Below are 288358 nucleotides of genomic sequence, written 5' to 3'. Positions count from 1 at the left end.
AGGTGGGCAAAATAAAAAACCAAATAAAATGTTATGATGTAGAAGAAATGAGATTGAAACAGAATACAGGAAATGCTATATATGCCATTCTATTGATAACATGCTGCACCTGGAAAACTGTGTGGACTTCCCAGCACCCTTTCGCAGGAAAGAAACAGCAAAAATTGGAAGAGGTATACAAAGAGGCAGTGAAAATTAGAGATTTGGAACTTCATTGTGGGAGAGAGTGAAAAGAGTGAAGCTGTTTTTTGTTAGAGAGGAGACATATAAGAGGGGATATAATAATTAATGACATTAGGGTAAATCAGGAGCTTCTATCTACCCTCTTTCACAATACAAGATCAAGGAAACAGTCAACAAAACAGAAATAAAAGGAACACTGATAAAAGGAAATCCCTCTTCACACAGTGTATAATCGCCCCATGGAACTCACTGTCACAAGATATTACTGAGACCAAGAGCTTAGCAGGATTTTTACGACTAGCTATTTATATGGAGAATTAACATCCACAGTTACATTAGACAGCATTTAACCATTTTTAGATGGACTATTAACTCTCATGGCTTTAGGGCATAACCCAGCCTCTAATGTATGTGCCTGAGGAAGAGACTTTCTCTAAGGAAAGATTTTATGCTAAATGTCCTTCACAGGAATTCCTGCACCTTCCTCTGCAATGCCAGCTACCAGCCACTTTAAGAAAAAGAATACTAGATTAGAGGCACCATTGGCCTGTTTCAATGGGTCTACAATCTCTGAGCATGCCCCCTTGTTGCATTGCATGTCACTAACTAATCAGTCTCTTGATACTCCCTAGATGTGTCTAATAACCCCCAAAACCTGTCTGCGCTGGCTGGGAGAGACGGGAGCCTTGCCTCCTCACACTGGTCCCAGGCCTCTAAAGGAACAGTGGTCTGGGAAAGACCTATACCTTCCCTCTTCCCGACACTAATTGCTCCCCAGGACCAACTTCTTCTCTCCCAATGGCTACTTCATTTCCTTCCCTGAACAGGTGGAATGGTAACCACTCTCTCAAATCATCTCCTCAGGCCAGGAGCACAGCATACTCTAATTAGATATTGTCCTATATTCCACATCAAAATCAAAGCTCCTTGTCCCAGCCTTGGAGCCCCTGCAAAGCCTGCTCCTGCCTACTTCTCTGTTCTCATCTCACCCCTTTCATGGCACATAGGAGTTCTTCATGTCTTTTTCCCATTATTGAGTGAAATCTTGGACTCGCTGAAGTCAATGGCAAAACTCCCACTGACTTTAGTGGGGCCAAGATTTAACCCCTTGCATCCAGGACTTTCTCCCCACCATCCCTTCTGCCTGAAAATCATCCCCATCTCAGCCCACAATGCTTCCACCCTCTTCTCTTTCAAGACCCTCTTTAAAACACATCTCCCAATAGACCTATAAACCAAGAGAGAAACATAACTTCAGAGAAAAAAATCCAAACAAAATTAACAGAGCTAGCCAGACTCACTGTTCTATCCCATGGTTTTTCATTGCATCCAATCATAGTGCTGCCAACTATCTTGATTTTTATTACAACTTTTACAGTGTAGCCTGATTTGGGGAGGGTTAGTAGGGACAGTGGAATTTATCCACTTAATTTAGTTTTATTTAATGATTAATTTTCTAATTAATTAATAATGTTAATAATAATTGATAGATATTAATAATATGGATATGGCTCGCCAATATGTGTGATCAGAAGATAAAAGTTCATCTTGAATTAGGCTTCACAGAATTTATACAAGGAGATTGGTGTATGTGGCAGAAAAACTATACTGAGACAGAATTAGTCAAACAAGACCTTTTATTTAAAATCAATAAAACAAGAAGTAAATGTAAAATGTTAAAAGCAGTATAAGATTACAAAGTTACAAAATATCACAGTTCTTTAAGAGATATGATATGATATTACACAGTTCTAAATGCACTCTGCAGCAAATAAGCGCTAGAGTAAATTTCACACCTTTGCTAGAGGAAGTTACAAAGAAACTGGTTATGAGTGAAACCCTCTTTTTAACCTAAATGCTCTAGCAGAAATAAGAATATGTTCATACTCACAACTTTGAGAAGAATTAATACTACGACTTAGTATTGACAGCTTTTATAGGAGAAAGAGGCTTCGAAGCAGGTTGAGACGACAAGGAAACAGAGAGATGTATCGCCTGCCTAATGGTGGATTGTCACACCTTTTATAGGGAGAAATTCTTCCTCCTATGCCCAAATTTGTTTTTCCCCCATGGAAAGGTGAGGGTACCTCTTTTCATTGGCTGACCTTTTATGTGCGTACTAATGACAGCTATATAGTAGCTTGCGGGTGTACGTGTTACATTTGTGGGCAAAAATACCCTCCTTTTTACCCTAACTAGGTGAAAGGTTAGCAAACATTCAAAAAGTCCCTAGACATTTGCGTAGGTTTGTTTCCTATTATTACTTTTCTGAGTAAGGGTCTTAAAGGTTGCTGTCAGCGTCACAGAGGAAATAGGCCAGGATGTCTGGCCTAGAAGCTTCTAGGTATCTTGCATTACAGCTTATTATAAATTTCTATTAATCTATGCAGCCTACACACTTTATTAAAAAGACATTTTATACAGACCAACAGATTAATCCTCAGGGCTACAACAGTATTAGGTGTTTTTCTTAAAACTCCAACTCCGGCAGTCACAAGAATAGGTGAGAATCACTTGTAATTAAAAAGAGGTTTCTAAATCTTTGTGTTTGTGGAGAACAGTTTGAAAGTGAACCATAAAGGTTCAAAGCTAGAAGGTTAATAAAAAGAAATACATATATTTAGCCCATCTCATGATTCTGGGGGATATGATGCAGGATTTTTTTATCAATTGAGGTTGACAGTGTTGCAATTCTCCTCCCCTCATTTGCACATAGTTTATGTAGGGCCTGATCTGCAAACATATACTCTTGAATATAATACTGATCTACTCACAGTAGCAAGGTTTACACCCAGTAGTAAGCAGCTGAAGGACTGAGCCCGAAAGGTATGTTACACTGCAGTTGGGACTATGCTTCCTATTTTGGGTAGACAGACATGCACTAGGTCTGCTCAAGCTAGCATGCTAAAAATAGCAGTGTAGTCAGGGATACCATGGATGGCAACTCAGGCTAGCCACCTGAGTACAACACCCCAGTTATACATGCAGGAAGTTAAGCCAAGCCACCACCCATGTGTCTCCTGGCCACCTGGCTATTTATAGCACACAAGCTTGTGCAGACCTAGTGAGTGTCTATCTACCCAAGCTGAGCAGCATCTCCCAGCTGCAGTGTAGACTTTACCTCAAAATACTTCAGTCTAATAACAGTAGTCTATAAAGGTGGATCAAAGTTTGGCTCTTTGGATTTTTTTTTTAATGCTTATGTTTAGATCTCTCCAAGTACTAGCAACTTTCCCATTTCTACAGGCGGCGGGGGCAGGGGGGTGTTGTTGAAATTGATCTAATGACTTGGAAACCTCATGTGGATTGTACTTTAATGATTCTGTGTATTTAAGGGCCCGTTAAAATGTCAAAATTGTGATAAAACTTGTGAACACATGGTTACCAACATTAGTTTCAAATAAATACATTATTTATGAAACTTTGATTCACAATTGCTTTACTTAGCGTCTGACAAATACCATAAAGTGTACACTGACTGGAGGTGCACAAAGTACAATATGTTCACATTACAATAAAGGATTTATATACCAAAGAAACACTTTGTAATGAAGTTGTCTTACAAGCAAAGAAAATTGATTTATGGGATGGCTTCTTTCAAAAAGAAAAGAAAAGATAATTGACATTATTATACAGATGACAAGTTGAGTTACTAATCGGAGTTCACAAAGGGAAAAGATAGTACTGCATCTAGAAGCCAAGGTTATGGTTTCAGAAAACTTGTAATTAAGCAGAATTATGAATTTCACACCTGACAGAGAAACATTTAGCTATATTCCAGGTTTGATAGTCTTAGCTCTGTTCATAGATAAAAATATACTTTAAAAAAAATTAAAATACATAACATCCTTAATTTCTCTTCTATTAATAGTTGGATTTCAACAATGAAGTTTGGATCAGAATGAACACAAAATTCAGTGGTGTTTTGATCTGGGTATTTGGTTCTACCCATTAGAAATAATAGCAGGCCATGAAGTCAAATCCGAATTGCATGCTATTAAATGGCTTATCGCTATTTTACAGCATGGCTATGCCATGTTTATATTAGGATTTAAAACAATAAGATCATACACTATCAAATCTGATATTTGGGGGAAATTGTCCTATAACAAGGACTGCTTAGGGAGGAAAAGCAGTAAAAAGTTCACAGGAATTTTTTGGCAATTTTTACTAGTTTTTTAAATTTTAAAAGAAATCAGAAGTTTTGATTGTCATAAAACAACAACCAGTTCTACAAGTGGCTGAAATCGCTGAAGTTTTTTTACAACTCTTTTTGAGAGAGTTGACTTAGTTTCTTTGATTGTTTGGGGGGGGGTGTTTTTTGTCAAAAACTCAAAATTTAGGAAAATTTTGCTCAGTTTTATTAATAACAAAAGAGCTCTCTTGCCTAGGTAGAGAGGCATATTATAATCATGTTGCAGCCCAGGTTGACAGTCACAGTGTTAGTGTCACTCAACAGGAATCATTTTTAAACCTGGTTCTGAACTCAATTGGAGATAGGACTTTAAAATGTCATATTTCAATATTACATGTGAAAGGAAATTACTCCATACTCCATATGCTGCATAGACTGAGCTTGCTACCAGTTTGTTTCCAGATACAGTTAAAGATGTTCATTTTAATGCTTTGTATAGTTTGAGACCTGATCATCTTTAAGCCTATGTAAACTACAAGCAGAACTGCACCCAGGGGACCCAGTTACAAACAAGGTGTCTCTTGACCCACTAACAATGTGATTTAACTTGTCACATGATTCCAATCCTCTTCCTGACACAGGCTAAATCCCAGGACTTTCAAACCCTACCTTATTTTCAAAAACCATTAGATAAGAGACATTTTCACAACTCATTTAATCATTCTCCTTGTCAGTCAGGTCAAGACCCTGCACCATCTGCAGCAGGGATCATTTCAAACCATCTCACCCCACCCCATTCCAGTATAAGATCTCTCATTTAAACAAATTCAGTTTATTTTATGCTACCCATTAATTTACACTTTTCGACTTTACTAGATTTTGGTGCTGAAGATATAATACAGCCTTATAAAAGTTGCCATGGGGAAGCTGGAGGTTTTGACAGTTGGGTTATTTGCACCTGGGAGACATGAGCATTTGGTGTCTTTTGGAACCCAGGTGGCTTTCAAGGCTTTATGTATTTGGGAGAAAAGGATACCTCACCTCTTTGTCTCCTCATTTCAAGCACAGGCAGAGACTTGAAAGATCTGAAAGAGGTGGGATTGAATTATGTTTTCCACTGCAGCAGAACTTGACAGCAACTAGCAACTTCATCTCACCCTATCCTAATGTCTACCACTAAAGCCAATAAAGATGGCACTTTAGTTTGATGCTAAAATGATCGCAGTAAATAATCATCACAAATAATGTCTGCATTTCAAGTAGCGTCATTAGGCTTCAGAATTAATATAAACAAGACCTCTTAGAGCTATTGTTTCAGGTCTCATGCAGGACCAAGAATAGGATACTTCATTGCTATATATTTGTTTCACATTTTGAAGGGGTAGAAAGAATTTTTTTAAAGGAAAGCTTAGCACCTGGAGCACAATCATAGAATCATAGAAGATTAGTGTTGGAAGAGACCTCAGGAGGTCATCTAGTCCAAACCCCTGCTCAAAGCAGGACCAACATCAACTAAATCATTCCAGCCAGGGCTTTGTCAACCTGGGCCTTGTAACCCCTTCAGGTAGTTGAAGGCTGCTATCAAATCCCCCCCTCACTCTTCCCTTCTGCAGACTAACCAAGCCAAGTTCCCTCAGGCTCTCCTCGTAACTCATGTGCTCCAGCCCCCTGATCATTTTTGTTTCCCTCCACTGGACTCTCTCCAATTTTTCAACATCCTTTCTGTAATGGAGGGCCCAAAACTGGACACAATACTCCAGATATGACCTCACCAGTGCCAAATAGAGGGGAATAATCACTTCCCTTGATCTGCTGGCAATGCTCCTACTAATACAGCCCACTATGCAGCTAGCCTTCTTGGCAACAAGGGCACACTGCTGACTCATATCCAGCTTCTCATCCACTGTAATCCCCAGGTCCTTTTCTGCAGAACTGTTGCTTAGCCAGTCGGTCCCCAGCCTGTAGCAGTGCATGGGACTCTTCCATCCTACGTGCAGGACTCTGCACTTATCCTTGTTGAACCTCATCCGATTTCTTTTGGCCCAATCCTCCAATTTGTCTTTGGACCCTATCCCTACCCTCCAGCATATCTACCTCTTCCCCCAGTTTAGTGTCATCTGCAAACTTGCTGAGGGAGCAATCTTTCCCATCATTCAGATAATTAATAAAGATGTTGAACAAAACTGGCCCCAGGACCAACCCCTGATACCGGCTGCCAGCTAGACATCAAGCTGACAACTATATATATGTAGCTATGCACTCATATTGCACACAGGGCCCTGCCCATGCAACTGACAGGCTAGAAAAGAGCAGTCTGTCTCTGAGGCCCTAGATGTCTATTTGCATCTGAACCTGCACCCATGTCCTGAAAACTTGACTATGATATCCTATCAAGAGTACACTGAATGTATTGATGAATACCACCATCTCTGTAGCTGGCTGTGTATTCTTCACCAGGCTGGATGGCACAGTAGATTTTTTTTTAATCCACTAACTTCATGGTTCAGTGTTTCCTAATTGCTTCTCCACACACTATGACATGTCATCCCCTCTGCTGAAGCATAGAATATTGTAGAACTATTTTGGTATCTATTTAGTGGGTTACTTGACAGCTACACAGTTAAGCAACTGTTTTGTTTTCTCATGAGCAAAAAGAGCTGTCAGAGTGAGATATCTGTCCCATTGTTTAAGTGACAATGGACTGAATTTTGCTCTTGTGTGTGTGTGTGTGTGTGTGTGTTTGGTACCTCTTGATCAAGTCTTCTTTACAGGGGTTGCAAATCCCAAGTAGATATTAACAGCGGTGAGAGTCATGCCATATTGATGATCAAGAAATGTGTTGCAAAATATGGTAGGGGATGAATTCTCTAAGGATTTCCCATTTCGTGAAAATATGCCAACATAGCTACTACAAGGACAACTTCTTGTGGTGCTGTACTAAGAGAAATATATGTTCCAGCTGTTGTATCAACAGCTACCATGCTAATTAAGAAATATTTGTGAAAGCTGTATAGTGAAAGTGTATAGTGAAAGCAACAATGCCTTTAGCAGCTCACCACATGATGCTGACAAGGCCGTAAGTGACACCAGTAAGATCTAATGGGATTTGTCTGATAATGTTGATAGAGGGGAGTAAACAAATAACTACATGGAAGTGACACAAATTAGGAAACCCTAATTATTCCATATATGCTTGTTGCTTCCTTAGATTTCATCATCTGATACTCTCTGAGAGTAACTAGTTTTTATCCATAGATGGTTTGTACCAATTTCATTTTGATGGGTGCAAAACTTTTACCATTTTCTTTTTATACTTAATTCCTCCCACCTGTTTCTCTTTAGAATCTTTGTGCAATAAAATTGCCTGCAGAGTGTTTGCCTTGTATTCTCCCATACCCAGCATGTCCTCAGTCCTGGTACAACGGTTTAGGAAATACAATTAAACAAAGCTGACCTGTTCTCAAAAATATAATAATATTTCATTATGATACTGCCTATAGGGCCAAAGAGTTTAGCATAGAAGGAGAGAAAACAGGTAGAGAAAAAGAAAAATGGGGACAGGTGAGAAGGTTGTTTGATCCAAATAGAGCAGTCTCAACCAGGGATGGCCAGAAAACAAGAATTCCATTTCCTGAAAAATGTTGAGGTTTCACTACAGCTGACCAGAAAACAAGACTCAGACTTTAAGGGCAGAAGAGACCATCATGATCTTCTAGGCCATAGAATCTCAGCCACCCACTCCTGCCATAGGCCCACAGCCTCTGGCTGAGCTACTGAAGTCCTCAAAGCTTCATTTAAAGACTTCAAATCACAGAAAATCCACCACGAATTCTATTTCATGAAGATTTTTGAGGTTTCAGTATGTGGCTTTGTTCCACACTGGGACAAAGCTCAGACCTTTCAAACGTCTTCATTAAAAAAAAAAGGCTCACTGAGGTGCGCCAATAGCCCAATGATTAGGGCACTTCTCTGGACTGTTGGGGACTTGTGTTCAAGTTCCTGAAGCAACTGTCTGGTTTTGATCACAAATTTCATCAACTAACATTTTGTCAAAACTGAAATGTTTCCTGCAAAGTGTTGATTTTGACAAATTGACATTTTCTAAGAAAAAAAACATTTTGTTTCAACTCTTCTGCCTAGTGACTGCTGAGTGGTTTGTAAGAATCAGGGCAGAGGGATTTAGGAGGACAGTGTTGTAGCTGTCCAGATTTTTTATAGGGTGCTTCATGATGAATTAGGGGCTGTGTTGGAGAAAGCATGAATGTGCTTGAGGGAAAGCTGAATTAATAGGCGATGAAGACTGGCATCATAATTGGTTTGGCATAATATGGTTTCCTTCAGATTGAAAATGGCTCTGCATCTACAGCTCATTTGTTTGTGCATGAAGAAATCCCTTAAAAGCGAGAGTTTCCTTTGTATTTCTTACCTCCTTGTTTGTAATCTGCAATGAAACAGTCTGCTAATCTATCTGCACAGATGGGCTGTCAAGACAGTCTCACAAGATCATTTTTAGACAACTCTCCATGCAGTTTTGTGTTTTACCCAGTATGTTAGAGAAACTTAGTACTCTGTTCCTGACAGTTAGGAGATCTGAGAGACATAATGTACATCCAGGAAAACATTTAGAGCCGTTGCACAAAAGTGACTCTATATTATCATTATGTATCTGTACTGCAGTAGCAATCAAAACCATCAACCAGGATCTGGGCCCCATTGTGCTACAACTACACAAACTCATAGGAAGACGTAGACCCTGCCGCAATGAGCTTATAGTCTAAACAGGAAATTACAACAATCCCTCTTTTTCCTCTCCCTCTTCCACCACTAGTTCCACCTTTGCCATAGTCTGGCTCTGAGATCTCCCTTTTATGTGTCTCTAATTACCCAGTTTATTCTCTTCACCCAGTCCTTTTCGGACCTCTTCTCTAATTCTCTCCATCTCCCTCTCTCTAATTACGCTTCGTCCCTTGCCTCCCTTCCATCTTGTTGTCTGAATGCTCTTTCTGAAAATAAAATATCTCCTTTGTAAGACCTGCCACTAACTTCCATACTGTCTGTAAAGTGCTATAACTTGCTACACATTCACACTGCCTAGAATTCTAGGTCCAAATTCAGAAGTCTCCCTCTGCCTGCTGTTTGGGAAAGGCTGTCAGCACTAAAGCCTAGCACTGACAATCCACTAAAGCAAATACTGCAATTTAAACAAGCAACTGAACATCTAGTGGTGCTGATCCTGGGACATAGGCCAGTTTTCTTCACTCAACCAGCTCTAAAGAGCCCTAGGATTATAGGTCCAACCTCTGAAGGAGCGTCCCTGTATTGTGGATGTCTCATGTGGCAGAGAAGCAGCAACAGCTTCCTCTCCATTCTACTCAGCAGCTGGTGTAGGGGCCGTTAGCTGGGGAGAAAGGAGTCTTTCCAAGGAAGGGAGTATAGCTGTTGCTCCCTTATGTTCAAGTGATCAATGGAGACTATATGGTCTCTTAGGGCTGCCAGCAACTGGCACAGACAGTAGGCTACCGTAAGCTGAGGTAGAGGACTGAACTGGTTCAGACTGGCTCCAGGATGAGAAAATGTTAAGGACACCTTTGCAACCTATATCAACTGCTCCTCAGCCACAACTGAGAATCTTGCCTGGAACATTTATTCTAAGGACAAACAGACAATGTTTATCTAACATTCAAAATTACTCAAGTCACAGTATTTGGATCCATTACCTTCTACTGGGTGAATATTCATTTTTTTACAAAAGAATTCGAGCTCATACCAAACGTAGTTTATCCAGTAGGTTTTAATGGCTTCAAAGCAAAGTACAGTTTAACAGACTAAACAACATGCAAACTGATCAAATACATATAGCACAGGTACCAATATACAGTACATGTGTATAATATGGGTAAATATTGCTTTTGTCAAAATACCTAAACACATATTTACAAAAGTCTAAATGGTGTTTGCCCAAGAGTCTGAAACAGCTCCCAAGTTACCACAGTATTTTTATACCGGTTTGTGCCCAGAATTAATTTAAAAATACATGCCCCAACACAACTAATAATAAAGCTGGTGATGACTTATTATTCCCAAACAAAAACCTTCATTAAGATGGAGTTAATGTTGGATTTCTTTTAAACAGACAGCTCTGCAGCACAAGCGCAGGATTAGAGACAAGACAGTTGCTAGCAGGTCTTACAGCTGAACAGAGTGTAATCAAAAAGAACCCCCATTACTACCTTGTACCTTAAACTAAATATTTGATTGTCTGGAAATTTAGATTCAAATTCCATAAACACTGTCCACATTCCAACCTTCCACACGTATAGTACAGATTGTAACTATTTACTTTATAAACTTTAGGTCTGTTCTCGTTCCAGGCAATATTCAGCACAGCCAGTACTGTGCTCTCCTTTCCCACCCCATGTAGATTTTTGAAGGCTCTAAAGTATACCAGCAGACACAAGTGGAAGAAGACAACCCTCTGTTTGTTCATTGTATATGGCAGACAGGGTGCAGACAGAGCTCTGACCAAAATATGGAGAGTATTGTCTGCACTTCATAATGGGACAATAATGTGTACATTGTATAGAAAGTACAGTAACAGCTGTAGCCTGTAGTGGGACAGTGAATGGACAGAAGGCATGATCTTTAGCCTTGTATGTAGAAAGTGAGTTGCAAGAAATCTCTAGATCCAGTCTACACTAGTCTGTTATTTCGGAATTACCTGAGTTAATTAAAAAAAAAGATTCCATCCACATGACCAAACTGGCTTTTTCGATTTAAAAGGCTCTTTAAATCCATTTCTGTACTCCACCTCGGCAAGTGGAGTAGCGCTTAAATCGAGATCGCAGTCCCAGGTTAAAGGTATTGTGGATGCAATTCAACGTTATTGGCCTCCGGGAGCTATCCCAGAATGCTCCCTTGTGACCGCTCTGGACAACACTCTCAATTCCAATGCACTAGCCAGGTGGGCAGGAAAAGCCCCAGGAACTTTTGAATTTCATTTTTGTCACCATCAGCACAGGTGACCGTCAGCACAGTCCACCATCACAGGCGACCATGCAGAGTCCACCATCATAAGAGATCATGCAGTCCCGGATTCGCAGACGAGCTCCAGCATGGTCCAAATGGAAGATACTGAATCTCATTGCATGTTGGGGAGACTAATCTGTTATGGCAGAACTACGTTCCAAAAAAAAGGAACACAAATACGTACGCTAAAGTCTCCAGGACCATGACGGAAAGAATCTACTCCAGGGACACAGAGCAGTGTCATACAAAAATCAAGGAGCTCAGGCACGCGTACCAAAAAGCCAGGGAGGCAAATGGGTGCTCTGGGTCACAGTCCCATACATTCTGCTTCTACCGTGAGCTCCATGCAATTATGGGGGGGTGACGTCACCACTACCCCACCACTGTCCATGGACACCTGCAAGGGGGGAGTTGCATGGAGTGAGGAGGAAGAGTCATTGGAGGACAACAAGGAGGAGGAGGACAACAGTGCACAGGCGGCAAGTGGGGAATCCATTTCCTCCCCTAGACAGGAACTATGCTTAATGCTGGAGCCAATAGTCTCCCCCCACTCCCAGTGCAGGCTCCCAGACCATGACCCTGGAGAAGGTACTTCTGGTGAGTGAAAGCCTGATCGGAGCCACATGGTGGAGGGTGGGGGGAAAATCCAGCCGCGCTGGGCTGTTCACGTGTAGTTTAAAGGGTTGTGTGAAGTGATCATCCCAGAGAGCCCGCAGGCCCTCCTTTATGGCAAACCTACCAGGCATTGCTTGCTATGGGAAAGGGGTCCCAGCAGTTTGAAAACATTGAAATGAATGTAGAAGACGCAAAACCCCGCGTGCCCCTAGGCTGCCTGCAAGCTGAATTCTGTTGCCCAGCTATGTGTGATGGCTTACTCATACCAAAGTGTCCCCTTTGTTCTCTGAAATGTATATTTTAAAATACTACCCTCACTTTTTCTCCTCCCGCAGGTGCAAATGTTTCAACGTGGCCCCTATCTACTCTGTCCCAGAGGCTGGTCCAGATTAGAAGGCGGAAAAAATGAACTCGGGAAGACATGTTTGCCGAGCTCATGAAGTCCTCCAGCACTGATAGGACTCAGCTGAATGCGTGGAGGCAAACAATTGCAGAGTCCTGTAAAGCATTACAGGAACACGAAGAGAGGAGGGACGCACATGATGAGAGCAGGCAGGACGCTATGGTCAAGCTCACGGGGGAGCAAACTGACATGCTCCGCTGAATGGTGGATCTAATGCAGGAAAGGCAGCAAGACCACAGACTGCCACTGCAGCCCCTGTATAACCACACTCCCTCCTCCCCAAGTTCCATAGCCTTCTCACCCAGACACCCAAGAACACGAGGGGGGAGGCTACGGGGACCCACACACTCAACCCCAGAGGATCGCCCAAGCAGAAGAAAGCTGGCAACCCCTCCCTCCCCCCAGTTTGCCTTCTGATTTCTCTCAATGTGTTTTGCAACAAATAATAAAGAACAGTTGTTAAACAATTTAGACTTTATTTCCTTTCATATATATATACAGGGGGCGAGTAACTTCAAGAGAAACAAAGACAACTGTCATACCGTACCCTGACCAGTCATGAAACTGGCTTTCAAAGCTTCTCTGATGCGCAGCGCGCCCTGCTGCGCTCTTCTAATTGCCCTGTTGTCTGACTGTGTGAAATTGGCCACCAGGTGAGTTGCCTCAACCTCCCACCCCGCCATAAACGTCTCCCCCTTACTCTCACAGAGATTGTGGAGCACACAACAAGCAGCAATTACAATTGGAATATTGGTTGTGCTGAGATCTAATCGAGTCAGTAAACTGCGCCAGCGCGCTTTCAAACGTCCAAAAGCACATTCTACCACCATTCTGCACTTGTTCAGCCTATAGCTGAACTGCTCCTTACTATTGTCCAGGGTGCCTGTGTACGGCTTCATAAGCCATGGCATTAAGGGGTAGGCTGGGTCCCTGAGGATAACTATAGGCATTTCAACATCCCCAACAGTAATTTTCTGGTCTGGGAAGTAAATCCCTTCCTGCAGCAGTTCAAACAGACCAGAGTTCCGGAAGATGCGAGTGTCATGCACCTTTCCCGGCCATCCCATGTTGATGTCAGTGAAACGTCCCTTGTGATCCATGGAAAAGTACCTCTTGCAGTTTACGTACTGGCCGCCAAGGTGTGCCAGGGCCAAGAAGGGGATATACATTCCGTCTATCGCCCCGCCGCAGTTAGGGAACCCAAGTGCATTAAAGCCGTCCACAATGGTCTACACATTTCCCAGAGTCACTACCCTTGATAGCAGCTGGTTGTCTGTTACAGCTCCATTTTGTTTCTTAAAGCTGTCCCCTTACTCCATTTTGTTCTTGTTCTCCTCTGTGGCCGCCCCTTCCTGGCTGTTAAGTTGTTACCAAGGCCTCTGCCCTTCTCAAAGGGAGGGCCCCTTAAGTTGTTTAACAAAAGCCATTGCCCTTCTTAAAGGGATGGCCACTTGCTAAGTGGGACCACTGCCCTGTTCAAAGGGTTAGTCCTGTTATCACCTTGTTAAAACCTGGGTTTGGTGTAGGGTAGGCTCTATCCAGAGCTGCAAGACTATTGTGTTTTTAAGATCCTGGGCATGAGTCATACCTCTGGGCTCAGGACTAGTCCAAACATGCCTCTGTGGCTACCTGCAGTTTTTCCCTGCTTGCTCTCCTCCCTGTGAGAAGGGGAACCAATCAGAGTTACTGGCGGGAAGCTGCCAGGGTTTGCCTTTATAAACAGACATCTTTTGAACAGACTTCAGAAAGGTTCTTGCATTGCTGCCTGGTCTGATCAGCCAGGGGTTCTGGGGGTCCTTTCTCCGCTCTCGTTTTATTTTTGAGCGTACCCCCGTTTTTTTGAACCCCCTCCCACGAAGAACGAATTGCTGCCTGAGAGATCTCCTGATTATCAAGACTGTACTGAGCCTTCTGATGTTCTTGCTGCTTCTGCCTCTGTTGCTGCCTTGGGGGATGGTAAGAATCCCTCTGTGAAACTTTCTGTACTTTTATTTTATTATTTTAGCTGCTGGCTCTGTCTCCCCAGCACACAGACTCAAGCTAAACCTTGGTCTGTGTCCTAAAACCTCTCCTACCGCCCCCCCCCCATCCTGGCTGCTGGCTCTGTCTCCCCAGCACACAGACTCAAGCTAAACCTTGGTCTGTGTTTTAAAACCTCTCTCTTAAACCCCGTGGCACTCTGCCACTGAAAATAAGTTTGTGCTGCTGCTAAGTTCTGCTCCTGTGGGCTCTGCCTTGGACTGTTTTCAGCTGTATCCACTGCTGCAGTCACCCCCCCCCCCCTTCTTTGGAGCTGTGTCCTGGACACACACCACTCAGCCCTCTGGAACTATCCTTAGCATAAGGTGCACCCATTAAGTTAAGTTTAGCATTATACTTTGTAAGTTAGGCTTAGAGAATTGTTGCATCGTGTTTTAATTTGTGTAGTCTTGGTTAAGTTAGATCATAGATAAGATTTTGCTGTGTTCTGTATAATTGTAATTAAGTCTGTCTTCCCACTGCACCCCCCCAGCTTCTCTGTGTCCTTCTACCTTGTTACACTCTCCTTGCTGCTTAAACTTATAGCCTGCTTGTTCTCTGTGTCTTCCTAGCCTGCTTGTTCTCTGTGTGTCTGCGCTCCTACTGCCAAACCTCAATTGTATTGCTGAAGTCTAGCACAAAACCCCATTGGTTACCTTTTTTTCTCTCTGATACCCCTTACATTCTACATTTGCACCACTGTGACACATTTTTACCTAAAATTGTTTGTTATTTAACACATTTTATCCATAACTGTTAGTTGGTTATATGCTGCTGTGACACACCTTTTTACATAGAAATCGCTAGCTACCTGTTACATTTATACCTCAGTGTTAACTGATTACCCACTGTATTGTATCCTACTGTGTTGTATCCCACTATTGAAACCCCCTTACTGTTCACCAAAAAGAAACCCCTCCCCAATTGTCTACCTTAACAACCCCATACCCCTCACTATTGAATTTTCCCTGTTTTTTGCATTTGCTTAATAAAGTTTATTTTGCACCCCACCCGTGTGGTAATTGCTCCCCAAGATCCCATATACCTGCTGGCAGGGACACTGGTCAATGATTGTGTTGGCTACTTGCAGCACTGCAGCCCCCACAGTAGATTTGCCCACTCCAAACTGATTCCTGACTGACCGGTAGCTGTTGGGTGTCGCAAGCTTCCACAGTGCTATGGCCACTCACTTCTCAACTGTGAGGGCTGCTCTCATTTTGGTGTCTTTGTGCTTCAGGGCAGGGGACAGCAAGTCACAAAGTTCCATGAAAGTGGCCCTACGCCTACAAAAGTTTCGCAGCCACTGGGAATCATCCCAAACCTGCAATACTATGCAGTCCCACCAGTCTGTGCTTGTTTCCCGGGCCCAGAATTGGCGTTCTATGACATGAACCAGGCCCAATACCACCATGATCTCCCAATTGCCACATGCCATGCTTCTAGGAATGTCTGTGTCCATGTCCTCATCAGTATAGTAATCACACTGTCATCACTTCCTCATCCCATTTTGCAGGTTCTGCACATACTACTGGATAATGAGCAAGGTATTTAGAATCGTTAAAACTGCAGCGGAGATCTGAGCGGACGCCATGCTTGCTGTGTTATGGCGCCTGCATAGGTAATCCTGGAAAAAGGGTGTGAAACGAGCTGTTTGGTTCAAGATGGCCAATAAAAGGTGGTAAATGGTTGTCTTCTGTAGCTTTCACAGAGTCAGGAAGCTCGTTAGAGCTGCAAGAGCAGGAGAGCAGAGTTTGCAGTGGAAACATGAGCAGAGTTTGTGGTGGAAGCTGTGCAGCTCTGTTCACGATAGCTGAAAAACAATGGGGAATTGTTGCCTTCTATAGCTTCCACGGGAGCCCAGGACAGTCAACATGGAAAAAGCGGCGGAAGCTGTGCGGCTGTGTTCATGGTAGCCAAAAAAAGGCAGGAAATGGTTAGATGAAAGAGTAGATAGAAAGATGAGAATGTTTTTGCCCCATCATGCACTGGGAGCTTAACCCACAATTCCAATGGGCGGCAGAGACTGCGGGAACTGTGGGATAGCTACCACAGTGCACCGCTCCAACATTCGATGCTAGCCTCGGTACTGTGGACGCACTCTGCCGAATTCACGCGCTTTAGTGGGGACACACAACACCGAAAGTATAAAATTGCTTCTGAAAATTCGAATAAAATAAGTTCGAATTAATTTTGTACTGTAGACATACCCTTAGAAGCAGGAGTAGGGTGGTGGGTTGGAAGGTTGGGTCTCACTTTCATAAATGTTAGTTTATTCATATGTTGGTTTCTACTAGTATCTAAAGTTTCTACAGGGAAATATCTGATCCCCATGGGCAGAGGTAAAAGGGAGAGAATGGGTGGTGTTACACTATAGGTATCACCACACAGAGTCTACCTCATGGAAATATGAGTATATCAATAATCTAAACATGAACCTTCACTCTACATCTAACCCAACCCTCACTCCAATTCTATCCCTAATTCTAATGCTAACAACTTTAACCCTCTGACTCAACTACCACTATCTTTAACTTCAGGAACTCCAGCTCTGCCCTTAACTCTAATCAAACCCTATCCCCAATCCCAATTATAATTATACCCATAATTCTAAGCCTCAACCTAACCCGACCCCTGATTCCATGTAGACATGAATGTTAAAAATATCCCTCTAATACTAAACTAACTCAACTTTAGCCATAAACTCTAACCCTAAGACTATCTAACCTTGGCCCTAAGTATTACAACTTTAGAAGCTTTTCACATCACTGCCAGTAAGCTGAAGAAATCAGTTATAATATTATAATAATATTAATCAATGCCTCACAGAGCTCTGAAGTTCATGTTTTCATTGGGTCAAAGTCTTCAGTCATTAGGAAAAACTCTCATTGACTTCATATTTTAAATATAGGCAATGAACTGTTCACAAATAATTGGCAGACCAGGAATTCTTGGTAGAAATTCATGAACAATTTCAAACACACACACACACACACTGTTCACAATTTATAAATTGAAAGAAAATGAGATTTTTTTAAATAAATGTAAAGATCATTCATTCAGCCAGAGTTTAAATTATTGTTTCCCCTCGAAAAACCTGCCAAACACATGATTTTCAAAAGTGACAAATGAATTAGGGTGCCCAACAAGACACCTTAGTAAGGTCTAAATTTCATCAGGTAGTTACTGAGCACCTTCTAAAAAAGGAATCTTTAGAGATTATTTAGAATGGGTCAACCAAAAATGGAGGGACTCAATCAGTAGTCACTTCTGAAAATCTTGGCTCTGTCAAGAACCCAAGTATTATGCAACTCCCACAATTCCTCTGCAGTATAACCTGGCACCGCAGCATTTGCCAGCTCTGCTACCTCACTTTGACATTCCAAGAGTCTATTTTATATTTGTGACCTCAGTTCTGTTACAAAACAAATTTCACCAAAGACTTAAATATATATGAAAATCTCCTCAACAAAATAACAGAGGTGAAAGCAAAAGTGGTATATAGGTATACAGCCATATGGTAGTATTACAATTAAAGCTGGCATATTCTAGGCTTATAAAATTCACAGTGTCAACAAAGAGAATCTTGACATTATGTTATTCATGTATTGTCATTTACAATGATTCATCACTATTCCAAAATGTACAGTGTAGTGTCACTTACTAAAGAGGCTATCAGCTAGAGGTTGTTGTATTTAGTCTGACCATAACTTCAGTAATCATTATTATTTTTATAGGCCAATGGGAATTGTGCAGACTGTTTTCTTCCAGGAATACACTTTAGCATAACTGGTTATTTTACCACTCACAGTGGACATTTTACCAGCCCACACACAAACCTGTATTTTCTGGAACAGGATGTCTTAATGTAAGGAATTGGGCTGCCTGATTCTCATTCTGAGCTTACCTGAACTGTTTTAAAGATTGAATTTAAAGATGTGAAAAGCTTTTTAAAAGCAATTTAAATTCAGCATTCTAATGGGCTGAGTGTTTTAGGGAGCAAAATGTATCAACAATACATTGCAGAGGGCAGCAATACAGGGCTTACACCTGCGGGCCTCAACCAGGTGCAGGAGGAAACATCTGTAGTGGATCAGAGGACTTTAATCTCCATCTTAATTTAATCTGCCAACGAGGGGTGTCAACCAGGGACAACTCTGTCTCCCCAGGTTCTTGACACCAAGCAGAGATTTTTAAAAGGCACCTGGTTCCATTGCTCCCTGCAATCCCCATCTCACCAGGAGGGGGATCCATGGAGTTGCCGCCCACCTGGACAACAATGATTATCTCTCTATCTGCTCAGAATACCTCATGGCTGGGCCGAAAGGCAGACAGACAGCTCCACTTAATGTCTAAACTGGTCTCTACATTTTATTTGAGGAACACAGCATCTCCTTTTTTCAAGGAACTAATCAAACTAAGTTATTGCCTTTCTCAATCAACCCTTAGTGTCCTCTGGAGCTATCAACACAGGGATCATAGAGGTTCCCTATACAGGTGAAAGCGAAATACTCAGGGTCTGATTCTCTGCTGCCTTGCACCTTGTGCAATGGTGTCACTTTACTCCTGTGCAAAATGAGCCACCAAATCAGAATGGTGGTTTAACCTTGCAGGAGTAAGTAACTATACAACAGGTGAGGCAGAAGAACTCAGGCCTCAAGAAATTTAGAAACAGATTTCCATAAATTTAATGAATGACAGATCTGTCCCCTCACTACAAAGTAAAACTCTCCAGTGCCATTGAATACTACAGTTCTAATGATCTAATGAAAATGAAGCATAGTACTGTTGCATGAAGAAGATCTGAGAATACAAAAGCTTGTTTTATTATAACTCATACTCTGTACATTCATTACTTCTGTACTTTATTTGCAGAGTAAGAATAAAAAAATGCCATAGCTACATTGTAAAGATAGCACCTGTTATATATTTCTGAACCTAAATATTTATGCTTTGTAGAAAGGTTAGTCAAAAAGCATTAAAATTATTATGCATCTCTAGTAATAAATTAGAAGCATTCTGAAAGTTCAGAAAAAGTAGTAATATTCATGACATGAACTATACTTGAACCTGAATATGGAATAAAGAGGATTTAAACAGCTGGAGTGAATTGCATATTTAAGAAATAGATACAAGCCTGCTGAACTATTTTATGTTAGAATCTTAGAGTTATTGTAAAATCTGTGTCTTTTTCTAGTTCTGATGTCTAATGAAATTCACATTTTGAGATATATTGGAGAATATTGGTGACCTACTCCTTCAAACTCCTGTTTCTTGTTTTTCTGCTAAGTATTTCTAAAATTGAATATGTCAAGATGCTTCATAGTGATAATGAACAGGCTGAATAGATACATTCATTCACTGCTAGAAAAAAATCAATAATAGCAAAAAAAAAGTGTTTACTTACAGTACACTAATGAATTCTTAGTGCAAGCCAAAACAGACACATTATCATGATGCTGAGAATCTGAAAGCTCTAGCTTTGATTGCTGATTTCCAAAGTGTCAATGAGAGCTCTCAAGTGGGTTTATTTCTTTGTGAAAAACACTACAGAAAACTGTTTAACAATAAAATCTGCCTCTTCTATGAACATTACTATCAAATTCTCCAGTTATACTTGAAGGACAGATAGAAGTTGCACTTGCCATAAAACTCAACGACATAGTGACAAATTAGATTAAGTTACAGGATCCAAAGTAGTTGTGTAGCAAGAAACGGACCAGATTTTGAAAACCTATTCAACCCCATCAGGAGTTTAGCATTATAATCTTCTGCCTTTTGACAGTTCAATTCAGTATGACATACAATAATGGTGAATGGGGAAATACTCTAAATATGAGAATGATTTTTCAGCAGACAGCAAAAACTACTACAGGTCTTGAAGAAGAATACCAGTCTTTGGTCTGTTACTTAAGTTATTACCGTAGGCATGGTTATGCATGGCAGTTTTACACTCATAAGTAGTTTCTGGACTAACATAGGAGATAACTCTTGATAAGGTTGATTGCCATGGCAAACTGTGTGTTAAAGTGAAATGGGTATAATGGGTTTTGTAATGGGAACAAGAGTACCCTAGAATGAGGGGTAACCTTCTCACACAGGTTCTCCCTGTTTCAAAAGGAAGCTAAGAAACCATTCTTCAGAAGCCATCATTTCAAACAGGGAATGGGTATAAATAATGATATACCATTTTAGTAAAAGTAACATGTCCTGCTGATAAGGAGCAGTGCTCTCACCTGATGAAGGCACAAAGAAGCATTTTCTGTTTTCACATTGAAAGAGACCCGGGGCCAGATTCTAATCTCACCCCAATATAAAATATGAGCTACTCCATGGATATCTGTGGAGCCACAGCAGTGTAAATGCTGCCAAAAGTGAGGTAAGAATCAGGCCTCTCCTCACCATTGTGCAATTCCACTGGAGTTGCACTGCCAGTGACTTTCCATGCCCACAGTTGCCTCCCAAGATTCCCAAGGGAGAGGGGAGAGTAAGTGGAAAGGATGATGCAAAATGAGGCTGGATAAGCTCCATTCTGCCATGGGGGAGCAGAGTAGAGGCAGAGACTGGGAGCAGCAAGGGGGGGGAAATCATTAAGAAAGATGTTTTCATTTTTTGCTTTTTCTCATTTATTAATCCACTGCTTTTCTACACACTGAAAAAAGGGTTAGTGAAAGACTTATGTTTTAAACTTCTTTTATTATTTAAAGTTGTGCTATCTGGGGCTGTTCTATTTAAGACCACTTCAATTTTACACTATTAATACATGGTCAATTGTGTGTTAACATGCTGTATTGTAGCAAACATTTCTGAGTTATGCAATATATAGCCTCTAAAAAAATGTATGGTTTGCCAAAGCATTTTGGTGGATTTTGTGGCTCTCTGCAACCTTGAAGTTGCCCATCTCTGCTACAGAGCGTGGTACAAGATCCATGGGATCTGCAATCAGGGATATGGGGGCTGTAGAGGTCTGCATATACTTAAATGTATACCCCAAATTAAAAAACACAGTAAAAGAACTTTAAAAAGAGCCACCGTGGCTTAACAATCATGTAAAAGAAGCAGTGAAAGATAAAAAGGCATCTTTTAAAAAGTGGAAGTTAAATCCTAGTGAGGTAAATAGAAAGGAGCATCAACACTGCCAAATTAAGTGTAAAAATGTAACAAGAAAAGCCAAAAAGGAGTTTGAAGAACAGCTAGCCAAAAACTCCAAAGGTAATAACAAAATGTTTTTAAGTACATCAGAAGCAGGAATCCTATTAAACAACCAGTGGGGCCCCTGGATGACTGAGATACAAAAGGAGCACTTAAAGACGATAAAGTCATTGCGGAGAAACTAAATGAATTCTTTGCTTCACGGCTGAGGATATTAGGGAGATTCCCAAACCTGAGGTGAAAAATCTGAGGAATTGTCACAGATTGAAGTGTTGCTAGAGGAGGTTTTGGAATTAATTGATAAACTTAACAGTAACAAGTCACTGGGACCAGATGGCATTCACCCAAGAGTTCTAAAAGAACTCAAATGTGAAATTGTGGAACTATTAACTATGGTTTGTAACCTGTTCTTTAAATCAGCTTCTGTACCCAATGACTGGAAGATAGCTCTAGAGGTGATCCCCGCAATTACAGATTGGTAAATCTAACGTCAGTACCGGGCAGATTAGTTGAAACAATAGTAAAGAATAAAATTGTCAGACACATAGAGGAACATAAATTGTTGGGCAAAAGTCAACATGGTTTCTGTAAAGGAAATCATGTCTTACTAATCTATTAAAGTTCTTTGAAGGGGTCAACAAACATGTGGATAAGGGGGATGCAGTGGACACAGTGTACTTAAATTTCCAGAAAGCCTTTGACAAGGTCCCTCACCAAAGGCTCTTACGTAAATTAAGTTGTCATGGGATAAGAGGGAAGATCCTTTCATGGACTGAGAACTGGTTAAAAGACAGGGAACAAAGGGTAGGAATAAATGGTAAATTTTCAGAATGGAGAGGAGTAACTAGTGGTGTTCCCCAAGGGTCAGTCCTAGGACCAATCTTATTCAACTTATTCATAAATGTTCTGGAGAAAGGGGTAAACAGTGAGGTGGCAAAGTTTGCAGATGATACTAAACTGCTCAAGATAGTTAAGACCAAAGCAGACTCTGAAGAAATTCAAAAAGACCTCACAAAACTAAGTGATTGGACAACAGAATGGCAAATGAAATTTAATGTGGATAAATGTAAAGTAATGGGAAAAATAACCCCAACTATACATACAATATGATGGGGGCTAATTTAGCTACAACTAATCAGGAAAGAGATCTTGGAGTCATCGTGGATAGTTCTCTGAAGACGTCCATGCAGTGTGCAGTGGCAGTCAAAAAAGCAAACAGGATGTTAGGAATCATTAAAAAAGGGATAGAGAATAAGACGGAAAATATCGTATTGCCCTTCTATAAATCCATGGTACGCCCACATCTTGAATACTGCATACAGATGTGGTCTACTCACCTCAAAAAAGATATATTGGCATTAGAAAAGGTTCAGAGAAGGGCAACTAAAAAATGACTAGGGGTTTGGAACGGGTCCCATATGAAGAGAGATTAAAGAGGCTAGGATTTTTCAGCTTGGAAAAGAGGAGACTAAGGGGGGATATGATAGAAGTATATAAAATAATGAGTGGTGTGGAGAAAGTGAATAAGGAAAAGTTATTTGCTTGTTCCCATAATTAAGAACTAGAGGCCACCAAATGAAATTAACGGGCAGCAGGTTTAAAACAAATAAAAGGAAGTTCATCTTCACACAGTGCACAGTCAACCTGTGGAACTCCTTGCCTGAGGAGGTTGTGAAGGCTAGGACTATAACAGGGTTTAAATGAGAACTAGGTAAATCCATGGAGGTTAAGTCCATTAATGGCTATTAGCCAGGATGGGTAAGGAATGGTGTCCCTAGCCTCTGTTTGTCAGAGGGTGGAGATGGATGGCAGGAGAGAGATCACTTGATCATTCCTGTTAAGTTCACTCCCTCTGGGGCACCTGGCATTGGCCACTGTCAATAGACAGGATACTGGGCTGGATGGACCTTTGGTCTGACCCAGTATGGCCGTTCTTCTGTTCTTAGCATTTAAGGAAGGGAGGGTATCACCATGAAGGCTGCTATGCCCCATTACATAAGAATAGCCATACTGGGTCAGACCAAAAGTCCATCTAGCCCAGTATCCTGTCTTCTGACAGTGACCAATGCCAGGTGCTTCATAGGGAATGAACAGAACAGGTAATCATCAAGTGATCCATCCTGTCACCCATTCCCATATAGCTCATGGAGGGTCTCCTCTATGTGTGGATCTCAGGGATCACTGTTCCTTCTAGAGATGAGCTTAAACCAAAACCCCAGATCCAAACCCTGGATTCCCCCAGCATTTCACAGTGCTGTGACCCACATGTGTTTGAGATCCACCACTGGAGCTGTTCCATATTTACCCCAATGCAAAATCAGAACCAGGCTTATCTTCACAGTTTCACATTAAAATTGTGTGTAATTATCACAGCTGCTAGTGCCATAGCACACCAAACCTCTAAGTTACCAGTAGCATGCCAGGAGTACCAGGGCTCAGAATCAAGCACTGAAGGAACTTCCAGTCCTAGACCTACAAGTACTGGCCCTGGTGGGTCGCAATAACAATGCAGACACATGGCTAAATGAAGGGGTATTTTACCAGGGCTGTCAGGAAAGGCTGTAAATTCCCAAGGTGCATTTGTTTACCTGCCGTGTCTGCAGGTTTGGCTGATCGCAGCTCCCTCTGGCTGCGGTTCGCCGCTCCAGGCCAATGGGGGCTGCGGGAAGGGCAGCCAGCATATCCCTTGGCCCACGCTGCTTCCCGCAGCCCCCACTGGCCTGGAGAAGCCAGTGGGAGCCATGATCGGCCAAACCTGCAGACACGGCAGGTAAACAAACCAGCCCGGCCTGCCAGGGGCTTTCCCTGAACAAGCGGTGGACCGGCTTTGAGAACCACTGCCTTAGAGAACTATTTTCCTGGAAAAGTTGTAGTCTCTAAGTTATCAAAAACATGCAAGATTCAGTGGTGTATAATTCTATTATTAAGGTTCACAAACTAAGCAGGCATCTTCCCATGAAGCTTTGTTCCCTAAACATTTTCTGACAAGTGGCTTAAAACACAGGGGAGATTACTACAATGCTGTTTACTGAACAAGGAAAAAGATTCTGAGTTATGCGCTAGCTCAGAGCTGATGGGAATATGGTACTGTTGAATTGAAGTGTCGATGCTGAGAGGTATTTTTACAGTGAAAGCAGCACTGAATCAAAAAAAAAATAAACCAAAACCCAACTTTGTCCTGTTATTGGGGTTAAACGATACCAGGAGGAAGGAGCAAATGTTCAAGCTATGAAACCTGCTGTTTCTAGTTGTAGCAGAGAAAGTTTCTGGATTATATTAGTGAAAACAGATATGGATTGAAACCCAGTGCCTGGATTCCCCCAGCATAATTAAAGACCATAAATGTAAACCCCCTACATTCAAAAAAGTCTATTTTAATAAGTTTAGTGGGAACCGTTAAGAGATAAGGGCCTCGTTTTTCCCTACCCACTAGCAAGCAGAGAGGACATACATTGCGTGGGTCTGGAGACAGAGTGGTTCCAACTCTGCAGCAGAATCCACCCTTTTCCCAAACCTTGGGGAAGCTCCACAGCAGAAGAACCTTAGGAATCAGGATCCATGAGCTGTGAGGGGATGGGCTGAGGAATGGTCACTACCAAGTACATCATCCCCAAGAGTGCACAGAGATTCCCAAAGTGAAATAATACTGACTCCTTCTGCTTTTTAATGCCCCCTCCCTGAGGTGGGGGGTATAATCCCAGCTCCACAGATGGGAAAGCTGAGGCAAAGTAAGGCTAAATCAAATATTTTCAAACTGAATGCTGATAGTTGCTTAAATGGTACCTAACCAGAGTAGCCTAATTTTCAGACATGCTAAACACCCACCATTCCCACTGCAATCAATGAAGTTGTGGGTGCTCAGCAACTTTGGAAATCAGGCCACTTATTTGGGTGACTATATATGAATTTAAGTCCATAACTTTAGGCATCCACTGTGATACTCTGCACCCTAAAGTACCCCATATTTACCATAGTGATGTAATTATGATGTTTTGTACAAAGTATGCCTTGTGAGGTATCGTTCTAAAACTCTTCATCTGCTAAACATTAATATCTCATTGGATTGTATCTGCTATCATTGTATGTGAAGTTATTATCTTGCTATGTGTGAGTTATTAAAGAGTGATGTAAGGTTGGAAACACCCAAAACCAGCCTTTCAGGTACAAAAATGGAGTAGCCAGACAGTGTTAATTGCTGTCATCAACACCCATTAAGGGAAGAATCCACTAACACAGGAATTCTGTATAGATTGTTTCCTCACAGGGGGCACGTAGGCAATGGAGAATGTTTAGTCAATGGGGGTAGACCCCCCACTTTACATGCATAAACTTTCCAGAAAGCTGAAAAAGACTATAAAAGGTGGGGAGTGACATCATCACTTGTCTTCACTCCCCCACAGCTCAACACCTGAAAACTCTGGAAGACAAAGGACTTTGAACAGGGGAGGGGAACTCCAGGTTGCAAAGCAGACACAGCCTGTACCTCAAGAATCTGTAAGCCTGCTAGTATCATCAGTCAGGGTGAGATGTTGCTGATTCAAACCCTATCTAGTTTGTATGAGACTTAGATTGTGATTGTTTGATTTTCTAGGTAACCTGCTTTGATCTGTTTGTTCTCACTTAAAATCTATCTTTCTGTAGTTAATAAATCTGTTTTATGTCTTATCTTAACCAATGTGTTTTTGAGAAATGCTAGGGAATCTTAGCTCTGTTAATGAAGGCTGGTGCATATCTTCCCCACATTGAAGGGGGAGCAGGCTAATTAATGAGCTTGCACCATACAGATCACTGTGCAGTGCAAGACAGTATAATTCTGGTTTTATACTCCAGTAGGGTGCAAGGCTGTGGAGCTGGGAAATTGACTGGTACCTCCATCCCTGGTCTATGAGTGGCTTAGGTAAAGCACTCAGGTGACTCAGGTGGGTGTGTGGCACCACCTGCTGTCATGTTGGGTGATAACTGGGCCTGGAGGGCTGTGTGTCACCAGAAGAGCAGAGTGAGGCCTGGTCTACACTATGGGTTTATACCGAATTTAGCAGCGTTAAACTGAATTAACCCTGCACCCGTCCACACAACAAAGCCATTTATATCGATATAAAGGGCTCTTAATATCATTATCTGTACTCCTCCCCGATGAGGGGAGTAGCGCTCAAATCGGTATTGCCATTTTGGAATAGGGTTAGTGTAGCCTCCGGGAGCTATCCCACAGTGCACCATTGTGACCGCTCTGGACAGCAATCTGGAGTCGGATGCACTGGCCAGGCAGACAGGAAAAGCCCCGCGAACTTTTGAATTTCATTTCCTGTTTGCCCAGCATGGAGCGCTGATCAGCACGGACTGTACGGGAGATACTGGATCCGATCGCTTTATGGGGAGACAAATCTGTTCTATCAGAGCTCCATTCCAGAAGACGAAATGCCAAAGCATTTGAAAAAATCTCCAGACAGAGGCCACAGCAGGGACTCAACACAGTGCTGCATGACAAGCGTAACGGAAAGCCAAAGAATCAAATGGATGCTCATGGAGGGAGGGAGGGGGGACTGAGGACTCCAGCTATCCCACATTCCTCGCAGTCTCTGAAAAGCATTCGCATTCTTGGCTGAGCTCCCAATGCCTGAAGGGTCAAAAACATTGTCCCGGGTGGTTCAGGGTATATCTTGTTAATTTACCCCCCTTCCCCCCATGAAAGAAAAGGGAAAAAAATTGTTTCTCGCCTTTTTTCAGTGTCACCGTATATCTACTGCATGCTGCTGGTAGACACAGTGCTGCGGCGCTGAACAGCAGCATCACCTCCCCTTCCTTTCCTGATGGCAGACGGTGCAAAATGGTGGAAAACTGTCCTCATCATCCCGTGAGTGCTCCTGACTGGCCTTGGTGAGGTCAGCCGGGGGCGCCTGGGCAACAATGGGAATGACTCTTGGTCATTCCCGGCAGACGGTGCAAAAGGATTGAAAACCGTCCTCATCATAGCAACTGGGGGCTGAGATCCATCAGCCCCCTCCTTTCATGTCTAATGAAGATTCTGTACTGCCTGGACTATCATAGCAGCGAGAGGCTGCCTCTCCCTCATTTTATCTCACTAAAAGTCAGTGTTTCTTATTCCTGCATTCTTTATTACTTCATCACACAAATAGGGGGGACACTGCCATGGTAGCCCAGGAGGGTTGAGGAAGGAGGGAAGCAACGGGTGGGGTTGTTGCAGGGACACCCCCTAGAATGGTATCATCATTTCTGCGGGATCTCTGGGGCTCTGACCCGGAGCGGCTGTGCTCTCTGGTTCTCTAGTACACTTGCCCCATATTCTAGGCAGGACTGACTCTATTTTTAGACAAAACATAAAGAAGGGAATGACCTGGGGAGTCATTCCCATTTTTGTCCATGCGACCCCGGCCGACCTCAGCGAGGCCAGCCAGGAGCACCCATTACAGCAGCAGATGGTACAAAAGGACTGATAACCGTCATCACCAATTTCCAATTGCAGATGGTGCTATAGCTGGTAACCATCTCTTTAACCTTGCAAAGGCAAATGAATGCTGCTGTGTAGCACTGCAGTACCGCGTCTGTCATCAGCATTCAGTACGCATACGTTGACAGTGACAAAAGGCTAAACAGGCTGCATGGTTGCCATGCTATGGCTTTTGCCAGGGCAATCCAGGGAAAAAGGGCGCGAAATGATTGTCTGTCATTGCTTTCACGGAGGAAGGATTGAGTGACGACATTTACCCAGAATCACCCACGACACTGTTTTTGCATTGGGATCTCAACCCAGAATTCCAATGGGCGGGGGAGACTGCAGAAACTATGGGATAGCTACGGGATAGCTACTTACAGTGCAACGCTCCGGAAATCGATGCTAGCCTCGGTACATGGACGCACACCGCCGAAATAATGTGCTTAGTGTGGCCGCGTGCACTCAACTTTATACAATCTGTTTTTAAAAAACAGTTTATGTAAAATCGGAACAATCCCGTAGTGTAGACATACCCTGAGAGGCCAACCCAGCTGAATAGTTAGAGGGCATAGCAGCTCCAACAGCTTCCAGGCTTCACCCCATGGGAACATCCCGTCACTCCCACATTTGAATATTTTGACATAAGTGATGTACCCAAGGTCACACAGAAAGCATGTGGGGACTAGAATCCAAGTCTGCTGACTCCCAGTCCAATGCTTTAGCCACAAGTTCATGCTTCTTCTGAATGATTCGTACTGTAAGATGCATTAGAAGAAATGATTAGTCTGTATCATTAAACCCATGCTCTCATTGTTGTTTTTATTCTTATGCCAAGAGGCAATTCTAAAGAAGGAAAGGAAGATATTAGTAAGGGGGAATATCACATAATTTTTTTTAAACTTTTATTTGCAAGATATTATAATATGCAGAGAGGACATTTTTCTGTAGTATCACCTTTCATTAATAAAGTGTTTTAATTCCTATTCTCTTCTGGGTTTTCTTGGAGACTATGTGTTTCTTTTCTATGTGTGTAATGCACTTCTCTCTCATTGATGACTGTCTGACTTTTATGCTGCTGTAGGAAAATAATTTGATTTAATGTAGACAGTGATGACTCCTTTGTTTCAGCTAATTAATGTTGTTTTGAAGGGGAGACAGTGTTAGTTGGGACGTTATTCTTTTTAATGATCAATACATCGTATGCAAATGGATATGGATATAAAAATGTGCACACTGGTTAAATCTCCACTGTTTGAGCTATAGGGGAACTAAACACTGGCTCTCATATTTTGCATTGACCAGGGAGTCTTTTATACAAAGGAAAATCAATAACTATATTACTGGAATAAAACTGGTAGCTATACACCACTTAATAGCTTTATGTTTGGGTGACATAGTATTGTATTTTATCTAATACAAACATTTCCCTACAATTATTATTTCAAGATATTCAGATTTTGGAAAAGTGTCTGGCTTTAAAATAAATTATGCTAAATCTCAAATGCTAGCTATAAATTAGCCAGAGGCAAAGAAGTCACCCACTTTTTCTGGAGGGATAACAAGTTCTGTAAGGTACACAGGAATTCAAATCTCAGATAGCAGATTAGGGTTGTGAGCAGACTGAGTTCCATTTTTATACTATGACCCATGGGCCTGGTTAAAAGTTTAGGACTCCACAGAACCTTCAAACCACAGAGAAACTTGGACAGATGTCAGTGAGAGTGTCTCACAGAAATCAAGAATAACTATGCCCTTTACGTAATAACTTAATCCAATCTATGTTAGCATTAATTAGCTATTGTTCAGTACCTGAGTGTCACAATCAGTACCACTCACTGGTGATAGCATGCTAACCATTAGGACCACTACTCTTTCTGCCATCTCTCATTCTCCTTACTCAGTTTCTCCCCTCTTTCCAATCTTTACCTCTGCCTTTTTTTCCCCTGCAACAATTCCCAATTCGCATTCCTCATAGGCTTCATGCTCACCCCAACTCCAGTCCCTCTGATAAAATGATCAGCAATGAATTAGTTAATGCTAACATTTTAAGTGTCATCATTAGGCATTGGAGTTAACATCACAGAGAGATCAACGTGTGCATCTGGGCAGGGTACTTCACACTTCTCAAAATTATTAGATCAGGCTGTTTGCAAGTTCAAGAAGACAACGCTGCATTGGTTTACACTCGTGCACATATGGAAGGATATCTTTGCAACCATGAGAGCTAGAAACTTAATATTTTAAGATTCTGCAGTATCTGAGCATCCCTTGCAAGCCACCTAAATGTATTGAGCCGGCAAAGTAATAGACATCTCTGGCATAAAGGATTTGTCTATTATTTAAATGTCACACCTTTGCCTTCAGCAACTGAAGAGTTTTGGAGTGCTGGAGAAATATGCAATTTCTTAGGGTACGTCTACACTACAGGATTATTCTGATTTTACAGAAACCGGTTTTGTAAAACAGATTGTATAAAGTCGAGTGCACGTGGCCACACTACGCACATTAATTCAGCGGTGTGCGTCCATGGTCCGAGGCTAGCGCTGATTTCCGGAGCGTTGCACTGTGGGTAGCTATCCCGTAGCTATCCCATAGTTCCTGCAGTCTCCCCCACCCCTTGGAATTCTGGGTTGAGGTACCAGTGTCTGATGGGGCAAAAATCATTGTTGCGGGTGGTTCTGGGTACAGCCTCACCCCTCCCTCCGTGAAAGCAGCAGACAACCATTTCGCGCCTTTTTTCCTGGGTGAACTGTGCAGACGCCATAGCACAGCAAGCATGGACCCTGCTCAGCTCAATACCACAATCGTGGACGTTTTAAACACCTCGCGCATTCTCGTGCACGCAATGCTGAACCAGGACCTGCAAAGCCAGGCGAGGAGGAGGCGGCTACGGCAGCACAGCGATGAGAGTGATGAGGACATGGACACAGAATTCTCTCAAACCGCGGGCCCCTGCGCTTGGGAGATCCTGCTGGTAATGGGGCAGGTTCTAGCCATTGAACGCCGATTTTGGGCCCGGGAAACAAGCACAGACTGGTGGGACCACATAGTTTTGCAGGTGTGGGATGATTCACAGTGGCTGCGAAACTTTCGCATGCGTAAGAGCACTTTCATGGAACTTTGTGACTTGCTTTCCCCTGCCCTGAAACGCCAGAATACCAAGATGAGAGCAGCCCTCACAGTGAAGAAGCGAATGGCAATAGCCCTCTGGAAGCTTGCAATGCCAGACAGCTACCGGTCAGTCGGGAATCAATTTGGAGTTGGAAAATCTACTGTGGGGGCTGCTGTGATGCAAGTAGCCAAAGCAATCATTAAGCTGCTGCTACAAAAGGTTGTGACTCTGGGAAACGTGCAGGCCATAGTGGATGGCTTTGCTGCAATGGGATTCCCTAACTGTGGGGGGGGCGATAGATGGAACCCATATCCCTATCTTGGCACCGGAGCACCAGGGCACCCAGTACGTAAATCGCAAGGGGTACTTTTCAATGGTGCTGCAAGCACTGGTGGATCACAAGGGACGTTTCACCAACATCCATGTGGGATGGCCGGGAAGGGTTCATTACGCTCGCCTCTTCAGGAACACTGCTCTGTTTAAACGGCTGCAGCAAGGGAATTACTTCCCAGACCAGAAAATAACAGTTGGGGATGTTGAAATGCCTGTCATTATCCTGGGGGACCCAGCCTACCCCTTGATGCCATGGCTCATGAAGCCATACACAGGCAGCCTGGACAGTGGTCAGGATCTGTTCAATTACAGGCTGAGCAAGTGCAGAATGGTGGTGGAATGTGCATTTGGCCGTTTAAAGGCGCGCTGGCGCACATTACTGACTCACTCAGACCTCAGCCAAACCAATGTCCCCTTTGTTATTGCTGCTTGCTGTGTTCTCCACAGTCTCTGTGAGAGTAAGGGGGAGACCTTTATGTCGGGCTGGGAGGCTGAGACAAATCACCTGGCCGCTGATTACGCGCAGCCAAACACCAGGGCGATTAGAAGAGCACACCAGGAAGCGGTGCGCATCAGAGAAGCTTTGAAAACTAGCTTGATCACTGGCCAGGGTAGGGTGTGACTGCTGTGTTTGTTTCCCCTTGATGAACCCTCACCCCCCTTGATTGACTCATTCCCTGTAAGCAACCCACCCTCCCCCTTCGATTACAGCTTGCTTAAGGAAATAAAGTCAGTATCGTTTAAAAATCATGTATTCTTTATTAATTCATTATAAAAAGAGGGAGAGAACTGAGAAGGTAGCCCGGGTGTGGTTTGGGAGGAGGATAGGAGGGAAGGAAAAGGCCACTAAAAAAATTTCACAGTAATGACAGCCTTTTGGTTGGGCTGTCCACGGGAGTGGAGTGGGCGGGTGCACGGAGCCTCCCCCAACGCATTCTTACACATCTGGGTGAGGAGGATGTGGAACATGGTGAGGGGGGTTATACAGGGGCTGCAGAGGCACTCTGTGATCCTGCTGCCATTCCTGAAGCTCCACCAGATGCCGGAGCATGTCAGTTTGATCACGCAGCAGCCCCAGAGTTGCATCCCGCCACTGCTGATCTTCCTGCCTACACCTCTGATCTTCCTGCCGCCACCTCTCATCTCGAGCGTTCCTCCTGTCCTCACGTTCACTGGCATCTTTCCTTTAATTTGATACCACCTCCTTCCACTCATTCAGATGATCTCTTTCCTTGCAGGTTACTTCCATGATATCCGAGAACATTTCATCTCTTGTCTTCTTTTTCCTCCACCTTATCTGAGCTAGCCTTTGGGATGGAGTAGGGAGGCTTGAAAAATTTGCAGCTGCATGAGGGAGGGAAAAAAGGGAGAGAAGTATTTAAAAAGATACATTTTACAGAACAATGGTTATACTCTTTCACAGTGTACAACACTATTCACCTTACATAGCACATGTGATTTCACTACAAGGTCGCATTTTGCATCTTAATATTGAGTGCCTGCGGCTCTGGTGTTACAGATCTCACAGACGCAGGTCCGGGCATCAGAATTCAGCTTGCATGCGGCCATGGTAAGCCACTGTCTTTCGGCTTCTGCAGCCTTCATATATACAGTGCTTTACCCCTCCCCCCACTGCATGGCTGGTATCATGGAAGATCACTGCTAATCACCCGCCTTCCCCCCCCCCCGCACCGCGTGGCTGGTAGCTGGGAAGATCCCTGCTAGCCAAACGCGAAAAAGCTCATCGCTATTTCACTCCTCCCCTCCCCCCGCTTGGCTACGTGCAAGGAAGGATTTCTTTTAAGCAGCAAGCCACGAGCCCAGTAGGAAAATGGCCATCTCTGTCCCCTTAATTAAATTCCTGATTTTCAACCAGGTTACCCTGAACGATATCACTCTGCTGAGGATAACACAGCGAGATAAAGGACGGATGTTTCTTGAATGCCAGCAATCACCGGGACCATACGCAGCTATTCTTTGTCATGCAATGATACCAGATTACTTGCTACATGCATGGCGTGGTAAAGTGTCCTACCATAGTGGACAGAACAAGGCTGCCTTGCCCAGAAACCTTCTGCAAAGGCTTTTGGAGTACCTCCAGGAGCGCTTCATGGAGATGTCCCTGGAGGATTTCCGCTCAATCCCCAGACATGTTAACAAACTTTTCTAAGTAACTTTACTGGCTGCGAATGCATCCCAAGTCCTCAGGGCAAATCAATCATTAAAAAATGCTTGCTTTTAAACCATGTTTTATATTTACAAAGGTACACTCACCAGTGGCCGCTTCCATGGCTTCACCGTCTGGGCTAATGGCTTGGGAGGGCTGGTAGGGTATTTCCGTCTGGGTCAGAAAAAGGTCCTGGCTGTTGGGGCTAATGGAGTGCTGTGTGCTCTCTGCAAGCTCGTCCTCCTCTTCTTCATCGTCATCTTCCCCGTCCGCAGAATCCTCAGCCATGGCTTAGATTACAACCCCCACCTCGGAATCCACGGACAGGGGTGGGGTAGTTGTGGCGCAGCCCCCTAAAATTGCATGCAGCTCAGCGTAGAAGCGGCATGTTTTTGGCCCTGCACCGGACCTTCCGTTTGCTTCTTTGGTTTTCTGGTAGGCTTGTCTGAGCTCCTTAACTTTCACTCTGCACTGCACTGAGTCCCTGCTGTGGCCTTTTTCCATCATAGTCTTGGAAATTTTTTCAAATACTTTTTCATTTCGTTTTTTGGAATGCAGTTCTGTTAGCACTGAATCCTCTCCCCATACAGCGATCAGATCCAGTACCTCCCGTGCAGTCCATGCTGGGGCTCTTTTTCGATTCTCAGGAGACTGCATTGTTACCTGTGCTGATGAGCTCTGCGTGGTCACCTGTGCTGATGAGTTCTCCATGCTGGCCAAACAGAAAATGAAATTCAAAAGTTCGCGGGGCTTTTCCTGTCTACCTGGCCAGTGCATCCGACTCCAGATTGCTGTCCAGAGCGGTCACAATGGTACACTGTGGGATACCACCCGGAGGCCAATACCATCGATTTGCAGCCACACTAACCCTAATCCGATATGGTAATACCGATTTCAGCGCTACTCCTCTCGTCTGGGAGGAGTACAGAAACCGGTTTAAAGAGCCCTTTATATCGATATAAAGGGCCTCGTTGTGTGGACGAGTGCAGCATTAAATCGGTTTAATGCTGCTAAAATCGGTTTAAACACGTAGTGTAGACCAGGCCTGAGTCAGGGAAAATAACCATGGTCAAGAGCAATATTTTGCCTGGAATCTCTTTTATTTTTTTTTTTTAATGTTTCTTATAATCATCCCAGATAAAACTTTAGAAAGTGTTAGAACATACATGGAATTACAAAAGACCAAGAGTGAGTGCACCTACTTTATCAAGACCCACTCAGCAGTGTGGATTACCTGTCATGGTACTTATCCAAAGAGCCAGTAACAAGAAAATTGGAGTTATGTGAAAAGAGCTGGGTGGGAAACCATTTTCCCATCCCATGAATACTTCAAGAGTTTGAACATTTTTCCCCCATCTCAAATCATTACCAAAAAAATAATAATTCAAAATCTCAAAAATATTCATGAGCCAAAAAACCCTTCATTTTGTGTCAATGGTAATGTTTCATTTTGATAATTTCAAAACCTTTTGTTTTGATTTTGACTTTTCTTCTTTTTTAGCCTTTTTTGCATTCGTGTAAATTTCAGAATGAAAAGTCATTGCAAACCAGAAAACCAGAATTTTTAATTTTGACTATTTCTAAACATTTTTCTCTACATTTTAAGTTGGAAAATTTGTTAAACCCAAAGTTGACGAGTTTCAGCTTTTGACAAAAATATTCATTCCTGGCCAGCTCTAAATGTGAACATTTCTAAGCTCTGGTCTACACTACGAGTTTAGGTTGAATTTAGCAGCATTAGATCAATTTAACCCTGCACCTATCCACACGGACTAGTAGGCTCCTTCCTACCTCTGAGTCTGATCTTCCCCTCCTGGTCTCCCCCACCCTCCATTCCACTTCCTTCCAGCCTTTTAGCTCCTGCTAATGAGGCTGGCAGGTGTGGTCAGTTCCCAGGCAAGCACTGGCTATTTCCCCAGCCCCAATCCATTCCCCTGAATGGGGCTGGGGTGGCAGTTGCTGATTAAGGGTTTTCCTACCAGTGCCCTGCCACACACCTCCCCCTTAAGCAACTGCCAGAGGGGACCTGGTTCGGCCCCTTCTCCCTCTGCCCCAGAGGTTACTTCAGTGAGGCTCATTCCCCCCACTGGGAGGTCCCCGTGGTCTTCCTCACAGGGTTTGTCCATCCTTCAGCCACAAAAGGCACACTGGGAAGGGTGTGGACTGACCCACATATCTACAGCTACCCACTGGTCCTTGCACCACTCGCAGCCTTTCAGTTGTTCTACCAGCAGGGGAGCCCAGTGGGTCTTGTTGTCTGGCAGGGGAGCCCGGTGGGTCAGGACCTCGCCCTGGCCTTCCGGGGCCTCAGGCACAGTTGTCCGGCCCAGGGGAGTCTGGCCCTCCCCTCCTGGAGGTTCCACCTCCAGGCATTCCCTGGGGCCTTCCTCCCATTGTCCTCGGACCTCCTTCCCGGGGGTTTCGATAGTGGGGAGCTCTGATCCCTCACTCTCTCCTGTCTTCACTCGGGCTTTGTTGTCTAAGATTTTGCTCTGTCCTCAGGGGACGTGGGTCCTCCCCCTCACTGGGGCCAAGGGCTGTAGAGGTTTCCCCTCCCTTCAATGAGGTCTCGCCCCTCTTCCTGTCAGAGGGTCCCCTCCCATGGCCTCCTTTCCCCTTTGGGATGGGGTCCCAATTTGTCCCCAGGACCACGGGGTACGGCAACTTCTCTACCACCCCTACCCGTTTTCAGGCAAACTGGCCCCCAACCTCCAGGTGCACCTGGGCCACGGGGCAGGGCCTCCAATCACCTTGGATGCACTCGAGCCTCATTCACACCCCAGGGATAAGCCATTGGGGCTTCACCAGCCCTCTTTGAATGAGGGTGCAGGCCAAGGCTTTATATGGTACCAGTACATTCAACTGAGGCATAAAGGGTGAAATCCTGGTACAAGTTAGGGCTAAATTAACAGCAAAAATCCCATTGACTCTAGTCTAATGGGACAAGGATTTCACCCTAGTTCTTTCAACTTTTTTAGGAAAGTGTTTTATATAGGAAGCTAACTTGAATAACTCCCAATACCGCGGCCCTTACTCATGTTGAGTAGTATCTTATTCCATCCCATTGATTTCAGTGAAACTACGTGGGGAGTAAAGTACTATTAAATATGAAAAAGGGTTGCAGAATCTGGCCCACAGAAGCAATAGCTTCTGGACTAAAAGGAAGCAAAAGAATAACTAATGTATATCAATATTTCTGATACTTCCTTGCTCAGGAAGTTGTCCATAATGATAGAATGGATAGCAAGTTATGCTGATGAATAAGCTTTGATCTGAAGTATGATAAGAAAAAAATGCTTAATATACTATTCAATGGTACTTTACGTTGCGTATGTGTAAACACATGCACATGCACACAAACTGGGTGGGCCTGTTAGAGCAGTGGTCCCTAAACTGTGGGGTGCGCCCCCCCGTAGGGGTCATGGAGGAATGTTTGGGAGGGTGTGGCAGGACCCAGACCAGCCCCCATGGGGGCAGGAAAGAAGCACCACCCAGCCCTGCTCTGCCCCTAGCTCTGCTCCACCTCCAGGTCCAGCTGCAGCTCTTGGCCTCAGCCCCCAGCTCCGGCCCTGGCCTTGTCCCCCAGCTCTACACCTCAGGCCTTTGCTGTGGCCCTACTCCCAGCCATAGCCGCAGACGCAGCTCTGGCCCCAGCTTCCAGTCCTAACTGGGCCCCAGCCACAGCTCCGGCCCTGGCCTCAGCCTCTGGTGCCCAGCTGTGCTCCCACCTGTGACCCCAGCTCCTGACCCCAGCCATAGCTCCAATACCGGCCTGGCTCCAGGCCACAGCTCCCAGGGGGCACGGACAGATTCCATTATGGTGGGTAAGGAGGGCGTGACAGAAAAAGTTTGGGAACCACTGAGTTAGAGGAACTGAAGGAAAGAAATGACTGGGGCCTGATCCAAAGCTAATTGAAACCAGGGGGAGACCTTACACTGACTTCAGTGGGCTATGGATAAGGTATGTTCAGTTATTAAAGAGCAGTAGGGTGCAATTTGTCACCAATATTTCAAATTGTTAGAGCAGCAAAGAATCCTGTGGCACCTTATAGACTAACAGACGTTTTGCAGCATGAGCTTTTGTGGGTGAATACCCACTTCGTCGGATGCAAGTAGTGGAAATTTCCAGGGGCAGGTATATATATGCAAGCAAGAAGCAAGCTAGAGATAACGAGGTTAGTTCAATCAGGGAGGATGAGGCCCTGTTCTAGCAGTTGAGGTGTGAAAACCAAGGGAGGAGAAACTGGTTCTGTAGTTGGCAAGCCATTCACAGTCTTTGTTTAATCCTGAGCTGATGGTGTCAAATTTGCAGATGAACTGAAGCTCAGCAGTTTCTCTTTGAAGTCTGGTCCTGAAGTTTTTTTGCTATTGTGTGGCCAGGGAGGTTGAAGTGATCTACAGGTTTTTGTATATTGCCATTCCTAATATCTGATTTGTGTCCATTTATCCTTTTCCTTAGAGACTGTCCAGTTTGGCCGACGTACATAGCAGAGGGGCATTGCTGGCATATGATGGTGTATATTACATTGGTGGACGTGCAGGTGAATGAACCGGTGATGGTGTGGCTGATCTGGTTAGGTCCTGTGATGGTGTCGCTGGTAAAAAAAATTGTTAGATATTTTATAACTAAATGATCTACTAATAATCCTTTAGGGGCTTTAGGGGCTTCCTAGTGGAAATAGTCTAACTCAGGGAAATAGTTCTAGGCCCCAACCCAGCAAATCTCTTAAGCATCTGCATAACTTGGAGCTCACGGATAGCCCTACTGATTTCAACAATGATATTGGTCCTCAAAGTTACACATGTGCTTACCTGCTTTCTGGGACCAAGACCCTCATCTGTTAGTAGTTACTTGATTATTTGTAGATTCTCTTTAGAAAAGAAAAAAAAATAATCCAAAATTAGAAGCGATGGCTCAAAAAACATGGAATGCTTCTGCTTTGAAAAATGAATGTACCAAGTGCATATAAGCAAAATAGGCAAAGGGCAAATAGATACTCTAATATTTAGCTACCATTTACGTTGTATACTTTCCATTAAAAAAAAAACCCCATTTGACAAGTTTCTTTGAATTCTGCTAATATTTATAAAGGTAGAATTGTCTTTCAATTTAAGAACATACCTAGAAAGAATGTGCCATGTTTATGTGGGGAGGATCATCCTGTACAACATTTCTCTAAAGAAAAAGTGATATTTTCATTTTTGTGATAGTTTGTATTTTATCTCTGATGCCTGAATAATAGTGATTTATAAAACTACTCAGACTTCTGAAATAAACAGTTATAAAGCATACATTTGGTTGTATCCCTCTCCCTCCATATGTCAGATGTCTTCTAAGGCCCCAGTCCTACAGACATTTACATACTTGAGTAATTTTACTTGTGTGAGTAGTCTCAATGAATAATTTTGTGTGTGTGTGTTAGGATATAGATATTCAGGCCTGTCTGCAAAGGCCTATATTTTAAGAATTTAGGTGTATTCTTATCACTTAGCTAGTTATAGAGGTATAAAAGAAAGAATCGAAATCACTGTCTGTCTGTGTAATGGCCCTCTCTTGCTGTGACATGCTAAGGCCGTCAGCTAAGCAGCAGAGGCCAGCCATAAGCTGGGAAGTGTATGGTCACATCCTCACATTCCAAACTAGTCACATTGAAATAAGGTGCTATTGGGCTGTTAGGAATACAATCCTGTCCTGATATTCCTATCACCTCCAGAGAAAGGGAAGAGCCTAGAAGATGTAAAAGGAAACTTAGTTTGATAGCATCCTGTCTGGCAAGAACTCACCTATCAATAGTTGGGATGTGAAATCCTCATTTCTGTATTGTTCTATCACTGTAGTCTCCACTTCCCTATTGTTTGTCTGTATAATCTCTGTCTGGTTCTGTGATTGTTTCTGTCTGCTGTATAATTAATTTTGTTGGGTGTAAACCAATTGAGGTGGTGGGATATAATTGGTTAAATAACCATGTTACACTATGTTAGGATTGATTAGTTAAATTTCAATAAAATAATTGGTTATGGTATAGCTAAGCAGAACTCAAGTTTTACTATATAGTCTGCAGTCAGTCAGGAAGTAAGGGGGAAATGGGAACAGGGACTGGGGATGGGGGTGGGGGAATTGGGATCATGTTTTGCTAAAGGGGGGAATGGGAACAGGGGATGGGAACAGGAACAGGGACACAGGCAAGGCTCTGTGGTGTCAGAGCTGGGAAGGGGGACGCTAAGGAAGGAAACTGGAATCATGCTTGCTGGAAGTTCACACCAATAAATGTTGAATTGTTTGCACCTTTGGACTTCGGGTATTGTTGCTCTCTGTTCATGCAAAAAGGACCAGGGAAGTGAGAGGGTGAAGAAATAAGCCCCCTAACAGTGTTCCCAAGGGCTCATCTACATAAGGAATCTGACCTGAATAGCTATTCCAGAATAGCACCCTGTGTGGACATAAGAGTGACTTTATTCAAGAACAGAGTATCCTCTCAGGGAGCTATCCTGGAACAGCTATTCAGGTCAAGTTCCCTGTAAGTGTTTACTGGATCAGGACTCGTGGGGCCAGAGATAGCACAGCATCTTTGTATGTGTTTGTAAATTACCTTGCATAAAGGAATCCCAAATCTGATTATAATAGAAATATTAAATAATAATACTAGATGCAACCACATGAAATTTTAATCTGAAGGAAACAAGTCAAGACCAACTTTTTAATATAAACAACCAATATTCATTAAATGGAGTTTGATGACAATAACTTCCTAGCTCAAGATGCTGACTGGGGAAAGATAACATATTTTTAAATGATTTTGAAGACAGAATAATTTGATTCTACCAAATATGAGTTATGCTCATAAATATCTTTATTTTAATTTATTGTACTATGCCCTAACAAAGCCAACTACACATGGACAGCAGGAAAACAAAATTGTAAATTGCTAAATAAACCACGAGTGCGAGCAGAGCATCATCTGCTGACTAGTAGAAATGAAGCTAATTAAAATTCTGCTGATTTTCACAGGAATATTGTCTCATGTGACTGAACCCATAGAACATTTTTAAATGGAAATATTCGTAATACATATATTAGAATACACACTGAAATCCTCAGCACTACAGTGCTGCTAACATGGATTTTACAGCTTAACATAACTGGCAGATTTCATCAGAGAACATCGCTGTGTAAGGAAGAGAACTTGGCGGCATAAGAGGGACAGAATGGCACTACACCACCCCCACCCTTTACCAGCCCCAGCACAAGAAAACTAAATTCTGGACCTGAACTCGACACCTCTGCAAGATCCAGAGATGCCTGGTTGAAAGCTTGATCCAGCAAAGTGCTGAGCACTGAACACCTAACTCAGTAAAGCACATGCTTAACTTTAGTCATGTGTGTAGTCTGATGTCAAGAGTACTATTTGCATGCTAAGTGCTTTGCTGGATCAGGTGTACAGTGTTCAGCTCCTTGCATGAGCAAGCCCAAGAAGAGCCCACAGGCTGCCAAGCCAGCTTAATAGAGAGCTAAAGCTTTATTCTGCATATAGGAAAAAAATCAGTACACAACATAATTTAATATTCTTCCAAGTTCCTCTAGATGTAAAACTTAGTTAATAGCAAAAGAACTCTACATGGAAAATATCTAAACCTTATCAAAATTTGCATTTATTCTAACCACACATTTGAGCTACTGTATGTCATGTCAAGTTTTGCCAGCTGCACATCAACAGATAAACCTACCCATTTCCAGAATAGAGATGTGACCGAGTTGCAAAACAAAGGCTTCTCTGTACAACAGGCATTAGCTGCTGACTCAGATCAGAGCAAGAATTTGAGTGTCCCCAGCAAAGATTGCTCACACACAAAAAAGTTCCAAAACTTGTTTTAAAAATTGCCTAAAATTATTATTTAGGGGTTATTTAAAAGTACAAAAAAAGACATAATCTTTTCAAAATGCATTTCTCTAATCACAGTTCTGCAAAAAGGTATCATTATTTTAAAATGCTATGTCATATGGTGACAAATCTTGTCAGGTGATATCTGTCATGCGAATGCAAAGAGCTTTTACAGAGCACCAAAATTCACTGAGCTTGCTTTTCATGTTCTTGTTCATAACAACTTCCATTACTTGTTTTTATTAAAAGTAAAAATTCCCAGTTAACTGTCCATTGCTCTTTCTCTCTCACACACAGACATAAGGCACCATGGAAGGTGTAACATATCCAGGGCTGTTCTGGGATTTCACAATCATTGCTATCCTGCACACCATGGACACATAGAAATTCTATAGAAATCAGATCTGTCATTTTAAAATGTGTATATTTGTCATTAGCAGGGCCAGCTCCAGACCCCAGCGCGCCAAGCGCGCGCTTGGGGCGGCATTTTGCCGGCAGGGCGGCAGGCGGCTCCGGTGGACCTTCCGCAGTCATGCCTGCGGGAGGTCCACCGGAGCCGTGGGACCAGCGGACCTCCTGCAGGCATGACTGCGGAGGGTTCGCTGGTCCCGCGGCTTGGGTGGACCTCCCGCAGACATGGCTGCGGATGCTCCACCGGAGCCACGGGACCAGCGCGCCCTCCGCAGGCACGTCTGCAAAAGGTCCCCGGAGCCGCGGGACCGGCGACCGGCAGCGCGCCCCCTGCGGCGTGCCGCCCTGCTTCGGGCGGCCAAATTCCTAGAGCCGCCTCTGGTCATTAGATACTTTGCTCCAAATACACAGATGTCTTGAGCAGAGAGGAAGAGAAAAGTCTCCTTAGCTGCAACACTGTTATGGCTTATGATATTCACACTTGAACAGGTCTGACATTCCATTCAGTAAGAGAGTAGTGGTACAATTACAGCAGCCATTTTTAAAACCCTGCTGATTTTCCCTCACTAAAGAGACAGTGTTACCTCAGTATTTTGCAATATTCTCTGTACTTTTCTGATAGACTACAGGAAATACCTTGATTACTGTAAAACAAAATGGTCACATCATTACATTAACTAAGACAATTGGGAAGCTTTTAAGGATGACCCATGTACACGCAACCCAGGACATTACAAGAGATGTATCATCATCATCATCATCATCACGGCAAATCCTAAAGGAAAGTAGCCTCCTTGGAGATCAAATGCCACTTAGATCACTCGCTAGTTAGGTCCTTAAGGTAGTCTGGCTGGATATTCAATTTATGTCCATCACTAGTGATCTTCTTGCACCACCAAAGCTTTTGGTGACCACAAGATCACTGGCTGTGTAGCAACATTCCATGGTAAACAAACTTCATAATTCTTTGGTCTTCAATCCTAATGATATGTCTGTACCAAGAAAGGTACAAAATCTAACCAGTGCTGATGGAGGCAATTGCTAGGTCTGGCTATGAATAATCTTCATTCTTGATCTTGTCCTGCTACTTAAAGTGGGACAGCTGACAAAGATGATGAGAATCAAAAACATTATTCTGCCACTCTTTGGCCTTCATCAGTGCTCGCCTTTGACTGACATATAGCAGAGATAATATAACAGGAGTATATAGCAAGTTTGATGTCACAATGTCCCCACAAAGTCACCAAAACATGGCTCAGCTGCTGCTTTGTGAATGTCCACATCTTTCAAGTATCCTCCAGCACAATCAATCACACTTCCAAGTATTTGACAGTTGCCACCTGCTCAGATTCTCACCCAGACAGATTAATACTAAACTGGTTGTAATCTGGATCTGGAGGCTGCTTGATGGTAGTGCCAAATGACTCCGTTTTATTCAGATTAATAACCAGACCAATGCACACTGTTTTTGGCATGACCAGATCAGCCATCAACTTCAGACTGAGATAACAGGACAATATCATTGATGTATTTGAGATCTCATAGCAGAAGGTGTTCAGTCCAATTCCACCAAGAGCTGCCTCCCCAAGCTTATCCTTCAACCAATCAATGCAGATATTGAACAATGATGGTAACAGAACACAGCTTGCTGTGCTCCCACAGAAATAGGAAACCATGTTGCCATTGACTCAAACACAGCTTTCCATGATAGAGCTCTTCTATCAAAGACACTTTCTTCCCAGGGGCACCAAGCATCTGGTCAGATCCCTACAAACTTGCTCAATGCACTAAATCAAAGGCCTGATGGGAGACTATAAGAAGTACTTCATATAGAAGTATAGAGGAAACATCATATCAAGTATGACAAAGTCCTGTTGGCAAATACATCAGTGACAACCAGCGATATGAAAAATCTTACTGTGAAATACCTTGTGTATGGATATATCACAACTGGGGTTGTCATTACATGCTAATATAGCTCTACCCAATGTAATATATTAGAAAAGAGATGACTAATGGGGGAAATGATTGAGGTCTATAAAATCATGACTGGTGTGGAGAAAGTAAATAAGGAAGTGTTATTTACTCCTTCTCATAACACAAGAACTGGGGGTCACCAAGTGGAATTAATAGGCAGCAGGTTTAAAATAAACAAAAGGAAGTATTTCTTCACACAATGCACAGTCAGCCTGTGAAACTTCTTGCCAGAGGATGTTGTGAAGGCCAAGACTATAACAGGGTTCAAAAGAGAACTAGATAAGTTCATGGAAGATAGGTCCATCAATGGCTATCAGCCAGGATGGGCAGGGATTGTGTCCCTAGCTTCTGTTTGCCAGAAGCTGGGAATGGGCAACAGGGGATGGATCACTTGATGATTACCTGTCCTGTTCATTCCCTCTGGGGAACCGGGCCTTGGCCCCTGTTGGAATACAGGATACTGGGCTAGATGGACCTTTGGTCTGACCCAGTAAGACCATTCTTATGTTCTTAATATACTGTTCAGATAATAAAATATGTGGTATGACAGAATTATTTCACACAGTCGTGAGTGGAAATTTTCAAATGCACAAAGGAAAAGTTTGGTACCCAGCTCCCACTGAAACCCGATGGATTGGGCACCTAGCTAACTCCCATTTTTGCCTTTGAAAATCTGCCCCCAGAATTCATCATCACATTATAGATGTAAACTGGAATACGTGACAAGAATGTTATACAGCCTGGAACCCAGTCTTCTCAGAGATTGCCTCATTCCCTAGATCCTGCTACAAAAGGGATGTGCCATGCTGTGTGTGTTCAAAGTGCCATGCATTAATCAAATAATAATAATGAATTAACAACAGGTGCCAAAACACCACAAAGATTACTTCATCAATGAGTTCTCTCCATCTGCCTCTCTGGGAAAGTTTTAATCAAACTGAACAACTTCCCCCAGTACTGTCCCTGGTAAGAAGCTAAATCATAATGAAGAGCTAACAGATGTGGTATGGCAGTTCCACAGTCAGAAAATGAATGTGTTAAAACTTTTTATTTCTAATTATAGATTTCAGGACACCATAAAAACTGAAGAAAAAAGAATCCGTGTTCTTCTTGCTTCTTATATCACACATGGAGTCTTGAAGTGAGACTTAAAAGAAAGAAAAATTTCTCTAAAACCCCTTGTAATTCAGATCTTTTCCAACCCCTGAAACTACAGGCAGTTCCCATTAGGTCTTGAGACAGATGGTAGCATGAAGAGGCACGTAACACAAGATAAATAGCCGTAACTGTCAGAACCCCACCTTGCAGCTTTTAAGACTCTTGCCACCCCGGTTCTTCTCATCAGTCGCCTTGAGAAAAAGCAACAGTTAAAATATTTCTCTAGTTAATGAGAAAATTCTGCACTGTTTCCAGAGGTCCCTTCTGAATGATCCAGTCCCTGCATTTTAATTTAAGTTTACAAGTTTTAGTTTTTAACAGAATGAACTATGCATAACAACACACTTCACAATATGAAACTGAAAGCCCTTGATACACTTGGTCTACTGAAGGTTTTAATTCTAAATCCGGAACAAATAAAACCAAGTAAACACAGCAGGGCTTTAACTTCACTCTTCTAACATACAATAATCTTATTTGGGAATGGGTTTTAGCAAAGATATGGGAGACGTTGTAACAGCAAAACACATGAACTCTGAAAGGAAAAAAATAAGGTATTTAAATTTCATTTTTCCATGTTTGTAGTAAAACAATCCTTTTACAATTAACTGTGATTATCATCTAATCTACAGTAGACTCTTTCCATTACTGCATATAAACAGGTTTTCCACATTCCTTTGAAAACACTTATTGGAGTGCTAATTTGAAAATAATGGGCCATATTTTAAGTAGCAGAATGTAGCTGATGTATAGCCATTAGGAGCTCATAAATGGACAAATTGTTGATGCAGGAAAATCTACTGTCCCAGTTTGACATCTGGATCCTGTAGTCATAGTCTGAAGAGAACAAGAGATACTCCTGGGGGGATTCTGCGTGACTGCGCACGTGCAGAAAATGGCTCCCCCGCAGATTTCCTGTGTTTCCCTGCAGAAAATGGCAGGGAAGCAAAGATAAGTCATGTGGGGGGAGAGTGTGGGGGGGGGTGACCATGGGAGCAGTTTGGGGGAGATTGCCTCCCTCCAAACAGAGGCGAGGCATGGGGGGATACATGGGGTTACATGCCACTACCCCCTCCCCCCATTCTGCAAATGCAGAGCTGCCCAGCTGAAGGAGGCTGTGTTTGGGCTCCCCTGACTCTGCAGCTGAACACATCCTGGGTCCTAGTGCCAGTCATGCTCCCCGAAAGCCTTCCTGTTTTCTATTCTGTGCAACAGTGGGTGCTCACAGTGGGGCTGGGTAAGGAGGACTGTGGGAAATGAGGTAAGGGGGGGATGAGGGGAGGTGGAATAGGGCAGGGGAGGGGAACATAGGAGTGAGGGGAGGGGGATGGAAAAGAAAAGGTGATAGGGGAATCATGGGGGGAAGTGAGAACACGGCATGCAGCATTCCCTTGGTAACAGCTGGGGCTCCCCCATTAAGCAGGGCCACCAAACCCTCACCCTGACAAGCCCTCCCCCCTACACATGGACCCCTCTGATGACCCCCCAGACCTAGATCCCCACCCCACTGATCCCCAAACAGCTGCACCTGGACCCCCACCCGATCAAGCCACACTCCCCCAGCACCCAGACCCCCCACTAAACCCCCCACATCCCCCCTCCCCCGCTGGCCCCAATCACCTTGACCTGGATCCCCTTCAGAGTCCCATTGCCTTGGAATCTGGAACACCCCCTCCCCCGCATGAGCCTCTGTACATCTGATCCCCCACTGAGCCACCCACAGCCAGATTGCCCCACAGAGAAACCTCTCACCCCACATCTGAATCCTTCCACACTTGGATCTCCCCACACTAAGCCCCTCCTCACTTAGATCCTGCTGGGCTGAGCTTGCCCACCCACACCTGATGAACCTGGCGCAGAGGGGCAGGGCCCCGGGGTGTTTCTGGGGCAGGCCCAGCCCTTGCACTGTGTCAGGGTCAGGTGCAGCCTCACTGCCGAGTCCCTGTACCAGGGGAGGTGAGCGCTTCAGGGGGATCTCCCACCTCAGTGCAGCCAGTGGCCCAGGCTCCCCACTGCCATGCTGGAACCACATTTATTTTTTGACAAATAAAATTTGCAGACTTTTAAAATATTGTGCACATCATTTTTAATTTTTTGGCACAGAATTCCCTCAGGAGTAAAGAGAGAGCAGCAGAGTATGAGCATTAAGACAGGAACATAGACATCAGTGGGTATTTTGAAAGCAATTCTCACTGTCTGAAGACAGTCCTCGTGGTTAAGCAATCTTTGGTAGCAGGATGGAATTTTTTGTAGTTAATGACCTGACATCTGAACAACTTGCTCTAGGACTCGATGTGTAATGCATGTCATTTTACCTTTGTAAGGCTGTTTCTTAAGTACTGCATCTGTAAATGGAAAGTGAGCTACTCCACCAGTCTGCACTGTCACTCCAAGTGCATTAGATCAAGATGGCCATTGTTACAACATGCTGTCTCACAGAGAATCTGTATTTCCTCTTTTCTTTCTCCGTTTCCTTTCATCTAAAGCAAGCACTCCTTGTGGCTGGCTCCTGGTTGGTCACTGTTTCTGTGGCTTCTCCGGCAGTTCTGGCTACATGCTTTCACCAGATAACCTTGTTTAGCAAAATCTGTGTGTGCAGTTGGCTACACTGCCTCAAGAGCAACTGTCTTTCAAACATACTGGGCCTGATTCTCCATGGCTTTGCACTTTGTATAGTCACTCACACCTGGGCACAAAGCGTGTTCTTTATACCCACTTTACGCCAGTGAAAATGACTAAGAGGCAAGGGACTAGAGAATCAAGACCACTGTTCTGCAGCTTCCACTCTCCAAGTCCTAATCAAAGCACACTATAGTAGTTGTCTGAGTGATTTCATTCACTCTTTGAACTATTTTAAGACCAAGTACAGGAACAGATTTTCTATTTGTGTTTTCTGGCTACCTGTCATCCCTTCAGACATGGGGTGCACATCTTCAGACGTCATCCCTTCAGATGTGCATGGGGTGCACGTCTTCCAAAGTTCACAAGCATAGGGGAGTTCAGCTCTCTACTCCTAATCCTGGAGCTCTTCTTTATCTTTTTTAAATTTTACCAAGATATCATCTGGCTCCAAATTAACCTGTTCATGAATGATGTCATCCTGGGTTCTTTATATTCCATTGCAAGCTCTCTTCCTGTCTGTGATGGGGCATCTGCCTGGCACTGGCCCTGAGAGGGTTAAAACCCAGCCTTGGGGGCTGCAAGGAAACAACCAATTAGGGCAGTGGCTGGACCCCCCCACCACCACCACTTCCCCACTCACTGCTGAATAAGCAGTCAAGCTATGGATTGCCAAGCCGCTGCAAGAAACAGCTAGACTGTTGTGGGGTCCCTTGGATTGTGACACAGCTGGAGGGCTGTGCCATGAAGCAGAGGCAGTGAGACTGGAACTGCAGTGGATCTGCTGGCAGAGACAAGGACGGGAGAGCCGCCGCCACCACCACCACACCTGCTGACCAGAGCTAATTCCCCAAACGGCCAGCAGGAGGCACCCAGTGTGATGAGTAACCCTGCGACACTGTCCGTCTCTCTAACTTAAACAAATAACTACATTTCCAGCTTGTAGGCTTATTTATACCTAGGCACCCTGCACAGCTCAGATTTCACCCACTGAAATCTAAATTCTTGTACCTTCATGCTCACCCTTGCAGTGCCTTTGTACCATTTGAGCAGATGCACTATTAGCTAAAAAGAACTGCAAGACTTTAGTGTAGATACTCAAATAAATGGGGAGGGGGAAAAATCTGGGATTTGAAAAGATACATCTAGCAAGCTGGTGACATAGTGTATTAATGCACTGCAAACTGCAAAATATGTGACTTAAAAAACCCTGCAATGTGGTGTAATCAAAGAAAAGAAAAAAAGGCAGCTCAAAAGTAATGCCGAACTGGCACCCAGGGAACTGTGGGTGTAAAATTGATAAGTGTTTGAACACCATCTGCCAAGATATTAAAAATGCAATTCCAGGCATAGAGGGAAGCATAACAAATTATAGAACCTTCTGAGTATAACTGTCCTGAAAGTCTAGTTTAAAAGCAGAAGAAGGAAAAAATATTCACAAGTTGGGAAATGCATTTCTGATTGCGAGGTTCCATTGCTAATGTATATTTCTAAAAAATCAGTGTATGAATAAGAAAGCAAATTTCCATTTTTGAGATGCATTATATTTGTTTTTTGAAATGCTGGTATTTGCCAGTAGGAGTAAGTTCTTAGCATCTGATTAAAAAGAGTGGGGAACTCAAAGACATCATACAGTAAATATCCTGGTTTAGAAATGTGTTCAAGCAGCCATGACAAACTCTCTTTGGCCCCCTCCCTCGGAGGAAGTGTTTCTATTCTGTACTTTGTACAAATGGCCAGTGTACAGCACCTTAATCACAACTGATTTGTATATGTTTAAAATTAAGTTATAGATAAAGCACATATATCCCCTGTAAGTCAATGTGGACTCCATACATTTTGCAATTCCTTTTATTTAAAATCTAGACAAATTCTAGTTAGAGCTGTTGTCATGTGTGTGCTAAAAACAAAGGATAAAATGTAACTTGTACATCTAAGAGTCATAAGCAAAAAACACCAGAAAAAAAATTGTCTCCTGACAGTCATGTGAAGATATGTACAGAACGATGATTGTTCTTCATTCTGTTTCCATCCCACTTTTCCAGTTTGTAAAAATAGTGTCTATTTTAACAACAACAACAAAAACCCTAGGAAAATAAATCCATTTCAGTTATTGATTTGTAATAAATATTTCAGCCAGGAGAGATTATGTTGTTTAGTGAACTCCTGCAATGTCAAGATGGCTTTTAATTAATCAGTTACTAATTCATGAAACCTACATAGTTGTGTCCACAGCTACCATTGCAGTGCATGGCAGCGACATCCTTGGAATTACATTATGTTCTGCTCCTAGTTATAATGCTTATTTAACCCATTCTCTATCACCCTACATTTAGTACCCTGAGTAACTTATCGCTAGCATTATTTTTCTGTTAAGTCAGTGAGTGCTATTCTTCTTACTGAGATGATCTCACCATTAAATTAGGGCAGAGAAATTTGGGAACAAACTGCCTTGTCGCTTGGATTGCCTAGCTGTGCCGGAGCTGTGTGTGCGCAGTGGTTAATGGATTTAGATACTTGCTGAATTGATGCTACTAGCACTTAGGTGCATGTCGGGTGGGCCCAACACTGATGGTATCTGTCTTTTCATCTGCCTCATCAAGAACTTTAACACCCCTATTAGCCTAGTAGTACAGTACCTGCAAAGGAACCCTTTGAGCAGATGGGCAATGATATTCTTACCAGACCACCACAATGTGCTCCTAAGAGCCCTGAACTCAGTGGAGTAATTTTTACTCAAAAGTTGGGAGTGGGGAGTGGAGAAGGAGCTGAGGCCATAGATGAGCTCTCCCTGCAAAACCACTATTAGCACCACATTCTACATATATAGCATAAAAGTGCATGGGTGTTGAGAGACAATACCTGTGTGCGCGCCAGCCCATGAGTGTACATGTGTAGTGGTCTGTATCCCTGTGCCCAGGTCCACATGCCACCCCTCCACCAGCATTCTGTTACCCCCAGGTCTCCACTCTTAACTCAGTGTTCTCTGTAACCATGGATACATTTAGCTTGTCCCTACAGAATAAATATCAAGATGTTGTTGCTGCACAGTACTATTTTGTAATTAAATTAAGAAAAAATATATGGGCCCATGCCTCAGCTGATGCAAATCAGTGAAACTCCATTGATTTCTAGGGAGGGTCACCAACTGACAGTATGTGGAGATGGGGCAGAATGAATGCAGGCCTCCCTAATATGCAGCAATTAATTTTAAGAATGAACTACATCAATTCACTTCATTTTATATGGAAAATGTCATTGATTATTATCTTATCCTATACATTGCTCATATATTTCTTGTCCCAAGGTAAATATTATTAACAATATATAATATTCTCAAACAAAAAACTACATGAAGCTGGAGTGGAGGTTCAGAGCATGTATCAGTAAATTAAAGGCAAAAAGAACATTGCAGGGATGGTGGTATTAAACCAAAACCAAGTATTATACACTCAGGAAATTCAGAGTTATGGTCACACTTAAATTAAATCCAAACACCTTAAAGTATGGAAATGAACAGTTAAGGCACTCGGGTAACCTTAACTATGCCCTGTAGTGACAGCATGCGGTAGCTATATGATTGTAATTAAGTACTTAAGAGTTTGTCATCTCAGATGAAATAATAACATACAATATGTATAGATGCCTTTACACTTAATATTCTATTTTTTATTTTTTTTTATTTTCACCATTGCAAGTTTGTGGCACTTATTACAAACATATCTGTTATGGTTTAATAATAGGAAATGTACAAATGTGAGTATCTGATAATGTGAGCTCAGATGTATACCATTTAATCTTCACATAGCTGTTCTTATAATCACATTTTTCAGTGCTTCACTTTCCCCACATCCTCCAACTTATTATTTTGTTCATTTCATTTTTTTGGAATAATAAGATTTGTTTTTTGAAAATGTTAAGACTGAACACTCCAGTCCTTTCATTTAAGGGTGTAGAGTGCTACCACACTCCTGGGTCCTCCAAGAAAAATCTCCCACAGAACAGAGAAGATCAGAATTGCTATCCCTGATATTTCTAAGGAAACAAATGAGAAGGAGGTATTTACCTTTCAACCTTCTTTATATAAAGTAGTGGAGGAAGGGAATGCGCACCATCCACTTTTAATCCAAGCTGTAGGTTCAGCCACCAATAGCTCCTGTCTTTCACTTTGGAGAGCTCAAGAAAACACTGAGTTGTGCTTTAATGGTATTTTTATCCATTTGTCTCATCTCCAGCATGTGGCCACCCATTTACAGAACAGAGTTACACAAGCTTCTGCATTAGTGTAAGACCAAACAGAAATCAGGAGAGAAATCACTTTTAAGGTGTCTTTTTAGGCTATGCCAACAGACTAGCTTTGCAAGAAGCAATTGCTTGGAATGCCTGGAGCTTATAACAAACATACATTGGAAGCCTGCACCCAACAGCCCTTTTACAAGAGCCGGTTGTAATCTCAGGGACCAAGTCTTTAACTCAGGTCCATCTGAACTGAGGAAAGAGACCAACATTGATTTCTCCCCATTGCAAACAGGAGCCATTGCATTGCAACTACAACAGCATGACAGAGCAAACTGCCCCTGAGAACGGAAGACCCCCATGGGCAGTTACGAAGGGCTTAAGCTGGAAGCACATCAGTTATATTAAATCCCCTTCCCTGAAGCCTAATATGTAGCCCCACGGGAAAGGGGAGGAAAGCTAAGAAGAAACTAGCTATAGATACACCTTGTTCTCCTGGCCACTTGCAACAGAAGGAGAGACCTGAACATTCGTACCTAAGGGAAATGAGTCTCTAGTTGTCTAGAGCAAGCATTGCTTTTTTTACTGCTAGATGACATGATTTAGGAATTATGGCCCAGATTTTTAAAGTATTTAGATATTGCTGTGCTCAGCATTGCAATGCCTAACTGATTTAGGAAACTAAGACTCATTTTCCAAAAGGATTTAGGCACTTATGAGCTTAAATCCCATTGACAATGTGCCTAAATCACTTTTTAAAATGAGGGTTTTTTTGTTTTATGTTTGTACAGCACCTAGCACAATGGGGTCCTGGTCTGTGATCAGGGAACATAGGTACTATTACAATACACATAGCACGTACTAGTTGTACACTGAATCCAAGTGGCTTGTGATCCTTGGAAACAAGCCTCTCTGTTGCAGTTACATGCTCTGTCATCTCCTCCCTATTACAAGCAGTAAATGCAGGATGGTTTTGCATCTAGCTGATATATCTACTATCTGAAGTATTATTAAGGAGCTTAAGGTCCAGGAAGTGAGTTTGTTTCCACTCTTTTCCAGTCTGAGTGGAGTGTATCAGCTGCAAAATGTAATTGCTCCTTGTAACATTACCTGGCGTACATAGATCACCCTTAAAAAGTCAGTATCTACCTAACAGTTATCACACAGAGGGATCTGAGATCACTTATTTCCAATTCTAAGTACACGGGGAAACGTGATGGTTTAGGTAGCAGTGTGTTGTAATTGACAAACTTTGACTCTTTAATGGCAACCACTGCAGTTAGCTGCTATGAGCTTTACTATTAAGTTGTATCGCATTGGTTTTGTACAACACTTTTGACATATAGTGCCACCTATATAACTCCTCTTCCCCATCTCTCCAACCCTCTTCAGACAATACCCACCAATGGTAGCATCCCACTGATTTCACTTATTCCCACTAGGTCACACTTGTCATCATTTAGTACCACTTACAGCGCATCTTGCTTATTGCCCCATCAGCCCTGCAAGTTTCTTTACACACCTCTTATTTTTTAATGTTCACCTTTCATTGAAGAATAGCTCCAGCTTCTTTCCTTTAATTCACACTGGAACTATTTGCCAGGCATCCAAGCATTAAGAAAAAGCTACCCTTGGGCAGGTTTCTTTCCTAATTAAAAGCCTGTTGAATTAGACACAGCTGTTTCTGAACTTGGAGGCTGGTATCCCCACTGCTTAAATGGAGATTATTGAGCCAAATCCTCAACTGGTGTAAATTGTGTGGCTCCATTGAAGTTAATGAAGATTACCAGATTTCAGGAGTTAAGGACCAAGCCCGCTGAATGCAAACAAATATTTCTCATCAGAGAAGACTACCCCATGCTCTGTCAACTCTATACCAGCATTTCTCAAATGCGGCCACCGGCAGATTTTTTTGTGGCCATGACAGCCTCCAAAGCCTGGACAGAGATTGGAGAGGGGCAAAGCAGCACCCTCTCCCTGCAGCTCCCAGCTGTTGCTCCTGAACAGCTGTTACCAGGGGTGGCAAGATGCGCAGCCTTAATGTTTGTGCTGGCCAGAGGCAGCTTTCGTCAGTAGAGATGGCTGCACTATTTAGTCACCAGGGCACTCCCCTGGGCAGCTCCCCATGCCTGCCCAGTCAGGGCATGGGGAGCCTGGGACTCCACAGGTGGCTGGAGAGTTCCCGACCCACTGTCCCCAGGGCAGGCTCTCATCATACCCCTAAAAAACAATAGCTGCCTAAGGGCCTTTGAAGATCCACTCCACAAACAATAATACCTTGGTAATAAGATCTTTCATCAGTGGATCTCAAAATGCTTGTTAAAGGTTAGCATCATTATTTCTATTTTACAGATGGAGCAACTGAGGCACAGAGAGGTGACCTGATAATCCAATTGTACATACAAATAGTGTTCAAATGGCCAGGAACTGGCCTAATTGGACAGTAGCACTTCCAATTACTCACTTGGTATGTGCAGCGGGGGTAAGTGGGCATTCACATTAGTGGACCAGTCCTTCAAACTTTCTACACTTGGATTTCCCATTGATTTTCATTGTAGTTCTGGGCATAGAAGCCTGGCAAGATCAGGTCCTAAGCATATAGTTGCACTCAGTTGCATAAATAGGGGAATCTCAAGTAGGAGTAGAGAGGTTATTTTAGCTCTGTATTTGGCAGTGGTGTGACCGCTGTTGGAATACTGTGTCCAGGCCTGGTGCCCACAATTCAAGAAGGGTGCTGGTAAATTGGAGAGGGCTGAGAGAAGAGCCACAAGGATCAGAAAACCTCCCTTCTAGTGATAGATTCAAGGAGCTCGATCTCTTTATCTCAGCACAAAGAAGATAAAGGGGTGGCTTGATCACAGTCTGTAAGTATCTACACGGGGAACAACTATTTACTAATGGGCTCTTCAATCTAGCAGAGAAAAGTATAACATGATCCAATGACTGGAAGTTGAAGAGAGACAAATTCAAACTGGAAATAAGGGGTATATAGGTGCTGGAACTAAGGGTGCTGGAGGTGATGCCACATCCCTGGCTTGAAGTGGTTTCCAGTATATACAGGGTTTACAGTTGGGTTCAATGGCTCTCAGCACCTTCCCTATACAAATTGTTCCAGTACCCCGGAGGGTGTAAATTAACCTTTGGAACAATTTACGAAGGGTCATGGTGGAATCTCCATCACTGACAATTTTTAAAAAGAGATTTTTCTAAAATATATGACCTAGGAATTATTTTGGGACTTTTTATGACCTGTGTTATACAGGAGATAAAACTAGATGATCACAATGGTCCCTTCTGGTCTTAGAATCTACGAAATTCATGTTTTTGCATGCAATTAGTTACTTGTCTTCTTAAGAGTCTGTCCTCAAGTGTTTTATTTTCATTCTTGTTTGGATTAAAAACTGTTCCCACATTGGACATTTTAAGTGAAAATTAACTGCCAGGAAAATGGGCATGGTGATGTGAGAAATTGTAGTCAAAATGTGGTGGGCAATGGTGGTGGTTCTGTTTTACTTTTATTTTCATTTCTCTTTTACAGCAAGGATTTCAAAGATTGTTTTGCCCCACTCAGGCCCTAATCCTGCAGTAAGATCCATGCAGGTGGACCCTCATGTCTGTGTGGAGTCCCTTGGGTCCATTTGTGTGGCTCCAGTTGCAGGAATGGGGCAGTATTATTGAAAATGCTCAGTGTTGGCCTAACTCTTCTCCTATTGAAGTCAAGGAGAGTTCTACCACCAACTTCAGTGGGAGCAAACTTAGGGCAAATCTGAGCGCCTTGAAAACACCTTCCTTTATTGTTTTCTTCAGATGACTTTAGGCCCATGTTAACCAGTCTTTGTTCTGTTAGATAAATAACTCTTTGTTTCAAACATTAAAAACAAAGGAGTCCTCATTTGTAAATCTATCCTGTCACATTATCACTGCCATATTGAACTAAAATGGAAATTCTCTAAAACTAAATGCAAATTACATATTAATACAGAGACTGATTCTTCACTGAATTACTCCAGTTATACATCAGCACAGTTCCATGGAAATTGACTGAGTTACACCCATATAAAACAAGAGTAAAACAGTGGTGAATCAGTCTCAGAAAATATAAATTGTGTGCATAGGGGAAAGACAATATTATGCTTTAAATTTTGGCTATTTGGCAATGAGTTCCTCTGAAACTATAGAGGGTCGTTAATATTACATGATATTATACAGAGCTCTTCTACAATACTTCTCATCAGTAGATCTCAAAGCACTTTACAGAAAAAGTGTATTGCAAAGTATTTATACACACAACTAATATTTATTTAAATGGAAGTCCTGCATTTGAAGCTAATTTCTGGCATGCCAAATGTGACATGAGATAGTTACTCTGCTATTGATATAAATCCTTCATTAGCCTATTGCTGTTTTTGCATAATTATGCATTTTTCATTTATAAAAATAATTTCATAGAGACTACACCCCATGATCACCTTCTAAATATCTTGATATTACTAATTTATTACAGGTTTTTATTTTGTGGCAATAGAGGCAACCTTTCATTGGATTTAATACATAAGTAGATTATGAGTAGTTAGCTATAATGTTAAGGGTAGTATTTATATGTTGTTTAGTTCCCTTCATAAATTTTCTGAACCAACACCCTTTTCCAACATGCATATATCAGTTTAAAGCCCACTATAGGTTGTACTCAAAACTGGTAGGTAGACAAATGAGGATTTTGCCATCTAGTTCTATAGAAGATGCCCCTCGAACATAATTAAATGTGATCTCTCTCACTTGAAGCCAAATGAATAATTCACGGGGTTTAGACATAATCAGGTTGTGTGCTTTGTGAAATTCTCATATGTGCAAAGGTTAATTTTTTTATTTAAAAAAAATAGCTCAGGTGGTTCTATCCTCAACACAAAAATGCAGGTTGCCTAGGATACCATATTAAATGGGCAAAAAGGTTGAGGATGTGTAGACATCCCTTTACATGAAGTCAAATACATTCCAGTACTTATTTAATCTAATATGCTTATTTATATACAAAAAGTCTTTTTTTAAATTGTTCAGAAAAACAACAATACAAAAAGGTGAAGAAATGTAGCCACCCAGTTAGAGGGAGAAGGAAAGAGAAAAAGGTAAGACAAAGGAAAAATAAACAGATGCTTAGGAGGTATAAAGAAACCTGATGTAGACAATGGTGAATTGCACTGATCGGTCAGTACACATATATGTTACATATAAGGATTACAAGGTCTGATGTCAATTTCCTTTTACTGTGTATAGCCAGAAATGCCATCCAGATGTTTTCAAAATGTTGGCGTTTATTCTGCCATTTGTTGTAGGCTAGTCTCTCCTAAGCTGCCAGATCACACAGTTCAATACATCAGCTCTCTCCATGTGGTGCTGCAGCAGCTGTCTATCACTGCAAAATCATTTCCTTGGCTTTCAGAGAAGAATTCCTGCCTCTCCTCCAAATCAAATGGCCCTAGAGATCTAGATCCAGATTCTCAGCTGAAGTAAATCATATAGGGAGAAATTCTCTTCTGTTGCTCCCATCATTTTTGTGCTGCTCATGCCCCAATTGACCAGCGGAAAATTCCTCCAGCACGGGCATAGCCCCTACATCAATTGTTCCCTCTTCCTGCTAGGGAGGGCTGGAGGGGGTGGGGTGAAGTGTGCCTGCATTTGGCCAGTTTTTAAATGGTATATAGTTTCTTAGTGACTATAATCAGCTGGCATAAATTAAAGCAGCCCCTATGGTGCTCTAAATTATGCCATCGCCAGGGTAGTTTAAGAATCAAGGAGTCCTGTTATCTCCTCCACCTCCTTCTAGAACTGAATGGATCTTGGCACAGCAGAGAGTCTTGGACATCTTTTGTTCTTTGCCTGACGTATATAACTCTGCATTTGCTCTGTTTAAAATCTGTGACTCTGTAGCTCTTATTTACTCTAGAAAGCCTTTGGGGGTAGAGTTTATATGAAGGATGCAAAATAAATGTATTGTAGATGGTTGATGCATAAGAGCTGATTAGACTTATCCTCCTAGTAAGAAAGTTTTCCAGAAGAGAATCATCTAGTAACCCCCTATACTATTGCTACTAGTGATTTAAGAGCATGAGTCCCACCTGAGTGCTGATTCTTCTCCCATTAAAGTGAATGGGATGTGTGCCACTAAATTCAATGGGAGCTGCTGCAAGCTGTGGCTTTATGCAGGTGGACCAATTGACTCCAGTGGCTGGATCAGCAAGTATGGAGCTAACTGGGGCCCCAGATAGGAATTTAAAAAGCTATACCTTTTTTTTAAATTGAATTAAATTCCTTTTTGATTTGAGGGACTTTGCAAATGATTTTCCTTTTCCTACTAGTAAGCAGAATGAAGATGCACTAATGAATGTGTGAGTCTGAATTCTTATTCTGAAAAAGTAGTATCTTGGGGACGACAAAGTGGGTCACCCACGAAAGCTCATGCTCCAATATCTCTGTTAGTCTATAAGGTGCCACAGGACTCTTTGCTGCTTTTACAGATCCAGACTAACACGGCTACCCCTCTGGAGTTCAGGAGAGCTGTCAGTTCCTCAAGGAGACAATATGCACAACTATGCAGGAAGGCACAACTGCAAACTATTCTGATATACACAGAAAAGATAGGAAGAATAGTAAGAGGCCAAGATGGCTCCATCAGGAGCTCTTCTATGACCTAAAGATCAAAAGGAAATTCTGCAAAAATGTGAACCTGATTAAATTGGTAAGGAGGAGTACAAAAGAACAGCACAAGTATGTAGGGACAAAATCAGAAAGGCTGAGGCAAAAACTTGGTTATACATGGCAAGAGACATAAAAGGCAATAAGAAGAGGTTCTGTAAATACTTTAGGAGCAAGAGAAAAACAAAGGGAAGTGTAAGTCCTTTACTTAGTGGGGAAGGAGAGCTAATAATGGATTGCAACAACCAGGTTGAGGTGATTAATGCCTATTTTGTTTCAGCTTTCACTAAAATAGGTTAATGATGACCAGATACTCAGCATAATTAATAATGACAACCAGGGGAAGGAATGCAAGCCAAAATTGGGAAAGAATAGGTTAAAGAATATTTAAATAAATTAGATGTATTCAAGTCAGCAGGGCCTTATGAAATTCATCCTAGAGTACATAAAAACTAGCTGAAGCAATCTCAGAGCCATTAGCAATTATCTTTCAGAACTCCTGGAGGATGGGAGAGGTCCCAGAAGACTGGAGAAAGGTACGATGTTTGCCTATCATTAAAAAGAACAAGGAGGACCCAGAGAATTATAGATCAGTCAGCCTAACTTCAATACCTATAATGATCCTGGAGTGAATTATTAAACAATCAATTTGTAAGCACCTAGAAGAAACAGGGTTATAAGAAATAGTCAGCATGGATTTGTCAAGAATTAATCATGGCAAACCATCTTAATTTCCTTCTTTGATATTAGTGATTTAGTGGATGTGAGGAAGCAGTAGGCATGGTATACTTTGATTTTTGTAAGGCTTTTGACACAGTTCTGCATGACATTCTCATAAGCAAACTGGGGAAATGTGGTCTAGATTAATTTAAGGTGGGTGCATAACTGGCTGAAGGACCATGATCAAAGACATGGTTTGATGTCAAATTGGGCATATCTAGTGAGGCCTCCAGGGGTCAGTCCTGGGTCCACTACTATTCAATATTTTCATTAATTACTTGGATAATGAAGTAGAGAATATGCTTATAAAATTTGCAGATGACACCAATCTGGGATGGGTTGCAATCACTTTGGAGGACGGGTTTAAAATTCAAAATGCCCTTGACAAATTGGAGAATTGGTCTGAATTCAAAGATGAAATTCAATAAAGACATGTCAAAGTACATTACTTAGGAAGGAAAAATCAAATGCACAACTACAAAATGCAAAATAACTGACTAGGTAGTAGTACTGCTGAAAAAGACCTGGGGGTCACAGTGGACCATAAACTGAATATGAGTTGTCAATGTGATGCAGCTGCAAAAAAGGCTAATATGACTCTGTGGTGTATTAACAGGGGTGTTGTATGGAAGACACCAGAGGTAATTGTCCCACTTTACTCAGCACTAGTGAGGACCCAGCTGAAGTACTGTGTCCAGCTCTGGACACAAGATGGATGTGGACAGATTGGAAAGAGTCCAGAGGAGAGCAACAAAAATGAGAAAAGGGTTAGTAAACTGTCCTGTAAGGAAAGGTTGAAGAAACTGGGCATACTTAATCTTGAGAAAAGAAGACTGAGGGATGACCTGATAAGTTTCCAATATGCTAACAGCTGTTATAAAGAGGATGGTGATCAGTTGTTCTCCATGTCCACCAAAGGTCAGACAAGAAGTTATGGTCTTAATCTGCAGCTAGGGAAATTTAGGTTACATATTAGGAAAAACTTTCAAACTACAAGGATAGTTAAGTTCTGGAATAGGCTTCGAAGGGAGGTCGTGGAGTCCCCACCATTGGAAGCTTTTAAAAACAAATTGGACGAACACCTGTCAGGGATGTCTAGGTTTACTTGATCCTGTCAGTGTACGGGGCTGGACTTGATGACTTCTTGAGGTCCTTTCTAGCCCCACATTTCTGACAAATACAAAAAAACATTAGAAGTGGATAAATTATATTTATTTTTAGTTATCTTGTTCAGTACTTTGCTTGTGTGTCCATCTACCATTTACTTTTATTACATACCTTGAAACCTCAGAACATTCTTGCTACATTTTTGTTTATATATTTCTCGCAAATTGAAGACAGCACCTTCCAAGTGTCCATGACACATTGCTTCAATTCATTTTTGTGCTTTAAGGGTTTTTTAGTTACTGCTTTCTTCAATTCACTCCACATTCCTGTATTAGTTTAAAATGAGATGTCTGTGATGACCAAGGCAGAAATCACTTGAAGCCAAATTCACTCATGGCGTAAGGCTAGTGTAGTTTATTACACCAGCAGTGAAGAACTTGGCCTATGATCCTTTTCTTCAAGGTTTGAGAGTTTTTTCAATATGTAGATTGGGATGTTTTTCTACTGAAAACTAAAGTCTTCCAATATTCCTTCCTCTTGGGATAATATTGATTCAGTATGTTAGGTAGTGGTAGGTAAGAGGATACATTTTCTGTTTTAGCTTTTGGTAACTTAAATAGTAAAAAAAAGTAATTTTCATTGACAATATATTTAATGCACTTTTGTAATTAAAGTGACCATAGACCCCAGTCTTAGTGGGACAACCCCGGTTTTTCATATTGTTTCATGGGAACTTCTTTTTGAACACTTGAAATGTTCCTATATTTCATTTCATCACTGAAAATGCTTTGTGACTTCATAACTACAAACTGTTGTTTCAAGATATATTGCTCTACTGAGTAGAATTTGCTCTGGGTTTACTAGGAACAAACAGTCCAGTGGAACAAGTGTTCAGTGCACTGAATAGTGTTTTGGATTGAAGAGCAAAGCCAAATGAGTTTAGCCACTACCAAAGCTGTTCTTCTGCTCAAAGTGAATGTTAACAACATTTGTTCAGTGTTTCCTGATGAAGCCATGTAAACCACTATTTGGGGGAGGGGCAGAAATCCTTGACTTTGGAAAATATGCTTGGATTGGTGCAGAGTCAGAAGCTGGCAGATGTGATGCTAGCACATATCTCAAAAATAGTGTACGTACTCTCGTCTCTTGTATATTTTATGACCTAAAAAAGTTGCCACAAAAGTGTCCAGGATTTTGATGTAGAAAAAATGAGGTTGATGTGGAAATATCTAAATTGCCACTAATGAAATGCAGCTGCCCAGCTGTAATAAATGAAGGGACGGGGTAGATCCCTTTTATGGACACCCAGCCAGCAGCTATAAAATCCCTCTCAGTAGCTGTTCTCTAATTGCTCTACCTGTAAAGGGTTTAAAAGCCTCACTGCATAGGTAAAAGGAAATGAGTGGGCACCTGGCCAAAAGAACCATATGGGAAGGCTAGAACTTTTTAAAATTGGACAAAGACTCCCCTTTTGTCTGTCTGTTGTTCTCCCAGGGAGAGGTGGACAGGGCAGCAGCTAGGCTCTAAGAAGCTTGGGGCCAGGTATGAAAAATCCTTGGTATCATACCTTGAAACCCCAGATATGTAAGTAGATCAGGAAATGTCTAGGAAGACACCATTAGGTTTATCTCTTTTTTTGATTCCTCTGTGTGAACCCCAGGTGCTTTTGTTTTCTTTGAGCTAGATCTCATGAAAGCTATCCTTGTAGTTACCCTTTTATGGAGATATACACCTATCTATCTCATAGCACTGGAAGGGACCCCAAATGGTTATCAAGTCCAGCCCCCTGCCTTCTCTAGTAGGACTAAGTACTGATTTTGCCCCAAACCCTAAGTAGCTCCCTCAAAGATTGAACTCATAACCCTAGGTTTAGCAGGCTAATGCTCAAACCACTGAGCTATCCCTCTAGCGATAATCTGAGTTTCCAGATGTATTTTCTTTCTTTTTTTATTAACAAAATTTACCTTTGGTAAGAACAGAATTGGATTTTTGTGTCTTAAGAGGTTTGTGCACATGTTGTTTAATTAGCTGGTGGTAACAGCTGATTTCCCTTTTTTTCTCAGCTCTTCTCCGGGGGTGGAGGGGAGGAGAGGGGGAAATGCTTGAGGGTACTCTGCAGGAAGCAATTCCCAAGTGCGCCTTCCTGGGCTCTCAAAGGGGTTCTGCACTTGGGTGGTGGCAGCATCTACCAATCCAAGGTCAGAGAAAAGCTGTAACGTTGGGAGTTTAATACAAGCCTGGAGTGGCCAGTATTAATTTTTAGAATCCTTGTAGGCCCCAACCTTCTGCACTCAACGTGCCAGAGTGGGGAATTAGCCTTGACACCAACACTGTTAAAAGATTATAGCACCACACTATGCGCTGAGTATCTGCCAGTCTCACTGAAGTGAACAATTGCTATTCCTGTATTTTTGCTTGTATAAATGTTGACCTTTAAGTTACTTTCATGTCTGTGTAGACCATCCCATAGAGTGGGAGGAGGCACATTCTCTGCTAATTGGTATCACAGCTATTTGCTAAGAGTAGGGGACTCCAGGGTTCAATTCCAGGATCAGGCATAGAGTGTGTTCTAGTGATTATAGAAGCTTGTGCCCCCAGCCTGCCCTTTCTCCTGCTCCTATCAATGCACCCTGGCTCCTGTTTCTCTCCTCATCACTATCTGGTTCCTGCAACCTCCCCTTCATCCCCACCTCTTTGCATTCAAATCAGGCTTTTTTTCTCCTCTTCCTTGCAGCTTGGGTGCCAGCAGGGGGAATACTGAGTACAAAAGAGACAGCTTCTCTGCTGTCAGTTTCAGTGCCTAACACCAAAGTGGCCCCTGACTTCCACTAGGAGCAATTGCAAGTAAAGACCTTTTCCCTCCTTGTAGCCCTTCCATGAAGCATTCTTAGTCACTCTGTGGAGATTGCTGGTCTCTGCTCCTAGTGGAGCTGCAACCCCATGTATGTACTTTCCCTAATCTGGCTTGCATTTATACCCCCTGTTCATAATAATTCTATTGAGTATTTGATCACAATTTACCTTTTTCAGTGAATGAAGACTGAAGCACAATAGGCATTAATCACCTCAGCCTTCTTGATGCCATAGCTCTCTTTCCCTGCTAAGTAAAGGACTTACACTTTCTTTTGGTTTTCTCTTGCTCCGAATATATTTATAGAAAATCTTCTTATTGCCTTTTATGACCTTTGCTAGGGGTAACTTATTTTGTGCCTTAGCCTTTCTTATTTTGTCCCTAAACGCTTGTGCTGTTCTTTTGTTTTCATCCTTAGCAATTTGTCCATGTTTCCACTTTTTGTAGGATTCCTTTTTGATTTTCATGTAATCAAAGATCTCCTGATGGAGCCATGTTGGTCTCTTACTATTTATCCTATCTTTCCTTAGCATAGGGATAGTTTGCTCTTGCGCCTTTAATATTGTCTCTTTGAGAAACTGCTAGTTCTCCAGAACTCCTTTTTCACTTAGTTTTTCTTTCCATAGGACCTTACCTACCAGTTCTTCTTCAAGTATATGTCCCTATGGGTGTTCCACTGTAGGATGTCCATGCACCCATGGATTCTTGACTGTTGATTTATGTCAGCAGTGTTTGTGGTCTGTCTGAAAACTATACAACCTTCTGTTCCAGAGTGAGGGGATATGGCAACTAGTGAACCTGCTGCCACTCCAGTTCCTTCTCAACCACTGGTGGCTTGAGATAGAGCAACTGCAGTGTCTGCTCCTTCCTAGAAGCTTCTTCTGTTGTCTTTTTACTTTAATTTTTTTAAATTTGTTTAAATTGTTTAATTTAATTTTGGCACAAATTTATGCTTAAGACCCCTTGTCCCTCCACTCTCCAGCTGGGACCAGTTGCTTGATCCTTTTGCTCAGCAGCCTAGCTTCTGGGGTATGGCAAAGTCCCCAGGATTCAAAGCCTGCCAGACCTGCCATAGGCTTTTCCCCCCAGAGTGACAGGCACCCCAGCTGTCTCCAGTGAAAACTCTTACACCCCTTCCAAGTGCAAGGTTTGCACAGGGTCTAAAAGCAGGTCTCACAAAGAAAAAGGTGAGATTGAAGCTCCTCATGGTGGAGCACTAAGGTCCATGGGATCTGAGTCCCTCCCATTCCTCCTGAACTTTGGCCTCTTCCACTCAGGCCATCCTGGTGATGTAGGCTGCCTCAGAGATGAAGTGCTCTAAGAAAAAAAAACTACAGAAGAAGGGGTAAGTCACCTTGTAGAGCTAACTCCAGGGAGACCTCATGTCCCGAAGTAGGTACCATTGAGGCTCCAAGAGACCCCAGCAACCAGGTGTCAGTACCGCCTAAGAAGATATTCCGCCCCGATAAGTCTGCCAATAAGCAGTGCCAAGGGCACCATCCACAATATCGTCTACCTAGACTTCCAGGCATTGAGCCTGTGTTGCTCTGCTCTGCATACTGACATCTTCTAGTGCTGATTGTTCCCTCTTTCTTCATGGATCTTTATGGATAGCCGGCTGGATGTTCACCATCAGCTGCCTTTGGAGGCTGGTCTGTTTGGTATACTGTCTCTTTTGTTTATTGATCTATCTACATTTTACCATGTATTTAATACCAGATGTTATACTGTTATCCCAATGCCACCTAATAAAGTAGGTGAGCATTGTTTATATTGTACTGTATCGTTATTTACACTTCTTGCTGTGCTTACAAGTCTTGCTGGGGCTTCTTTAAATCTCATTGTTTTTTAAAGGTTCACTCGATACTGCTGACAATGCTTTAAAGTCTGACCATTATTTCCCAAGAAGGGAACCCAATTCAAATGACCACTTCCAAACCCACTTTTATGGTTTTATTTGAGATTAGTTTCAAAATTCTTTCTGGTGTGGAAGCAGCTAAAAACTGCAGTGATAACCTTGCTAATCTCAGGACATTGCTGTCATTTGGGGCTGAAGGGTAAAGTTTTCAAAAGCAGATTTTTAAAAAATTGAGACTTAAGCTCCCAAGGAACGTAGCAACCTAAATCCACCAAACCTAAGTCCTGCCACTGACATTCACAAAACCACTGCTAAGCTGCTGCCTAACCCTGTAGGTGCTTAAAGTCTTTTAGGTGCCTAAGTTTCTCCTAGTGGGAATGTACAAAGCTTCCTAATTCCTGATCCCACCCCATGCCTAATGAGCTGCTTGGAGCCCTTGCTCATGCTTAACCCTTGCTACTATTCTCAAAGGAGGCATTTTCTCACCTGTGGGACCTGATCTGGTAGCTGTGCTCAGAGCATGCCTAACCAGCACAAAAGACAGCTAGGGTGAGCAGGTCAGGCTGACAGTGTCTGTGTCCCACCCAAAATACCCACTTGCCTAGTGGTTTAGGTATTCGCCTGACATCTGGAAGGGCCAAAGTTGAATCCAGACTCTGCTTGCTTTGGAGTAGGGACTTCAACCTTTGTCTCCTACGTTCCTAGAGCATGCCCTAACCACCAGGGTCTGCTCGGGTGGTGCTTTTTCAATCTCTCCTGTTGAAGCTGTTTCATTGTGTATAAATATTAATTGGAGCAGCAAGTTGAACCTGACGCTCCTACATGCTAGGTGAGTGTCCTAATCACTATGAGTCAGCCTCTTGCTTTTTCTTTCTCTAGTCCAATGAATAATTAATACAAAGTGGAACAGCTCCAGACGGAGAGATTTAAACCCCCACTGCTATTGTACCCAGTAGCCTTGATGGTTGGGGCATGTCCCGAGGATATGGTAAGCGGAGTTCAAGTTCCTGTGCTGAATCAGAGAGAACACGAATTTGAAAACTGGTCTCCCCTATGAGTGCAATAACCCTGTGGCTATTGGCTATAACAGGGCGTGGGGCTTGCTCTCTGCCTTTTTTTGCAAGAAAGGGCTGACCTTGATCAGGTGCCAGCTCCAGAAAAGGGTTCATGGCTTTTCATCCCAAGCATAGATAGATGCTGGATTGAAGATACCTAAGGCCCAGATCTGTGGGAATTAGGCACCTAAGTCTCTCTGGAGACCTGGATTCTAAGTCCTTCCCCTTTCCTTGACATTCACTGTTGGCTGGATTAGGTGGCTCCCTGCTCAGTTTGCTAGCTTGTGAGAATCCCTGTTAAGCACTCAACTCTCCCCACACAATGCACAAGGAGCTTAGGTGCCCAACTTGGGGCTGTGAATTCCAGGGGGCAGCAGGGTGAATCTTGCAATGCCAAAGTGACTTAGGTGCTTTTGGAAGCTTTATCTAAAATCTCATTAATACAATTTGTCATATTTCAGTGCAGTTGAACCTGAATTCTGAACACCTCAGCCTGCCTGTACTTCACATACTGCTTCCTTGCCCTTTGAATGGGTCTCTGAATGGCAACGTTTTAGCTGTGTTTTGGGGGTAGTACTATGTGGGGCCGTGCAGGAGATTTTCTTTTTCCCAGCCTGAGTTTCTGGCTCCCCAATTCAACAACATTGTATTAGCTCCTGATTAAAGGACGTAATTGGGTCTAGCCATCTCATCTCACTTGACTTATATGACCTTTGAGCCCAGACTGCCTGTAGCTTGTTTTAATCTTCCTTCAGTAGGTTTCAAAGATAATCCTAGTATGACTCTGAACATCAGAAAATATTCATTGAGGTTGGGTACATTTTATATGTAATAAAACAATTATATGTGGCAATGTATTCAGTTCACCAGTATCTTATCCATTGAGGAATATCACAGGGAGAATGAGTAAGACCATAGAAACAGCAAGAGATGTTGATAGCACCAGAGTAAACATGCGAACAAAGTGTAAACATGTGTAATGTCTTTGAGCCCTTTGATGTGAATATAGCACTTTTCATAGTTTCCTTGCATTGTATTTTATATGTTTGAATACTTGTTAGAAAATATTTTTCCATGCAAAATGTCCTCTTGCATGTTTATGTTTACAGTTTATTAGATACACCTCTACCTCGATATAACACTGTCCTCAGGAGCCAAAAAAATCTTACCACATTATAGGTGAAACTGTGTTATATCGAACTTGCTTTGATCCGCCTAAGTGTGCAGCCCCGCCCCCTCGGAGCACTGCTTTACCGCATTATATCAGAATTTGTGTTATATCAGGTCATGTTATATCGAGGTAGAGGTGTATTGTAGTAATAAGGGCTTTACAGTTCTCTTTTACACTTACAATTTGATTTCCAGACAGTTGTATTGTGGTACTGTAGGACTGAAAACAGATGACTCAGTCAATTGGAATACAAATTGCTTTAGTCCATTTTCAGACTGCAATCCTTTTCATTAATATAAAATTTTTCAACTTAGTAACATCATACCTTGGAAATAAAACCTTTTGTTTTTCAGTAGCTGATAGATTTTTGGCCAGAGCTGCGAACTATGTAAGCAATGATACATTTAGAGATGATCAAATGTCTTAGGTCATCTGTGATCCAGATAAAGAACACCAAGAAGAACAAAAGAGCTCTGTAGTATGCCTGGGATTTCCATTTAATTTCCACTGAGTCCATGTGGATCCTAATGACATGAGAGAGGGAGAATCAATAGAATCGAAGATAAATGTAATACCATGGGACAACAACTAAAGAAAGAGTCAATGCAAGCTAACTTCTTGGAAGTCCATCTGGTGCCAAGTGCACCAGAGAACAGAGAAGGCTGGCACTGGAGACCACCGAATGGATGTGGATGATATAGAACAGGGCTTCTCACAACAAATCTTTTGGTGGCTTCAGAGTGCTGCCACCAACTCTTGCTGGTGGCCTCTCTGACAATTTTTCCTAAAATACTTAATTAACTGTAGGAAAAACAAATAAATATGCACATATACATGACCAAATCATTGTAATTTATTTATGTAGTAGGAAGGCGGTAGGAAGTAGAGCTCCCCATTCAGCGCATCCGGACTTCGCTCCTATTCTTGTGCTCGGAGCATGTCACGGAACGGAAGCCCCTCACCCTTGCGGGGAGCTGCCAAGCCCTGCAGCAGCCCAAAGCTGTGGTAGCCACAGCAACTGTAAACAGCCAATGCAGCCCCAGGTGGGGGAAGAGCCAACCTGTCTCTGTATCCTGGCCTCCTGCAGCTCTGATGTGCCAATTATGCGTTTAAAAACCTCCTCCTGTGCCTTTTTGCACACACTTCAGTTTTCAGAATCAGGCTGGGATTTTCAAAGCAGCGTTAGGGAATCTGAAGACCAAATATCCCTGAAATTCAGTAGGAGCTGGGCACCTAGCTCTCAGACTCTTCTGAATATCTCCGCTCTAATGACTGCAGTTGTATTATTCCAAAATACAATTTAACTCAGTAAAATTCATCTGAGCCTGAGAAACAAATGTTGTTCTATATTTGTTGCTAACCATAACTCTTGCCAGACCTCTGCATTCACTGAATGTCTGTGTTATCAGAAGGAAACAAAAATGTTGGATTTCATTTTTAGGTTTCTGCTTGCCCTTTAAATGGCATCGCGTGTGAGAAAGCAGAGCAGCTGTTTGTGTGTAAAGCTCACGCACACATTTCTATAAATAGGATTTAGCTGGTATCCCATGATGATTTCTGAGCCAGATCAATACACGAAGAAAACTAGGATGCCTGAAACATAATGAAATGTTTAATATTCCCTCCACCATGACTGGAAAAAATGGGTTAGTAAGTGACATGAATAACTATTAGACATGGGCCAAAGCTGCAAAATTCAGTCTGAGCAAAGTTTGGGGATGGGGCCCCATGTTTAATAAATATACGAGGCAAAGATTTTTCTTATTGGTATAGATGAGGCCACATTTTTTAGCATGGTAGCCTGAAGTTTGGCAACTAAATCTTAACTTAAACTGGCCTGAGTTCCAAAAGTGTTGAGCACCCACAGATCCCAGTGAAGTCAATGAGAATTTCAGGTGTTCAGCAGCTTTAAAAAAAATCATGCCACTTTGCTTTAGTGCCTCAGTATTTAGGAGACTAACATTAGGCACCCAGGTTTGAACATTTTGGCCTAAGTAAACAGAGATAAAATAGTCCCTTCACAAGGGAAAATAAGAATATAAAATACAATGGAAATAGGTGGCTTGATTTTCCTCTCATTTACCCTAGAGTGACTCCATGTGACAGAGTGCTGGGAATCATCAGCTAAGACAGCACTCTGATCACTTAAACACTAATTAACCCCCTAGGGTGGACTGACAGTATCTAATTAGCAGCTTAGTATGGGTTGGGGAGGCCAGAGAGCTAATTAGCCAATTAACACAAAGGGTAGAAGCAGGCACAGGAAAAAACACTGTTGATGGTATACAGCACCTTAATCAGACCATTTACTGGCTATGGCTGCCAAGCTTTTAGATCAGCATCAAAATCAGAATTTAGAAAGTTTGATTTAAAACAAGCCCAGGCACTACGAATTGTGTGCAGTGCATTTATTACAACACCTATATGCACACTACAGAGAGTGGCTAATGAAACGCCATTTGCACTACGAATGAAACTACTGGACCTAACTTTCTAAGCCAAAGTTAATGGGAACTGCAATGATAAAAGTACTAAAAAAATATAAGAGGATTTGTGGGAATTCAAGAGGTGAACTATAGCACACAATGTGAAAACTCCACATGCCGGATGTAGTGTGGATGTAGGAGTTGAAAGACAAGGAAGAGCTGAATGAGGTCAAAACTTTTAGTCATGGGAAAATTAGTTATGGATGGAAAGTTGCATGTCCACACATGGATTTAGAGTTATTCTACAAATTTAAGGGTAAAAAAGACATATACATGAAAAGTGGAGTCGGTTTTGTCAAATATATAGAGATGGGTCCAATAAAAAACCCAGGACAGGGACAGAAAATTGTATACCAAAATTGAGAATTAGTACATCTAAGAGAATATCTGATTACGTAGCTGTCATGACAGCTGAACTAGTAGCAGTAATGCTAGCATTAAATTGGATCTGAGATGTCCACCCAGCAATGAAGGTCATTTTTTCAGATTCTATCTCAAGCCTCGTGGTGATAAAAAAAGAGTGTCTCAGAATGTAAAAGTCATTTAATCAATTAAATTATATTTCTTATAACAGTTAGTACAGATGAGGATACATGTAGCATTAGCTTGGATCCCAGTGCATTTGGGGATAACAGGGAATGAAATGACACATAAAGCAGCTAAAAACACTGTAAGAAATGAAAGCGTTGATACAGAAATACCCTTTTATTAACAAGAATTCAAAAGCCTTCTACAGAAAGATTTAAAAGAGGAATGGTAAAAAAAAATTGGATTAACAGAAAAAAAGGAAGATGATTTTTTGAATTGTGCCCTAGAGTTGAGCATAATGACATACTTCATGGCCTGGATAGGACTAATGAAGTGCTTTATTTTAGAGTACTAACTGGCTTAAACAAAAACCTTTTTCAAATAACTAGACACAAAGATGCGCTCTGTAAGGTGGAAGAAACAATTGATCACCTTTGAGGGATATGTAAGGGCTGTGATTAAAAAAAGGGAAAAGCTTTCTGAGGAATTCAAATGTCTTAAGGTAACAAAAATTACATTGTTATTTAGTGAAATCAAAAGGGTATTATTAAAAAGGCCTTGTTACATGACCTGAAACACACAGGGCAGAGCGAGAGGATATAAACCACTACATATTGAGGAATTGTGGCTGGTGGCAGCTATAGACTATTCAGTCAAATCTGCTTCAGCATAAAAGAAAAAAAGAAAACAAACAAGGCACAGGAAGGAAGTGATGGGGAGAGAAAGATTAGTGGACCCAGAACCAAGGTGGATCTCTGTGAGGAGCGCTCTCTTCCTGCTCCTCTCCTCAGCAGAGGGCTGAGGCGAAACTACTGCTGTAAATTATGTGTTATATGGGTCAGTAGAGGTGGTGGTGTTTAACACTGAAAGGTCTCCGAATAGCCTGTGAAAACAGGAGATGGACTTTGCCCTATCGTACTGCAGTGAAGTCAGTAGATTTACACCAATGTAAAGCAGATGTAAGAAAGAGGAGAATCAGACCCAGAGTGTGTACATCTGACTTCAAATCTGAAACAGATTTCAGTGTAAATGGAGGAATAAATTCACAGAGGAGGCATGTTGGAAATCAGCAGAAATAACCTTTATGTAGTTTTGGGTTTTGCTCCATGGCCCTGTTTTTAGAGTTTGAGGGGAGGAGGAGGAGGTGGTTTCTGTATATTTGGTTTTAGGGCTTGTGGTGGGTTTTTTCCAGTCTAGCCTCTTACCAACAAGGAAGGAAGAAAGAGCTTACCTGCTCCAGAAAAAACAAGAGATTTAGGTATATGTATGTGAGCATGGGTGGAAAAATAAACATGGCTCTATGTGCATGCTATCAGCATATCCTACAAATATACAGATTGTTATTCTTAGAGAAAGAAAAGAAAGAGGGAATTAATAGGTCTGTATTCCCCTCAAACACAGTTGACTGTCTGGCTTTTTGGGGGGGAGTGTGCGGGGGTGGTTAGCTTATAAACAAGAAAGAATAGAAACCGTTTACCTCTGCCAGGAGCAGGAAGCAGTGAGGGAGTCTTGAGCAGGGAGGAACTGTAGGGTTTCTTTGCTGGCAGAAATAGAAGCTTCGATTTCTTGTTGTCTGCTTTCCTATTTATCAATGTCCCTTCCTGACTGCCTAAGTATCTGACTGCTCAGGGTCAGAATTTGATTTTGTTGGGGAAAGTCAGCAGATTTTAGCTGACTTTAACAGCATTATCTACCCCAGCCAGCTGTATCATGTTAGCCACCCTGTAATGCAGCAGTGAGTCTGCTTAGCCCTCAGGATGGACTTCATGCCGCATTCTGTTATGGAAGAGACCCTGACCCTCAGCTGGGTTTCAGTTAGGGAATCCCATTTCCCAGGGCTTTGTTCAGTTTCTAAAGAGGCCAGCATCCTCAAGAAAGAGCCCACAATGCACTGCTCTCAGCTTTGTTCTGCTCAGTGAGCTTAGAGCCCATTTCTTTCCTATGAAATCTTTTTTCTGGACTGTAGGAACTGCTTCCTCTAAATTTGGTCTCAAGGCAGTCAACATTTGGAGCCCCCACTCAACACAATGACTGAAATCCTGGCCCAGTTGAAGTAAATGTCAAAACTCCCTTTGACTTCAATGGGGCTAGGATTTCCCCTCAACCTCTGCTTGAGACTTAAGGGTTGGGATGGTGGGAAATAGAGTTGGTACCCAGCCCTTATGCTACCAAGTGAAGTGTAAATGAAAGGCACTGTCAATCTACTTTAAACACTGGAGAGTTTTGCTCTGCTATCCAAGTGTTTGTGAGTGAGGATAGTTTCCCCATCCATTTCTCTGGGGGGTTGCACAAGACTCACAAAATCTCTTCCTGAGGCTGTGGCTTCCTCCAGGGTAGAAATGGTGGGTTTAGGTGAGTCTGTGAGCTATTGGAGGGGATTTCTTCATGGGAAATCAGGTCCATGAAAGAAGAGTGGGGAAATGGCATAGGCAGGAAGAGATGGGGTGGGGGTGGAGAAGGGATGGGAAGAGGTGTGGCAGGGCTGGGAGCTTGGGAGAAGGGGTGGGGGTGGGGACTGGAGCAAAGTGAGGATGGGGACTTGGGAAAGAGGGTGGGTGGGGTGGGGTCTGGGGCAGGGCACAAGGGTGAGCACCCCTGGGCCCTGGAGGAAGCCAGTGCCTGTGATAGGCTGAGCAAGAATTGGAGGGCTCCATAAGAAAATCCTCTGAGAAAGGAGGATGCAGTCCAGGGTACCCATGCTAGTGCTTGTTGCTTTGCTTCTAGTCCCCAAGTGGTGGAAGCTAGAGCAGAAGAACCTTTGCCTATGTGAGCAGAGACTGGGCAGGACTAAGGCAACTGTGAGCACATGTGTGAACTAATCCAGGTAAAAAATTAAGATGTTACTGAGCTCGTGTGTGTCAGAAGTCAGCTAGGCAGGCCTCAAGATGACAGCTGCTGAGGCCATAAAGGAAAAACTAAGAGTATGTCTACACAGCAAAGAAAAACCCGCAGCTGGCCTGGGCCCGCTGACTCGGGCTTGTGGGGCTTGGGCAGTGGGGCTGGTTCATTGTTGTGTAGACTTCCAGGCTCAGGCTGGAGCCTGAACTCTGGGACCTTCCCACCCAGCAGGGTCCTAGAGCCCAAGCCCAGGCCTGAGCCCAGAAGTCCACTCAGCGATGAACCAGCCCGGCAGCCTGAGCCCCATGAGCCCGAGTTGGATGGCATGGGTCAGCCGCAGGTTTTTCTTTGCTGTGTAGACATACCCTAAGTGCTCCAGTGTGTTGGTGAGGACATCAGGTGACAAAAATCAACAGCCTGAGTCCTATTTGTAGGGGTGTATTTACAATGTTTGGACAATTGGGGAGGCAGGGTGGTTGTGATACCCTGTATTCCATGTGATACCCTGTATCCCATGTTCACCAATTTTATATGATTATGTGATATTTTGTACAAAGTAAACCCTGTGAGGTTTCATTTGAAAACTCATAAACTGCTGAATATTATTATCCCATTGAAATGTATGTAACAACACTTCATGTAAAATTATGAATTTTTGCTATATGATTGTTACTGAAACATGTTGTAGTTCTGGGTAATGCCCACAAATCAATTTCTCAGAGACAAAGACCCCCTAGCATGCCAGCAAAGTGCTAAAGAGCCATTACTGGCTTAATTGGACATTCTCCAGCAGGAGGAGAGTTGCAAACAAGAAATTTACAATTCATCTGAAGGGCAGTTTGCAGCTCACATACACCATGGAACTGCCTTTCCCCGTGACCCAGCAAGGATTTTTCCAGCAGAAAGGGTTGAGGTATAAGAAGAGAGAAAAAATGTCCCTACCCACCTCTCTCTCCTTTCCATCTCTCTGCTCATAACAACAATCCTCAAAGAACTGAACAAAGAAGGGAGTGGTCCCAGCTTGGAAGGAGATGAAGCCTGTGAAATTTTACTACTCCTTACAGTGAGACAGATCCTTTGCTTTTAAACCTATTAGCTTTGGTAATGTTTACAAATTAGCTTGCATGTTTATCTTTTTATTTCTTCTGTAACCAGCCTTGACCTATATGCATCTATACTTGTAATCACTTAAAATCTATCTTTCTCTAGTTAATAAACTTAGAATCATAGAATAATAGAATCTCAGGGTTGGAAGGGACCTCAGGAGGTCATCTAGTCCAACCCCCTGCTCAAAGCAGGACCAAACCCAACTAAATCATCCCAGCCAGGACTTTGTCAAGCCTGACCTTAAAAACCTCTAAGGAAGGAGATTTCACTACCTCCCTAGGTAACCCATTCCAGTTCTTCACCACCCTACTAGTGAAAACGTTTTTCCTAATGTCCAACCTAAACCTCCCCCTCTGCAACTTGAGACCATTACTCCTTGTTCTGTCATCTTCTACCACTGAGAACAGTCTAGATCCATCCTCTTTGGAACCCCCTTTCAGGTAGTTGAAAGCAGCTATCAAATCCCCCCTCATTCTTCTCTTCTGCAGGCTAAACAATCCCAAACTTGTTTTATTGTGTTAGCTAAATGTGTTCAATGTGTGTGTTTGAAGTGTTTAGGAAACCTCTACTTAGGACAAAATGCCTAGTGTATAAACATTACCCATTGTTGGAATGCTGGATTATCTATGAGCTTATATTGTCCAGGGAACTACTGAGCAGTATAAAATGCACATTTCTGGGTGCATGACTGGGACTAGGAATATGCGGGCATAGTCCTATATGTAATTCATCAATGGCTGGGCATAGCATTCACATATGCAGTTGGGAGTGACCTTACATGCTGCCTGGAGGGGTTTGTTGTTCACTGACAAAGCAGGGTAAAAGGCATCCCAGGCTGGAGAGCTAAAGGGACACAGTAGTCGGGATTGCACCCTGGGGAATGTCACAGTGGTCTAGTGAGTAGGACACTAGACTGGACTTCTGAAGACCTGTGTTCTGTTCTGCCTGACCTGCTGTGTAATCTTGGATAAAAGTCATTTAACCTCTGCTTCCACTCTCATGTTCTGTCAGTTTGGTTTATAACTTCTTCTTGGATTATAACTTTCTCACTATAATAAAATAAAATAAAAAAATAATAATAATACCTAGCTCTTCTATAGCACTTTGCATCAGCTGATGTTGAAACATTTTACAAAGGGGTGGGTATTATTATCCCCACTTTACAGATGGGGACACTGAGGCACAGAGAGTTGAAGTGACTCATCAGTGGTCACCCAGCAGGTCACTAACAGAGCCAGGAATAGAAGCCAATTCTCCTGAATCCCAGTCCAGTGTTTTATCCATTAAATCAAATTGTCTCTGTGTTTTTACTGTGCCTAGTACAATTGGGCCCTAATATCAGTTGAGACTTACCTGTAATGCAAATAAAAAATACTAATAAATGCTCTCCATGCAAACAGTTGCTTTGCATTACTACACCTGATGTCCTATAAAGCACTAGAGCCAACATGTTCAATCTTCAGTACCTAAAGCTATTGTAGGCACCCAAATCCACACTGAGACTTTATCCGCATTGGTGAGCAGTCCCAATGACTTCAATCACTGTTCACCAATGAGGGTAAAGAGATCGCAATCTGGACCATTGGTTTCTCAATGAAATGGCCTCATTTTCAGAGTTGCTGAGCACCCACAGTTCCCAATAAAACCAGTGGCTCTGAAAACCAGACCTCTTTTGTTATGGCATCTAATCATAGAGCCTAACTATAGGCACCAAAATGTGACCGTTTTGGCTTGAGTGAATACACACAATTCAATAATTAGTTGGCTTTATTCAGCGGTATATAAAATAAATTTAAACAAAAGCACAGCTGTTAAAGCCAGGAAGAGAATCTGAAACTTGCCTTCCTTTTTTTCTAATCTCTTTTTTTTCCCCATTGCTCACGTCTTACATTTTATTTAAATGTGAAGTCTGCACTAATGCTTTCCCATAGTTTGCCTTCTTGTAGTTTTTCCACTGCTAAACACATTAAAAGGCTGGTGTTTCATTTTAATACTTCATTGTGAAATATTAATAAGCCCTTGATGCATTTTTATGTAACTACAGTATGTGGCTAGGCCTTCTGCTTATAGTCACAGCTATTTCAAACTGATCCATTGAACAGGGTTGTGTTTGGGGGTGGTAAATGCATTATTTTCTGACATTAATGTCCTCACTAATATTGTGGGTCCTGAAATGAGACCAAAGACCAGTTTCAGACATGCAGCCCTATCCACAAGTGCTACAGGTGAAAACAATTGCAGATGAATGGGGGCTGCTTTTAGCTTTACGTCTCACACGTCCCTTACTGATTGCAGCAATCCACAAGCCCTCAGAAAATGGGATAAGAGCTTTCATATGCTAAGGCCAACGCTGTAAGATTGGAGGTTGGCCTTGAGAGTGTCTTTGTAATGTTTCTTGGTCTTCCCCTAAAATTAGTTCCGCAATTCTCCATAAAAGACAGCCTTCAGTATTCTACTGTCAAACATATGGACCATGTGGCTGCACCATTTCAGCTGTGCTCTCATATAAAATCTTCAATGCCTGTGATGTTGCTGCACTCAAGGACCTCAGTGTTTGGAACCAAATCATGCTCTTTAAGTCCCATTATCCACCATAGACGTTGTAGATGGAATTGGTCCAGCTGGCTTTAAAATAACCCCACGCTTAAATGCTTTGCTGAATAGAGATGGAAGCTCGTGCTGATGTGCTTTTCTAAGTTGCAGCCACGGTGTTCATAGCTTCAGGCTTTGCCCTGAAATCCTTCCAGTCCAAAAATTTCTATTGCAGTCAACGGGAGTCCCACATACAGAGAGTTTAGCTGATCTGGACCTAAAAGAGCCCTTGAGCAGCAAGTAGGGTTTTCTCTTTATGTGCAGCTGATAAGATAGCTTTTTTTTTTCAAAGGAAAATTTCAAATGTTGCCTGATATTGTAGGACTTCTATTTCTGGTTTCAACATTCTAGGTACAGTTGGCAATCATTATTTGAAATAATAGCCTATAACAGGAAGCCACATTTTGGAGGCTCCTCTATAATGAATCCAAACATCTTTCACGACCGCACCATTTTCACCCCTTTATCATTTCTATGGCTAAGTAATGCCATATTTCCATCAAGGTAATTCACATGATGCTCAGTTCATGTAAGTTTAATTAAATTTGAAACACAAAGTGAAGTTCCTTCCTTGTATAGAGGACCAGCATGAGCCCTATGCACCACTCAAGACCAATTATGAGGACTTACATAATACATGTGTGGTGGTCACCATCTTGGATAATTCAAGCCTTTGAAACAGGGACCTCCAGAGCTGAAAGCATGAACCTCTATTGTTCAAGCTAAAGAGCCAGCCAGGCTTTGTAGCCATGGGCTATAACAGACCCACATCCTGTGCAGATTGTCAGCCATAGCACACATTATCTCTGACCACTAGATTACACATGCAACTTGAACAAGCCACGTGCACAGGGGTGAATTTCAGCCATGGAGAGAAGAGAAGAGGAAAAAGAGAGTTTAGCCTACTTCTTCTCAGTGTTCCCACTCTTTATCCCCAATCACCCAGCAGAAGCAAAATACATCATTGTATCTGGCTGCATAGATTTTACTTTATTAGCCCAAAAGCCCGCATTGCAGGCACTAGGTTTCTGGAAAGATTTCACTTGGGTCTGTATCATGAAAGTGTAAATTGAAAAGCAACCCCTCTCTCCCATCATAGCAAAACAGTTGCTATCCTAATAAAATAATTTGATGATGGAACCTGTATTTATGTGTATTGAGCAATATACTGTCAAACAATGCTTAATCTCCATTGAGTGCCTAATCAACCTTCCCTGTAGTTTGTGCTTGTTACCAATAGAAGGTTATCTGGCTCCCTCTGCTGTTAAAATATTTTGGATTTTTCCCCTTTTCATTCATATTTTATAAGGGATTTTTTTCCAGTGTAGAACGTACATTTATTAGTATTCTATTGGTACACATAGTACCAAATATGGCCTTTAGCAGCCTGGATGCTATTGTACATTTATTGATTGTATATTTTCTTTCTGTTGGCAATTCCTGCTACATTAAGTTAAAAAGCAAAAGCTTCCATGAAACACAGTGCCAGCAAATTCATGCATTAATTTGACAATCACTCCCTCCCTCAAATTCAGATCTTAAAGGCAGTCAAAACAAGTCAAGGTCTCAAGTCTTTTATATGGCTCTGTACTTTGTAACGTAACTACTGTTGTGTGGCAGAGAATACAAGAATAGAATTTTCAAATTCACAATTCTGCTCTTAAGGACCTTGAAATCCTTTGTTTGCTACTGTCAACAGGTGTGCCTAAAAACCTTGTTCTAACATCAACAAAAACCTTCAAAATTCATTTTCTTGCTGTCAGTTTAGAAGATTGATTAATTGCAGAGTAGTTCCAGAATCAGGCAACATGTTAGCATGCCATTCTGACTAAAATATGTAGCACATCAGCCTATGGAATGTATGTACATGTCATTGATTCAACAGTGATTAAGACTGGCTCCTTGCTATGGCTGTCATGAATCCTGTGATTTCCTTAATTTAGAATACAGTAGAACCAAACACACTTTGCTAAATCCACAAATTTGATAGTTCTCATAAACGGTAGTCAGATGGACTAGCACGCACATCTGTACCTGTATGAAGCCCAGCAGAAGTCAAAGATATCCTTAGGGCATCTGCGTGCAGAATCAGAGCCTGAAACACTATGGCAAGAAACAGTATGGAAAACCCATAGATACTAGTAGATGGGAAAGAAAAACCTACAGCATCATACCACTTCTCAGCTAAGATTGAAATGCAGATAGTCATAGCAAGATCTCGCATAATAAAGATTTTACAGAATAGACTATAGTACATTAATTATAATAAAAATACATTCAGCACTTATCAACTTAACACCTGGGCCTCTTTCTAGACTTGAAACCAAATATCAATACCTTAAATTTAAAAAAAGCCAAACTAAAAAAAGCCAAAATACCGTACAGTATTCTATAGTAAATGGACCAAAACATGGCAGCAGCACTATTACATGATTGCAAGATACTAAAGAATATGTTGGGGGGGGTTTAGTATTTATTTGTATTGCAGTAGTACAGGAGGGATCACATGCCGTTAGTGCTGTACTAACTCATATCATTCAGACAACCTTTGCCCAAAATGCTTACAATCTATGTATAAGATGAAAGACAAGAAGTGGATGCAACAAACAGACGGGGGGAGCACAAGGTAACAGTGAGGTACTCATCAATGAGATAAGCAGAGATGACAGTACACCGGCTGCCTAGCCATTATCTAGTGCTTTGAAGGGATAAAAAGCAGAAGTGTATTTTAAGAAGAGATTTGAAGGAGGATAGCATAGGAGTGTTGTAGATTTTTATGGGGAGCTCCTCCAATGCACTGGAGGCAGTGTGGGAGAAAAAGCAAAGGCACTTGTGGGAAAATTTGATTAATGCATAACTAAGGCTAGCATCATTGGCAAAGCAGAGGCAGAGATCAACAGCTCAATAGTGTTTAACGGTTGATAGGACTAAGCCATGAAGGTCTGTAAAAGTGAAGCCAAGTAGTTTGTGTTTGATATGGTGAAGGGGCAGCAAGTAGACACAAATGGAGACCTGAGATGGTTAGACCAAATAGACAAAGTTGCAAGCATTTGGTAACTGCAGTGGCAAATTATGTCTGCAGAGGCACATTTAGAGCTGATCCAATTCATATGGAAGTTAATGGGAGTTTTTCCCGTGTTAGATAAGTAGAGCCCTGCAAATCTGCGGATTCCACTTTATATCCACGGATATCTGCAGACCTTGTTTGCAGATCAGGTGCAGATACAAATTTTTTATCCATGCAGAGCTCTATAGATAAGTTCCTTGAAGATAGATGGTTTCCACAGCTATCTAGGGGTGAAATCCTCATCCCTTGCACCAATCCTGATTAAACATATGCAACAGTCCTTTAAAATTTAAGAATTCTGAAACCAGGAGGGTTCTATAGAAATGTAATGCAGTTCTTTAGAAACTGCTTTGTTAACTTATAGATTCCTTATCTTTTCCTTAGATTACTTGAGCCATCCTATAGAATTTATATAGCAGGGCTATTGCTGCTATGTAGAATTCTCTATTGAATTCTATAGGATCATCCAAAGCACCTATCAAAAAGATATAATTTTCAGTTAAATTTTATAGGTTGTTTCCATAAGGGAAGGATCCAGTCCATGATCCCTACTACAGTCTATAGGCGACAGTAATATTTATGATCCATTCTGAACCCCTCCCTTGAAGATTCGTGGCCTCCTTTGGGTGGTAGGATTTTTCCCCCTCTATCTTAGCCTGATACTTGTTGTGTTCTGTGACTGTTTAGTTGTCAAAGCTCTTCCTTTACATTAGTTTCTCTGTTGTCACATCAAGCCCTCAAAAGAGCAAGGAAAAAACAAATCAGTAAAAAAGATTACAGGACCATTTCTTTTTTAAGGAATAGTGATTTCTGAAGCTAATTATGTCATTAATTTTCAATAATTTTCCAACAAGCCTCAATTATATTACTAATCGATAGCTGTTGTCAGCAAGCTGCAGCCTTTCTTTTCCCTGATTAAATTATGTTGAATTATATTTTTTCCATTAGAGAACAGTAGTCTTATGTCATTGTAGACACAGCCTGACTCAAAATAAAGAGCTCATAGAGTTTATTCCCAGGCCAAACACTCTGAGCATCTCTCTACCCCAAGAACATTGTTTGGCCATCTATGCTTTCCAAATGAGAGCTCTGTGATGCTGTAGTTTAAGTGCACTTCTTGTCATTTGTCACTCAGAAGCTCCATTTCCATCCCAAGATATAAAATGTGTATTTTCCCAACAGCAAATAATTATACAAAATGTAAAATAGCTCAGTTGCAGGGAGATATTACTCCAGCAATTTTAAAGAATGTGGTCCAGTTAAAGATCTTAGGGCCCTGGTGTTGCCCTCATGTCCCAGATGATGCAGATTGAAATGAGTAGGCAGATGCAGAGCAAGGAAGAGCTTTTTTTGTAGTGTGTTCCTTCTGCTTGTGAGGATTGTATGGATGTTTCAGCACAGAAACATCTGCATTTGACTTCATTTGATTGGAGCTCTGCAAGAATTAGGGGCAGAATGAGAGAGGTGAAAGAGGTACAGCAGAGAGCAGTCATTCTCCATGGCATGTTCCCTTGTGACCAAGTGAGTCTTAATTATACTGAAAAGCAGCATTACTCTATCTTTCTAGGTAATGTGTCTATACTGAGCTCATATCTGTGGCTTCAGGATTGATTTGGGTTAACTATGTCACCTAATTGATGTTAATCTTTGCTGCCCTCCCATCTATTTCATTTTTATTGTTAGTGTGGAAGCTGTGGCAGAGAAAAAAGTCTTGCATTTCTGTCTTAAAGACTGTAAGATTTCCATTCATTCTAATCTCCTGTGGAAGAACGGTGGGACAGCCACTGCAAAACTGAGAGTACAGTCCTATCCCCATTGCACACAAGGCCAAATCCTGCAGTCCTTACTCGGCCACAACTCCCATTGAAGTCAATGAGTAACGCTTGAAGAATTAGCCCCAGGAGTTTGCCCTTCTCTCTATGGGCCAAACTGAAGTTAATGAAGAGCCTCCCGTTGAATTCACTGGCGTTGGAGCCTAGTAGAAGTTACATATTTAACAGCTCCTGCATCCTAACAAGACCCCAGACTTAAAATAAAATTCATAGTGTGCAACTTGAATGGCTACCAACCCATTTCATTTTTATTACTGAACTAGTAACAGCACTTGTATTAGTTTTTAAATGCTCTGCTGATGGTCTAAGGACTTTGCCAGAGCAGCTCTGAAATGAAAAATACCATTGTCCGTATTGATAACTAGGTAATAGTCAGCCAAGATCTAAATGATCAGCTAGTGCCGGCAATGAGCCTTTGGAGGACAACAAATGAGACAAAATGAAGATGCTAAACTCATCAGGTCCTGATCCAGGCATTCAGGAACCTTGATATAGCACGACATAGGGCCTCTAGTGACTCCGCCTATCGCCAGGCAACTTGGCCCCAAGCCCCTTGGTGTTGTGGCAGCAGGGGGTTCCCCCCCACACACACACTCTGCCCTCCCCTGACAAACAAGTAGCTGCAGCTGAATGGCACCCCTCCCCTCCCATCCCCCATTCTGCCTCCCAGGCGCAAAAGCAGGTATCTCTCCCTCTCCGAACCAGCAGAGCTGGCCACAGGGATCCTCATCCTAGGCCCAGTCAGGCAGGGGTTGCAACAGAGAAGCTCCCCATTAGTTATTCTAGTACCCAGGGTATATCTAGTTCCTGGTGGGTATTCCATTCCTACAGCTCTTATTCCTCCTGCCACAGAGTCACCACTGGGGGGAGGGCTGATGTGCACACCACAGAACAGCGAACCCTGGAGTTAACACCCTAGCTGTTCCCCTCCCAGAGCTATTGTATCATTCTCTCTGCAGACTCAGGCAGCTGCATCGGTTACACTCTGGGCACATTGTCAAGCTTTTCTGTGATGGCTAGAAACTTATATAAGGAAACAAAAACTGTGATTCTGATGTAATCTCATGACTCCACCGAGTTGGGGCCATGGGCATGGACCACTAGTGCCTATGTCTTAACCCAGCCCTGGGCTTCTGGACAAGCCCATTTCTTTGTCCCTAAATATTCTGCTGACATGTTCAATTTGTTCAGCTTGGTGCATGGGCCAATGCCATTTGAATTTTTATACGTTTTTGTTTTTGCAGGCACAGAAATCAATCACACTTGACATCCATGCTTCCAGCGCATAATGGAACTGCTACCCAACACACTCTGAAAAGGTACAAATCCTTCTGCAGAGGTTCTCCCTTCTCCCACTTCCCCTCCCAAGGCTGAATTGCGCATAAAATATTTATGGTTACTCCTGTTGTAGTAAAACTGCTCTTATTGCAGTTTCCCCGTAGAGTAAAATCGCATTGTAAAAGGACGCATCTGTAATTCTGAAGTTTCTGGTAGTTTGTGATGCAAATCATCTTTTGCAACTAGTGAAAAGTGCAGGCCAATTCTGAGGATCAATATTAATTTCAAGTGGAGTTGTTTAAGAAGGATGAATTCAAACTGGAACAGGTTCAGAGACGGGCTACTAGGATGATCCGAGGAATGGAAAACCTGTCTTATGAAAGGAGACTGAAAGAGCTTGGCTTGTTTAGCCTAACCAAAAGAAGGTTGAGGGGGGGATATGATTGCTCTTTATAAATATATCAGAGGGATTAATATTAGGGAGGGAGACGAATTATTTAAGCTTAGTAACAATGTGGACACAAGAACAAATGGATATAAACTGGACACTAGGAAGTTTAGACTTGAAATTAGACGAAGGTTTCTAACCATTAGAGGAGTGAAGTTCTGGAACAGCCTTCCAAGGGGAGTAGTGGGGGCAAAAGACATATCTGGCTTTAAGACTAAGCTTGATAAATTTATGGAGGGGATGGTATGATGGGATAGCCTAATTTTGGCAATTAATTTGGCAATTGATCTTTGATTATCAGCAGGTAAGTATGCCCAGTGGTCTGCGATGGGATGTTAGATGGGTTGGGATCTGAGTTACTACAGAGAATTCTTTCCTGGGTGCTGGCTGGTGAATCTTGCCCACATGCTCAGGGTTTAACTGATCGCCATATTTGGGGTCGGGAAGGAATTTTCCTCCAGGGCAGATTGGCAGAGGCCCTGGAGGTTTTTCGCCTTCCTCCGCAGGATGGGGCACAGGTCACTTTCTTGAGGATTCTCTGCAGCTTGAGATCTTCAAACCGCAATTTGGGGACTTCGATAACTCAGACATAGGCTAGGGGTTTGTTATAGAAGTGGATGGGTGGGATTCTGTGGCCTGCATTGTGCAGGGGGGTCAGACTAGATGATCATAATGGTCCCTTCTGACCTTAAAGTCTATGAGTAGAAACAGATGTGGCTTTTTATTGGCTCCACAGGCTTAATATTGTTTCTTGTGATTGGTGGTGGTGTGGGAGAGCTTGGGCTTTATTTGCTCTGCTGTCCATGGCTGCTTTTTTATGTAGCATATATATTATGGGACATTTCTGTGGTTTTAGTTTTTTGCATTGGTACTGCTTGGGTGCCTTCGTTGCTCTTTTAATAACTGGGGGGGGGAGTGGGGGGAATCACACAGGAGAGTGTGAAGTGGAAGAGGAATCCTGCCTTATGTAGCGATACTACCACATGATTATGCAGATTTGTACAAGCAACCTCAGTTGTGGTATTTCCTAATATTCCAGTGCTTGATTTTGCAACCTTAAAGTTCTTTTAATTTAGGGTTCTTATTCAGGGGGCATTTATTTTAATATAGTTTTTGCATGTGTTTTTTAAAAGGCAAACTGAAAACACAGAAATTCCATCTTTTGGCCTCATATTGACTTTTAGCTCCACTGCTCAAACTTCTGCCACTTAAGCTAATGGAATAACAGAAGGCGGTCACCTTCTGTGTAGCCCAGCAATAGAGGGGGATGAGACATGTGTTGCCAGTAGGTTTTGCAGATATTTGCTGACAGCAGAGGAATGGTGAGACTTGGGAATCTTGGGTTCCATTCTAGGTTCTGGAATGGTGTGTGCTCTAGGGGACAGACTCTCATGCCTGTCCCCCAAAGCATGACCCCTTCTGCTCTGTCCCTCTCGATCTGTTCTTGTTCCAGATCTACCTCTTTCTCATCCCTGGCTCTTCATCTCAGTCCCATTGTCCTCATCCAGCCAGTGCCAGTCTCCACCCGTCAGGCTTCTCACCCTAGTCTCAGTCTCCTTGCCCAGCAAGTCATAGTCTCACTCCTCTGGACTCCCATCACGGTCCCAGTCACCTTGCTCTACCATCTTCCAGAAGGGACCATCATGATCTTCTAGTCTGAGCTGCATATTGGAAGCCACAGAACCTCATCCATCCCTCCTGTAGTAGGCTCATAACCTATGCTAAGTTACCAAAGTCCTCAAACCTTGATGCAAAGACTTCAAGTCACAGAGAATCCACCACTTACTCTAATTCAAACTAGCAAGTGACCCAGGCCCCACCCTGCAGAGAAAGGCTAACCTCCTCCAGGATCTTTGCCAGTCTGACCTGGAGGAAAATTCCTTCCTGATCCCAAATATGGCAATCAGTTAGACCCTGAGTATGTGGGCAAGACACACCAGCCAGACACAGGGGAAAGAATACTCTGTAGTAACTCAGGGTATGTCTACACTACAAGAGTAGTTCGATTCAACTTAAGTCGAATTTGTGGAATCGACCTTACAAAGTCGAATTTGTGTATCAACACTAAGAATACTAATTCGACTTTGTGAGTCCACACTAACGGGGCAAACGTCGACATTGGAAGCGGTGCACTGTGGGCAGCTATCCCACAGTCCCCGCTGCCCATTGGAATTCTGGGTAGAGCCCCCAATGCCTGCTGGGGGAAAAAATGTGTCAAGGGTAGTCTTGGATAACTGTCATCATTCAACCGTCACTCCTGCCCTCCCTCCCTGAAAGCGCCGGCGGGAAATCTGTTCGCGCACTTTTCTGGTCAGTGACAGCGCGGACGCCACAGCACTGCGAGCATGGAGCTCGCTGCGATCATTGCTGCACTTATGGCCGTTGTCAACTCCTCGCACCTTATCGTCCACCTCTTCCACAGTCAGCTGCTGAGAAATTGGGTGAGGAGGCTCCGGCAGCACGGTGAGGACATGAAGTCTCAGAGTGGCACAGACCTCTCAGAAAGCACGGGATCCTGCGCCGCGGCGATCATGGTGGCAATGGGTCATGTTCATGCTGTGGAACGGCGATTCTGGGCCCGGGAAACAAGCACGGACTGGTGGGACCGCATAGTGCTGCAGGTCTGGGATGAATCACAGTGGCTGCGAAACTTCAGGATGCGTAAGGGCACTTTCCTTGAACTGTGTGACTTGCTGTCCCCTGCCCTGAAGCGCAAGGACACCCGGATGCAAGCAGCCCTGACTGTGCAGAAGCGAGTGGCCATAGCCCTCTGGAAACTTGCAACGCCAGACAGCTACCGGTCAGTAGCGAACCACTTTGGCGTGGGCAAATCTACCGTGGGGGTTGCTGTGATGCAAGTAGCCCACGCAATCGTTGAGCTCCTGCTCTCAAAGGTAGTGACCCTGGGAAACGTCCAGGTCGTCATAGATGGCTTCGCCGCGATGGGATTCCCAAACTGCGGTGGGGCTATAGATGGAACTCAAACCCTATCCTGGCACCGGACCACCAGGCCAGCCAGTATATTAACCGAAAGGGCTACTTTTCAATGGTGCTGCAAGCACTGGTGGACCATAGGGGACGTTTTACCAACATCAACGTCGGGTGGCCGGGCAAGGTTCATGACGCGCGTGTTTTTAGGAACTCTGGTCTGTTTAGACGCCTGCAGGAAGGTAGTTTCTTCCCGGACCACAAAATAACTGTTGGGGATGTGCAGATGCCTATAGTGATCCTTGGGGACCCAGCCTACCCGCTAATGCCCTGGCTCATGAAGCCCTATACAGGCGCCTTGGACAGTGGCAAGGAACTCTTCAACTACTGGCTGAGCAAGTGCAGAATGGTGGTGGAGTGTGCTTTCGGACGTCTCAAGGGGAGATGGCGAAGCTTACTGACTCGCTCGGATCTCAGCGAAACCAATATCCCCATTGTTATTGCAGTTTGCTGTGTGCTCCACAATCTCTGTGAGAGCAAGGGGGAGACCTTTATGGCGGGATGGGAGGTTGAGGCAAATCGCCTGGCTGCTGATTACGCTCAGCCAGACACCCATGCGATTAGAAGAGCCCAGCGGGAAGTGCTGTGCATCCGGGAGGCTTTGAAAGCTAGGTTCCTCAGCGAGCAGCGTGACCTGTGACTGTTCAGTTTCTTTACAGAGAAGCTGAACCTGCCCCTGTTTCTTTACCCAGTTACTGTTGACTATCCTCTGCAGTTACATACCCCGTTCACCCCGTTTCCCCCTTCCAACACACGTGTAAAAATAAAATACATGTTCCATTGTTACTTAACAAAGGTTTTTTTATTAATGACTTTGCGTTAAAGGGTTGAAACTGGGACGCAGACTGTGCTGGGTAGGGTGTGCAGTGATGTAAAGACCACCTCTAAACTCGAGGAATGACAGGCTCCTGCTCCTAGAGCGGTCCGCAGTGCCGGACTGGTTGTTTCAACTGAGCCTGCCATCCCTCCTTTTTGGGACTCTGTGTGTGGGGGCTATGTGACCTTGTTGCGGAGGAGGACGGATAGAGATTCCCCTGCTGCGTGGCTCTGTGCAGGACAAGGACCGCTGCATAAGATCTGTAACCGCCCTCCCCCGCTACAAAGTCACGTACCCCCCCACCCACACAGAACCTGGAAACCACCTCCCATACCGACCAGGGTGCCTACTGACTGCACTGTGTGTGTGACCTGCTGCTGATCCTGCCCCCGTGTCTGTACCCTGGTAAAGGTGACTGTCCTATGCAATTACCAACCCCCTTCCCCACCCACCCCCCTTCAAACACAGTCTTCTGTACAAAAACATGACAGAAACAGTAATTAACAGCAAAGTATTTTTAATAATCAACTAGACAGTTAGGGGATGAAACTGGGATTGGGGATTGGGTAAGTCAGGAAGGGAAGGACTTCTCAGAATTTAGGGAATGAGAGCTTTTGGTAACTGAGCACTCTGCTGGGGTGCGGTGACAGTTTTCACGGCCCCTGGCGCCCCTCCTTCTTGTTATTTTGGGTGAGGGAGGTATGGGACTTTGTGGCGGGGGAGGGCGGTTGCAGATACACTGCAGGGGGCTCTGTCCTCCTGCCTGCAGTCCTGCAGAACATCCACAAGGCGCCGGAGCGTGTCCGTTTGCTCCCTCATTAGTCCAAGCAGCGTTTGAGTCGCCTGCTTGTCTTCCTCACGCCACCTCTCCTCCCGTTCGCTGTGTGAGCGCTGGTACTGAGAGAGGTTCTTCCTCCACTGGCTCTGCTGGGCCGCCTCGGCTCGGGAGCAGCCCATAAGTTCAGCGAACATCTCGTCCCGTGTCTTTTTCTTTCGCCGCCTAATCTGCGCCAGCCTCTGTGAGGGGGATGCTGGGGCAGGTCTGAAGACAGTCGAAGCTGTGTGATGGGAAAAAGGGAGTGAATTCCTTGCAAAGATACATTTTTGCGAACAATGAACACAGTCTAGTCTGTCTCTGTGAACAAGACCATGCACAGCACCTATCTCATGAGCACTGACTCAGGACAAGTTCTAATTTTCGGCCTTCGCTTTCATTGCCTGGGGTCTTGCACTGGAGATCAGACAAGCGGGGCAGGACAGCAGAATCCGTGTAGCAGCCAGGCATGGTAAGCCGTAGACTTTAGGCTGCTTAAAACTTAATGTATAGCAGTGCCCTCCTGCTGCAGGCAATCCGGAAAGCATAAACTCTGCCCCTGTTCCACCTCCTCACGGCTGTTCCCTGGGAAAGATCCCTGTATGCTGCCCCTCTGCAGCCTCCACCACGTGGCTCTAAACGGAGGCTTATTGTCATGCAAAGGAACAGTCAAGCATTCCCAATACTAACAGTACACAAATTACTCTAATTAAATGCAGGAGTCTCCGAGCGAGATCACCCTGAGGAGGATCACAGAGCGAGATAGAGAGCGCATGCTGCGTGAAAGCCAGCATGCTCGTGGAGGCAATGCTCCCAGAATACCTCATGAAAGCCTGGCGCAGAAAAGTGTGCTACCACGGAGCACCCAATAAGGCAGCTCTCCCCAGGAACCTCATGCGGAGGCTTTTCGTTTACCTCCAGGAGAGCTTCGTGGAGATCTCCAAGGAGGATTTCTGTTCTATCCCCATATATATAGACCTCCTTTTCACATAGTTCAGATTCCTGTTACATTAATAATAAACGTTTACATGTTTAAAGCACTTACCGACTGATCCTTCCCCTGATTCAGGGTCCGGGGTAACTGCTGGGGAGGGTTGGTAGGGGATCTCCGTGAGGGTGATGAAGAGATCCTGGCTGTCGGGGAAATCAGTGTTGTAAGCGCTGTCGACTGCCTCCTCCTCCTCCTCTCCTTCCTCATCTTCCCCGTCCGCGAACTCTGAGATTGCATGGACTCCTCTGCTGGAGAGCTCTGCATCGTTGCCATTGCTGCTGAGCTCTCCACGATGTCCAACCAGGAAATGAGATTCAAACTGGCCAGACAGGAAAAGGAATTCAAATTTTCCCTGGGCATTTCCTGTGTGGCTGGTCAGAACATCCAAGCTCGGACTGCTGTCCAGAGCGTCAACAGAGTGGTGCACTGTGGGATAGCTCCCGGAGCTACTAAGGTCGATTTCCGTCCACACATAGCCTAATTCGACATAGCCATGTCGAATTTAGCGCTACTCCCCTCGTCGGGGAGGAGTACAGAATTCGAACTAAAGAGCCCTCTAGGTCGAACTAATTCGCTTCCAGGTGTGGACGGGTGCACGGTTAAGTCGAATTAACGCTGCTAAATTCGACATAAACTCCTAGTGTAGACCAGGCCTCAGAGCTCTCCCCCATAAGTGTCCCATCTCTGGCTGTTGGAGATATTTGCTAATAGCAATTGTGGATGAGCCATATGCCATTGCAGGCAGTGTCATCGTGCCATCCTCTCCATAATCTTATCAAGCTCAGCCTTAAAACAAGTTTTTTGGCCCCATTACATCCTTTGGACTGCTGTTCCAGAACTTCACTCCTCTGATGGTTAGAAACCTTCATCTAATTTCAAACCTAAAATTATTAATGGCCAGTTTATATCAATTTGTTCTTGTGCCAGTATTGGTCCTTAACTTAAATAACTCCTCTTTCTGATGTATTTATAGAGAGCAATCATATCTCCCTTCATCCTTCATTTGGTTAGGTTAAACAAGCCAAGTTCTTTGAGTCTCCTCTTGTAAAATACATTATCCATTCCTCTGATCATCAGTTGAATTAATCTTTCTTAAAAATGGGAGACCAGAACTGCACCCAGTATTCCAGATGAGGTCTCACCAGTGCCTTATATAATCGCAATAATACTTTATATCTACTGGAAATACCTTGCCTGATGTATCCTAGGATTGAATTAGCCTTTTTCATAGCTGCATCACATTGGTAGCTCATAATCATCCTGTAACCATGTGATCACCAATACACCCAGGTCTTTCTCCTCCTCTGTCGCTTCCAACTGATAAATCCCCAGCTTATAGCAAAAATTCTTGGTGTTAGTCCCTAACTGCATTAGCCTGCACTTTGCACTATTACATTTTATCCGATTTCTATTACTCCAGTTTTCAAGTTTGTCCAAATCTTGTATGATGGTCCGGTCCTCCTCCATATCGGTAATACCGCTCAACTCTGCATCATCCACAAATGTTATTAGCACACTCCCACTTTTTGTGTCAAGGTCATTAATGAAAATGTTAAATAAGATTGGTCCTAAAACCAATCCTTTAGGAACTCCACTAGTAACCTCCCTCGTGCCTGACAGTTTACTTTTCAACATGACTTGTGTAGTCTCCCCTTTAACCAGCTCCTTGTCTATCTATTGATTCTTGTATTAATCCCCATCTTCTCTATTTAACTAATGATTTCCTGTGGTGAACTGTATCAAATTCTTTACTAGAATCCAGGTAAATTAGATCTATTGCATTTCCTTTGACTGGAAAATCCCTGGTTCCTATTCCCAGTCTTTGTCCAGCCAGGCCCAGTTCCTGCCCTGCCCCCTAGAGGTCCTTATCAGATCTGCCTCCCACCCCCCACCCCTTCCCAGGCCCCACTGGCTCTCAGTTCCAATCTCCTTGTCAAGCCAGCCCCCATATCGCTTCAGAGCCCAGTCTATCTCCCACCACAACTCCCAGTCCCCTTCCACCAGAACCCCCAGTCCCCCCAGAAGACTCCTTTTCCCAATGAAATCCCCCATCACTTCCATAAGTCCAGCATTCAACTCAGGCAGTTTGTTCCTCCAACCTGGCTGGGCCCAGCAGAGGGTCACTGAGAGCACAGCAGAGACAAACTGTCTAGACCCAACCTGACCCACAGCAGCCCAGAGATCCAATTGCATGGAAAATCCTGCTTAGTCCCAGGCTGGAACATGTCCAATGCAGATGGACTCTTCAGAAAATTAAGATGCTAAAATCTAAGAAGGTTCTAACTACCATTTGCAATGGCTTGTAACTTGGCCAAATTTGGGCAGATTTCCATAGGGATGGCAAAAGGCCACCCTCCTGCTACATTTCAAGACCCTGCTCCAAAGTATTGGGCACTAGAGATGTTCAAAGAAAAGGCCACCAGAATCTCACATGGGCAAAAAATATTTTTTCCTAACCTTATTCTTGAAAAAGGCTAAACCAGTCTGGTTAAAAACAAAAAAACAAAAAAAAACCAGCCTGAGGCAAACACGTCATGAAAAATGTCAACCCAAATTATTAAAGTTTGGCACAATTATAAGCAACTGATAACAGGGTGTTATAATGGGAAGTGTTGGGCAACCTTAATAATAGGTGGTGCCTGTAATTACACAGGATTTCACTGTAGCAGAAGCCACAAATCTTATGTTGTATTAATAATCCATATCATCACCCCTACATCCAGCCAGCCCAAAACCAGGAGGGGCATTTTCAGTGTTTAACACTTAGCAGTCAGTCATACTATCTGTCTAGGTACATGCCCTATAACCACCTCAGGTAGTTGTTTGTGTATACCCCTCCCCCAGAAAACTCAGAATGGTCACCATAAGCATGAGGCTAATTACAAAACTATATCTGGGAGGAGTTTCATCTGGTTTTAGGGAGGTTTTTTTAATGTCCTTACAAAGCATGAATAAATTGTTTATTTTTAAAATCTTTCCACCTGCCCATAGAGCTAATGAGAGGTTAAACTGACAGTGAAATAAATAGATACCATCTATTTTGCCATCTATATTTCCTCACAGTAGTGGTATGAGGTGATCCCATGGCTTCCTGATAGCACATTATGGCTCTGTAGTTACTGAGTTAAGCTAGGACATAACACCCCACCCCTTTCTCTCAAATTCCACCCACCAAATCCTCAGATACAACAGTGATGAGGGAATATAAGTAGCTGCATGGATAGACAGAAAGATGAAGTGGAGTAATATTCTAGATCTGTATTTAAACACCACTGACGTGCACATTGCAGACTCAGTGTTATTGTAAGTGAACACTTGGGCTTTCTTATCAGCACTTTGTTCGCACACATGTGCACACTGGATGTGTTGTAACAATTCCCTGTAGTGACAATCGCTGTGTGGGCTAGTTTGAATAGAGACCAGTGCTGCTGCGAGCTGTTTGTTTCTGCTTTGACATCATTCATTTGTAAAAAGGTTTCTGGGGAGTTCCTTGTAACACATTCCTTTTCTCATTTTTCTTTTCAGTTTCCCAGTACATCCAAATCCTCCTAAATTATGGTGCTGTTTGCATGAAAAATGTGGCCTGATAGTCTAGTCCTATTCCTTTCCTTAGGTTAGTGGTAATTTAACCATAATTTCCCTCTGTGTGCCCTGAGCATGTCACCATAGCCTGAGCAGAACAGAACAGAACAGAACCCCATCAGAAGCAGATTGCACCTCACTTGTGCTTTGTGTTTTAGGAAACCAACATGTAGTGTTATAAGAATGGGTGGTCTCTCACATGTGTAAGATTCCCAGGTATATTTGCATTAGTACAGTGGACACATGAGAATCTTTGCAATAGCTTCAGATTAACTAGTACACCACAGTTTAACACAATGGAGCCTGCAATGCGCAGAATGTAGAGACTTTAAAACACAGTATAAAAAAGCACTGTATGTTGATGATTCAGAAATTGTGCTATATTCTGTCAATATATTTACATTTCATAATCACAAGTGAAATGATCTTGGAGGGGCAGTCTAGGCCTTTGGACAGTTACTTATATAATACATCTTATATAGCAGCATGTACAATGTTAGCTACATCAGCAGGAGCAACTTGACAGAAGCGTCTTTAGGTTACCCCACTCATCTGCCAGCATTTCCACTCTCCATCTTGTCCTTTGGAGATGGTGGGTGAAAGAGCAGGTCTTTTTATATGACAAACAATAGTCCAGCCCATTGTTGCCATGCCTGAATGTGCTTATGAGATGCTGCTTTGGCAAGCAACATGGGGATGACACTAGTTCTGACTACAGCTACAAGTCAGTTGGATAGTTATGTGTCTGTTTCCATGAACTGCTGTGTGCTACTGCTTTGTGAACTCAGGCCTATAGGTGCTTGGCAGGTTCAACTGGAAGGTGGGATCATTTTTATTAGTCTTTTTGGCATCTGCTCCGCAGTACAGTACTAGGACGAGACTTAGCAATTTTCAGCCTGCACCCCCATCAGCTCCTGGCAATAGATTTTCCAGGAAGAGACGGCGGTGCAGGCTGAAAATTGCTAAGTCTCCTCCTAGTAATGTAGGGGGGTCGATTTTCCAGGTCAGCAATGCTAGATGTGGCTATGGGACTGGTTTATGAAATTCCTGTAGCCATGCTACCTTGCAGATGTGTGGCTTTTGTCTCAAGTTCTGGGCTGCCTTCCTGTGAAATAATCAGGGGCTTTTGATGGTGTATTGAGCATATTTTCTTAGACGCAATCTCTTGTATGCTGGCTGGGTTTATCACACTGCATTTTCTTCCTTGTTATGTGCTAATATGAAGGCTAACTTTTCACAGCTGTAGTTGGAGATGGTGGCAAGGAACATTCACCTCCTTGCTCCTGTGGCATGGAGTTTGCAGCACTGGGACTCAAGCTTTCTGCAACTGTCTACCTACATGCTCATGATGTGCCAATATATGTGTCATCTCCCTTGGGAACTGGGGCTGCGTTGTATGGCAGCTGTCTCACTCACGACAAACTGTAGTAGCAGAGAGATGAGTAGCATGTACCAGTGACTAATAAACTAACTCCTTTTTCTTTGGTTGGAGTAGAGGGAGTCCACTTTTACAAGCTAGACTCCTGACCAGCTCAGTAGGGGGATGCTGTATTGGTACCTTGCTCATTGTAAAAGGTAAGTGCTGCTGTTGCTGTCACTGTTGCCTATCTACTGCTCTTTGGATTTGTGACTCTGTGCAATTGGCCTGTACCAGCTACTACTTGTCTGGGGGAGTGGAGTATGTAAGAACTCACTGTTCCATGGACTTACTACAAGCTAAGTGAAGAATAAGCAGCAGGAGTGGGCCATAGAGGTACTGCTCAGCCATCCCCGCTTTTTCTACAATGTACATGTCACTCCATATACCATTCCATATTTCTGGAACATTGAGCATGACATGCGCACCCATGATGAACCAGTCTAAGACATTACCTGGCATGGATTCCAAGGATTGCAGGTAATCCAGCTGAAGAAATGTATGGGAGCATCATAAGTGCTCATATTTCAAAATGCTCAGCAGTGACAAGGTGTCATGAGGCAGTTTCTTCGGGTTTAGGGTCTTGAAATTCAGAATCTACCAGACTTTGGCCTTGGCAAATGGATTTTTTTTCTATTTTACATGCTAACAGAAATGGAAGGGGAGACAGGAGTCAGCCCAATTAGAAATTTAAGGTAACATTTGGACTTGAACAAGGAGTACTTGTGGCTTGAATAAGGAGTGGATGGGTCATTACACAAAGTAAAAACTATTTCCCCATGCTAATTTTTCCCCTACTGTTACTCACACCTTCTTGTCAACTGTTTAAAATGGGCCATCCTGATTATCACTACAAAAGTTTTTTCTTCTCCTGCTGCTAATAGCCCACCTTACTTGATTAGTCTCATTAGAGTTGGTATGGCAACACCCATTTTTTCATGTTCTCTGTGCATCTATATCTTCCTACTGTATTTTCCACTCCATGCATCCGATGAAGGGGGTTTTAGCCCATGAAAGCTTATGCCCAAATAAATGTGTTAGTCTCTAAGGTGCCACAAGTACTCCTGTTCTTTTTGCTGATAAAGACTAAAACGGCTACCATTCTTAAATTTGGACTTGAGAGAGGGGTGGGGGGCTCAAATCCTGAGATTTAGCTTTGTATGCACTTTGGGAGGGAAAATACTATTAACAAACTAACCTCTATTTATTAATTCCTTTGGCAGAGTGATCTTCTGAATTAGTTCAAGAGGAACATTCACATTATTTGATCCAAACATGCATATTAACCTTAAGTATCAGAGGGGTAGCCGTGTTAGTCTGGTTCTGTAGAAGCAGCAAAGAATCCTGTGGCACCTTATAGACTAACAGATGTTTTGCAGCATGAGCTTTCGTGGGTGAATACCCACTTCTTCGGATGCAAGTAGTGGAAATTTCCAGGGGCAGGTATATATAAGCAAGCAAGAAGCAAGCTAGAGATAACGAGGTTAGATCAATCAGGGAGGATGAGGCCCTGTTCTAGCAGTTGAGGTGTGAAAACCAAGGGAGGAGAAACTGGTTCTGTAATTGGCAAGCCATTCACAGTCTTTGTTTAATCCTGAGCTGATGGTGTCAAATTTGCAGATGGACGTGCAGGTGAATGAACTGGTGATGGTGTGGCTGATCTGGTTAGGTCCTGTGATGGTGTTGCTGGTGTAGATATGTGGGCAGAGTTGGCATCGAGGTTTGTTGCATGGATTGGTTCCTGATCTACAGTTACTATGGTGCGGTGTGCAGTTGCTGGTGAGAATATGCTTCAGGTTGGCAGGTTGTCTGTGGGCGAGGACTGGCCTGCCACCCAAGGCCTGTGAAAGTATGGGATCATTGTCCAGGATGGGTTGTAGATCCCTGATGAAGCGTTGGAGGGGTTTTAGCTGGGGACTGTATGTGATGGCCAGTGGAGTCCTGTTGGTTTCTTTCTTGGGTTTGTCTTGCAGTAGGAGGCTTCTGGGTACACGTCTGGCTCTGCTGATCTGTTTCCTTATTTCCTCGTGTGGGTACTGTAGTCTTGAGAATGCTTGGTGGAGATTTTCTAGGTGTTGGTCTCTGTCTGCGCGGTTAGAGCAGATGCGGTTGTACCTCAGTGCTTGGCTGTAGACAATGGATCTTGTGGTGTGTCCGGGATGGAAGCTGGAGGCATGAAGGTAGGCATAGCGGTCGGTAGGTTTTCGGTATAGGGTGGTGCTAAAACCCCTCCAATGGGGGAGGGATAGCTCAGTGGTTTGAGCATTGGCCTGCTAAACCCAGGGTTGTGAGTTCAATCCTTGAGGAGGCCACTTAGGGATCTAGGGCAAAAATTGGTCCTGCTAGTGAAGGCAGGGGGCTGGACTCAATGACCTTTCGAGGTCCCTTCCAGTTCTAGGAGATTGGTATATCTCCAATTATTACCTAATGCATCATCAGGGATCTACAACCCATCCTGGACAATGATCCCACACTTTCACAGGCCTTGGGTGGCAGGCCAGTCCTCGCCCACAGACAACCTGCCAACCTGAAGCATATTCTCACCAGCAACTGCACACTGCACCATAGTAACTGTAGCTCAGGAACCAATCCATGCAACAAACCTCGATGCCAACTCTGCCCACATATCTACACTAGCAACACCATCACAGGACCTAACCAGATGAGCCACACCATCACCGGTTCATTCACCTGCACGTCCACCAATGTAATATATGCCATCATATGCCAGCAATGCCCCTCTGCTATGTACATCGGCCAAACTGGACAGTCTCTAAGGAAAAGGATAAAGGGACACAAATCAGACATTAGGAATGGCAATATACAAAAACCTGTAGGAGAACACTTCAACCTCCCTGGCCACACAATAGCAGATCTTAAGGTGGCCATCCTGCAGCAAAAAAACTTCAGGACCAGACTTCAAAGAGAAACTACTGAGCTTCAGTTCATCTGCAAATTTGACACCATCAGCTCAGGATTAAACAAAGACTGTGAATGGCTTGCCAATTACAGAACCAGTTTCTCCTCCCTTGGTTTTCACACCTCAACTGCTAGAACAGGGCCTCATCCTCCCTGATTGATCTAACCTCGTTATCTCTAGCTTGCTTCTTGCTTGCTTATATATACCTGCCCCTGGAAATTTCCACTACTTGCATCCGAAGAAGTGGGTATTCACCCACGAAAGCTCATGCTGCAAAACGTCTGTTAGTCTATAAGGTGCCACAGGATTCTTTGTTGCTTATATTAACCTTAGAATTTTGTATTAATTATAGTTCTGAAATAATTGGCCTATAAGGTCACCATATATACCTTCTTCTCCACATACTTTGTCTTGTTTCTAAGCAGAGTGAAAATTAGCATTTTTTACTGACTCATGATGGGCTTTATCATCCAAATGGTAAACCAGTGAGTAAAACGTTATGATAACCCTTAACTGATAAGAGAGACAAAATGCATATTATTCATGAATCTCATTGTTCCAATTGCAATTACCACCTGTTCCACTTCACCTATTATGGGCATATGTGAAATACAAGCCTGGAGACGGAAAGTTTTGACTGGTGAGATCCGCACAATAATGCATTTGTGTTACACTGTTTTACCATTTTATCAAACACACACCTGCACTCTACATTACTAAAAACACAATCGTTTTGGCATTTGAAGGATATCAATACAAGCATAATGTAAAAAGTATATATTTTTATTCCAATTATCAGATCACTTTACATTTGGCCTCTTCTGTTTTTAATTACCCGCTATTTTATATTTAACAACATTTTGAGTTTAAAACCAAAGATAATGAGTTTCTGAAGCATAGGTTCTCCAGCTGTGGTCTTTGGTCCATTGATGGTCTATGGAGCAACTATTGGGATCCACAATGAGATGGAGCTCGCTGGCAATCGCCTCCTATTTCAAGCTGCTAAATTTCATTGAAAGACAGCTAAAAAACACATAATACTTTATTCTTACTTTTCCATATAAACAGTTGCTGTGTTGCCACTGGGCGTATGTGATCACTTACAGGTGCGGAAAATGGGCTGCACAATTGTAAAAGAGAATGGATGTGATCCAGGAAACTGTTTTTAGTAAGATGTCGTGCACACCGGTGTTCCCTCTAAGCTGTGTGGTTGTGCAGCTGCCCAGGAGTGAATCAAGTGCCGCACACTTGATTAGCAGAGTGGTGCACAGCAGCGTGTGTTCAGGTGCCTCTCCCTCTGCTCATCTGCAGCCATGTTGCTCCTACCCTCTGCCTTGGAGCCCCTAGGACCCTCCTGCTGGCTATGCAGAGCGGGGGGGAAGGGGCACTGATGTCAGGGTGACCCCTTCCCCCTTGCCCATGTACCCCATCTCCGCAGAGTGGGGCAGGGGGGACAGGGCTCAGGAGCAGGAGAGCTCAGCTGCTGAGGTCTGAGCTTCCTGGTGGGTGCCTTAGACTCAGAGAGACCGTGCACAGTCTCTCATAGGCTTCCCCAGCAACCAGCACACACACACACAGTCTCTGTGCCTCTCTCTCTCTCGCTCACCCACACACACTTTCTCTCTCACACACACACACACACACACACACACACACAGTCTGTCTCTATCTCTGACACATGCACACACACGCAGTCTCCATCTCTCTCTCTTTCACACACACACACACACACACACACACACACACACAGAGTCTCTTTCACACTCACTTCCCAACACATACTTGTGTTGCTGTTATTGTTACTTCTTGGTACTTCCTGCAATGCATGTATGTTCTCTGTAATTTTATTCTTTCAAAGTGCTGTTATTTTAGTTTTTAGTTTTAGTCTATGCATTTCATGATTTTTTTTCTCTCTTATGCTTAAATTTAATTCTTTGAGTAGTGAGTTCTAAAATGCCTAAACTGTCCTGGCTGGAATAATTATCTCTATGGTAACTTTAAAAAATATATATATTATATCTAGGTTTTTTGTTTCTACTCGTGGCGCACATTCGCACATTACCTCGATATTGGTGCACATAACAAAATTCATTCCGCACCTGGATGGAAAAAATTAGCGGGAACATTGGTGCACACTATGAACGTTTGAGAACCACTCCTATGAAAATTACAATTGCAGGGAGACTAAATGAGACCGACCCAAAGGCAAGCATGTTGAAATTTGATAAGAACTCCAACATGGACATTTTCTTCTTAAATTGTTTATTGAATGAGACAAATGGTTTGATAACATATGGAAAATATAGGCGATACCAAAGATTACAACGTTAGCATTGTATCCTAACAATGAACATATGCACTCTGGTATAGCACAGTACACAGGCACATCTCTACAGAGCATTATTAAATTCCTCTCAGTACAAACCTCATGCAGAAATAAAGGTACCTAAGCTAATAAGATCTTTTGAAGGCAAGAAGGAACTTGAGTAGACTGTTCTCACTCATGTTTATAGTTTGCATTTCCATGTATGAAGGATGGCTAACTTTTCCAAGCCAGCAGTAATTTTTTTTAAATTTAAGCTACAATATCCACCATTGTTTGCTTTCTTGACCATGGTCAGCTCTAGATATATGACCTAGTTGGGACTTTGGTATCAGAAAAGCAGAAGTGAGGATAGCTAGCAAGAACAGACAATCCATCTCCAGAAATATCCCAAACAGGGCCAGAGCTCAAGTCATTGCCAATTGGAACAGTGATTGTCAATGCTATGTAATTAAAGAAAAAATAAATACATTCAGCAGATTAAACTGCTCTTTGCAACCAGCAGATATGGGATCACTGAACAGGTAGGTGCTTAATATCCTGATAAAAGAATTAGTAAGACTCCAAAATACTTTTTTAGAGTAATTAATAGGACAAATCACCACAATCATATTGAACCTGAATTCCTTTTGTACTCTAATTTCTAAGAAACTAGAATAAATAGTCCATGAATGTGAACATGAAATTTGGGATTATTGCAGCATTTCAATTCTACTATAACATCATTCTAAATAACACTGTAGTATGTGCTGTTCAAACACTAATCTGAATACTGATTTTTTCTTCTATTGGAGTATGTGCATAAACCCTGATCTACATCTCTTAAGTACCAAAATTTTCATTTTCACATCTTTAAAGTTGGGAGGGAGGAAGTATTATTGGTTTGCAAATAAAATACTAAGTATATTTTTATAATAAAATGAATATCCTAAGGCATTTACATGGAAGGCAGAATAGAAGCAACTAATTATAGATTTATTAATTCATACAAATTAAAACAGATTATTGTCCATTATCACAAGGATCAGACCTACCTCAACAAGCACTTTCCTTTTAGACATTCAGTGATCTCAGATGTCTGGGTCACCTAGATAATTTCTCAACGTGTAAATCAGAAAACTCATATAATTTTTAACTTTAAAACATATTTTGTTTGGCATGTACAGTATCTGTAATAGGATTTTTCACATTAACTTAGTGAATGACAGGGATAGCTATCTAGAAACTATGTTCACTGAACAGGTTGATTTTACCACATAAGAGGAAGGGATTTTCTTTTGAAAGAAAGAATACAAATGAAGGGACTAGAACAGATTTTTTTTAAAGCTTTCCATGTAGCTGAGTACATCATAACTTGCAACATACTTCTAATTAAAATGTAAACTGCAATGTGAAAAAAACCCTTTACCAGAGTAGCAAATATGCAGATACAGTAGCTCTCCTGTGGAGTCTGATAATTGACATTCATAAAGTCCGCAACATTTGCATCCAGTCTCAGGCAGTTGGACTATCAAGCATCAGCAACACATGCTTCCCTTCTTGGTGTCTTCTGAAGTGGAATGAGTTGGGTAAAATGTTCCTTCATCCCATTCACCTTGAACATCCACCAGTTCTGGAATGCCATTTATTCTCAATATATCTAAATACAGCAGATAGTCCTGTAGACAAGTGGGCAAGGGCAATTTACGGATAAACTGGTCAGATTGTAGGTGTTCACTTTTTAAAATGGACCGGATCTCAAGACGACAAAGGTGAGCCAAGGAAGGGATAAAGGCTGTAAAATGAAAGAAACAAAAATCAAACCGAGGAAAAGAACTACGGGATTAAACTATGTGCTTATATTTTTGCTTCTCTTAGGCAGTTCTCCTTTGATAAAAGAACATTAAATAAACCACTTGCCAAGTGATTAATTAGAGTTCTAATGTCTGAAGAAACCTAGCAGTTTTAAAACCAGCATGTTAGAATGTCCCTGTATCAGCTGGATAAAAATACCTTAATCTTGACATATATGAAAACAAACTATTTCACCCTCTACTAAAAAGTTCCACTCAACTCGCCTAAACCGCCAGTTGCTTGGACAGAGATTAGCAGATATAATGGTACACACAGGGAGTGATAAAATTAAATTGAGATGATGGAAAGTCAACAATGGAAACTAATTTACTGTGGGGAGAAAAGAGTAAATATTGATGACAAAAGTAGTTGGTTCATGATAGTATGATTGCCATCTTTTCTTATTACTAGTCAGCTTTTCCTTTAATGAACCAAGACTCACAATTACATTTTTGTAAAACATACCTACGAGTTGTCTTAACCTGTTGTGTTGGCTAATATGTTTTATTGTGAAATTAGAAATGATAAACCGTTCCTCTGCGAACTCTCTCTCCCACACAGATAGATACAATATAGCTCATATGAATCTGTATCAAATTGCAGCCCAAGAGTCAAGTGGTGTACTAATGCAGAGAAAATAATTGCAGTATGTTGTTACTATTTGATACAGATGCAGCAGCAGAATTTTGGTGGCGTTTTACAGACAGTCCATTATGTCAATGTGGGCAACCCCAAACCATGACACATATTGTTGGAAACTGCAAAATGACTCAACATCCTGGAGGTCTTCGTGTCTTGAACATCGTTTACAAGAACGCTGTGGCTTGGCTTGACCAGATTGCATACATCAAATAAATAAATAATACAGATGCTGGAATGCAGCTATAAGCCTTCATATAATACATTATGATTTTGTTTTACCTAAAATGTTGCTATGAGATCTGATTAATTAAGAACGACCAATCTGCTAAAAGTTGAATAAACAGCAGTGTCTCCATAGATACTCCTTTATATTAAGAAATATCATGACCTGGTACGAGCTCAATTTTTGTTTCAGACAGACACCAGAAGAGAACAAAAATATGTCTGATTATATAAGAGAAAGGAGACCGTGAGACATAACTATATTGAGTCTTCCATAATATAATTCTCTTCTTTCACCTCCTTCTCTCTCATCTTCCCCTTCTTATTTTATAGAAAAAATTGTTTTAAACTCGCATTTCTCACTAACAATCTCTTGGTCACAATCTTATAAAAAATCATGACTTTTATAACCACTTAAGGATCTGATTCTCATTTTTACCAAGGCCTCTTTACCGCCAATCTGACAATGCAAAGTGGTATAATCATCTACAATAATTCTGCTGCTACAGTAATTTTGCCAAAACCAAGGTTTAAACCAGAGCAGCAGTATCTAGACTAACCCATTTTTGAGTTATGATGAGCAAAAATTAAATAAATAGATTAGAAATATATCCATAAAGTGAGATTGTGTCATTTTTTGGACTCCTCAGTCTCTCAGATTTGCCTCAGATGTTCTAGAAGATTTTTGCCCTGGCAAAACATAAAACCTCAAAAATGTTAGGTAGATTGATAAATTTGGGTGCAGTGAAAAGGTCCAAACTTGGTTTAAAATGGAAGGCTTCATTAAACCTTAAATGCCAAGTCTCCAGAACGGCATTAGGACTTGCTTACAGAACAAAGAGCCCAGTTTGAATGGAATTTAAGGTAGATTTAAAAGCATAAAAAGAATCAGCATGCCAGATTTTTTGCCAACAGTGCTCAGTGGCAGAAAGGAAGAGGAGAAGCAATGGAGTTAGTGAAGGGTATCAGAATTCAAATGTTAGGAAAAAAGAGTTCGGATCAAAGGAACATGGTAAGAGTTTAAATGAGCTGGGGGTGGGGGAAGGGATGAGGAGGAATAAGAGAAAAGGAATCAAGATTAAAAGAGGACATCGTCCATCTATTGAGTGAGCTAACAGAGAGGGCAAGATGTGGAGAGAAAAGTGAAGGTTAATTAAATTAACTATTATCCAAGTGCAGACATTACGTTATACTAGCCAACCCATACAAAAGACAGGAAAAAACAATTTCTGATCGGAGTTTAACTTAACCTTTTCACTATTAAAAGATGGTATTTCATTCTTCTGTTGGTCTATTTAGCAAATGACGATCACATACTGTATCTTCACACTCCTACTCACACTCTCCCAATGGGTGGTGTGTGGCTACGTGGTTTCCATAAGTAATTGGCTGACCTTTATCTCAAAAGCAGGAGTGTGACAGAGCAACAAGAACTTGTATAAAATATCTGTGCTCTAACTGGAAAAAAAACAAACTTGTATTTATGTTCCCTACTGCCCGGCTACTATCACCTCAGAGTCCCTTTCCTCTCAGGCCACAACCAATCTGTTGTCTCTCCAAGGGTTTAAAGTGGAATTCCCTGCCTTTGAGGTCCCCTTTTTGCCAAGGAAATATAATAAAGGACAGTAACATGAATAGCTAGAACAATGTCTTAACTTTAAAGTTGTTTTTTCTCTGTCCCCTGCCATTTCTTTATTGCCTTTTCTCTCAGGCTAATAGGAGTAAGGGTATATTTTTCAAGCCTTGTTGAGGCGACAATCCTCTTTGGCCTTTCCCACAAAATGGGCGGGGGGAGTTCTCTTCCTTTCCCCAACCCTTGGCTTATGTGGACAGGGGAAACTGTGTGTTCTCTTCCTCCTCCATGGGGCAGAGGGATGACCACTTTATATATACCTGCCTGACCCCCAGGTTATGTACTCAGGTGGCTAATACAAGCCACCATCCATGCCACCATGGCCACAGAGCTATTTTTAGCACACTACCTCAAGCAGAGCTAGTGTGTGTCTGTCTACCCACCCTGGGAAGTATGCTCCCAGCTGCTGTGCAGACATATCCTCAGAAGGGAGTGGACATCAGTTCTATTCTCCAGGAGAAGAAAGAGTCAGTCAGGAAATAAGAGGCCACAGAGGAATAGCTGCCGGAGGTCACCCAACAGCACTACTACGGTGCAATGTCATATTTCACCTGATCTCCAATGAAGTAGGCGGGCCCTACGGTGCAGATTACAGCATTGGTGGAGAAATGTTGGTATGGCAACAACTGTCAAAATGGCTCAATGCAAGACCTGGATTATGTATTATTTATCAATGCACACAAAAACTATAGCACAGGTCTGCCATAAAACCAACAAAAGCAAAGAAATTCAGAGTTAGGCTCTTGTTTCTTAGATATTGCAGCAGATATCAGAAAGAAACCAGCAGGTTTTAGCAAAATTGAAGAGTATGCTGTGAATTAAAGATGAAGCGACAGCCTTAGCAATTGATTCTCCTTCAGAATGCCCTCTACAGATCCACACTTTTATGATGTGTGAGCCCTCCCCATCACAGTTTAGCAGACCACCGGCATACTAGTGCCTCCAAACAATTTGAGCAAGACTATTTAGCAACTGAGACTATTGAAAAGGGCACCGCAGCACCAACTGCTCTCATTTCACCCTTATCTTACAAGGAATCTTAGTTATATTGAATGACTTTTTAAATGAATTAGGCTGTATATGCAGGCTTGTTATGATCTAGCTGGTGTTCTTTAGGGTCAGATACCTCACTCTAGTAGACCTAGTTACAGCATGCTTAGTGTGTCTAGGATCAAGATTTGTAAAACTACCACATGAATTGCCAGTCAGGCATTACTCTCTTAAAATGCTCCCCACAGATGGCAATTCTGCAATCATTGTTTAAATTAGGCCTCCTCTGCTCTCCTTCTTGGGTGTTTAACGTTGGGTTTTGGTTTTCTGTATCCCCTGTGATTGAGGATCTGCAGAACAATTAGCAAAGGAGAAAGAAAAGTTATTTTTGCTGGTATCTGTTGTTCAGGAACATTGCATCCATTTACCTCACCCAATAATTTTTTTTTAATTTAGTAGAAACGGTTGTGGATGGAGGCATGCCAAGGTTCCTTTTATAGCCTCTCTTTGTTTGGATCTGAAAAGGGGCATTTACAATGCTGCCAGCTCTGCAATTTCATCACAAGTCTTAGAATAGTTGGTGTTTTTCTTGATGTCCCAGCTCCTGTAGTACTATGATTACATAAGAATCTCAACTAACCAATTAAAAAAAAGTTTCTAGCCCTCATATTTGTGGAGAAAACCTTGAAAATGTGAACCCTAAAGACTCAAAAGGCACAAAACAAATAAAATGAAATAAAATTTATTATTTTAATCTTGTGAGTTTTAAGCCAATCTCATGAGTTTTGGGGAGTTAGACTCATTGCTTTTGAATGCCTGGGGATGGCAATACATGTGTGGCCCCAATGAGCACTGCTTTTTTTAGATGTTTCCAAGCTCACAACAGTAGATGTGTATAAGCCAAGAATGTTGATTTGCAAGCAGATATATATAATATTTTATTTATTTATGTACACACACACACACACAATAAATAAGTACATTTTGGTGATTAATTTATCTTTTATTTGCATAGAATCTTAAAGTCAGAGTACTGTTATTAATTGTATATGTTTGAGTTCAATTTCTTTCTTTTTTCTTTTTTGGAAAAGATATGCCATTTTGAGGTCAAAATGCCTCAAAGATGGTATTACAATTGCAGGGATCCAATTTCAATAGGCAACAAAGAGTCCTGTGGCACCTTAAAGACTAACAGATGTATTGCCACATAAGGGATAGCTCAGTGGTTTGAGCATTGGCTTGCTAAACCCAGGGTTGTGAGCTCAATCCTTGAGGGGGCCATTTAGGGATCTGGGTCTGGCCCGGTGCCACTCACATTCCCCCTCTGGGATGGAGGACTGACTAAGGGCTCCCTAATAACTTTAAAATTTTAGGGGGGGAGAGATAGCTCAGTGGTTTGAGCACTAGCCTGCTAAAACCAGGATTATGAGCTCAATCTTTGAGGGGACCACTTAGGGATCTGGGGCAAAAATCAGTACTTGGTCCTGCTAGTGAAGGCAGGGGGCTGGACTCAATGACCTTTCAAGGTCCCTTCCAGTTCTAGGAGATAGGTATATCTCCAATTATTATTATAAGCTTTCATGGGTGAATACCCACTTCATCAGACACATTTCAATAGGATCATTTTGGTTCTATTGTTGAGACTAACACATCTGCCATGGCTTTTGGTTCTATGATCCTTAGCCTGACAGATTAACAGCTGAGGATCAATCTCACAGTAACTGAGGGACTGTTTATCCTATAGGTTAATATAGTTTGTAATGTGTCACTGAATACATTAAATACACATACTGTAACGCTACATGCTCAAAATTCTTGAAACTTTTAACACTAAGTAATTACTAGAGATGTGCAATTGCCTCCTTCCTTTGTGAACAGCAGTATTAATTATGGAATTCTACAACTGGCAAACACAAGGTCCTATAACCCTCTGAGTAAAATACAGAACACTTAGCAGAAGTATAGGCTAATAGTACATATTTCAATGGGACAGAATGAAACACAAAAAATGAGGATTTTAGCACGTAAGAAAAATCTTTGGGATCAGTCTCCATTGAGGAAGATCATCCACAGCACTTTAATACCTAGGATCAAGTTTTTAACCCAAGAGACAATAGTTTTCCCAATATGAATTCCATATCCAATCTATTATAGTAATGTACTATAGAGTACAGTAGAACCTCAGATTTACAGACACCTCAGGAATGGAGGTTGTTCATAACTCTGAAATGTTGGTAACTGAACAAAACATTATGGTTGTTCTTACAAATGTTTACCACTGAACACTGACTTAATACAACTTTGCAACTTTACTATGCAGAAGAAAAATGCTGCTTTTAACCATCTTAATTTAAATTAAGCACAAAAACAGTTTCCTTACCTTGTCAAATCTTGTCAAGGTAATGCCCCCCTTTTATTAAAAAAGTATTTCGTTTAACACAGTAGTGTACTGTACAGTATTTGCTTTTTTGGGTCTCTGCTGTGTGATTGAGTACTACTGGTTCCAACTGAGGTGTGTGATTGACTGGTCGGTTTCTAACTCTGGTGTTTGTAACTCTGAAGTTCTACTGTATTAATCTTTATTCCTTTCATTCCCAAACAATTAATTTACTCATATATTCAGTCAAGTATACAGTACTTAATGGTTATACAATGTTATGTTTGCCTTGGGTGCTTTCAGTTTCATTTATTTTCAGTCATCATGTTTATATGTTCCACAGTCTGTATATAGGTTGTAAAATGCCACTTTTAGTTTGGCATAAAGCATACTTCTATTTCTTGGAAAATGCTACTACTAGTATAGTTTTATACTTAATACCATATATACACACTGAAGATTGCCTCACAAATACCAGACACAAAAAGAGACCTTTTAACTACAAAAGCAAAAAAGGTTGCCAGTTATATTGAAATTTTCCATGATCTTCCACCAATTTAAAGTACAGTGCAGTTCAAAAGTCACATTAACTATAAAAAGACAAGTTCCATTTCATTTCTCCCTCTTTTTCATTTGACTTAAAAACATAGCCTCTTTCCCTAAAAAGCCTCAAGTCAAAAATAAGATGAATTTATTGCAGAGACAGTGGAGAGCAGTTTAATAGCTGCAATAAATCAATATTCTTTTATGGTAAAACTTTCTAAAATGTAGCATCTTCAAAGAAAAAAGTTCCACTTTTTCAAAAAAAAGTTATGATGTCACCTTTCACCCTCATACTACACTGAACCAACTTTGCTGCTGCACATGAAGTGTTCTGTCCCAACAAACAGTCCCATCTGAAACGTAGCACAAAATATAGAATGCAGTAACGCAGTGTTTTCTAAAATGGATGAGAGTCCCTTTTAGCCCTCATGATGATGGGACCAAAAAAAAAAAAAGAAAGAAACTAACCCTTTATCAGTCACTTTTTGAAAAATGTTACTCTTGAAAGCAGTGGCATTAAATTCTGAGGAGGCAGCTTGTCCCACTTTCTGACTGATAATAAGCACAGTTCTCACAACTATTAGAAGGAAATCAGAGGTTTGCAAGAGTCAGGGAGGAAGAGATGGAAAAAGAATATAGGAATTCCATAAATCCAAAACTGACCTGTGCATCTTCTCTTTTTTCCTCAGCTGCCCATTTAAAGGGGGAAAAAAATCACTAAAGCACCCTATATTTTGGTATTATCACATCACAATCCTGGTTTCCGTTTACACTTTCAGTTTTCCTTATGCAGACACTAAGGCCTTGTCTATACTACAGAGTTTTGTCAACCAAAGTTATGTCGATGATCAAAAAGTGCTATAACAACATTGCTATTGCACAGTCACACTACTCTCCTCCTATCGGCCGAGCACATCCACAATTGGTGCTCTAGTATCAACAGTGAGAGCACTGCACTGTGGGTAGCCATCCCACCATGCTACGTGCCACCTTCTGCAGCTAGAACTTGTGGGATGGTGGAGTGGATCACAGTGCATCATGGGTGCAGGCTCAATGTCCCATGATGCAGTTCTTTCTGTCCCAGAATTCCATGGGCTTCCAACTGCATTTTGCAGCATTTTTCAACGGCCCCCATTTACTGTGCGCCCGCTGTGAAAAGCTGGATCCTGCACTGCTCTCTGCTGTTGTGGTAACTGTCATTAACACATCACGGACGGTCATGCAGGATATCATGAGCTCTCAATCTGAACAGGTATCAGAACTGCCCGACTTGCTGTGTGCTATGGAAAGAAACGACATCAGATTACTTTTGGCATTCGTGGAGCAGCTGAACACAGTGGACCATCACTTTTGGGCTCAGGAAACAAGTCCTGAGTAGTTAGATCGCATGGTTATGCAGGTCTGAGATGATGAGCAGTGGCTGCAGAACTTTCGGATGCAGAAAGCCACCTTCCTTTGGAAGCTCGCCCCAGTCCTGAGGTGCAAGGACACCAAAATGAGAGCAGCCCTCTCAGTAGAGAAGTGCGTGGCAATGGCAGTGTGGAAGCTGGCAACTCCAGACTGGTACCAGTTGGTCTCGAATCAGTTTGGAGTCAGGAAGTTGACCAGTGTTATCGTAAGTGTGCAGAGCCATTAACTGCATCCTGCTTCAAAGGACTGTGACTCTTGGTAATGTGGGTGAAATAGTGGATGGCTTTGTGGAAATGCGATTCCCTAACTGCAGTGGGGCAATAGATGGAACGCATATTCCAATTTTGGCACCAGACCATCTTACGACAGAGTACATCAATAGAAAAGGGTACTTCTCCATGGTATTGCAGGCATTTGTTGATCACCGTGGCCATTTCACTGACATCAACCCAGGGTGGTCCAGGAAGGTGCAGGATGGTCTGTACAGAAAGCTGCAAGCAGGGACTTTCTTTCCAAACCAGAAGATTCCATTTGGGGTGCTGAAATAGTGATCCTGGAGACCTAGTGTACCCTTTACTCCCATGGGTCATGAAGCCTTACATGGGAAACCTGGATATCAGCAAGGAGCCCTTCAACAATAGGCTGAATAGGTACAGAATGACCGTGGAATATGAAATTGGCCAATTAAAAGCATGCTGGCGATTATGGCAGGTTAGATCTAAGTGAGGAAAACATTCCAATGGTCATAGCTGCCTGCTGCACTCTCCATAATATTTATGAGATTAAGGGTGAAAAGTTTGCCCAGGGGTGGAACACTGAGGCAAATCGCTTGGCTGATGATTTTGAGCAGCCTGATAACAGGGCTATTAGAGGGGTACAGCAGGGGGCACTCGAATCAGGGAGGCTTTGAGGCAACATTCTGAGAATGAGAACCAGTACTGTGTATTTCTATACAGCCATGCTTCATTAATTTGAGTTTTGTTTGTTTACCTAACACTTGTGATGATTCCTCAGCAGAATTTGCAGTAAGCAAATGATTAAATTGCATGTATTTGTTTTTGTATCAGCTACAATCACAATTTGTAGGACACAAATAAAGATTTGTTATCTTGCAGAGTGTTTGTTTTTATTAAACACCAATTAGCAAGGCTTGGTGGGAAGGGAGATAGCAGTGCAGGGCATTAGAGGCTCTCATAGCTGTGCGTAAGTCCAGCTATTATTTTGGAAGCTGTCCGAAGGGATGGTGTGAACGGGATACTGAGATGTTCCGGAAAGTTGAAAGGACTGTTTGGGAGGAGTTTAGGGAGGGCCTGGAAAACAGTTCTGTATCGGCCGATGTGTAGAGGGTTCCCCTGAAGGCCACATCTGCAGAAGCACAAGGTACAATACAAAGAAGCATGATTGTTAGTTCATGCACAGCACTGATTCATTACTGTAAAGTTCACCTCTTGTAACATACCAATCACCTTCTCACTGACCCTTAGCAAGCACACATCTGGGTGAACACCCTAAACATGGTGCGTTTGTCTCGGGTGAGTGGGGGATGTTCAAGCTGGGGCAAAGAGTGTTGGTGATGATTCATGCGGATCAGTGCAGATGAGTAGGGACAATATTATAAATTCTGCCACCATTTTCCACACTGCTGAGGTTAAGCAAGGATGCATCTACTGACCCAGTCCATATGCTTCTCGCCTGTGTGCCACTTTGGTCCCTGCATGCCACTTTGGTCCCATTGGCAAGTGGCGCAGGAAGTTTCCTACAATGGGGGAAGGAACAAAGCAGCTCTGCCAAGGAACCTTCATCAGAGGATTGCCGAGTACCTCCAGGAACGTTTTCTAGATATCTCTTTGGAGGATTCACGTGAAATCTTGGTGTGTATCAATATACTGTTCTGCTGGACTGCTTAGCTACGCATGGGAATTTGGAGCCCATTCAAACACAGCTAGTCTTGCACATTTCTATCCATTCACCCACTTCTATACTATATAAAGCAAAAGAAAGCCGTATGTCATATAACTGAACAGCATCAACTCAAAAAGATCACTTACTAGGGATCTCCTCTCCTGCTTCTTGCTTGCCGGAGAAGGACTGCTGGGGGACTGGGTAGACACCTCCAGAGTGGAGAAAAGTTCCTGAATCGCCGCCCCACCAGACAACCCTGCCATGGGCTCCACATTGCCCTCCAACCTCTACCTCCTGATCCACGACTTCGTCCTCGGGGTTAGGTCCACTGTTTGCCATCTCCAGCCCCGCCGAAGTATCCACGGGGCTCTTAATGGTAGAGGTGGGATCATCGCCAAGGATGGTGTCCAGCTCTTTATAGAAGCGGTAGGTCTTCGGCGTAGCAATGGACTGACAGTTTGCCTTCCTTGCCTTCTGGTATGCCTGCCTCAGCTCCTTTACCTCCACTTGGTACTGCACTGTGTCCTATTCTGAGCCCTTATCACACAAGCCACGAGAAATCTGACCGTACGCATCAAAATTCCTATGGCTAGAGAGGAGCTGGGTCTAGACAGCCTCCTCTCCCCATTTTCTCAGCAGATTGAACAACTCTGCAGTAGTCCAAGTGGGAGAACATGTGCTGCGTGGAGCTGCCAAGGTCAGCTGGGAAGATGCAATGTGAGCTCTCCACACCGAGCAAACAGGAAGCAGAACTTCGAAAATTCCCAGGCCTTAAAAGCGGGAGGGACAGATGCTTGTTTACCTGGCTGCAGGGCAGCAGAGTTTGAACTGAAGACCAGAGCAGTCAGGATGAGCATTGTGAGACACCTTCTGGAGGCCATTTAAAGTGACAAAACCAAGAGTGGTGTCTACACTGACTCTTTGTTGATAAAACTCTGCTGCACAAAACTCTATGTGTCTGGATGAGGTGGTTTTATTTTCTTGCCTAAACAAGAGAGTTTTGTTGGCAAAAGTAGCATTGTAGTGTGTACACCTCTACTGTTTTGTCAATAAAAGCTGCCTTTTGTCAACAAAACTATGTAGTGTAGATAAGGCCGAAAAGTATGTTTACACTGCAGTATAAGCCCAGGCTGCAAACACAGGCTCAAGTCTAATCCTCCTTCCATCCACACACAAATCATGCTAAGCCAGGGCTTGTACTTAGGTCCTGAGACCCCATAGGGGAGAGGGGCCGAGCCTCAGTCAAGCTGGGATCCAGGGTTCAAGTCCTATCATTTTGCAGCACAGATGCAGCTCCACTGGACTCGTGCTCTGGGAGTGTACCAAAAGTATAACACAATCCCACAGGCTGACTTTTTTTTGCCCTCTGGACAGTCAAGTTTTCCCATGCTGTACCATGAACAAAGGGCTAGAGTGGCCATATTATTGGGAGGGCATTAGAAAGTTTGGGATATGGATAGTTGGAATTGGGCCCGCATCATGCAGTGTAGATGCTGGACCCCCCAGGTTGGGACCCATGGTTCAACAATTCCTATCCTGGCGTTACAAATAAGTGTAGATGCTCAAGCCCTCAGTTAACAAACCCAGGGTCTCCTAACTCAAGTTCTACAAACCCTGAGCTTACATGGCAATGTAGACATACCCTAAGAGTACAAATGCTGCCTGTACACCATATAGGGCAGGGGTTCTCAAACTGGGGGTCGGGACCCCTCAGGGGGTTGCAAGCTGCCAGCCTCCACCCTCAATCCCACTTTGCCTCCAGCATTTATAATGGTATTAAATATATTTAAAACGTGTTTTTAATTTATGGGGTGGGGGGTCACACTCAGAGGTTTGCTATGTGAAAGGGGTCACCAGCACAAAAGTTTGAGAACCACTGATATAGGGTAAACATTGCAGTTAGAGATCTGTGCTGGCCCATGCCAGCTGACTCGGGCTAAGGGACTTGGGCTAAGGGGCTGTTTAACTGCAGTGTATGTGTTTGGGCTCAGGCTGGAGCCTTGGGCTATAGGACCCTGCATGGAGGGAGGGTCCCGGAGCCTGGGCTCCAGGCCAAACCCATACATCTACAGTGCAATTAAACAGCCTCTTAGCCCAAACCTCTTAGCCCGAGTCAGCTGGCACGGGCCAGCCATGGGTTTTTAATTGCAGTGTAGACATACTCATAGAGATCCACTAAAGCATCAAAATAGGGCTATAGTAGAAGTTCTACATAGACCTGTACTATTCCTCTGCACTGGGGTGAATTTCACTTACAGTGGTTAATGTTTTCAGTCTGGAGAGCTTGAAACAAACATATCAGAACTGAGATGTAATGACAGGCTCTTTTATATTTAGCACAAATACTTCATTTTTTATTTCTGATATTAAATCTTCTGGGATTCTTAGTATCATTCAAGGCCTAAGAACATTCAAATGTCCAGTGTAACATGCCACATACATGCAGGATGTACCTCAACATGCCTGTTTTTCCTCTCTCTCTGACTAGAGCTGACTGAGCAGTAATAAAAAACAAACACAAACAAAATTGTGAGGTGCTTAGAATGATATCTCTCTCTCTCTCTCTCTCTGACTTTTCTCACTAGGCTTGATTATGCAAGCATTCTGGCCCTGGGAAATCAGGCACACTGTCTGAGGATGGTCTGCTTCTACCTTCTACAATTTGACTAAGACCACCAAGGAAGAGTACCAAAAATGTAGGAGTTACTAACTGCCCCCACATTCTAGCTCCTAAATGGAAAACTTTTAAGTCTGCTAAATATATAATCATTCTCATACTTGGAAAACTTAAAATATATACGAAACCATTTCATGTTTTTTCATATTTTTCTTACTATGCTTGGTAATTATGAATAATAACTTGTCTTTTCCCAGCAGATCCTGCAGTGAAGTCCTAATGCTAAATTTAGGACATCATATTAATTTCTATAACAGACTGATGTCCTAAACAAAACACAGAATTAAAACTCCACCGAAGGATCAAGCAGGAGGAAGAAATTGACCACAAAGAAAGCAGCATTCATTACAATATAAATATATTCACTAATAACTAAGGGAACACAGAAAAACTTTGATCAAGTAAATTTCTTTATGTAAAACCTTCTCCCACTCCAATAAGATATGTTGAATAGTATTAAATATAGTACTCCAGGGAAAGTCTTATAACATAAAGATAAAAACAAGCACTTTTCAGATGTTATAGCACTGCTTTAAAAAGGAATTAGTTTTACAATGAATCAGTAGGAAAGAGTATTGCATACTTTTTCAGATAGCTCATTATTGCACAGCCCATTTGCTCTGACTGGGTTCTGGGAAGGGTGTGTGTGGCAAGAGATAATATTTGTGGAAATATATGTATTCTTTTTTTGGTTGATTATATTTTAATTATAGGAAGGAAGAGAGGCTGCTGGATTTCTAGGTATTTATTATAATATTTATATGGTTTGTATTTTTAATTGCTGTCAAAAGTGCTTAGATCAGTGGATAGGAATTTTTGTATTGAGTATATAAATCAAATTCAGTAAACAAAGTTAGGGGAACACTGTCTAGAAAAAGTAATCAAGTAGTACCCATCATCTCCCCTTAAATCTTCAAAGAGGCAGAACAAATCATTTTAGTAAGGTCCACTATTAACTTACACTTGGTGCCCTTACAATATATTTTACACCCACTTTCCACAGGGCATACCTAATTAATCCCCTGAATTAGCTACTAAGATTTTTCCATACCAATTGTCAAGCTAACTGAACTGTAAAGGTTACTTAATAAATTCAAAGTTAACTAGTTTACAGTCCTCAAAATCTTTCCAAACAATAGGCTCTCTGAATTTCATTTCATACATATGTGTTATGATACCATCCTGCTGCCTTTTCATGTTTAAGGGCACTTAAAACAGTATTGACCTTTGACAGTTTTTTATTTAATCTGTATAACAGTAATTACATGTAGAGGATAATCCTGACTAAAAGTATCAGTTTGAAACACATTATGTATTTCACTTCCTATACTGTTTATTTTATTAATTCAAATATGATCTTAGTTTAGGACAACTACTGGTTTCCCCAGGTATGAAAACAAAATTTTTATCCAATTTAATTTTACATTCTGCAATCTTCACATATTGTTCCAAAAAGCTATTTCCCTCTTAAATTCTGGAAATTGGTATGTGCGGAAATTAGTTGATTGGTTGTTTTACTTACCAAAATGGTTACGTGGAACCCAGGTGGAGGTTTCTTTGTGGTCAGAGAGATTTTGTTCTACAGCTGGAGGAAGCCTTTTCCAGTTAGTGAACTCCAGAGTGAAATTAAGGATGTCATCATTCACAGAATAAATCCTACACGATAAAAAAATTACCATATAACATTGTCAACTGTTGTACACACTACCACAAAGATAATCTTGGGGGAGAGGAGGAAACATATTGAAAGATTTATGTTTTTATAACAAGTTCCTGGAAATAGACATCCCAAGCATAACAAAACATCAAAGGGAATTCTAAAATAACTTTGACAGCATAACACTTTACTAAAGCAATTATATCTTCCTCCATTACTTTTAGAATTAAGCTACACTGTAAGAGAAAGTATACACTCTAAAATATATCTGCCTTAGTAATAGGCAGTATTTTTCTCTGCAAGAATTGCTTATTCCACCTCTATCTAGGTTTTTATAAGGTCTCTCAACATCAGGGTGAATAAGTGTCTCACATTATTGCCTAAGTCTTTCCATGACATCTGGAAAAATGTTTAATGGCTTATTTAATTTAAAAAATAATCAAACCAAAACCTAAGGAATTAAAAAAAAAAAGATTTTGAGTTTTATGCACACACTGATTTTAGGGTGATTTATATCTCATTTCTCCAAGAAAATGTGTAAAAAATGGTAAACAATAGCCTTCACAGAATAAGTGGGTTACACAGGCAGTCTAAAGGAGTTATTTTAAAAAAGGGCATTTGAAATGTACTGAAATACAATACTTGCACTTTCACATAATAATTTCTATGCTATATACGTATTCTTCCATTTTCATCTGACTCAACCAATAGTATAAAACAAAATGCTGTGAAACACACAAATGTACTGGGTGATTAAAATTAATAATAAAAAACCTCCTTGTTGTCTATTTTTTCTATTATTTCATTTTTCAGCATTAATATAGTTCATGTATGACCAACAGAGTCATTTTCATGCATTTATTTGAACAATGCACAGGAGTAATGAATCTGATTGCATTGCTTTCTTTAATGCAATGGTGAGTTTGCTTACCACTTTTGATACTCCCACTAAAATTTACTGTTACTGTAGTACACTTACCATTATATTGTACACTTGTACAACCATAAGCCAGTGACAGTTAATAAACCATATGCACAGATGGCATTTACTTTTTATTATTCTGTCATTATTTTCCAGGAGGAAAAAAAATAGCATTGCATTTAAAGTTGCAAAAATATATCAAATCTGTGGATTACATTGTAATAGGCACTTATTTTAACAAGAATGTTTTTAAACAATATAAGTCAAGAAACGTATAAAAGCACTTATAGTTTATCTGACAATATAAAAAATGTTACATATAATAAAAATGGACAACAAGAGTCACAAAAAATTAGGACTTTTATAGTGTTTACTCTTGTAATCATCCACTGCTCTTTATTTGTAAGTACAGTGTAATCACAAATACCATTTATCATGTCAGGCTTAAAATATGTTGCTTTAAAAAATCAATGAATATAACATTTCACTAAATCAAGAAAATCAGTCAAATGATGAAGTTAACATTGTAAGCAGTATGACAAATTCAACTATAATGTCATCACAAAATTTAAAACAAATCAATGTTTAAAACTGAGTGGACATTAAAATTCAACTCCTATACAAATTAAAGATTACATGTAAATGGAATTACTAACAGGATATGCAAAGTTTTGTGAATATACTAAATCAGTGGACTCTGTCTAATCCATTATTTCTATTTCATGTGTTTGTATAGTTTCAAATTATTTTGTTACAAGTCATACATATGGAAGTACAGAGTCAAAGCTTCTACGCTGCATGACAACATGGAAAAAGGGGGGAAAAAAATCGGAATATAAATATACTGACCCCTTTAAATACTAGAATAATTTCTATAATGCCTAATTAAATGTAAAAGCAGTCAATCCAGTTTTTTTTTAAATCGGAAATGTATTAATTCACACTTTGTATAAAACATAAAATTTATGGTACTAAGGCAAAAAAATCAAGTGACAATGACAATCTGTAATTTTACCCACTTCCTTCTCCCCCTGCCACTGAACTGAATGCTAGAGGAATTCCCCCTCCGACACTGTTTAAATTCCCATTTGACCCAGAATTATCTGAGATTTTTCTTATACCATTGTTTTATTGCACATACATACTTTCATTTGATTTGGGGTGGGTAGCGCACCATTTTCACAGGAGGAGGGAAATGATAGGGAAGAAAGACTGTTCAGTGCAAAATGCAGAGCACCCCATTCCCTGGAGTAAATAAAGACCAAGCCTTGCTTTGGCTCTCTTCCCAGACAAGGGGAAAAGTTTTATAACATTGAACCCTGCTCGTGTGTGTGAACTTTTCACTCAAGACATTTGAAATCTCTATCAGTCATGATCCTGAGTTAGATTACTGAATACAGTGCTTAAAATGATTTGAAAAATGTAGAGGGGTCTGTCATCACCTCTACATCTGCCTGTGCCCCTGGTGAATTAATTCTGCCCTACAATCCCCAAATCAATCCTGCTCCCTCAATCTAGCCTCCTCCAGTCCCCATATCAATTCTGCCCCCACCTGTTTTGTCCCCATCACTCCTGCCCCCTCCAGCCTCACATCTGCCCCTCCTGCAGTTCTCCACCCCCCTCTCCCAGGAGGAGGTGTGCAGCATGGTCACCTCTCCCTCTTCCCAGCCTGGGTGTTGCTGGAAGGAAGCGGGGAAAGCAGGGGGAGGGAGCAGAGAAGCTGTCCAATAGCTCGCAGAGGGGCAAGAGAGAAGAGAGGGCAGAGTCACCCTGTGCAGCTGGTCTCTTCCTGCTCCCTACTGTCCTATGAAAACAGTGTGGGCTCCTGACAGAAGGGGGGAGAGCTCGACCTGTTTCCTGCAGCAGCTCTGATTGGCTACTCTTTCTCAGGAGGGGGGCAAAGCAGCAAATCAGAAGATGTTTTCCCCCAGAGATACTAAAATGTGCCACCCACCCTTCAGCAATCTGGCTTGCTGGTTAGAAATTTGATTTCCTGGGTCTGAAACCCATTGTCACCTGGCACACTGTAAGCACTGGTTATGATGTGCTGCTCAGTGAAAGCGTTTGTTAAACTAGGTTAGTCATGAATTTGGAAATCAGTATTTAGTACACAACATCTAAAATACAAGTCAGTATTATCTTTCTTACCACAGTCTGCACAACAGATTCAGTGGATTAAATCCAGCCAACAATAGATATGGTAGCCATTCTTTGTACTGTTCCTGAGCTTTAGCGGCATATTTTGTAAACTCTAGCGAGCATTCCCCAGAAGGCATCGGACAGCCCACCTTCAAGAAGTGCCGAAACCAAGAAAACTTTTTGTGATGCAGGCAGTATCCTAAATTAATCCCGAGTAGGTGGATCCCATGCTTCAGAAGAATAGGAATTAAACCATAAAACCTACAATATCACATAGAAAACAAGACACCTTGTTAAAATAATACTGAAAATACACTGCTAAAGTTACTATAGAATCAGACTAGAGAACCTTTTGTAACAAACCATTTTAGACTATTGCAACAGTGATTGTTTCTAGAAAGCATCACCTTAAAACGTCACTCAAATAATCTGTATTCCCCAAAAGAGATCAGTATTAAAATTTAAAACATTTGCATTTTTGTTCCTGAAAATTTGTTTAAAAAAGAAACTGAATTAAATTACACCTCTACCTCGATATAACATGACCCGATATAACACGAATTCAGATATAACGCGGTAAAGCAGTGCTCCGGGCGGGGGGGGGGGCAGGGCTGCGCACTCTGGCGGATCAAAGCAAGTTCGATATAACGTAGTTTCGCCTCTAATGTGGTAAGATTTTTTGGTTCCCGAGGACAGCGTTATATCGAGGTAGAGGTGTATATCAGCAATAATTTTTAGTTTAAGTAATGTTTGCAAAAGATGCTGATCAATACAGGAGTGGCGGGAGACTGAAAGGAGGCTCCGCCAGCAGAATGTGGATCACCGGCACCAAAGCACAGAGCGGCTCATAAGCATTATGGAGCACCAAGAGGACCATGATTTGAGGACCACAGGTTTGATACAGGAGTTGGTGGGTAAGATTCTGTGGCCTGCGTTGTGCAGGAGGTCAGACTAGATGATCATAATGGTCCCTTCTGACCTTAAAGTCTATGATTCTATGAAATTAAGCCTTCTAATTATCCACAGGACAGCTGAAGCCAAGGAAGCAACAGGTCAAGCTTTCTTATACTTAGAGCCCTGCAAATCTGCAGATATCTGCTTTATATCCCACGGATGTGGATATCGGCGGACCATGTCTGTAGATTGTGGATGGATGTGGTTCCAAATTTTATATCTAGAACCCTTCAAATCTGCAGATATCCATGGATCATGTTTGCGGACCAGAGGCAGATACAAATATTTATCAACGCAAGGCTCTACTCATACTGTCCTGATAGTATGCTTCAAACCAGCTTTGTATGAATTACCTAGATGCAGCAAGGTTGTTCTCCTCTCAATCCCTAGACTCTCTACTGAGACTAACAATTAATAACAGTTTACTGGTGTCATCTCTCCAACACCAAACAAGTACTGAACTGAACTTCACATTTTCACATATTCGTTCACACTTAAATTGGTAACCTAGAAGTGAAAGCCTGTGTCTCTGTTATAAGAAGATAGGATATACACTTCATTACACTTCTCTTTAATATATTAAATTTATTCACTTTTATAGACAATGTACATAACATTTTGATCAAAATGCTCCCCATTTCTGAGAATCCTGGAAATATCCTGATATTCACAGAATCATAGAAGTGTAATGCTGGAAGGGACCTTGAGAGGTCATCTAGTGAGTCCATCCCCTGTGCTGAGGCAGGATTAAGTAGACCTAGACCATACTTGGCAGGTATTTGTCTAGCCTGTTTTTAAAAACCTCCACTGACAGGGATTCCACAACCTCTTTAGGTAACCTGTTCCAATGATTAACTATCCTTATAGTTAAACTGTTTTTCTTAATATCTAACCTGAATCTTCTATACTGAAAACTAGGTTGATTACTTCTCCTACACTCAGTGGACATGGAAATCAACTGATCAGCTTCCACTTTTACATATTTGAAAACTGCGTTCAGGCTCCCCCTCCCTCTCCCTCTCCCGCCTTCTCTTCTCTAGACTAAACATGCCCAATTCTTTCAATCTTTCCTCATAAGTCAAGTTTTCTAAATCTTTTTATCACTTCCGTTGTTCTCCCCTGGAATCTCTCCAATTTATTCATATCTTTCTTAAAATGTGATGCACAAAACTGGATACAATACTCAGCTGAGGCCTCACCAGTGCTGATTAAAGTAGAACAATTATCTCCCACATTTTACATAAGACACTCCTGTTAATACATCACAGATGACATTTGCTGTTTTTACTGCAGCATAACACTGTTGACTCTCATCCAATTTGTCATCTGCTATAACAACCCCCAGATCCTTTTCTGCAGTACTAATACATAGCCAGTTACTACCTATTTTTTATTTGTGCATTTGATTTTTTTTCTTCCTAAGTGCAATACTTTGCCTTTGTCTTTATTGAATTTCATCTTGTTGATTTCAGACCAATTCTCCAATTTATCAAGAGCATTCTGAATTCTAATACTCTCCTCCAAAGTGCTAGCAACTGCTCCGAGCTTGGGGACAGCCTCATATTTTATAAGCATATTCTTCACTCCATCATCCAAGTCGTTAATTACATTTTTGAACAGTACCAGACCCAAGACAAACCCCTGTGGGATCCCACTTGCTATGACCTCCCAGTTTGACAGTGAACCATTAATAATTATTCTTAGTACGGTTTTTCAACCAGTTGTGCACCCACCTTACAGCAATTTCATCTAGACGATATTTCTCTAGTTTGCTTAAGAAATGTCATGCAGGACAGTATCAAAAGCTTTACTGAAGTCCAGATAACTCATATCTACTGCTTCCCACTATCAACTAGGCCAGTTATCCTGTCAAAGAGGGAAATTACGGTAGGTTGGTTTGGCATGATTTATTCTTGACAAATCCTTGCCGGCTATTACTTATCTTATTATCCTCCAGGTTTGAACAAACTGATTGTTCAATAATTTTTTCCAATGTCTTTCTGGGTATTGAAGTTAGAGTAATGCAATCAATCAGTTAGCCTATCAACATTTTTCCTTAAGGTTTATATTTAGCATGATTTGTGTGAGACACTAAGTTAGCTCCCAACTCTATTAGAGCCATTTAAAAAAGATCTTGCTTTTAATTTGAAAATCTGCTGTCCAGATAAGTTTTGTGGGAAGCAATAAAGACAAGGGCAGCTCCAGGCACCAAGGCACCAAGCGCGTGCCTGAGGCGGCAAGCTGTGGGGGCAGCCTGCCGGTCGCCGTGAGGGCGGCAGTCAGGCTGCCTTCGGCGGCATGCCTGTGGGAGGTCTGCCGGTCCTGCGGTTTCAGCGGCAATTCGGCGGCGGGTACGCCGAAGGCGCGGGACCAGCAGACCTCCCGCAGGCATGCCGCTGAATCCATGTTACCAGCAGACCTCCCGCAGGCATGCCGCTGAAAGCCGCCTGACTGCCATGCTTGGGGCGGCAAAATACATAGAGCCACCCCTGAATAAAGAAAACAGTTGTATTAGAATGCTGAAATGCTGTCACCCAAGATCTCACAACTAAGAGCCATTTTTTTCTATACTGGATTTTAATCAAGACTTTGCAGGCTAAAAGATCTGTGCAAATATTCACAAGGTAGCTAAATCCAAATAGTCTATTCCTCTTACATAGCTATTTAGATTCCTTTGATTCATTTAAAAGATAAAAAAGTAAGGTGAAAATCATTAGTTTTTCTTTGCCTTCATTGCAATTATCAGCAAGACATATTTTAACATTTGTGTGATTAGTCTTTATTAATGATATTGTGATAGTGAATGATGATATAACCAAGCATTTGTGTGTTGGTTGCACATGTGGCCTTTAGTTAATAATTTGATTACAGAATGTTGCTTCTATGAGGCAGTTTGGAATTTAATCCTCTGCTGCCTGTCTCATTTGTAGCAACATTTTTGAGCACCATTAGCAGGGCTGATTCATTTTCTAAAAACTATGTTTATTATACACTAAGAACAGGACAGGACAGAACAGTGAAATGATGCTCATTGATTTTTAAAGACATGGTCTAAGAGGTATGCAGTGAAATTTAATACAATAAACCCTAGGCATTTCTTCACTGCAAACCTTATACATAATTTATAGGAGACATGGCAGAGCACACTCTGGCTATTATCCAGATGTATGATTTCACATGCGCAGTTCAGGATCTGCATGAGTTCTTGCCTCAAGCAATTCAAAATCATTTGCAGCCTGACCAGAGAAATATTAGCTATAATAGGCACAGTCATAGGGACATGCTTTCACTGTTTAAAAAAAAATTATGTCCTTGCTGATTTCCTCCCTTGAAATATGCCCTTTTAGCTGAAGCGGAATAAATTTAAGCCAAATGTTGCTGCAGCATTTTCACTCAGGAAAATTACTAAACTGGCAGGTTATTTATTAAAAATCTGTACTGCTTCTAGATACATGGCACATATCTTGTGAAGCAATTTTACAATATGTTTAGAGAGGTTTTTTTAAGTTTACTATCCTGTTGAAGAACGTATGTAACACTCAAGAATACTGATGATGAGAGAAATGCATGCATATTATAACTTTCACATATATTATACACACACTATATGCTTAACGTCATGAAAATTTTAATATTTGAGCATAATTTAGCTAAACATCAGTCTGTACAGGATGCATACTCCAATACCACTATCAAACTGTCAGGGATAACAAATTCTAACATTACTGAAAGCTTCACCATAGAACACTTTTGCCAGTTCCCTACCTATCAAAGGTTACAACCACTGCAGGACCAACATCCTATACAATAAGAGAACTTCGCAGGTAATCACCAAATTACCTCTTTCAGAATATGAGACAACAAATGTGTCTTCTGTAGTGTGGATACAGCTCATCTGATACTAGGAATCAGGAAATGATCATAGATAGCCATGTACTTTATACCCTAGTAATTTAGCAACTGAATAAACTGTACAAATAATTTGATTAATTTGATTTTGTCTTGCTTTAAATATCTTGTACATGGTACTTCATGAATGATCAAAATCACATTCAGTCTTCATCATTATCTTTGCCTTAAAAAAATAACCAAAGGCGAAATAGCTCCATGGTAACTTTGGAATCAGCACTCAAGGAAGCAACACCTTCCCTTAGCAAATGACAACAGCAGTAAATTAAAAAGAAACGTTTAGAAGCGGCTTAAAAAACAAAGGGGACTTTTCCTTAAGGGTCTGTATTTGAATTTGATTTGGGTAGATTGCTACATTTTGTTCATGCTGCTTTATGTGGAAAAAAAGGAGTTGCAATGTCATATTATAAAGGGACCTTACAACATATAATATATACAGCAGATTATGAAAAACTAACATTTAAAAATAAGGGGAATGTGGAAGGAGAAAAGAGGACTGGTTGGAAAAAGCAATAAGAGAAAAACAGAGGAAAGAAGGAAGCAAAGTAAGAGACAAAGAAGGAAGAAAGGAAAGGTAGACAAGAAAAAAAATCTCAAGGGGCACAATCATGACCCTAGTAACATGTCCATTCAGAGGAGCAAGGAGGTGTAAAGTGTCCATTTTCTCTCCTGCATGATCTATCTGTATTGCCATAGCAGCAAGAGTGGGCAGAACTTTTGACTTCATCTGCCCAATGCTCTAGCCAGCACAGCTGAACCAACATAGAAGGGGAAGTACCAGTAATCTGTGTCATTTATAGGGTTGGCATAAATTACTTCCCACTCAGATCAAGTGGGGAATGGGAGATCAGATTGTGACTCAGAGTCACAATTTGGTTCCTGGTTTGTTCCTGGAGCAGCACAACTATGTGCTGCCCCTTATTCGGGATTTGTGGCAAAGCCACAATACAGCCCTAACTGAAAAATAAAATAAAGGAAATACAAACTGAAAGGGATGGCAAAAAAAAATAGACAAATAAACAAAACAACCTTAGGGGAAAGCTGAGGCAAGGAAGGAAAGAGGTTCTGGCACATGAAACACACTTTCTCCACAGAACACCAATTATACTGACCAGGTTTTAATTTCCCCCAACTGCTAATCAGACAAGATGGTTTCACAGGAGACAGTCTTCAAATTTGCTATATGGAATTAGAAGGGTTTTTAAAATTCAGACACGGACCCTTAGAAGATTCTCTATGTGCTCAAAAAATTCAAAGTAATTAATGTGATCAAGTCAGGGTGGAGCGATTTAAATCAAGCCAATTTAAATCCATGGGTTTTTTAAATTAAGTAATCTAAATCGTAATTTAAACTATGTGAGGCTTTGTAAAACTATTTTGAAAATCTGTGCTATTGCAACTTTAGATTAAAATTTATAAGGAACAAAATTCCTGTATTCCCAACCCCCGAAACATGTCAATACTGGTATGGTATCTCATTTGAATTTTACAAAACTGCCACAGATGAAAAAAAAATTAAATTTAGGTCCTGATCCTGCAAACACTTCAACAGGCACATAACTTTACTCACATGAACCATTGCACCGACTTATATGGGACTACTCATCTGCTTCTAGTTATGCATATACATAAGTGTCTGCAGCACCAGAGGCTAACATTGCATCAGAAAAAAATGAAGTTATTTAAACTTGCAATACATTAATGAAGTTTTTATGAATTATTTTTATACACACAGTCTAATATTTTCAAACATAGAAGCCTAAAAATAAGGCTCCTCCACCAATATTTACTCCTGGGAGAATTGTGCATCACTGCACGCACACACATAATTCATGTGCTGCACATATTTTTTTTTTCCTGCTGAAAAAATTTCTGCCGGAAATTTGCTGCAGTTACACCTTTTGCCCTATCAGGACAGGGCAAGAAATCAGAATGAGGAGATGAAAGCACTGAATGCACAAAATGAAGACAGCACCAAAAAGTGGTGCTATCTGGATCAACTAAGTGATGCATTTTTTAAAATTAGAGATAAGCCAAATTCTTTGCTCCCATTACTTCCTTGACTTCAGTGGCACTATGCCAGGAAATAATTTAACCCTGTGTTCAAGAGTCATTCTTCTGTTAGAATGTGATTTTTAAGTACCGGTAGATCTAATTTAATAGCCTAAACAATTTCCCTTTAAAAAAAGCACATTAGCCACACAACATTACTATGCATAATATTGCTGTGATATACAGTACATAAAAAACAAGTTAAATTGCATTCTGTCAAAGTATTAAATTAATAATAAATGTAGTTATTGCAAAAATAATTTGCACGTGTATATCAAATATTATTCTCCAATATGTGCAAGTACTGAATATCTCTATCATTCTAATGCCTAGTCCAATATCAGATCCATTAAGATATCTGTATTTAGTATCCCAATTTAAATCTATCATACCTATATACCTTTTGGAAAACGTAGCTCACAATAACATGTGAAGCTCAGAGTTCGCAGGAAGTGACTTGGGGGCTAATCCTGCACCATTATTTTCACTGGTATCTAGATTTGGTTCAGAGTGTAATGCATTTTCTCTAAGGACAAGTTTTGGGAGGAGGGAATAATAGACACAGAATAATGAGATAATTATCATGTTGATTTTATTGTTCAAAGGTCCCACAAACCCAACTATATACAGAATTAGGTGGAAGAAGAGATTTACCAATTTCATTAATAAAATCAATAACTACAAAATAGTGAACTGAAGGGAAGAAGGGAGTCCTGCCTCATGAATATACTTTCAATATCAAGTAAATTAAGTTAAAATGTGAATAACAGTAGTTACATTTTACAATTTTCCTCTGTTGTATCAAACAACCATTTGTTGAGCATCAACAGCATGTGTCATACACACTGTACAGAACAAATGGGACACAGTGATCATGATCTCAAGGGATTTATAATCTACGGTAAGTATAAATTCTTTGGTAGTCCACAACACCTATAACATACGGAAGCTCTGCTTTCAGGGTATGGGACAGTCTTGTCCTAGGAACAATGAGATTTGGAGGGGGAGGGGGCACTTGTCTAAAACAATTTTATGTTGCTTTGTTTTTACACAAAAGACTGGCATACAGAGAAAGTAAAATAGTATTTTCCAATAACTCAATCTTACTGAAAAGAATCTAGCTAATTAAGAATCTGTTTGATTCAATTACAGCATCATGTCAAGTTCCCAGAAGACCGAGATGGTTGATAAGGCCTTTTGAAAGCCAGGAAACTAGACTGCAATTATGTTCTACAAGACTCCTTTTCAAAGAACAGAGCTTCCCAAAGGAGATTTTAGCAAGGTTCTTTAGCTCATGTATGTGACCCAGAACTAGTGCACTATAGAGGTACTTAAGGTTTACTCTGTAGTCTCAAGAATTGAGAAGGGGAAAAAATGTATATATTTTAAAAAGTAAGCCTGAGATAAATAGCAGTATAGTTAACCTGTGACAAATGAAAAAACACTAGAGATATACCATACATACTTCTTTTGGAAAACCATGCACATAGGTGATATGCAGCCAAAGATTAGGCACTTCTGGGCATCTGGGTTGTAGCCTTCTTTAAGTAACATTTCCAAGCACTCTTCGTTACCACCATAAACTGCTGAATAGACAGGGCTCACTTTGTCTTTTCCTGTGTCACAGGTCCGATCAGTAACTGGTATTAGCAATCCCAATATGCTGTAACATATAAAACTATGTTTATTGCGGAGTCTTTTCACATATATGAAAAAATTAGATATTATTTTTCCTGGCTATTTTTCCCATGGACATTATTGTTTAAAACAAAATCACACATGAAACGTAATCACATCCTTTTAATTAAATAAATATGTAAAAAAAGAACATTCATAATAGCAGACATTTTGACATAAAAAACTTCTAACGTGCTTAAGCATATGGAACTGTTAGTATCATCAATGCAAAACTATCTGCAAATTTAAACTGAAATAATCTTCTAAATCTTTTATGATTTGTTATTCAAAATTAGCTGGAATTGATGTACTTGTAAAATCTCAGATTCTAATTCGTTTTAGTCAGAGATTGGTTTACACTGATACAGAGATATGTTTGTTCTGCAAAGTTTGGATCTAGACTTTTACAAAGTAGTAGGAATGGGTGTTCAGATCTGGGGGTTTGGTTTAACAAACTGTAGACAAAGGGGATGTCTTCTCTGTTAGAACTCAGCCTCAGTGTTGGAAGTGGTGGGAGAATTTGGTGTCACACCCTGTACTTTGGACCCATATCCTTCCTGATTAATGAAGATCAGTAAGGAAGTAGTGGGTCCTTTGCAGATGGAAATTGTCAAAGCTTCTCTTAGAGAAACCAGCCTGCTTGTTGCTTTGAAGGAAGTATTAACACAGCCTTTGCTCAAGGAGCCATGCCTTGACAATCTTGCCAATTCACCTTCCATTTTTGAGTAAGACAGTAGTTGTGGCAAGACATCTCTCACACTATCTAGATTCCTCTGAAACATCTTTTCCCTTATCAGTTTGAACACAGAAACTTCACTGGTCATGTTGGTCAATGACCTCCTCCTGGTAATGGATGAAGATCAAGCCCCCATACAGGTATTATTACATTCCACTGATTGTGAAATGCTGTTGACTCATCTGCAAACAGTGGTGGGAGAGGAGAGTTCTGCTCTTCTGTAGCTTTGTTTTCTTTTGCCTAGGTTGCACCACATAATTATGGGCACTTCCTCCTCTTCCCAAAGGGTTCTCAAGTGCGGGTTATTGCAGGATGTCATGCTGACATCTCTCCTCCCCACCCAAACCAGATGTATATGGGTGTGCAGTATTTTCAGTATACTGATGACAACCAAATGTATGTGCCTATCTCAGTGGTTTTCAAACTTTTTGTGTTGGTGACCTCTTTTACACAGCAAGCGTCTGAGTGTGACCTCCCCCTTTACTTTAAAAACTGGGGGTTGATTTAATTTAATGGGGGCTGGGAGCTGTCAGCCCCATGAAGCTGATAGCTCATGACCGTCATGTACCCACTCTGAGGGGTCATGACCCCATTTGAGAACCCCTCATCTATGACACCCCAGACAATGAGGTTTCCTCAGCCAATGCTTTCTTGAGGTTGGAGAATGGATGAGAGTGAGCTGGCTGAAGCTCAGTCCAAACAAGGCTCAGGTGATGGTGGCTTGGATGAAGCCGCTGGAGGACATGGCAGAGGCAACATTAGCCACTGGGGGTTTCTGCCACTGGTCACCAGAGCATGACACTTGAAGCTGTTAGATGCCCCACAGAAACTGTTAGACAGCTATAACCAGGCTGGCTAGGAAGTTACATCCTTTATTTCACAAATGAACCTTGTCACTGTTTTCCATGCTTCCCCCACCCCCCAAGATGCACTCTACATGGGTCTACACCTTAAAATCATTCACAGACTGAAGCTGGTGCAGAGTGCAGCAGCTCATTTAGTGAGTGGGGCATCTCTGTGGAAACATGTGGCACCGGTGCTCCAGGAACTGTGCTGGCTCTTCAGGTGGAGTTTAAGGTGTTGATCATGAGCTATAGAGCCTTAAATGGTCTGGAATGTGAGAATGTGATATACAGCCAAAACTGCGCTCAGTGGAGCCACTCTAGCTGGATCCCCCATTTATAAAAGAGATGGAGGCTATTGGCAGAGGGATCTCTGCGAGAACCTAGAGGTCTGAAACTTGCTTGGCCCCCACCCCCTGCTGTGAAATACCTCAAATTTCATTACCTACTCTACTGCAAAAGCCAATTTTTTTTAATTATTTTGTTTTGCTGTTTGGGGGGAGGGGGTGGAGCTATGTTCTTGGATGGATTAAATGGACTGTTCTGCTGCTTTGATTTACTGGCTCATTTAGTTATTCATTATTTGTATAGGATTATTTTTGCTGCTGTATGATTATCATTTAAAACTGTATTTCTAATTAAGGGCTCCTAAAGAGTTTTGGACAAGAATACTTTATCATTATTTACACCTAAAACATAAAATAAACAAAACAGTAATATGCTTATCAGGTGAGCAGATGTCTAATCATGCAGCCCCTCTCTCTGTGGGACATCCACTGACTTAAATGGGAGTTGGATCAGACTCCAATGCAAAATGTCTGCTTACTTCAATGAGAGTTCCACATGGACAAGAGCTGCAGGGTCAGGCTTTGAAACTGTAATGTGAAGAGAATAAGAAATTCTAAACTGAAAAACAGAGTCCGTAACTCATTATTTCCCTTCCATTTATAGCTGAAAATTCTTATTCTTGATTACCATTTAGTGAGCAGAATTGTTTATTAGATTTTTATATCACCTACTTGCTATGGCCCATTTGGGCTGCTGCATGAATAGGCAACTGCCATTCCTCCTCATTACAGTAGAGATTTGGATTGGCCCCTTTTGATAACAATAGGTCCACACACTCGGCATGGCCTTCCTGTGCAGCAATGAATAATGGAGTGGCTTTGTCCTTGGCTTGACAATTGACATTTGCACCTAACACAGAATAAAGCATATAATATGATGCCTGATTATCATAACAGAGCAAAACCACAAAAGTGAATAAACAAATTACAGCATTAATTAGGCACTGGCTTTCACAAAATTGCTTCATCATTCAGAAGTTTTCCCACGGGTATTAAAGAAAAAACTGTTACCTACCTTTCGTAACTGTTGCTCTTTGAGATGTGTTGCTCATATCCATTCCATGGTAGGTGTGCGTACGCCCACATGTGCAGTCGTTGGAGACTTTTGCCTTAGCGGTACCTGTAGGGCCAGGTGTGGCAACCTCTAAAGTGCCGCACTCATGGCACTGTATATCAGGGACTGCCGGCCCTGCGCCCTCTCAGTTCCTTCTTGCCAACAGAGGGGCAGGAGGGCGGGTAATGGAATGGAGACCCTCCAGGAGAGAAACAGGAGGGAGCAGGATGACCATGCTGTCATGGGATGGGCGAAGACCAACCTGCCTTGAAATGGCCACCAGGTGTACCTAGACCGAAGACAGCAACAGATCCTGGAGCTTAAGGTGCAGCAAATAGCCCAGGATGTCCTGCAGCGGGGCCTCTTCTGCACGAATGTGCCGACCTGAGGCCCATCACGAGAACAGTTTCTACTTTGCCATGTAGGTAGCCCTGGTGGAGGATTTCCTGCTGCCCAGCAGGATCTGCTGGACAACAGCAGAACACCACCATTCTTTCCCACTTAGCCGCACAGTAGGCAGGCCATCAAGTGCAGTGCCACCAGATTCGGATGCAGTAGATTGCCGTGGTTCTGGGACAGCGGATCCGGCCGAAGATGCAGCTGCAACGGGATGGCTGCCGAAAGACTCAGCAACATGCCAAACCAGTGTTGATGAGGCCAAACTGGGACTATGAGGATGACTGTCGCTTTGTCTTGCTTCATCTTTAGCAGGACTTTGTGGATTAATGGTATCAGCAGGAAGGCGTACATCAGCGCTCCCAACCACGGGATCAGGAAGGCATCTGACAGGAAGCCCATAGAATCATAGAATATCAGGGTTGGAAGGGATCTCAAGAGGTTATCTAGCCCAACTCCCTGCTCAAAGCAGGACCAATCCCCAGATTTTTAACCCAGTTCCCTAAACGACCCCTTCAAGGACTGAACTCACAACCCTGGGTTTAGCAGGCCAATGCTCAAACCACTGAGCTATCCCTCCCCCTTGCCCAGCAGAGAACAGAACATGTGGCACTTCCTGTTCTGCTAGGACGCAAACAGGTCCATCGGGGAAGTCCCACACTTGCAGAAGATTAGGCTGACCACCTCCGGATGGAGTGACCATTTGTGGTGAGACAAGAAGGTCTTGCTGAGGCGATCTACCAGGACATTCTTGGTTCCGGGCAGGTGGGCAACCCCCAAATGAATAGCATGCCGCACACAAAAGTCCCAGGGGCTGAGCGCTTCCTGACAAAGGTCCAAGACCTGGTGCCACCCTGCCTGGTGATGTAATACATTGTGGCACTATTGTCCATCAGGATCTGCACCACCTTGACTTCCAGGTGGGGCAAGAAAGTCTGGCAGGCCAGGCGAACTGGAGCAGCGCCTGATGTTCCCTAAAATCATCTGGAGGGCTAGGTCTGGGGGGGCCCGCCACCGCCTTGTCTGGAGAGGAGGAGGTTGATTGGACAACCGGAGGTGGTCTGGCAGTGTCTTCACCTATCAGAGAGGGTGGCCAGCTCCTCACCCACAGCAGCTGCCAGAGTGTCCTGCACCACACCCGGTGCCATCATTGCCGTGGGTGCCAACTTTGGCCTGTCTGACGCGGTGACTGAGGGCTGGCGAGAGTGGAGCAATGGCATGATGGGAATGTCCCAGACATTCCAATAAGGCCATTGGGTCAGCCACTGGCCCTGCTGCCAGATCGGCGAACAAGGTGGGGCTGTGGATGCTTGGGTCTGGTGGCTCACTGTCGCCGCCAGTGACCGGTGCTGGGAATGGTCCGACTGGTGCCAGGAGTAGGGCGAGCGGAGCCGTGCCAGGGAGCAACCTCGAGGTCTCAGCAACAGCAACCAACGACATGACAAAGACCAGTGCTGGGGAGATCGACGCCTGGGCAAGCTCCGGCGCGAAGACAGGGATCGGTAGTCCGGAGCTGATGACTCGTAGCGGTGAGATGGAGACCTGGGCTGATGCGGAGATTAAGAACATGGTGACCTAGGGCTCTGTCTTGGCTCCGGGGTCTGGTGGCGCTCACTTGTTTTGTGTGAGGCCTTGCTGGCGGGCTTGCCCTCATGGGGAGCCTTAGCCGGTTCCATTGCCACACACAGTGACAGCTGGAACAGAGGCGATCTTAGTTCTCTAGGTACCGGGGGCTCAGAGCGCGTCAACTGCGCTGTCGGCTTGGGCCCTTTACCACTCCCTGGAGTCAGTGGCAAGTCCTTTCGGGGGGAGGAACTCCCCAGGGTGAGCCCTTTTGCGAGTCACAACCAGGCACAAAGAGCAGGGCTTGAAACCCGGAAACTGGGGCAAAGTCCCTGCGGGACACTATCTAGCTAAACACTTAATGGGTACTTAACTAACTAACTAACAAATGATTAAACTATTTACAGCTAGAAGCACAAGGCTAAGATAGAGGAGAAACCACTGACCGCTTGTGAAGCAAGGGACCGAGGCGCTCCGACTGACCACCACGGGCAGTAAGAAGGAACTGAAAGGGCACAGGACCGGCGGCGCCAGATATACCAACGCATGAGCATGGCAATCCAGAGGGCACCACAGCCGGCCCTACAGGCACCACTAAGGCAAAAGTCTCCAACAACTGCTGCACATGTGGGTGCACGTGCACATCTACAATGAAATCAACATGAGCAAGCACTCGAAGAAGAATCATATTTACTTTACTAACCTGCTATGTGTTTTCAAATTGCTCATACACTAAAGTGATTAGAACTAAAGTTCTCAAAGTATTTTTGGTTTTCATTTAAATCTGACAGGAAGAAAACACTGATGTCAAATGCTAGTCCCTTAAAATTCTCCTTTAGGGTCACTTGAAACCCTGATGAGGTTACAGAGTGAATGAATGATGTAAAACATTATTTTAAGTTAATCACAAATACAGCAAAAATATGTAATGCTCAGCACAGTGCAAGTAATTAGTATCTAATAAATTAAACAAACTCTAAAATAACATTACACACTGGAGAGCTGAACCACTTTCTTCCATTCAAAGGAAGACATTCCCATCATTCAACATGCCAATAATCCTGCTATGCTGGCAGATTGTTGGGCTTGAATTCTGATATAGCAGTGCATTATACATTGATAGAAGAAGATACTTAATAAACAGAAATATAAACCACAGAGTCGTTACTTTTATTTACACCTTTACAGATGAACTTTACATTAGGTTTCTTACTCCTACTGTAAAATGAGAGAAAGACTTTGTATGCGACTGGGAAGCACTTGTCACACTGTGCAGTAGAATAGGGCAATACCCAATAAATGACAGACATTGTGGAGAAATTTCAAAGATTTAGTTAATATTTTGTTAGAAATTACTTTCTGTAGATAGTGCCCCACAAGTATTGAGATGCTAGATTTGTTGACCTGTGTGTGAGGTTTTGGCCAAGTTTAGGGTGCTCATCCGTTTAATAGTTATGACTGTTTAATTTTCATTTGATTGTGTGGGAAGGTTAGTGAGAGCATACTATTCAGAGATGTACACCAAGGTCTGTTGGTCTGAGATTCTGAAGAAATTACTACTGTAACTTTAGGATCCGATTGTGATACCCTTTATCACGCTGAGTAGTATATTGCTCCTGCAGTAATCCATAGAAATGAATTGGACTTCCCATGTAGTAAATGACTACGCAGTGTGATTAAGGGTTCCACGATCAGACCCTTAATCTTTACCTAGGTTAGGTCTTTATTTAGGCCTGGTCTAACTAAACAGTCAGGTTGACCCAACTAAGTCGGTCAGGGGTGTAAAAAAAATCCTAACTCCCGGTGCACATAGAGCAAAGAGCAAAGTCAATCCAAGAATTCTTCCATCAACCTAGCTACTGCCCTTCGGGGAGGTGGATTACCTATGTCACTGTAGCATTTCAACTGTAGACAAGCACTTATGTTTTATTTCCTGTTTCTTGGTCTGATTCAAGGGAAAGCAAGGCAAGATACTTTCATATGATACTTTTCATGTGATAATTTCATATACCAGTTCATAGCTGATGTTTCACTAACATAATAAAAATATTACTAATGCTAAATGAAAGGTGAAAATTACCATGTGATATAAGTACTCGTAAACTCTCCAGCTTCCCATACTGAGCAGCAATGAACAGAGGTGTGATTCCAAAGTCATCCACACATTCCTTGTTTGCTCCTTTTTCAAGAAGCAATTTTATTATTTCAGTATGTCCCTGAAATAAATACATTTTTGTTTTGTTAGAAAAAGAGAAGTGGAATTGATATGACCCTACTTTTTCATTCTTACTCGGTGTAGATATATAGAGTACATTCAATATTCTGTGGTATTCAGAAAGTCTGTGGCAGAATCATCAGATAGGTTTAATTTCATCTTGCACATTTACCCAGCCCAATAAATATAAATAGAATTAAATTAGCATATTGGAACTATAAGTCTGATAAATTTTTATGCTGGATAAAAAAAAAATTCAGAAGAGACCAGGTTGGCCGCATCTATGATACAATGAAAGTCTTCCCCAAAAAATTAAGTGTATCTTATAACAGATTTACTTCCCAAATATTATATCTGATCACTTCTTAAGTACATGCAGTACTTTTAATATTTAAATAATCATTGCTGCCTAACACCTTCTATCGCTGCTGTAGCATATGATGACATATTCAGAATGATCATTAGCATTTAGACTGCCTTTTCTGCCCAGCCTAACAATCATAAATCATCAGAGTAGGAAGCAAAAACTGTACAACCTGTCATTTTTAAAGGGTAAAACACACTATTTACATGGAAATGAAATAATAAATGTATAGGTTACCTGAAAAGAAGCTTGGTGCAAAGAATTCCATCCAGACCAAGAATGGGATCCATTAATATTTGCTCCGTGTTGGAGTAGAAGCTTTATAATTTCTAGATGTCCATTTTCTACAGCTTCAAACAGAGGAGTAAAAAATTACTCTTACCAAAGAGGCAGAATTGAAGCAACTGGCTAGCTCATTGGTTTAGTCATCAAATTTTCACCTCAGTAGTCAGAACTGTTTTACAGCCCCACAACAGACATCAAAACTAATTCACTTTGAGTGACTGTGCAGCTTTGATTACAGATCTAAACCCAAACACACAAAATCTACTCTCTAAGGCTCTGCATATGAAAGAGAAATTATATCTAGTGTTGCTTCCTTGTGAAGCAAAACATTTAGCCTAACCAAAAGAAGGCTGAGGGAAGATATGATTGCTCTCTATAAATATATCAGAGGAATAAATACTAGGAAGGGAGAGGAATTATTTAAGCTCAGTACCAATGTGAACACAAAAACAAATGGAAACAAAAACTTCCTGGCCATCAGGAAGTTTAGATTTGAAATCAGATGAAGGTTTCTAACCATCAGAGGAGTGAAGCTCTGGAACAGCCTTCCAAGGGGAGCAGTGGGGGCAAAAGACATATCTGGCTTTGAGTAAGCTTGATAAGTTTTTTGGAGGGATGGTATGATGGGATAGACTAATTCTGGCAATTAATTGATCTTTGACTATTAGCGGTAAATATGCCCAATTGCCTGTGATGAGATGTTAGATGGGGTGGTATCTGAGTTACTACAGAAAATTCTTTCCTGGCTGTCTGGTTGGTGAGTCTTGCCCACATGCTCAAGGTTTAGCTGATCACCATATTTGGGGCTGGGAAGGAATTTTCCTCCAGGGCAGCTTGGAAGAGGCCCTGAGGGGTTTTCGCCTTCCTCTTCAGCGTGGGGCACGGATCACTTACTGGAGGATTCTCTGCACCTTGAAGTCTTTAAACCATGATTTGAGGACTTCAATAGCTCAGACATAGATTAGGGGTTTGATACAGGAATGGGTGGGTGAGATTCTGTCACCTGCGTTGTGCAGGAGGTCAGACTAGATGATCATAATGGTCCCTTCTGACCTTAAAGTCTATGATTCTATGATAAACTCCAAGATGGAGACATTGATAACTATCTTTTAAGAATATGATAGTCAGTACATTCATAATGGAGATAAAGTACTATCAATCTGATAACGTGGTTTCACAAGGAACAAAAGTTCCAATGTTAGTTTTGCTGAACATCTCTTTCTCCAGCAGTGGAGGTCTATGGAAACCATAATTAAGGAAACATCTGCTAGTAATCTGAATTTCTCCTCTTCCTCAATAATTTTTAACTTAAAAACACAACAAAAATTGTACATATGGGAGCTGCGTGGGGCGGCGCCTGCAGCAGACAGAACTGGCAGCGTGGCTGCATGCGTCTCTCCTCCCTGGGCCACAGTGAGAAGGTTCTCAGGCTGCAGATGGCCCGCAGGCCAGGACTTTGAGACCCCTGGTCTAAACCTTACAGGATACTTAAAACTGGACTTTGGTATAAAGAGTCTCTAACCAAAAAGGAGCATATTAACACTTGTATGCCTCTATATTAACTCAAACATACCTTTTCAGAGACCTCTACTATCCACTGACCTTGGAACTAGCTGACAACATGCTAACCTAGAACCCCATTACCCCTCCCATCAGACAAGAGGCTCACCTCAAGAAAAAAACACTGCAGACTGAAAATAGCCACTTATTTACTTATCCAGCTACCAACCTGTGCCACTATATGGAATAGTCACGTGTCTCACAGTTCACCTGGTGCTGAAAACAAGTTAGTAAACTACCCTTGTTTACAGTCAAAACTCCGCTGCTTAAGACCCAATGCTTTGTGCATTATCTTTCTCCTGAGCTTGGTTATAGCAGCTGGAAATATGATTGCCATTGGCCAGGTAAGACAATAGGAACATTACTGAGAGGTCCGTTTACCAAATTTTGATATTACATATAAACTGTACTTACGGAAAAACAAAACTTCAGAGCACTTTCTTACACTATATTGAAATAAAAACTGTTTGGCTTTAAGAGCAAAACTGTTGAACTAGAAGGCAAAAACAGCAAAATGAGAGGTTCTTCTCCATTTTTTTATATCCATATACCTCAGCTGTTCATTAAAATTGATGACATGTACTTCTCAGAGGCAAATAAGGAAAACTTATGATTCTGCCTCCTTGAATGTGTTGCACATTTTAACATTTTGGTAGAGATATGAGGTTATGCATTTCCAGTTGAGGGAAGCAGGAAAGAGCTTGGCCTTTGGAGCAAGTTGTTGATACTATCTTGTCTAAAATGTTTTTATATCTTTGAAAAATTGAATACGTGCAAAAGTTAAAGCAGCCCTATGTGCACAGCTACTGTGGCCAGGCTATCACCATAAGTCTCACTGTCTTTGATGGCATTACAGGGGTCACATTCAGAGAGATGAATGGTTCTTGAAAGTTTTCTCCTATACACAGTATTTCTTTTTTTATTTTCTTTATTTTCGTTTTTTACTCTCTCCAACCCAACTCACTTGAACAATTCTAGACGCTAAAAACTTCCACTTATTCACATAGGAATTCTATTTAAAATAGAATAGCTTTTCATATATCTACAGGGAGCAGGCCAGTGTATTGGCTACATCAGAGGGCCTCACAGTGACCTTTGTCCATATGAATCTGTCTTCTCCCCATCCTAGCTTCCTTACAAACCAAAAAAGTTGCTCTACTCTCAGTGACAGACCCCTACTTCAGAGTTCTTTAGACCACAGACAGACAGTTGTTATATTTTACTTATGGTAACTTACACAATTATAGAAACATCTTAAATTGTGGAGTTCAATTGAAATTCTCTCTAATGGCATGTACATGTTAAGGAGTATAGAGGTAGAATTTTAAAAGTGAGCTGAGAATATTTTCTTAACACGCACAGCTACATATATTGTTATGTTCTGAAAACTCTACATAGATTGTATAAAGAAGTGCACTCTTCACCTCATTTCAGCCTCTGCAAAGCCATATCAGCTGACCCCTCTTTCAGCCGCCAGACACTTGCACAATGCATGCCTTAATTTCAGAAGCTTTGAAGAACCATGCTGTGGCATGGAACTGACTCATGATAGCTCAGGTAAGTGGGTTTTTTTCCTTTCATTATATAGCACAGTTTTACGGTGTCTTTCATATTATTTTTATACCCTTTGAAATATAAAACAACACACAACAAAACACTTTGTAAACCATGCTATATAATAAACAATTACACTTACATGAGCCCCTGGGACAGCTCTATTTTCTCCAACAAGGCACCATAGCAGATGCAATGTTAAGTGTGGCAGGAGCTGGCCAGCTTGACTTTGAGGATACTGAAATAGAAGATAAAGTCTGTTTAGAGTTAATTACACGCCAAAGGCCTCCCTTAGCTATCTGAGCCATTCAGAACATAAAAATACATTTAGCTCATTTTTGGTTACATATTTCCAAGTTATATTTAAAGTAAGCATTATAGAGAATACAGGGAAGAACAAGTTGGTTGTCTGTCCACCTGACAAACAATACCTTCCTTCTTTGTTCAACATAGGTCCAAAGGACAATCAGCACTCAAAACAATATAAGAACATAGTGCTGCTTCTTGCCTGAGATCCTTGTCTAAATTCATAGACTTAAGGTCAGAAGGGATCATTATGGTCATCTAGCCTGACCTCCTGCACAAAGCTGGCCACAGAATCTCACCACCCACTCCTGTAACAAACCCCTAACCTATGTCTGAGTTACTGAAGTCCTCAAATCATGGTTTAAAGACTTCAAGGTGCAGAGAATCCTCCAGCAAGTGATCCGTGCCCCATGCAGCAGAGGAAGGCGAAAAACCTCCAGGGCCTCTGCCCATCTTCCCTGGAGGAAAATTCCTTCCCGACCCCAAATATGGCGATCAGTTAAACCCTGAGCATGTGGACAAGACTCACCAGCCAGCACCCAGGAAAGAATTCACTAACAAGTGAAACTAAATTGGTGCTCAACACAGTTTAAATGCAAATGCACCAAGGACAAACCCTTTTCAGCTTCATTTCAGAAAGTGAGTTGGGTTGCTTTTAGGCACAGATTCTGGGCTGGTTCTGAATTCCTTGCAGTTAAATTATGTTCAGCACCATTTTTGTTGCACCCATTGCTGACTTGCTAATTTTGTTATGATAATAAAAGTAATAATCAATAATAATAATAATAATAATAAAAGTGCTCTAACTATCGAGCTTGAAGAGAGTGAGACCATAGTATTGAAAATAATGAACACCATAGTATTGAAAATAATGAATTTAATAGGTTGTCAATTTTAGGACAATTTTTCTTAGACATAATGATGTTACTCTAGAGATAAAGCATCCTGGTTATACTATTTATGGATTTTTATCATCAATGACACATCACTACATTTTGTACTATTAAATCTTTGTGGCAACATCCTAGCTAACTTTAATGTATTTTTGACAAAATAACCATGACCTGAAAATATATAATTTCTCTTTAACATTCATATTACTAACGAATTCTTGTGATACAGCAACAAAACTTAGAGATGAAAAGGAAAAATTCTTACATGCTATTATTACATACTATAATAATGTGATCCTAGTCTCTCTCACTCAGTATGAATGCAGAATCCTTGCCACTCACTAAGAAACAGTAGGAAAGTGTTTCCTACTGGAAAAACAGCACTATTTTCCCCTGCGGTTTACAGCCTAACCTGAATAGAAAAAAGGTACTAAGTAACAGAAAGGTGTGTCAAAGAAGGGGGAGACAAAGACAGAAGGAAAATAAATCAAAGGGTAATGTAAATATGATTGTAAGTTACTTGCCTCAAAATTTTGCTCTCCTTTTACTCACACAAAAACTTGCCTTTAGATCACTTAATGGGTTACTATCCTACAAACCAATCTGTTCATCAATAGATCACCATAGTATTGAAAATAATGAATTTAATAGGTTGTCAATTTTAGGACAATTTTTCTTAGACATAATGATGTTACTCTAGAGATAAAGCATCCTGGTTATACTATTTATGGATTTTTATCATCAATGACACATCACTACATTTTGTACTATTAAATCTTTGTGGCAACATCCTAGCTAACTTTAATGTATTTTTGACAAAATAACCATGACCTGAAAATATATAATTTCTCTTTAACATTCATATTACTAACGAATTCTTGTGATACAGCAACAGAACTTAGAGATGAAAAGGAAAAATTCTTACATGCTATTATTTGGTTATTATTCAAACCCTATCTATCCTGAGTAGAAGTAAACAAAAAAAGGCAAAGCACCAGCCTGTTTTTAGTGAGCATGTTGACGAACTTCTGCAGCAAGTGGACAGGTTGCAGGCCATCTATCTACAAATTCACCTCTGCCTGCCAAGTGGTAGCTGTAATGGTTTCCTGAACCTACAAATCCCAAGCCCTCTGTTGCAATGTCTGATGCCCTTTTATGCCAGTTGTTAACAAATAACAACTTCATCTTCCCCCAGTGATTAGCTACTGCTGATTTCCCACCGCTTTCCCATTGGGAGGACTCACCCCTTCATCTTTTCTTGTCCGTCCCACTCTCTTAGCCCAGATCACCTCTCCTGAAGAAAAACTCATAAGAGGTGGTATAAAAGGGCAAATAAACAAAGGGAAAACTCAGTTTCCTACATATTGTTCTTCTCAAGGGAAGGAACTTGGGGACTCACAGGATGGAGAAACTCAAGGCCACACACCTCTGTGACTCTATCACCATCCCTTTCTATACATGCCTATATTCAGGTGCCCTCTGCATACAACTGGGTGAAATTCTGGCCCCAGTGAATTGGGAGTTTAGCTACTGTCTTCTTGGAAACATGGATTTTAGCCCCTCTAACTACTACTCCCTTTCATTAGTAAATCTAAGCATTGGAAACCCCTACTTATGATAGACAAACTGACTCACTATTACTGGCTGAAGATTTTTTCCATATTTTTTTTTCTGGGTGTCAGTCACCAACACAAAGCAGAGTAACTCTGCTCATTTCCCTACCCTAGTGCTGAGTATACCCAATGAAACAAAGGTTGGTGAGGATCAGAGTTCTTTGGACTTTGCCTCAGTTCTTCAGCTTCTCTAACTGGTTGTTACCTGGATTAGTAAAAACCGCTCTGAGTCTATCATAATTACTTTGTAGATTTACAACCATAAGTAGGTGGATAAATAAATACATATCATTATCATATAAAAACAACACTGGAATATTAATTCTGTAAAACCACACAAGACTAGTGAGAAAACACACAGATGAGCTAAAAATGTAACAGAATATACTGTATTTTCCAGTATCTAAAAAACAAAGTGCACTAAGAGTGGTTTTCACACTAGATCATTGCTAAATAAATTATTTGTTTCCGATCAGTCATTTTCTGTATTCCTTCTGCAAATATTACAGGTATAAAGAGAGACTTCCCTCATTAAGCCATTGACAAAGGTGTGCTGATGGACAGATAATCACTACTGTCTCTGTGACCCAGCTTACTTACCTATAAAATGGGTACAATACTTACCTATGCCTCAGAATTGTGCTACAGAAAAGAGTCTATAAAGTACTTCCAGATTGTCTACACTGCAGAAGTGCAAGTTGTTACAGCTGTTCAATCATGGTAATTTTTAGGAAAAGCCATTGACTGGTCATTGTGAAGAGCACATTATCATAAAAAATATAATTAAAAGATGAAAAATCCCACAGGCAAAAGGGTTCCATATCCTGTAACACTTTTGTGATAAATGAAAGGGGTGGGTAGTTCCCTTTTATGGGCATCCAGCCATCCAGCTAGCTATAAAATCTCTCTTAGTAGTTGTTCTCTACTTGCTTTACCTGTAAAGGGTTAAAAAGTCTCCCTGCATAGGTAAAAGGAAGGGAGTGGGCACCTGACCAAAAGAGCCAATGGGAAGGCTAGAACTTTTTTAAATTGGGAAAAAACGTCCCCTTTGTCTGTTCTGTTGTTCTCTGGGAGAAGCAGACCCAGGGCTGGAACTGTGTTGTAAGAAGGTCGGGGCCAGGTATGAAAAATCATCTGAATCATACCTAGAAACTACTCACTTGAAACCCCCAGATATATAAGTAGATCGGGAAATGTCTAGGAAGACGCAATTAGGTTTATTTATTTTATTTTTTTTATGGCTTGTGGACTCCTCTGTGCTAACCCTAAATGCTTTTGTTTTGCTTGTAACCTTTAGCTGGAACTCAAAAAGGGTTTTCTTGATGCTTAATTAGTGTAAGTGTGTTTTTTAAATCTAGCGGTAGCCCGAGTTTTCAAATGTATTTTCTTTCTTTTTTCTTTCTTTCTTTCATCCAAGGTCAGAGAAAAGCTGTAACCATGGGAGTTTAATACAAGCCTGGAGTGTCCAGTATTAATTTTTAGAATCCTTGCGGGTCCCCACTTTCTGCACTTGAAGTGCCAGAGTGGGGAATCAGCCTTGACAACTTTAATGATTCATATTAGGGAGAAACTTCATCATCTCAATGGGAATTCAAGCTCTCAGTGAGAGTTCACTGGTCAGATTGTTTGTGCTTCACAATGTTGTTGAGCAGCTCCTATTCCCCATGCAATCCAAAGTTTGACTTGACTTAAAGTTTCTCAACCCATTGCTTCTACTTCTCATATGCAGAAATCCCAAAGTGTCAAGGGTTCAGAGTCAGAAATTCTTTGAAAAATCATGGAAAGCACAGAATCCATGACAAAAATGAAGACTGTATAATGTAATTATATAATACATAGCATGCTGAGAGATGAGTCAAGCAATTTCCACTTGATTGGACAAAGGGGAAGGAAGATACATAATAAATTATTCAGGAATTTGCCTGAACTGCCCAAAACTTTATCAATACCAAACTAATAACAACAGATGCCCAAAGGTTAGGCGTCCTGGCAAATTCACTGTAGAGACGGGAACTGCCTCCACCTCTTTCCCTTTGACTTGACCCTGAATTTGGGAACCTATGGTCCTGCCCTGGTGCACCATCAGAGAGCATCATAAGGTTCACAAGGCCCAGTCACTGATGCATACTAGCGTGTAGGCCTCCGCTCCCACATACTGAAACCTCATATCCTTGTGTGCCTAACCAACCTTCCATCAGCCTCTAATGACTGGCTCTTTTGGAATTCAAAGAAGGAACCATTCCTCACATGTTCATAAATCACACCAAATACATACCCAATCCTCCTGTGCTAATTGGCCCTTTAATTGACTTAGCTTCAGGGACTATAAATCTGCCCATGCAATCCATCCAGAAGTAGTGGTGGGGCAACTATGTGAAGGAAAAGCCTGACTGGAACTCATGAATGGATCAAACCAATGCAAACACAGAAACCAAGAACCCAACGCAGATGTACAGCAGTAAACGCCATACACAGAACCCAGAGATTAATATATTTTTCCTCTCCCTTGCCTTCCATCACGCAACTGGATATGAATGAGAATGTAACTATTTTATCTGAAAAGCTATAGGTTCTGCTGCCCCTTCTGAAGCTTTGTAAATAAAAAACAAAAGCTGAAGAATTCTGTGCCCACTCATAAACACTGTTGAATATCTGCCCACAAATATAAGTTTCACTATGGGATTTTCAAAAGCACCTAAAGGAAATTTAATGGAAGTTGTTCCCCCCTGTGCTTTTGAAAGTTCCACCCTCACTGGAGAAATGAACAATTTTGAAAATGCCTTTGACAATTACTATCAAAATGTATTTGCTGTTTGTATTTATATCTTTTATCTTCCTAAACCAGCACTGAACCAAAGAAGTATTTAAAAATAACCCTTCAACTGAACTGCAGACATTATAACTTTTTAAAATATGACTGTAGTGTACAAATAAACTAAAAAGCCCATTGTACATTAAATAGTGTCTGGCTTCTGATAAGTTCAGCCATCTCCAATGCCACAATTTATCATACAATAATTAAACATATTCCTAAACTGATTTAAATCCCCACATATCTAAAAATGCAGAATGGTATGCTGTACAGTAAAATCTTATGGGGGTAATCTCCTGTCCTGAAAATATCCCTAAGTTGACTGAGTACAATTCTGTTCCCCTTTATTCAACTGCCACCTTTCTCAAACAACAGATATTTGTCAGTCTCTCAAGTTTAAAAAAAATTATTATATGATCTAAGAAATATAATAAAGCAAAATTAACTAATACACAAAGAGATTCTGATCACGTCACAAACACAAACTTCCACATCTCCAGTTACCTTGTTGCTGTAACTCCTTAATGTGTGTAAAGTCTCCCTTTTCTGAGCCCCACAGATAACTGTACTATATACAGCACCATATCCCACACATATGAATGTTAAACAGAAAATCTGTCAAAATATTTAAGATTTTTTCAGTATCAAATAAAAAAAAGACAACTGAAGAAAATAAAAATGGTTTCTCTGTTTAGACCACACGAGCAAACAAAGCATGTCCTGGGGAACACTGTTCAGGAAAATTCTCAGTGAGAATACCCCAAAGAGTGCAAAAAGCTAAAAAGATGCATTATATTCCAATGTTGAACTACAGGAAACAGAATTTTAAGTCAATATATCAGAAACATTGTCTCATCTAGAACACCAGGTTTTGATAAAAATTGCTGAGAAAATACTATGGTCAGCAAGGCTGTAGTGAAGTGCTGTACTGTTTCGCAACAGTTTATCTTAATATTTGTAGAAGATCTATGATTTCTGTGGTATAGGTACCAATCATTGCTAATTTCACATATGTGCCGTTTACTATGCTCGGGTTTTATGCATATATGTAATAAGCACATAAAAATATTCAGTACAGAATTCTAGGCACACAAGTTTTTGCATAGAGCAAACATCTAATGTGCAGTAGAGGTTACAAATACATATTTTTCTGAAGAAAACATCTACTTTATTTATCATTGTCAAAATGAATTGATTTTTTTTTTCTTCAAAAGAACACACCTTAATGAAAGCTATTTTAATCCACTGCAGTATTTTTCAGGTCCTTTGGTTACAGTGACATCTGGTGGCATTTAAAGAAAATTCTCAAAACTACAGGTTATTATAAGTTTAGTTATTATTTTATTCAGCTATTTTATGTCATTACCTCAGGTATCTTAATATGAATAGTCAGCACTTCTATTATAAAGGCCCTCTACTCAAGCTTTTATAATCTGCCAGTAAAATCTGCTCTGAGGTGAACCTTGACATACTACCACTTTGTCTAGGAATATTTTTTCCACTATTTTTTTAAACGTTTGGCTATATTTGCATTACATGGGTACCTCAAGAGTTGATAACAGGATACAGGCTCTGACCTTTCTTGCCTAGATCACTTGTTACCAGCTGCTCAATTGTATATATGAAAAATGCAGTCCATTTTCTGATAGAAAAACATTCAAAAAAAAATCAAAGAAATGTAGGGCTGTAAGGGACATCAAGAAGTCATCAAGTCCAGCCCCCTGCACTGTGGCAGGATCAAGTAAACTTAGACAATCCGTTTGTCCAATCTGTTTTTAGAAACTTCCAATGATGGGGATTCCATAGCCTAACTTGGAAGCCTATTCCAGAGCTTAACTACCTTTAGTTAGAAAATTTTTCCTAATATCTAACCTAAATCTCCCTCGCTGCAGATTAAGCCCATTACTCCTTGTCCTAACTTCAGTGGACCTGGAAAACAATTGATCACCATCCTCTTTATAACAGCCATTGACATATTTGAAGACTTATCTGGTCCCTGCTCAGTCTTCCTTTCTTAAGGCTAAAGATGCTCAGGTTTTTTTAACCCTTCCTCATAGATCAGGATTTCTAAACCTTTTATCATTTTTGTTGCTGTCCTCTAGAGATGCTCTCCAGTTTGTCACATCTTTCCTAAAGTGGGATATAGTACTCAAGCTGAGACATCACCAGTGCCAAGCAGAGCAGGACAACTACTTCCCTGGTCTTACATGCAACGCTCCTGTGAATACACCCCAGAATCATATTAGTCTTTTTGCAGCTACATCATATTGCCGTCCCATTACAACAGGAACTGGCTAGCATTGTTCTGGTAGCCTCAGCAATGAAGGGGAGAAATTGAATGGGAATGGAGACTGAAGTACTCTTTCAAACATAAATTAGTTCCCCCCGTGCTTTACTATTCATTAACGGTCATCTAACAGTAGAGTTTCTGTGGGCATTTGGGATTTTTTCCTCCCCTTTCTTCTTTTCTAAGAATAGGGTCTAGGAAGAGAAGATAATGATGGCTCCCCAAGGAGGAGAGGAGAGGAAAGGAAAGGAGAGAAAGAAGATAGTTGGATGAAGAAGCTGCAGGATGTTTATCACCCTTGAGGGGATATCTGATGGAAGCTACTTATGCATGAAATGCCATCTGGTAGAGCTCATGGCAGAGAAGATTCAAGGATTAGAGATGCAGTTAGACAATGATGGCATTCACACTGGGATTTGAAAGTATGATGCAGGAGAGGAGTGAGGAGGTGATACAGTCAACTCAAGATTTGTGGAAACCTGCCAAATAAAAGGATCTAGACGGCATTCTGCCAGAAGAGGAGGCTGATCCATGGAAGAATATAACCACAAGCACAAGGCAGAAGAGACTAGATAGTGGTAGTGAAATTAAATTGAGTAACAGGTTTGCTTCACTAAGGAATGTGGAGGAGAAACAGGCATAAAATGGTGTGGTGAGGAAGAAAAGAATGGAAGCCAGTCCCTGCAAAAAAGAGGAAGACATTATGGAAATAAACATGGACCAGAGCCTAAGGAAAAATGAAGATGATGTTCAAAGGACCGTGAGAGAGGACATAAAACAGATTCATACCAACACCAGGAAGAGACAGGTCTATGTAATTGGGGTCTCTATATTCAGAAGAATTGGCCTGTCACCAGAACAGATCCAGAGAATGTAAGAATGTACTATCTGCCAGGAACAAAGATATGAGATGTGGACAAAAGACTACAGAGGATCCCGAAGGAAGTGGGGAAAAATCCACTAATTGTGCTGCATGTCAGGACAAAAGACACTGCTAGATTCCCAATGGAATGGATCAAGGATGACTATGCTCAGCTGGGTAAGACACTTAAAGAAATGGAAGCTCAGGTGATTTTCTGGTCCCTAGAGAAGGTGGATGAAGACATAACCCGATAATGAAGATCACCAGATGGCTCAAAGATGGTGCTATGAGAAAGGTTTATCATACAATAATGAAACATATTCCTAAACTGATTTAAATCCCCATATATCTGAAAATGCAGAATGGTATGCTGTACAATATGCTGTACAGCCACTGGGAAGCATTTTTGGAAAGAAGACATCTCAACTGATGGGCTCCACTTTGTAACCTGGGCTATTAATCTTCTGGATCAAGGCTGGCATGACTGATAACAGATTTAAATTAAGAGATGAGGGGAGAAGGTTGGGAAAGACTTGTGTATTGAAGCCTGGGATGGAAATTTCACAAGAGCAAAAAAAAAAATCAGCTAAATGAAGATTAGTAAGGGATAATAGAATATTACAAAACAGAAAAGTGGGTGTCATCTAAGGGAAGCATCTGAAATACTTGTACACAAATGCAAGGAATCTGGGCAACAAAATGGAGAAACTGGAGGTCAAACCAGAAATTTTAGGGATTACAGAAATATGGTGAAATAGCAGTCACAACTGGAATACAGGTATTGAAGGGTATGCACTGTTTAGGAGAGATAAGAATAAAAATAAAGTTCATGGGGTAGAGGTGTACATCAACAAAGCAGTAAACTGTAAAGAAATAAAAAATGATAGTATGGACAAAATAGAACCTGTTAGGTCAAAATCACTTTGGGGAAGGATTGTAAAAGTTATATAAATAAATAGAGTATAAGGAAGGATGGTGTCATGCAGGTTGGGCTGCTATGTAGTGTAATAAACAGCTGCAGGTATAAAACAACAAAAGGAAGTATTTCATCACATAACATGCAGTCAACCTGTGAAACTCGTTGCCAGGGAATGTTTTGTGAAGGCCAAAACTCTAATGGGGTTCAGCAAAGAATTAGGTAAATTCAGGGAGGATAGGTCCATCAATGGCTATTAGCAAAGACAGTCTGGGATGCAGTCCCACACTCTGGGTGTCCTTAGCCTCTGACTGCCAGAGTGTGGGAGTGGATGATGGTAGATGGATCACTCAGTAATTGCCTGTTCTGTTCATTCCCTCTGGGGCACCTGGCATTAGCCACTCTCAGAAGACAGGGTACTGGGCTAGATGGACCACTGGTCTGATCATTAGTATGGCCATTCTTATGTTCTTGTGTTGATGGGAAGAAAGAGATTACACATAATCTAGGTATGGCCCCAAAAACTAAATGAACACTTCACCTCAGCTTTCAGTAACAATGATAATATGGAGTGTGCTAATGAAATTTGCTGATGATACAAATTGGGAGGCATTATCAATACAAAGGAGGATCAGAATATTATACAGGAAGACCTGGATGACCTTGAAGACTGGAGTGGCAAAAATGGAATGCAATTCATTAGTACAAAGTCCAAGGTCCTGCACACTTAGGGTCTAATAATAAGAATTTCTGCTACAAGCTGGAAGCAACAGAGGAGAGAGACGTAGGTGGGTGGGTCTATCACAGGATGACTGAGAGTCACCAATGTGAAGTGACTCTTCAAAAGGCAAATGCAATCCTTGGATATATTAGGCAAAGCATGTCCAGTAGAGATAGAGGACTGTTAATGCCATTGTACAAGACCTCATTTGGAGTACTGTGAACAAATTCTGGTCACCCATGTTCAAAAAAGATTAATTTAAACTGGAACAGGTGCAGAGAAGAGCTACTATGAAAATCAAGGGAATGTAGGGCCTCTCTTTTGAGATGAGTCTAGAAGAGCTTGTCTTGTTTAGTCTCACAGAAAGAAGGCTGAGAGGGGATATGATTGCTCTCTATAAATACATTAGGGGGCAAATACCAGGGAGGGTGAAGAGTATTTAAGCTAAAGGACAATGTTGACACAAGAACAAATTCAAGCTGGAAATTAGAAGAAGGTTTCTAACCATCAGACGGGTGAAGTACTGGAACAGCCTCCCAACTGGAGTTGAGGGGGCAAACAATTTAAATATAGTTTTAACAGAGAGATGGATAAATGTATTAGTGCAATTACTTGTGATGGCAGGGGACAGGGCTTGGCAGCCCTAGGATTCCCTTCCGATTTCTATTTAACATTCCTAAAGCTCATGCTTCAGGGTTTCAACTGGCCACCAGCAGGCATCAGAACGGCATTTCCTCCCCTGCCTCCCAAATGTATTTGGGGATTTTTTTTCACCTCCTTCCTTTGAAGCATCAGGGATGGCCATGACTGGAGAGGGGATACTGGGTGGATTGGGCCAGTGCTCTTGAGGTGGCACCAAACATTCTCTCTCTCTTGCTCAGAGGCTTAGCTAACTGATTCTTGCTCACATCCCCAGGGTCTAACTGATCGTCATATGTAAGGTCAGGAAGGAATTCCTCCAGGTCAGATTGGCAGTGACCATGGGGTTTTTTTGCCTTCCTCTGCAGCAGTAGTTCTCAACCAGGGGCACACATACCCCTGGAGGCATGCAGAGGTCTTCCAAGGGGGTACATCAACTCATCTAGATATTTGCCTAGTTTTACAACCGGCTACCTAAAAGCACTAACAAAGTCAGTACACACTAAAATTTTATACAAATAATGACTTATTTATTCTGCTCTATATACTATACCCTGAAAGGTAAGTACAATATTTATATTCCAATCCATTTATTTTATAATTATATGGTAAAAATGAGAAAGTAAGCAGTCTTTCAGTAATAGCGTGCTGTGACACTTTTATATTTTTATGTCTGATTTTATAAGCAAGCAGTTTTTAAGTGAGGTGAAACTTGGGGGTATGCAAAACAAATCAGACTCCTGAAAGAAGTACAGTAGTCTGGAAAAGTTGAGAGCCACTTCTCTGCAGCATGTGAGTGTAGATCAGGTGAGTTGGGCATATCTCCTTTAATAATTTCTCTGGCATTGCAGGGACCTGGTGCACCTAGGTCCCTCCTATTTTCTCCCTGTAGCACATAAGAGAGAGTCTTCCATGGATCTCATTTACTTTGGTCTCATGTCCATTGTTGAGTTTATTGTGCAGATGCTAGCTGGGGCATTGGTGGCCTGATATATAGGAGATCAGACTAGATGATCTAGTAATCTCTTCTGGCCTTAAATTCTATGACTCTTATGATTACATAACAAGAGGAATTTCAGTGTCCAGTGCAACAGAGATGGCAACTCTCTAGCACATTATATACACAAACAACTAAATACACAAAAGTTGTTCAGATGTCTGTGTGCACTGAAATTATTTTGAAAGCATAATCTTTAAAAAGGAAAGTTTTAAAGAAAATAACTCTATAACATGGAATAAAAATTATATATTTTGAAAAGAGAAGCGAGATCTATTTTTAATTCACAAGTGTTTTCATTAACATGCAGAGTGAGTTTATTTAGGGAACATTGCATAAGGATTTTTGTGTGTCATTTTCATTGCCTGAGCCTCAACCATTTGGTGTGATCCACATGAATTAATACTTATGCTCATATAGAGCCCCACTGATTTTAATGGGACTTTGAGCAGGCATAAGGGTTCAGGAAAGGCTCTTCCCTAAATTTGTTCTATTTTATGATCAAAATTTGCTTTTTCATATGTAGTACCATCATGTTTATTTACCGGTCCCTCCATTTTTGCAACAAATTAATTTAACAGGACATGCTTTGTGGTATCATAAAAGAATGCCTTTGAATGCTCATCAGTCTGATAGTAAACATATGGTGAATGACCAATAGAGTTTCTCTGTTGATTTAATTCTCTTTGGAATGTTATCGCACAAGCTCCCTACACTTGGGCAGTCCCAGAATGAGTGCCTACAACTTCTAGTACTTTTAATGTCTCCAATAATGGCTGTTCCATAGCTTTAATTTGTAGTCTTGCTGTGGTCCAATATAATCTGAGAGAGATTTTGAACTTCATCCAAATGTAACCTTTTTTATTTTTTAATCTAGTCACTATGAAACCTCAAGCATATCCTTTGGTCCGATTTAACATACCTAATCACTTATACTATTTTCATCATCATAGTATCAGAAGGCCTCAAAGATTTTTTTTCCCCCAATTTTTTTTTTAGTGAATAAGTGACTTAGTTGTAAAAAAGAAAAAAAAAGGAAAAAAAATTGGCTTATAAATAGTCAATGCCTGGTGTACCCTGCATTTTGTCTTTTTAAAAAGGAAGCATTGAGAGGTGCCTACATCCATTAAGAAATTTACTCAGGACTTTCACATTATGTGTCCTAACAGTTGGTACTTCTTGGACCAAGTTTTCTTTAACATCCCTTAAGCTCACAGTATTTTTCAGAACAGACACCCCTCCCTCCCCCCGTCAGATATTTTGATTCCCTTTTGCTTCATTAGGAAATTTGCCACACATGGGTATAGCCAGACTAACATAATTAACAACTATGACACCTATTGAGTTAAATACCTATTTTAAAAGCAAACTAATTATGATTAAGGTATACTCTGTTGACGTAAATGCTCATCTACCAAACAGAACTTTGTTTGATTGGGTAAAGAGTATGCACAACAATACAGATATTTAATCAGCTCAATAACGCTCCTTTAAGAAGTCTAGATATAGATATAAAATTAATCTTTAACACATTTATCCCAAATATGCAGACAATTTCACACAAAATTATGTTTAAACAACAGTTTGGTGACCTTAGCTGCCCTTGTTTGGGCAATGCAAAGTTAAGGCAGATGCTTTTACATGTCAGTATGAGACCATAAGAACATAAGACCAGCCATACTGGGTCAGGCCAAAGGTCCATCTAGCCCAGTACCTGTCTGCTGACAGTGGCCAATGCCAGTTGCCCCAGAGGGTATGAACAGAACAGGTGATCATCAAATGATAACTTCATACTTGGTCAGGGAATGTATTTAAACATACTATATAACTTTATATTTTCCTTAGTTCAATACAAGTACTCACTTGCCAAACAATATTGTGTTTATTAAGTTCTAATGATGTTATTTTAACCATTTCTTCATTTGCATGTATTCCTAAGAAATGCCTCAGAATACTAAATTATTTTTCTAATTAGTATGCTAATAATATAACCAAACATACACAGATTGTAATAGGGATGAAATCCTCAGCTTTCTGACCATTTTAAAAACCTGGTTCCAGAATCAACTAACAGGCAATAAGGCTTTTAACTTATCCAACTCTAATAACTGGCTATAAAACAACAAATTAGACTTTAGAGGTCCAATTATGGCAAATCTCCTGTAATTCAAGTTATACCCATTTTATCAGAGAAGAGTATTTGAGCATAGTGATAACTGATGCTGACTCACAAGTGATGAACAAACTTACCTCTTGTTAAATTAATGTATGTATGACAAACCTGAAAAATATTCATCCTCCAAATCCAGTGAGAATTTACAATTCAGTGCTGTCATAAACATACAGCTAAGGGGAGCATAAAATCCCTCTTTACCCTGTAAAGGGTTAATTCCTCTTTTACCTGTAAAGGGTTAAGAAGCTCAGATAACCTGGTTGGCACCTGACCAAAAGGACCAATAAGGGGAGAAGATACTTTCAAATCTGTGGGGGAAGGTTCTTGTTTGTGTCTTTGTTTTGTTCTCTCGGAGTCAGCAAAGGAACCAGGGCAGGGCAAATACATCTCCCTAAGCCATATCTGGACTAAGCATCTAGTATTGCAGAAATAGTAACTACATCTCTACCCCGATATAACGCTGTCCTCAGGAGACAAAAAATCTTACCGCATTATAGGTGAAACTGCATTATATTGAACTTGCTTTGATCTGCCGAAGCACGCAGCCCCATCCCCCCGGAGTGCTGCTTTACCACGTTATATCTGAATTCATGTTATATCGGGTTGCATTATATCGGGGTAGAGGTGTAATAGCAAAGAAATATGTTAGATTATCTTTTGTTTTAGCTTGTGAATTTTCCCTGTGCTAAAAGGGAGGTTTATCCCTGTTTTTGTAACTTTAAAGTTTTACCTAGAGGGGAAATCCTCTGTGTTTGGAATCTTTTTGTTACTCTGTAAAGTTATCTTCCATCCTGATTTTACAGAGGTGATTCTTTTATCTTTTTTTAAAATAAACCTCTTAAGAACCTGATTGTTTTTCAGTGTTCTAAAGACCCAGGAGGGTTGATCTGTGCTCACTTTTATTCTCAAGCCTCCCCAGGAAAGGGGGTGTAGGGTCTTGGGGGGATATTTTGGGGGGAGGTAGGGCTCCAAGTGGCCCTGCCTGAATGTTTGTTTAAATCTCTTGGTGGTGGCAGCGATCAAGGACAAGGTAGAACTTGTGCCTTAGGAAAGTTTTAACCTAAGCTGGTAAAAATAAGCATAGGGGGTCTTTCATGCCGGTCCCCACATCTGTACCCAGAGTTCAGAGTAGGGAAGGAACCTGACAAGTGCATTGGCAATTTTTTGCCCCAGAAGACCACTAAAATACTCTACAGGCTTACAAAGTAAAAAATAATCTTTAATATTTCAAAACACAGGAGCAAACCAATCATTTAACAAGAGCATATGTTTATTTTTTCTGTGGTACTGACACTGCACAGACATTGTTTACTAAAACCATAACCTTTTTTAGAGCATTCAATGCCAATCGAAAAAAAAATTACTCCCTTCAGTATATGAACAGTTTGATTCTCTTACAAATGCAGAAGGAATTTATATGTATAACTACTTTCAAAAGATAATGAGATTTCCCTACAAGTGTGCATCATTTGAAGAATGGAACTCACAATTAACACAAGCAAAATAAAGAAACCAATGAAATACAGAAAAGCAAAACAACAAAAGATGGCAAGAAAAAATGAAGTATGAATAAATTATCACTGCTTGCAAATATCAAATCTTCCACAATTTTCAATATTGATGAAAGTAGGCAAAAAAAGAATCTCTGATTCAGAGGAAAACATATCCCTGACTGATTGAAGAATATAAATAAAACAAATATCTTCACGAAAAATAATTAGTAACAGTTGCTCATGTTCATATTCCACCAATACAAACATGAAAATCCAGGAAATCCCTCGTTAATGGTCTGATCCTGTTCCTGACTTCAATGGTGCAGGATCGAGCCCTAAAACTTCAATGATCCCTTGCAGTGTATAGCTATGATTTCACCTTCTCCATGTTGCCACACCCACATCATAGCATAAGTGCATCCATCCTCCATTTCCACACAAAACATGCAACTTTTAACTGCAACATATTGAATGGTTTAAAATGGATGATTTACAATTGTTCAGAATGTTGAATTGGTGGTTAGTGTGCATGACAATGGGTTTTGTTGTTTTTTTTTAATTGAGAGCTATATTTAAGTGTTGGATTACAGTATGGTAAATGAAAAGAATTGTTTTAAGTGGAAATAGTCTGTAATAGTGTTTATCATTTTGAGAAGTTTCCATTTGTAATATTTCTAATTGTTTTATTTAGCTGATGTAAGTGAAGAAGTATGGGATGTTATGTTTTTTCAATAGCTGATGTCTGTGGTCAGAGTTAAGGTTGCATGTGCCCTGTGGAGACTGAAGAGGTATGTGAGCTGTGAATGTGAACAACAACGTAATCTAAAGAGGGCGAAATCATGGTTGTAGATTACAAGGAATGGCTGAAGACCTCCTTTAAGGATGAGTTTTTTCCTAAACTTAGAAATATCAAGAATATCAAGCTCTCTCTTCTGTGTTTTTCTGCAGAACTCTGTGGCAGACTGGAATAGGAACAGTTCTCAACTGAAGAAGTGATTTTGCAGAACCTTTCACAAAAAGAAATATTTCCTCCCAATTACTTATCAGGCATTTGAGTTAGGTAGTGTAAACATAAAATAAAATATGTTTTAAAAAGGGCTGACTAAAAATCCATTCCCCTGTCAGTTGCTCAAGTTTTGCTCTCCTACTCCTATGACCTCATAAGTCTTACTAGTCCTCCAGTCATCTGGCTTTGTGTATGGTATGGATTTTATTTTTTTTTTTAGCAAAAATGTCCTGCCATTGCTAACTCCAGCGAGGATCCATGATGAATATTGACCGTAGGAGCACTATCATAGACAAGGCTCCCGCAGCCAGTGACTCTTTAATACCATGTTGTCCAACTCAGCTTATGAAAGTTCTAATTAATAGGTTGTTTAAAAATGCTGGTGGCTGTAAGGATTTTGGCTTGGAGCTGCACTGAAGTTAACAATTTAAAGACAGGAAATTTTTCCCAACAACACCCAGCATAGTCCAGAAATATCAGTATGCTAATAGTATAAACAAACATGCACAAGTCTTCTAGGAGTAAGAGTGAACAGACCAAGAGTGGACAGACCTGAATTTCTAATGTAAGAGTAGGCAGGAATAAAACAAAACAAAGAAGACTTACATTTAAAAGTCATATAACTTCCAGTCTTTGTTTATATTTCAAAGAAACAAAAAGGGATAAAATAAAAAGTTTTCCACTTTGTGGGTTCCCTTTGAAAACATTGTTTGAAGCAGATGCAATTGAGATAGAAAAGGAGAAAAGTTAAAGAAGTTTTCAGCAACGTCTGCATCTCAGAACCAAAGGCATGCCACTATACAGGCCACAAAAGAACATGAAACTTGCTGGACAGTGAAAGAATTGTGGGGTAATACCATGACTTTTTCCACATATCCAGCACTGTCTGATTTTAAAATATATACATATACATTACCTAGGAATAGTGGAGTAGTTTCTTCATAAGTAACGTCATTAGTCTCAGCTCCTGCCTCCAAGAGAACATTGATGCTTTCCAAACATCCATTATTTGCAGAAAGATGTAATGCACATGTACCCTCAAATGTCTTTGATTTTATGTAGTTATCAGATGGAGCTAAGAATAAAAAGAATTTAAAAAGATTTTTCTAACATGAAATTCTAAAAAGGATAGTCACTTACCTTACTGGATTCCTGTGCCTTGGATCTCCCACCCAAGGGCACAAAGAGTGAAGCAGGCTCAACCATCCCTTAATTCCTTCACCAAGACACAATCTAGATGGTATAAGACTCCATGGTAGCAGAGAACAAGGGCAGATTGTAGAATCCATGCAGACAATACCTCTCTAGAACCACAGTTATTGTAACGTAAGTAACTGTTCTTTCTTCTCTGAGTGATTGTCCACATGGATTCGACTTCTGATCACTAGCAAGACCTCATAGTCAGGAGGTTGGTATTAGAAATCCTATTTAAATGATGACTGCAGGACAGCTTGGCCAAGGCAGGCATCAGATTTTTGAGGTTTCAACTGAGGAATAGTGTTGGCTGAAAGTGTAAACTGCATCCCACATCACTGCTCTGAAAACATAAGAAATAGGGATCCTTTTCAAAGAAGCTGCAGAAGCTACCTGAGCCCTGTTGGAATGGATTCTAACTAGCATGGGTGGATCTAAACTACCTATCGCTCAGCATGATTTAATACAGTCTAGGCCAGTGGATCTCAACCTTTTTTGAATCAGCCCTCCCTCCCCCGCAGCTTTATTTTTTTTTTAAAACTTGAAGTCTTCCATCCCCCTCATTTATAAAGTGGGATGTTCCAGTGTAATCTAGGTGGAACTGGAGCCATTAATACATTGATCTCAATAAAGTAATCAGTCCTTTGATTCTGCTGTCTAACCGTGCACAGGCTAGGAAACCTTTTAAAAGCACATACATCTAAATATCTGCAAAGTTTCCAGGCAGTAATTCTCAGTTTCAGCATCAGAGTGCTGGTGGGCACTGCGACTTTCTGTGCCAAGTCACAATGCCATCAGATGGCAGGGGGGGAGGATGACAATTTGCCCCAGGCCCCGGGCACCACAGGGGCCCTGCGAGCCGCTCCGGGTTTTCGGCAGCACTTCCCCGGCGGGCCCTTCACTCGCTCTGGGCCTTCGGCAGCGGAAGACTCGGAGTGAGTGAAGGACCCGCCGCTGAACTGCTGCCAAAGCCTTGGAGCGCCGCCCGGTGAGTACAAGCGCTGCAAGCGGCAGGGGAGAAAAAAAAAAGGCCGCGATCGGCAGCACTTAGGCTGCTCTACCAACGCTGCTTCATTTTTTGGCGGCAATTTGGCGGCGGGTCCTTCCCTCTGAGAGGGACCCGCCGCTGAATTGCTGCCGAAGACCCGGCCCTGCCCCAGGCCCCCTGAATCCTCTGGGTGGCCCTGTCAGATGGAGGGGCAGCCAGGCCGAATTTGGGTGAGTGGCATTGCAACCCAATACATTAGTGGGAAAGCTCACTGCATTCCTTTAGAAAGTCTGACACAAACACTGCTGTACTGATTTAGACCAATGTTTCTCAATGACCAGTCTGTGGACCAGCGCCAGTCCCTAAGATCTCTCTGACACAGCAAGCCAGTCCCTGGTATCAAAAAGGTTGAGAAACACTGATCTAGAAAATCTTTGGATAGCTATTGTCTGACTATTCACTCTATCTGGAAATGCTACAAACAGCCTGGCGAATTCCTGACGGGTCTTTTCTGTTGAAGTAACATAAGAGAGCACTAACCCCACCAAGGGGTCCAGTTTGGCTTCCCTTTGGTTTGAGCGAGGCTTGGGAAAGACAAGCAGCAGGTGAATCACATAATTTGAATGACAATCTGAGACCATTTTTGGTAAGAACTTTGGGTGAGTCACTGTCTTTATGCAACAATGTAAGGAAGGCTACCCATGAGGGCCTGAATTTCCCCTACCCTTTGAGCTGATGTATAGCAACTAAAAAGGCAGTTTAAATAGATAAATGATGTGAAGAGCAAGCTGCTCAGGGCTCAAAAGGGGTCCCCATTAAACCAACTAAAATTATACTGATGTTCCAAGAAGGAGGGGAGCTCCCAGACTGGGGGAAACATGAGTGAGGTCCCTGAAGAATCTAGCAACAGTAGGGTGGGAAATAGTACGGTGTGACCCTGAATAAGAGGATGATGAGCTGATTTTGCTATCAATTGTACCCTTATGCAGCTGATGGATAGCCCTGAATGCTTTAGGGATAGCAGATAGGAGCCTTGATTCCTATGGTTCAGGACTAAGGGAGTCAGGTGGAGTTCTGCTGCCCAAATAGGGAACACCTCTTCCATTTAGTTCACAGGTCATCCTATCAAGTCTTTTCTGCTATGCACAAGGCCCTTCATTTTCGGTATTTACCATTTTTACCAAAAATTTCCCAGATTTTATAAAAGTTATTTAAGTTTTTACCAATTTTCACACTAATTTTGAACCTCACAAATACATGAGAATACTGATTATGTTAAAAAAGACCAATATATTATATTATGTAGATGTGTTTATGTTACTAATCCATTAGTCTAAATGTAAATGAGACTATTAAAGTAAGGCAATGTAGTGGAAGGTACACATGCACATGTATGTATGTGTATTTCTAGGTTGACCAGATAGCAAGGGTGAAAAATCAGGATGGGGAGACAATAGGAGTGGGGGGTAATAGATTGCCTCTATATGACAAAACCCCAGTATTCGGACAGTCCCAATAACATCGGGACATCTGGTTACTCTATGGATGTCAGTGCTCGAGTCCTAAAAAAAAGGAAATGCTGGAACTCTGCAAAAGGAAAGATGGCAGATAGGTAACCTGGGCAGACCCCAGGACAATCCCCTGGACCCGACACCCAGTTCTAAAGTTACCGAGCTGCCATCTCTTTTTCCAGAATGGGGAGCTGGGTCAGAAGTACTCTTATATTTTTCTCTATTTTGTTTTTTTCTGTCCTCCCATTTCCCTAATATTAACCCTAACACTTACATCCAGAAAACTGTTGAAATTAATTTTGTACACCAATTTTCACCTGTTCTTTAGTTTTTGTAATAAAGATCAATACATTCCCTGAAAATGAGGGCCTTGGATATGCACCAATAAGTTCTGGACTTCAACTGAACAGCTTCTTCCGATGGTAGTTAACCAGACAGCATCCACGCTGTCAAACGCAACGATGCTGGGTTCAGATGTAAGATTTGACCTCTGTTATGGGAGCTCACATCAGGTAGGACAGTTAGTGTTACTGGGGACTGACAGACTCATGAGGTTGAAATACCAAAGTTGCCTGTAGGCCAAGTTAGGCCTAGTATGATCATTAATGCTGTACATGTACATTATCACCAGAGTCCATGAGATAAAGAAAGCCTGCGCTGTAAACCCCACTTGAACAGAATGTTTGGCATTTCCTGTTCCATCTGAAGTAAACAAGTCTATTCTGGCAACCTTAAATTTGGCATTTCCTAATTTATGAGTGCTTGACTTTGCAACCTAAATAACATTCTTTTAACATGGTTTTTTTATGTAATATAATAAGATAATTACTACTTCAGCACTGCAAACTCCACTTGGGATCTCAGAATTCGATCAGCAGTGCTTAACAATAGAGAAAACTTTTTTTTTTCCAGAAAAGTAAGAATATATATTTCAAAGACATCCATAGAGTATTCCTACCCTTGAGCAGAAAGGTGCCATTTTTATCATATATTTTTTCTGACCCTAACCACATTTAAATTCACAAAAGAAATCAGAAAGTGAATGAGGTTGGTTTATCTTATGTTACAGCACATTCTATTTATAGGGGAAGTGAGCAGGGAAAACAAAAATAACTTGCCTCATCTTGAATCAAGTTTTCCTTACCTGCATTAATTAACAGCTTCAGACATTCACTGGAGTTGTGAAATGCTGCTTCATGGATTGGCATCCACCCTCTGTTATCAGGAACATCAACGCTATATCCCTGTTTAATTAGTTTCCTCAAACTTTTGACATTTCCTTCTCTAGCTGCAAGTCCAACACTGGAGCATCTGTCTGAATAGGCCTCTGTGAAATTCATCCTTCCACAGCTCACTCTGAGAATAGAGGGCAAAAAAGTTACTATTAGTCAGCAAGTCTGTAATTACAACAGACAACATATTCTTAAAATCTGAGCCAAGATTGTCAGGTCTGCCCAGTTTAATTCATCTAATGGGAACTCCCTTTTGGGGTTAATTTTAGGCAGTATTTACACTATTGCCATCCTGGGAGGTAAAATTTTGCTTGTGTTTCAGTGACATTTAAAGTCTTTCTTCAAATTGTTTTGAAACTGGTTTATCTTGACACCATCCCTGGATAATACGTACTTTGCACTTATCCTTGAATGAAAGATACCATTTCTCAAATGCTTTACAAATTACTAATTTTTGAACACTCAAGACATACTTCATATTAACAACTAAAGACACAATCCTTGGGCCAAAAGAATATACAAACCTTCGGCCTGATCCTGCAATTAGAGGTGCACAGACCATTCCACCCATGTAGCATCTTACAGTTTTCAGTCAGGCTCTGCATGAATCTGACTGCAGATATACAGACATGAAACACGTGATACAGAGAAAATAGGTGAGGGTAAGCCAGGGTGGTCAAGTGACTAGGGTGCTAGCCTAAGACTTCAAAAATCCAGGTTCAATTCCCTACTCTGCCACAAACCTCCCATGTGACCTAGGACAAATTATTTAGGGCTTGTCTTCATTGCGAGCTAAATCCAGCTTCTGTAATCAATGCAGCAGGCATTGATTTAGGCTGTCTGGTGAAGACAAACTAAGTCAATGAGAGAGTGCTCTCCCATAGACTTTAGTACTCCACCTTCCCAAGAGGCAGAAGCTATATCAATGGGAGAGCATCATGTAGACATCTCTGTAAATTGATCTAAGCTATGTTGACTTAAGTTACGTAGCGTAACTTAAATCGACTTATCTTGTTAGTGTAGACCAGGCCTTAGTCTCGGTGCACTATCGTACTTTGCAGCCTCAGACGGGTATTGTGAGGATGAATACATTATAGAATGTGAGATGTTCATGCCCAGATTTTTAAAAGGTAGTTAAGGCATGCTCTGCTCATCATTGCAAAGCTTAAAGTGATTGAAACTATGTCTTCCCTACCGCAGTAAGTCATAGAATCATAGAATATTAGGGTTGGAAGAAACCTCAGGAGGTCATCTAGTCCAATCTCCTGCTCAAAGCAGGACCAACACCAACTAAATCATCCAAGCCAGGGCTTTGTCAAGCTGGGCCTTAAAAACCTCTAAGGATGGAGATTCCACCACCTCCCTAGGTAACCCATTCCAGCGCTTCACCACCCTCCTAGTGAAACAGTGTTTCCTGATATCCAACCTAGACCTCCCCCACAGAAACTTGAGACCATTGCTTCTTGTTCTGTCATCTGCCACCACTGAGAACAGCCTAGCTCCAGCATCTTTGAACCCTCCTTCAGGTAGCTGAAGGCTGTTATCAAATCCCCCCTCTCTCTTCTCTTCTGCAGACTGAACAAGCCCAGTTCCCTCAGCCTCTCCTCATAAGTCACGTAACCTAGCCCCCTGATCATTTTCGTTGCCCTACGCTGGACTCTCTCCAATTTTCATATCCCTTCTGTAGTGGGGGACCAAAACTGGACACAATAATCCAGGTGTGGCCTCACCAGTGCCGAATAGAGGGGAATAATCACTTCCCTCAATCTGCTGGCAATGCCCCTACTAATACAGCTCAATAGGCCGTTGGCCTTCTTGGCAACAAGGGCACACTGCTGACTCATATCCAGCTTCTCATCCACTGTAATCCCCAGGTCCTTTTCTGCAGAACTGCTGCTTAGCCAGTCAGCCCCCAGCCTGTAGCGGTGCATGGGATTCTTCCTTCCTAAGTGCAGGACTCTCCACTTGTCCTTGTTGAACCTCATTAGATTTCTGTTGGCCTAATCCTCTAATTTGTCTAGGTCACTCTGGACCCTATCCCTACCCTCCAGCGTATCTACCTCTTCCCCAGCTTAGTGTCATCTGCAAACTTGCTGAGGGAGCAATTCATCCCATCATCCAGATCATTAATAAAGATGTTGAACAAAACCGGTCCAGGACCGACACCTGGGGCACTCCACTTGATACCAGCTGTCAACTAGACATTGAGCCGTTGATCACTACCCGTTGAGCCCGACAATTTAGCCAGCTTTCTATCCATCTTATAGTCCATTCATCCAATCCATACTTTTTTAACTTGCTGGCAAGAATACTGTGGGAGACCATATCAAAAGCTTTGCTAAAGTCAAGATATATCATGTCCACCACTTTCCCCATATCCACAGAGCTAGTTATCTCATCATAGAAGGCAATTAGGTTGGTCAGGCATGACTTGCCCTTGGTGAATCCATGTTGACTGTTCCTGATATCCTTCCTCTCCTCCAAGTGCTTCAAAATGGATTCCTTGAGGACTTGCTCCATGATTTTGCTGGGGACTGAAGTGAGACTGACCGATCTGTAGTTTTTCTCTTTCTTACCTTTTTTAAATATGGGCACTATATTTGCCTTTTTCCAATCGTCTGAGACCTCCCCCGACTGCCACAAATTTTCAGAGATAATGGTCAATGGCTCTGCAATCAGATCAGCCAACTCCCTATGTGAATAATGTAGCTGGAGTCAATGTAGCTTAGGTCGACTTACCACGGGGTCCACACTACGCTGGGTCGATAGGAGACACTCCCCCATCAACTTACCTTACTCTTCTCATTCGGGGTAGAGTAGTGGGGTCGACTCCACTACACCCGCTAAATCGACCCCAGTGCAACAATCCCCGGAGCGTCGATTCAGGGGAGCGGTAGTGCAGACATAGCCTTAGACAGCTACGTCCTATTTCAAAAAGTGACTTAGTCATGGAGACTTAGCTGTCTACATCATTTAGGTCTTGTAATGCTGAGCAGAGCAATGCCTTAAATACCTTTATATTATTACAGTAATGGGGGGAAAATATATACCTGATATACCTCAGGGGTTACAATAATAAGAACATGAGGTTACTCAGGCAAGATATTTGCACAGCTTGATGATTCCATTACATCAGATTGCTTGTTTGTCAGTTATATTATTAACTTTCTTCTTGTTTGCAACTTGACAAGAGTGAGATTTTTAAGAGTGATCTGGAAAAAACACAGTTACCTACCTTTCATAACTGTTGTTCTTCAAGATGTGTTGCTCATGTCCATTCCAAGTAGGTGTGTGCACACCCTGTGTACAGTCATTGGAAGGTTTTTCCCCCTAGTGCAGGGGTCAGCAACCTTTCAGAAGTGGTGTGCCGAGTCTTCATTTATTCACTCTAATTTAAGGTTTCGCGTGCCGGCAATACATTTTAACGTTTTAGAAGGTCTCTTTCTATAAGTCTATAATATATAACTAAACTATTGTTGTATGTAAAGTAAATAAGGTTTTTAAAATGTTTAAGAAGCTTCATTTAAAGTTAAATTAAAATGCAGAGCCCCCCAGACCAGTGGCCAGGGCCCGGGCAGTGTGAGTGCCGCTGAAAATCAGCTCATGTGCCACCTTCGGCACACGTGCCATAGGTTGCCTACCCCTGCCTTAGTGGTACCAGTCAGGTCGGCTGTGGAGCCCCTTGGAGTGGCATCCTTATGGCAGTTATATAGGTCCCTGCCAACCCGCCGTCTCTTCTTGCCGGATACTCCAACAGAGGGGAGGTGGGTGGATCTTGGAATGGACATGAGCAACACATCTCGAAGTACAACAGTTACGAAAGGTAGGTAACTGTTTTTTCTTCTTCGAGTGATTGCTCATGTCAATTCCAAGTAGCTGACACCCTAGCAGCCCCCAGAAGACAGGTCGGAGTTCACAGAGTTGCAAACTGTAGCACGGCTGTAACACTACCACGTTGCTGCCCTGCAGATGTCCTGAACGGGGACTTGTGCCAGAAATGCTGCAGATGAAGCATACGCTCTTGTGGAGTGTGCTGCCAATGCTTGGGCTGGAATCTTTGCTAGGTCATAGCACATTCTGATACAGGCCATCATCCAAGAAGAGACTCTCTGGGATGAAACAGGGAGACCCTTCATTCTTTCGGCAATAGTGATGAAGAGCTACATCGACTTCCTAAACGGCTTTGTTCGCTCAATGTAAAAGGCTAACGGCTGTCTAACGTCCAGGAAATGAAGTATGCATTCCCTGTCGTTGGCGTGCGGCTTAGGGTAAAACACAGCCAGAAGGATGTCCTGATTTGCATGAAATTGCGAAACTACCTTGGGAGGAAAGCTGGGTGCGGCTGCAATTGTACCTTGTTCTTATAAAACACGGAATAAGGGGGCTCGGACATCAAAGCCTTGAGCTCAGACACCCTCCTCGCTGATGTTATAGCCATTAGGAATACCACTTTCCAAGAAAGGTAGAGTAGCAAGCATGTTTGCTAGGGGCTCAAAGGGTGGGTCCATGAGCCTTGAGAGCACCAGGTTAAGATCCCATGGAGGGATCAGCTGTTTTACTTGGGGGTACAGTCTGTCCAACCCCTTGAGGAAACAGCCAACCATAGGGTTAGCAAACACTGAGTGGCCCATTGAGACAAGATGGAAAGCCGAAATTGCCACAACGTGCACCTTTACTGACGAGACTGCCAGCCCGTTGTTTCAGGAGAAGTAAGTAGTCCAGGATAAAGGGAATCGAGGACTACAATGAACGAGTACCTTTCTGGAGGGACCAAATGGAAAATCTCTTCCACTTTGCCAGATAAGTGGCGCGAGTGGAAGGTTTCTTGCTGCCTAGGAGAACCTCCCTAGCTGAGTCTGAGCAGGTAAGTTTTAGCGGGTTCAGCCATGGAGTTTCCATGCTATGAGATGGAGACACTCTAAGTTGGGGTGCTGGAGGCAGCCGTTGTCCTGCATGATCAAGTCCAGAACCAGGGGAAAAATCATGGGTATATCCACTAACAGGTCCAGCAGCGTGGTGAACCAGTGCTGACGTGGCCACGCTGGTGCTATTAAGATTAACTACGCTTTCTCTCGCCGGACCTTGGGGAGGACCTCATGGACTATAAAGTGGGTGCATAACTGGCTGGATAACTGTACTCAGAGAGAAGTTATTAATGATTCCCAATCCTGCTGGAAAGGTATAACAAGTGGGGTTCCGCAGGGGTCTGTTTTGGGACCGGCTCTGTTCAATATCTTCATCAACGACTTAGATATTGGCATAGAAAGTACGCTTATTAAGTTTGCAGATGATACCAAACTGGGAGGGATTGCAACTGCTTTGGAGGACAGGGTCATAATTCAAAATGATCTGGACAAATTGGAGAAATGGTCTGAGGTAAATAGGATGAAGTTTAACAAAGACAAATGCAAAGTGCTCCACTTAGGAAGGAAAAATCAGTTTCACACATAAAAAATGGGAAGAGACTGTCTAGGAAGGAGTACGGCAGAAAGGGATCTAGGGGTTATAGTGGACCACAAGCTAAATATGAGTCAACAGTGTGATGCTGTTGCAAAAAAAGCAAACGTGATTCTGGGACACATTAACAGGTGTGTTGTGAGCAAGACACGAGAAGTCATTCTTCTGCTCTACTCTGCGCTGGTTAGGCCTCAACTGGAGTATTGTGTCCAGTTCTGGGCACCGCATTTCAAGAAAGATGTGGAGAAATTGGAGAGGGTCCAGAGAAGAGCAACAAGAATGATTAAAGGTCTTGAGAACATGACCTATGAAGGAAGGCTGAAAGAACTGGGTTTGTTTAGTTTGGAAAAGAGAAGACTGAGGGTACGTCTACACTACAAGACTATTTCGAATCTACTTAATTCGAATTTGTGGAATCGACCTTATGAAGTCGAATTTGTGTATCCACACTAAATACACTAATTCGACTGTCTGAGTCCACAGTAACGGGGCCAGCGTCGACTTTGGAAGCGGTGCACTATGGGAAGCTATCCCACAGTTCCCACAGTCCCCGCTGCCCAGTGGAATGCGGGGTAGAGCCCCCAATGCCTGCTGGGGGAAAAAATGTGTCGAGGGTGGTTTTGGGTAACTGTCATCATTGAACCGTCACTCCCGCCCTCTCTCCTTGAAAGCGCCGGCGGGAAATCTGTTCGCGCCCTTCTCTGGTCGGTTACAGCTCGGACGCCACAGCACTGCGAGCATGGAGCCCGCTGCGATCATCGCTGCACTTATGGCCGTTGTCAACTCCTCGCACCTTATCGTCCACCTCTTCCACAGTCAGCTGCTGAGAAATCGGGTGAGGAGGCTCCGGCAGTGCGGTGAGGACAGGAAGTCACAGAGTGGCGCAGACCTCTCACAAAGCAGGGTACGCCGCGCAGTGGAGATCATGGTGGCAATGGGTCAAGTTCATGGTGTGGAACGGCGATTCTGGACCCGGGAAACAAGCACGGACTGGTGGGACCGCATAGTGCTGCAGGTCTGGGATGAATCACAGTGGCTGCGAAACTTCAGGATGCGTAAGGGCACTTTCCTTGAACTCTGTGACTTGCTGTCCCCTGCCCTGAAGCGCCAGGACACCCGGATGCGAGCAGCCCTGACTGTGCAGAAGCGAGTGGCCATAGCCCTCTGGAAACTTGCAACGCCAGACAGCGACCGGTCAGTAGCGAACCACTTTGGCGTGGGCAAATCTACCGTAGGGCTTGCTGTGATTCAAGTAGCCCACGCAATCGTTGAGCAACTGTTTTCAAATGTAGTGACCCTGGGAAACGTCCAGGTCGTCATAGATGGCTTCGGCGCGATGGGATTCCCAAACTGCGGTGGGGCTATAGATGGCACTCACATCCCTATCCTGGGAACGGCCCACCAGGCCAGCGAGTACATTAACCGAAAGGGCTACTTTTCTATGGTGCTGCAAGCACTGGTGGACCATAGGGGACGTTTTACCAACATCTACGTCGGGTGGCCGGGCAAGGTTCATGACGCGCGTGTGTTCAGGAACTCTGGTCTGTTTAAACGCCTCCAGGCAGGTAGTTTCTTCCCGGACCACAAAATAACGGTTGGGGATGTGCAGATGCCTACAGTGATCCTCGGGGACCCAGCCTACCCGCTAATGCCCTGGCTCATGAATCCCTATACAGGTGCCTTGGACAGTGAGAAGGAACTCTTCAACTACCGGCTGAGCAAGTGCAGAATGGTGGTGGAGTGTGCTTTCGGACGTCTCAAGGGGAGATGGCGGAGCTTACTGACTCGCTCGGAGCTCAGCGAAAAAAATATCCCCGTTATTATTGCTGCTTGCTGTGTGCTCCACAATCTCTGTGAGAGCAAGGGGGAGACCTTTATTGCGGGATGGGAGGTTGAGGCCAATCGCCTGGCTGCTGATTACGCTCAGCCAGAAAGCCGTGCCGATAGAAGATCCCAGCGGGAAGCGCTGTGAATCCGGGAGGCTTTGAAAGATAGGTTACCCTGCTCTCCGAGGAACCTATGACTCTCCAGTTGATTTACAGAGAAGCTGAACCTGAGCCTGTTTCAGTGACTGTTGACTTCGATCTGCGGTTACATACCCCGTTCTCCAGGTTTCCCCCCTTCCAACACACGTTTTAAAATAACTTTAATGGAACACTGATTATTAATAAAGTTTTCTTTAATTATGAATTCCTGTTCAAGGGTTGAAACATGGACGCGGACTGTGGTGGGTACGGTGTGCACTGATGTACAGACCGCTTCTACACTAGAGGAATGACAGGCTCCTGCTCCTACAGCGGTCTCTGGGGGGAGGACGGTTGCAGGTGGGTGTGCAGGAAGGGGTGGGTTTGCAGGAAGGGGTGAGGGGTGCCGTCTTTGGGACGGAGCTTGGATGCAGGCTCTGGGCTGGGGGTTGGGGCGTAGGAAGGGGTGAGGGGTGTGTGGGAAGGGTGAGTATGTGTCCGTGGATGAGGGCTCTTGCTGGGGCTCAGGGCATCGGAGAGGCTCGTGGCTAGGGTGGAAGGGCATGGTAAGGGCAGCCTGCCTTGCCATTTGTGGATGTCAGGCGCTAGGACCCTGGGGCAGCATACACCTCACAGACTGACCCGGGACAGCATTCACCTCCCAGAATGACCCTAGTGCCTAGTGACTGCAGTCTGTGTGTGTCCTGCTGTTGATCCTGCCCCCAAGTCTGTACCCTGGTAATGGAGGCTGTCCTATGCAATTAAAAAACCCCTCCCCCCCTTCACACAAAGTCTTCTGACAAGGAAAACGTGACGGAAACAGTGAATAACAACAAACTACTCTTAATACTCAACTACACAGTGGGGGGATGAAACTTGGATTTGGGACTGGGTGATCCAGGAAGGGAAGCACTTCTCAAAATTTATGGCATGAGAGCTGTTTGGTACATGAGCGCTCTGCTGGGGTGGAGTGACAGTTTTCACGGCCCCTAGCGCCCCTCCTTCTTGTGATTTTGGGTGTGGGGGGGACAGGACTTTGTGGCGGGGGAAGGCGGTTGCAGATACAGTTCAGGGGGGCTCTCTGCTCCTGCCTGCGGTCCTGCAGAACATCTACAAGGCGCCGGAGCGTGTCCGTTTGCTCCCTCATTAGCCCAAGCAGCGTTTGAGTCGCCTGCTGGTCTTCCTGCCGCCACCTGTCCTCCCGTTCGCTGTGTGAGCGCTGGTGCTGACATAGGGTCTCCCTCCACTGTCTCTGCTCGGCCGCCTCGGCTCTGGAGCAAGCCATCAGTTCCAAGAACATGTCGTCCCTAGTCTTTTTCTTTCGCCGCCTAATCTGAGCCAGCCTCTGTGAGGGGGATGCCGGGGCAGTTCGTGAAAGAGCCACAGCTGTGTGATGGGAAAAAGGAAGTGATTTCCTTGAAAAGATACATGTTTGCGAACACTGAACACAGTCTACTCAGTTTCTGTGAACAAGACCATACAGGGCACCTAGTCTCACGAGCTCTCAGGACAAGTTCGAGATTTCAGAATACGCTTTCATTGGCTGCGGTCTTGCACAGGAGATCGGACAAGCGGGGCGGTACAGCTGAATCCGTGTAGCAGCCAGGCCTGGTAAGCACTACACTATAGGCTGCTTAACAGTTAATGGATAGCTGTGCCCTCCCGCTGAAGGCAATCTGGAAAGCATAAAGTCTGACCCTGTTCCAGCCCCTCGCGGCTGTGCCCGGGAAAGATCACTGTATGCTTTTCCTCTGCGGCCTCCAACACGTGGCTGTTAAACGAAGGTCATTGCTAAGCAAAGTAAAAGTCAAGCATTCACAATAGTAACAGTACACTAATTGCCCTAATTAGATGCAGCAGTCGCCGAACGAGATTACCCTGAGGCGGGTCACTCGGAGAGAGAGAGAGAGAGGATGCTGCTAGAATCCCTGCACAGACCAGGACCGTATGCTGCCATGCTGGTGGAGGCAATGATTCCGCTGTACATTAGGATGGCCTGGCGCGGAAGAGTGTGCTTCCACGGAGCACCAAATAAGGCACCTCTCCCCAGGAACCTCCTGCGGAGGCTTTTCGAGCACCTCTACGAGAGCTTCGTGGAAGTGTCCCAGGAGGATTTCTGTTCCATCCCTATAAGTGTGGACCTTCTTTTTATATCGTTTTATATGGAAAAGTTTTTATATAGTTTTTATATATTTTTTATTCCTGTTTTTAAAAAAATAAATGTTTCCATGTTTATAGCACTTACCGACTGATCCTTCTCCTGATTCTGAGTCCGGGTTAACGGCCGGGGAGGGTTGGCAGGGGATCTCTGTGAGGGTGATGAAGAGATCCTGGCTGTCGGGGAAAGCGGTATTGTAAGCGCTGTCGCCTGCGTCGTCCTCCACAAACCCTTCCTCATCTTCCCCATCGGCGAACATCGCCGAGGAACTGCCCGTCGACACTATGCCATCCTCAGAGTCCACGGTCACTGATGGCAGTGGTGGCAGACCCACCTAGAATGGCATGCAGTGCCTCGTAGAAGCGGCATGTCTGGGGCTGGGCTCCGGAGCGTCCGTTTGCCGCTCTGACTTTTTGGTAGCCTTGTCTCAGGTCCTTGATTTTCACGTGGCACTGCGTTGTATCCCGGCTGTATCCTCTGAGTGCCATGGCTTTGGAGACCTTCTCGTAGGTCTTTGCATTCCGTTTGTTGGAGCGCAGCTCCGAAAGCACAGACTCATCGCCCCACACAGCGATCAGATCCAGGACTTCCCGGTCTGTCCATGCTGGGGACCTCTTTCTATTCTGGGATTGCATGGACTCCTCTGCTGGAGAGCTCTGCATCGTTGCAGGTGCTGCTGAGCTCGCCCCGATGTCCAACCAGGACATCAGATTCAAAGTGCCCAGACAGGAAAAGGAATTCAAATTTTCCCGGGTCGTTTCCTGTGTGGCTGGTCAGAGAATCCAAGCTTGGACTGCTGTCCAGAGCGTCAACAGAGTGGTGCACTGTGGGATAGCTCCTGGAGCTACTAAGTTCGATTTGCATCCACACATAGCCTAATTCGAGATAGCCATGTCGAATTTAGCGCTACTCCCCTCGTCGGGGTGGAGTACCGAATTCGAACTAAAGAGCCCTCTAGGTCGAATTAAACGGCTTCCTGGTGTGGACGGTTGAGCGGTTAATTCGAATTAACGCTGCTAAATTCGATTTAAAGTCCTAGTGTAGACCAGGCCTAAGCAGTTTTCAGGTATCTAAAAGGGTATCATAAAGAGGAAGGAGAAAACTTGTTCACCTTAGCCTCTAAAGATAGACCAAGAAGCAATGGGCTTAAACTGCAGCAAGGGAGGTTTAGGTTGGACATTAGGAAAAACTTCCTAACTGTCAGGGTGGTTAAACACTGGAATAAATTGCCTAGAGAGGTTGTGGAATCTCCATCTCTGGAGATATTTAAGAGTAGGTTAGATAAATGTCTATCAGGGATGGTCTAGACAGTATTTGGTCCTGCCACGAGGGCAGGGGACTGGACTCAATGACCTCTCGAGGTCCCTTCCAGTCCTAGAATCTATGAATCTATGAGCAGGAAGGGCAGGAATGCATACAGCAGGAGCCCTTTCCAGGACAGGATGAAGGCCTCCAAGAGCGAGCCAGGGTTGTGATTCAAGAAGGAGCAAAACTGTTGACACTTCCTATTGTATTGCATCACAAACAGGTATATCTGGGGAGATCCCCATCTTTGGGGAATGTTGATGGTGACATCTGAGCGAAGGGACCACTTGTGGCTGCTGAGGCAATCGGCCAGTTTGTTTTGTGAACCCGGAAGGTATGAGGCCCCTAATTGTATCGAGTGTGTGATGCAGAAGTCCGACAGGGAAGAGAAGCGAGCACCACCCTTTCTGTTTATATAAAACATTGCTGTGGTATTGTCTGTCAATACGGATACACATCTGCCCTGTAGATGGGTTTGAGATGTCTGGCAAGCGAGGTGAACTGTCAACAGCTCCCTGACGTTGATGTGCAGCAAAAGTTCTGCATGGGACCAGAGGCCTTGAGTCCTGAGTTCACCTAGGTGCACTCCCCATCTCATCGCCGACACATCTGCGACTAGAGACAGCGACAGCTAAGGTGTGGAAAAGGGTATTCCCACACATACTGCTTGTGGGTCGAGCCACCATCAGAGGAATTCGAGAACCTGAGGAGTAAGAGTGACCAGTCTATGTGGTCTCAGTTTGGCCTATAAACTCAGGCTAGCCACGCCTGAAGGGGACATAGTCAGAGCCTGGCATGCACTTACCACATACGTGCAGGCAGCCATATGCCCAAGCAATTTCAGACAAGTCCGCACCATCATAGTGGGGAATCTCTTGAAATCCTCTTTGATGGTGCTCATGGCGAGGAAATGAACTTCCGTGAGAAAAGCCCTTGCCTGGGTGGAGTCCAGGAGGGCCCAGATGAACTCTATCCTTTGTGTAGGGGGTATGGTTGACTTTGCAACATTTAGAATGAGACCAAACCTGAGAAATGTCATGCGCACCAGGCTCATGTGGTCCTCCACTTGGACTCAAGATTGGCCCTTGATAAGACAGCCGGTATGGGAATACTTGCACCTGCCGCTTCTGCAAGAAGGCCGCCACGACCGCCATGCACTTGGTGAACACCTCAGGGGCCACCAAAAGGCCGAAGGGGAGGACTGTGAAACGATAATGGGTGTTGTTGACCACGAATCAAAGGAACCCTCTGTGGGATGGGATTAGGGACACATGGAAGTACGTGTCCTTCAAGTCGAGGGCAGCGTACCAGTCCCCCAGATCCAGAGAGAACATAATGAAAGCCATAGAGATCATGTGAAACTTCAGCTTCTTCATGAATCTGTTGAGGTTTCGCAGGTCTAAAATAGGTCAGAGCCCACCTTTGGCTTTGGGGATTAGGAAGTAACGGGAATAGAATCCCCGGCCCCTGAACTACATAGGTGCCTCTTCTATCGCCCCGAGTTGTAGGACCATTTGCACCTCCTGCATTAGAAGTTGCTCATGAGAAGGGTCCCTGAAGAGGGACAGGGAAGGTGAGTAGGAGGGTACACAATTTGAAAGAATATCCCAATTCTACCGTGCTCAAGACCTATCTCCGCAAACTCAGTACCAGGTTCGGTGCTGGGTACGGTGCCGGCCACAGCATCAGCCTCAGTGCCAGCCCAGGAGCAGGGCTCCGAACGCTTTGGAGGTTCCCTCACCATGGAGGCAGACGGAGGCCCCCATCTGTCCAAGGCAACCAAAAGGGATCTGGAGCTTGGCCCCCAGGCTTGATGATACGTCCATGAGGTCCAGAACGGCCACTGAGCAGGCACCTGCCAATGTGGTGGCCAAGGCATCATCGGGAGATGTTGCATCGCATTTTGCCTGGAGCGACGAGACCGGTGACACCTGTGTCTGAAGACATACGATTCTGGCTCCGACTCGAAGGACGAGTCTGATCTCGGACTCCACGTCAGTGCTGTTCAGGATAGTACCGGTGATCAGTGCAGAGGAGAGGGCAAACGGTGCCACAGCATGGCCGGTTTGTCCTTGGAAAGTCCAGCCCCCCCTGCACGGTGCTGGTGCTGCCGGTTCCAACGCCGTTGGTGCTGCTTGTGCTGGGTTGCCATCTCTATGAGGTTCCTGGCAACCTCGAATGTGTTAGGAGTGGACAGCATGTCCAACTCCTTCATTTGGCTCTCCCATAGGTGGAACCGTTGAGTCCAGACTCATTGGACTCCCTGGTATGGGAAAAAGTTGCTGCAGGATCTCTATGGACCTTAATAGTATTCTGATTCCCCCCATCATTCTTGGAGACTCATCTTATTTTTCTAATCCTGATTTATATATAAAGCTTTTTACTGGACACTTGAACAAGAGAAAGGACCTGTTCTTCTATATACCCTGAGTAACTGAAGAATGACAATGGACTGTGAGTTTGGAGATCTGAGAGGAGAGGCTGAAGACTGCTGAGCAATATATACCATATGTGACAACTGCTTGCTATGGTCTGCACGACATCTGTGAGAGCCTCACTGATGGGTGGGAGGTGGAAGTCCAGACACTTTCATGACTGATACTATGAACAGCCAAGAGGTTCCCTTTGCAAACTGCAGTAAATAGTCAAGGCCAAGGGTCAAGGACACCCTGTGCACCTACTTTGAGACTAGCATCTGAATTGTGGCATGGTTTCATTAGTGTGTGTGTAGAGATTTAATTAAACAGATGTTTATTCTGCTTTTTTAAATGCTTTGTGGTACTTTTTTGGAAGAGTGTTTTGTTATGTGTACGGGATATGTGGTATTTTATGAACCTTTATTGAACTTTTATCAAAATTAACCATTACTGAACATCAAGCAGTGCAAACAAAAACATTAATTGAACAAAACTATATTTTTAGCCATTGCAACATGAACAACAACAATGAAAACAATGCAAAACATCACAAACTTTATATAACATCATCGTGCAGATATGCACCACACTAGAAAAAAGTTCTGGTGCTACACTTATCACAAGCATCTGTATGTGCAGGATTTCTGCACAGTGGCTTTGCCTTGGGTTGTGGATGGCATGAAAAGAAACTATCATTTGTCATTGTAAGGGTGAAGGAGGGTTCCCAGAAGTCACAGTTTCCAGACTCTTGTGGTATGGTGGAGAGAGGGAAATGCCTGTGGCTTGAGTTTTGGGAAGGGTACTGCTGCTCCCAGTACCTGTTATTCTCTATGGCTGCAGAACATGTCTGTGCTGGGATTGTGGTGCTGTAGCAGAACATTGTGCCAACATGTTTTCAGTCAAGACAGTCTGGTTTTGCATGTGCTCTAGGTCCTGTCTCAGCATCTCCCCCTCTCTATGCATGTTTTTTGCCTTCCTCTCAGTCAGCACGGAGAACCTCTGTCTTGTCTCTCTGAAAGAAGAATTTCCCTTTACTCTTCTGTCTTCTTATCCCACTTCTGGGATGCTGTCACAAAGTCCCCAAACACTTCGCCTTTGGTCTTCCCTTTTCTGATTAATCAGGTATTCTGCAGTTGACAATGTTCCTCTCCTTGGGGGCCATAGGGTGTCAGATGCAGAAGCAGAGGGAGCTGAGAAACAGAACAAGTAGTTACTGAAGCGATTCAAGTTTCCATGGCAACAATTATAAAATGATGCTTTCTCCTCAGTTCTGGAATGCTATTTCAAGTCTCTTGCCAGTTGGGGAGATAAGTGTTTCACCTGAATTTCCCTCTGCACGGGAGCCTTGGCTATGATTGGCTAAGGTGGGCAGCAGAGTTTCAGGGGTTTGGACTGGTGGTTTGCAGGGGCAAGGAACCTAGGGATAGGCAGAAGGATTTGGAGGTCTACATGGGCTGAGGAGGACAGGGGCTAGGATGTTTGCAGGTATCATACTTTGTCTGCCCATCCACTTCTGCAGGCAGTCCTAGCATTGGACAATGCAACCTTAATACGGAGGCAGAGAAGAGGCTTTTTGAAAAAGGGGATGAGCAGACCAGAAATCTATGCAGTGATTTTATTCACCCCCAGAAATGCTGCAGGATTGGAAGAGGTAGGTTACCCACAGATGTAATCCTGAGAAGGTTGTGTTACTCTGCAATGTTTCTGCAATATACAGCATTATCTTTGCCTTAAATTCTGTTTAAAATCACCTGCCAACATGCAAAAAGTGTATTGCTAAATACAGTTCTGCTGTAATTGTTAACAATGCTGATGGTCTTATTACAGCTAGCCAAGTGCCTATGCATCTCTATGCATTTATTGTCACCTTTTTGGAAACATATCTTATCAAATGCTATGACAGCTGAAAGCTCAGGGCACTGATCAAACTCTGAAACAAAGTATTTTTTATGCTGCATTATTTTTCTGTAACTGACATTTCAATAAACATGCCTGCATTATATGCTGTGTTTTTTTGTTTGGTTGTTTTTTTGTTTTTTTTAAACCACTCTGGCACCCCTACTTTAACCAGGGCAGGAAGCCTGGGAGACCATGGCAGTTGACCAGGAAGGGAGATGAGTTGGCAGATGGCTGTGAGAAATGATAATATCAGGGATATAATCCCTACAGAGCTAGAATTCCCTGGCGCAGCTACCATACTGAGTAAAAGAAGTGGGGATGAGAAGCTGAGCTCTCATCCACCCAAACTGGTGGCTTCCATTGGGCACCTGGAACAACAATATGTTAAAATAACCTATACATTTTTATTGTAATATAGCACGTAATACTTACAGGCAGAGGTCCCCTCCTCAGATCTGTCAGTCTGGTGTCTGCCTGGGAATCAGAAGTCTGTTCCTCTAGGTCAGGCTTGGGGTCTTGCATGGGAAAGAAATCCTGGCTTTCAGGGAATCCTCCACTTCAGAGTACTAGTCAGGATTCTTCTTGGTGTTCTCCATATTGAGCTTCAATGGTGGCCTAGATGGTAAAAATCCTATCCAGGTCCTCAAAGTAGGGGCAGATAGTTTGAGTACTGCCAAAGGTCCTCGTTCTGTCCTTGGGGTTTTTTTTATAATTCTGACAAAGCTTCTGCCCTTCATTGCAGCATTGAGCCAAGTCCAAGCAGTGACCCCAGTTGGTCATTTGATTAGCTATATACTTGAGTATTTTCTTATTACAGTGGCTACTATTAAAGCAGGACTGCACCAATTCCTTTCCCCAGATCACAAGAAAATCCATGACTTCTGCAAGGCTCCCCACAGACGCACAAGGCATGGCTGCTATAGCACTGCTGTAATGCTCCAGGAGTGTGTAATCATAAGCAGAGCATTCCTGGCTGCACGCCATCATTTAAATAGGGAGGTAACATCTGGTCATCATGACCTCTGTGCAGCACAGGGCACACAGGTGAGCAGACAGTTCAGTCCTGGTGTAAAACAATGCAGTGTCCTACCAGTGGGAGGACTGAAAAATTAACCTGAAATACTGATGCAGCCACACAAACTCCATATTAATTACACACAATATTCCAACTGGAAATTCATTTTGGAATGAATTAACGTGGATTATCCAGTTTGCACTAACTAGCCAGTTAATTCAGAAGAATTGTGTTGTGTGGATGCATTCCTTTTTAATTTGAAAAAATGTCAGTTAGTCTGAAATAAACCCATTGTGCGGACAAACCCTAAAACACCATTTGAAACCAGCAGCTTGTCTACACTATGCTTTCCAATGATGCTAACAGCAATGGAACTGAACTGGCATTAGCAAGAGTGGGACATTTTTGCAAAGTTTCCCTAATGTACACAACATCATGATGAGTCAGCAGCAGAACTGAGTCATTATTCCCAACTGCTGCTGATCTAACCACTAAATTACATTGCTTATTTAAATAAGTACATTACCACTAAACATTATTTAAATGTGTATATAATTTCTCATTCTGAAAGGACTCCAGCACATCTGATGTCTCAGATGCTCTGGTGTCATCCTTTTTCAGAAACACACATTGTGCACAAACAATTCTAGTGTTGGAGTGGAAAATGACGAGACAGCATATTGCACATGATAATGTAGAGAAAATTTTAATGAAGACATCAAGGCAAAACTCTACTCTCACAAGACCCCGTGCCACTTTTTAAGTCTATGCACAGCACCTCAAACAAGTAACAGGTTTCAGAGTGGTAGCCGTATTAGTCTGTATCAGCAAAAACAACGAGTCATCCCTGTTGCATCTTAGAGACTAACAAATTTATTTTGGCATAAGCTTTCGTGGGCTAGAACCCACTTCATCAGATGCTTGGAGTGGAAAATACAGTAGCAGGTATATTTATACATACTGTATAAAAAGATGGGAGTTGCCTTACCAGGTTGGGGGTCAGTCTAATGAGACAATTCAATTAATAGTAGAATACCAACGGAGGAAAAATCACTTTTGTAGTGGTAATGAGGGTGGCCCATTTCAAACAATTGACAAGAAGGTGTGAGTAACAGTAGGGGGAAATTAGTATGGTAAAATTAGGTTTTGTAATGACTCATCCACTCTCCGTCTTTATTCAGGCCTAATTTGATGGTGTCCAGTTTGCAAATTAATTCCAGTTCTGCAGTTTCACATTGGAGTCTGTTTTTGAAGTTTTTTTGTAGAAGAATTGCCACTTTTAAGTCTGTTATTGAGTGACCAGGGAGGTTGAAGTGTTCTCCTACTGGTTTTTGAATGTTGTAATTCCTGGTGTCAGATTTGTGTCCATTTATTCTTTGGTGTAGAGACTGTCTGGTTTGGCCAATGTACATGGCAGAGGGGCACTGCTGGCAAATGATGGCATATATCACACTGTATATGTGCAGGTGAACGAGCCCTGATGGTGTGGCTGATGTGGTTAGGTCCTATGATGGTGTCCCTTGAATAGATATGCAGACAGAGTTGGCACTGGGGTTTGTTGCAGGGTTTGGTTCCTGGGTTAGTGTTTTTGTTGTGTAGTTTCTGTTACTCTCACCTTTCATGTACTATGTATAAACATACCTGCTACTGTGTTTTCCACTCTATGCATCTGATGAAGTGGGTTCTAGCCCACGAAAGCTTATGCCCAAATAAATTTGTTAGACTCTAAGGTGCCATAAGGACTCCTCGTTGTTTTTGTTCAAACAAGTAAGTAATTTAAAAAGTGTCTTGTCCAAAAATTTACATGCAGTAAACTTCATGGAACTTAGCTTAGGATAAGGGGCTAAAGCGAGCTGTGCACTGGCTTCGAATCAGTTGTTGCATAAAATCTAGGACCTGCAAACTTGATATTTAGATCACTGCTGAAAGCTGGCCCACCAGTTAAAGCAGGGTAGTCAACAGGCAGACCGCGGGCCAAAGCTGGACCAGCAGGCACTTTTGAATGGACCCCAAAATCTTTTTATTACTTATTACCATCATTGTTGTTTTTTATGATGTTCTCTGGAGTATGGACCTCGACCATACCTTGACCAAGAAATTTGGACCTTGACAAAAAGTAATTGACTACCCAAGTTAAAGAAATCCCAACTACTGCACCCCTGGATGTATGTGTTAGTAACATTCTCTACAGCAGTGGTTCCCAAACGGGGGTTCGTAAAATGTTACAGAGTGTTCTCGGGGAAAAAATTACCTAATGGCAGCCAGAGCTGTCCCTAGGTACCCTGGGCAGCAAGGGGTCAGCAGCCCAGAGCTCCTGGACTTCCAAGAGCTAAGCAGATCAAAGCAAGCATCTCTATCACACTGAGGAGATTTAATCTTCAAGACTCCTTATAAGAAACGGAAAGGGAGGTGGATATTTTTTGCTGTTTTTAAAATTAAATAGGCAGCTATCATTGTTTTTAAAATTACTATGAAAAACAAGTTTAAGCTTTGTTGTAATGTGCATTGTTTGCCTGGACTGCTCAAGTCTTGAATGTTTGTGTAGGAGGAACTATTTGAGTTGGCTTCTTAAATACCTTCCTGCTGTTTCACATCTAATACTCCTTGATGAAACCTAGGAGCCTTGTCTTATAACAGGCTTATTCAAAGTGACACAAGCTACAAAAGTGAGAGCTTGGAAGTGTGCTGCCGTTTTCATAATGTAATAAAAATACTGTCACGCTAAATGATAATTAATAATAAATAGTGTGTAATAAGCATGCCATAAAAACAATGTTTATGTTTCCAAGATCACTGCTTTTATAATTTATACTCAGGTCAAGGAGAATATCCCTGGAAATATTATTTTTTAGGAGGGGAGTTTGCGAGACTTGACATTTTAGTGAAAGGGGTTCACAGGTTGTTAAAGTTTGGGCACCACTACTCTACAGCAAGAGAGAGGAAAGGCAGAATTTAAACGAGTACCGAGAGCCAGGGCCTCCCAAGGAGTCCCGCAGAGGGGCTGGGGCAGAAGAAAGACCTGTGAAATCCCTTACTTAGAAACTTATTATGCCAGATAGCCTACAACCTAGAAAACACCGGTCTTACATGTAGGCGACAAAAATACCTGTAGGGAGCCCACTGCATTGCCTCGTCATTCGCGTAGCCGGCACAAGGCGAGCCGCACGCCAGGGACAAGCAGCGGCTGGAGCAGCCAGGCGAGGCGAGGCGAGGCTCAGCCCGGCCGGCAGCGCCAGCCTGACACTTTCTCCCCTCCCGCCCGGACTGCCCAGCCCCGCCCTTCGATGCGCGGGCGGGGCGGGGGGGAGGGTGCCCTAGGCACCCAGAGGGACGCTGGGAGTTGTAGTCCATTTCAGCACCACCGGGCTGCCAGTGGCGTGGCCTCTGCCCGTGGCCTCAGCCCCGGGAGCGAGCGCGGAGGGGCGAACGCCCGCGCGGGGGCAGGGCAGGGCCACCGGCCGGCGAGAGGCGCCCAGGGGCCCCATGCACTACAAGCCCCATGGTGCTTTGCCCGGCGGCGCCGTGCGACACGCAGCGCTCCGGGGCCCCTCTGCCCTGATTCCGGGGAAAGCGCAGCAGAGACCGGCAGGGGCGGCTGCCGGCCGGCGGGACGCAGGCAGGGCGAGAACCATGTGGGTGTTCGGCTACGGCTCCCTCATCTGGAAGGTGGATTTCCCCTACGAGGACAAGATGGTCGGGTACATCACGGGCTACAGCAGGAGGTTCTGGCAGGGCAGCACCGACCACCGCGGGGTGCCGGGCAAGGTGAGCGCTGGGAGCAGGGAGCGTGTCCTGCCGGTGCCCCGAGCGGGGAGGGAAGCACCCATCATCCGCCCCCAGGGGGCAGGAGAGGGGAAGTGCCGGTGGCAGCTGCTCTTCGTCCTCCCCGCTCCAGAGATTTAATCTGCTGCGGAGGGGGGAACGCTATGCTGACCAGTGTCACATCCGAAGCAGGGAGCACTGAGCTGAGCCCCAGGAGTTTATACAGAAATTAACCCAAATCCCACAGCGAAACCCCTCCACATACCCCCAATATGGGTACGGGCCGCTCTTCAGCTCCCCTCCGTAAACACAGATCCACAACCTTTGCCTCCCCTCCTCTCAACAATCCCTACGTTCAGTTCAGGCATTCTCCCCCACTAAAATACACATACACACACCCACACCCAATTCCTGCATGCAGCCCCCACCCCCAACACGCACCCACGTACCCCCAACAGATTCCCTTCCCCCCTACAGGCACACAGGTTCTCCTCACACACACCCCACGTCCTCTCTGCACCAAAGGACACTTCCACAGTTCAACTATTCTCTCATGTACAAGCAGGTCCTATTCGCACACGCAATCAACCTCTTTTCACTCAGGTCCCATATCTCCATTCCACTACACACTCACATAATTTAAAAACTTCATAATTTTAAAACACCCTCTACCTTTCCCCTGCCTTCCAAATGCATCATATTTAATATCAGTTTCACATATATAGCTTTACAGTCCTCCACCCCTACATTTATACAAACCACCACCCCTTTTACCTTCCTACATCATCTTCATGATCAAAGTTACTGGGTAATCTTTTTCACTACCAGCTGGAGAATCACATTGGTCTGAACATTTTGTACCTACTATTAGCTGCATGTAACAACTAATAGCTTTCTGTTAGACACTAACAGAACAAATAACTCCCCCCCCCCCCCCGTTTATTTTGTGTATTTGTCAGCATTCTGTGCAGTTAGTTTCACCCTTTCCCCCATAGTCATTAAGGCCCCAATCTAACAAAAGCTGATCTGCCGGGTATACACTATGCAGAGCAACAACACCAAACACAATGGAGGTCTGCTTTGGCACAGGGGGGCAGAAACAGCTTGCAAGACAGAGGCCTTTGGGTTCAATCTTGCCAACATTTACAAGTGAGTAGTTACTTGTGTGCTTAAGTCCTTTTGATTTACATGGGACTTCTCACAGAATCACTCTGGGGCCTCAGTCAGTTTCAACCTTGCTAAAAAGATCCTTATATAATCTGAAACAGGAGTTGAAACTCTTTATTTTTAAAGGAATGTTTTTAAAAGAATTTCTGAATATATTAAAATAATGCTTTAAAAACTGGAATTTTTTTAATTGCTTAACTTAAAAAAATTGAGTTGGCAGTATCCCTTTAAAGAAGGAAGGAGGTCAGGCAGCAGTGTAATAAATGTACAAGCTCTATTTTGTTAGTCTATTGAAATACAAAAATAAACTTTTGAAAAGTAAAATGGGTTCACTCTTATGACAGTTTTCAAAGAAGCACAATATTCCTTTATTTGTGTAATTGGTGAATAATTACCAAAAACAGCTTCAACATTCATATGATTAACAGTACAGTGTTACGATCATTTGCATAGCTAAACATTTTAAATTATTGGCTCTGATTTTGTATGAGAGAAATCTTGTGCTACAGTAATAGTTATACCTCAGAAATCCCAAAGCCACACCACACATGACTTCCAAAGAACTCAGCATATGCAGCCTTCCAAAACTAGAAAATGCCCCTATATTTCCAATACAATACTTATAAGGGCTTGTCTACACTTACAGCGCTGCACTGGCACAGCTAGAGCGCTTATTGAAGACGCTACCTACACTGACTGGAGAGCTTCTCCCACTGGCGTACGTACTCTACCTCCCTGAGAGGCGATAGCTATGTCAATGGGAGAAGCCTTCCCCCATCGACGTAGTGCTATCTACACTAGGGAGTTAGGTTGGTATCACTGGGTTGCTCGAGGTGTGGATTGGTTATACCAACATAAATTGGTAATGTAGATCAAGCCTCAGATCTTGTAGTGCTAGTTTTGTAACCTCCCAAACTAAATCCATTCTGCTGCTTTCAACTGAAGTTCATTTCTCACCTCAAGCACTGATGCAATTATCAGTGGAATTACTGATCCAAAATACTATATACAAATACTATTTGCCATTTGGCATGAATAAGTAAATTGATCCTTCCTTTATCCACTTCTAAATCTGAGTAGCATCAGAGTAGCTGAAGGACTTCACACTGTGAAAAGAGCTTCTAAAGAAAGCTGGCAAAGCTCCAAAATTAATATTTTCCTGTTACATGTGAATTCAATTACACTGGCTCACCACTTGTGTAAACCATCCCATTACCATCACCACTGCCATCAGTGTGAGCAGCGCACACTCACTATTCCCTGGAGGAACCTATGTTCTATATAATTTTAACAACACACTGAAATTCAGTGTATTTCTTATACTTTTATTAATTTTTATATTAAAGTATTAGTGCCCAGAGGCTGCAGTTAGGACCAGGGCCTCCCATCCTGAGCATTGTACAAACATACTCTTAAGACAGTTCCTGCTCCTTGGAGCTTATAGTCTAAGATCCCTATCTGCAACTGCCTCAGTACAGATGTCAAGTATCATAGGGGTAGCCATGTTAGTCTGCATCTGTAAAAGCAGCAAAGAGTCCTGTGGCACCTTGTAGACTAATATTGGAGCATGAGCTTTCGAGCATGCATCCGACAAAGTGGGTATTCACCCACGAAAGCTCATGCTCCAATACATCTGTTAGTCTATAAGGTGCCACAGGACTCTTTGCCACTCCGTACAGATGGACTCCCCTTGTGCCTATGTGGAGCCTCACTGACTTCAGTGGCATCCATCTACAGGAACTGGGTATAAGTAGGGACAAGATGCAACAAGAACAAAATGGAGAAGGGAAAAGAACACCAGGGTGATGGTACCAAGTTTGAGACAAATACATTTGAATTTGATCTGTTTATATAATTAAGTTTATTGTAAGCCAACATAGAGACCAATGCAAGTTGATTATTATCAACATTATTTGTTATATGGTGGTAACACCCGAAGATCCCAGAGGAGAATGAGGTCCCATTGTGTTGGGCACTGTGCTGACATGTAGGGAGAAACTTATTTTAACTTAAGGTAGAAGTGCAAGGACATACTTTAAGCGCTCACTTAAAATGAGAATACCTAGTGGAAGCTGATGTTATTAATTTTTATTGTGTTTATACTGATCCTTTCAGCACTTTTTCAAAACTTATGAAAACCTGTCTACCTTGCACACACAACCAAACACATCCTAAGAATAAGTCGTGCCTTCAGCTTCAAAATACTCTAGTTTCCTTTCATAAGTATTAGGAAGTGACCATTTCAGGTGTGACTTCCAACTTATGGTTGTATGATGCCACCAATGTACTAGGTACTAACTGCTCTTTATAGTTCAGAGACTCTTACTGTCTTAAAGTCATTTTTTGTAGCTAAATCATAGACTTTCACATTATAGGACATCTTTTAAGCAATGCAAGACTTCTAAGACAGTAATGGCAGCAAGAAACATATCCCAAACGATAAAGTGCATCTAGCAAAATAGCCAGGAGAAAATAAATCTCATTTTTGTTGAATCTTAAAAGGAGGAAGTATGAATCTATAAATAGGACGCTAAAGCAAAGCAGAGATGTGCACAAACTACTTCCATCTGCATGGGCTTTATAATTTTTAGCCTGTTAATAAAACTAAAAGGGGGGAGATTTTATCCTTTTTTTTTAATCTGGTGTTAACAAAAATAAACCACAAGATCATGAAGTTAAAAACAATTTCCAGTTGTAAGCATCCTTTCCAATTTCCTGTGGACAGGTATATTTTTCAAGCCACAGGAGGGAGCATAATATATTTTTACTGAATTTTGAAATCCTGCATCGCTCTCATTGCACAAGGGCTATCACCCTTATATAATTCTAAACAGCTCAACCAATGCTAAGGAAACAATAGGTTACAGAAACATCCAGCAAATTAGGGGAATGACATTGATGGGGCAGGGCTATGTTATTTACAGCTGCATATGTAGCTAATGATTTAGTCATCAGAAATACTTAACTAATCATTAACATACTGGACCTGGTATATGAAAATGGGCCAAATATTCAAGTAAGTTTCCCTACTTTATGAAAGAAAAATCGTAAATGCTAATTTTATTTAATTAAAATATACTTTTCTGTTGTTCATTGAGGTTTTCCCCCCCCAAAGCAGTCACCTCATTTACACATCATTGGCAACTCCAAACTAAAACTGGAGTCTGACTTTGAAAGAGAGCAGCTCTAGTGAAGATGTAAGAATTATACTATTTGAAAAAGGAAATGCTGCCTTTTCAAAAGGAGGATGCATAGGTTCATGCAAACATGAATCAGCAGTAATTAATGTATACAACATTTTTGTCATTTTTTTTAACATCCAAAACAATGCCATCATTGAACAGCAACATAATGATCCATATTTTATTTCTGAAGAGCTTTTTCAGATTACTATAGGACCCTTATCAACCCAGGATGAACTTCTGGAATGCCAATACAGACCTACAAACGGATCTACAGGAAACATCAAGTACAATCTTCCCTGCATTTGCTGGAAGACCTCTTAGGCCTGGTCTACATAGAGATTTTGTACCCATATAACTATTTTGGTTATGGCTGTAATTCTTTACTGGAATAGTTATACTGGTACATCTCCCGTAATGTGGATGCACTTTTAGTGGTATAAATGTGCCTTTTACTGATATGGCTTTATTCCCCTTCCTGTACTGGAATAAGCCATACGAGCAAAAGATCGTTATATCAGTATAACTGTGTCCATGTTACTGGGTTTCTACTTCTTTAATTATACCAACATAATTAAATTGCTGAAACTTTTGTGTTTAGCACTCATAGTTTTGTTAATGCTCATACAGCTGAACTGATGCTAACACAGGTGGAATTTTCTGTAAAAATTCCCTGATATATAGAAGACAAGCATTTTCCAGGACAGACAAGATCTAAATTTTTAATGTAAAACCACACAGGGAAGAACCCTTTTGGACCTCCTTTATACACCATAAAGCAGCAAAAACACCACATGCCCAATTTCTTTGTTTTTCAGGGCAACTTTAAAGAAGTCATAGCTGTAATTTACTATGGACTAGATTGTGCCCTGCTCTACCATGGTTGTGCAGAAGAGTGTGCAAAGGGGGTTCTAGTGCAGGGCTTGGCAACCTTTCAGAAGTGGTGTGCCGAGCCTTCATTTATTCACTCTGATTTAAGGTTTTGCGTGCCAGTAATACATTTTAATGCTTTTAGAAGGGCTCTTTCTATAAGTCTATAATATGTAACTAAACTATTGGTGTATGTAAAGTAAATAAGGTTTTTAAAATGTTTAAGAAGCTTCACTTAAAATTAAATTAAAATGCAGAGCCCCCGGGACCAGTGGCCAAGACCCAGGCAGTGTGAGTGCCACTGAAAATCAGCTCGCGTGCCATAGGTTGCCTACCCCTTTTCCAGTGGGTGTGCATGAAGAATCCTGTAAAAGGGCTGTGGCAGATTCCTCTCTCACTTGTGTTTTCCTGCACAAGAAGGGAGCACCAGGGGAACTGTTCCTTAGGGGAGAGTCTCTGAGACACCATGCCTCCTAGGACTACTCCTGGGGCAAAGCAGATTACACACTGACCCTGGCTCAAGGCTGGATCTAGAAGTATAATCTAACCCTAAATAAGATGGTGCTTTAAAGAAAAAAATGAGTTAAGAATGTAAAGTCAATCCGGATTTTGTTTTAACTCTGAATTTCTTTGATTGTTAGCTTGTCAGATTGATGACACTGTAGTCTGTGGTTTATTATAAAACTGAGCTAATACACAATATGCATTATCTAAGTTTTATAATTAGTTCTGAAGTTTTATCACTTGCAACCAGCAACCTACTACACAAATGTATCACAGCGCCCTCTGTGTGACTTTATAATTGCTCTGAAAGCCACTCTGCTGCTAATACAAGATGTTATAACTTTATTTTTAACATACACTAAGCAAATGCAGAGTCAGGAGTGTCCCTTACACTGGGTCAGTTTATCTCTGGTGTGAACCCATTAAAACAGTGGTGAGCAACCTGCAGCCACAGGGAGCTGCGGGTGGTCGTGCCTGCGGACGATCAATGTAAACGCTGTCTTGTGGCCCATCAGTGGATTACCCTGACGGGCTGCGTGCAGCCAGCGGTCTGCAGGTTGCCCGCCACTGAATTAAAATCCAAGGAATTACACCAGGGACAAATTTATTCATGGTGCGTAAATTGCAAGTGAAACCAATCCTTCAATACTATTATCCCATTTCAAAGTATAGCAGTGTAATACCAGCCTATAAGTTAAAAAACCTACTGAAAATACTTGCTGCTACAACATTCCATAGTCAGTACAACAAAGACGACATAATGAGCATTTTTATGTACAACAATGACTGCAAGCTTTTTTGTACAAAACTTGGCTTAACATAATGATGACCCTGTATTCATACTTTAATTGCTCAACTTAAATTATTGTAATAATGTAGTTAAACAATAGTTAAAAATGCAATGCTTGCTATTACTGCCATGATATATAGTACATAGGATGCTACATTAGAAAGATATTCCTTGTTAACACTGCGCATGAAGGCAAAGTTAAAAATGTAAATTATTATTAATACCTTCTTGCAAAACACATTGCATTAAGTATACTAGCTCCATTATATTTTAAGATGCTGATTTGATTAGTCTGAGAGTCTTACGTGAGAGTGGCCAGTACATTAGCAGGCATTAATGTGATGTTCACTGACATTTGATCCAGTACTTCTGTACCAGAAAACAAGCCAGTGGTTTGCTACATCATATACATTCATATCCCTTTCTGGGGAAGGATAATTGTTTTTTGTGAAAACAGAAAAGTCAGTTATTTGTGTAAAATTCAGAAAACACTTAAAGATATGAAAAATAGTATCTTGCAGCAATTTACATGGCACTTTTCAAACCAATTAAAACATGTTCCCTGTCACTTAAAAATAGTTGGTAGGTCACATGTGGAGATTACTGATGAAGAGAAGAGTGATTGTTGGAAGAAATGGGTTTAGAGGAGCAAACTAGGCAGGAAGACATTTGAAGTATAAGAGGCAATGTAACTGGAAGTATGCAGTGAAGCTGGAAAAAAGGAGATGAAGGAAGCCTGTAGGAGTGGAAGGAATGGAAGGAGGGTAAAAGAAATTGCAGGTCAGGACCAAGGTTACTTAGGGCCTTGCAGAGGAGTTAACATCTGTTTCTTCTGGGGAATTACTGAATCCTCACACAGTTATGCTTTTGCAATGCATCAACAGTTTGTAAACTATTTCCCCCTGTACACAGACTCAAAGTTATTTTTATAAGCTTTATTCATGTAAAAGTATATATTATTTTTAAGGACACAGGATTATAAATATTAAGAATGGTCACTGTGGCTTATCACTGGAATCTTTGGAATGCCTTTATAACCTGGTAACACATCAGACACTTAGTTGAAGACTAGGATAGACAGAAACATAGCTGTTTTCTGAGACACCTCCTCAGACTTCTGTGCCTCAGCTGCTTCAAGGCCTATCTTTCATGAGATAAGAGACAAAATTCAATGCTACTAATAGAGTTCAAATTCCATGCTTTGGATACACTTCCTATCCTACGGTGGAACATGAAATAACTTCTTTCTCCATGCCTTTGTTGAAGACCACAGAAATTACACTAAGCATGTTTAACAATAAATATTGTCTAGGGGTTGAAAGTGCAAGCTTAGGAGTCAAGGGTTCTACTTCTAGCTCTGCCACAGACTTGCTGTTGTCTTTGTGCCTCAGTTTTCTTATCTGTAAAATTCTCATGTTCCAGAGGGTGTTATTATCTGGCAGACTGCCTTCGTGGACTGCACAGTGTTCTCATATTTGCAATGCATATGTGATACGAGAATTCAGTATGCCAACTGAAGTGTATGGGATTAAGCACCATCAAAGGTCTACAGACAAATGTCATCTTTTCCACTGATCAAATACTCCATTTGACTTTTGAGCCATAAACATTCAAAGATTATAGAGAGGCATATTGTGCAGCACTGTTGTAGCACTACAGCACCTTTTGTGTTGTGCCTGACTGGGACTGGTCAACCAGTTGTTGGACAGCTAACCAAACATACAGGTGGAAGGTAGAATCTTGGTAGTTTGTGGGCAGGACTCCCATCTAGGAATGTCCAAGTGTCCATCTTTCAGGAGTTTGCATGCATGTAATTGAAGATTGTGGCAAAATTCAGACCTAGGTTAAATGCTCCATCTTAGGCCTGGTCTACACTAAAAAGGGGGTTCGAATTAGGGTACGCAAATTCAGCTACGTGAATAGCGTAGCTGAATTCGAAGTACCCAAATTCGAACTACTCACCCGTCCAGACGCGGCGGGGTCGAACTCCGCGGCTCCAAGGTCGACGCCGCCACCGCCTTTTGCAGTGGTGGAGTACCGGAGTCGACCGCGGCGCTTCCGGAGTTCGAACTATCGCGTCTAGATCAGACGCAATAGTTCGAACTCCAAGAAGTCGAACTCACCGCGTCGACCCGGACGGTAAGTGTAGACTAGCCCTTACTCTGATCTACAGAATACAAAAAGACCAGGATCTGACCTAACAGTTGGCATGTGGGGGGAAGAGAATCAGATGTCTTATTTTTTAATTTAAAAAACATCATCAGTATTCTGGATTTTTTTCTTCAACTGCAAACATATAATATTTTAAGAAAACAAGCATATGTCCCCCGCTTCTAACATTTATCTCCAGACTTCTTCTCCTTAGTCAGATCTATTCTGCCCCCAACAATCTTCTATCCATTGAACTTCTTGAAACTTTGCACTTTTAGAGAGAGGTAAGGGATTGACTGTGCGTACACAAATTTGCAGAGGGACAATAGAGTTGAAGTCTGTTATTTCTCACCTCTATATATTATTTATTTATTTAAAATATTTTTGCTATTAGCAAGCATGTTACCTCTGGAGACACAAATCCACAGTTTGAGAACTGCAAAACTAAGCATCTCTGATGGTATCTTCTAGATTGAGCACTGAGTCCCATTGGGTAGACAGAAAGATTAACCTAAATAATCGATACAGAAGCCCGTGGAACCCCATAAGATTGGGTCCCTAATCCATGAACTGTTGGAACTCATTTACAAAGCTTTTCTTAAACATTATATGAATATATTGTCTCATACTATAGAATTAGAATTTAAAATCCCTATTCCATGATGAGATAGTTTTAATTAAGATACATTATAGCTGAAAGCTATCTTTAGACAGAATGCTTTTTGAGGAAAAAACCTATCAAAAAATCCGATTTAAATTAAAAAAAAAAATTTTTTTTAATCATTGCTTTTTATTCACCCTGGTAACTGGCCACTTTACTGCAGACCTCACTGTTGTCATCCATGCCTCTTGTCACTTCCAGGCCTGCTATGCATGGGATTACCCTTCAGATTTACCTGGAAACTCCAGCTAGTGCAGAACATGGCTGCACACTTGGAGTGAGGTGGGCTCAAACATATGGACTTTAGTATTTGCACTGGAATTTCTCTCAGAAGAGAAGAGGTCCTTAAAAGCTATGAATGGTTTAGAATCTGGTTATGAAAGGCCATCTCCAAACTATATCCTATTGCAGCCATTAAGATCAGCTGGGAGATTCCTCTGTCTTCGTGGAGATTTACTCCATAGAAGCAGTGGCAGAACTTTCTCAGTTGAAGGAACCTGACTCTGAAGTTCACTTTAAGTTTGTCCTCGTCTAATAAACTTCAGCGCACAACACAAGACATTTACATATATGGTTTCTGATTCTTTTTACAGTAAAAGCTGTTTTATCCATCATGTTGGGGGAATTGGGGTGCCGGTAAGTGAAAAATGCCAGTTAACTAAGAGGGAGTGAATTTGGGTGTGGGGTGCAAGCTCTGGGAGGGAGTGTGGGTGCAGGAGGGGCTGAGGTAGGGGCACGGGAGGGGGCTTGGGGTAAATGGGAGCTACAGGGGTCGCGCCTGCGGGCGGAGGCAGTGCACAGAGCTGCCTGCTGCACCTCCGCCTAGGAACAGCCAGGACAGGTTGCCACTTGTGGGGAGCCACCTAAGGTGAGCATTCCCTGGATCCGGCACTCCAAGCTCCCTCCCACGCCTCTGCCCCAAACCTCCTCCCTCACTCCGAACCCCTTGTGGCCGTTCCTCCGCCTAGGAGTGGCAGGAACATGTTGCCGCTTCTAGGGAGCCACATGGAGCCAGGCAGGGAGCCTGCTGGACCCATGCCAACCGGACTATAAGACAGACTTTCTCTGAAGATTAGAAATTCCGGTTTATAGAGTTTTCCCGTTGGTACAGGGACGGATAACATGGCTTTTACTGTAATTTTCTTATTTCTGACTGATGATTGTTCACATCAATATAGGGACCATGAGTAAGTATTTAATGTGGTCAGTCATTGGTAGTTTTATGTAAGATAGGCACTCTACACAATTAAAATATTCTGCACCTCCTTTAGATAAACTCATTCCTCTGCCATCACTTTCCTTCCTGAAGAGTATGCATCAGGATGAGTGAGCATGCATTTTAGTACCTGTTTCCATTTATGCGTCTCTGCTGAAGCTTAATAAACTGACATACTCAAAGCACTACTGCATGGACTAAAAAAGAGGTTCCAGTTTGCTATTTGTCTATCTTGATAGATCCACAAAGCAATACATATGGAAACTGAGGTGCTGAAAATGTAATCGCTCAGGTATAAAAAAAAGGAAATGAGATAAGCTGTTGGATAGAAAAAATGGAAAAGAATACAAACTAGCTACAGTTAGGAATACATATGAGATAATTGTTTCCCATCCAAAATAATTTAATCTATCATTGAAAAAAAAAATTTACGAGTCCCAATTTTTAAAAAATACACATGAATAAAGCAAAACTTCCAGAATTATTTTTAGACAGACGTATGAACAATCCCTCACAGAAAAAGTCTTATATAGTCATAACTGTATGAAAATGGCAAACCTTGGGTTCATACAGATTAATATACATTTTAAAGAAATTGGTAGGCCCCCTCGTGTCTTTAATGTGGCATTAAAAGGGTAGTTAAAAACCATCCCTCTGTATGAAAGTTTGCAATAGCTGACACTCCCAAGCTTGGAAGGGAACCAGTAGCATGCCCATCACATAGGCCAATGTCTTTATTCAACTAGCAAGTAAAGATCTTAGTCTGTTTGCCTATATACTTTGGCTAAATCAGAAATTGCTAAACAATGGGACAGATTCTTCCACTATTACTCATGTTGAATAGCCTTCAGAAGTCCTTGTGATTCCTACAAGAGACCTAGTGCACTCCATAGAGCGAGTGAGTGGCAGAATCTGGCCCTAACACACTACTGGGCACATGAGCATAAAACTGTTATAGATTGACCACCAAGAAGTACGAAAACACTGGATTGAAAACAGTAGAATTTCCAGAATCTTAGGGACATCTAGCCACAGCTACGTATCCCAAAGTACATCTATCCACCTGGGGTCAGTAAAACTTTAGAAATTTAGAATAAAACATATAGGGAATTTAGCTCTTTACTGTCTCTTATAATCCTACACAGAGAAATGTATAATCTGAACTCAAGAATAAGGAGTTTAAAAAAATATAGGAGGAGTAGGTTTTAAAAAACTCTCAGCTTTTGAAGTATCAGAGGGGTAGCCGTGTTAGTCTGGATCTGTAAAAGCAGCAAAGAATCCTGTGGCACCTTATAGACTAACAGAGGTTTTGGAGCATGAGCTTTCGTGGGTGAATACATGCTTTTGAAGATATACAAAATATATAGGTTTTGAATTACATTTGTTTTTAATTTTTGTATAACAGTCCTCTACCATTGTCTCAATATTTGCAGATTAAACCCAACACTACGTAATTCAGCATTCTCAGATGGAATAGGCATAAAGAAAACACACAAAACCTGAACTCAGCTTTGGGAAAAGTATGACATAGAAAAATGAGCTCTCATACAGACAGAATTTTAAATGTAACAGACTCTGTATACAAGTATACTTTTAGGAAAAGAAAGAAAGGCAGACACACAGTACTCAGGAGAAATAACAGAAAATATTGTTATAAGACTATACAGCATAACTTAATTGTTGTTTAATACAAAACCTGATGTGGGTTTTTTATTTGTATCAGTTGTGCCTTAAAACAGTGAAAATAAAAATTTATCTAATACCTCCACTGACATAGGGGTGGAGGGGTAGGTTTCCCTACCTCCAATATCTGAGGTGCCCACTCATTCAAAAAATATTGACAGAAGAAACTCAACAAATAAAATATATGCTAGTCAGATATCCTTTTGTTATTTTACTGGGGCTACTATTACATAACACTGAAATCAGCTACCACTCATTGATGAATTAGTGTTTGGTGGCACCCTTAATGAAAGTCCTCTATCCCTGTGATTTCAGAAGTAATGGAAGACTTGATCTACTAGACAAACAAGAAGAGAAAATTATGATAAATTAATACTGAGAAGTCTAGCTTCTGTTGATTGTTTGGATACAGAGCATTCACTGCTACCAAACTGAAGCATCAACACAACTTTGAGTATTAAACACTTTGAATGAGGACTTGAAGGGGAACTTGTGGTTCTCAATCATCATGGAAGAAGTGGACTACTGTCAGATATACTTAAACATGAGAGAAAAAGGAAAGCCCAACGTTTGGACTAGATTACCCAAAGGATTCAAATATGTGAAAGTAATGAATTGAAGCAGAAGTGAATGCGACTAGTGAATATTGCCAAAAAGAAAGTCAAATTAGGAGGAAGGAAGGAAGGAAGGAATGGGCCCATTGGACTTTAAGTCATTGTTGTTTGTTTCTTGTTTTTGTCTAACTCCAGAGTGTGATGATGTTAAATGGGAACAGCTTTTTATTACACCTCTACCTCGATAGAATGCTGTCCTCGGGAGCCAAAAAAATCTTACTGCATTATAGGTGAAACTGTGTTATATCAAACTTGATTTGATCTGCCGGAATGCGCAGCCCCGCCCCCCTCCCACCCGCCTGGAGCGCTGCTTTACCACGTTATATTCAAATTCGTGTTATATCGAGTGGCGTTATATTGGGGTAGAGGTGTACTACAGTATTAAAAAAAATAGATTAAACAATCTTCCCCACAACAGAAAGCAAAGCAATCAGAGTTGAGGTATTACAGTACACATAAAAAGTAACGTCAACTTTTTCTGAGTGAGAATCAAGGACTATCAGCAAGAAGTCTGATTATCTTGCTTTGGCCTATACAAGCTAGGCTCTTTAAATGTTCAAAGTCTGCACGCTATATTATATGTAAAGGTATTGGTACAGGAGCAAAGTTATATACTTTTCAATTCTACTAATTTTCTCTATGTTAGCTAGTTGGCATAAACCAGATGAATTAATATTTTCCCCCTTTTCACAATATACACTCAGAAGAACAGGTCAGAGCTCATCCCTGTTGAGTTAAATTTTATTTTAGGGCCAACTTACAACAGAGAAACTCTACTCCGAGATGCACGTGTGACTCCCCATTGACTTCAATGCAATAAAGATGTCTGCCTAAAAACCTGCACCCTCTAGAGAGAGGCACTGTCAGATAAAGGCTGGAGTTTAAGTATAACATCTTAGACTGATGTTACTGCAAAAACTCCAGTAGGGACTGGTTATCCTTATCCTCTCCCTGGATAAGAACTCCTCTGGTACTATAAACTAGTAAGGCCAAATCTGCTTTCAGATGTATGTCACAGCTCCCATGGACATCAGTGGGAACAACAAGTATTTAATTGAATGTAGAATTTGGCCCCATCATTCACGCTTACTGGAAATATCAGAAACTCACTCTTCATCTTTATGGCCTACCATTGAATTTAAAGTGTTAACTTATTTTGTGTCTTTTCCCCCTGGACTGTTTGGTAACTGAAGGGGCAAATGCAAGTCATGCAAATGAAAATCTGAAAATATTAGAAAACGGGATGTGATTAACAAAAACACAAACATGCATTAAATCCATTATGAGGCAGGAGTAAGTGATTTCAGTACCCAAAGGGTATGTACTTCATTGCAATCTCATGTACCCAGAATGTGTTCTTATTGGAATATAGCTGGTTGTTTTCTTGTTTTTGTGTTTCTGTTTGTTGCTGGAAAATGGTAAGATGACAAAAATAAGCAGAAATCAACAACAGAAAATTTTCATAAACCAGTTAATTTAATTCTTTATACCACAGTTATTTATTGGCATAAACCCTTATTGAAAATTGATGTGTGGGAAAGGAATTACATATTAGTTTCTCATGGACTTGAGCTGGCAGCATATATGAATTCAGACTAAAATCTAAGAGACTGAGAATGTCTTACATACACAATTTTTTTGGAAAAGCAGTAAGAGCGCAATCCTACATCAGCGAAGTCAAGATTGCCATTGTCGCCTTAATGGCAGCAGGAGTTGCTCTAAACAGTACTCTCAAAAGTAAGGAACTCAAAATTGTTTATCTACACCAACCTTAACTTTATTTCTGTGTTCCTACCACTTCCACTTAAAAGCTACAGTTTTATTTCCACCAATTAACTCCCATGTTGTTTTCTAATACAGATCACTTCACCCCCACACACACAAACACACACACACCCCGCGCTAGAGCACCAATGATCTAAAGGGATAGACTTCAATGAGACTCTGTTTGGTTTTCTGTCCATTTAAAAAATTATTTTTTTTTACTGTTCACTTTTGTTAATGATTTGACACAAAAAGCTTTTCACTGAACTAGCAATCTTTCTTTTCCTTTTAGCCTGGAAGAGTTGTGACTCTTATTGAAGATCCTGAGGTATAGTACTTCTTTTTTGTACGTAATATTTATTCTAAGCCTTTAGAATGTCCTACTGCATTCAGAACTTAAGGTCTCTATGAATCTGCATTTTCTTATCTTTAGTAGATAAATAACTGATTTTTTTTCTTGCTTTCAAAACATGTTTTTAAAATCTGAATGTTATACAAAATTGTACATATAATGGCTTTCAACGGATCTAGTTTAGCTATTTAGTCTAAATCAACTAGAGGTGCTTTGGCTTTATGATTATAGAAGGCAGAGTTTTAAGCATCTTCCTGAATACCCAAATTAACTGCCTTGTTTAAACAGAGTTTTGCTACTGTCAAATTTATACAACCTGGACACTATTACCAATTTGAAACAGTGTTCTGATGGAACATCCCCTAAAATACAATCTGGTCTGTGTCAAGATTAAGCCACAGTAACTCTTGCTTAAACTCTTTGATTCAAAGATGAATATTGTGAGCTTAAACAAAAACCCCATTTTGGGAATGGCTAGAGGCCTGATTCTGCTAGTCTTACTACAGATGGGCAAGCCCCTTTTCCATGAAAAGTCCCATTGTAATATTTGCAGAGTTTAACACATGGAAGAATGGCAGAATTGGGCATCAAATCTGTCCATGTAAAAGAAAACCTACATTTTTTTTCTGATTTATAAAATAGCAAGAAGTATTATTTTTATTTTGGGGGAGACAAGGGAGGGGTTTTGCCCAGATATCTGGTCTCGTCAGATTGTGACAAGGAAACATGATTTTACATGCAACTGCTTTATTATGGCCTAGTCCGGTAGTTCTTGGTCACCATTAGTCATCCCACTGAAGGATTCCCATGACTCCCAGTCAGACTACTCACACGAGCTAGGGCAACAGGACTGTGCTCTCATGTAGCAGGACTAGATTTATTTAGCCTGTTTCAGCATGTCATCTTTATAAGGTGTATAGTTCTTATGGCTGGTTTGTATGCATTCAAGCCATTTGTGTTAACTGCAATATGAAACCATATTAATCATTTGAGTGTTATTCGTATATCCTTTCATACCATGACCTTAATGCAAATAATCTAGCATGGATTATTCTCAGACTTACACAGTGCATGAATTATGAATCTGGGTGTTCTAAGGGGAGGCTGTGTTTCCTTCCCTCTCTTCCAGATTTAAATTTATGGCAAGAGTCCTTTTCTACAGCCCATTCCTGCAGGACACTGAATATCCTCATCTCCCACTGATATCAACCAAACTATATCAGCACATCACAGGATCAGGCCCTTAGTTTGGAATTAATAGGTCTGAAATGGAGTTAGAGGCAATTCTCACCTGATGCACAGTGCTGTCATTGTGGCTCTCAGTTGAAAAGAATTGGGCAGAGTACATGCTATTTCAAAATTTACAGGTTCTAAAACCACATCAAGTCTTGTGCGGTCATATCCTCGCCCATCCTTTTCTTGAAGCAATACACCATCTTGTAATCAAATAATATAATAGGATAATATTATGAGAACACAAAATAAAGTTTATTGCAGAGGTGCAGACCATATTGTCCCCCTGTAGTAGGGTTCACGTAGGAGCCAACATGCCAAGAGGGCAGGCCACGGCTCAACAGCACCCAAAGTCCTTGTGTGGCCTTGCTGGGCAATCTCAGGGACTGGCAGCCAAGTTACAGCCCATCCTTCTTTAGGTTCCCCCAGTCAGACAAGGGGAGGAAGGCAGGGGACCTTTCCACCAAGTCCAGGCCCAAGGGGGAAGACATAAGGAGTATCTCAGTCCCCTCTAGGGAGACGGCCCAGGGGAAGCTGGTGTGGGGTATTTCCTACCTCCCCTATTCTCTCCTCAGTTTGGGGTGAGGTCACAGCACTCTGCTTCCCTCCCAGTGGAAGGTTGGTCAAACAGTCTCAATTATCTATATAGTCATTAGGGGCTTCCCAACTCCCTTCCCAGTGTCCAATGATTCCCCTTTGTCGGGGCGGGGGGAAGGTGGGGAGAGGAGGGAAGAGGTCTAGCCTCTTGGGCCTTACCCACAGTCCAAGCCTCCCCCTGTGGATTCCTCTGTCCCAGAAGAGGAATTGGCTAAAGAGGAACTGGCGTCCTTCCTGCAGGCAGCCTCTTCTTCACTCTGCCCCTCCTTGACTGCAAGAGTCCCCTTTTAAGCAGATCCTCCATTTGGAGCATTCTCTGCAGCACTTGAGGGGCAGGACCTTCTTGGGCCAGGACCTTCTTGGGCCAGTCCTGCTCTGTCACTCTTTCACAGGAAGTGAGGGATCTCCCACGACATCCCCAGTTGTGTAACTCTACTGTTCGTTTCCACTCTCTGGGGGTAGAATTTTACATTTATTAGTATCAAACATCCCCCGTCCTGCAGCATCCCCTGCTCTAATTTGTCCATGTCACTTTACACAATCATTCTGTGTCTTTGCTGCACCAATTTTGTTGCACTCTAAGAACTTTCAGTTAAATTTACAAAGAAGCTTCCACACAAGAAAACATTAATCTGTGCAGGATGCAGAGGTGCATGGGTGTTTAAGTTCAGCCATTCAAAACACCTCCCTAAGCACCAAGAGTCTGGCATTAAGCTATACCTACCATGAATCATTACTGCTTGAAGGCTGACAGAGGCTTCACCATTGTGAACCATCTGGAAGTGATCATCAGCGGTCTACAGACAATTTTGGAACCATTTTAGTCTGTCAAAAGACCTGTGAATAGTGGATGATCTTGCATATACTTTTTTGTAATCATTATATGATAACTCTTTGGTTTCGTTTCAAGACACCCAAATCAGAGCACTGGTCTTAGAATGGGAACAAAAATCTCAAAAGAAGATTTAAATAATAGGTAGAGTTTGCCAAACTTTTCTCCCATCTAACAGCTCTATTCAGCCTAAAATTGTTTGTGGTTGCTGACCCACTAAAGCTTCCCGAGCCTCCCAAGCTATGTAAACCCAAAGGCTCCTCCTTTTTCAATAGGGATTTTATATGATAATGCAGGTTTTGGCTTTGACACTGCTGCCAGGAAAAAATATGGCTCCAGGGATGAATTGAATATGTAGATGAGGACTGTGGGTAAGGCCCAAGAGGCTAGATGGGGAGGGAGATGAAAGGCAGATTCTTACCTAGCTGCCTGATAAATGTCTGTCAGTCAGTCATGGAGGAAATGTTAGAGGAGCCAGAACAATGGTAAATTAGGGAGGGGAAACAAGGGTCCAAACATAAGATTTTCCACAAACCCAAATAAGAATCAGTGTGCAGAGGGAGAAATAGTAGGAGTCACCACTCCACTCTTATTAGACAAGGGGTCCACAATAGTCCACTGGTAAATTCCCTCAGCCATCCTGGAGTTTCATTTATTTTAGATTGAGGAGGAAGGGGGATTATCAAGTACAACTGAATTTGGGACAGGGAGGACACTAAGCTAGGGAGCAGTGGTGTGAGAAGAGGCAGGGAGCTCATTCAAATAAATTCCTTGCGAAGAGCTGAGGTAGTTTTCATTTTTTAGGTCATACATGCTAGCCTAGTTATCTGTTGGGCTAGGGTGAGCCTGGTGTGTAGCCAGTGTACATAATGTGCAGAGGCTTGGGCATCTTGGAGGGAGTTTGTCTAAACAGGGCTCATGCCTGACATAACAGTGAAGATTCACTATACTTTTAATTATTATTCAGTGAGCAAAATACTTGTAACATTGACATTTCCCTGAAATGGTAGCAATGAATAGAGGTAAATGTAACCGTAGTCATAAACTTCAACTGTTTTTGTAGCTGACAAAACAAGCACAATGCAGTACAGTGTCTGTCAATGTGACTTTCTGTATCTTTCTGGTAAATTTTTTTCACGCTACAGTACTGTTGGATACCATTATGTTATACACACACTCCCATATAAGCAAAGAATGGTTATGTTTGTTTTTGCTGCATTTGTATTGTTAAGCCAACTTATTTGTGATTGCAGGAGTCCCAGAGCAAACCACCAGATTTTTTTTTTTAAAATCTTGATTTAGATACAACCTTAAGTTATTTTGAGTATATCACACATATAGACAGACAATCAACTGATTCAACAGTTGGTTTGTTTATAATTAAATTGAGCACAAATGGCTAAAACAAAAGTGAATGAAAGGTGGAAAGGTAACTTTAATTTGAAAATGTTGTTTTGGAGAACTGCTTTAAACACTCTCCCTTTGTAGTTCCTTGAAAATTATTTTTTAAAAGGGAAAATAACCAGGAGTAGGAGCTAGAACACTGCCCTTGAAACTGTCGTATTGCCTCCTCCCTTTGACATCTGAGCCAGTACTCCTCTAGATCCAATACCAAACCCATGAACTGTTTTGCCCATAACAGTTGTATTATAACATCCGTGTTTCTGCAACAAGATGACTTATATTCTCATTGTTTCAGCATCAGTATGCATAAGCAGTAGAGGTAGCCCACAGCTCAAGAAGACACTTGGATCTAGAAGCAAACAGAAATTTGTCCTGCACCCAAACTCTTAGAGCTTATCCACATAAGAAAACAATCTGGGGAGAGGTGTGGGTTACTGGTACGGCCGTACCCATTTGAAGTAGTATTGGCCAAAGATAAAACTGGTTGAACCAGATGCAGTCCCGGGGAAGGAAATAAAACAGTTCATTATGACACATTGCTGTCACATGTAGTAGTTGCTTTTTCTAACTGAAGTATTTTTAATAATATTTTGTTGTACACAATATGGTCTAAACTGCAAAATAAGTAACTTCCCAAGGATTTTTATACCAATTTCATGTCAACAATGGATTCCTCTTGTAGTATCCTATGAGGGGCAGGTTAAATTTGAGGATATTTCTGAATTGATTAAAAAATAAGTAACTTCCTTTAGTAAGAAGCAATATCATTGCCTTAATGGGTATCCTAGAAATCACCATTTCTTTTTTCTGCCTTCTGGAAAGTTGCAGGAGAAGACAGCTGGACAGGGAATGTAACAAAAAATTAAGGCCTCATCTAAAAATCACTGCTAAGCACTTGTGGCCTGGTCACTGTATGTATACAGATTTCACTGGGATCAGTCACTAGGATTTCTCTTCTTGTTTGAAAATATATAAGGGAGGGAGAGATTACCATCTCTAAGCCAAAATAAAATTAAAGCTCTGGGAATTGTAGCTTTGAAGACAAACCATTAGGGCTGGCCAGAAATCAAGAATTCTGTTTTGTGAAGAACTGAGGATTCAACTTTGTGTTTGTTTCTCATTGGAACAAATCCTAGACCTTTCCACAAAAAGAGAGAGAGAGAGAGAGACCACCCCAAAATAGCCAAGAGCCTAGTGGTTTGGGCACTCACTTGGGATGAGAGAGACCCAAGTTCAAGTCCCTACTCTGCCTGTTTCAAACCAGGGACTTGTACTTGAGTCTCCCACATCCCAGATGAGTGAAACTGTTGGCTGTTCTAGGCTCAGGTTTCTGTCTTTGACCGGAAAATACACCCTGGACCTGCGCAACCTTCAGGATTTTTTGTCGTCGACCCCTCCCCCCCCCTTTTTTTTTAAAGATACTTTTCCACTAGAAGTTTGGTTTTAATGAATCAGCATTTTCTGACCAAAAAACGTTTCCTCCAAAAATTCCCACCTAGCTCTATGACACATGGCTAAACATCCAGATTCTTAAAGATGTTCTAATGCCATTTCTGCTAACAGTGTTGTTGGCATATAGGGTTGATATATAGGGTTTAGTTCTGAGAAAATTACTCCTGGGGGAATTCTGCACCAAAATATTAAATTCTGCACACAATATTTTCAAATTCTGCAAAATTCTTCATATTTTATTTGTCAAAATAACACAATATAATCACACCAATTTCAATTATTTTTGGTCATTTATTTCAAAATACCTGTCAGCAAGTATGCCTGTAACAATAAACAAAAAAGATTCAGAAATGTTTTTTTCACAAATAGATGCTTCACTAGGCATATTAATACTCTGAGTAATAATTCATTTAAAACTACAATACAGAACCATATTTCCCACACACCCCAGAAGCAGTGCAAAGGCTGGGGGGAGTCAGGGGTAACGGAGGAGCTGAGGGAGAGGGAAATAATTGCTGGGAAGGATCCTAGGTGTGAACTTGGAGATTGTTGGATGTGGGTGGGAGAAGTATGGGTTTTGTTTTGGTTTTTTTTTGGGGGGGGGGGGCTGTTAGGGAGCTTCCCCCATGCAGACCCTAGCCTCTCCCATTCAGTCAGACATGTGTCCCTCCTCCCCCACTCCCCCCCTCCCATGGCCCTGCACCCCCACCTCATCCCCATATGTCTCTGTGCCCCCACTCAGCCACCCCTGTCCTTATGTGGCTCTACACCCCCTCCCCACGTATCTCTGTTTCCCCACTCAGCCACTCCCCGTCACCATGTGGCTCTGTGCCTCCACTCCCATTCAGCCCCTGCCCCAGTCTGTCCTCCCTGACTAGCCCTTATGAGTCCCTGTCTCAACCCCCATCACCCCACGCTATCTGCCTCCCCATAACCCTGTCTCCTGACCTGGCCCTACAGGTGCTGTGAAGGCAGCGCTCTCTCCCTTCCCTACTGGCTGGGCGCTGTTGCATTCTATTACCACAGCATCCTCTGGTGGGCAAAAGATGGAACTGCAGCAACTTTTCAGCAGCAGCTTTTTTCTGTGCAAAAAATTAAAAATATGTGCGACTCATTAATTATGTGCATGCATAGAATTTCCCCAGTAGTAGAAAATAAAGCTAAACTTTAAGATAGCCTTCTCTCTTAATTCTACACACTGGTGGTACATATAAATTAAAACACAAATCCTTTAAAATACAGGTTTCAGAATAAAGCAATATTCAAGGTTTTAGAAATGAAGCTTGACATACCTAAAAAGAATAATCTAATGAAAATTACCTAAAAAGAATAATCTAATGAACATTACTTTTAAATCTACCACTTCATCTAAGGAATTTATTTTTAATCTATTTTTGTGAGATTGTGAAAACTCATTTTGTATTCCTTCTGCTGATGTTTTAGCAAACATTATTTAACAGAAATGAACCTGTGTGTTTAGTGTTCTAAATTCAGATGCAACAACTAAACAATGTTAGCAGAAATAAACTGCACTATATTTCCTTTATTTCTAAAACTAAGCCTAATATCAGTGATAGGATGCAGAAAGAATTTGGCATAATTAACATCAACTGAGAGTTCTTAAACAAAAACCACCATTTTGATTTCAGCTCTTTTCCTAAATAAAGAAGGGAGAGGGTGATGGGGAGAAAACTATTTGTAGAAAGGGCTCTACCAACAAAATATATTTTACATTTAGTTTATTGCTAGTATCCTTTCAGTGTTTGGATTTACCTTTCTGGTTGTGTTCTTCAACAGGGTTGTGTATGGGGTGTTGCTTACAGATTGCCCGCAGGACAAGAAGTTGAAGTAAAGGCATACCTCGACTTCAGAGAGAAAGGAGGCTACAGGACTACAACTGTCATTTTCTATCCAAAAGATCCCTCAATAAAACCATTTAATGTATTATTATATATTGGAACTTGTGATAATCCTAACTATCTTGGTCCAGCACCCCTAGAAGACATTGCTGAACAGATTTTTAATGCAGTTGGTCCTAGTGGAAGAAACACAGAATACTTGTTTGAACTTGCCAATTCCATCAGGAATCTTGTACCAGAAGATGTGGATGAGCATCTCTTCTCTCTAGAGAAACTAGTAAAGGAACTCTTGGAAAGAAACCAAAACCTCAATTGCATATAAAAATAATTTAATAGTTTCAAATGAGCTTCTCCTTTCATCTTCAGAATTACGGTTTCATTGCACAACGGGTATATGATTTGGAGGCATGTTTATCTGTACTACACTATCTTATTTATTTTAATGTTGCATTCAAGACACTGTAGTTAAGGGTCACTAGAAGATTCCATTGTAAAACCATATTTTCAGGAGTTTATAACAATGGGAGGGGGCAGAGGTGTTTCAGGTTTGAATTTGGTATACAAGATATTAGCCAAAGAGCATATTTTTCTTTTTCAAAATTTGAAGAAAATCAACTTTGGCCCTTTATTTTTTGTTTGCAGGAATTTTTTTTTTAAAGTGATTTCAGGTTTAAGTTGTTCTAAAAAAAAAAAAAAATAGTTATCTTTAAACTACCTTTAGGACTAAGTCCTGCACTCAGACAAAATTCCCATTAAAGTGGTAGTTCTCTGAGTCACGACTGCAGGATTAGGTCCTTAATGCAGCTAAAAGATAAATGTTTTAAGTAGCTACTGCACATGTACAGCAAGTACATGGAAAAACATTTATCATATAAAGGTTCAACTCCATTAGAACTAAGCTATTTCATTGAATCAATAGTTTTATCCTTGGTATATCACAGTTTGTCATTAGAGACAATGGGCAAACAGTTGTTATAAAAAAAAATTATTTCCCTTGATGCATTAGGTTATTCATGGTGTCAAACCCTTAGAAACAAAAATACGGTACACTGACACAAATAAGCCATACCGTATCAGTGCCTCATTTCTTTTATTTTAAAATTACTGTAAACAAAAATAAACCTAAATTGTTAAAGTAACTGAGGATATGACTTGAATCCACAATACAGCAAGAATGTTCTGAAACTCCCATCTTTAATCACTGTTTGCCTTCATATGCCTGCATAAATCCTACTGAAAATCAAGGGGATTTTTCAAACTTTTGAGGGCAGAATTTGGCCTAACTATTGCAATACAAAGGCATGAGGAGTTTCCGTCCCAACTATGAATGTTCTTGCTTCTCAGAGTTTAAGTTATTTTCTTTAATCCTTTAACAAAGCATATTTTTGTATTTTTAATAATAAAAGGTTCTCTTTGAAATGTATTGTAGTATCACATCATACAGCAAGAGTATTTATGTATGTTCAATAATCACATGAAAATGTCTTATTTTCCATCAGTAATAGCACAAACAGTACATGATTTATGTTTGTACACACAGGTAGTCTTTTCCTCTTTTCCTTTCAGTTTTATATTTGTAGCTGGCCAAAAAAAAGTTAAGTCCTCAAAATGACTGATTGCTATAATTTATACTTTTCCACCTATAGAAAACAAATTGTAAACTGAATGTTACAAAATGACATTCAAGTCAGACACTTACATAAATAGGCTGAAGTACATAAAATAAATCAACTGTTTTGAATGTAAAACATGAAACAAAGCGCTTTTGCATTTAAGACCAGGATTGTAATTTTAGTCATCCTATTTCTGGCATCTATCAAAGGAATGTGGATCTAGGAAACACAAGTCTACCTGTTAAATTTTCAAAAGCTACTAACGACAGGACAACAAAAGTGAAGGTTAATGCTTTAATTCTACTATATTAGGAGTACATAAGATATCAAACATGATGGACCAATCTAATCAGAAAGAACAGGGGATTTGCCTCGTATCATATATATTGAGGACCTATTCTCCCATTAATACTTCGGTTCTTTGCTAATTTATGAGAAATAGATCCTATTGGTTTCAAAGGTCTTTATTCTCCATTATGTTTCACTGATGCAAGATTGAAATAACAGAGCTGAGAATCAGGCCAAGTAAATTCAGCTGGACAGTAAAGCTAAGTATAGGATTAGAATATTCAGACTTCAGTAACTAATGTTAGCCACCTAAATAAAGTGACCAAATTTTAAAAGGCGATGAGTCCATGCATCTCTACTAACTCCAATGGGAGCCTCTGAAAAATTCAGTCACTTATGGTGCCTGAAGATGGATTTAGGATTTTAGGCATCAAAGTTTGAAAATGTTTGCCTACATCAATGTATCAAGATCCTTTAAAAAAAAAAAATTATTCCCTTTGACATGGAGAATAAATACTCACAAAATGTTAACTGGATACTTTAATCTTCCCGAAATGTTATGTAAACACTGCAAAGGGATACTGATTTTTGTTTTCAAAAAGGCCAGCATTTTCTTTCCTGTGCATACCTGGGCTTTGAATACACGGTTGTAAATTTAAAGCGTACATCAGATGGAGTTGTAAAATCTATGCAGTTTCATTAATTTTTCTCTCTTCAGTCAAAAGGCTTATTTTTGTTTGTCATGAGATGGTGGGGGAAGTGTATAAATCCCTTTATCAGTTCAAGAACTCCCTAATCACATCAATGATGATACTCTTAAATATTATGCTTATTTAAGCACTAGTGTCGGGGCATTGGGATTCTGTATGGCTCTAAGTTTGGTAATTTAATTTTATTCATCTCCAAAACACTGTTGGTTCAATCTCTTTTCCAGATTCATAATAGTTGCAATAATACCTGTAATGATACATTCCATTTTGTGCATATAACTTCAGTACAATAAAATGCATCGTGTATTTATTTAATAGTGTTGGAGAGAGATTTTCAGAAATTTTACCTTCGTATTGAAGAGACTCAACTATGAGGGACATTTTCAAAATGCCTGCATATTATGACAATAAATGCCTTGGTTATGATACTTGCTTCCTTTTGTAAAGCATGTTGAAAAATGCTGATAGAAAGTGCCACGTAAGAGCTAGGTATTATTATGTTCATAGAAAACCGTCAGATTAGCAATGTCAACATAGTAGTTAAAGCACTGGAGTTAAAGCTCTCTTTTCCCTTTGCTGCATAGGAGTTAGAAACAATACATTTAGGGAAGAAGACATACTCAATGCTGTGCCTCACGATTGCTTTCAAAACAAGGGCCATTAAATGGAGCTGAATATGCGATCAGAGCAGTTCTTTACCACAAGCCATTTTATACATATCTTCTGTATATTATGTGCTTGATATTTTTTCCTTTTGGTTAATGTTGCGTCTAATATTTGTGACAAAGTTAGACATTTTAATCCTAGCCTAAATATGTTTGTATTACACCCAAAAAAAAACAAACCTCCACTAATCTACCTCTAAACTTCTTTCCAAAACAATGACTGAGGAGACAGCATAAAGGTCTAAGTGTTGGATTTTGACTCCCTGACACCACAGGTTCAAATCCCAAAATGGTAACCTGTGAAACTGATGAAACAAATACTATGCAGTTTGTGTAGAACAACAGTCTTATCTGATGTGCATGGTCCTTCTGTAAGAGGAGCTTGCCCTGCTATTGGTCAAGACCATCCCCTAGTGTTGTACTTGGGGAGCTCTACAATAAAAGGTGCTATATAAATTTAAGTTATTTTGTAAAAATTCAGATGAGCACAGGAATTGCAATGACAACAGAACTCACCTTTATTTGTGCTGCAAAGTGAAGTAAAGTTAGAAGGCAGCGTGTTATATAAGGGTAAGCCTTTTCCATGCCTGAAATTCTGTAACATGATCACTAAAAATGCTCCACCGGATATAAAGACAGTTATTAAAATGTATAATTGCAGCACTAGATGACTATGCAATCTAAATCTTTAACCTGAAACTGCAATATTTTATTTTTTCCATCTTCTCAGACTCTTACTAACTTTTAACAGAGGGGTGCCTCACATCTACCTTTGCTGGTGTCTACTGTAAACCAGAGAAACCAGAAAACTTTGCTCCAATTTACTTGTAAATTTTCCCTGCTTGTTATGGAGGAAAAATATGAAAAAGCAGAAAAGATCTGCAGTTATGAGATTCTTTATACTTCCCTAACAACAAATTCATTTTCTTGCTTTCTTCTTTCAACTTCTTCCCTGCCTCACATTTCCTGCAGATGAACAGGAAACAAAGCAGATAAAAGCTAGGTGAGCAGATAACTGAAGAGACAGTGATGTCATTAGGTTCTTCTATTTACTCAAGATCATATTGCCTTCCACACACAAGTACAACACACAGACCCCTTGAGGATAGTAGGAATTATTTATAAGAACCATTATTATTATTATTACTAATTATCTGTATTATCATAGCACCTAGGAACCCAAGTCAGCGAAAGCAGGAAAGAGACAAACGATGAATACTACAAGGAAACAGTGTGATAATACTTGTTGGTATGATACCTAGTGGTCTCAAAACACCAGTGGCCTAAGCATTGTCAAGTTTTTTGCAGGCATCATGGCAAAGAGTTTAAGGACAGGTTTGAAGGAGAACAACGAAGTTGCTTAGCAGATGTTTGTAGGCATTCCTCCCGAGGGGCAGCACAGGAGAAAACATGAAGATGCTTGTTTGAAAATTTAACAAGCAGGCAATGGAGGCTCTCATCATGGGCAATTGTAAGCAGGAGTCAAGTTCTTAATACTAAATGAGAGAGGATAGGTAGGCTGTGAAGGGCCTGGAATACAACAATAAATAGTATAGTTTGATGCAATAGAGAAGAGGGAAGTGCAGTGGAGCGATGCAAAAAGAGAGGTGATATAGTTCAAGTGAGAGTGCAGAAGCATTCTGAATGGATGTGAGTGGGGCAAGATTGCATTTGTCAAGGCCAGACAAAAGTAGGTAGCAGTAATTGAGGCTCAAGATGAGAACCCAGACAAGAATTTTAGCTGTATGGATGATGGACAGAAAAGGCCATATCTTAAGAGAGGTTATGCAGAAAGAATCTGCAAGACTTGGACATCAGCTGGATGTGAGGACCTAGAGAGAAGTCCCAGTCGAAGAGAACACCCAGGTTACAGGCCTGAGTGACAGGCAAAATGGTGGTTTTGTCCAGGAAGGGCTTGCAGGGGGGAGAGATTAAGAGCTCTGTTTTAGCCACACTGAGCTCGAGCTAACAGCTACACATCCAAAGATGATGTAGAGAGACAGGCTGAGACTTTAGCTTTGACAGAAGCTGACAAGTCTGGAGCAGGTAGGTAGATCTGCAAGTACTCTGCACAGAAATAGTAGTTGAATTTGTTTTCAGATGAGGTTAACAAACAAACAAGATGTGGAGGGAGAAGAGATGGGGACCAAGGACAGGGCTACGTGGCAGGATGAGGAGGAATACCCCAAAAGACATAATGAAGGGGCAATCAAAGTGGCCCATAAAATTCTTTACAAACACACACACACACACAAAATGAGACCTTCAGTCATCATTTAGGCTTAAGGTCATTACTGAAGTTGGGAAGATCCAACTTTTTAAGGGCAAGAAAGAAGAAAATCTGGAAAACAGCAATGGTTTATTAACTAAGGGGGGGAGAATGTTTTTATAAAGACTTTAGTGACCATGAACTCTTCCCATATTCTCATTTTTATTCCCTGCATTTTCTCTTATTGTAAGCGTATATAAAGGCACTAAGTAGAAGCTGACAATCTGATGAAGGTCTGTTTTAGGCAGGGTTGACTAACAGTCTAGTTTGACCATGCAGAAGAATGTAGTGTTCAATATCTTTTAAGCACTGATAAAAATGTAGAAAATGAGAAGCAATGAAATTAGCATACTCAAACACATTTTTCTCATTAGAAATATAAAACTATGAGCTCTGAGAGTTGAGAGATGTACCACTGCAACCAGTAGAACTGTTGGCGTAAATCTTAAAAGGTGGCACTCCTACTATCAATCCTACAGACGTACACTTAAAATCTAAACAAAATAGGTTGCTTCCCCTTGCAAATGTATTACATGTTGAAAAAGTTAACCTGAAATATGAAAGGATGAATGATACCCTTCTGAACTTTACTTAAAATAGCCTGAACAATTTACTGTCTTTGTGTAGTAAAGAACACCTTAGATCAATATTACTTTGTTTTAAAAGCTAGAGCATCACAGCCCAAAAATAGTTATGTCATGCTGTCCTCCAGCACCAATAGCTGATAACACTGTCATTCAGTACAACATCATGTCATCAGTTTAATGAAATCAGATCTGCATCCGTTCCAATTCCATCCATCCTTTCTTAATTTCTGGTGAAAAACTGACATAGCCAGTGTCTGGGTCTAAGCTCCATTTATAAGGCAAGAGGCAGAGAAGGGAGGCTGAGAAATTAAATGCAGCAGCTCCCCCACCAGGACCGTTTGCTTAGTGCTTTCTGTTTTGTCTGATGATGTAGATGTATGCTCGCATGACGGGGGAGGGATAGGTCAGTGGCTTGGGCACTGGCCTGCTAAACCCAGGGTTGTGAGTTCAATTGTTGAGGGGGGCCACTAAGGATCTAGGGCAAAAATCTGTCTGGGGATTGGTCCTGCTTTGAGCAGAGGGTTGGACTAGATGACCTCTTGAGGTCCCTTCCACCCCTGATATTCTATGATTCCATTCAGAGTGCTGCAGGGTCCCAGATATATGAACAGAACAGTGCGCCACACAGCTTTAGGAGTAACAGGTTGTGAAGAACCTGGGACATTCAAATATCGTAGCTCTTGAAATTGTGACACAGTAATTATGATTTCCTGACTTACTTTTAAACTGTTTGTAAATCCCTATAATCCAAAACAGAACAAAAAAACACATATTTCTGTATTACAAGTGACTGTAAATGAATGACAGAGACAAAATTTCAAAACAGGTAGAAGTCCTCATGTAAAAATGTACACACAATCATGCCTACAAATGTGAGTATACAATTAGAGCAAGGAATTTGAATATCCTGTTGTCAGAAAAAAAGCATGTGCATGCATTTTTGTCTGCAGACTTCAAGTCTTTTTAGAAATGTAACCCTTAAACACTTATTGTAAATGTTTTTAATAAGTTTTTCAAAATTCACTTAGAATAATTTCCCAGTCATTCTAAATTCCCATTTATGAAAGATACAACTCAACTGCATCTTTCTTTCCCTCAAGAGAAGTGAGTGCTACAAAACAATTATATTTGTTAATTTAATCTCTTCTAGACAATTTCTTAATTTTAGGACTCAGCTGACTTCCTTTTTCATCTTCCTTTATTGTCAGATACTATATTTGGTTAACCTGTTTATGTGCATCTTCCATCTAAACACTGACCCTTCCTAATTTTGAGGTTCTTAATGCTGTTTCCCTTTCAGTTTAACTCTCACCAAGTTCAAGTTGAGTTAGTCTCTCCTGAAGACTATGTGCTCACCTACTCACAAAAGCTGTACAGCTCTAACTATATAGATGTACTTAAAGTGGGTGAAGTGAATGCAGTTATACTGAGATAAATGTGATTGTACCATTACTCCTTATTTTCATGTGGGAAGGAAAATAAGCTATATTGGTATAAGGCACCTTTATATCAGTTTAACTGAGTCCATACTAGGATTTGTACCAATATAACTATTTTGGTAAAAATTCACACTTGTATCTGAAATATTTATACCAGTATAACTTTCAAGTTTAGACCAGACTTGACTGCTAATGAGGTATAAAATGTGACAATTGACATGCGGAAACATTTTGCACTTATTTTGCACTGGTGTAAATGATTGTGCAGGCAATGATGAACAAGACACTAGTCAGATCGTAAAAGGCAATATACCCAATATTTTTATTTTATTTCTATAGTTACAATTCACAAATACAAAACTCTCTTTTAAAAAAGAAAGAACTCTTGCTGGAATATACCAAGAGAAGACCTAACATCAGCAACACCTCCTGTGACAAATTGTCAGAGTTGCATGGGATCACTCTCTACACAAGAAATAAGATTCCTGAATGCTGACCAAATTGGAAGCGATTTCACATCACAGTGTGTTAGGTAAGGGGCTAAAAACTTTAGGCTGGGGATGTGCAAGAGTCCAGTCTATGGACCTGTGAATTTCAGGCCAGCAGAGCTGTGAGAATCAGATAGGAACGTTACTGCATTCTCCCTCAGATATTCCTAGTGACGTGCACAAAACAATGTTATATTCTCAGAGAAAACTGGGGCCTTGGTTGCATTTATAGCTGCTGCTGTTGTACAAGATGGAATATAAAGTGGGAGGGCTATGGGTGAAAATCATAGCCCTCAGACCAGCTTGTCATTGCCCCAGGTTGGGAAGAATCCTCATCATATACCCTTGGTGATGATTCAGGAGAAACTCATGCCTGGATAGCTCAGTGAATTGGCCGTACTGACAGGTCCTTTCAACACTAAATCAGAAGTCTATAATAAGATTTGTAGTAAGTACAGTAAGACAGCTGTTTGGTGTATTACACAAATCAGATTTATCACGTTTTCAGTGGACAGCTATCCACATAGTTAAAAATTAACCTCATAATGCCTATCATTGCTGGCCAGTTCCGCACACATACTAAAAATCAAACAGAAATGGAAACTGAACTTGTCTCTCTCTACAGTGGTCTTAAAACAGAGTTGAGGAACATAATCAAGGCTGTGTGAGGAAAAACACTCTCATTGCTCATGATCTATCTGTTCTATGGTTAGGGGACTTTGGTTTCCAGTATTGGCAGGCTAGCACCTTGTAGAAGGGAGGTATGCACTTCTTAAAAGTTTATTTTTTAGCAAGCAAAAAAAGGGTTCATAATGTTAGAGCTACTGAGGCCTCCTTCCTGTATGATTTTTCTGCCCTCATTCTTAACTACTACCAGCAACTTTTCCATGAAAATACCTTTAAAAGTTTATCTCCACTTGCTTATTCCTCACCTAAGGTCACAATCATAAGAACATAAGAATGGCCGTATTGGGTCAGACCAAAGGTCCATCCAGCCCAGTATCCTGTCTACCGACAGTGGCCAATGCCAGGTGCCCCAGAGAGAGTGAACCTAACAGGTAATGATCAAGTGATCTCTCTCCTGCCATCCATCTCCACCCTCTGACAAACAGAGGCTAGGGACACCATTCCTTACCCATCCTGGCTAATAGCCATTTATGGACTTAACTAGATAAATCCATGGAGGTTCTCATTTAAACCCTGTTATAGTCCTAGGCTTCACAACCTCCTCAGGCAAGGAGTTCCACAGGTTGACTGTGCGCTGTGTGAAGAACTTCCTTTTATTTGTTTTAAACCTGCTGCCCATTAATTTCATTTGGTGGCCCCTAGTTCTTATATTATGAGAACAAGTAACTTTTCCTTATTCACTTTCTCCACATCACTCATGATTTTATATACCTCTATCATATCCCCACTTAGTCTCCTCTTTTCCAAGCTGAAAAGTCCTAGCTTCTTTAATCTCTCCTCGTATGGGACCCATTCCAAACCCCTAGTCATTTTAGTTGCCCTTCTCTGAACCTTTTCTAATGCCAGTATATATCTTTTTTGAGATGAGGAGACCATATCTGTACGCAGTATTCAAGATGTGGGTGTACCATGAATTTATAGAAGGACAATAAGATATTCTCCATCTTATTCTCTATCACTTTTTTAATGATTCCTAACATCCTGTTTGCTTTTTTGACTGCCGCTGCATGGACGTCTTCAAAGAACTATCTACGATGATTCCAAAATCTTTTTCCTGATTATTGTAGCTAAATTAGCCCCCCCATCATATTTTATGTTTAAGTTGGGGTTATTTTTCCCCCAATGTGCATTACTTTACATTTATCCACATTAAATTTCATTTGCCATTCTGTTGCCCAGTTTTGTGAGATCTTTTGGTCTTAACTATCTTAAGCAGTTTAGTATCATCTGCAAACTTTGCCACCTCACTTTTTACCCCTTTCTCCAGATCATTTATGAATAAGTTGAATAGGATTGGTCCTAGGACTGACCCTGGGGGAACACCACTAGTTACCCCTCTCCATTTTGAAAATTTACCATTTATTCCTACCCTGTCTTTTAAACCAGTTCTCAATCCATGAAAGGATCTTCCCTCTTATCCCATGACAACTTAATTTATGGAAGAGCCTTTGGTGAGGGACCTTGTCAAAGGCTTTCTGGAAATCTAAATACACTATGTCTCTGGATCCCCTCTGTCCACATGTTTGCTGACCCCTTCAAAGAATTCTAATAGATTAGTAAGACATGATTTCCCCTTACAGAAACCTCTGCATATGACATTAATCACCTTCACAGCAACTGGCTGTGATGTGTTTCATTTAGTGGGCTGTTGTCTTCCTCTTTCCCCCTCTCTATAGGAATTCCCCAAGGCTCTGTCCTTGGCTACCTCCTCTTCTACAAGCATAGCTTTGACTATCATCTTATAGAAGTGACTCACCAGTCTACCTTTCTAGCTCATTTCCTCTATTCACTCTAGCATCTTATCTTGATACCTCATCATTCATATACAGCACATCACTGAAAACTCCACCAAGCCAAAACAGCCACCTTCCACCATCCTTTCTCCCCCTCCTTTAACACTGTGGAAATCACCATCATCGTTCTAGTTGCTCAGGACCATAACCTGAGCGATATCTTTGCCTCAACTCTCTCTCTAAACCCACACATTCAGGCCATATCTAAATCTTGCTGCTTCTTTCTATACAGCATCTTTAAGACCTGGCCTTTCCCCTCTCTCTGCACAGCTAAAACTCTGATTCAAATCCCCATCATTTTGCAACCAAACTAATCTCTTCCCTTTTGGGCCTGACTCCCCTCAAACTTGCTCCCCTGAAGTCCACTCAAAATCTGCTCCTAAGATAGTCTTCCTGGCTCCTCAACCTGACATCAACCCCTCTTTAGATCCTTCCCCTTACTGCCCCTTCACTTCCACACTTTTCTGTACTTTTAAGGCCTTTCACAACCTAGGGCTTGCCTACACTAAAAAGTACACCAGTAAAGTTAAAGCAGTACAACCCCCTTAGTGTGGATGCAGTTATATCAGTAAAAAGTTGCTAGAGAGATAAAGAGAGAGTATGCATACATGCTATTCCTGTATAGGAAAGGAATAAAATATACTAGTATAAATCACCTTTAAATAGCATAATCCCATCCACACTAGAGCTTTTTCAAGTATAGATATTTCAGTAAAAAAAAAGACACACCCCTAATTAAAATAGTTATATTATAAATTTTAAGTGTAGACCAGGCCTTAGTCCTACCTTACCTAGTTGTTCTAACAACTTATTGAAAAAATCTACCTTTGACTTTGCTCCAACGTTCCCAGTCTTTAATAGGAAAAGATAACTGGTTAGTGGAGAACACTTTTGTACTTTCTCCCATGCCACCCCTTATGCAGGGGAAGATTATATTATAAGCCATAAAGCTACCACACTTTATCCTCTTTAAGGCTCATCACTGCCATGACTCCTTCGAGGCATATGATGAGATCTGACTCTCTTCCGTTTCTTTCCTTTTCCTACTCCCTTATTCTTCCAGCTTCTTCACTCCTGTCATTCCTCACCCTGCTTCTATTTCCAATTAAAGCTATTTTTAGAAAGTGTATCCAACAAAATTCTGCCAATTCTTCATCACATTCATTTACTTGCATGTTATATCCCTAGAACTTATGCTCCACTTGTTCTGTTTCTTTTAAACTGCAAGACCTCTAGGGCAAGGATTCTCTCTTATCTAGTGTCTAAGACAACAGGACCCCTATCCTGAGTGGAGCCTCTGGGTGATACTATAATATTTAGTACTAACAACAGTGTAACAGAAAATGAAGATATAGATTAACTCTCAGTATCAAACTGAGCAGAGACAGGACAGAATGCTAAAGCAAGGCATACACTAGCCCTCAGTGAAAGTGCCTATAATACTGAAATTCTGCTTGCAACATCAGATCCATTACTGAATAGTATTGGAGACCAGAGTCTACCTAAAGAAAGAACATAAGACACTTTCTTTCTTCCCTCTCCCCCCTCCAAACTATATTAACTTAATTAAAAAGCAACTTGCAATGTGGGTGGCTGGCTGGGTGGATGGAGGGGCGGCTGTGGCGGGGGGAAGGGGGAGAGAATAATCAACAATGCAGACAGGCTTCAGTCTCCATCACTCTTCAATGGCAGGTATGAAATGACCAGTACAATACATGCTATGGTGTTGCATCAAATAGGAAGTACTGAAAAAGTTCACATATCATATTCCAGAGAAGGGGCAAGGGAAGAGCAAGTGTGTACTCCTTAACGTGTTTATTTGGGGTGTTGGGTGCACACCAATACATATTTCAATTCTAGTTTTTTAAAGAAATGTATTTCTACTGCACAAATCTGTAAAAACATGACATGATAAAATCTATTTAATTAAAACAGCACAGATCTCAGAAAATATCTTTTATACTTTTAGATGTAAACAATAATGTAAGCTTAACAGATATTTACCATATAATATCTAAATACTCAATAGACCATACTTCTCCCCCTGCAGAATAATATAATTTAATACTTTACTATGTATTTATATAGCCCCCATCACAATAGCATCTGAACACCTGATTTTGATATCATGCTGATGTAAATCAGAAGTAAAACAATTAATATTCTGATCACACATCAGCTTTACATTCATGTAACACTCTGGATAAGGCTCACTGTTTGATCATTAACCACTGTTACTAACATTATGATTAAACATTCTTATTGAGCTAGCAGCCAGGGGACAGAGGCAGACCCCACCATGCTTGAGAGTATTCTAATAAAAGAATAGTTCCACCAAGAGTCCATTTTTCAGCACAGGGCTTAAAAACAACCTCTACTGTCCCTTTGGCTGCTTAAGTAAAATAGAGTACCTACCTGTTTGACACTTATCTAGTCTTCATTAGTGAACACATGTCACTTCCACAGCCAGAGAGTCCCTGGGGATTACCTGTAACAATGGGCAGCAAAAAAAAAAAGTCCAAGTTATTTTATTTTACTCCATTTGCTTAACATAAGGCTTCTACGAAGAACTGAAAATCGCCAGTAAGCACAAAGGAAGTTTCCACTCCCCACCCACCCCCAGCCACATACATCAAAACAAACTCTGGAACCACTCCTGTGAGGTGCTGAGAGCCCTGGACTCCCAGTGACTTCAGTGGAGATGAGGACACGCAGCATCTTCCAGGCTAAGGACCAACTCTCACTACCTGCGTGTGCGCGCCAGAGAAGTTACACTTGCAATCCGAGGGCCGCTGACAGACCGACTGGAGACGATCTGTCTGCACCCTGGTGCCAGCGCTGCCCGCTTGTCAGCCCTGCTCAGCCAGCTGAGGAGAACTTGGTCACATGAAGACCCAGAGGCAGAACAGGATTTCCGAACACAACCAGGGGAATGGGATAATGAGCCACGCTGAGAGCCCGACCTGGCCGCTGGTGGCGGCGCTCTGGGCCGGCTCCGTAGAGCGTTATCCTCCGGGCCGCCGCAAGACGGACCCAGCGCAGGCAGCGAGTTCGGGGCCGCCCCGCGCACCCGGCCCCCGCCATCTGGCTGCAAGTCAAACGCAACCCGCGAAGAGCGCGCTCCCTCCCTGCGCGTGGCCACCGCGAGGCCGCCTCTCGGGACCTCCCCCCCCCGGCGCTGTTTGTCCCGGCGTCCTGCGCTCTGCGAGCGGGCCCGGCTCCGGGTACATTTCTGTACAGCGCCGAGCACCGCGGCCCGAGCAGAGCGGCCCTCTCCAGCGGGAGGCTCCCAGCCAGGCCTGGGGAACCGGAGCCCAGGGACCGCCCGGCCCGGTACCACCAGAAGCTCCAGAGCGCAATAGGACACCCCCCCCCCTTACCGTGTTTGACCGGCGGCCTCGCTCCGGAAGCGGGGGTCTGGTCGGCGGTCTCCGTGACCCGGATGTTGATGTGCACTCGGCCCGCCCCGGAAATGGCGCTCAGGGCTCCACCGGAAGCAGACGTGGCTGCTTGCGGGTGTGACTGGGTGGCTGCCGGCTCTCTCCCGATCGGTCCCTGCAGCCCCCCCGCCGGGCGGGATGAGGCGGTGGCGGCTGGGACCGGCGGCGCTGCTGGCGCTGCTGGGCGGGGTCCTGGCGGGGGCCGGAGGCGGCGGCGGCGGCCGAGCCCTCCCGCCGCTCAGCGACGACGTCCCCTTCAGGGTGAATTGGCCCGGCACCGACTTCAGCCTGGTGCGTGCGGGAGCGCCGGGCCGGCGGGGAGAGCTCGGGGGTGATGCCCCTGGGGGGGATTCGGTCGGCGGGAGCTCGGGGGCGGGGAGAGCCCGGGCGGGGCGGCGGGGGAGTCCCGCAGCGTGGTTGTGGTCGGAAGGGTGACCAGATACATATTTTAAATCATCGAATCTGCTCGTGCGTCTTTAGTTACCGTTTTATTGTCTGACAAGGACCCGTGTTTATGTCGTTAGCTCCGATGCCTTTTTTGTCACTGCTGTGGGAGAAGGCGCTGGATTGTGCATTGCACATCGTCCCAGTAACTGCGAACTGCATTCGATGTAAGGAATCTTCCTGAGCGGAATGCACCCGCTAGAGAGAAAGCCCAGGCTGAATTTGCATGACTGTAGTTGGGAAAATCATCTTCATTTGTAAACTGAGTATATTTACAGTGAGAGTCACTGAGATACAAAGATGGGACCCCTACATGCCATGCCTTTTTCAGAGTTTGAAGCAGTCTGGGATTCGAGTGTGCATTTAAAAGAAAGGAAAAGTATGTTAATCTACTCTACACTCCTGTTATTTTATTACAGACTTTTTTTTTTTGGAAGGGCAGTTGGGGCCCATTGTAAAAAGAAGACGTTGTGTCTGCCTTGAAGATTTTATAGCCTAGGTAAAACAAAGAAAGGGTAGAGGAAGGAAGTACAACATTATCACTCTATTCATTTGGAAGCTATGTCTTGCAAGTTCTCTTATTTTTATGGAAGGGGGGAAAAGAGAGGGAATGAGTAAATATGATGAAAGAAAAAAGGTGGTAGAGGAACATGGGGGTAGGGAGAGTTTAGACAAAGGCAGAGGAGCAAAAAAAAGATTAAGACAAAGATCAGAAGACAAACTGTCAGAGTAAATGGTAAAAAGCAGTCTGTTGACATCCCTAGGACTGAGAAGAGGTAGCGAACTCTTTTGAATAACCTACTTTGTACCTAAGGAATATATTTAAGTTTTTATAGCATTTTCCAAAAAAAAATCCATCTTCATGGGATTTGTTTTTGTTCTACTTTTAGCCTACAGCTGGTGTTTTGTACAAAGAAGATAATTACATCATTATGACAACTGTAGATAAAGAAAAATATAAATGTATACTTCCACTGATAGCAAATGGAGATGAGGTAAGCTTAAATCAAGTTGTTGCAATTACAGATTGTTAGTGACACATCTGTAAAATTAAATCGTTTTCTTCATTTTTAAAACAAAATTTCTCTGCAAAATGTTTCACAGTATGGCAGTTCTATAATTAAGTGTGTTCATTATAGACAATATGGTAGTTCTGTTCTTGGTGGGTTTGGTGTGAACCAGTCCTGATGTCCTTAATTAGGCAAAATGGTTGGTGCGTTGGCTAGTCTCAGTTATGTGCCTTAATTCCAGAGCTACAGATTCTTATGCCATCTTCATCACTAGTGCGGGCAAACTTTTTGGCCTGAGGGCCCCATCTGGCTATAGAAATTGTATGGTGGCAGACCATGAATGCTCGTGAAATTGGGGTTGGGGTGTGGGAAGAGGTACGGGCTCTGGGCTGGGCATGCAGATTCTGGGGTGGGGCCAGAAATGATGAGTTCAGAGTGTGGGCAAAGGGGGTGGAGGGGTGAGGGCTCTGGCTGGGGGTGCAGGCTCTGGTGTGGGGCTGAGGATGAGGAGTTTGGGATGCAGGAGAGTGCTCCAGTCTGGGGCCAAGGGGTTCAGTGGGTGAGGGGGGGATCAGGGCTGGGGCCGGGGGTTGAGTGCAGGGGGGGTGACTCAGGGGTGCGGGCTCCTGGCGGTGCTTATCTCAAGCAGCTCCTGTAAGCAGCAGCATATCCCCTCTCCGGTTCCTACGCAGAGGCACGGCCAGGAAGCTCTGCTGCATGCTGCCATGTCTGCAGGCTCCACCCCTGCAGCTCCCATTGGCTATGGTTCCCGGCCAATGGGAGCTGTGGGGACGGCGCTTGAGGCAGGGGCAGTGTGCGAAGTGGAGCCCCCTGGTTGACCTATGCATAGGAGCCGGAGGGGGGACATGCTGCTGCTTCTGGGAACCGCGCGGAGCGGCCCCTGACCCCACTCCCCAGCGTGAGCTCGAGGGCCAGATTAAAACGGGTGGTGGGCCAGATGTGGCCCATGGGCCATAGTTTGCCCACCCCTGCACTAGTGTATTAAGAAGTGTGGCTAACTCTCTCTCTCTCTCTCTCTCTCTCTCCACAGCGGAACAATTGCATGTGCAATGTATTGTTTTGTTTTGATCAGGCAGGGGTTCTCAAACTGGGGGATTGGGACCCCTCGGGGTCGCAAGGTTATGACCTGGGGGGTTGTGAGCTGTCAGCCTCCACCCTCCAGCATTTATAATAGTGTTAAATATTTTTAAAAAGTGTTTTTAATTTATGGGGGGGGTCGCACTCAGAGGCTTGCTGTATGAAAGGGGTCACCACTACAAAAGTTTGAGAACCACTGTATAGGACATCTATTTGTTTTTTAGTGTACACACAACTCTGTGTTTGTATTGGCGAAGGCAGGTCAAAATGCACCTTGCATTTGCAGTGGAACCTGGTGAAGCTGGTGATGGTCCTTAGTTCCAGGAGTTCATTTCACAGTTTTGGACCAAGAAAACTGGGAAAAGCTCTGTGTCCTGCACAGATTAGCTTATCCTTATAATAGAAAGTTCTGTTGTGCCTAAGGAGTGGAGCTGTTGAGCAAGGTCTTCATCCTGAAGCTTTAGGCGATCTTTTAGAAATTCTAGGCCCAAACCATTTAGTGACTTGAACTTGACATGATATAATATGAGAAGTCAAGGTAGAGAGTAGAAAGACAGGTTTGATGTGCTTGCAGTAGCCAATGTTGCTGGAGAGATGCGCTGTCCACTAACATTGCCTCTTGTTTGGGCTTAAGTAAGGCTAAGATTTTTGTCATCGTTTTTTTTTTAGTAAAAGTCACAGACAGGTCACAGCAATAAACAAAAATTCACGGAAGCCATGATCCGTCTGACTTTTGCTGGTGCGGCTCCGTGGTTTCTCCTGACGCTGTGGTGGGTGGGAGCTCCAGGGTTCTTTCCCCCTCCCACCGCCCCTCTTCCCCCCGCAAAGCTGTCACTGGAACCCTGAAGAGGCTGTCACTTGTCCCTGGAAATCTCCAGGGGGACCCCGAAGAGGCTGTCAATGGAACCCTGCCAGGGCCCCGCTGGCTGCTAGTTACAGTCCCACAACTCCAAGGACTGCAGCAGAAAATGTCACGGAGGTCTCTGGAAATCATGGATTCTGTGACTTCAATGACCTCTGTGACATAAATGTAGCCTTAGGTATAAGTGGTATTTAAAGCAGATTGAAATAGGAAGGGGCACTCTTGGCACAAGAATCACGGAAGAACAGGAAACTGTGGAAGAAAGCTATTTATATCAGCTACGGACAGTAGCGGGAAGCTGTTCTTCCCCCTTACTTTAACACAATCATGCCCAAATTTTTCCTGTTGTGCCCCCCTCCCTTATTAGTAATGGAATCTGTCTGTGTCCTCCCTTCCATTCAGAGGAGCTTGGGCTTAAGGCAGAGCTGGAGGCAGAAGTTGGGATGGGGGAGGAGCTGTGTCTAGAAGTATTTGCTAGTTCTAACAGACAGTACAATGGAAGTCTCTTTAATGTATGTGTGCGTGTGTTAGTGGCACACATCACAATCATTTTTCACGGAATCTTCTACATTATTTTTTAAAATTAGATTCAGATTTTTGTTCTGTGAAAACCTGGTGACAGCTACCTTTTTAGTGTACATTTGCAACAAAAATATTGAATTAGGAAACGGGTGTTAAATGTTTTCAGTGCTATAGAAATTATTCATACCTCAGTTTGAATGCTTGTATCTTATTTTGTCATCAGCAGGTTGAACTCTAGTACTTCTAAAAATACAAAGAAGCCATATTTCTACAGTTTGTGTTCCAATTCTGTAATTCCTGGATTTGTTTCGTTTGACTGATTCATTTATGACTCTTATACTTTTTTTCAGTGTCCCTTCCTAATAACAAAAATTTAAAAATTCTTTTAATCACCACACAGCATGTTATTGGAGACAGAGATTCTGTATCTTAATCTTTGCAAGTGATTTTTTTCCTTATTCAAATGAATGATCTGACTATTGTACATTTAATTTTAATATTGCACATATAGCTAAAAGTGTAAAACCTTTTTTGTTCTAGGAAGAAGAAAAGGATTACAAAGGGCCTAGTCCAGGAGAATTGTTGGAACCTCTTTTCAAACAAAGTAGTTGTTCATATAGAGTATGTTCTTTCTGTTTTCACTCAAATTTGCAAGTTAGCAGAATAAACCATCTACATTTCACCTATTTACAGTTGACTACAATAACATTAAAATATGTATATGAGTTTCCATTTAGCAGTTAAAGCAAGAATGCTTTATAAACTTCATTAGCGTTAATATTTAATAGTATTGCTGAAAAAATTGCATTCTAGATAATTAAATAATTGTAGATAAGGTGATTATACTAACAGTTTGTCATCGTACTTCCAGTATGCAAACCATAATACAGGACAGCTTGTGGTTACAAGGCCTGCCTTGAATGTATGACAAGGCTTTAAAAGATAAGTGCCTCCAGAGACCCCAGAAGTTTGCCTCTCAAACATAACTTCTTGATATTACTACATTTAAAAAAAAAAAGTTGCTGCATATTTAAAATGGCCAGTGAACCCTGACAAGTGTGATTAGACCAGATTCACTCACCATCAAAGCCTTAGCTATCCAGAATTCTTTCACAGGATGAAATTCATCCAAGTACCAAAGTCCCTCCATATGACCTTATCTCTGCATTTGTCCTGGGCAGAGTGGCCACAGAGCAGGGGAGGGACAGCCCCTTGGACCATGTGGAGGTGAACTAAATACTTGCCCCAGCAAGCTAGCACTGGGCCAGGGAGAGTACATTCCATATCCATTATTGTTCAGATCCAGTGGCCCAACACCTCCACAGAAGTGGCATGGGAAGGGGAGTGGGCTGCAACTAATAATTCAACCTATAGTACATAGTAGTGGCTACAGCAGGTCTGTGCTGCGGCCTCACAATCTGGCCCTGGGTTGGTGGAGATGTATTTGGCTCTCACCTACCTGAAAGATGCTTCACAACATCAGCAAAAAAAAAACCCAGTAATTTGACCCATTATGCATATTTGGAAAACAGTTAATAACCCTGGAATGCTGGGAAAATTCACTGCAGTTTTTTGCTGCTCAAGGGTTCCATCGTCCTACTGACGGGGTTGATTTTGCTACTCATCTGTCAAAATTAAGTCCTAAAGTTTTGGTTGCCAGACTCTTGTGTTGCTGACTAAAACATGATTTTTTTTAGATTGAATCTTACTGGACTTATGAAGTCTGCCATGGAAAATATATTCGTCAGTACCATGAAGAGAAAGAAACTGGTCAGGTATGTTTGTACACGCTTGTGAGACCCAAACAAAAAATAGAAGAATTTAGAATTGACACTTTGATGCTGAAGTTACTACAAATGAATTCTGACAGGAATGAACAGAAAGCGCACTTGAAGCTTATGTGGGGAAAGTTAGCTTTAACGAACAAAACTATAATTGTATTTGTTTTTGGTTGTAGAAAATAAACATCCAAGAGTACTACCTTGGGAACATGCTGATAAAGAGTCCATTATCAGACCCAGGTTGGTCTCTGTTTTTTGTTTGTCGGGTTTTTGCTGATGATGTATATATTCTGGTATTATTTGTTGTTTTCACAAAAATATGCTTGAACTTATGTATGGAAAAATGTCCAATATGCTTTCCAGTGGATGAGAGAAGTAGAACACGGTGGAATACTACTTTTCCTAACTCCATTGTTTTGTGTTAATTTCCTCTTGGTGCCTCATCTTCACCCCATCCTATCAGTTCAGCCAGACCACCTACAAGAAATCTGCCAACTAATTATGACTAGATAGAATTGCAGTTGGGGATAGAACATATATACAAAATATTAAAAATGAACCTGTGTGCCAGTCTTTGTCCTAATCCCTCTGCTTGTATGCTCTAGCTTGTTAACTCACTTTTTGACTGTTTTTTGTGTTTAAAATTCTAAGTAATTCAGGGCAGAGACTGTGTTGTATGTACTGTGCTTAGCAGATTTTGGGTAAAATTTAGTGCACAGTGGTAAAACTTGCATCACCTCTGGAGGTGATTGGGACCTTAGAAATGTTAACATCCTTTTTTGAGTTATTCTGTCCTTTTCCATTAGGTGACAATTTTATTTTATGTGCTTCATATGGAGTTGAAATTCCTTGGCTCACCTTATACTTGTGCATTAACATAATTGATGCCAGCATAGTCTTGAATAGGGTACGAAAGAATCCCAAAACATTGTGGCCTCACTCCCCAAGTGTGCTAAAGCAAGCTTGGTGCAGCTCAAGGGGAGATGTCAGGATGGCCCCAAGTCTCCTTTCTTATCTCACTAGCAATTATGCTGATCCCGTCTCTGGCACAGGTTAGAGAACCCTAAAGCTGTTGAGACCAGTACAAACTTGTAGCACCCAACTGGGGGCAAGTAAACAAAGTGATCATTGGTTTGCAGTACACTCTAGCCTTGCTTCCTGCATGCTCCCTAAGCACAGAGAGTGGAGAGAGGCAGGAGATGTAAGGATAGTCTGCTGTGCCAGCAAAAAGAATTCCCTCATTATGAAGGAAGTGGTCAGTTGCCCCTTTAGGGCAGCAGTAAGGTCACTAGGCACCTAGCTTGTCTTGAGTTCCCAAACATAAGAGGCTTTTTTTGTTTAATGGGACACTAACTTTGAAACTAGTCATTTTAAAAGAGTTTACTCGGCTTGCTCCAGTCCCCTTATCAGTGTCTTCATTTTACAACTGCATTTTCTTCTTGCCCCTACTTCTACAGACAGGTGAGATTGAACAGAGAAACTGACTGTACACAAAGTGCTGTGAAATACAAAGTATACAAAAAATCTTTGAACAAATATTATTTAAGTTAATCCATTTAAAAAGAAAAAAATCCGAAGTGACAGACATATCAACATAAGTAAAAATGTAAGATTAAAAGAAGATTTGACACATTCAATTATAAAAGTTTTATAGTACTTTAGGACAAACATTTGCCATGTAATATTTGACAACATTCTTCTAATGTACAAGCATGTTTTAGTGAAAACCAGTATTAAGCAAATGATAATTGTGTAATCAAACTTTGTACCATATTGACATTTTCAATGTGAGACTATCAGAGCTGGTGTGCTGAGAGGAAATGGCTTTATTTCTAAAACTGAATCTCTTACCTAGCATAACTTTGTATATAATTTCATATCTTTATTATTTTATATATATTTTAAAGACCTTTACACTTCTCTCATTCTTGTATTATTCTGTAGATCAAGATGAAAAGGAAAATCTGAAAGAGGCAAGTGTAAAACGTTGCTTTCACTTTTGCCATCAACAATGGAGGCAACTTAAATGTAGATATGATTAAATATTCAGTTCATTAATCCAGGTGTGAGTAGAAAATAAGTTCTTTTTCCCTTTTTGATCACTGGTCCAGTTTTGGAGATGCTTACTTGTTCTCTTCCACCAATGAGTTTCTTGCCCTGTCCAGTCCCAAGACACTGGACGTTAAGGTGACAGTTAATTTATTTTTTAAAATAATCACTTTCCACATTCTTGTTGAAGTGCTAAGTTTACTAAAAAACCCTTAGTAACACCACAAATCCTAAATTTAATACAGATCCATGGTATGTGAGAACCTATGAACTCTTACATTATAAAGTAGGCATATATGCAGTCATCTTTTGACCTGGTAGCACTTATTTCTCTGCTTATCCCAACCCCAATTCTATCCATCTATTGCTGAAGGTTGCCTGGGCTTTTACGTTATCTTGTTAACCATTATTGCTCCTAACCTTTACCCATTCACTCATTGGTTTTGCCTGATTATACATTAAGATTCTTAACTCTACTTTCTTCTACCTGTGAAGTTCCTGCCCACTAACTACCATACTCTACATCTTGGCAAAAGGAGAAAAAAATCCCTAAATGAAAATATGATTAAAACATTATTGAAACATGGAGTCTAATGAGCTGTAGTGTTGCCATTACAGAGAAGTGAAACAGCTCTATTGCAGCTTCTGATTAACTTTTTTGCTTTCACCTAGATTCCTACAAAGAACATAGAAGGGCAGATGACCCCATACTATCCTGTAGGAATGGGAAATGGTACACCTTGTACTTTGAGACAAAACCTGCCCAGATCAAGTACAGTGATGTATATCTGTCATCCTGAAGCTAAACATGAGATCCTATCAGTAGCAGAAGTTACTACATGTGAATATGAAGTGGTCATATTGACACCTCTGTTATGCAACCATCCTAAATATAGGTACAGTTTCCAAATTTCAGCAAACATTTTGGCTCTAGTGATCCTTTTGCACATATGAGGCCAAATTTTCAGTCAGCTGTCTCTTGTGTGTGCAAAAAGTATGGCCATTTGTGGTTTCTTGTGCAAAACTGGACACACATTCTTTTACCCTTGCACATGCTTAACATGCTTGCAAAAATGGTATTGCCAACTCTTGCAGTTTTTACTTGAGTGTCACAATATTTGGAGTATTTCTTAAAGCTCCAGCTGTTGACGTTAAGACATCACATGAGAGCCTCACAGTTTGGATTTTTTAAAGGTAAGTTTCCAGCCATTGTGGTTGCAAAGAAAAATTTAGGAATGTGAATTGACTGCAGACTGATGGTTCAGAAGGCAAAGAAAGAGTCCAACATTAGTTCTCTTTTAAAAAATAAATAAATAAACCCACTTTCTCTCTCACTCAACAAAACAAAAAAGACTTATTATGCTAATCATGACTTTTTGGGACCTTACTTATGATATTTGAATGCTTTTGGTGGACAATACTGCAAAATGCCATATGTACATGTGCAGGTCACCTATTTGTGTATACACGAGGGGACTTAGGCTACTGTTTCCATGTTCATTTAGCTTTTGTTCATTTAACTTTAGAAATCATGTCCCGTCTTTTGCACATGCATACTTTATGTGCACCTGACTCAGAGGAGGCAGCTTTAGAACTGGGACTTCATTCTATTGCATTGACATTAAGTATTTGCAGACTTTAATTCTATTCACATCATCTAAAAGCTTTATTAAAAAGTGTTAAGATCTCTTACCAATATTTGTAGATTTAATCATAGGTTACACTTTAAAAACATGAAAATCAATTAATCCATTATTTAACAGTACTTGCCGAGACCTGAGTTCAGGATTCTGTTTTCCCAGCACAAATTGTTGACATAACTCATCCCTAAAAAAGAATCTTACCTGTGTTTTACAGTCTCTCAACTGTCAGCTCTTGGAGAGTTAACACAGAATCCTAAACTTGATATAAAAGTACTCTCTGATGTAAGGACATCAGTCATGCACTATGCAAACATAGTTGCAAAATACCGTGAATAAGTAGTAACACTGTCAAATCATTATTTACCAACCAATTTTCTAATTTAAATGGAGCATTTGACTTTCTATGCAAGAGAAGCACTGGTATAGTTTAGTTTGAATTCCAGCTCTTATTTTAAACCCACCCAGGTCTCTTCACTTGTTCTTAACTTTCTCCAGTTCACTGAAGATTGAAATTTTTCCAGACTGGGTCTCTATCTAAAGGTGAATTTGGGATTTTTTTTCTTGAAGAGGCTGAATAAAATTGATTCACCCACTTCTGTATTACTCAAATATAGAAAATGCTCAAATTTTAAAGAAACTTTACTCTCAATCAACTCAGAAAGGGATGAAGTTAGAAATTTCAGACTGGACCTGGCTTGAAGAAAATGTTCAGTAATTGAGCATTGAAAGTCTGAAGATTGGCTCACAGGCAGTAGCCTTTTTGACTGCTAAAGCAGGCAGATTTAATGTTCACTGCAGTCGGAGTTTAGCTCAGCAGCATCCTTTAGTTAAAGCGATAAGGAGTTAATAGGTTATTCCAATCTCTTATTTGGGCTAGTGGTAAATCCACATCTAGTCTTACATTTGTCAAATAGTTTAATGTCAGTGTATTGTACTACCCCATTAAACAACAGCAGTGGTGTACAGCTACTGATGTCTAACTATAGTTTTCTCTCTGATGCAAATGCATACATTCTGGCTGTGGATAGGTGGCATAATTGCATAATTTCTGCAGTTATTGTCTAGCAGTACAATATACAAATCCCTTATCTAGCTAATATAGCTAGCATGTTCTGAGGGGGAAGGATTTACATAACAATTGCACAGAGTATAGTTATCCCAGTGGCTGACCAGTGAATGTATACATTGCTCTACTTTGATTGCTATAATTCTTCTGCTCTTGATGCACCCTTAAGAATTTTCAAATTTTATTTAAGGATTAGATCTGCCCACCTCACCCACCTCCATTCAAGTTACAAATTGGAAATACTTTAAATATTACATGAGGATATTAAAATTGCCCAGAAGAAAGAAAAGTGGGCTGGAAAATTGCTTGTTTGTTTTGGTTCATTTTTGTGTTTGTTTTTAAAAAACACTAACTGCTGTTACTGTTTCCTCTCCCCCATCATCTATGTTCAGCCCCAAAACCTTTACTACCAGATAGGTGAGAAGGGGTTCTTGGCCATCAGTGAGAATATTGGATGCCTTGAAAATGCATCTAAAACAAAACACACAAGGGCTCATTCTCCTGATTCAGTCATGTTATTACTAGCAAAGGCACAAGTAGCACACCCAAAGTGCTGCTCAGTCCCTGCTCAGAGCAGCCTACAGGTGGGGGTATTAAAATACATTTTTCTTTCCTGTAGTGGCTTCATGTTGCTCCTCAAAGTGGCTCAGGACAGTACTTCAGCCATGAATCCTTTCCCTCCCCACCCATTCTCATATCTTTACTGCTTAGTAATGCAATTGAAGTTGGAGAGTAAGAGCATTCTTTTTCGTTCTAAATATAATTTAGTATACACCATTCTTATTGTTGGCACAATCTGTCCTTATCCCTAAGCATGTGAACGTGTTTCGGGGGGTGCGGTTGAGCATGCCTGACAGATGGGAGGGAAAGGTGAAAATAAATATATAATTGCATTTAATTGCTTGATAGTTTTATTTGATTTAGTAACACCATACTCAAACTCTTCAGCCTTCAGGTATGGAGTTTATTTAGTCTAGAACATAGTTACTTATTAATCAGGAAGCAACTTCAGTTATCTTAAATACAAACTGAAATTTGTTATACATCCTTCTGTACAGTGCACATATTGCTGCATAACAAACTCTGATGATAGTCCAGAAAGCCAGTTCCCTTTTTCAAAAGCACCTGTAAGTCTATGAAATTGCTAGAAGTGTATTTACAAAACAGATGAGTATAAAGTAATGCAAAATTGTAGGAAACAATAATTTGATATTTTTTGCAAATGTATCGATCACTAACATACTATTATTCAATAGTATTGTAAAAATATTTCCACTTATATTTAATACTTCTAAATTTTCACTCAGGCTTTTCAGGTGCTTTGAAGAGGCCTTAATTTCTATGAAATAAGGAAAGAGCGGTGATATTGTGCCTTCTGAAACCATCTCTTGTAGTTGTCTATATTCCAATACCTTTTAAACTAGCATTGCTTAAGGGTTTTTATAGTTTCGTTTTTAAACAGGGTCCCAAGTAGCCACTCCCACAAGGAACTTGTACTGCTACTTTGTGAAAATTATGTTGTTGAAGATAAGTGCCCTAGAACATTCTGAACAGGATTAGAGACGCATGTAATTCTCCCAGGTTTAACTAGCGTATGGTGTGAACTCTTTATTAAAATGTGTTTGTAATATGTCTTATGTGTTGGCCACGTGAAGGTTCAATTTAATAATACCAAAGTAATGATGAAATATTCAGTGACAAATTTAAATGAGTAACGCATATAGTCAGTGCACTATATGAAGGGTTGTGTAAGAGTCTAGTTTGCGTTGAGTTGTATTTGATGAAAATAATGACACCATATTTTAAAGATGTATGTATAAGAATGCTGTGTTAAGGCTGAGCATTTAATCTTAACTTTTGGAATTTCCTGACTTTTGAGTGCTTGTTTTCTCAGCCTTAAAGTTGATTAACAGTGCATGCAAAAATTGCCTTTTTGCAACTAAGATGTTATATAATCTGAGGAAAACTAAAACAGGGTAGATTGCATTGACTAATTACTTGGTAGGTTTCTTAATAAAGTGGTTTTTAAGGTACCTGAGTGTTCAGTGTTATGTCCCAGTGAATTTTTATTTTCTTTACACTCCCCAGTGAACTTTTATTTTCTTTACACTGCTACAACTGAAATGTCTGTTTATAGCAACAACAGTAAAAAATAATAATAATAATAATCCTGGTCTGACACATTGCATGCAAAGTTTAACCCTGGAGTGTTAATATATTAGTTTTTTAAACTGAGAACAAATGTGTGTGTACTGGCATACCTTTATGTATAGTGGGAATAAGTGTTACAAGAAAACAGGTGATATATCTATAACTTGTTTGGACAGGTTCAGGGCTTCTCCTGTGAATGACATATTTTGCCAGTCACTGCCAGGATCCCCACTTAAACCCCATAATCTGGAACAGCTGGAGCAACAACAAGAAATGCTGAAGATGCCTTTTAGAAGGGTTAAGGAGGTAGGAATTTTGTAATTTTAAACTGGAAAATATAGCTTTTTAATTTTCCTTATTACAGTACTTGCAACCTGAAATTTATAGCAACTGTTTATATCCCTGATTGTCACTCTGCACAATTATATTGATCTTTCAAGTAGCCTGTGGCAAACCAGCAGGAATTGTCAATAGCTGCAGTCATATTAAAAAAAAAAATCTCTAGATTAAAGTTAGGGCTACTAGTCTATAACCCCCAAGTCTCCTATTACTTTTTGATCTTTTCTGTTGATTCAGCTATTCTTAGATGCAAGTGTTTAATGCACAAAGCAGTGAAATAAATGGCTGACCTATTAAGTTCTTGCACATTTATCAGCTGCTTGTCTCATTTGATATTTATTCTAATACTAGTTACTTTCTAACATGCAGTTATATGTTTAGTAAAGGATATGTAGAATCTAAATATGTCTGAATTTTAATTTCAGGAAGAAATACATTCAACAAAAGAAGAGAAATTTTCCTCCATCCATAAGCCACTTTCTGTTGGATCCCAACAGTTGGTAACTGTTGGAACAACACACATCTCCAAACTGACTGATGACCAACTCATAAAGGAGTTTCTTAGTGGTTCTTACTGCTTCCATGGGGTGAGAAATAAACTGTATACAACTGCATTTATTAAATCAATATTTTGTTCACGTTTCAATTCTCCTTTGTGGACTTGGATAGCTGAAAAGTTTCTGTTAACTCAGACCTGCTGTGTTTCTCACATCAGTGTTTTTCTCACAGTAATTTGCCAGTTACTAGAGCTTGACCTGAAGGTATTATCTGCACTAAATTCAAAAGCTAACTTAATTTTTTGTTTTTGTTATTTCCAGTCTGAAACTCTAGTAGAGTAATTCTACCAAATGTGATACTTCTGTAAGATGAACTGAAAGACTACGTTGTGTCTGAGAAGATGATAGGTTTATTCTTTGAAGACCACAATGAAAGTCATTTCATATCTTTCAAGTGGCTAGCCAGAATGCACTCTTCAGAAGTGACATTTCCCACCTCTGATCCTTAGGTTTCTGAACAGACCTTAGTCTTTTTGTCTTGCTCGTCCACTTGGATCAAAATATAAAGTTAAATGCTGTACTTAATAAGAATTTGTCCACCTTCTGAAAGCCACAGTTCTGTACTGATTTGTAAATGTTTTAATGGTGTTCTTAGTTGCTAAATTATTGCTTTAACAGAATTGAAATAAGAAATCTTTATAGAAAGTGGAACAAGAGTCTTCAGTAATCTTACTAAAGGATCTCTTTAGCATTTCAGATTAAGTCCAAATGAAGTTCAGTCTTTAGTGAAGCATGGATGGTGAGATAAGTGAGTGTGGAATGTATTAAGGAGGGAAGTCTTCAACACTGCTTTTGGAGAATGAAATGTGTTAGAGAATTTTCTCTCTCTCTTGATTCTCCCTCATAAAATAGGAAATAATGAGTAGCCAAGATTGGAAAAGAGGGCAGGAAGACACAGAAATTGGGAGGGTAGGTAGCTATGTCTGAAATAGGAGGAAATACAAAAGAGGTTCAGGAAAAAGACCAAAGGAACACATTGTATTGGGTACTTACAACTTTCCAGGAGTTCATATGTAGATGGTGTCGTTGGTGGCAAATAATCTGTATAGAGCAATGATGCTCCATATTACACAGTTATGAAGCTACAATAGGATAGATGAGAAAAGAATGTATTTCACATTATTTGAACTCTACTCCCTTTTTTTTTTTCAGGGTGTTGGTTGGTGGAAGTATGAATTCTGCTATGGCAAATATGTACATCAGTATCATGAGGTATGTTAAATAGCAGTTGCAGTCTTCTGCCACTAGATGGCCAACAGTTGCTTTTATGAATGTGCTCATGAGCTGGGGTAATAGAAATCCATTGGTAAAGAAACTGACGGTTGCATGTTCCTGCAGACTTTGCTCCAATCCTTACTATTTAACTGTCAATAGAAGTGATGTTGTGACAGGTGCCTTAGAATAAGTGAAAATAGTCCTGATTCGAAGGTTGGCTTTGCAATATCAATTGATGTTTTTTTTATCTTGCAGACTTAAATAGAAATTAATTTTAGTATACAAACTTGAAAGTACAATGAGTGTTTTAATGCCAAAATTAACCATTTAATTTCTGGTCATAATACCAGATATGTCAAGCTAATATGCTCCTCCATTGTACCTGTCACATGATCCATTTACATGAATGGACAGACTATAGGAATAAAGCTTAATATACTCTTATTTTGACTACCTGAGATGGTTTTACTATTTCCCCACCTCCTTATTCGTGTCAAAAATATTAGACTCCTTTGGTATGTCATAGGATTTTCAGTGTTTTTCTATAAAACTGGGTTCACCCCACACTTTTATGCTTTAATTTGTGACTGGCAAGAGTGTAGGTGCAGGGATTACATGCTGCTTTAGGAGCATTAACTTATGTCCACCACGCACAGGGGGTGTAGTATGTCACTTGATACTGACTCCTCCCTCTTTTAACCCAGGGAAGCCCTTCTGCTGGGGGAGGGAAGAGCACTATTCCCTTATGTCCCTTACCTTCCCCTGAGCTGAGTCCGCATCAGTCATGAAAACAGGGGATCATTTTGTCCTAAATGTTTGTACAATCTCTTTTTTGAAAGTGACAATATTTTTGAGATGATGTGAGTCCAAGCAGAATTCCTTTCTCTTTTTGTCCCCAGTTCACTTGTCAAAGTACATGTTTCACTGTTCGCTCCTGCTTGATCTCACATTGCTAAAATCAGCTACTGTGTTTGGGCTTTAGGAAAAGAACTAATTTTACAAGCTGTGCAGCATGTTTTCCTTGTATTTCTTAGCTCTGGTTGGAGTCCTTAGTGTTTATTCTCATCTTCTTCTCTAGTAGTAATGGAACCTAAGTGGCTGCCTTTTAAGATGCTTTCTAGTATCAGCATACATTTTGGGCCAATGTATAAGAAATATAATCTCTACCCAAGCTATTTGCTGTGGGGTTTTTGGGGAGAGAGAGTCCAGGAGAAATGAGGCAATAAGTATGGTAAATCTGACCAAAAGAGAGGAATTTAGCCTCTAATTTACAAACAAGCTATAGGAAATGTTCTTTTCACCATATCCCCATTCTGTATATCAATATATATATACAACTTTTTAGGGTTTGTCTACACAAACAGTTTCTGGCAAGCTTGGGTGTGATTCTGCTCCACACTAACCTGCTGCACACTAGCTGTCCATACGGAGCCTGCTGATGCGCATTAAGAGTTCAGTAGTGCACTTTGATCTAGTCCCATTTCAAAGCAAACTAGGCTATGTCTACATTTAAAATGCTACAGCTGTGTTGCTGTAGCACCTCAGTGTAGACTCTTATTACAGTGGGGTTTTCCCATTGCTCTGGTAAATCAGTCTCCCTAAAAGGCAGAAGGTAGCTCAACAGAAGAATTCTTCCGTGTAGAAAGTGCTAGATTGATGGATGTAGCTGGGTCAGTCTAATTTTCTAGTGTAGACCAGCCCCTAGATCAAAACTCACTCACTGTTAATGCATCTCAGTAGGGTCCACGTGGACAGTTAGCACACAGCAGGCTAATGTGGGGTAGATTCTCAGCCTAGCTTGCCATGAACTAAATGTTCATGTAGAGCAAGCCCATAGGCTATCTATTTTAACCCAGGCAAAACTCCTGACTTCAGTGGGAGAAATTTTATGTCAAGCTGGCACAATTTCAGTTTATGCAATGAAATGCAGGCACCGCCATTAATCAACATCAGAAGTGGTCAAAACTGAAAGTCTCTTGCTATAGGACAACTCTTCTGGCTGTTGAGGCACACTTGTAAGCTATTGTCGGTAAGTATATGATGCTCGCATAGCTGCTCCTGATTGCAGTAACAATGTGTAGCCAACAATTAGTTGATAAAAAAAATTCGGATTATTAAAAATTTGACTCCCTAATACTACTCATCTTTAAAATGATCTCTCTGCAGCAAACTCATTAAACCTAATGATACAAGATTTTTATCATTGTTTCTTCTTATTTTAGGATAAGGAAAGTGGCAAAACTTCTGTAGTTGTTGGTACCTGGAACAAAGAGGAACACATTGAATGGGCCAGGAAGAATGTTGCTAGAGCTTATCACCTCCAAAAAGATGGGATGCAGACAGTTAGGTAAGGGTACAGTCAATTTGATTTTTGGCTGGATAAACCTTAGATAACATGTTGAAAAAATGAGCTTGTCATTTCAGTGCAGCATGTTTGAATTGCTGTTCAAAAACCATTTACGTATTGAGAAACGGTTCTTAGCACGTTGGTTGAGAACATCTTACTTTCCTTTCTGAATGGAAAATGTTGCATTTTAAAAACAGAAAATTAGATTCTCATCCTCGCCCTTTAAAATAACTTACATAAATTGTGGCATTTGAACTTATAACTAGTTTGAAAACAGTTTAATTTAGTACTAAATTCATCTTGCATAAAATTTTCAAATCACTTACATGATGTAGACACTTATGGGGTAAAATTTTCAAAAGCTTTAGCTTCATGTTGCTATTGCCTTTTCACTGAGGTTGTGTTCTGTGGCACATATTTGTTTTAATTCGATGGGGAAAGTTTTTTAAATCTTTGGATGAATTGCCTCATGAAAACTATAATAAAGTTGTAAAGTTAATATTTCTCGTATTGAGTGCTTAGAGCCAGTAATCATTAGAGCAATCATGTCCCCTCCACCAGAACCACTGGTTGTTATCTGAGTGCTAGAATTGGTTTCATATTTACTGCTGCAGAGGAAGGGAAAGGGAGAGGCTTAAAGCTGTAGGCTAAGGGCTTTTCTGCATGACCCCACAGTTTGGACTATGGCCATGTGTTAACATAAACCTAGGTATCTTACTTTGCACCAGCAGCATCCACCCAGGGAATTTATAGCCCAGCAGGCTACTGCACACTGCAGTTTACACCCCCACTGCCCAAACTGCAGGGCCGTGTAAACTATAGTCTAATCAATACAATAAACTATCAGAATATGTTGAATAAGATACTCATTTCACTTATAAATAGCTTCTTCTGTATTTTAGTTCGACATCTGTCTCTTGGGTGTGATGCAAAGAGAATAGTATTGTTAATCACAGTCATATCTGCTTCTATAGAAGTAGGCAAATTAAATGTAACTTGTCAGTGTTTTCTTCCCTTTTTCTATTTCCTCATGTAGATTTAATTTTCTTGCATTTGAGGGGGCGGGAGTGTTTGAAAGGTCTGATTACTCAACTCACAGCTTGCTTTCGGCATTTAAGGTGATAATGTTGTCTGAGTGTTCAAATTCTTGTCTAATTTCAAACCTTTCTGGCAGAGTGGTATCTCATTTCTATGGAAATGGAGATGTTTGTGACTTAACTGACAAGCCAAGGCAGGTGACTGTGAAATTGAAGTAAGTTACACTCTTAAGTAAACCATCTAGTCATACGTTTTGTCTCTTCACCCATTACTAGAGTTCTCTGTTTTTTAGAATACTTACTCAAATCATTCCTATTTTTAGGTGTAAAGAATCTGATTCCCCTCATGCAGTAACAGTATACATGCTGGAGCCTCACTCCTGTCAATACATTCTCGGGGTATGTAAATATAAACACTTGAATTCACTCAGCCCACAGTCTCTTTCTAGCTAATAGGATTTCTCAAGGTGCAGGACTTCAGTTAGAGAAATTATGTGTATTCAGTTTTGACGCGGCCTTTTTAACTAGCATCTGCCAGAGATTTAAAGCTACACTAAACAGATTTTTACTTAACAAAACCAAAGTTTCTGCTGCATAGGTTGATGACTCCACCACTACCACTGGAAGCACTGCAGAAATTTGTGCTTTTTGTTCCTTTTGTAGGATTAGTGATGTAGTTAACCATTGCAGGTGAAACATAGAACCCTACCTTATGTGATAGTTGGTAAGCACAGGACCAGATTTTCAGATATTTGAAAACAAAATGTGTGTATTTGTAAAGGTGATGTCTGTACATAATAGCTTGAGCTCTTAAATTGATCTTATTTTAATACATTGTAGGTAACCTTCAATAAAGCATTCAGAAGAAAATTTTAAAATAGTTCTAAATCATAAACATATTAAGCCTGGAAAAAACTACATCTCAGATACTTTTTCATTTGCTGTGTGAGGCATTCAGCATATTATTAAGCTAGTGGGATTTTAATACTTCCAACCTCTAAATAAAAACTGATTTGATTTGATCAGGGCCCTGACAAATATGGCTCAATATTGTTTTTCTGAAAATACCAGTTAGGCTCATTCTGGTTGAATGAGTGCACTCTTTGGTATGAGGGAAGATAGCCTAAAGTTAGAGATGGAGATCTAGTTCCCTTAGGACATTTTAAATGTATCCCTATATAGTTGAATTCCATCTCATGAAAAAAATTCTAACATCAGAGTACAAGAGAGTGATGCTCAAATTATTACATAAAATAAAAATTAAATTACAATAACTCAGTCATCTAGAATTTTCTCTAAAGTAATCTATTTTTAAGCAATTGTAACAAATCTCAATTTCTTAATGAACTGGAAATAACCTCTTATAGTATCAGGACAGAATACTGTGGTCCATTGTCTATGCCCAGCTAGAATGCATGAATGCTCTCAGAGCCACTCCTGAATCACACAGAGAAAGGCACCAGCCAAATGCTCTCAGCTCCCAGCCTGGTACTTCAGGAATATACCATCTTGCACTGCTCAAGCTGAGCAGTGCAAATTTATTAATTGATTCACCACTTCAGCAATGGAAAGTAAATGCACACCAGCCTTTATAAACCTGAGCAAGCACCCTTACCAAACACTTCAGGCAAACTCACTGGTAAAGATAAACAGTTAAACAGATTTATTGACTACAAAAGATAGATTATAAGTGATAGGCAAAAAGTCAGTTAGTTACCAAAATAAAATAAAATCTAAGCATGCAGTCTAAACTCTCAACCCTATTAGACTGGGCAACATCTAGATTAAGCCGTTTTTTCTCACCCCTCTGGATATTGCAGTCCTTAATATACAGATTTGTCCCTTAAACCTGGTCAGTCTCCTCTGTTGGAGTCTTCAGTCTTCTTCTGAGTGTCTTTGTTGGGGCAGGAGAAAGGCCAAACATAGGGCCCCGTATTCTGTTTTATATTCTCAGTCCCATGTGCTTGGAGAACACAAGTCCGGCATGTCTGGGGGCATTGCTGAGTCCCCAGGCAAGATTGATCAATTCCCCTGGTATGGCCTCATGCAGGTGAGTCATTGAATTGTAGCTCTTCTGCTGGACAATGGCTGATGTCTGTTCAGCATCACCCACCCGGGTGTTGGTTACCTCCCTTGTCATTGTCTCTGGAGAGCTAGTATCTGGGCACCTCCCAAACCCACAGCATATTTTAGTGACAACCCTACAACACATTCTCATAACTTCATACGCATTAATGATATACATATTTAGATAGAAAACATGACTTTCAGCAGATCATAACCTTTCCCCTGATACCTCACATGGCATGCTTTATGTATATAAATAAGGAATGTGGGGGTTATAGGATGCTCCCCCAAGGAATAGAATGTCTCTCAAACTTGCCCTGTGTTTCTCAAGAGAAGGGACAGTGCGTTATGGTAGGTGCCTGTAACTGTTTTCAGACTTGCATAGATCACCACTTGAGCTGTGAACTAAAAGTACTAAAGCTTTTTAGAACCTTCTGATCCCAGAGTGGAATACTTTCATTCTAGATGTGTCAAATGTGGGGTCAGGTGCTATTTGCTGAGGAGAAACATAGAATTTTGCTGTTACCAGATCTGCTACCAAGCTATCACCCTCTCTTTTTAGCCAACTCTTTAACTTACTCACAAGTTACTTGTTAACTTCAAAAGTCATTCCTACCAGTGGATTTCAGTGTGTTCTGTCTTATGTGGATCTCAGACATTAAGTTCTTGAAGGCATACTCCTTTTGTGAACTCTTGCACTGAATACATGATTGGCACTAAGCGAATAGTGGTCCCTTTGTCAATCTGCCTTTGTTTTGGGAGAGTAAGGCTACTTTGATTTCATCATTATACATAAAGAACTGTGTACTTACAGATTTCACAAATACAAATAACTATCCCAAAAAGTTACAAAAACAGTGATGCACAAATTATTTTCTTATGCATTTTCTTTTGTAAACACTTGACAACATTGTGTTTCAAAGTATCTAACATTTGGTGGGTTTTTTGTTTGTTTTTGTTCAGGTGGAATCTCCAGTCATCTGCAAGATCTTGGATACAGCGGATGAAAATGGGCTCCTTTCAGTGCCCAATTGAAAGGATAATACAGTCTATGAATCAGATTCATAGAAAGCCAAGAGATACTCGCCGGCCAACCTTGCCAGCAGAAATATATATATATATATATTAGAAGGAGGGACTCATGAACCACTTTGTGTATATCTATGTGTATATAAGAGATTGATAAACTTTTAAAGATTAAAATATTGTCTTGCACCTTTAATTTTAACTGAGTATTGAAAGTTCTACATAGATGTTGTAGGACATCTTCCTCTGTAAGGTGCAAGTCATCAACTTTACTTTTAGGAAAAACAAAAAACCCTCAAATGAGCAAGGTCCCACTCCAACTAAAGAGTTCAACAGCTGATCTTTAAAGAGAAGAGACTAAAAACTGGCAAATGATTCAAAGGTAATAACAAAATGTTTTTTAAGTACATCAGAAGCAGGAAGGCTGCTAAACAACCAGTGGGGCCCCTTGATGATCAAAATACAAAAGGACCGCTTAAAGACGATAAAGTCATTGCGGAGAAACTAAATGGATTCTTTGCTTCAGTCTTCATGGCTGAGGATGTTAGGGAGATTCCCAAACCTGAGCTGGCTTTTGTAGGTGACAAATCTGAGGAACTGTCACAGATTGAAGTGTCACTAGAGGAGGTTTTGGAATTAATTGATAAACTCAACATTAACAAGTCACCGGGACCAGATGGCATTCACCCAAGAGTTCTGAAAGAACTCAAATGTGAAGTTGTGGAACTAACAACTAAGGTTTGTAACCTGTCCTTTAAATCGGCTTCGGTACCCAATGACTGGAAGTTAGCTAATGTAACGCCAATATTTAAAAAGGGCTCTAGGGGTGATCCTGGCAATTACAGACCGGTAAGTCTAATGTCGGTACCGGGCAAATTAGTTGAAACAATAGTTAAGAATAAAATTGTCAGACACATAGAAAAATATAAACTGTTGAGCAATAGTCAACATGGTTTCTGTAAAGGGAAATCGTGTCTTACTAATCTATTAGAGTTCTTTGAAGGGGTAAACAAACATGTGGACAAGGGGGATCCGGTGGACATAGTATACTTAGATTTCCAGAAAGCCTTTGACAAGGTCCCTCACCAAAGGCTCTTACGTAAATTAAGCTGTCATGGGATAAAAGGGATTTCATGGATTGAGAACTGGTTAAAGGACAGGGAACAAAGGGTAGGAATTAATGGTAAATTCTCAGATGGAGAGGGGTAACTAGTGTTCCCCAGGGGTCAGTCCTAGGACCAATCATATTCAATTTATTCATAAATGATCTGGAGAAAGGGGTAAACAGTGAGGTGGCAAAGTTTGCAGATGATACTAAACTGCTCAAGATAGTTAAGACCAAAGCAGATTGTGAAGAACTTCAAAAAGATCTCACAATACTAAGTGATTGGGCAACAAAATGGCAAATGAAATTTAATGTGGATAAACGTAAAGTAATGCGCATTGGAAAAAATAACCCCAACTATACATACAACATGATGGGGGCTAATTTAGCTGCAACGAGTCAGGAAAAAGATCTTGGAGTCATCGTGGATAGTTCTCTGAAGATGTCCACGCAGTGTGCAGAGGCGGTCAAAAAAGCAAACAGGATGTTAGGAATCATTAAAAAAGGGATAGAAAATAAGACTGAGAATATATTACTGCCCTTATATAAATCCATGGTACGCCCACATCTTGAATACTGTGTACAGATGTGGTCTCTTCACCTCAAAAAAGATATTCTAGCACTAGAAAAGGTTCAGAAAAGGGCAACTAAAATGATTAGGGGTTTGGAGAGGATCCCATACAAGGAAAGATTAAAGAGGCTAGGACTCTTCAGCTTGGAAAAGAGAAGACTAAGGGGGGATATGATAGAGGTATATAAAATCATGAGTGATGTCGAGAAAGTGGATAAGGAAAAGTTATTTACTTATTCCCATAATACAAGAACTAGGGGTCACCAAATGAAATTAATAGGCAGCAGGTTTAAAACAAATAAAAGGAAGTTCTTCTTCAAGCAGCGCACAGTCAACTTGTGGAACTCCTTACCTGAGGAGGTTGTGAAGGCTAGGACTATAACAATGTTTAAAAGGGGACTGGATAAATTCATGGTGGTTAAGTCCATAAATGGCTATTAGCTAGGATGGGTAAGAATGGTGTCCCTAGCCTCTGTTCGTCAGAGGATGGAGATGGATGGCAGGAGAGAGATCACTTGATCATTGCCTGTTAGGTTCACTCCCTCTGGGGCACCTGGTATTGGCCACTGTCGGTAGACAGATACTGGGCTAGATGGACCTTTGGTCTGACCCGGTACGGCTATTCTTATGTTCTTATGCATCTTGCCTCAGGGCTTATAAATAAATAATGGAGATATACCCATCTCCTAGAACTGGAAGGGACCCTGAAGGGTCATTGAGTCCAGCCCCCTGCCTTCAATCAGGACCAAGTACTGATTTTGCCCTAGATTCCCTGAGTGGCCCCCTCAAGAATTGAACTCACAACCCTGGGTTTAGCAGGCCAGTTCTCAAGTCACTGAGCTATCCCTCCCCCCCACAGCCTCTAATAATTTAGCACCTGTGGTTTTGTCCTGTTGTAATGTGAAAAGGCAAAATACAAGTTTAGTGCTTATGTTGCCTAAGTTTTTAACAGTTGAACTGCATTTTTATCATAGTCCTCTTCCATGTTATCTTTTCCTCCAACTTTTATGCCAGCCTTCATTAATTTTTTCAGCCTGGGCTGCCCTCCAGGATCTGTTTCTATTTTTACAGCTATCGCACAGCATTTCTGCTGAGGTGGGTAAGTATTATTCCCCATTTTACATAGGGGGAAACTGAGCAACCACAGTTGAGAGGTCTGGAGACATAGCAAGTTTGTGACACATCACTAAACAGAACACAGCCTTCTATTCTCTGCTTGTATGAGTTTAAAATGTGATTAATACTCCTGGTCATCATTCTGATACATATGGGGACTTTAAGGATTATCATTGCACTAACCTTTCGACCCTCTTACTGAAGGATACAAAATGGCAGCCATGTCATTTGTTCCTGTCAGTCCTAAAGCATCATTTAGACCTTTGAGGGATCACCTGAATTATTAAAGTGAATGTGTGGCAACTTCATATGAATGTTGAATTATGAATTTCTAGAAGTAAATTGAAATAGTGGCTTTGGAGTATTTAGCCTAATTTAGAACTAGGTATTAGGTATCTAACATTGTTATGACTGAACTGCTGACTTTCATAGAAACGTAGGACTCGAAGGAACTTCAGTAGGTCATCTAGTTTAGTCCCATATACTGAGACAGGACTAAGTAGGCCATCCTTGACCGATGTTAGTCTAACCTGTTCTTAAACCTCCCATCACAGAGATTCCACAACCTCCTTAGGTAATTTGTTCCAGTGCTTAACTACCCTTACACTTAGGATGTTTTTGCTAATGTCTAAATGAAATCTCCCTTGTTGCAATTTAGGCCCATTACTTCTTTCCTGTCCTCAGTGGATACGGAGAACAATTTATCACCCTCCTTTTTATAACCTTTTACATACTTACAGACTTATGTTCCCCCTCAGTCTTCTCTTCTCCAGATTAAACAAACCCAGTTTTTTTCAATCTTTCCTTGTAGGTCATGTTTTCTAGACCTTGAATAATTTTTTTGCTCTCCTCTGGACTTTCTCCACATTTTTCACATTTTTCCAAAAGTATGGTCCCCAGAACTGGACACAGTACAGTATTCCAGTTGAGGCCTTATCAATGCTGAGTAGAGTGGAAGAATTACATCTCGTGTCTTGCTTACAACACCCCTGCTCATACATCCCAGAATAATGTTCTCTTTTTTGCAACAGTATTACATAGTTGACACATACTTAGTTTGAGATCTTCTATAACCCCCAGTTACTTCCAATTTTGTATTTGTGCAATTGATTATTTCTTCTTAGGTGCAGGACTTTGCATTTGTTCTTACTGAACTTCATCCTTTTATTTCAGACCATGTCTCCAGTTTGTCAAGGTCATTCTGATACTGTTCTCTAAAGCACTTGGAATCCCTCCCATCTTGGTATCATCTGCAAACTTTATATTCTGTGTGCCATTATCCAAATCATTTATGAAGATATTAAATAGAACAGGACCCAGGACAGATCTCTTGCAGGACCCCACTTGATATGCCCTTCACCTTGACTGTGAACTATTTTAATAACTTGCTCTGAGTATGATTTTTCCAAACAGCTGTTCACCAACCCTACAGTAGTCTTGGCTAGGCTAGATTTCCCTAGATTGCTTTTGAGAAGGCCATGTGAGACAGTATCTAAAGTCAAGATATCACATCTACTGTTCTCTTCCTCCCCACTCCCCATCCACAAGGCTTGTTATCCTGTCAAAGCAGGATATTAGGTTGGTTTGACATTTGTTCTTGACAAATTCATGTTGAATATTACTTATCACCTTTTCTTCTAGGTGCTTACAAAATTGATTGTTTGCACCATTATCTTTCTGGGTACTGAAGTTAAGCTGACTGGTCTATAATTCCCTGGGTTGTCCTTATTCCCCTTTTTATAGATAGGTACTATATTTGCCCTTTTTCTGTCTTCTGAGATCTCCCATCCTCCATGAGTTCTCAAGGATAACTGCTAATGCCTGAGAAATCTTTTCAGCCAGCTCCTTAAGTATTTTAGGGGCTTTGGATCAGCTAGCTTATAATAAACTGTTAAACTAAAAAGCTGCTGCTTCTTTTGAGACTTTTACTTGTAACAGATGATCTGTTTCCTGCAGGAATTAAATCAGGTACAGGATTTAAATGAAGAATCCATAAAATAGATGGCACAGCTTGTAAGTAGCTATCCATAGTGCTAGTGTGCCAAACACCCCAAGGTTAGGGGAAAGCTAAAAATATGTATACATTGCCAACAGATCACTAAAAATGAGGCATTAGAGTGAAAGGATATAGCAGATTTCCAGATGAAATCACTAGCATAGTAATTTGACACAGTTGTAAGCTTCTGAGACCTTTGAATTTATATTATTGGTAGAGGAGGGGAATTAAAGGTTTGTTTTGGGGTTTTTTGCAACAATGTTCATGCAAACTTTATATTCCAGTCTAAAATCTATTACACCTTTTAACAGGATCGTGAAGAAAAACTAAGCTGTTTTACTCATGCATTCATTTATTGGGTGGGGGGGGAAGGGAGGAGCACTCCCTCTCCTGTGAGCTAGTACAGTTTTGCTAGGCTGTATTAAAGTGAATTTAGTGCCTGTGGAATATGCTGTGCTGCCAAAACTAGAAATGAAGTAATCCATGAGTAATAGTACATGCTTGCTAACAGTCCCCTGCCCATATGCCTCAGCATTGACAGAGACCACCTTTAGGCCTAAATGAACAATTTTGGCTCTGTGCCCATGTAATCATTGGATCTGTAGTGAGACGGCCAACAAGTGTGCCCACACTAATTGTAGTATTTGTTGTGGGCAGGTAAAAATTTATAAAACATTGCAATATAAACAAAGCATTTTCCAAACACTTTCAATGAGCCAACCCCCCTTCCCTAACTGACTTTAAAATATTAATTGTGACATAGTTACAACATAGTTAAAACACCCTGATCCAAAAAAGAGAAATTGGTGGGAAAAACACCGGAAAACACTGGCAATGGTTACTTGTAGCTAAGGGCTTGTCTACACTGAGCAGTAATGTAATGGGGGTGTGACTTCTAAAGCACCCAGTGTTGCGTGTTATTTAGCCCATGCAGTGCACATGAGCAAGATCTAAAGGTTCTTAGTGTGCTTTAGTATAATGATGGTTGAGTTGGTATTATGTTAAAGCACACTAAGGAACATTACAGTATATAGAGAGAGCCTTGGAAAAGTCAGGATGTCTACATGAAACCTACATTGCCAAAAATAAACTCTGAAAAATTAAATTTATAAACCCAAACAAGCAGAAGCCCTAGACATAGTTAAAATGCTCTAGTGTGCAAGCGAGCAATTTCAGGTTTGGTTGGTTCTGACAGACCGAGCAGAATTGACCAGCGTTTCTCAATGGTTCAAACAAAGCACCCACATGCTTCTTGTTTCCTACAGATACTGTGCAAAGTGTATTTTGAGTTTATCACATGCATTGCCCTACTGAAACTTACCTTTCTTTTAATGCCTGATCAGTGGCACAGAACCCTGTAGTAACTGAAGCAGAACTAATGGGCTGGTTTCCTTATGGAATATCATGAGAATAACTAATTTTGCCACATCCCAGATGTCTGCAGTTTTCTAAAGATGGAAAAAGCAGTGTGTGGACCTATGTCCAGCTTAGATGTCACTTCAGTTTTGAGTCCTTTCTCTTTGTCACTGCCTTGTGCGTTGTGACCCACCTGATATGGGTGCTGCAGGCTTCCTTCTCCATCAATCACAATGTTACTAGAGAGAAGGGTAGAAAAATAATTTCTACCCAGATGTGAAGAGGGTTTTTGAAGTTATATTGTGTAGTCTTCATAAAAAGTAGATGGAGTAGGAAACATCACATCACAAATGCTGTACAAAAGCCAGGAGGGTTTTTAAAAAGGAAAACACTTGTTTTACAAGTCATCTAATAAATAGCAATTTTTTTTTTTTTTTTTGCACAAACTGCTGCTGTTAAAACAAGATAGAAAAAAATTATCAAGAAATACAGTATGCTATTTAGATGAGAGACTAACCTAATCTCAGAAATGGTCACAGTACCCTTTAGCTTGGTTCTTACCAGTGACTCCTATATTCAGTACCTAGACGCTATTTTACTGTTACTATCCAATTCCATTCACACCCACCCACATTTGTGTATGACATCCAGAAGTAGACACTACCCTGACCCTTGAGAAGCTGTTTTATGTCTGTCAAGGCTAATTCCCCACTCTGGCACGTCGAGTGCAGAAGGTGGGGGCCTGCAAGGATTCTAAAAATTAATACTGGCCACTCCAGACTTGTATTAAACTCCCAAAGTCACAGCTTTTCTCTGACCTTGGATTGGTAGATGCTGCCACCACCCAAATGCAGAACCCCTCTGAGAGCCCAGGAAGGTGCACTTGGGAATTCCTTCTTCTGAGGTACCCCCAAGCCCTTTCACCCCCCCACTGCGGGGAAGAGCTGAGAAAGAGAGAGAGAAAAAAAAAAGGAAATCAGCTCTTGCCACCAGCTAATTAAACGTGCACAAACCTCTTAAGACACAAAAATCCAATTCTGTTCTTACCAAAGGTAAATTAATTAAAAAATATATATATATGGGAACTCAGGCTATTGCTAGATTTCAGAAGAGCAACTACAAGGATTAAGCACCAAGGTCTGGTCTACACTACGGGGGTGGGGGTCGAACTAAGGTACGCGACTTCAGCTACGCGAATAGTGAATAGCGTAGCTGAAGTCGAACTACCTTAGTTCGACTGACTTACCCGTCCAGACACGGCGGGGTCGAACTCCGCGGCTCCAAGGTCGACTCCGCCACCACCGTTTGCGGTGGTGGAGTTCCGGAGTCGACCGGAGCGCGTGGGGAGTTCGAACTATCGCGTCTTGATTAGACGTGATAGTTCGAACTCCGAGAAGTCGAACTCACCGCGTCGACCCACGTGGTAAGTATGGACCTACCCCAAGAATAGCTTTCTTGAGGTCCAGCCTAAAGGTTACAAGCAAAACAAAAGCACCTGGGGTTAGCACAGAGGAATCCACTCCACAAGCCATAACAAAATAAAAGGGATAAATCTAATTGCATCTTCCTAGACATTTCCTGATCTACTTACATATCTCAGGTTTTAAATGAGTAGTTTCTAGGTATGATACTGATGATTTTTTCATAACTGGCCCAAGCTTCTTACAGCATAGCTGCTACCCTGTCCACCTCTCCCCGGGAGAACAACAGACAGACAAAAGGGGAGTCTTTCAATTTTAGAGTTCTAGCCTTCCCATTGGCTCTTTTGGCCAGGTGCCCACTCACTTCCTTTTACTTATGTATAGCAGTGAGACTTTTTAACCCTTTACAGGTAGAGCAATTAGAGAACAGCTACTAAGAGGGATTTTATAGCTACTGGCTGGCTGGGTGTCCATAAAAGGGAGCTCCCCCCCCCCTTTATTTATCATAATGTCATACCACTTTATCAGTAAACCAGCCTCAAAGGATCTAGGAGGTTCAGCCCAGTGTAAGGGTGGCATAAAACATGTGCAGATGTTTATATACTTCTCCCCATCCCTACTGCCAGTGTTGTAGAGAAAGAGGATGTGGGCAGGATGCCAGGCCAATTCTGGGTTACATTTTTGGCCCCTTGTGGGCAGTATAGGACAGTATAAATTAGAGCAGTCAAATATATGTTTAGATGCAAATAAGTGGCCTGATTTTTCAGAAGCACCAACAAATGCCACTGTAGACAAAGGGTACAGCAGGTACAGAGCAGGCTCCTGTTATTTAGACACCTGAGAATGGATTTAGGGGCCTAACTTTAGGCACCCAGGTTTGACAGCCTTAGTCCATAGTAAATGCACCACCAAACATGCTATGTACACACAGTGGCCAGTCTCAAATGCAAGTCTACAGATAGATGTACCTTATAAGGGATACCGTTATGTACTTCCTATTAAACTGCACACTTACTGTTCCTTAAGAATGGGTAAGTACTTTACCAAACAAATTCTGTCAGCAGATGAATACAGTAATTTTCCCATTTGCATATATCTTACATGAAGAGAATTAGGTGCCAACAATCAAGATGATTAAAAAATTCAAGTCAATGCAGCAGCATTAACAATGCTGTGATGTGATGTAATATGTATTGCATTACATTTGACAAGAATGTGTATATTTATTAGGTGGGCTGTGTAAGATTTTTGCTTTTATGTGCTAGGGTTTTGTAACCAATGACAGGCAAGTGCCATATCACTTAGCAACCACAACTTTTTAGAAATGAAATGGTATATATTAAATGTGGCAGTAGGTCTGAGTCCCCACAAAATGAAGTCCCTGGCCTGTGGCAGTGACAGGAAGCCTTTATGGGGCAGGTGTTCGCACATCGTTGCCAAACTAATTTTGTGTAAGTGCTGCACAAAGTTGGAACTCTTATAATGCATTGAGTGCCTTATATCAAGTTAGGGATTTTTTCCACATATTGCAGACAAGGCCTTAACTTCAAGAGCTACTTGAAGTTTTTTTATTCAAAACTGATGAAAGAAACAGTTTTCTCAATGTGGCAGGTACCTCTGTGTGATAGTTGCAGTCTTCAACCACCACTAGCTGTCACTTCAGCGTTTGTTTAATGGGACATTATAAAACATGGGCAAAGGACACAATTTGCAAAACCCTTCCCCACCCACCCCCCACACACAGTTTCCATGCTGGATCCCAGCTCAAATTAGTCAGATCAATAATTAAGTCCTGAGCCAATTCACTCCAGAGAAGAAGATAGCAAGACTTTATACATACAACACAAAATTAGGAGACCTCTGGCCAGCCAGAAAAGTTGACTGTGGATACATTCTGTAATATACCAAAATGTTGAAGAAATCCACTATCAAAATACAATACTGGATTTCTGTTGGTGGGGGACTCCCTCCTTTCAACACTTGTGTTCAGCCATCCATCTTCTAGAGGGACATCTATTCTAGACCAAACTGCTTGTTATTGAGGCAGGTGATGACCTTTCAGCACACAAGGGAGGCTGAAAATGTGACACACCCTGGAGTTGTGTGTAAGGTGAAAGCAGGAAACCTGTGGAGGTTTGGGACACTTTGCCTGAGCAGCAGCTACCTAAAAATGAGACTCCCACTAAAGCCCATGCAATGGATGGTTCAACCAGCCTAGGAGCAAGTCTAGTCTGTCACACCATGAATATGTAGTCTGCAAATTCTTTGGCATCCCTAGCCTAATGAGCTTCTGCCTACCATCGTAAACCCACATAAATACCCCAAGTTAAGGTTATCCACCCCCTATTAAATGTAACATGAAATAATGAACCTCTGACCTTCCTAGTAGTTGCCCACTCAGAGCATATGGCTAGCTGTGCTGAAACATTATCTGTGCTTCACTTGTGCACTTCATTTTCTCAAAAACCTTTACCAGGCATCAGTGTGAGAAGTGAGCCTTCCTGAAGGTGCAGCACCAGCTGAAGGATCTCCTGCTCTCTTGGAATTAAACCCAGGGGACAGAGACAGAGGGTGCCAGAACATTCACAGGTGAACTTTCAGAGTCTCCTCTAGAAGGCTTTCTTTAGGGGATCCACAGCAAAGGATGTGGATCCCATGGGTCTGTAGGGAACAAAAGCCACAGCCCCATATAGTGCCAGGGTGGCAACAGTGCAGCAATAACTTTTACATGCACATAACGGTGTAGCTGCTGTTGGCTCTTCTCTCCCTGGGGGAGGGAGGGAGGACGATAGCTCACATGCAGGGATGGAACAAGAGTTAGAGTTCCTTAACCCTGGTCTACACTACGAGTTTAGGTCGAATTTAGCAGCATTAGGTCGATTTAACCCTGCATCCGTCCACACGACCAAGCCTGTTTTGTCGACTTAAAGGGCTCTTAAAATCAATTTCTGTACTCCTCCCCAGCGAGGGGTTTAGTGCTAAAATCAACCTCAATGGGTCGAATTTGGGGTAGTGTGGACACAATTTGACGGTATTGGCCTCCGGGAGCTATCCCAGGGTGCTCCATTGTGACCGCTCTGGACAGCACTCTCAACTCAGATGCACTGGCCAGGTAGACAGGAAAAGCCCTGGGAACTTTTGAATTCCAGTTCGTGTTTGGCCAGCGTGGCGAGCTGATCAGCACAGGTGACCATGGAGTCCTGGAATAGTAAAAGAGCTCCAGCATTGACTGAACAGGAGGTACTGGATCTGATCACTGTATGGGGAGAAGAATCCAAAAGACGAAATGCCAATATATTTGCCAAAAATCTCCAAGGGCATGATGGGCAGAGGCTACAACAGGGACACACAGCAGTGCCACGTGAAAGTTAAGGCGCTGAGGCAAGCCTACCAAAAAACAAAGGATGCAAACAGTTACTCCAGGTCAGAGCCCCATACATGCCAGTTCTATGATGAGCTGCATGCCATTCTAGGTGTGGCCCCTACCACTACCCCACCCCAACGCTGTCCGGGGACACCTGCAAGGGAGGAGTCTCACGCAACAGGGATGAGGAGTTTGAAGATGAGGAAGATGCAGAGGAGGAGGAGGTTGAGGATAGCGCACAGCAGGCAAGCAGAGAATCCCTTCTCCCTGGCTGCCAGGAACTGTTCATCACCCTGGAGCCAATACCCTCCCAACTCTCCCAAGGAGGACTTCCAGACCATGAAGCCAGAGAAGGAACCTCTGCTGAGTGTACCTTTGTAAATATAATAGGGGGTTTAAAAGCAAGCCTGTTTAATGATTAATTTACCATACCAAGCCAGTAGCAAGTAGTCTGGAATCACTGCAGAACAAAACCTTGCAGAGAGTGGGCCCGGGCTTTTGCTGTTTGCCTTTGCCTGAAAATAAATCATCGCTGCTGTTAGCCACACGGTGGGGGAAGGCCCGTTCATGGCTGACCGGGATCTTCCCTGATACTAGCCACGTGAGGGAGGTACGATCAGCCCAGAGAAATGGGAGGGGGGGTGTTGGATTGTGCAGCACATTCACCCTAAAACCACAGCCTCTCCTTTTAAATGGCCAACCCAACAGGCTTTGGTTGGTATGGGAAAGGAGGGCGATGCTGTTTGAAACTGTTCCCACATGTTATGAAGGTTGAAAAAGCTGAAACCCTTTGCCTTACCATGGCTGCCTGCAAGCCGAATTCTGTTGCCCAGCTGAGCAACCAGTTGTCTCAGACCAAATCGGCAGGCACTCAATATAAGATGCAAAATGCAACTTTGTAGCAAAAGCACACGTGCTATGTAATGTGAATCACTTGATTCAGTGTGAAATAATCTTCCCTTTGTTCTCTAAAATGTATCTTTTTAAATACTACTCTTCCTTTTTTTCCCCTCCCGCAGCTCCAAATGTTTCTACTCTCCCCCTATCATCTCCATCCCAGAGGCTAGCACAGATTAGAAGGTGAAAAAATGCACTAGCGACGAGATGTTCTCAGAGCTCATGCAGTCCTCCCTGTAGAGGAGCAGACTCACCCTGCAGCACCTCCTGCTGGTGACTTCTGGGAATTAGCTCATTCCAGCTCCGGAGCGCCCTCTGCAGGCCAGTGATCTGCCTGTCTTCTGGCCCTGTGTCCCTCCCTGGACCCAGTGCCCTTTTACCTGGGTTGCTCCCCCTGGCAGTACCCCTCAGTCTTAAGGTCTCCCCTCCCTGGGGAACCCCCACCCACTATTCCCACCTCACCTCAGTATAAGGCTACTGCCAGTCATTGTCTAGCCCCCATGCCATGGGGCAGACTGCAGTATCAGCCTACTCATCACTAGCAAGGAGGGTTTGGACCTGCTGCCTTGGCCTACCCCTGGGCTGCCCGCTGCAACCCCCAGTACCCATTGGCCTTCTGCTAGGCCACAGCCTGGGGCTTTCCAGGCTGGAGCTCCTCAGCTCCTCTGCCTTTCCCAGCCCTGCTCTACTCAGGTACCCTGTCTCTAGCTCCCTGCAGCCAGGCCCATTTCCCTCTACAGGCAGAGGGAGATTGACTGGGCTCCTGGCTCACTGTCTCTTATAGGGGCCAGCTGGGCCTGATTGGGGCATGGCCACAGCTGGGCCTACTTTCCCCAATCAGCCCAGGCTTCTTGTCCCAGCCACAGCCCTCTCCCGGACTGTTTTAAGTCCTTCAGGGCAGGAGCGGGGGACCACCCCGCTAGACTCCCGCACTGAAAGAGCTCAGCACAATGCGTGGAGGCAAACAATGGCAGAGTCCAGGAAAGCATTAAATGAACATGATGAGAGGAGGGAGGAACATGCTGAGAGGAGGCAGGATGCAATGCTGAGTCTAATGGGGGAGCAAACTGACATGCTCAGGTGTCTGGTGGAAGAAAGGCAGCAGAAGCACAGACCACCGCTGCGGCCCCTGTATAACCGCCTGCCCTCCTCCCCCAAGTTCCATATCCTCCTCACCCAGACACCCAAGAACCTGGGGTGTGGGGGGCGGGAGGCTAGAGGCACCCAGCCACTCCACCTCAGAGGATTGCCCAATCAGCAGAAGGCTGGCATTCAATAAGTTTTGAACTGTAGTGTGGCCTTGTCCTTCCCTCCTCCCCTCATCCACCACCCGACCCAGTGCTTCCCTACTCACCCACCCCTCCTAGGCTACCTTGCGAGTTTTCCCCCTATTTGTGTGATGAATTAATAAAGAATGCATGATTTTGAAACAATAATGCCTTTATTGCCTCTGAAAGTGGTGATCAAAGAGGGAAGGTTGGTTGGCTTACAGGGAAGTAGAATCAATGAAGGGGGCAGGTTTTCATCAAGGAGAAACAAAGAGAACTGTCACACCGTAGCCTGGCCAGTCATGAAACTGGTTTTCAAAGCTTCTCTGATGCGCAGCGTGCCCAGCTGTGCTCTTCTAATCGTCCTGGTGATTGGCTGTGCGTAATTGGCCACCAGGCACTTTGCCTCAACCTCCCACTCCTCCATAAATATCTCCCCCTTACTCTCACAGATATTGTGGAGCACACAGCAAGCAGCAATAACAATGGGAATATTGATTTAGCTGAGGTCTAACCTAGTCAGTAAACTGCACCAGTGAGCTTTTAAATGCCCAAATGCACATTCTACCATCATTCTGCACTTGCTCAGCCTGTAGTTGAACTGCTCCTTACTACTGTCCAGGGTGCCTGTATACGGCTTCATGACCCATGGCATTAAGGGGTAGGCTGGGTCCCCAAGGATAACTATAGGCATTTCAACATCCCCAATGGTAATTTTCTGGTCTGGGAAGTAAGTTCCTTCCTGAAGCTGTTCAAACAGACCAGAGTTCCCGAAGATGCGAGCGTCATGTACCTTTCCCGGCCAACCCACATTGATGTTGGTGAAATATCCCTTGTGATCCACCAGTGCTTGCAGCACCATGGAAAAATACCCCTTACAGCCTACGTACTGGCTGCTAATGTGGTCCGGTCCCAAGATAGGGATATGGGTTCCATCTATCGCCCCACCACAGTTAGGGAACCCCATTGCAGCAAAGCCATCCACTATGACCTGAACATTTCCCAGCATCACTACCCTTGATAGAAGCAGCTCAGTGATTGTGTTGGCTACTTGGATCACAGAAGCCCCCATGGTAGATTTACCCTCCAAATTGATTCCCAACTGACCGGTAGCTGTCTGGCATTGCAAGCTTCCAAAGGGCTATCGCCACTCGCTTCTCAACTGTGAGGGCTGCTCTCATCTTGGTATTCTTCCACTTCAGGGCAGGGGAAAGCAAGTCACAGTTCCATGAAAGTGCCCTTACACATGCAAAAGTTTCGCAGCCACTGGGAATCATCCCAGACCTGCAACACTATGCAGTCCCACCAGCCTGTGCTTGTTTTCCAGGCCCAGAATTGGCGTTCCACGGCATGAACCTGCCCCATTACCACTATGATGTCCAAATTGCCAGAGCCCATGCTTTGAGAGATGACTGTGTCCATGTCCTCATCGCTATCGTAATTGCGCTGTCGTCTCCTCCTTGCCTGCTTTTGCATAACCTTTTTGCATAAGCTTTTGCAGTAGCGGTGAGCTGAGTGGGCTTCATGCTTGCCGTGGTATGGCATCTGCAGGAGAGCAGAGTTGCAGCTGAAGTAGTGAAGAACGATGGTTAGCACCGCGCACATTTCCCGAGGAAGAACACACGTACCCAGGAGCCCATGACAGACAACATGGAGAAAGTCGATATCAAGGCAAGAGCAGGAGAGCAGAGTTGCAGCAGAAGCGGTGGAGGACAACGGTTAGCACAGCGCACATTTCCTGAGGAAGAACATACATACCCCGGAGACATTATAGAGGCAATAGCAGCCAGGGGCGGCTCCAGGCCCCAGCACGCCAAGTGCGTATTTGGGGCAGCAAGCCGCTGGGGGCGCTCTGCCTGTTGCCGGGAGGGCGGCAGGCAGCTCCGGTGGACCTCCCGCCGGCGTGCCTGCGGAGGGTCCACTGGTCCCTTGGCTTCGGTGGAGCAGCCGCAGGCACGTCAGCGGGAGGTCCACCGGAGCCGCGGGACCGGCGTTACCGGAAGAGCGCCCCCCGCGGCATGCTGCCATGCTTGGGGCAGCGAAATGGCTAGAGTCCTGATAGCAGCAGAGCAGAGTTGCAGCGGAAGCGGTGTATGACGATGGTTTGCAGACTTACTGCACCGTCTGCTGCCAGCAGCACTCAGGACACAACAGCGGTGGTGTCGGTGAGCTAAGCTGAGCTGGCTGCACGCTTGCTATAGTATGGCGTCTGCACGGAAAAAAGGAGTGAAAGGATTGTCTGCAGTTGCTTTCACGGAGGGAAGAGAGACTGACAACATGTACCCAAAACCACCCGCGACAATGTTTTTGCCCCATCAGGCAGGGCCGGCTTTAGCCAGTGTGGGGCCCTATTCGTGGGGCATGTACTCTCCGGGGGGCACCTCGGATTTCCACGCTCCTGCGGTGGTAGTGGGGCTCCGACCGCGGGAGCGGGGCAGCTGCACTTGCCACTCTCGGGCTGGGGGATTGCAGGGAACTGGCCGAAGGAGCGCGGATGCGGGGTTGCGGGGCTCCAGCCGGGTTAGCAGGACCGCGGGGTTGCAGGGCTCCGACTGGGAGAGCGGGGCTAAGCGGTTGTTCGGCTCTGGCCGGGGCAGCGAGACTGCAGGATTGTGGGGCTGTGACCGGGGGAGCGGGACCGCGGGGTTGCGGGGTTGTCCCCGGGAGAGCGGGGCCACATGGTTGCGGCCGGGAGACTGGGGCTGCGGAGTTGCGAGGCTTTGAGCGGGGTAGCGGGGCCACGTGGCTCCGGCCAGGAGAGCGGGCCTACAGGATTGCGGGGCTCCGGCCGGGAAAGCGGGGCTGCAGGGTTGCGGGGCTCCGGCGAGGGTAGCGGGGCCACGGGACTTGCCGCTCTCGACCGGGGGAGCGGGATTGCGGGTCTCTGGCCGGGGTGGCAGGGCCGCGGGGTTGCGAGGCTCCGGCTGGGAGAGCGTGTCTCCGGGGCTGCGGGGCTCTAGCTGGGGTAGCGGGACCGCGGGGTTGCAGGGCTCCGGCCAGGGGAGCGGGTCTCTGGGGCTCTAGCCGGAGTAGCGGGACCGCGGGGTTGCAGGGCTCCGGCTGGGAGAGCAGGTCTCTGGGGCTGCGGGGCTCCGGCCAGGGTAGCGGGGCCGCGGGACTTGCCGTGCTTGACCTGGGGACTGGGACCGCAGGGTTGCTGTTGGCTGAGGTAGCGTGACCGCGAGGTTGCGGGGTTCCGGCCGGAGGAGCGGGACCATGGGGTTGCGAGGCTCTAGCCAGGTTAGCGGGGGCCGCGGGACTTGCCGCGCTTGGCCTGGGGAGTGGGACCGCGGGGTTGCGGGCCTCTGGCAGGGAGACTATGGGGTTGCGAGGCTCTGGCTGGGATAGTGGGGCTGCGGAGTTGCGGGGTTCCAGCCGGGAGAGTGGGGGCTGCAGGGTTGCGAGGCTCTGGCCGGGATAGTGGGGCCGCCAGGCTGCGCCGGGAGAGTGGGGCTATGGGGCTCTGGCCGGGGTAGCGGGGCCGCAGGACTTGCCGCGCTCGGTCGGGGGAGCGGGACCGCGAGACTCCGGCCAGGAGAGCGGGGCTACGGGGTTGCAGGGTTCCGGCCAGGAGAGCGGGGCTGCGGGGCTATGGGGCTCTGGCCGGGGTAGCGGGGCCGCGGGACTTGCCGCGCTCGGCCAGGGGAGCGGGATCGTGGGATTGCGGGACTCTGGCCGGGAGAGCAGGGCTACAGGATTGCGGGGCTCCAGCCGTGATAGCGGGGCCACGGGACTTGCCGCGCTAGCTGGGCCGCGGGATTGCAGGGCTCCGTCCGGGGGAGCGGGCCAAAAGGCAAAAGCTGACATTAACATTGTTTCAGTCTCTGTGTTACTTGACATCCTGCATTCATTGTCACCATAGAAGGGAAGGGCTCTGCATAGACGGAAATTTGCCTGGGCATCAGTAGAAAATGTTAAGTAAAATTAAGTAAAAATTAAACCCAGCGCTTTGTCATCTTGTGTCATCATTTTTATTTCTTAGCTTTCAGCTATTTAAGTGAACTCTAAAACTTTCATACTGACTGTTTACTATCAGACATTGTATCTCTCTAATCTCCTTCATAACCATCATTGACTTTTTTTCCATTTGAATACTATCCCATAGTATCAGAGACAGTGAGAAAAATAGCATATAAAGGTACATGACTATCTTTCTATCTCTATAGAGAATGATAGATATACATGCCTCAGTCTCACATAGAGAGATGTGATGTATTCCCTGGCATTGGGTGCTTAATCCAGAATTCCAATGGGCAGCGGGAACTGTGGGATAACTACCCAGAGTGCACCACTCTGTAAGTCGATGCTAGCCACGGTAGTGAGGACGCACTCCGCCAACTTAATGCGCTTAGTGTGGACATACGCAATTGACTGTATAAAATCGATTTCTAAAAATCAACTTCTATAAAATTGACCTAATTTCATAGTGTAGACATACCCTTAGAGTAACTAACTCCCATGTGGCTTGCTGTTCAGATAGACACGGGGCTGTGAAAGGAGCATACTACTGAAGGCAAAGCCTTCTTTGGCCTTGTGCCAGGAATGCCCTCTCCCAAGCTCTGGACCTGCATTGCCACTGACGTGGGGCAAAGGGGCATCCCGAGGGGTGGAGGAAGCAAGCATCAGAGTCATATAGGTCCACTAGCATCTGCTCCTCTTTACTTCTCTTAGCAGAGAGTAATATATAGCCGTAAGGTATTAAGGGTATTGAAATCTCAGCCTAATTGAGATTTGTTTGGTTTTAAGTATATTTAAAAATAAATGAGGAAGAGAAAATATTTTGTGGTACTGAATGTCAGACTGAAAAGCTGCAGCAAATCTACTCTTGCCACGTTCACCCATGAATCCAATTCACTGCAAGAGGAGACCAAAAAGTTACTCAAGTATTTATGCATAAGCAAGACAAGGTGGGTGAGGTAATAGCTTTTATTGGACCAACTTCTGTTGGTGAGAAAGACAAGCTTTCACAGAGCTCTTCTTCAGGTCTAGAAAACGTAATCAGAGTGTCACAGTTAAATACAACATGGAACAGATTGTTTAGCACAAGTAGTTAACATATTTCAAGGAACCATTCAAGATGAAACAGCCCATTCGTACCTCTCTCGTCAAAGGGAGGAAAGGCGGAGGGGAAGCAGCAAAAGGAAGGAGTTAGTGGGCTATAGATTGATGTAATAAACCGTAAATCCAGTGTCTTTGTTCAGTCCATGATTTTTGGCATCAAGCAAAGTTATGAATTTAAGCTCAAAGACTTAGCATTTGAAAGGAGAATGGTGGAGGATGATGGCGGATAGCTCACACCACCACTTTAGGCAGTTATGTCCTACTATTCTCAGAGCTACCATCTGCTTCTCTGATCCCTGGCTACTCTAAATTACAGTATAGCCAGTCTAGGATAGAGGGAGTACAAAAGGCACCTTTGTACCTTTTCTCCACAGTTGCTCTGCCTTAACCAAGGACCTGGGCCTCTAGGCTCTACTCCTGTCAACCAGTGTTACAACACAAATGAAAATGTGCTCTCAGAGGCAAACAATGAAAAAATGGAACAGCTGTTCTGGGTATTGATTCAAATGATTGGCTCTGTGCTGTGAGACAAAACTTTATTTTCTCAGATATGCTGTTTATGCTTCTGTCATACATTTAAGGACTACTTTGTAGTGTGCTGGTGTTTTTCCGCTAACCCTGAAACAAAAAGTTGTTCTCAAAAAAGGTTGGGTACATCATACAGTGAGTACACAGCACAGACAGTGGAAATAGTATCTCAGCAGAGGATGTTGGCTCACACACCACAGTACTCATCTTCACACTAATCATATCAAATATTGCTTTCGGTTTAATTACTTTCATAACATGCTTCACTCTCTCAGTAGGATCTGCTAGAATGTGGTCCATCCAACTCTTGTAGCTGATGCTGCGTCAAGAGGTAGAGCTGCAATTTGAAGGATTGCCACCTCAACGAGATCAGAACAGATCAGAACAGATCTGTGCAGAGAAAGAATGAATGACCATCGCCAAAAAGCAGCGACTAATTGCAGGGTCCTGGTGGAGGAGGGATGACTACAGTGGAAGCAGAATGATGGGAAATTTGTGCTGGAGAATTTGAATTGCTTTAAGAGAAGTGACAGGAGACTGGAAGCAAATTAAAGTTTCCCCAGGGGAGGGATGACTGCAAAGCAAATGGGAAGCAGTCCTGGAATTGCCAGAGTAAGTGGCAGGATAAGACATGAGTAATTCCCATTGATTTCATGGGGAGCTTTTAGTCTCCTGCAGCTGGAGAGTGAGGCCGCTGAGTTCAAAGAGAAGGGAAGAGCAGAGCTAATGACAAAAGCTACCTTGTGTGTAGTTTGTCTCACTATTGATTTCTTGTCTGAGTGACACTGGATGTAAACAGAGAGGACATCTGTCAAAGCAGCACTACTGCCAGTAGGAAAACATCACGTAATTTCTTCCATTTGAAATTCTCTTATTAAGATGATGATTATTATTTACTTTGTGGTAGCACCTAAAGTGTCCTAGGCACTGTGCTCTCATATAGGAAGAGTTGGCCCCATCCCAAAGACCTTATCATTTAAAGAGACAAAAACAAACAAGTGGAGGTTGTTAAATAACCATGCATGGTGCTTTACACCATGACACTGCCCCAAGGCACGTACATTCTAAGGCTTTGTCTACACTGGCAAGTTTCTGTGCAGTAAAGCAGCTTTCTGTGCTGTAACTCCTGAGGTGTACACACTGCCAGGCTACTCAGTGTGCAGAAACTGTGCAGTTGTAGCGCTATAAAAAATCACCCCAATGAGAGGCGTACACACAGTGTAGACACCATGACAATTACAGCGCTGTGATTGGCCTCCAGGAGGTGTCCCACAATGCCTGTTCTCACCTCTCTCGTCATTGGTTTGAACTCTACTGCCCTGCCCTCGTAAGAACATAAGAATGGTCCTACTGGGTCAGACGAAGGTCCATCTAGCCCAGTATTCTGTCTTCTGACAACAGCCAGTGCCAGGTGCCCCAGAGGGAATGAACAGAACAGGTAATCATCAAGTGATCTATCCGCTGTCACTCATTCCCAGCTTCTGGCAAACAGGCTAGGGACACCATTCCTGCCCATCCCGGCTAATAGCCATTGAATTTATCTAGTTCTCTCAGGTGACCAACCATCATCCCTACCCCATACATTCCTTTGCAAATTTGGAAGTCCCCTTCCTGTTTACTCGGTGAGGTGTGCAGTGGTCTCAGTGCATCTTTCCAGATGGCCATGCCTGCTCCACGCACCAGGCGATCCCCCACTTGGAGCAATGCTGAGCTGCTGGACCTCATCGGCATTTGGGGAGAGGAGGCTGTCCAGTCCCAGCTGCGCTCCAGCCATAGGAATTATGACAACTATGGACAGATTTAACGATGCATGATAGAAAGGGGCCATGACTGGGACACATTGTGATGTAGAGTAAAAGTAAAGGAGCTGCGGAACACTTAGCACAAGGTGCAGGAGGCAAACCGCTGCTCCGGTGCTGCGCCCACAAGCTGCCAGTTCTACAAAGAGCTGGACGCGATACTCAGTGGTGACCCCACCTCCACTGCGAAGGCCCCCGTGGATACTTGGCTGGCTCGCATGCCACTCGAGAGTGGACCGAGCCAGGAGGAGGAAATCTTGGATGAAAAGGAGGAGGGGGACCCAGAGACACAAGATGACTTGGACACCAGAGATGCATGCAGCCAGGACCCCTTTTCTACCCTGGAGGAGCCTAGCCAGTCACATCAGTTGGATCTTGGGGAAGTGCAAACAGGAGAGGAGGCCCCTGGTAAGTGGATCTGATTTTGGGAATTGATTAAACAAGTTGCTGGGGGCAGGAGGGTTGCAGAAAGCAGGCTTGTCTCCCACAGCATGCCTAATCTGAGCCGCAGACCAGGCTGTAGATTGACTCCCTCACTTCACAGGAATCTCCCTCAGAGATCTCCAGGAAACTCTCATGGAGATACTGGGCAATCTGCTGCTACAGGTTCCTCGGCAGAGCTGCTTTGTTTCTTGCCCCATTAACGGTAATTTTCCCGCACCACTTTGCCATCACGGGGGATGGGGGGAGCATTGCTGCACACAGGCTAGCTGCATAGGCGCTAGGGCGGAAACTGCAGGTTGGAGAACCCCCTCCCACCCTTGATTCCCTGCTCACCTTCAGCAGCGAGAAATTTTCCATAATGATCACCTCCTGTGGGCAGTGTGGGGACAGGAATGATTATCAGGCCCCCCTACAGTGCTGACTCTCCCCAAGAGCCACATGCCCAGTGTACAGCAGCATCCAGGAAGAGTGATTTACCCTGCCCCTGCGGCTACTCACCATTTTGGGGGTCTTGTGGCTCATGTGCGCTTGCCTGGGGTCAGCCAGTTAGTGACAGGTGTGTGAGTACTGGCTGTGTTTTAAAGCACTGAATCAGTGTTCTCTGTGTTGCAAACAATACTGCTTCTGTAAAATGTTGCATTTAAACTTCACAGAGATGATCTTGGGAGCCCAGCCTCCCTCTTTGTTATCAGCAGAACAGCTGCACAGAATTTGAAAGCAGCCAAGAAGAACTAAGGAGAACTTTCACCGTGAGGTTATGATGCACTCGGCCGCTGAGAAACAGGAATTGAAGGGGTGGTGGGACAGCAAGAAGAGGGACTGAAAGGAGAACGCGGCACACTAGAAAGAAGCCATGGAGCAGCTCTTAAACTTTATGGAGCACCAGGTGGACATACTCCAGGAGATACTAGCTCTTCAATCTGAGCAGCTCCGCGCCCGCCCTCCCCTGCAGCCACTGTCACAAAACTCTTTCCCATGCGCCCCCCCACACACCACCAACACACTGTTATCAACAGGGCCGGCTCCAGCATTTTTTTCCGCCCCCAAGCGGAAAATTGCTGCCTGATTCTTATGGCCCTGAGCTGTGCCTCTCTAATAGCCCCGGTCTCTGGCTGTTCAAACTCAGCCTTCAGGCGCTGAGCCTCTGCAGTCCAGCCCTGAGTGAAGCTTTCACCCTTCCCTTCACAAATATTACTGCGCGTACAGCACATGGCTATAAGCACAGGAATATTGTCATCGGCAAGCTCCAGCTTCCCATACTGGCATCGCCAGCGGGCTTTTAAATGTCCAAAGGCACATTCAACAGTCATTCTGCATTTGCTCAGCCTGTTGTTGAACCGCTACTTCCTGCTGTCAAGTTGCCCGATGTATGGCTTCATAAGCCATGACATTAAGGGTTAGGCAGGGTCTCCCAGGATTACAATGGGTATTTTGACTTCCCCTATGCTGATCTTCTGGTCTGGGAAAAAAGTCCCTGCTTGCAACTTCTTGAACAGGCCAATGTTCCAAAAGGGTTTCCGGACCAGCCTGCGTTAATGTCTGTGAAATGCCTATGATGATCCACAAGCACCTGGAGAACCATTGAGAAATACCCCTTGCAATTAATGTACTCGGTGGCTAGGTGGCCTGGTGCCAGAATTAGAATGTGTGTGTCATCTATCACCCCTCCACAGTTAGGGAAGCCCATTTGTATAAAGCCATCCACAATATCACACACGTTGCCCAAAGTCACGGTCTTTCGGAGCAGGATGCGATTAATGGCCCTGCACACTTCCATCAACATGAGTCCAATAGTCAACTTTCCCACTCCGAACTGGTTAGCAACAGAACGGTAGCAGTCTGGCGTAGCCAGCTTCCACAGTGCAATTGCCATGCACTTCTCCAGCGACAGGGCAGCTCTCATTCTTGTGTCCTTGTGCTGCAGGGGTGGGGCAAGCTCATCACACAATCCCATAAATGCGGATTTCCTCATGCAAAAGTTCTGCAGCCACTGCTCATCATCCCAGACGTGCATCACGATGTGATCCCACCACTCAGTGCTTGTTTCCTGAGCCCAAAAGTGGTGTTCCACTGTGGTTCCACCTCTGTGAATGCCACAAGCAATCTTGTATCGTAGTTACTACACGTGATGAGATCAATGTCACACTCCTCTTGCCTTTGTAGTTTAAGGAATAACTCCACTGCTACTTGTGATGTGTTGGTCAGAGCGAGCAGCATACAGGTTAGCAGTTCAGGATCCATTCCTGCTGCCCAAAAGAGGCAGGGCGCACAGTACACAAACTGGTGAAAGATGGCACCAAATGTGGATGGAAGCACAGGGATTGCTGGGATGCAAAGCAATGCATCATGGGGCATTGGGACAGGGCCCAGGATGCCCCGTGACCCCCTCCACCTTCCCACAAGTCTAAGTGGCAAAAGAGAAAGAGGTGTTCTGTGGGATAGTTGCCCAGAGTGCACTGCTCTGAATACTGCTGCAAGTGTCAACATGCTATTATCATAGAATATCAGGGTTGGAAGGGACCTCAGGAGGTCATCTAGTCCAACCTCCTGCTCAAAGCAGGACCAATCCCCAGACAGATTTTTGCCCCAGATCCCTAAGTGGCCCCCTCAAGGATTGAGCTCAAAATGTTGGGTTTAGTAGGCCAATGCTCAAACCACTGAGCTATCCCTCTCCCCATTGCACAGGCAGTTGTCAGTGTGAACACACAACGGCGGTTTCCCCTCTACACCCTCTGAATGGCACTGCAACTGCCGGCACTATAACTTTGACGGTGTAGACATGACCTAAGGCTCTGATCCTACCAAGACTTACACACATTTAACATTAAACATGAGCAGTCCCACTGAGTTCCTGATTAAGCATATGCATAACTTATGCAGTGTTCATTGCCAGCTCTCACAATTTTATCACAAGTCTCATGATATGGGGGGGAGGGATGTTCAAAGCCCAGCTCTGGGGGCCATTTCATTTCAGAAAATTCTCAGCGTTCATTTAAAAAAAGTAAATTTCTAGCCCTTGCAGTTATGGAGAAAAGTCTGGAAACATGACCCTAAAGGCATAATATCCAGAGGCAAAGAAAAAAATCCCCCAGTTTTTACAATTCTATGATTTTTAAACCAGTCTCCAGATTTGGGGGGCCTCACTCATGCTGTCTGAATGCTTGGGATTAACAATACAGCATAAGTGTTTGAAAGTTCTGGGCCTACAACAGACACAATGCAGCAAGAGATAATAAAGAGAGGGCGGGCCATTCATGGCTGAGGATAGGTCAATGGTCTGTTCCAGCAGTTCCTATGCCTAATGTGTATCTTCATTCTACATTATGGCACAGTAACAGCACAGCAGTCGGCTACCCTGAGACATGTTCTAAAACAGCTTAGAATGAGGCTATTAAGCGTACATCAAATAACTTCCCCTTCCATCCCCCTGCAAAGCTTTGTTTAATTATTAATATTCAAATCAATGTGCCAGGACTGAAGAGTAAGAAGGGAAAAACAAAACAGAGACTCTCTGTAGGGAAGAGGGGGAAATACCAGCAGCTCTGTTAGGAAATAGCCATGTTAGGGGTTGGTTGTTTGGCCTTGCCAAATGTAAAGGACCAGCCCCAGCCCAGAAAGGCATGCTGGGGAAAAGTTACTGTGCAAGGGCCACCCTTGCCCTCTTTGGTGGTGCCCAGAGGTCAGAAGAGGCATGGAGGCTGCTGGGAAATCCCCCCATGTAGTGGCTTTGTTTGCTAGTATAGCAATGGCAGGATTCCTCTGTGACGACAGCCCCATGTCAGAGGGACAGGGGCGGCCCTAGACTAGCTGCCAGCAACTGGCGCACTAGGCGAACCATGCAATCAGCGTCCCCCACCCCCAAACCGCAAGGGCAGATCTAGGCTGAGGTTTTTGGTAAACTGGGAAACATTTTGCCCCTTTTTTCCTTTTAGCTTTTCTTAAGCGTTTTTTTTTTCTTAAACAGAGGCTTAATTATTCGGTTTGTCCATCCATCCATCTGTCCAACCAATGTTTCTGAGATCAGATAAAATAGAGACATGAAATTTTCAGAATAGATTTGTACACGACAGCTAGATGATATTTCAGTCTGATTTCAAATAAAAATGCATTAAAAATGTTAATTATTTTTATTATTACAATCCAAAATCATCCATTACGCTATCCTGCTTTAACTGCCATTACCACTACATCCAATATAGAAAGAAATAAGAAAACTCTTCAATGAACTTTAACTTGTATTTACAAAACACTCCAAATAAAAAACCCTCTGGGCTCTTAAAAGATGACTTTTCTTGTTTTAAGTTTTGAAAATTCAATCACTAGTTCTTTTAGATCCAATTTTCCAGCTATTTCATGTTCTATTGACATTGTGGCAAGTCTAAGAAGTCTCTGTTGCACCATTGTTGAACGCAGATATGTTTTTATCAATTTTAACTTTGAGAAGCTACGTTCCCCATTAGTTACGGAAACTGGCAAAGTTAAAAGAATGCGTAGAGCTATAAAAATGTTTGGAAAACTGTCTGAGTTTATTTTCACAAACAAACTTCAGTACTTGTTCAGGAGTGGAATGTTTCTTAAGTTATCTTGAAAAAGCCTGAAGCTCACTACACAAATCTGTAGCATTAATGTCTTTTGAATTTTCATGAGTCAATGCTGACTCCAGTTTTATACAAAATTCTCTTATCTGTTTTGCTGTTTTCTTTTGCAAGCTGTGGATATCATATAGAAAGCCAAATACTGACTCTAGCTGCTGCATCTGTTGAAATCTTTCATCAACCTAGTGAATAGCAGTATCAAGGACTGCAAAGTAGAAATTCACTTTGAACTTTTGTTTTGGGTTCTGAATGGGTGTGTCTCATCCTTCATATGAAAACTGCTGCTTCTTTTGCTGAATGCAAACTGGCTCTAGTTCAAATTCTGTCGGAAAGTCTATTTCTCCAGCAAGCTCGAGAGACTCTACACCAGTGTTCTTTTGAACCCTTCATCGCTTCTGAATTCCCCCAGAATATTTTTAGTTTGCTGAAGTTTTTGAATAGCAGAATGTATGTTCAAGTTCTTTTCCTGAAGCTGATTACTAGTGAGATTAATGTCGATAGGATATTATACCACAAAATGAGTGAAGTCACAAATTTGAACTTGGAAAGGCCATTTGCAAGAGCTTCTGCATCTGAACATGCCATATTGCCAGATGATCCAGTAAAAGTATTATCATCAGAAATTTCAATTAGGGCATCATAAATGTTTCCAAGTTCATAGCAAAGAGGCTTCAAAGCATCAATGTGATTCTCCCATCTTGTCTTACTATGTGATTTCACAGTTAGAGAATTCACATGGCGAGTCAGAATCTCTCAATGGCGCGTTGAGCCTGAGAAAAACACATAAACACATTGCACCAGGTCAAAGAAACTGCTTGCCTCCAAACAACATCTAGCAGCATCATTGACAACCAAATTCAGAGAATGCACACTGCAAGGAACGAAAAAGGCCCTAGGATTGATTTCCATCATTCTCCTTTGCACACCATTGTCTTTACCCTTCATATTACTCCCATTAACATAGCCTTGGCCATGTAAGTTTTCAACAGATAATGACATTGTTTCAAGCTCTTGTAGAATAGTTTCAGTCATAAATGCTCCAGTCATCTCCTTCAGTGGTACGAAACCCAGAAAATGTTCCTTTATGAGCACTTCAACATTATCTTCATCTGCAGACTTTTCCATATCCACAGAACGAATGATGGTCATTTGTTCAACATGCCTCACATCTGTTGTAACAGTCCAGTATTATTGAAAGGTATTTTGCAGAATGGGCAGCTTCTACAATTTTCTTTTTTATGGCATTTGCTAGGATTTGAATCAGTTCATTCTGCATATTTTTTCCTAAGTAATGAACCTGTGTTTCATTATCAGTTATTTTACATAGATGTTCCTTCATGACTGGATCAAACAAAGCTAGGTATTCAACACATTTTAAAAAGTTTCCATTACCTGGAGTGTATAATTTTTAATTTCTACCGTGGCCACAGAATGCTAAATTTTGCCCATCGAGAACTCTCACTAAAGCAATCAGATGCTCTAATATTTGTTGCCAATATTCTTCTTTTTCCTTGATCACACGTAAATTTTCTTCATCAATAGTTTTTCCTTTTTTCAATCATAATTCAAGTTCTTTCCAATTTTGAAAACATTCCAAATATTCTGTACTTCTTTCACATGAAGAGAAATTGAAGATATGTTTTTCCAGTCCTTCAAACCATTTTCAGCAAGTGATGTACCAACTGATTTCTAAATAACTTGCAGCAAAAGCAAAACACAGAGTCCTTCAACACTGAGGGTACGTCTACACTACGGGACTATTCCGAATTTGCATAAACCGGTTTTGTAAAACAGATTTTATAAAATCGATTGCGCGCGGCCACACTAAACACATTAAATCGGTGGTGTGCGTCCATGGTCCGAGGCTAGCGTCGATTTCTGGAGCGTTGCACTGTGGGTAGCTATCCCGTAGCTATCCCATAGTTCCCGCAGCCTCCCCCGCCCCTTGGCATTTCCGGGTTGAGATCCCAGTGCCTGATGGGGCAAAAATCATTGTCGCGGGTGGTTCTGGGTACAGCCTCACCCCTCCCTCCCTGAGCAGCAGACAACCGTTTCGCGCCTTTTTTTTGCTTGGTGAACTGTGCAGACGCCATAGCACAGCAAGCATGGACCCTGCTCAGCTCCATACCGCAATCGTGAATGTTTTAAACACCTCGCGCACTCTAGTGCAGTCTATGGTGAACCAGGACCTTCAATCCGAGGCGAGGAGGAGGCGGATACGGCAGCGCGGCGATGACAGTGATGAGGACGTAGACACAGAATTCTCTCAAACGGCGGGCCCCTGCACTTTGGAGATCCTGATGGTAATGGGGCAGATTCTATCCATTGAACGCCGATTTTGGGCCCGGGAAACAAGCACTGACTGGTGGGACCGCATTGTGTTGCAGGTGTGGGACGATTCCCAGTGGCTGCGAAACTTTCGCATGCGTAAGGGCACTTTCATGGAACTTTGTGACTTGCTTGCCCCTGCCCTGAAACGCCGTAATACCAAGATGAGAGCAGCCCTCACAGTAGAGAAGCGAGTGGCGATAGCCCTGTGGAAGCTTGCAACGCCAGACAGCTACCGGTCAGTCGGGAATCAATTTGGAGTTGGAAAATCTACTGTGGGGGCTGCTGTGATGCAAGTAGCCAAAGCAATCACTAAGCTGCTGCTACGAAAGGTTGTGACTCTGGGAAACGTGCAGGCCATAGTGGATGGCTTTGCTGCAATGGGATTCCCTAACTGTGGGGGGGCGATAGATGGAACCCATATCCCTATCTTGGCACCGCAGCGCCAGGGCACCCAGTACGTAAACCGCAAGGGGTACTTTTCAATGGTGCTGCAAGCACTGGTAGATCACAAGGGACGTTTCACAAACATCCACGTGGGATGGCCAGGGAGGGTTCATGACACTCGCGTCTTCAGAAGCACTACTCTGTTTAAACGGCTGCAGCAAGGGAATTACTTCCCAGACCAGAAAATAACAGTTGGGGATGTTGAAATGCCTGTCGTTATCCTGGGGGACCCAGCCTACCCCTTGATGCCATGGCTCATGAAGCCATACACAGGCAGCCTGGACAGTGGTCAGGATCTGTTCAATTACAGGCTGAGCAAGTGCAGAATGGTGGTGGAATGTGCATTTGGCCGTTTAAAGGCGCGCTGGCGGACATTACTCACTCGCTCAGACCTCAGCCAAACCAATGTCCCCTATGTTATTACTGCTTGCTGTATTCTCCACAATCTCTGTGAGAGTAAGGGGGAGACCTTTATGGCGGGGTGGGAGGCTGAGGCAAATCACCTGGCCGCTGATTACGCGCAGCCAGACACCAGGGAGATTAGAAGAGCACACCAGGAAGCGGTGCGCATCAGAGAAGCTTTGAAAACGAGCTTCATCAATGGCCAGGGTACAGTGTGACTGCTGTGTTTGTTGATGAACACCCAACCCCCTTGATTGACTCAGTCCCTGTAAGCAACTCCCCCACCCCCTTCGAGTACAGCTTACTTATGCAAATAAAGTCACTCTCATTTAAAAAGCATGAATTCTTTATTGATTCCTTATAAAAAGAGGGAGAGAAGTAAGGGTGTGGTTTGGGAGGAGGATAGGAGGGATGGAGAAGGCCATTAAAAAAAAAATTCACAGTAACGACAGCCTTCTGGTTGGGCTGTCCACGGGGGTGGAGTGGGCGGGTGCACGGAGCCTCCCCCCACGCGTTCTTACACGTCTGGGTGAGGAGGATGTGGAACAAGGTGAGGGTTGAGGGTGGTTATACAGGGGCTGCAGCGGCACTCTGTGATCATGCTGCCTTTCCTGAAGCTCCACAAGACGCCGGAGCATGTCAGTTTGATCACGCAGCAGCCCCAGAGTTGCATCCCGCCACCGCTGATCTTCCTGCCGCCACCGCTGATTTTCCTGCCGGTCTTCCTGCCGCCACCTCTCATCTCGGTTGTCCCTCCTGTCCTCATGTTCATCCCTCCTGTCCTCACGTTCACTGGCCTCTTTCCTGTAATTTGAAACCACGTCCTTCCACTCATTCAGATGAGCTCTTTCATTGCGTGTAACTTCCATAATATCTGAGAACATCTCATCTCGCGTCTTCTTTTTCCTCCGCCTTATCTGTGCTAGCCTTTGGGATGGAGGAGGGATGGTTGAAAAATTTGCAGCTGCATGAGGGAGATAAATATTTAGAAAGATACATTTTACAGAACAATGATTATACTCTTTCACAGTGAAAAGAAGTATTCACCTAGCACATGTGATTTCCCTACAAGGTCGCATTTTTAATCTTAATAGTGAGTGCCTGCAGCTCTGGAGTTACAGATCTCACAGACACAGGTCCAGGCATCAGAATTCAGCTTGCATGCGGCCATGGTAAGCCACTGTCTTTCTGCTTCTGTAGTGATGTACCCCTCCCCCCCAACGCATGACTAATACCACGCTAGCTCCCTGCTAATCAACAACCTTCCCCCCCCCCCCCCACTGCGTGTCTGGTACCTTGGGGAAGATCGCCGGTGACCAAACACAGAAAAGATCATTGGCATTTCACTCCTCCCCTCCCCCCGCTTTGCTACGTGCAGGAAAGTTTTTTTTTTAAGCTGATGCAGTCCACGAACCCAGTAGAAAAATGGCCACCCCCCTTACTTAAATTCCTGATTTTTAACCAGGTTATCCTGAACGATATCACTTTGCTGAGGATAACAGAACAAGATAAAGAACGGATGCTTCTTGAATGCCAGCAGTCACCGGGACCATACGCTGCTATGCTTTGCCACGCAATGATACCTGATTACTTGCTACATGCATGGCGTGGTAAAGTGTCCTACCACGGTGGGCGGAACAAGGCTGCCTTGCCCAGAAACCTTCTGCAAAGGCTTCTGGAGTACCTACAGGAGCGCTTCATCGAGATGTCCCTGGAGGATTTCCTCTCAATCCCCGGACATGTTAACAAACTTTTCTAAGTAACTATACTGTCTGCGAATGCATCCCAAGTCCTCAGGGCAAATCAATCATTAAAAAAGGCTTGCTTAAAAAACAATGTTTGCTATTTGCAAAGGTACACTCACCAGAGCTCCCTTCCATGGCGTCATTGTCTGGGATAGTGGCTTGTGAGGGCTGGGAGGACGGTAATTCCGTCAGGGTGATAAAAAGCTCCTGGCTGCTGGGGCTCACGGAGTGCTGTGTGCTCTCTGCTATGTCTTCCTCCTCTTCTTCATCTTCATCTTCCCGTCTGCATAATCCTCAGCCATGGCAGAGATTACAACCCCCACCTCGGAATCCACCATCAGGGGTGGGGTACTTGTGGCGCAGCCCCCTAAAATTGCATGCAGCTCAGCATAGAAGCGGCATGTTTTTCGACCTGCCCCGGACCTTCCGTTTGCTTCTTTGGTTTTCTGGTAGCCTTGTCTGAGCTCCTTAACTTTCATTCTGCACTGCACTGAGTCCCGGCTGTGGCCTTTATCCGTCATAGCCTTAGAAATTCTTTCAAATACTTTTTCATTTCGTCTTTTGGAACGCAGTTCTGTTAGCACTGAATCCTCTCCCCAGATAGCGATCAGATCCAGTACCTCCCGTGCAGTCCATGCTGGGGCTCTTTTACGATTCTCAGGAGACTGCATTGTTAACTGTGCTGATGAGCTGTGCGTGGTCACCTGTGCTGATGAGATGAGATCTCCACGCTGGGGAAGCAGGAAATGAATTTCAAAAGTTCACGGGGCTTTTCCTGTCTACCTGGCCAGTGCATCCGAGTTCAGAATGCTGTCCAGAGCGGTCACTGGTGCACTGTGGGATAGCTCCCGGAGGCCAATGCCGTCGATCAGCGTCCACACTAACCCTAATCCGATATTTTAATACCGATACTAGCGTTACTCCTCTCGTTAGGGAGGAGTACAGAAACCGGTTTAAAGAGCCATTAAAATCGATATATGGTGCCTCCTAGTGTGGACGGTTGTGGCGTTAAATCGGTTTTACGCTCCTAAAACCGGTTTAAACGCGTAGTGTAGACCAGGCTTGGATATTGTAACCAGTTTCAATGAATTTCTTCCCAATTAATAAGTCTCCTCTTGAAATGCTGAGCAGAGAATTTTCTTTTATTTCCATCCTTAGGGAAGGGAAATTCATGAATTTGTTCGGGTTCATGTGCCATGAGAATTTGCCTCACACTGTCATCACATCTGGGCCATGAAGCTGGGGCTCCACACTGTAACTTGTTTGTAACTTCCTCATCCTTTCTTCCTTCTACTTCATTTACTTCAATTTCTGCATGCATCTCTGAAGGTGAAAACATTTTCTCCACTTCCATATCAGTCTGATGCTGTGAGCTGCCTTCATCTAGAAGTAAGTTTCCATCATCTTGAGTTTCCAAACTGCTTCTATGAGGATGTGAGCTAACCTTCTCCCGAAGTAATAGACCTTCATCTGGATGCTGTGAACTACTTCCATCTTTATTTGGATTAAAGAGAAGATATTTCAGGAAGGATCCCTGCTGTTTTGCTTGGTCCTTTTCCTTCTCAGCCTTTTGTTTACAACACTCAGCTCCTGAGGGTTTTCTTTTCCTCTTTCTGCCATGGGGCATTTGAATATTGTTATGTACTAACTGTGCTCCCAACTGCAAGCATTATAGCATTAAGGATGGCTGACACACCACATGGTTGGCGATTTAAACCACATTGCAGCCATCCTAACACATCTTTTCACTGCTTAAAGGTTCAATGATTAGTAACATACAGTCAGTTACCTATTAAAACAGTTAGTTACAGCATTTACACGGAAACAAAATTATCTTTTTTGACGTTATAACCCAACACCGGTTGTTTGGAAAGTATTCCCCTTCCTCACGGTTACCCGCCTGGAGTGTGACGTCATCACTTTTGTAGTCTATTAAGTGTTAAAGCTGTTACTTTTCTTTTATGGACCTAATTTATTCCTCATTTGTTACTTTTCTTTTATGGACCTCATTTATGAACCAGTTATAACAAAGAAACGTTCATAATTATACAGCCCGATAATAACGTTAAGGTTTAATAACATTTAAAGATACTCACACTTTGGATTTATAATGCTGAAAGACGTTATTCTTTATTCTTTGGCACCAAGAAACACAATTTTCCACAGTATCTGCTCAATTCTTAACCATCTACCTGCGACGTGTGTTAAAATGACCATTGGACATGTATCAACTTGTGATATCTCCATTCTACATGAATTTCTGGCTATGCAACCTTGATGTATATTCGACTGATGCGTCACTAGCATTGCAGCTCTTGCTGCTGGCGGATGTGTTTCATTGTGGCTGAGTTATTGCTTATCAAAATTACAGAGTGGGTCATCTTGACCCTACATCATAAATTGAAAAAAAAATTGCTAAAATATTATTTATTTTTGCAGTAAATAAACTATTTGACATATTATTAAATTCTCAGAAATATAGAGAATGAATTATAATTCATATTTCCTCCGTACGTGCACGGGAATTGAAATAATGATATCTCTGTTATTTTATTTGCAGAGCAGAAATCAGGGCTTATGCTGATTCCTGGGGCCACTCCCTTCTCAGCAAGGGCAGAGCTAGGCAGGCTCCAACTTCCCCTCACAGTCACAGCATGGCACACCCCAGACCTGCAGGGTTGTCCCTGGGTGTCGGTCAGAGGTGGGTGGGCAGTGTAAGGGGCTGAGATCTGAGAGAGACACCGAAGTCACTAACCCAGATAACATTTAGGCCAGGGACAGCAATAGATTCATGACCCTTTCCTATGGCTCCTCAGCCCATAGGTGGAGTTTGGAGGCAGCATGAGTGTGCAATGTAAGGACAGGAGAGTGCTGCTCCCAGCATGCGCCCCCGAGGTAGGGAATCAGAATTTTTTTTAAACAGAGTGATTAACTGGTGATTAAGATAAGAAAGGGCTGTTTCTTAAAGTTAAATGATCTGTTCCAAGCCTGGTGAACTGCAAAAAGTAAGTAGCCTAAAGGCTCGTCTACACTGCAACATTGTTGCCAAAACTTTTGTTTTTCACGGGTACTTAAAAAAGCCTCCCTCCCGTGGAAGACAAAAGTTTTGCCAAAAAGCAGCAGTGTGAACCTGGCTTTGTCCGCAGGAGCGTACTCCTGCCAACAAAGCTTATGCCGCTCACGGGGCTGGAAGTATTTTGTCGGCACTTTAGATAGAGAGTGTTCACACACGCTGACTTTTAGTGACCAGGCTGTGTTGACATAGGCCTTGGCTACATTGGCACTTTACAGTGCTGCAACTTTCTCGCTCAGAGGTGTGAAAAAAACACCCCCCTGAGCACAGCAAGTTATAGCGCTGTAAAGTGCCAGTGTAAACAGTGCCCCAGCGCTGGAAGCCGCGCTCCCAGCACTGTAAGTTAATCCCCTCGGGGAGGTGGAGTACGTGCAGCACTGGGAGAGGGCTCTCCCAGCGCTGGCGCCACGACCACACTCGCACTTCAAAGCGCTCCCGCGGCAGCGCTTTGGAGTTTCGAGTGTAGCCAAGCCCATAGCCTGGTCACTGAAAGCTGCATAGTGCAGACAAGCCCTAAATGATAGAAAGTAATTGTAGCTTTTTCTACAATTGTTGTATTTCAAGGGATGGTAACAAAATTACAAATATCTTTCTTTGAGAAGATAACTGATTTTTTTAGACAAAGGAAATGCAGTAGATCTAATCTACCTCGTTGTCTGTAAGACATTTAATAGAGTTCCACATGGGAAATTATGAGTTAAATTGGAGAAGATGGGGATTAATATGAGAACTGAAAGGTGGATAAGGAACTGGTTAAAGGGGAGACCTCAACAGGCCATACTGAAAAGTGAACTGACAGAATAGAGGGAGGTTACTTGTGGAGTTCCTCAGAGATCAGTCTTGGGACCAATGTTAATTACATTTTTATTTCTGACCTTGGCACAAAAAGTGGGAGTGTGCTAATAAAATTTGCAGATGACACGAAGTTGGGAGTTATTACCAATATGGAAGGGGACTGGAATACTATACAAGAAGATCAGGATGACCTTTTGTAAACTGGAGTTATAGAAATGGGATGAAATTTAATAGTGCAAAGTGCAAGGTGATGCATTTAGGGACTACCAACAAGAATTTTTGCTATAAACTAGGAATTTACCAGTTGGAAGTGGCAGAAGAGGAGAAAGAACTGGGTGTATTGGTTGATGGCTCACAGTCCTGTGATCAGTGTGATGCAGCTGTGAAAAAAAGCTAATGCATTCCTAGCATGCATCAGGCAAGATATTTCCAGTAGAGACAGGGAAGTGTTAGTACCCAGGGCCAGTGCAAGGATATTTTGTGCCCTAGGCGAAACTTCCACCTTGCGCCCCCCGCTGCGCCCCCGCCCTGAGGTGCTCCCCCCCCCCAGCGGCAGCTCCCCCCTCTGCCCTGAGGTGCCCCACCATGGTAGCTCCCCCCCTCCGCTCTGAGGCACCCCCCTTGCGGCAGCTCCCCACCCCCCACTCTCCACCCTGAGGCACCCCCCCTGCCCCAGCTCACCCTGCTCCGTGCAGGAGCACGAGCACGATCACCCCGAGCACGCCATCGCTGCTTCACTTCTCCCGCCTCCCAGGCTTGCGCCGCCTAAGCTGATTAGCGCCGCAAGCCTGGGAGGCGGAGAAGTGAAGCAGCCACAGTGTGCTTGGGGAGGAGGCGGGGCAGGGGTGAGCTGGGGCGGGGAGTTCTCCTGCGTGCCGCCCCCCCCACTTACTTGCTGCAGACAGCCCTCCCCGCATTCTCCTGCCCCAGCTCCCTCCGCCTAAATGCCGGCGGCGACCGGGGCAGCCAAAGATCCGGCCGCCGCGGTCCCTGCCGAAGAAAATGGTGCCCCCCAAATCCCAGCACCCTAGGTGACCGCCTAGGTCGCCTAAATTGTTGCACCGGCCCTGTTAGCACCATTATACAAGGTAGTGGTGCGACCTCATCTGGAATACTGTGTGAAATTCTGGTCTCCCATGTTTAAGAAAGATTAATTTAAACTGAAACAGGTACAAAGAAAGGCTATTAAGCTAATCTGAGGAATGGAAAACCTACCTTATGAGAAGAGACTCAAAGAGCTTGGCTTGATTAGCCTAACCCATAGAAGGTTGAGGCGAGATATGATTGCTCTCTATAAATAAATCCGAGGGATAAATACCAGGGAGAGAAAGGAGTTATTAAAGTTAAGCATCAGTGTGGACCCCCAGAGCAAATGCATATAAACTGGCCATCAACAAGTTTAGGCTTGAAATTAGGTGAAGGTTTCTAACAATCAGAGGAGCGAAGTTCTGGAGCAACCTCCCAAGGGGAACAGTGGGGGCAAAAAACTGGCTTCAAGAATAAGTTTGATAAGTTTATGGAGGGAGTGGTATGCTAGGACTGCCTACAATGGTCTGTGGTCCACTGGTGACTGCCTGTAGCAAAAATCCTCAATGGCTGGAGTCAGGACACTAGATGGAGAGGGCTCCGAGTTACTACAGAGAATTCTTTCCCAGATATCTGCCTGGTGAGTCACATGGTCAGGGTTTAACTGATCACCATATTTGGGGTCAGGAAGGAATTTTCTCCTGGGTCAGACTGGCAGAGACAGTGGGGGCATGGGGTTCGCCTTCTTCTGCAGCAGGGGGCATAGGGTCACTTGCAGATTTAAACTAGTATAAATGGTGAATTTTCTGTAACTTGATTTTAAACCTTTAAACCATGATTTGAGGACTTCAATAACCCAGCCAGAGGTTAGGGGCATAGGTGCCAACTCCATGGGTGCTCCAGCCCGGAACACCCAGGGGGAAAAAATGGTGGGTGCTCAGCCAGATCCCCCCGCCACCCGCGGTGCCTCCCGCCTGCCGGCAGCCCCACTGATCAGCTGTTCCACGGTGTGCAGGAGGCACTGAGGGGTAGGGGAGGAGTGAGGGCGAGGTGCACTCAGGGGAGGAACGGGGTGGGAAGAGGCAGGGTGGGGTGGAGCAGAGCCGGGAAGAGGCAGGCAGGGGCTTGGGAGAAGGGGTGGAGTAGGCCAGGGTGGGCACTGGAAGAGGCGGTGTGGAGGCTTGGGGAAGGAGTGGAGTGGGGGCAGGGGCTGGGACAGAGCCAGGGGGGTTGAGCATCCTCTGGCACATTAGAAAGTTAGCATCACTGGTTATGGGTCTATTACAGGAGTGGGTGGGTGAGGTTCTGTGGCCTGAAATGTGCAGGAGGTCAGACTAGATCAGGGGTCTCAAACATGCGGCCCGCAGGGTTATTTTCTGTGGCCCACGAGCTTCTCTCGGCGCTCCCGCCCTCCCCCAGTGTTTACCTAGAGACGCTCCTGCCCGACGCGCAACGGGGCCAGGGCAGGCTTCCTGCCCGCCCTGCCCCCACGTCACTCCAAGAAGCGGATAGAACATGGGGAAGGGGGGGGGCACAGGGGTCTCTGTGTTGCTCTTGCTTCAGGCACTGCCCCAGCAGCTCCCATTGGCTGTGGTTCCCCATTCCTGGCCAATGGGAGCTGCTGGGGGCAATGCCTGAAGCAAGAGCAACACACAGACCCCTGTGCCCCTCCTGCCCCAGCTTCCAGCCACTTCCCAGAGCAGCATGGGGCAGGGCAGGCAGGCAGGGAGCCTGCCCTGCCCCCAGTACACGCCGGGCCAGAGCCAGCCCCCCCGAACCCTTCCTGCAGCCAAACCCCCTGCCCTGAGCCCCCTGCTGCACCCCACACCCCTCCTGCACCCCAACCACCTTCCGTGAGCCTCCGCCGCACCCTGCACCCTGACCCCCTGCCCTGAACCCGGCACCCCTCCTGCACCCTGCCCTGAGGCCCCTGCCACACCCTGCACCCTGACCCCCTGCTGAGCCCCCTGCCACACCCCACCCCAACCCCCTGCCCTGAGCCCCCTGCTGCACCATGACCCCTGCCCTAAGCCCCTGCCACACCCTGCACCCTGACCCCCTGCTGCACCCCTCATCCCTCCTGCACCTCACACCCCAACTCCCTGCCCTGAGCCCCTGCCACACCCCACACCCCTCCTGCACCCCCTGGGGGCAGGGAGGGGGTGGAGTTGGGGTGGGGATTTTGGGGAAGGGGTTGGAATGGGGGCAGGGAAGGGGTGGGAAGAGGCAGGGCAGGGCGGGGCCTCATGGAAGGGGTGGAGTGGGGGTGGGGCCGAGGGCGGCAGGGGGGAGGTGTCAGTAATGTGGCCCTCGGGCCAATGTACTAGTCCTCATGTGGCCCTCGTGGTCATTTGAGTTTGAGGCCCCTGGACTAGATGCTCATGATGGTCCCTTCTGACTTTAATAAGAGAATCTGAGTAAGAATATACATTACAATTTTCAGTCGAACCAGTGTCCCATAAGTGACTTGTCACAAGATGTCAAAACATGTTAGTATTAGAGCTGAGTGGGTCTAATATGTATTTAATTTTCTCTCTTGGTATAGGAAGTAGATACAATGCTCCAGTCAGATATTGCTAAGTTATTATCTGCAAAAACACTAGAGTTTTCAGTTGCTTAAGTAGCCCTTGGAATCATGGATAAAGTTGAGACCCTCCCCCCAAATCTGAAATGGCCCCCCTGTGGGCAGGCATGGAATTGCCCACCCCTCCCCATGTGTGGCCCCATTGGCCTGACTGGAGCCACCACCACCCCAATATAGAAGTCAAACTGCACCTATGCCTCAGCCCGTCATTAAGGCAGGGATTACCCAGCACAGGAGCGAGGTGCCCGGAGGGTCTCTCACTGGTACAAGTCTGGTGCCTGTTAGAAGTGGTTGCAACAGTATATTGTAAACTGTCCCTTAGATTACGAGACTAGCAGAAGCAAATTACATAGTAAGGTCATAACCTTAGTCACCCCCCCACAACCTGGGTGAAACTTCTTGTTTTGTAATAACAAGCCCAGTGCTGAAAATGACATTAGAGAAAAGATAGGCCAAAAGACTGAGTGCTAAACAAATGAAAGCATTTAGTCCCAGAAACATAGTGGGGGTTATGCTGATCCTGGGAAGCTATTCCACAGGGCAGAGTCAGCATCTGCAGTTTGACTGTATAATGGCATAGAAAGGAGGCTAATACTAGATACAGGGAAAGGCACAAAGTCTGTGAGAGAGGCTAGAACAAATCAATGGAGGATTTTACATAAATTTAAACTGAACCCTAAAACAGATATGGGGCAGTGGAAGTATTTGCAGATGACATATGGTCCTTTGGTGATTATTTTAGTTTGTTTTGGTTTTATTTTAGTGTAAATATACTATGCTGTTATAGAACAGAAACACTGGCAATACTCATCATATAAACTTCAGGTAAGTGTATTATTACAGAGAATAACCTCTACACTGTGTATGTAGCAGCGAAGAACCAGATTCTGCCATTCTTACTTACACTGAGTACTTCCCTACTTTTGGAAGAGTTCCACTGAATTAAATAGTACACTTGTGCCAGAATATATCCTGAAAAATGTAGGGGTGAAATAATCAGGAAAATGACAAGAAGTTATAATTAGCACGATGCCATGTAAACATTTCCATCCTTCTTTTAAATCACTATAAAATATTGTAGTCCTTGACTGCCCATCTCCACTCCATCCAACCCCAGCCTGAACAGAAAGGATAATCAAGTTCTCAGTGTTCCAAGAGAGCACTGCCAAGTGTTTCCTTTTAAATATTCTCAACTGGCTCCTTTTTAAAATATATAGTTAAAAGTAAACCAAGATTTGAATTGCTATAAGGGTCTACGTAATGTTAAAAGGATTATACTAATTGCTTTTACCTTTCTTTTCTCTAGGATGGGGTTCCTCAACACAGTCCTTCTTTTCTATTTAATTTCCTTCTTATTCAGTGAGGAGGATGGATTCTTCAATCAAGATTATAATACCTCTAGCTCCAAATTTTCTAACTACTGTACTCCTATTTAAACCTTTAATCTATATCTGAGGTACAGGCTCCAAAAACTGCAAGAGTCCTGGATTTCTCACATTATTTTCAACATTATTGAAAAAATAATCAGAAAAGACTTTGAAGGGTTTGGTGCTCTGGAAGTTTTAGACATTTCCTACAATCAGATTCAGGAAATTGAATCTGGTGCCTTTGAGAATGTATTCAACTGTATTTCTGTAAATCTTTCATTTAACAACCAGTTGCATGAAATTCCTTACTTTGCATCTCACCTAAATTCTTACAAATACATGAAACCCCAGATTTTCCACATTATAAATATTTTGAAAGATCATCAGAGACTTTGAAGTCTTCTGTGTCAGCAGAAGGGTTGCAATATTCCAAAGGTTCATCTGGCTTGTTAAATGTTCATTCCAAGTTCAGGTGAAGCATACGGGACTTTCAAAGACTAGACTAGACTAGATAAAAACATAACTCTGTTTCCACCTGCTATGATATGGCATTCTTTCTGTCGAATGCCAAAATATGGAATGCAAACTGTAAACTGTCTGAGGAAGATCTGACAGGAAAAAATGGATGCCAGTCTTTGTAAAGATCAGTTGGACAGTATTTTAGAGCTGAACATTAGTCACAACAATCTGGAAATTGCTCTCTTGTCACATTTTATCTTTTTTCTTCCAATGGAAAATGTAGTCTATTGATGCTAGTTACAACAAAATAACAATTAGCAATGTAGATATTGGAAACATTTGTCATTTCACATCCAGCAAGCTTTTGTTTTTAAATATCAGTAACAATCCCATAAACAATTTAGATACTATATGTCTCCCTTCAACAATTGAGATAATTGATTTGTTTTTCACAAGCATAAATCAAATAGCAAAAGTTTTGGTGCAAAATTGTTTGATTAAGAAAAGATAAATATTCAGGGAAATCAGTTCATCTATACTACTGATCCAGACAGCTCTGGAACAGTTGTAGACAAAACTGAACCTGGAAGTATACATATTGCTGCAATTTCATATATTAGAAGACAAGAAGGTACACCTATAGAAAGCCTGCCAGAGAAAGTAAATCATTTATAAATGTCAAACTGTTCTATTGTAGAACTCCCAATAATTTGTCAGTAATGGATCGTCTTGGAAAATTTCTTCCAATATTGAAATATTTTAATTTATCTGGGAATAAGATCTCATTTCTACAAAGTAGGTTGCTTCCAGAATCTTTGATTAAGTTAGATGTTAGCAACAATGCCATTACTACAATAGTGGAAGACATTTTGGGGCATTTGACAAAATTCAATGTTTTAACTGTTCCAGGGAAACATTTTGTAACTGTGACTTGCACTGGTTTGTGAATACATATATCCATAGACCAAATTTGAGAAAATCTAAGATGCAGCTTTCCACCAGATAAAAGGAGTGCGTTGTTCCATTGGTGTTCAAATGGCTATTACAGCTTGTACAGCCATATTGTCTATGTCAGTAATAACAGGCTTATCTGGCATTTTAATGGACCCTGGAATGGACCCTGGAAAAATGGGCTGGAATTGGTGCATGGTGAAAAGGAAACAAGGCGAAAAGAGGCCAGAAAATAAGTTTTATGATGCCTTCGTTTCATACAGTGAAAATGATACAAGTTGGACTAAAGAGAATTTTCTGGAAAAACTAGAAACGAATGGGTTTAAAATATGTTACCATGAGAGAGATTTCGAACTGAGGCATCTGGTACTTGGTAATATTTTCTATTGCATAGAGAATAGCCGTAAGGTCCTTTTTGTTTTCTCCCTCAGCTTTGTAAACTGCTGCTGGTGTCAATATGAACTGGATTTTCCTGAACAGCAGGTCCTGAATGAAAATCAAGATTCTCTCATTATGGTTGACCCAGTATGGCCATTCTTATGTTCTTATGTGGAAAAATGTTTTTGTCTCATCTACCTACATTAAAAATTAAATTAAAAATTAAAAATAACACTGTTTTCAACACCAAGTCAGTAACCTACTGCTGGCAACCGTTCTCAGCTTTGAGTCAATGTTCTAGTGTAGATGGGACTTGCTTCCCATTTATTTCTTGCATTTATAAAGCTTGATGGTCCAATGTTTCCATCATGAATGACAAACCTCAAGTAGTCCATAAACAAATGTTGAGGTTGTCCACAGAAAAGACAGTTCTGGTCTATCTGACTAAGTAATTTACATGTGTTTTGTTATAAGACAGCTTCAGTGTTGCTAAAAGCCAGAAGTACTCCTATCGTGAGGCTACTCCACCAGTGGGCATGATTCTCCAATCACTACCAACAGTATAAAATCAGGAGTAATTTTGAGTTATCCAAGAGCAGAAATAGTAACCTTATGAATTAATGAGCAAGTGAATACAACCAGCCAAATTTAGCCTGGTGTGAGTTATGAGCAGGTACATTGACTCAACGGCAGTTGCTCCTTCTTACCCCTAAACTGGATTTGAACCATTAACTTTAGAGTTCTGAGATTTTAAAAGGAAATGGTGGTAGTTACATAAGTAATTTTCACAATTATGAGCTATACATTCCCAGCTTTGGAAACTGTCCATTTTCTAACATTTATAATAGCTATTTGCTAAACTCCTCTCAGCTGAGGATTTCAACCAAAATGTTCTTTGCGCAAGAACATGGAGTAACTTATTTTCAATTGTATTAGCTAGCAAAATTATAATTAAATAAATTCTGCCTTAATTAAAATCAGTTTGATTAATCAGAAATGTTCTATGGCTACATAGATTAGACTGTGCCCAGGCTTCCAAGAATAGCATCTCTTCTTCTCCCCATCCAGATTTCCTACTTTAGGACTATCTGTTTACACATACCCAGTCTATCCCATTACAACACTACATTCTCTCTCTGTCCAGGAAAGCAAGTTAGATATGAAACTGCAGCCAGATTAAATAACTAAGTCCCACCAGGGCTGTTAGTTTAGCTCCCTCTCTGCTGTTTACATTTCACTGCACTTGAAGTGCTGGGCTGTGTCAGTCTTCAATGGCTTTAGATTTAAATCTTAGGTTTGGTTCTTAGGTCAAAGTCTCCAAGCTAGATAGATGTGCATGTATTTAAACACTCAATACTGTTTGTGGCCTTCACTGAACCTATGGATTTTCTCATAGTCTCTTGCTATGTCTTTGTACAGATTCCACCTCAACATGCATACAGACGTCACTGTCATCGATGGATAGAGAACCCAGGACCTTCAGACCTGTGATCTTCAGTTTAGAAATTGCTATCTTAGTTCTATTGTAAAGAGGCCACACATAGCGCTGAAGTGACAAGCCTTCTCTAATAACTTCTTGACCTCATGTTCGTACAGTATTTCCAATAATTACATGACACGTAAGCTTTTATAGTGCAGAAATGAAAAATATACTCAGAGAGAGACTATTGCATCAATCGCCCTAATGGGTGAAGAAATTAATCAATACCACTGGAATTCAAGAACTGCAAAAACTGCTGAATATCATAAACATTTTTAAAATTATAAACTATAATTATGCTCATGTAAATAAGCATAAGTCATCTGGCAGTCACCACTGATTTTGTCCATTACTCCCACAAGCTCCTTTGTTCTTTCTTCTATGCCATCTCATGCATAAAACACCCTGCTCAAACTATTATTGTTAGTGATTTATTTATGGTACTAGGTTCTTTTCAATCAAGTAGGGACGGCCCTGCCCCTAGGAGCTCACAGTCTAAGGAGACAATGGGGTTAGAGGAAGAGGCGCAACCAACAGCTATTTTTCTTTACCAATAGCTGAGCAGCTATTAGTGGATGGGAAATTAATTCTACATTTCCTCTTATGTGACCATTTCTACTCCGGAGCCCTAAAAGGATTACCAAAGGCCCATTTGGTAAATATACAACAATTTGTGATATTTGGTTACTAATTGCATCCCAATACTCTCTAATGACTGGACACATCCACTATACATGCATAAAATCTCCTCTTTCACCACAATTCCTCCAGCATTTAGTCCCAGTAAATCAATCTATATTTTTTAACCTGACTGGCGTGAGGTACCATTGATGTAGTATCTTAAAAAAAAATTCTTTTATTGTGCTACAGACTGAGGTTGCTGGTCCTCTTTTCCACATGAAAGCCCATTCCTCTGGCGTAATCTGTCGAGCCACATCCTTTTCCCAGCGTTTCATACATGGACATTTTTTTATTTTTTTTTGTTAGGAGAGTTGTGTACAAAGACTGATATCAATTAGTTATAATTTTTGTCTCCTGACAATACACATAGCTACTATTAAAGTTAGCTTTTAATATAAAAAAGGTTTTCTAGAAAGTTGAGAAACAATGTCTGACCTGAAAGTACTGGTACCAGGAAAGAGTGTGTCGGTTAAACTTGGTTTTGATCTCTAAATAAATTAGACAATTTCTTTACTGAATTGCTGGCCAACTGTGTGTATTCCATGGCTCTCCCAACCTTTGAAGCTTTCTAGTTCACAATTTGGGTTAAGATATGGATTATTTGCAATGGGTGTCATTGGTGAGGGGGGAAAAATGTATCTTATTTCTAGTTCTAACCCAAACCTACAGAGTAGCATTTGCTAAAGGAGGTGTTTACATTTCTGGAGGGCATGCTTTTTTTGTTGTTTGTTTTTTTGTTAATCCATGGTAGTAGCCTTGCAATGTTTACAATTTTCTTGTTCAATAAAGTCCCAGTGGTTGGCTGGGTTAGAGCACCCCCAATTCACTACTACTTTGAGCTGGCTGGCTTAATAATATCCTAGAATACTTAGGCATGGTTTACCCTGGGATGTGTGTGGGGAGGACTGATCTAAATTACGCAATTTCAGCTACATGAATAACGTAGCTGAAATTGACGTACTTAGACCTACTGTACTGTAAAGTTCTATAACTTTAATAGAAGCTATGTGTATTGTCAGGAGACAAAAATTATAACTAATTGATATCAGTCTTTGTACACAACTCTCCTAACCAAAAAAAAAAAAAGGGCTCCGGAGTCTTCACTGCAGTGAGTCAACTGCTGCCACTCCCCCGTTGACTCTGCCTGCACCTCTCACGGCAGTGGAGTACAGGAGTTGATGGGAGAGCGCTCAGGGGTCGATTTATCGTGTCTAGACTAGACGCGATAAATCGACCCCCACTGGGTCGATCGCTGTCCGCCGATCCGGCGGGTAGTATAGCTCTACCCTTAGTTCACCCTGTTTAATAGGTCTATACAAAGTAGCTGCACTCACTCTTGTTCTTTTTGTATGCCATATATATTCAAACATGCTCTGTATTCCCACTGGTGTTTTATCTGGGATACTCACAGGAAGATTCTGAGACAAGAAAGAGATCCTTGGCACAATGTTCACTTTGACTGTAACTAGTCTTCCCAACCAAGAAATTATATGCTTCCCCAGCACTCCAGATCTTTTTCCATTTGCTGAAGTGTGGTTTGATATTTAAATCGTAGATTTTTAAATCACAGATATTTAAATTCTATGTTGTTTGTAATTTGAATTCCCAGGTACCTTACAGAATTTGTTGCCCGTTTGTACCCAAATGTTTTCTGGAGGAGTGACTTTTCAGCATCTGGCAAATTTATAGCTAGTATTTCAGATTTGGCATAGTTTACTTTCAATCCAGAAACTTTCCAGTGTTTTAAAAATATCCTTAAAACAAGCTTTTTGCTTTGAGTTGGAAGCATACTTAATACCCCTTGTTACTACTAACCCTAAGTCCCACCAGGGCTGTTAGTATAGCTCCCAATTGTACCCTTCAACAATATAAATCATCTTTGCTTATTCTTAAATTGATTTTTAATCTGAAAAGGTATGTGTTTAGCAAATCTGCCCACTTCTCTTTTCTTTTGCTGAACCAAAAAATGTCTGTTGAAATCAATTACCTTAACACCTGTAACCTGCCCTTCCTGAAAATGAGTTTCTTGACGTAAAATAATTTGAGGGTGGATTTTTTAAAATTCTACCAAGGCTATTTTTCCAATTATTTAGCCCTTTCACATTCAAAGACATTACTTTAAAAGGAAGAGCCATTGAGAGTAACTATTTAGCTTACTGAAAAATTTGAAATTACTGTGATTCTTTAGCTGTTTGACAGGGTAACAAGCCTTGTGGATGGGGGCAGGGGGAATGGTAGACGTGGTATATCTTGACTTTAATAAGTCTTTTGATACCGTCTCATATGACCTTCTCATTAACAAACTAGGGAAATACAACTTAGATGAAGCTACTATATGGTGGGTGCATAACTGGTTGGAAAACCATTCTCAGAGAATAGTTATCAGTGGTTCACAGTCAAGCCGGAAGGGCATATTGAGTGGGGTCCCGCAGGGATCAGTTCTGGGTCCAGTTCTGTTCAATATCTTTATCAATGATTTAAATAATGGCATAGAGAGTACACTTATAAAGTTTGCAGACTATACCAAGCTGGGAGGGGTTGCAAGTGTTTTGGAGGATAGAATTAAAATTCAAAATGATCTGGATAAACTGGAGAAATGGTCTGAAGTAAATAGGATAAAATTTAATAAGGACAAATGCAAAGTAGTCCACTTAGGAAGGATCAAATCAGTTGCACACATGCAAAATGGAAAATGATGCCTAGGAAGGAGTACTGCATAAAGGGATCTGGGAGGTCATAGTGGATCACAAGCTAAATATGAGTCAAAAGTGTAACACTGTTGCAAAAAAAGTGAACATCCTTCTGGGATGTATTAATAGGAGCGTTGTAAGCAAGACACAAGAAATAATTCTTCCACTCTACTACACACTCATAAGGCCTCAGCTGGAGTATTGTGTCCAGTTCTGGGGACCACATTTCAGGAAAGATGTGGACAAATTGGAGGAAGTCCAGAGAAGAGCAACAAACATGATTAAAGGTCTAGAAAACATGACCTATGGGGGAAGATTGAAAACACTGGGTTTGCTTAGTCTGGAGAAGAGAAGACTGACGGGGGACATGATAACAGTTTTCAAGTACATAAAAGGTTGTTATATGGATAAGGGCAAAAAATTGTTCTTCTTAACCTCTGAGAATAGGACAAAAGCAATGGGCTTAAATTGCAGCAAGATAGGTTTAGGTTGGACATTGGGAAAAACTTCCTGTCAGGGTAGTTAAGCATTAGAATAAATTGCCTAGGGAGGTTGTGGAATCTCCATCATTGAATATTTTTAAGAGCAGATTAGACAAATAGTTCTCAGGGTTGGTCTAGATAATACTTAGGCCTAACTAGAGTGCAGGGGACTGGACTAGAAGACCTCTCAAGGTCCCTTCCAGTCCTACAAGTTTATGAACCTTTTGTTTCTAATTATGTTGCATTCATGATTGTGTGCCTGAATACAGCTTTGTGTCTGTTTGTAAACCTCCATCTATTTCTTGTATTAATCCCCTTCCCAGCCTCCTCAGTTCCCACCCCTCCTGCATTCCCCTTACTCTTAAATCCACAAACGAAATACCACTTTAACATATAAAACAGTCCCCAAATGACTGTGCTTTGTTAAACCATAAGGCTAACAGAAGACAGATATTATTAATCATCCCAAATAAAGCAATTGTCATACTATTTTCTTGATAACAATAACATACTGTTCAGTTGTTCGTTCCTGATGACTCCCGAGAAGTCCCTTTAGATTACTCCTCAGGTATCTGAGTTCCCTTATTCACCTTCACTTCTGCCATTGCCATTATGGTATCTAAAGTCTTTTGTCTTTTCTTTCCATTTCTTCTTTTTCCTGGGTTTCACCATTTATCAAGAATTTTTCTGTAGTTTATCTCTAGTTACTACCTTTGGAGAGTTTTCTTGTATGTCTGAGATTTTGATTTCTATCACAAGCAAGTGGGTTGTATTTTTTCCTTGTTTAAAGTTTCTTACTGTATAATACTGACTTTGGAAGCTGAATGAGAATTTAAATGGGAATCCCCATTTCTAGCAGCTATCTGCCCTCCTCAGCATTGCTGTAATTTCCTCTAGCTCTCTTCAATTTTTTAAGGTTAGGGCAGAGAGATCATGGAAAATGTGCAGCTTATAGCCTTTGAGTATGAACTCTGAATGCTCTCTGGCTTTTTTCATAATTAAATTTTTCTGCTGCTAATTTCACAATTAGGTCTCTGAGTTTTTTATTATTATTATTATGAGGCCCAGGCAGGGGGAGCAGTGCCCTGTGTGCTCTCTCCACTTTTACCTCTCCCAGAGAGCTTAGATGTAACAACTCTACAATTAAAGTTTCTACATAACAGATTGGGTTTCCTCCTTCAGTGTTTTCAGGCACACCCTTAATTCTGATGTTGTTCCTTCTTGATCTGTTTTCCATATTGTCCAATTTAAAATGCATCTCTCTCTCTCTGCTCCCTCAGTGCCATGTGGTTCTGTAGCTCTGTTTCTCTCTCACTTGCTTTTCTTAGGCCTGGTCTACACTGGGTGGGGGGAGAGTAACGATCTAAGTTATGCAACTTCAGCTTTCTGAATAATGTAGCTGAAGTCGACGTGCTTAGACCTACTCACCATGGTGTCTTCACTGCGGTGAGTTGACTGCTGCCACTCCCCCGTCGACGCTGCCTGTGCCTCTCACTGCGATGGAGTACAGGAGTCGACGGGAGAGAGCTCGGGGGCTGATTTATCGCATCTAGACTAGACGCAATAAATCGACCCCGCTGGATCGATCGCTGCCCGCCGATCTGGCAGGTAGTATAGACATACCCTTAGGCCAGTGACTTGCTCTTCCAAGTCAGCAACTTCCTTCTTTATTGCAAGAAGCTTGATCGTCAGATCATCTCTCATGCCTTAAACTCAGAGATCATCTCCAGAATGCCTGCTTTGGTTGCCATTTGATTTTCTTCAGCTCTGACATTTCTGTCTAATTTGGCTGCCATGAGTTCACTTGGAGTCTGAGAGATTTCTCCATGCTGTGCACCAGAAACAGTTTTCTTAGTGAGTTATCTTTTTAAATTTTCAGAATTCCTTGGAGAATCCATCCTCTGCAACTGTATGGTCTCTTTTTGTGGGGAGTTTAGTAGGTTTGGGAGAGTGGGGGTTGATGGAGGCAAATTGCTTTGCTATCCCCTCAAAGCTCAGGCTTCAGACAGCCATGTTATTTTGGCTCTCTGATGGTCTCCTCTCCAGATCTATTTTTACCATGCAGTCTATGAGAAATTGTAAAATTATAACCACTAGGTAAATGACCAGTAAGGATTTATTTTATAGTTTTTAAAATAAATTAATCGACTGAAAATCATCTGGCTGTGCACATATGTGACTAATATTATTATTTTCCTCCTCATTTCTCCTATATATACATATATACACACACACAGAGTATCCCATCTCAAACAATGATCAGCATCAGATGTCTCAGAGGACGGTGAAGTAACCCCACAGTAAGGATAATCTGCCCCCCATAAGGTCTAATCCTAATCCCTAAATCAGAAAATATTTTAAATGCCAAAGCAGGAGGTTTTATATCCCTTCCAAAATTTCTTGGCATTAACTATTATAACTCTGGGTATTCTTATTACCCATATAAATGTCCAATCCCTCTTTGAATCTTGGCAGATTCTTGATCTCAATGACATTATGCAGCTATGAGTTCTCCAGTCTAATTCTGTGTTATAATAAAAGGACATGCCACCTTTCAGTTTCATCTTCTTGTGATATCAGACAAGGAGAACAGTAGCTCCAGATCTACCTTCTCTAAACCATTCAGTATTTTATATACTTTTATCATGTCCTCTCTTATTCATCTCCATTCTTTTCAATCTCTTAATATGAGTGGCCCACCCCTCTAACCATTCACATGTTGCATCTTGTCTCAGTTAGATTGCCACTTTTATGAAGTAAGCAAGTTTTATTCTGTGTACAGTGTCCAGCATAATGGTGTCCTGATTTGATGGGGCCAGTTAGCTACTACTATAGTACAAATAAATAAGATTACTGGAGATAAAAATCACTTATTTTGTGATCTTCTAATAACTCCTGATACTTAAATTAAGGAATCACTTCAATAAAATTACAGCAACATAATATATTTTCTATTTACCACATCCATACAGCTCCACAAAATGCTTTGTTATTTAATATTATGTAGGACAACTCAAATTGGACAGTGTTCTTATTGCAGTTAAAAGTTCAAAAATGCACATTTTATTATCTGATACTGCAAACATTTAAAAATATTAGGAATACAAAGTTACATCAGCAGTTAACTTAAGAAAAAACATAAAATATTTTGAAAAGATTTCAATCCCTTTCTCACTTTACTCATCACACAAATATTGAATACATTTACTTTTATGAGCAAAGTGATCATAACCCCTAGTCATGTTATGGAGCTCACATGATTCAAAGCAAATGCATAATTTGAGGAGCATAAACAAACAAACCACCTTAAAACCTGATCTAGCAATCCTTGCACACCCCGAACTCTCACTGACTTCAGTGGGAGGTTTGGACGTACCAGGAATGCAGAACAGGCGATGTGCAAGTTAAATACATATACGACCCAATCCTACATCCATTTCTCAGAGTCGAGGCCCAGTCCTAATGTTCTTTCTCAAGTGAGGCTTTCATTTAGTGCAATCAATGTGGTGTCTGAGTGAGAGCTGCAGGATCAAGCTCATAACATCATATCCACCCCAAAAAATTATGGGGCATCAGGCTAAGGAGTAATCCAAAGGCAGAAAAAAAACCAAACGTGAGACATTTTAGTTAGTTATATTTTATCATCACTTTAGCGAGGACCATGTTATTCATTCACAGAGAAAAATATCCAGGTAGGGAGAAAAGAACCATTGAAATTATTTCAACTTTACATTTCTTTAGATTGCTTACTGCAAGAAATTATGTCATGTTTAAATTACTGATTATTACACTTTATTTTCTTTAAACTAAGAAAATTGTTCATTAAAGTGACATTCTTCAAAGGAAAAACTGTAAAATAGTTTAGTTTCTAAAAAAGCCAGCTAAAACCATTCACATTACTATGGAAGGATGTTTTTCTATTTCTAAATAATAAATCATTTCCCTGGAACCGAACAATGTAATTTTGTTAATTAAAGATGCCAACTTTTTCAGACTTGGGTGGCTAAAATGAGGCACCTACACTTGTAAGTGGGTTAATTATTTCAGAGCTCCTGAGCTCCTGCTGAAGGCTATAGGAGTTCAGAGTGTTCAGCACTTTTGAAATACAGACCACTTATTTAAGTGATTGACATTAAGAACACCAATCTGAAAATTTTGGCTGCAGATTTAATAGCAAAAACTTTATTTTAAAACTAAAACTATTCTGTTTCAATAGGGATTTCCACAACACATAATACAATAAAACTAATTATCAGCATTATAAAAATATTTAACTTCTATATTTTGTTGCTTATGTAGGGCTGTAGATAAAATATAGAAGTAGACAAATAATCTGATTTCAAGGTAAATAATGTATCACTAGACTGTTTTAAAATGTTTTAGTAGATAAGAAAATCTGAAAAAGAGTAGTAATATTATGATTACTTGGTAATTCTGTTTTTTCCAGATATTAGTAATTTCTACCCACATTTGATGGCAATGTCAGATTTTAATCTGCCAAATACATATAAAGTCATAGACAAAAACCAAACAACACCACTGCTCCTCAAGTAACAGTTTGTAAAGTAGAAAATTACATAGGCTATTGCATTAGCAATAAATGCCAGCACTGTGATATTGCAATAGGCATTTGTATCCTCAAGTGAAACTTATAATTTAGGCACTGCAAGTTAACTTTTATCGGTTGAAAATCATTTCTCCATATACCACTAAAATGGTATTTTATGACACCAGTGCCTACAATAAAGGTGTAACAAAAATTAAGATGACCATATAACAAGGCACAATACCTTTTGCAAGGATCATTCCTAATAGGTAGTGATATACTGCCATTTATAACTAACCAGGAGTGAAATCCTGGTCCCACTGAAGTCAGTGAGAATTTTCCATTGACTTCAATAGAGCCAGGATTTCACATTAGAACCATAGAAAAATTTACTCAGTCTGGCACTTGTTATAGGAATATTATTCATTCTTTCAACTCCTACAATAAAAC

The 288358-nt window shown here is 42.2% G+C and overlaps 3 protein-coding genes and 2 pseudogenes across 8 annotated transcripts; 3 read left to right on the top strand and 2 right to left on the bottom strand.

Moving 5' to 3' along the window:
* Positions 1-99282: 99282 nt before the first annotated feature.
* On the bottom strand, positions 99283-215752 carry ASB3 (ankyrin repeat and SOCS box containing 3). 4 transcript variants are annotated; one of them, XM_045009119.1, is made up of 11 exons: positions 215680-215752; positions 214715-214787; positions 159365-159576; positions 155444-155602; positions 134648-134760; positions 133912-134047; positions 129491-129668; positions 126682-126879; positions 118311-118562; positions 115106-115239; positions 99283-101128 (listed from the first exon to the last, which is right to left on the bottom strand). In XM_045009119.1, the coding sequence occupies exons 3-11, from the start codon at positions 159558-159560 to the stop codon at positions 100872-100874; spliced, it is 1623 nt and encodes a 540-aa protein (XP_044865054.1). In that variant the 5' UTR covers positions 159561-159576; positions 214715-214787; positions 215680-215752; the 3' UTR covers positions 99283-100871. The 4 variants fall into 4 exon arrangements, with proteins under 4 accessions (XP_044865054.1, XP_044865053.1, XP_044865057.1 ...); XM_045009118.1 differs by lacking the exons at positions 214715-214787; positions 215680-215752 and adding an exon at positions 178774-178918; XM_045009121.1 differs by lacking the exons at positions 99283-101128; positions 214715-214787; positions 215680-215752 and adding exons at positions 104897-105024; positions 178774-178918.
* Positions 174056-202099, top strand: CHAC2 (ChaC glutathione specific gamma-glutamylcyclotransferase 2). Of its 3 annotated transcripts, XM_045009126.1 has the most exons (4): positions 174056-174117; positions 174273-174404; positions 194324-194359; positions 201699-202099. In XM_045009126.1, exons 2-4 carry the CDS (start codon positions 174339-174341, stop codon positions 202080-202082), a joined length of 486 nt encoding a protein of 161 aa, XP_044865061.1. In that variant the 5' UTR covers positions 174056-174117; positions 174273-174338; the 3' UTR covers positions 202083-202099. The 3 variants fall into 3 exon arrangements, with proteins under 3 accessions (XP_044865061.1, XP_044865060.1, XP_044865059.1); XM_045009125.1 differs by having other exon boundaries at positions 174067-174404; XM_045009124.1 differs by lacking the exons at positions 174056-174117; positions 174273-174404 and adding an exon at positions 179190-179432.
* Positions 215753-215790: 38 nt separating the features above from the next.
* On the top strand, positions 215791-237130 carry ERLEC1 (endoplasmic reticulum lectin 1). Its single transcript, XM_045009123.1, has 14 exons — positions 215791-216030; positions 217074-217178; positions 220216-220296; positions 221373-221450; positions 221633-221696; positions 223401-223429; positions 224178-224401; positions 228542-228671; positions 229130-229291; positions 230414-230473; positions 232699-232823; positions 233998-234075; positions 234184-234259; positions 236891-237130. Exons 1-14 carry the CDS (start codon positions 215878-215880, stop codon positions 236960-236962), a joined length of 1437 nt encoding a protein of 478 aa, XP_044865058.1. The 5' UTR covers positions 215791-215877; the 3' UTR covers positions 236963-237130.
* Positions 237131-262545: 25415 nt separating this feature from the next.
* Positions 262546-263837, bottom strand: LOC123366426 (annotated as a pseudogene).
* A 12344-nt stretch (positions 263838-276181) lies between these two features.
* Positions 276182-279520, top strand: LOC123366694 (annotated as a pseudogene).
* The last annotated feature ends 8838 nt before the right edge of the window (positions 279521-288358 follow it).

Source organism: Mauremys mutica, chromosome 3, assembly GCF_020497125.1.
Source record: "Mauremys mutica isolate MM-2020 ecotype Southern chromosome 3, ASM2049712v1, whole genome shotgun sequence".
NCBI lineage: Eukaryota > Metazoa > Chordata > Testudines > Geoemydidae > Mauremys > Mauremys mutica.
This window is presented reverse-complemented; position numbering and strand designations above follow the sequence as displayed.

Bases quoted from the DNA above. Each gene is read 5' to 3' on its own strand.
- ASB3 (XM_045009118.1), bottom strand. From the start codon at position 178,793: ATGCAGTGGGCTCCCTACAG. The intron at 134,761-155,443 runs GTAATGTATATG...CTCTGTTTGAAG, and splicing joins AACTACTCCACTATTCCTAG to CTGTAGAAAATGGACATCTA. The intron at 126,880-129,490 runs GTAGGTGATATA...TATATGTTACAG, and splicing joins GCCCAAATGGGCCATAGCAA to CATATTGGGATTGCTAATAC.
- CHAC2 (XM_045009124.1), top strand. From the start codon at position 179,298: ATGTGGGTGTTCGGCTACGGCTCCCTCATCTGGAAGGTGGATTTCCCC. The intron at 179,433-194,323 runs GTGAGCGCTGGG...TTTTCCTTTTAG, and splicing joins ACCGCGGGGTGCCGGGCAAG to CCTGGAAGAGTTGTGACTCT. The intron at 194,360-201,698 runs GTATAGTACTTC...GTTCTTCAACAG, and splicing joins CTCTTATTGAAGATCCTGAG to GGTTGTGTATGGGGTGTTGC.
- ERLEC1 (XM_045009123.1), top strand. From the start codon at position 215,878: ATGAGGCGGTGGCGGCTGGGACCGGCGGCGCTGCTGGCGCTGCTGGGC. The intron at 217,179-220,215 runs GTAAGCTTAAAT...TTTTTGTTCTAG, and splicing joins TGATAGCAAATGGAGATGAG to GAAGAAGAAAAGGATTACAA. The intron at 223,430-224,177 runs GCAAGTGTAAAA...GCTTTCACCTAG, and splicing joins AAAAGGAAAATCTGAAAGAG to ATTCCTACAAAGAACATAGA.